The following is a 248,217-nucleotide window of genomic DNA, read 5'->3' on the forward strand; positions in this document are numbered from 1 at the left end:
CCCAAGGCAGAAACTTCTCCCCCACTTTCTATATTTAATTAATCACCAAGTCCTAAGAATTCTAAGTCTTAAATATCTCTCAAATCTGCTCTCTTCTCTCTAACTATCTTCACTGCTTCAGCCTTAGGTTAGGCCCTCATCATTCCGGCACTATTACAATGCCTTTCTAAGTGACTGCCCAGCCTCCAGGCTCTTTCCTCACTGCTTGGTCATCCTACTAAAACATAAATCAGATGGCATCAGTCTCCTGCTTAAAACCCTCCATGGAGCAGTTCTCCATGGACTATACATTAAAAGAAGACTCCTTAAGATAGCACAAGATGCCCTTCCTAATTTCTCTTTACTTTATTGATAGCCTTATTATTTTCCCACTGCTCTTTAACTATACCCTAACTTCTAATTCTGAATATGTATTTTCCCTCCCCAAACATTTTCCCTCTTCTTTCATGCCTCCATTCACTCAGCAAATGTTAAGTGAGTACCAACTCTGCCTCAAACTATGCTAGGTTCTGTTGACACAGGGGTGAATAAGACAGGCTAGGTTCCAGGTCTCATGGGACCTACCTTATAGAACAGAGGCAATGTTGACATTTGAGGTGGATGATCACATGTTATGGAATCTGTCCTGTGTACTGTAGGATATTTAGCAGCGTCCCTGGCCTCTATCCACTAGACACCAGTAGCACACGACACACCTTGTTGATAATAATTGTTATAACATTAATTATTTTTGAGTACAAATTATGATTAAATGTCACCTGCCTCTACACATGTGGTAACATCTCCCTAGAAAGGGTTTTCTTCTCTTTTCTGCCTGATGAATTTCCTCCAAGAGTCAATTTCAACATTCCCTTTCCCTGCTCAACCTTCCCAAGTAGAATCCGTTACTTCTTGCTCTTTGATCCTCCTTATGGACTCCCTTAAACCTTGTTAATACATTGTACACTGAATAAGTGCAAAATATCTTTGTTCTAATGAGATAATGCCTTATTTTCTCCAGTTAGGTAAAGTAATCCTTCCCCAGTAGTGAACTGCCCCTACTTCAAATTTTAGTAAACAAGGGATTTCAGTATATGCAGATTTAGTTTTATGTACTTTTTTTAGTTCCAGTATATAAGAATTATGAGTCACTCCTGTTGGGGATAATTAGAAAAAGAAGAAATTGGGTGTTGGGAATAAAAAAGTAAAGTAAAGCAGATGGCATGGCAGTAACAGAGGTTTTTGCCTTGAGGCTTTAGGAAATAAGGGAATCTGAGGAGACATAAACCAAGACCTTAAAATGGTACTCCTGCAGCTGCAAGGAAGGAGGAAAGTGATATTTGTGTGAGAGGGGCCTGATGGCATGTGCTTTAGAGAGTTATCTCTGGGACTGAGGATGCAGGAGTCAACAATTCAAATCACGATATCTGAAAGGCACTGAACATTTGGATGGAGAAAGAGATACAGGGGGAAAAATCCTTTCACATGCATATTATCTTTAGCAAAGCAAAGCAAATTTATGGGCATTTCATTGAAATGGCAGGGGAGAAAGACCCTGAGAAATTTCTACTGAGCAAGATATGGTAAATGGAAAGCAATTGTACCATAACCATTATTAGTAATTTAAGACATGAAAAATGTCACTGATACTCTCTTCATTTAGCATGCTGTCTTGATGCTCTAGAGATGATACAAAGATTTATAAGGGCCTGCCTTTAGTCCCTCTATAACCTTATTTTCTCCCTAAAATCTTAAGTACCTCAAACTGAAATATCTCCGTCCCCTCACAACTGGGGAGGATCTACTGCATTTGTGATGTCTCCTGAGATGGTAATCTATATCTTATCCCTCTATGCCTGCATCTGCACCTGGCACAATTGGAACTCCATCACTGATTGTTGAGGATGCAATCCAAAACAAGATGTGGCTAGAGGAACTAGTAAAACCCATCGTCTTGCAGATGGACATTCTGAGAGAAAAGTGAAGATTGGGAACAGGTGCAACAGCAATGGAATCAGCTGCAGGCAATAGCTGGAAGTCAGAAGCAGGGAAAGCACAGAGATAACTAGTATGTGCTGGGCCAAGCCAGGAGTGCCATCAGTGAGGTCCTGCAAGAAGGAATGCAGGTGTCGCAACAGGTGCTGGAATACAGATCCCTGAGGAAGCAGATACAGGCAGGTAGGTCTGCAACAGTAGCAGACATGAATGTGGAGACATGGTGCTGAAGTCTAGGGGCAGGACTCCAGTCGCCAGGGTGTCAGAAAAGGTTGGGTTGCCAAGATCGTATCTCAGGTCCAGTTTCCAACATTGTATCCTGCATAGACATTAGGTTTGTTGAGTGAATGAATGCATGAATGAGTGAATAGAGTGAATAAAGCCAATTAGAGAGGAAACAAGCACATTATCAAAAGAGGAACTCAGGTGCAAGAAGACAAGATAAAGACATATGTTGTAAGAATGGGCTTAACATGTAGACTGGGTTTCGGATATATGAAGCCCAGATAAAAGAAGAGTGCCACAGAGTCAAATCCAATGAATGGTAGTTAGAAAATGCTAGAACTGGAGCTTCTTCAATTCATCATGTACAAGGACAGGGCCTATTTCCAGGCAGGACTGGGTTTGCAGTTGTGCCTAAGTGGCTACAGTTGTAACATAAGGAGCCTGTCAGAAAACCCAGTAGGGACTCACAGGCAAAAACAATGACTTCCGTGATTGTTTTAGACCAGCATATTGCACATTCTGAAGTTCTGAACAGGAAGATCTATCCTCTTACTTACTCTGTTGGGTGCTTCAGAAGGAAAATCCATTTTTTAAGGCTGTGGAGTGCCATATTATTAATTCAAGTATCAAAACGTGATATGGGAACTACAGGAAAAAGGAGCATATATGTCTGTGATGTCAATATAGAAATAAAATGTTTCAAAACATCACCTGGACTTTTGGGAGCATTTTCTAGAATGAGTAATGGATTTGCAGTAAACCATGAATCTTTTCTGCCTCACCTGAACTATTTAATTACCCAGGGAATTACACCCCAGGTCCACAGAGCGATGAATTCCAAGCTACTGAAACAGGGAGAAGTTAATTGGTCCAGAGGGGAACTGATGCTACAAACCAGACTTCATAGGCACCAAGTTCTAACCATTAGGCCAATCACACTCAGCTTTCTTGAAGAGTTAAGGTATATCCTTCAACACACATTTTTCCACTTTAAATGTTATGTTACCCTAATAGCCTTAAAGTCTGAATCAGCAAAAAAAAAAAAAAAAAAAAAAAAAAAAGGATAAAAACAGTCTTCCTTCGATGTTAAAAAATACTGTGAGTAAAGAACAATTAATAGCCTTTCAGAATGTTCAGCTACCCATACTCTTGAACCAAGGAGAATCAAGAAAAGACATATTAAGTCCACAGATGTATTAGAGAGCAAAAATGCATGTGGAGGAGGCTCTTTGGAGTGAAGGAGAATAAAGGAATTAACATTTTCTTAACTGGACTTTCCCACTTTTCTATCCTGTTATGCTCACAGCTATTCTCCATGATACTAGATTTAGATCTATCTAATTCAAGTTTAACCTAACAGTCACCATACTCAATACTAAATCACCTGGAGGGTTATTAAAACACAGATTGCTGCTAACCCACAGCCAGAGTTTCTGATTTAGTAGGTCTGAGATGGGGCATGCAATTTTTCTCTCTAACAAGTTCTAAGGTGATGCTAGTATTATTGGTCCAGGGACTACACTTTGAGAACTACTGATCTGGAGAATAACTTTAACTTTGTTGAGCCTCAATTTATCCTCTGTAAAATCATAACTAGTCTTCAGATTGCTGTAAAGGTTAAATATTGCAAAATATTCCAGACAAATGCTAGATATTATTTTAATTTAAAGAAAAGAGCAGGAGACTGGGAATCAGGTGACCCCTGGTTACAGGTCTACCATAAGCTACCAGTCACATAACCTCTCTAGGCATGTCTTCTCATTTATAAAATGTATTATTTCATGCAACTAAAACTTATTGAACACCTGATGTGTAACTGACATCTGCCAGACATTAGAAATATGGTAGGAAAACAAATCCTGATTCCACACACTATAATTACGATTATGATTTGGATGATATCTAAATTATCTTCCAACTCTAAAACTGTGGCTTTATCATTAATAAAATTAGCTTTTTCCTATTCTTCAATCACTTCATCCTTCAAAAATTTGACTTAATAAAATAAAATCTTTATGAGATATCAAGGAATAATTAGGTGTTATTATCAGGTGAGTTGGCTAAAATATATTCACGTATTATTCAAGTAAATTTCATATGTTGATTGCCACTCTTACCTATTAACAAAAATAAATTTTTAAGGGTGTGGGTTAAATGGTAAACCATCAGTGAAGAAAACAACCAGAATTTACATTTAGTTCCATATTCTCCAGTTATGTCATGCAAATCAGTCTTCATTTGTTGAGTAAATATTTGTTGAGCATCTCTCATTCAGCAGGCACTGTACTAGGATCTAGAGTTGGAAGTATGAATAAAATAGGCATTGTCTCTGTCACTAAAGACCTCACATTTAAATGAAGCCAGTCAATGAACAACTAGCTCCTTTAATTAATTAATCAGTTATCATGGTGATAGATACTAGATATTAGAAGTACAAGGCATTTGAAAATGTACAATAGGCAACAGATCCATGCCCAAGAATGGGCTTGACCCATTCTAGCATATCTGGGAAGCCTCAGACAAGTTACTTCATCTCTCTAAGCCTCAGTTTTTTTACTTGTAAACTTGGGAATAATAAAACATACCCCACCAAGATTTAGATAATGATTTTTGGAGGTTTGAGATAATTTATGTAAAATTCCTAGCACAGTACTTAACAAACTATATAGTAGGTAGTTATGATGTCACATTAACTAACTGGAAGATTATCTATGCAAGTAGAGAATTCTAAAGGTCAAAATCAAATTTAAACTCTAAAGAGTTTGTCAGTAATACCATTAACTTAATTTGCTAGTTATTTTTAAAAGACGAAATATAAATTATATAAATTCTAAATATGGTATCGTGTATAATTACATCTTTATAATTCTTTTTCTATATGTAATATATCTCAATTCAACTTAATGGGTGAATCAATCAATTACCAACACCCAGAATCTTCAGTTGCAACTGAAGCAGAAGTCTCCTTCTTTCTTTCAGCCACTTTAAAGGAATTGAAAAATATAAGTCTGGAAACCAAGCCAACCAAAGTCCTAAGAACCCAGAGTGGACTTTTGGAATGCATTAGCATTCTGGTGCTCTTCAATTTAAGGATGGATTTGGAACTAGCTGAAGAAATGTAATCAGCATCTTCTCAAAGAAAAAGGTGGACTTAAAAGCGGAAATTTGTGTGCCCTAATATAACCCTCTGAATTACAGGGCTTGGAATAGTCAGTAACAAGATATCACAAAACACCTATATCCATACAATCTGTACACTCTAGAATACTCAGAGTTGTGCTTAAGTAAAGAAGTGATTGTCTATTTCATATTTCTAGACATGAAAAATGGGGCACTGAATCCCAGAGGAATCTCCCAGATTAACTGGGATTCAAAAACCATGAAATAAATTGACTCTGTCTACACATTTTAAAGGGATCTCCCGAAAAAAAATTGATCATTCACTACCAAGTTTTAAAAAAAATATCTGCAAGCACTTAAGTGCTCCTTGCTTCAGTAATAAAAAGCAAATTAGGAGAAATATAATATAGGAAACCTAAAGAAGGAGAAGAACATTTCAATGGAAGGCTTTAAAATGGGGTCTGTATCAAGATTAAACATCTGCTTTGGATGGTCTCATTCTAACACACACAATTCTCTTCCATATTAATCCTAACATCACCCTTAAGCTATATCCCAGCTCTCTCCCGACTCCTGTTACACTCCTGATGTAACTTAAATTCTACTCTAGATGTGTTTATTTCCTCACTCTTCCACTTTCTCTCAGTAGGATTTCATTCCATTGAAACCACCCTCACCAAGGTCACCAGTGATCTCCAATTTGCTAACTTATGTCATCTTTTTAGCCTTACTTGACCTCTCTTGCTCGCCTCCCCCAAACAACCTGTTTCCTTGCCTTCTGTGATGGGAACACTATGGTTTTCCTCCATCCCACGTGGCTGTTCCTTCTCAGTCACCTTTATGGATTCTCCTCTTCTACTGTCCACTGCTTACATGCCGGAGCTCTTCAGGCTTTTGTCCTAGGTTTTATTATTGTCAACTTCTTTCATTTACATGTACGACGTGGGGGATTTCATCCACTCCCATGACATCAGTAATCTGCTGACTCCCTTGTTGATAAATCTAGGCCCAGTACACGTTTTGGACTTTAGGCCTAAATATCTAATCATCTATGAGACCTACCCACTTGGATGGTCCACAATCACCTAAAACTGAACATGCCCAGATTTGACGTCTTTATCCTCCCCTCCCTCACCCCAAGTCTTCCCCTCCTCAACTGTTTCCCTGCTTGATGGACGATACCTCCAGGAAGCCAGGTGCTCAGCCAAGAAACCTGCTGATGCTCCCTGAGTCCTTCTCCCTCACTCCCCACAACCAAACATCTGTCTTTTTCTTCTACTCCCAGAATATTTAAAAAGTCTGCCAACTTCTCTCCAACTCTACCAGCACTACCCTAGGCCACCATCGTTTTCCTTCAGAAGTACTGCTGCAGCCTCCTAACTGGTTTCTTTCTCTCCACTGTGTTCTCCTTCTAATCATTTCCCTACACTGCAGCCACAGTCATCTTTTTTGAAAGCACTCTCTCATTACACAAGTTTTCTGCTTAAAATCATCCAAACACTCCCCACAACATAGTCAAGAAAACGCAAACACCAGAATACAGCTGAAAGGGTGCTTTTTGATCTGGTTCCTGCTAAATCCACCAATCTCATCTCCAGCTCCTTCCTCTGCTCTCCCCACTTCCCTCCACAAACCCACCATGCTGAAACACTTTCATTCCTCAGAACTTCCAAGTTTTCTAATGCCTCTGTGCCTGGATCTCTCCCTCATCTCTTCTAATCCTATTCATATTTAAGGCTTGAGCTTCTTGCATCCTCCAGGAAGCCCTCTTTGATTCCACCCACCTAAATCTAGATTAGGTGTCCATCTAATCGTCCCACAAACACATAAGCACCCTGTGCTCCCCCATCGCAGTACTCCCCACACTCTTAATCTCCAACAGACTATATGGCCCCCGAGGGCAATAACCATGCTATATACCCACCAATTAGCACAGTGCCTGGTACAACACTAAATAGTACTTGAGTGAATATTCATCTGGTCTTATTTCAATAATCAGCGAGAACTGAATGACCCAAAAGATGTGATGTAGGGCAGGAATCTCCATGTCTTCCAAACAAATATCACGGACAGAAGTCAGCCTTCAAACCTTCTCAGCTACCACCTTAATTATCAGCTAATACCTTCTTAGCAAAAAACCAATTCAACTAGAACTAGAATAAGATAGTGTAGTATTCGTGCTTTCCACAGACTGGATCCTCAAAAATGTTTGAAAGGAGATGTCAGTTTGATGCTTGATCAAAGAAAAGAAAGGAATAAAAGCATAAGACAGCATAGTCTTATCAGGCTGCCCTGCATTTTTTTAATCAGTGGGACCCTCGACCCTCCTCTGACCAAACTTTAGGGTGTGGCTCAGTTTGTAATCTGTGGGTTATAGGGAGCTAAAGTGATCATCTTTTTTTTCAGCAGAGAATGATTTAGGAATAGGAACCCAGGTGTTAACTGTGTAACAGCACAATGTAGAGGTCTTTGATGTCTACCTCCCTTCTTCCTTCTCTCCACTCCTCCACTCAGCCTCTACCCCACTTTACTCCCTTACTCTGTTTTCCTCCTGCTCAGTCTCCAATTGCCCCCCACCCAGTCACCTAGGCTTCCCCTAAATTCACATACATCATCACAGCCATTGCCAGGACACTCAGTTTAGGCTTTGAGTCAGCCCTCTTCCCAGCCCCACCCCTATGCACTCACAAAGCTTCTCGCTTTGTTTGGAGGCACAAAATATTTAACAGAGACCTAAATGTAAGCATCAAAGAACTCCTCCAATAACACAAACACTTAATTAACTATCCTCCCCAATAAGTGATGAGTAAGAGAAAGAGAAGGGCAAAATAATGTGTAAAAACTGCTGGAACAAAAATTTGTCTCCCGCTTAAAAAAGAAAAACTCCCCTTCAGTTTTTTCCATTTTCATTGTTTCCTCTAGATCCAGGGCCTCCCACCAAATGCTCAGGACTGCCTGCTTCAAACCCTGCCACATCAGCAGGGAGGGAGCCCGGCAGCGTTTGGTATTTGCATCAGTTTCCAGGAATGCTTTTCCAGTTACCAGTTTACTCTGCAGAGATACGTTTCCTTTAGTTTATAAATGTGTGCTTGAATTTCTCGAATTCTCAAAACCTTGCTGAGCATTTTGTTATGCTAAAAGGGAAATTATAATCACATTTCCAAAAAATGTACTACAATTTCAAAAAGTCTTCTCAAGTTATCTCCCAAGTCAGTGCTCTTAATTAGACTAAAAGAAGAGGTTTTTGGGTTTTTTTTAAATAGTTTTTGGTTGTTCTCTTTTATTTCCATTAACTTTGTTGTTTGTCTGTTTGTTTATAAGCTTAGAGGAAGCAACCAGTTTAAGAATATTCAATCCCTTTGGTTTATAGCAGCTGCTGATAGAGTTAGACAGAAATTCTTCCTTAAAGTACGGCAGGGGGTGGGGGGGAAAGGAGGAGCGGAGAGATGGGGGAAAGAAAGGAAAAAAGATTAGCAAGGAACTACAGCCCACTCATTTCTGTTTGGTGGAGACAGATTTGACCTAAAGATGCCCCTTTTGCGCTGACTTCTGGGAGAGAACGGCTGCCTCACTGGGGGTGCTGAGCAAGCAGAGGCACAGCCCGGACCAATGGCCTTTCCTCTGGACCTGGAATGCCATCTCAGAAGGGTTGGGGAAAGGGCCGTCCGCTGAAGCTGACTGCACTCAGTATTCTAGATTCTCAAGAGTTCTGGCCTCTCATTTCCAATGCCTCAGGGTCCTCTCCTCTCCCTGGTGGGGAGCAGAGGGTGGGAAGGGTCCTCAAGGGGAGAAGGAGCTCTCTCCCTAACGTGGGTGTTGGGGAGAGAGCTAACACCCACGTTGGTGGGAGCTCCGCTTGAGGTGTTACCAGAGAAGACAGCCTGTATCCCAAACTCAAATTAGAAGTCCCTCTAGATGGCCTAGGCGTTTTCTCCAAGGTGTGGAGATTAGCTGGGAGGTGCTTGGGCGTTTCCCGTTAAGTGTGGGGTCGGTGAATGGGCAGAGAGGACAAAAGGGATGGCGGGCGGCGCCTCACTGGGGGCTTATCTGAGTCTAGGCTCAGGCTGTAGCTGGTAAACCCAGACAAGGAGTCTGTGGAGAAGAGGAGGGGGAGACTGGAAACCCGAAGGGGAGGGGGTGGACTTTTCCACCGCAACCTCAGAAAGAGACTGCGAAGTAAGAAAGGAGTCCGTGTTGGTCAGTTGCAGTCACTTCGCAGGGCCAGACGATCCCCAAAGCCTCGGTTTAGAATCAGCCTCAACAGAGGGAAGCGAGGAGGTCGTATGATTTCTCCCGTGGCTCGGTCTAGTCTGGTGTGCGCAAAGCACGTCCTCCCTGGTGCTGGATGCCACGCTGACCCTAGCCCGCTTCCCTCCCCACCCTCCCAACGGTGGGCGTCCTCGGACTCCAAGTAAAACCTCCACCGACTGAACCCCCCTCTCACCCTTTCCCGGAGCCAGAAGAGAGAAAGCGCGTTACTGCTGAAAAAGTGGGCGCACAGACGCCCCAGAGAGGGAGAAAAGCTGGGCGGGGGTGGGGGCGGGGTGGAGGGGGCGGAGGGAGGGCGGCCTCGGGCTGCGCCACGCAGTCGGAGCCTGCTCGCTGGTCCCCTGCCCCCTCCGCGCCCGCCGGCCCTCCACCCTGCCGGTGGCCCGCGGGGCACCAGGTAGGCAGAGCTGGACAGCTCCTGCTTTGATCTCTGGGCTCCAGTCCCTTCTACAGCTGCCCGGCTGCCCGGAGATCTGCGAACTCTGCCCACGTCGGTGTCAGCAGAGCTCTCCGACGTGTACAGAAGTGTTTCCAAACTTGGAAAGGGCGGGGGAGGGCCGGGGGAGATGGGGAGGGCGGAGGTATGCAGACAGCGAGTCAGAGTTTCCCCTTGAAAGCCTCAAAAGTGTCCACGTCCTCAAAAAGGATGGAACCAATTTAAGAAGCCAGCCCCGTGGCCACGTCCCTCCCCCCTCCGCTCCCTCCTCTGCGCCCCCGCAGTCTCCTCCCAGCTGGGGCTGCCCGGGCCCCCAGCCCCAGCCCTCCCATTGGTGGAAGCGCTTTTGGAAGCACCCTCGGGCCAGAGAAACTTTGGCCGTATAAATAGGGCAGATCCGGGCTTTATTATTTTAGCACCAAGGCGGCAGGAGGTTTCGGCGAAGTTGGAGGTACTCGCCACGACTGTATGCCTGCGCCCGCCAGGTGATACCTCCGCCGGTGACCCAGGGGCTCTGCGACACAAGGAGTCTGCATGTCTAGGTGGTAGACATGCTCAGCTTTGTGGATACGCGGACTCTGTTGCTGCTTGCAGTAACTTCGTGCCTAGCAACATGCCAATGTAAGTGCCTTCAGCTTGTTTCGGGCAGTCGGGGAAAGAGGTTAGATGGGTGGGCACCTGGTCTGAAAAGGAAAACCTAACAAAGTTCTAGGTACAGCTTGGAGGGAAGGCTCTCTGGCATGTGGAAAAACGCTGGCATTTATGAGAAACATGGAAAATACTTTAGAAATGAAAACAAAAAAGGCTCGACTCTCGCCAGAAGTTAGGGAACTTTTCTCTCAACTCAGAGTGAACCTGTTAACTTGATCTGGATCCTGCAGTTAGTGAAGCTCAAAGGGAGCAGAAATCCTTTTCCTTAAAGATGAGATATTAACTGACATGATGAAGGAAGGCAAAGGCCTCCGCCTAAAAGGCCCCAAAACTGCACTGATGCCCACCTTGTGAAACTTGAGGCCTGGTTTAGAAAGCCCTTAATTTAGTAATAAAAAAACTCACCCCCTAAAGGCTTTTCTCTTCTGGGTGTTTTAAGACTGGTCCGGATGATGATGATGATGATGATGATGATGATGATGATGATGATGGCCATCAGGCGCCCTCTGGAGGGAGGACAATGAGAGCACAGGGGTCCAGGGCTTAAGGTTAATGGAATCCCCATTTAAAGACTCCACAGGTTTATACAGAGAATGATCTGCATTTCTCATTGAAGCCAATCCCCATAGCTAGTCAGTGTATCCTGGGAAGAAAAATGGATACATTCTGAAAAGTAAAATTAGCTTCTCATTTCATTACCTGGTCATGGAAATGGTAACATTATTTAGCTAAAATCTGCCCTGCCTTTTGTTGAGCCAGAGTTAGCTCTTTAATATGTTCCCAAAGACAGGCATTCTGAACATAGCAAGTTGGGAAATATCAACACTGATCTGAGATTCAGGAGACCCGGTTTTTCCCATGACTCTGCCAATAATTTATCATGTGACCTTGGGCAAGTCAAACCGAGCCTTTTCTAAAATGCAGGATAGAAATTGGATGGACTCCAAGGCTGCTTTCCAGCTGTAGGTTTTATGACCAGATTTCCATGTCAAGATAGAATGAAGAAAATCAGTCCGGTTTTGCCTTGAAAATGGCTGACTAATTACCAAAGATACTGACTTGATGGGGTAAGAGGGGGATCTGGCCACACCCAACACTCTAAAAGTTTGCTCCACCCACATGCCACGGTGTCTACCACTGCATTATTACTGATGCATTTGTGTGTGTATGTGTGTTTTCTCCCTTCATCCACTTTTAGTATACACACTGTGAATGCTAAGGAATAGTTGCATTGAACAAATTCACATTACCAAGTTCATTTTTTTTTATGAGATCTGAGAGTGGCAGGGGGAAAGAGTTGTCTCCTAGAGAAAAGAGGAAATTAGACCTAGGGAAGTTTGGAGGTACAAAGGGCAATTCACCTTCTGATCAACATCCAACTACAGTCTGAATAAAAGTTACCAAACACACATTCTTCAAAGTGGCTCAGTCTGAATAATTAAAAGGCAAATTTCCAAAATCATAAGAACTTCCGTTAATCAAGTCCAGGCATAATTATTCTTCCTACTGATGAACACAATGAAGTAAACATATCATTTTCCTAATTTAAAAGTAATTCTCACAAATTGCCCTTAAATGTCAGTGCTGGATGTGGTCCACCCTCCTGAACTGTGACTGTTGCAGCAGCTGTTCCCACTCCAAATGACACACTTCTTGGCCACCTAATTAAAGCAATTTTTAGGGGTGATTCATTTTGTTGCCAGCTTGGCCTTATATCCTGTGTTAACCTATAATTTTTATACCGTAGGAGAGGAATTCAGTCTTTAAGGACTTATAGCAATTATGGCAAAGGGGGAGGATATTCCTTTAGTGTATTTTTCCCATTATTTTTCTAGATCTTTAATCCACAGTTTTTCCATTTATACAGAGCAGTTCTTCCTCAGGGACAAAAGTGATACACATTGGTAAAATGACCTTACCTAACTTAAGTGAACCTATTTAAAGCAAAATTTCAGATGTCCAAATGAATCCATTTTCATGGTGACTTATTTGCAAATTAGACCTTTTGAAAAAGGACATTAAGAATGGTACAAACTCTGTAACGTTAATGTTTTAGAAAAAAACTTTAGGTAACGTACTTTCCTAAATTTCCCCCTTTTAAAATTTTTAAGTATCAAAAATTGTCTAAACTAATACAAATTATTTCCTCATCAATATACTGGTTTTGCTCATATTCAGTGATTCACCTGTGCAATATAGCATCTTAATTACTAAACATTAGAAGTATCCTTTAGACACATTAATATTTCACAGCATTTATAAAGAAGTAAATAATTAACAATTTAATTCAAAATATATTTACATATTAATATTGAAAACAAATCATCCTGCTGATCCCTGCCATAATTTTGACATGCATAATTTCTAAGTCATTAGAATATTCTTAATAAAAAATACAATTTGTCTTTTAATTAGGTAAGTCAATTTTATAGACTAATATACCCATTTGTTAATCACTGCTAGTGATCAATGAAATAATACTAATAATTATTTCTTTCTTTCCCCTTTCCTCTATAGCTTTACAAGAGGTGAGTAAAATTATTTTTAGAATTTGTTATTTTAGACTTTGATTGCCTTGGCCACAGTAATGTCTTCTCTGGGGAAAGAAAAGGAGGCTGTATTGATATTGACCAACCCGAATTTCCAAAATAATCATCAGGAGTTATGGTAGTCAAACCTTTCTGGCTGCCTTAGAAAGTACCCACCCCAATTTCCGAAATGGGCGGGGCTACTGAATAAGACCACCCTAAAACGAACACCCATAAGAAAAGAGAGTAAATTATCCAGTGGAAGTTTGGGTTTTAGCATCAGCTGCTACGAACTAGAAGACTTCACCAAGCTAGAGAATTTTATCACTCCCTTGGAATCATTTGCAAGATTATTATGAACAAATTCTTAGTTCATGAATTGAATTTGAGGCATAATTACAGATAAGTATATATCTGGCTTCTATACATATTTTATTTTATTTATTGGTAAAATTTTAAATTGTGCTTTGAAATATTAAGATAATAGTAATGCATAATATGTATAATCTGTAGGTATGTTTGTACACTATATGGAAATGGGAGCCATTTTAAAATTTATATAATCTTCCTCATAATAATCCTTTACTTATTCTTTTTAGGCAACTGCAAAAAAGGTAAGAATCCAATACTTCTCCATAGTACCTGAAATGATCAGAGATAACTTACAATTTAACTAAATTTATGGTACACTACAGAAGGAAAATACTTTGTCAAGATTTTGCCCACATGAATATGCATTAGCTAAACCATAAAATAAAATAGCTTTGATGTGTAAGATAACAAAGCTTTATTATCTTCCAGAGTCATCTCTAATTATACTTATATTATACAACTGGTGATTTACATACTAAAGGAAAAGAAAAGACTTGTTTTTGTTCTGGAGATGGAATGAATATTATGTTAATTATAGGTGATAAACAAAAGTTTATTTTAAAGGGCTTTGACTATATAAATATGCTGTTATCGATATTACAAAATGATAATTTTACCAACAGAAATCATCTTTCTAAAAATAGTGGTCATAATATTGGCCTAATGCTGGAGACTATAGCCTCCAATCTCCCAGTTTAAAAAAATTACATGTAATTATAATAAAAACAAAATACTTTTGTCTATTGTATTGTGCCATTTTTATAGCTACTATCTAATAACATTATGGTTAGATCAGCCTTACCGACTAATTATTATCGAGAATGTTTTGCTCATTCACTGGAAATTACCTAGACATTTATTATTGTGCTGTTTCTACCTTCCTCGTAGGGCCCAACTGGAGATAGAGGACCACGTGGAGAAAGGGTGTGTAATTTTTGAACTATTAAAGGGCTTTGGCCCATATTTTAATAACTACATATCAGAAACTACAGGAGACTGACAATTTATAAGGATATTATGTATCCAGATAATTGCCTACCTTTTAAGCAAAGAATGCCTTACAGAAAGTGAATAAGCATTATTATATATAATCAGTATTCTTTTTAGGTCAAGATTATCCTTTAAGAAAGTAGAACTATTACAGGCAGCCATATTCTTTGCATGGTCTATCTTTCTTTGTTTTTAGTTGACCTGTCCAACACATACATAATGGAAATATATCTACCTACCACCACATGGCCCTTCTCTTTTTAACATGTTTTGTTTGCTTTTCAAGTAAGATCTCTTATTTAGGCTGAGAGTAATAGTTAAACAGCAGCCAACAACATGTTTCTGTCTAAATTAATAAATGTACAAGTTAGGCTTGCATTTTATTCATCGTATTCTTAGATCTCCTTGCTATGCTTATGTGGCATGTATAACCACATGGTTTCATTATATGACACTTTCATCAATATATAAATACCTATACCTTGTATCCATCGAGAAGTGCAGACTTAAATGTATTCCACTCAAGCAATCTATTAGAGGTAGGGTTATGTCAGTAAATTACTTTAACAACATAAATAGTGTTAATGGTAGGAAATCTGCAGGATTTTCTACCCTGTGATAAAATAACTATTAATTATTATATCAATTAATCTGCTTTTCACACATAACATACCAAAACAATTAAGTTCATCAGTCAGAAACTGACAATCAATATACACAGTATATCACTGTGCACTGTTAACCATATGAATTTATAGCTATAAATTTTAGCTATAATTTTTATCTTCATTTGAATACTGGAGCTCCATTATGAATTAATATCCAATGGCTGACATAGTCCTCTTCCAAGAGGAACTATCCTGTCTTGTGTCTTCTTCAGACACCAGCTACTAAACCTCCTTCTAAAATAGACCCGTGTCAACAGTGGCAAATATGGCATTTTAAATTTCCACACCACTTGTACATTCTGACCAACTGATCTTACCACATGTAATCTGAGGTCTCCTTTAGGTCTCTGCGGAGTCTGTCTAACCCTGACTTAATTCTCTTTTTGCATAACAGGGTCCACCAGGCCCACCAGGCAGAGACGGTGATGATGGTATCCCAGGCCCTCCTGGTCCACCTGGTCCTCCTGGTCCCCCTGGTCTTGGTGGGGTAAGGTGTCTTAAGTATCGTTAACTTTTAGCTAACTTCAGTTCCTTACACCTGTATTGGAAGAAGATTCATTGTGGAATTTATTTTTAGTAGTTCTAAGGGAGAGTCTGCTATTTGGATATTAGTATAGTATTTTATTTCATTTCTTTGGTTTCTTCATTCAAGATTCTGCTTTGCCCGATCTCTTTGTGAGCCCTTGTCAATTACAGGACAGGTCTTTGTGTTCGCTGAAGGTAGCTGCAGCCCTCGTGACCATTATTTAATTTGGGAATTTAATATCTTTTATCAGTAGGGCACAAATAAGAGGTGTTGCATTATTAAAAAGTTTGATTAGATTGAATTATAAATGAAATCCCTGATCTTAAGCAATTTCACAAACATCCTACTCTTTTTATTCTCCTTGGCTTGAAGTCTACTGAACCAACATTCAAAGCAGTTTTTGGTTTAATTTGCTTGAAACTAATTTGAGAAAAGTACATTTCTCTTTTTCATTAATATCTTCTTTTAGCTTTATGCTTTAACAATGGTATGAGCACCAAATGGCCTCACTGCAGGAAGGAAAACATATTTGCTTAATTGGTTAGCACTATGAATCAGAAGCCTGATTCTAATACCCAACTGTACACCAGTAAAATAAGACCTTTCTCCCCCAAAGATCTTATTATGATTGCTTATCTACTGAGTGCATTAAAAAGCACCTTTCTTAATAGGTCTACCACTGTAAGAGAGATCAGTAACAGTAAAGCTATTACTGTGAACTATTTTTTAAAAGTTTAATCTTCCAAGGGGCATTTTAATTTAATTTTCCTCTAAACTTTAAAACTCTTTATATCCTTTTTGAAACTACAGCAAGAAAAAGGTCTCTTAGTCATTTTGTGTAGTCATGGAGGAGCCAGGGCAACAGGTAGAAATATAAAGTTGTTCTCTTGGTTTCTGCTTAATTTATCAGGGGCCCTCACTGACTTTTAAAGTTTAGAAAGCTGTCTTCCTCAGTGTACAGGTAGTGGGTGGAGATTTGAGTTAGAGGGATAACAGGGCAGGAAAAGGTTCAAAAATAAGGTAGGGAAGCTCCCTATTTCAAACTAGGTGTGGACTAAATTTTAAACTTGTACCTCTCCTGAATTTTTAGGAATTTAGCTCAGTATGGAAGTTTAAACTAATAATTATGTCAGAAATACTGCTTCCTTTTAAACAACAACAGAAAAATCTTTAGACGTAGAATGAGAAAATGAACTACATGGCCAACAGTTATTTATATGTATATATATATATATATATATATATATATATTTTTTTTTTTTTTTTTTTTTTTTCCCCATCTAGAACTTTGCTGCTCAGTATGATGGAAAAGGAGTCGGACTTGGCCCTGGACCAATGGTATGCTTATCTCTTTTTATCTAGCCAAAAAATTACTGAATAGAGAATTTACTTTATGTTAAATTTCATATTGCCATTTATTTAGCTACCTAGTTTAATACTCAATACCCAGATCAGATAAAAGGAGCAGCTCTCTTTGTATTCAAATCTATAAAAATCTAAGCCTAGGTTAGGGGGTTCGATATTTTCTACAAACATGCCTCCTTAGGATAGATCAGATATTTATATCCAAGAAATAATCTCTGGACGTAGTAATCATAATTTAGGTAAACCAACTTAATTCAGAAAAGTAATCACTCTGATTAATTTTTTTATGCCCTTTAACATTGCCTAGAATTTGAAGCAACCCACAGAGATGCAGAACTATTAAGTTCTATGAACTTGCTGGAAAGGATCAGCAAGTTCTAGTGTAGCCCGTTCATTTTCTAGGTAGAGAGTTTAAGCCTTTTCCCAAGGTCATATATGTGGTTAATGACAGAATACCAGGCAAGATGTCTGATAGTCAACATCATGGCTCATGTATCCAGTACTTGAATAAAACATTACTTTATTTAACAAGTATTTACCAAGTTGGTCTTCTATAAGACCCAAACTATATTATGCATTTGGGATATAGCAGTGAATATGACAGATTCCCACCCTCCCTCAAGGAATTAACAACATAGGAAATGTTTCTTTTTATCCGTCTTGATAAAAAATTCTTTTTTAAAGTCTAATTATAAATCAGTATAGGAGAGAATATGACTATGATGATGATGGTCTATCTTTAACAAGTAAACCTTCTAACAAGCATTAGTGAGATATGTTAGGGGAAAAAAAAAACTGATATGAGCATGCAAAATATATACTAGTATGTAAAAAATAGAGGGGAAAATTGCTGGAAATAAAAATGTTAAGTTGATTAAACACTGCAGTTTAGTACATACCCACACATAATTTAGTGATTTTTAATTAATTGTTTGCAAACAAAGGTATTTATCTGCCCAAGTTAAGATAGTCTTTAAAATATAAATTTTACCTGGACAAGGCATTCAGTGCTCTGTCTTCAAAAGACGTTCTGCTGGAGCTAATGGTCCGCAATAAGCTAATACACTGTAAGGGCAAGACAATATATTCTGTAAATTAAAACTCTCACTTGAGAAGTAATATGCCGTTAATTGATGATTTCCAATTTCCTGATTTTGCATGGTAATTTAAAACATTCATATCTGAAATGAAGAAGTAGAGATTTTCTTTTGGCTTTGTTTATATTGGATATTTGAAATTAGCCATTTCAGCTAATGCTGGACATTAGTCAGTTTTAAAGCAGTACCTATATCTCAAGAAGAAGCTAAAAAGAAAAAAAAGTAAAGCATTAATTAAAAAAAAAAAAGCCTACATAAGCCTGGAAAATTAATATGGATTTCAGATTCCCCTGACTTTGGAACATCTCTCTGGGGGGCATAAAGCAGAGTGTTTTACTTTTAAAATATACTTTAAGCTTGCACATTCACACACATTCACAGACATGTAATCAACAGATATGTTTCACAAATAGGAGAGATAGGCAGCAATAAAGCATTAAAATAAATTTCCATGTTGGAAAATCAATAACTATAAAACCCCACAGGGTTCTTCTCTGAATTAATGAATAATCATTGTCCATCTCACAGCCTCCACAAAATAAACTACCTTTTATGTAAATGAAATTGTTGCACATACATGGAAAAATGAATAAATATAATTAAAAATTCATGGTGTCAAGGAAAATTATTTTTAATGTACACCTAAAAATATTATTTTGATTGAAAAGTGACAGTTTCTTTTAACTCTGAAGCAATTTCTAAAACCAAATAAATAACTCATAATTAAGATGATGAGCTTTTTAATAAAATCCATATTATTTCACTCTAGGCATTAATACAGTGGGGCAGACTTGACTGCAGAGTCCCCATGCTTGATGTGTCATGAATAAACTACCTGAGACTTGTCTGTGCAATATATTCAGCATTAGAGGAGTGGCCCCTACAGAAGAGTTTGCACAGGCCTTGCAAAGGGGAGTCACAATGTGTATTTAGCTCCCAAACTAGTAACACTCTGTTTTACTCTGTGTGCTACAGAATGAAGAACAAAGGCGAAAACAATCTGCTGTCATTTGGGCCATATTTTCAATAATAGTAGCATATAATAGATTCTTCCAGTAGGATGTTTCAATAATATTTTATTTTTCCTTCACCCCTTACTATATCCACTTTTGTTTGACATTTTCATCAGTCACCAATAGCCCTTAAAGGAGATATAAGGTTATAAAAAACCTCCCTCTAATCATTAAGAAAGACTTTTGATCCTTTTCAATTTATGCCCCTTGTGGCAATAAAAATATCAATTTCTTAGCTGAGTATGATCTGAGGAGATGACATACGATAAGGAAATCCAAATGGAAATGCTTCGTCAGCTGCATGAACGGCAGTTGTATATTCTGTACTGTGCAAAGACTGAGTCACTTCATTGCATTGGAGCAATCTCAATATGCCCAATTGTGCACAACTTTAAGGAACCTGTGGCCACCTCATCTAACTGAGTTCTGATTTGGATTAGGAGGGGCAAAGGTGAAAGCAAAGGCAGAGACACAGTGGAGGAAACTTGGGTCCTTAAATGCTTCCTTGGGAGGAACAAAAACTGTGAAATGAGACCAGGACAATTCTGTTCATTTGTCCATCACAAAACGTCTATGGCACTACTAAGCTAGTCCTGTCTAACCCAACCCTAGGCCATGACGACTTGTCAGTGCTAACTATATCTGTCCTCTTTACAGGGTTTGATGGGACCTAGAGGCCCTCCTGGTGCATCTGGAGCCCCTGTAAGTACCGAAAGCTTGTAATCTCTCTTATGTAAAAAGACAGAGAATTAAATAAAGGCTTGGAATGTGACATACTGTTTTTTCTTAGGGCCCTCAAGGTTTCCAAGGACTTCCTGGTGAGCCTGGTGAGCCTGGTCAAACTGTGAGTACTTTTCCCCCTTTGTGATAAATATTTTTTTCAAGAAGTTTCTTAATATAGCATTAACAAAACAATGGGTCTCCCATTTTCCTAGGGTCCTGCAGGTTCTCGTGGTCCACCTGGCCCTCCTGGCAAGGCTGGTGAGGATGTAAGTATTTACTCTTAAGCATTTCCAAATGCCATTTAAATACTCCTGCCTCAACAGAATTTCTAGATTCAAATTAAGTATTCTGCCAAAAGCTGAATATGCCTGACATAATTTCCCCCATATGGATAATAACATTTTAATGAAATAATGATTAATTTTCTTGTACTTAAGGAAATATAATTGTTAATTAAATATATATTTGGATCCACATTTTTATATGATGCCTTTTTTCCCTGTTGTAAAAACCAAGATGCCCTGACTTTCATCTGACAGTTTACCAAGAGAGGGTTTACCCTATGATGCTTTCATGTTTTAGGGTCACCCTGGAAAACCTGGACGACCTGGTGAGAGAGGAATTGTTGGGCCACAGGTGAGATTTTTTTACAACAGTATATAGTCCAAACATCAGAGGTATCTCATATATAAGATAGTTGCTAAAACTAGAATCAGACTAAGTGGCAACATAGATGTCATACTTATAACACTCACTGAAGGCATCTGACAAATAAAGGAGCCTAGTTAAGAATGCATACAGGTTTTATTAATGCAAATAATGTAATATTAATGATGGTGAGCATCCTTTAAACAACTAAATTGTGTGTTCTACAAGTACCATAGTATTATTTACTCAAATTAGAGCAATTTATTTGCTGCTCTGTGCTTACACATATACTAGTCTTTGATTCCAAGCTTGGACTTTGATGAGAAGAAACACTTTGGAGGGAAGAAATCATCATCTTTTTATTTAGGACAAAAACGTCATTCGTCATCTTCTGTGTTTCTTTTTAAGGGTGCTCGTGGTTTCCCTGGAACTCCTGGACTCCCTGGCTTCAAGGGCATTAGGGTGAGCACATTCTTTACCCACAGAAGAGAAAATGTTGATTACTTTTAGTAAAAACCTCAACTATATTTAAACTCCTGGATGACACATATTTGCTTCCAAATTCCTGGAGTTTGCCGGAGTGGAGAGAGAGTTAAAGGGTAAGGTGGCCGGAAAGTAAAGTGGGGTGTAGTTTTTTTTTTTTTTTAGTCTGTTCATAACTTCCAAGAAAGGAGGATCCCTACAGGGAAAATGGTATAAAATGGGTATAACTTAAGAGGTATTTAAAACCCTCTGAAGATCATAAAATTATTAATGATGGAAAGTACATGAGAGAGCATCTAGTTCTTTATCCTTCCCTTTCAAGTGTAGGGAGGTTTAGTGACTTACCTAGGGCAACAGAGGGAGTTTGTTGGGAGCTGGGGCAATGGGACTCCATTCTACGGAAGCAGTCACAAGATTCATGCAGGAGATATTAACTGCAAAGATACAAGATGTTTGAGTTGACCAAACACTGCAATGGAATAGCATTTTAATAATAAGGATTTGCCTTTCAGGGTCACAACGGTCTGGACGGATTGAAGGGACAGCCTGGTACTCCAGGTGTGAAGGTAAATACTAAATCAGAAGCACTGTTTTTAAGACAATTGATTGTAATTTCCCATCGCCATCAGAAAGTATATTTTTACTGAAGGCTAATCATATTCTGAAGCATATCTTATTTCCTCTTCAATACTTTAAATCCCTCAGTGGTGAGGACTATGGGATTCTGTAACAAAAGGCCAATTATTAATAATATTTATTTAATTCAATATCTATTAAGCAATTGAGATTAAAAAAATGTCAATAGTTTCTTCCTCCATTTCCTTTCCTCCTATAATTTTAGTCGATCTCTGCAGCCAAAATAAAAGTAAATAAACATATAATCAGATATTAGAACACTATGTTATTTTAAATAGTAAATTCTCCTTTGCCATGCACTAATTAGATGGGTACATTCATGTCACAATATACTTTTCAACCTCTTTCCTGTGATTTATCTGTGCACACTCAAAAAAATTTTAATTAGGTAATTAAAGTCTCAGAAGTGTGTTATCTCTTGGCTGGGCTCTTCTCTGACAGCATTTTCAACTATAAAATGTTCTCTCTCCTATTAAGGAGATAATGTGATATTAAAGTGAATACCAACGTAATCACAAATTAATGAGTAAGGAATACTAGTGGGACCAGAAATGAACATGAATATGGAGAATCCGTTCTAACTTTCCAGCTGCCACACCAATGGATAAGGTCAAACTCATTCTCCCTGGAGCCTAATATAAGAGCTCAGACTACTGATCACAGCATCATAAAATGTTAGGGCTGCAAGGAGCTTTGGAGACCCTCTCATTTTGCAGATGAGGGAAACTGAGGCTTAGAGAGAGTGAGTAACTTGCCCAAAGTCACACATCTAGAAGTTAGAAGGGCACAGGCTAGAATTCCTGACTCCCACTCTAGTGCTTACTCACAAAGAATACACTTCAGATAGAATCCTAGAAATGAAGGGTCCTTAAATGGTCTCGAAAACCAGGTTTCTTCTATATCTAAATTAGATTATCTTGAAGGAAAGTTCCTTTTCATGTGCCATTGTATTAAATTACCACCAGCACCAGCATCACTACCACCACTACCCCCACCAACATGGTTTTTACTCAAGATAAGAATGTAGATTGGAAAAAAAAAAAAAAGAATGTAGATGGGACGTAAATAAGACAGTTTTATAAAATATTATGAAGCTTTAATTTTTCATGCATATTTTATAAAAATAAAAATGTTGAGTGTTCAAAATAACTTTAAAGAGGGTAAATATGGTTATGTTGAAAGCAATTTATCCTATCATCTCTTTTTATGTTATCATTGCTAATATATAAGCCTAGTCTAAATGATATCCAAAATCTAAGGGGAAAATTGGGGAAAGGGTAAGTAACACTCGACCACATCTCCCTGATTCTGTGATATTTGGTATTATCTAAATAAAAACCCATATTTTATAAATTTTTTAAATGTATGTGATTGGCATAATTGAGAAACAATCTATGTAAGAAATGTTACAAAATATATGAATGGTTGAAATTGAAGTAATAGTGTAAAAATTACCAAATCAGAAGAAAATAATTGATATATATAATGAACAAAAACTCCATCCTTCTTTTCCATGTAGGGTGAACCTGGTGCCCCTGGTGAAAATGGAATTCCAGGTCAAATGGTAAGTATTGATTACTTTATTGTAAATCAAAAATGTGTACACTCTTTGCAAGCTGGAACTTCTTTAATGTTTTTGCTAATTACCATTTCCCTTGGCATTGTATTCTTTGATATTTTTCTATTAGCCTTCTGCATAGTTAATTGAAATCCATTACCTTTTAGCTGGAATTAGAACAAGACCTATTTATTTCTAGTGGATTCTTGCGCACGTTGGAAATTGGAAAAAGGAAATGATGCCTGTAACTTTTTCTTAAATTAGCATTCTGGATTTCAGTGGAAATATTTCTGCTTCTAGGGAGCTCGTGGGCTTCCTGGTGAGAGAGGACGTGTCGGTGCCCCTGGCCCAGCTGTGAGTGCTTCCAAGTTTGTTCATTTTTATTCTTTTTTAAAATCTTCTAATAGGTGCCATTTAACTTTCCACTTGACTTTTTTCTTTATTTTCTTCATAGGGTGCCCGTGGAAGTGATGGAAGTGTGGGTCCTGTGGGTCCTGCTGTAAGTGGTAACACTGAGGAATTTGGAAGGGACTGAGAGTGTGGGATGGGAGCTACCTTCTTTATTAATTCCCTATGAAATAACACCACTTTAGACACCTTACCAAATGTTCTAAGAGGTCATTTAAAGGTTCTATTTATAAGAACTACTATCCCTGAGGTTTGTAATTGATATATAAAGTAAAATCTACCTCACCTGGGATACCTGGAATGTCTTCCCTTCGATAACATACCAATGACAACAGATTAGCTGTCAGTTTTCTCTTTGCCAACATTAAGTAAGATCAAGCCACTCTAAGCCACTTCAATCTTCTGTTGTTGTTTCGTTAACTTACTGAGAGGAAACTTCTTACCACCTTCCCCTTTGATTTCAGGGTCCTCTTGGCTCTGCTGGCCCTCCAGGCTTCCCAGGTGCTCCTGGCCCCAAGGTAAAAATGCTGGTGACCATTGTCATTACCTTGATAAACATTTTATTGTGATGTGAAAGATAGGGACTGTGTTTGCATATAGATAATTACAGAACAGGTAGCTTAATTAGTCCCTCCTTCAAAATTCAGATACAGAATGACCAGTTTTCTCAGATACAGAATGACCAGTTTTCTCACTCTAAACTTGAAATAGATGATCTCTCTGTACCCGAGCACTATGAGCATAGACAGAGATAGCAACATGGAAACTGATGCCCTGGGGTTCCTCTGGGATACTCCCAAACTAGTTGGGACTGACTGGCTGAGAACCAGAGTCTCTACCAAGAGAGACAGAGGTAGGTGAAGATAGCAATGGTAGCCAAGATGGCAGAACCAGGCCAGGAAGATAGGAACACAAACCCCAATCTGTGGGACCAGATCAGATAAGGGAAATTATTGCAGTTCTGAAGAAATTTCATAAAACTTGGTGACCTAAAAACAGAGATATGCTATTTCATTATTTGCTGACTAATGCCTCAATGTCATTCCTGTTTTTAGGGTGAACTTGGACCTGTCGGTAACCCTGGTCCTCCTGGTCCCGCGGGTTCCCGTGGTGAAGTGGGTCTTGCAGGTGTTTCTGGCCCTGTTGGACCTCCTGTAAGTAGCCACTGTCATTAACTTCATTGAGTAGAAGGAAGAAAACAAAAAGAATGAAGGTGGGGTCAAAGAAGAACAGAAATACTCCTATGAACCATATCTTTCTCCCTTCCTTTTCGTCACAGGGCAACCCTGGAGCCAATGGCCTTCCTGGTGCTAAGGGTGCTGCTGTGAGTATATGGCTAAAACGTGCTGCTGTGGTTTTAAAGGTATTTTAATGGATGCTGTCTCTCCTGCCAGTTGTCTCATGAGGGACCATGCTGCGTTTCTTTCCCAGGGCCTTCCCGGTGTTGCTGGGGCTCCTGGCCTCCCTGGACCCCGGGGTATTCCTGGCCCTGTTGGTGCTGCTGGTGCTACTGGTGCCAGAGGACTTATTGTAAGTGGTCATGGCTGATGCTTTCATCATTCTGAAATACCAGCTCTACCATCATTTCATCCCCATCTAGACTTCGTTTTGTCGTCTTATCATCCTTATTTCTTCCTTAGCGTTTTCAGTGTGTATTTCTTCTGTAAGTTCATGCACACGTATGTATACTCTCTCCCTCACACACACACACACACACAGACACACCCCTCCTGCTATCCTAGAACATTACCCAAAGGTCAGTGAGGCACACTTCTATTATATCAGTCTTGTCCTTTCAACCAAGACCATTCCCCTGTAGGTCGTTTAAATATGAACCAAGCATATTTCTTAGAGAACTAAAGCTCTCTTTACTTTGATTCGTAAATAGCCCCTGATGTTTGTCTTCCAGAGAGTTGTGACAAATGTTTGTCATTTGACCACTGTTTTGTATTGAACCCTAGGGTGAGCCTGGTCCAGCTGGTTCCAAAGGAGAGAGTGGCAACAAGGGCGAGCCCGTAAGTAGTTCTATAATCACAATATTATGGAGTTACTACTTTTTCAATCCAAAAAGTAATACTTTCACTTTTCTTAAGTTATTACTTTTTTTTCTAGCTAGATATGAACACAAATTTTACTTTTCCTGTGTCCCCTTCTTTTGTTTTTTCATTAAATAGGGTGCTGCTGGGCCCACGGGTCCTCCTGGTCCCAGTGGCGAAGAAGGAAAGAGAGGCACCACTGGTGAAATTGGATCCGCTGGCCCCCCAGGACCTCCTGGGCTGAGGGTAGGTTCCAAATGCTCTTGACACCCAGACACACCAGAGGCACCCATTCATTGGGAATTGGTCAGAATCACTGAGTGCATTTTCTAGATGAAGGAAACATCTGCTTTCCATCTGCTTTATTAAATCACTGACTCTCAATTTGATATGTTATTAAATTGGTCTGGAAACAATGTTGACCTACTTTTGCAGAATGTTTCCTTCACACAGTCCTTTGGGGTTTGGATGAAGTTTTTTGGCTTGGTTTGTAATTGTATCTCCCCCTTAAGTTCATCAAGATTTCTTGCATGCATGCCATGTTTCAATAAATTCTGCCCTACCTGATATAAGGATTGTCTCCAATTCTTTTCTATTTCATGTACTTTGTTACAGGGAAATCCTGGTTCTCGTGGTCTTCCTGGAGCTGATGGCAGAGCTGGTGTCATGGTAAGTTGTCTACTACTCACATCCTGGGAAGGAACTTGATGCTTCTGGCCGTGGGTATGTCACTGGAGTTAACAACCTCCCCTCCCTTTTCTTTTTAATAGGGCCCTCATGGTAGTCGTGGTGGAACTGGCCCTGCTGGTATGCGAGGTCCCAGTGGAGATTCTGGTCGCCCTGGAGAGCCTGGCCTCATGGGACCCCGAGTAAGTTTCAGATTGATTTTGAGCAAGTCACACCTAGCACTGTTTCCTTTTCTAAAGGGATGATTAATATTTGAAGACAACAATAAAAAAAATCAAAAGTTAATTTGTTAGTAGACTTGCTGATGGTTCCCTTTTTAATTTAACTTTATCAAAGCCCAGTAGATATTTTGATGAATTTAGTTAGTTCATACATTTCCTATTTATTACTTGATACAATGGCTGTGAGGTTTTTGGAAGAATAGATTTATTTTAATATATCCAAATTGGGTTGGTTCTCCTATCAGCATGAATCTTTTATCTCAATTTGTGAGTTTTATATAAGGTGTTCATGAAATATATTAGGACTATACATTATCAGTTTATTAGATTCATAAGTGAATCATTTTTCCAGCGATCACAAAGTGCTGTAATGTATTCAGCATCACACTAGCTATGGAGAAATGACCTTTAGATCTGTAGACACTCTAATCCATAGCAATAGAGTAATTTTTTGCCTCCGTTATCTCTTACGGATGAGTATCAACTGTCATTGTACCATAAACAAGTAATAAAGACACCAAATATAGCAATTTAAAAAATCCACTTTGAAAATTACTTACTAAAAGTATTTGTTTTTCTATTCTAAGGTAAAAAACATATACATTTTGCACATATAGTATGTTGCTCAACAGTTTCTTGAGATATCTTTAAATGGATCAGTTGCACTAAAATTCAGTAAAAGGAAAGGCATTAAAAATAGAAAGAAGAAAGTTTTCAGAGCTCTTTCATACCTCCCAGCTAGTGGCTAATACCCCTAATGTTTTGCCCTAGTCAACAAACAAAAAGTGGGGGGAAAGTGCTTTTGTGAGATTTCAATTAATTGGAGCCTTGAGTATATGTGTTAAAGTGCCAATAGGAAAGCATCCTCATTTATTTTATAGGGTTTTCCTGGTTCCCCTGGAAATGTTGGCCCAGCTGGTAAAGAAGGTCCGATGGTAAGTATTGCTTATATTTTCAAGGACACTTATTGCACCCTTATCAAGTGTTTCCTGTAGCTTATTTATATGTGAACACATTGAAAATAAATATTAGCCACATACATATCTGAGAATGAAAAGTAATAGATTGTAATTACAGAGTCCAAATGAACACAGGAGCAAAAGGAGAGAAGGAAAAAGAAAAACATGGCAGGGAATATTGAAGAGGGTGACAAGGGTATGAAAAGAGAGGAGAAAGAGGGAATTGTGTACATATGAGATTGACTTGGATGTGCATGTACCGACATCCTATTTAGAAAAGGAAAGTGGATTCATAATTTATTGACACTTTATACAGGAAGCTCTATACAATCAGAAAATGATTCTGTTTCATCCTGTGGCAACATCACAAGCTTGAGGTTGTGAGGCCCTTTTGATGCTGAGTAAACTTTAAATAAACTCTGGTTTCAGGGCCTCCCTGGTATTGATGGCAGGCCTGGAGCAATTGGCCCGGCTGGAGCAAGAGGAGAGCCTGGCAACATCGGATTCCCTGGACCCAAAGGCCCCACTGTAAGAATCACCACGACCTCTTCTCCCTTGGCACTTTTTTGCCACATTTCACCAAAACTCTTATTATTTCTCTCCTGCCTCAGTCCACTCTACCTCAAGGGGGTTCCTTTCAACACAAGAAAACTGCAAGCCACTTACCACAACAAAAGTTGACCTCCAGTGTATCATTGTGCTCCTGCTGAAAATCCACATCTTGAGTCATATGCTCCTGCAGACATAAGTGTACTTTATTGTATCTGGAGCTGCATGATGATGGATCATGCCTTAAATAACAGAATTCAAGGACTAGGAATCTAAAAAAAGAAAAAAGGCAAGAAATTCACATTTCAAAATTGTCATGGTTAATTTGACATTAAATGTATTTTTTTTTAATGTTCATTATAGGGTGATCCTGGCAAAAATGGTGAAAAAGGTCATGCGGGTCTTGCCGGTCCTCGGGTAGGTACTAACTTCTGTGCGGCTCTATCCACATAGTATTCACGTAGGATACACATCTTTTGAGGCCATCTGATATCATTCCATCACTTTCTTTCTAAGATGGCATCCCCAAGCTTCCTTTTACCATCACAAAATGTCTTTTCTCTTTAACCACACTTATAAGGCAGTGAGCTATGACGAATCAGAATGTATATTAAGTCAAAAATATTTATGGATGCATTTGGTTTTTATTTAATTCATTTTGTGATTAAAAGGCTATGAATATGCTAGTAGCATTCTCTGACTTTCATAAATTGCCCTTCATCCATGGACTTCCTATGAGCCGTATCACAAGTTAGTAGGTAGTATTTGGGCCTTGGCCACAATGTGTTTAATACATGCTGAAATAACAAGGTTTGTTGTGAGGAAGTAATACATGAGGGAGGCTTTGGGGTATCTTAAATTGTCTGACTCACAGGCAACTAACTCTGAGCCTTTCTGTTGAACATTTTAGGGTGCTCCAGGTCCTGAAGGAAACAATGGTGCTCAGGGACCTCCTGGGCTACAGGTGAGTATTTCTCTCACTCTTGCTCTATTTTGCACTAAAATGAATCTAGTCCCACAAAAATGGCCATCTTTTTTTTCCAGTCTAAAAGTTATGTAGCTAGATAGCAATGGTGGCATATATCTCTATGTATATAATCTTTCCTATCACTTTCAGGGTGTCTCAGGTGGAAAAGGTGAACAGGGTCCCGCTGGTCCTCCAGGTTTCCAGGTAAGTCAGCTGAAACATACAGACTCCTGCTTTTGGTCAGACTCTCCAGCTGTAAATCACTATAACACTCTCCCCGCCACACAGAACATGGTTTCAGAACTGAAGCAAAGAAGCGTACATTTTTTTCAAGGCAAACTTTTCTGTAATCCTTTAATAACACATAATAGTTAGTGATCATGTTGATATTAGATAGTTCCCCAAAAAACCAATTATTAGAAAATCCCCCAAATATAGCCATAAAGATTGAGGTTTGTCTTTTTTTCATCTAGGGTCTGCCTGGCCCTTCAGGTACAGCTGGTGAAGCTGGCAAAGCAGGAGAAAGGGTGAGTAAAACAAGTGATAGTAAATTCGCCTAAACTTGGGACTTTCCCTCTGTTTAATACCCTACTGCAGTGCAATTATGATATGCAAAAGGAAACTTCATATTTCATATGTTAATGATAGTGTTCTACATATGTTGGTACTGATGGAGAGAATGAGCCAAGTTACTCATTTTCATTCAAATTACTTTGTTTTAAGGATTGAATGAAACATCACATTATGGAAGTACAATATCATGAACATTCCATTTAATAGCCTTACTTTTTGTATTGTTCTTGGTAATGTTAAAATACAAATTATTTCCCTCTCCATAGTAAAAAAAAATAAATGCACTGATTTTCCATCAAACTAGACCCTGAAAAATTGCTTTTAATGTTTTTCTTGGCATTCAGACATGACACTGCTATTCACAATCAGGGCATGAGTTCTGAGTCATTTTATCTGTAATTGTGATGAATGTGCCTCAATTCAGTTACATTCTGTGGCCTGCTCTCCTTTGTCAACAGTGGGGCACATTAAGGAGACAGCTGGTCAGTAATAAAGGAGATACACTTGGGTATACAATTAACTAGGTAATATGCAGAATATGATCATTTCTATTAAGAAAGCAGTCTGTTATATAACTAAAAATAGGCAATGTCTGATATTGTTCATCATCATTATTTATTATATTATCAAAGGAGATAGTCTTTTGTCACTTTTTAAAAAGCAATAAACCAAATAATGAGAGACTAAAATTTTCTGATACCAGGTTCTAGGATAGATATATATTTAATATCAGTGGAATTCTCACTTTTTTTAAATCTTTCCGTACACCACTGAAAGCTCTCTTGTTCCTAATAGCCTGTGTACTTATACACTCACGTAGGTAGAGCCTATCTGGCTTTATTTCACTCTCAAAACTTTTCTAAATATCATAAACATAAGTGGATTTAGAGAACATACATAAGTTTCACACTTTATTTGTTCTCATGTTTTGCCTAGGGTACCCCTGGTGAATTTGGTCTCCCTGGTCCTGCTGGTCCAAGAGTAAGTGTTACTTAACTTTCATAAACTTCTCGCAATGTTTTTAAAACAAATAGTGCCTTCTCCTAAAAACTACTGATGACCTTTGTTAACAGCAAATTCCTGACACTCTTCTGTAGTCAAACATAATCTGCAGAGAACATTCAATTTCTAAATTGATAGTAGGCTTTTTATGTAGGCTCATATTTCTTATTCAAAAACCACAGGATTATAAGAAACATAAATGAACTAATATATGTATTATATTCAGTGATTTATACAAACAAGTATGATATATTTATGACAGTGGCTCGACCTGAGCTAAGGAAAAGTAATATCTTACTAAGATTTAAAATCAAATTTTGTAACGTGTGTTGGTGTTCAAAGTCTAAAAGCTGAAATCATGAGCCTACTTTTATTTTAAATATTAAATAAGTTGATGTCGTTTGTCTGTGGTCATTAGAATAACTGGAAAGATTAGTTGGCCCCTAAAGTATCTTGTTTTGTGGCTAGTTACCATATAACTAGGATGCCCAAACAAATTTACTGTCATAGAACCATAGTATCATAGAACCAGATTATAACAAGGGCCTTTGAAACAGTTGCAATGTGAACTTACATGTTAAATATTCTGGACCGTAGAATACTATGTTGTAGTGATATTTACATGCAAATTGGGAAATATTTAGATAGATAGAAAGATAGACACACATACACACATTTTCATACGTATATTCTCTGTTACCTATATTATAGCTGTTACATCACTATTGCATGCAATCGTATAAAGAGAGCATAGATACGAAATATCTAATCTTATTTACATCTGGCATTGCTATTCACTTAAAATGACGCTACTGTGCATAACTGGCATCTATTTTTACCTACGGACCTATCACAAAAAAAGGAAATGAATTCCAAAAGTTGAATATTATACTCCAAAAGCAACAAATTTTGGAGTCGTAGCCATAGAACATTAGAGCTGAATGAGACCTTAGAGATTATCTCATCCCATCCCTTCATTTTACTAGTAGAGAAATTAAGGGAAAAATCATTATAATTTGCTAGTAAATGGCAGAACTAGGATTCAAAAGCTAAACAAGTGTGAACTCTAATGTGCACAGTGGTATCTCTGAAAATGATGAACAGTGTAACACTTCTTCTAATCCCCTTTTCACAGGGGGAGCGTGGTCCCCCAGGTGAAAGTGGTGCTGCTGGGCCTGCTGGACCTATTGGAAATCGAGGTCCTTCTGGACCTGCAGGGCCTGATGGAAACAAGGTAAAACTTTGTTACATATTGCTGGTTTGGCCTAGTGTGCTCTAGAGTAAGTAAATCCTTTACAGTAGTAAATGAATTGTTTCTCAGATTTTTTTTTAAATTTATTTCCAGTTCTGTGATGATTTCCACCTCAGTAAATAATAATCTGATTCCAACAGACCTGAATTATTCCAAAAGAGGCAAAACCCCAGTGTTCTACACACAAAAATGAATTAGTATGGGTTTCACTCTTTTCTCATCACACTATTTATACTTTTGTCTTAATCTAGAAACATCGTATACATTTGGACACTATTTTTAGAGAATGAACTTTTACCTTCCCAACATCCTACTTCATAAAGTAAAATTTCAAAAAGTAATCTAAATTTTAATAATAAGAGAATTTTATGATGATAAAAATTAACTGGACAGTACATTCATCCCAAAAACATAAGCCTGAAAACTTGTGTTTCAAAATAGAATCTGTGGTTTAGATCTTAAAATAGATGGAATTACACATTTCTGAAAAACAGATTACTTCAACCACAATAAAGAGAAGGTAACTTATATTACTTCTGATTCTTACCTTTAAGGGGTAAAGATTTGCTATAAAAGGCTGTTTTGGTATATGGAAGGATATTGGAAAAAATAAAAATAAGGTAAGTGGGAGAGAGGAAGTAAAAAAGGAAATATTGGTTCTGTGAGAAAGTACTTTCAAAGGGTTTTATCTCAGGAGTGAGTCAACAGGTTTTAAGTATGTGGAATTGTAAAGTTTTATAGAAAAATGGAAGCTATAGTCCACACTCTTTAAGAAGATTAGAATGTAAACATCTCCCCAGTTGATGAGGTCTGTTTCCACATTTCCTGTCTGAGCTAAGAGACTTAACCTTGAAAAACGTTTGTGGGCATTTTTCACTCTCTGCCTTCCATTGTCGTACCCTCTTCTCTCCCATGCCTGACTTCCTTAAGAGGACCGGGAGCAGGTCATAGAAAAATCACAGGCACCCATCCTACTACCCTCTTCTCTTTAGTCACCGTGTCATTAACAGCGTCTTCCTCGGTTATATTCTCCCTCCTTTCAGTAGGCCTCCTTTGTGTTTCTAAGCAGGAGAGCATGCTATCCATGAAATGTTTAAATTGGAATGCTTCAAGAGTTTGGCTCTTCATTTTCTTCTTGTACCACAGAAATAACTGATTTCACGTGTGTTTGATTCAAGGGCGAACCTGGTGTGGTTGGTGCCCCAGGCACTGCTGGTCCATCTGGTCCTAGTGGACTCCCGGGAGAAAGGGGTGCTGCTGGCATACCTGGAGGCAAGGGAGAAAAGGTAGCCTCTCAGTGTTTGACCTCAATACATATTGTTGATGAACTCTCACAAAGAACGCTGTGCAAGGTCAACCTTTTTTTTTTTTTTTTTTTTTTTTTTTTACAGTTCTTGGCAGGTGGTCTGGTAGCATTTTGATATCTATCTATATACATGTCCCTCTGCCACCTAGCACCTACGCATTTCTAAACTCACTAATCTGGCAAAATTCCTTGCTACCATGGAATTTCACGCAAACAGATGGTGTTGAGTAATACATGAGGCTCATTTTAATGCCACTAACAATAATGCCTCAGCCTGCCCTAATTAATGGGAAGAAGCTATATTGAACAGCTGTCAACCGTGCTGCTGCATTAGTTATGCCATAAGAGTGATCAGGCACTGAAGCCCATTGTGATGTTGCCTTATAATTCTGTCCACATGAATTTGTACCTTGCTTGATTACGCTTCAGGAGGGTGTATGGAAATTAGAAAAGAATATTTAACACTAATCTGGAAAGGGCCTTGAATTATTTTTTCCTTATTTTTTTCCTCATTCAATATTTTATAGAATGGTAGGGAATCAAAACATTACTAAAGATCTTAAATGAATAAAAGTATTATAGCATCTTCTGTAAAAAAAAAAAAACAAACTGCGGATTAATTTTGATTCAAAAATTTGGCCAGAAGACAAAAAGTTGCTCTTGCTTTTTACTTTCAGGGTGAAACTGGTCTCAGAGGTGATGCTGGTAGCCACGGCAGAGATGGTGCTCGTGTGAGTAGAATTCTGTTGGTGCTCAGATTGTTTTGTTCTGTTTTGTTTTGTTTTACATTTCACTCAATTTGAGTTGAGAAGCTTTCCAAAACTGAACTGACAAAAGAGGGCTTCAAGTTTTGTAAAAGAGTATTCCATTCCTTCCTGGATCTATGACTAATAATATCATTTTACATGTTCCAAAAGAAAAATTCAAATGAGGACTTATCCCCTTGAAAATCATAGCCTGAATTTTCTACCTTCCTTAGTGTTAACTATACTAAGTACAAACTACAATCCAAAATCTCTAGGTTTAATAGAACATTAAATGATTGTTTAAGTTATCATAGGGCTTTAGAAAAAACAATAATTCTTACATTTTAGGAAGCCAGAACCTCTAATAAGGTCCTATTTATTCAAATGTATACCCTAAGAATTTATCACTCAAAGAGCAGCCCCAAAGATTAACTGTTAATGCCTTGGAGATGCCAATGATAATCCCATAAAGGTATAATAATCCTACCTAGAGTGTTGGTATCATGGCTCTTCCAGGCCATAAGCCACTTGGGCTCTTCTCACCTCTCCCTCAGGGCTGATAACCTCCCTGTGGCACATTCATCATATCCTTTCTCTGACTCATACAGTCCTCACAGTTCTTAGCAAGGCTAGTCATTTGCTACTGTCCAGGGAATTTTACAAGAGCAGAGACTTCAGATCTCCCCAGTTCCTAACCTGCCCGTGACTTAGTTCCATAACCTTCACCACTAGGGTACTCTCCTCCTGAGAGTGCCTTCTAATAGTCTTGATAATTAGAACTGAAATGCTTCAAAGGCTTTCTTGATGTCCACCCAGAGTGTCCAGTAGAAGTGTTCAGTCGCTGTATAAGCACAGCAAGGGTCACTTTTGATGGTATGGGGGTGTTATTAACAAGACTTGTTTTCTTTTTGGTACTAGGGTGCTCCTGGTGCTGTAGGTGCCCCTGGTCCTGCTGGAGCCAATGGGGACCGGGTAAGCATGCATTTTCACTGAGTTGCAGCTCTCTGAGCCAATGGCGGTATCTAAAATTCCCTGCCACCCTGGCCCCAAAGGGCCCTGGCAATTCATTTGTATGGCTTGGTATAAAGCCCATTTATTTAAAAACTTATCCATTAGTATGGGGCAGCAAGAAACAAACGCTGTGTGTTTAAAGTTCTCTTTCCCTTCCTATACACGTGCCAGGTATCTGATCTATACTTCAATCCCTATCATTTGTTTTAAAGTCTTTCGGGGTTGCCCATTAACAATATCCTAATGCACTGAGCCTTCTTGAAGCCTTCATTGTAAAAAAAAAAAAAAAAAATCAATAAAATACATAGTGTGCCTATTTCACATCGAACAGTCCACTTAAAATAGACCTTATTTATTGTATTGCACAAATTGCAGCAAATAGATCAGCCCTGTGTCCATCTAAAAATTAAAATGTCCTCCTCCTGGTATTGTGGGCACGGATTTATAGTGTTTTGGCAAGTGTATGACCAATACCACTTCACCCTCCAAAATTAATACAATATTATGCAGAGTAAGAATCCATTTCACTTTTCTCTGTGAGATGTGAATTAGTTATCTCTTTGGATGCAATTGCAAACTCTGACAAGAGCCCACTGTCTATGCCTGTTCCCTCTCCCTCCTAACCTCGTGGAGCATTTGTGTGAGGAACACTGACACACTCATGTTTGGCCCCCTTATAGGGTGAAGCTGGCCCTGCCGGTTCCGCTGGTCCTGCTGGTCCTCGTGGTATGCCTGTAAGTAAACACCTGGGTCGTTTTAGACACTCATAACTTCTAGACACTGATGAATCGAAGATTGCTAAGACATTTTTAAAATCCCTTTTCCCACCTAGGGTGAGCGTGGTGAGGTTGGTCCCGCTGGCCCCAATGGATTTGCTGGTCCTGCTGTGAGTATCATGTAATGATGGTTAATCTGAAAACATTCCAAGTTAGCAAGTAGAGTAAGTTGGAACACCTAAACTGTAACTGTTCCTTTCCAACAGGGTGCTGCTGGTCAACCTGGTGCTAAAGGAGAGAGAGGAACCAAAGGACCCAAGGGTGAAAATGGCCCTGCTGGCCCCACAGGCCCCGTTGGAGCTGCTGGCCCATCTGTAAGTTGAATTCACTGATGGTCAACACAGCCTCTGCAGTCACCCATGAAATCTTATAACTCAACATAAATCAATCAAGTGCCTGCTATACATCAGGGAACATATCAGATAGAAGACAATTTTAAAATAAGAGTTAACATTTGCATACCACTTTACACATTATAATAGTTTCATAAATATTGTTTTATCTCACTTCTTTGATTACCCATAAAGGTGGTAATACTGAAGTAAGGACATTTATTTTATATAACACAGATAATCGTTTTACATTTCTAGATTTGATTCTAATAGACATGGGAATGATCCATTTGAAGAAAAGAGTAACATTTATAAAGATTGTTTTCTGATTTGACCATCTTTTTTTGTTTCCATTTAGGGTCCAAATGGTCCCCCTGGTCCTGCTGGAAGTCGTGGTGATGGAGGCCCCCCTGTGAGTATTTACAGTGTATTCTGATAATTTTTCTTTCTTCAGAATCTATTAGGGACAACTTGAAAGTTTGGAAATTTTTGGTAATTTGGACTATAATGAGAGTCTTGAGAGTCAAGCTAACTATTTAAAGAAATTCTGATAATGAAGTTAAGATCAGATTCATGGAACGTTAACTTAATCCCAGCTGGAACTCAGTGCACTGTATGTTGCTACCACTTCACTTGAGGTAGTGATAACCAAAGTTAACCCCAAGTAGTTTAATTGTGAAATGGGTAAAATATTTCTTTGGTACCTTTTATCCTTTTGTTGATGCCCCCCTTCTTCTGCCTGATTAGGTCCCTTCCCTTGGTGTCCAGTGCTATCACACTGACTTCCTAGAGACCCAAAGCTCCCCAGGAATCAACTCCACTGACTTCTTCCTCCTCTCATTGGACAGCAATTAATACCCTTGGTCTTTTATTATACCTTCTTCTGTAAACAAAATTACTTACTCAGTGTCCATTCCCTTAGCACCCAGCCAGGTGGTTAAGAGTTATTAATATATACAGATCATATATAGTAATAGTATAGTGTCTTGTCTTCTTGCTTTTACAACCATCAGGCAATATGTTAGCATTTCAGAAAAGAACTATCAGAGCCTTAATGCAAAATATAGGCATTGCAACTGGGGGCATGCTGGTCAGGAAGATGTGTAGAGATGGAGGGTCTTCGGGGTCCTGGTTAAATAATACCCTACCTGAGGCTGTCACTGCCTACTCTTTGGTCCATCCTTGGTCACATGTACTGAGGATTTTCCAAGGGAGAGATTTCCATCTTACCCAAATTCCTGGAGTTGGTGCTGACTGTGGAATTTTAATGTGCTTGGTTCTTAGGGTGTTACTGGTTTCCCTGGTGCTGCTGGACGGACTGGTCCTCCTGGACCCTCTGTAAGTAAATCACTTCAAAATGTGTCTTCATTTATTTACTCTAGCCAAAATCCCTAGCCTCTAGTAGGAAACTGGTAAGAAACTCCCTATGAAAAACATGCTACTAATATTTTGCTATTACTTTCCTAATCTGAAATCAGTTTTTCTGAATCATTAAGGCAAAATCATCAGAAATTATATTAGAAATATCAGTTTAAGAGGCTTTTATTCATGTGAACATAAGTCCCCTTGTCCCCTTTTAGGGGCATGGTCTCTTTGTTAAAAATAAAAAACAGAACAGTTTTAGTCACATATCAGATATTTCTATATCTAATTACCCTTTATGGCCAACATTCTGCCTCCGTTGTTAAAGTATAATTGTTCCTGAATTTAAAGGTGGTTTGGCCTCTAATTTAATTCTGATTCAGACTCTCCTGTCAGGACTCAAGAGAATTTAATTAATTACAAAGGATTAAGTCTTCTGGTTAAGGTTTCAGGGAAAAAAAATAGCGAAGATGTTGATTTCTTGGAATCCTTTCACAGGTTCGTAACAGAAAAATCTTCATTCCCTGTAGGCATTTAATTAAACCTAGTTGAGAGCATATGTGATTCCTCAATTATGAGCAAAATGCCTGTATTGGCTTTCTTCAAAAAGAAACAAGCAGAGTCCTCCAAAACCCAAATTCCCATTCATTTACAGCTAGCTCTTATAACTCGACATAGTGCTGATTCCAGTACGCCAGGTGGCTGGTGGCACAGCGCTGCGTTTCCTCACAGACACTTGCCATAGCTTCTGCCTCGGTTGTTCACTTTATTACAGCCCCAGGAGAGGAAGAGGAAAGTTGCTTCTTTCTACAAGAAAGATTGTTAAAACTTCTAAACATTTCTCCAAAATGACCAGGATATTATTTTGTTGCTTCAAGTTGTTTGCATCTTAATATTTAGAACCTCAGTTTCTCTCTCCCATTCCGTGATGATTAACAGAAAGTAAATGACCTCATGTATTTGCTCACAGGGTATCACTGGCCCCCCTGGTCCCACTGGTCCTGCTGGTAAAGAAGGACTTCGTGGGCCTCGTGGTGACCAAGGTCCAGTTGGTCGAACTGGAGAAACAGGTGCTTCTGGCCCTCCTGGCTTTGCTGGTGAGAAGGGTCCCTCTGGAGAGCCTGGTACTGCTGTAAGTTATTTCAAACTCCTCTTTCTTAATACCTTGTGTTGAATTCATATAAATCCCTTATACAAATCTTCAGGTGGCATATATTTGTTGATGAGTATTGCGGGCTCTCAAGTAGAGCTCAGGTGAACCAGGAAATCTATCCAACAGATATTGAGGTGTCATGGCTTCAGCAGATGCTCAGAAGGCACTAGATGGAGATGACAATAAGTGAGGGAACTCACTGTTTTATCAATACAGCCCTTTAAGCTGTTGTGAGGGTACCTCACTGGTACTGGGATTAGAACAGCATCCCATTGCTGTGGTCACTCTACTGTAAATTAATCAATATAAGTAAGCTACCAATTTTTTAAACATGCAATGTGCAGTATTATTGCTACTCTGAAATGTGACTTTACTAGACCTGGTGCAGTTAGAGGCCAAGGTCAAAATTTGCTTCTCAGCATAAATTCTGTAAGAACTCTATTCCCTCACTCCAAGATGGCTTCATTAATCCCAACCACATACTTTTAAATGTTGTTCCATTGGTCTCAAGGAGGAACCAGGTACAAAGAAATAAACATGCCAAGATGTAAACTCATTGTCTTCACTAGAGAAAAGATAGCCAAAGATATGTTCTACTAATAGGATGTCATTAGCCTTTTTCTAAACTGAGGATAAACTCATTCTCAGAAGCCTCAAGCCAACCTGTGTTATCTCCTAGGGTCTTACAGTAATACTCAGTATTTTTACTGTTGTTCAGGGATCTCCTGGCACCCCAGGTCCTCAAGGTCTTCTTGGTGCTCCTGGTTTTCTGGGTCTCCCAGGCTCTAGAGGTGAACGTGGTCTACCAGGTGTTGCTGGATCTGTGGTGAGTGTTTGACACCATTCTTATTCTCATTAACATAAGAAAAGATTTAAAAGCTGCCACTTCAACTGTGACAGATTGATCACTGAATAACTCCACTTAAGATTTTTTTATTCATGGCATTTTCTTTATACAGATCACATGTCACTTATCTAAGAAGCTTTAATACCACCTTACTTAGACACATGCTATAAAGACACAGCTTAACATTATGCAGAACAATTTTTGTTCTTTTTACATGCTTAAAAACGATATAAGCTCTAATTGCATTTACTCCTCTGCAGTATGAAATGCTAGCATCATTTATCCTGTAGGAAGAATGAAACTCTAGAAGTTCTGAATCATTCCATTAAACCTAATACATGACAGCAACTAGGAACCATCTAATCTCCATAAACTCTCTCAACTTTATGAATTCATTTTATTTGGAAAATCAGATGAAACTAGACTCACCTTGTACAGAGCAACATTCCAAAAGTACATAAAGCTGACCATCTAAGTGTGTAGGAGGAGGGCAAAGATGACACTAATGACACTTCTTACCATTATGTGGCCCACTCACTTTCAATCTACCTTCTCGCTTAAAACTGGAATCCCCTGGCTAACATTGTTTTGGGAGAATGAGAGTGGCACTCAATCCAATGAGAGGAATGTTGTCTTCTCTGCCTCTTTAGGGTGAACCTGGCCCTCTCGGCATTTCAGGCCCAACTGGGGCCCGTGGTCCCCCTGGTGCTGTGGGTAATCCTGGCGTCAATGGTGCTCCTGGTGAAGCTGGTCGTGATGTAAGTCCAACATTTGGTTTGTAAAATATAACCTAGCAGTACTTCCTTGTGTGTAACTTTGTATCCTGAGCTGAGGTCTACATGTACTCACCACTCCCAGCATTGACAATCCTAAAAATAACTTGGGCTGGGGAATGAGTCTTTAAGTAGCATACTTCAAGTTGGTCAAAATATTAAAAAAACCAATTCTATAAAAATCTAGGTTGGCAAGTTCTTGTTCCTATTTTTAACAGCCTGAAAGGGGGTTCTCCATTGGGCACTGGGAGTAATGAAGGCAGACAGCTGAACTGTAGGGGCCAGTGGGCTACAGAGCCTCCCTAAGCACCTTAATTGGCATGGTGTCTTCACAGGGCAACCCTGGGAGTGATGGTCCCCCAGGCCGCGATGGTCAAGCTGGACACAAGGTCAGTACACCTCATCGTTGTTCTCTAACTTAAAAGGGACTAAACTACAGGCCAGATTGATGCTAAGCTTCATTTCTGCCTTTGGCAGGGAGATCGTGGCTACCCTGGTAACGCTGGTCCCACTGGTACTGCGGGTGCACCTGGTCCTCAAGGCCCTGTGGGTCCCACTGGCAAACATGGAAACCGCGGTGAAGCTGTAAGTTTAGAAACACCAGTCCCTTAATGCTGTCATCCTCAGCAGGCTTTACCTCTGACCTCCCCACACTTGGGAACTGTGGTGGCCTAGGGAGGAGGATCTTGGGCTTGGCTGATAAATTGTGTTTTTCTTTTCTAATTCACAGGGTCCTTCTGGTCCCACTGGTCTGGCTGGTGCTGTTGGTCCAAGAGGTCCCAGTGTACGTACATGGTGAAAATTTCTGTACAGCAGTTAGGGAGCATCAGTCCACACTGTCCATTAAGAAGATAAATAATACATAGACTGGATTTTATATATATTTTTAAATTTAGTCCATGTGGAGAGTTGCTACAAATACCTTTTAATCTCTTATACTTCAAATCTATTCTTATTTGTATTAAATTATCATAACACTTAGCCACTTTACAGACAGTTCATCTATAAAGCAGGTTAAGAGTTGGGAGTAGCACCCACATGGCTTTTAGACCTCTGCATGTCTTGAATTATCTTTGTAAACAGATTGAACAATATTTGTGGAGAAGTGAGTGTCATCTTTTAAAGGTAAATGTCCTATCTGTCCTTCTTTTTCTTTATAGGGCCCACAAGGTATTCGAGGTGATAAGGGAGAGCCTGGTGATAAGGGGCCCAGAGGTCTTCCTGGCTTAAAGGGACACAATGGATTGCAGGGTCTTCCTGGTTTTGCTGTAAGTACAATGTGGACATCCAGCATGTACACAGATCTTAAAGTCCTTCAACTCAGAATGAACTTCCTCACAATTTCACTGGTATTGTTCTAAAATGTCCTACATCATATTCACTTCCCGTTCTCTAACTCTGTAGCTCAGAGGTAATGCTATTTCATCCCAACATGAAAAGGTGAGGGTTAGGGGAGATAGAAATATACATATATTAAAATCTCCTGGCAACAATGTCCTTCATCCCCACTTAAAATAAATATAATTAGAGGAATGACTAATATTGCACTTCTGAAATGGCTTGTAGAAAAAAATAATTGAATATAATAGACATAATGAAAGAAAAGAGCCCCATTTTACATTTTCAATTTTCTCAATCCAGAGTCCATTGAAACTAAAGTTTTCCATGCAGTTTTTTGAAATCTATGTATCGACACATGTTCTGAAAGTGTGATTTTCCTATTCTCTCTTTAAAGGGTCATCATGGCGATCAAGGTTCTCCTGGCACTGTGGGTCCTGCTGGTCCTAGGGTAGGTCAACTAAGAGACGTTTATCTCTGAAAGGAGCCTATGGCAGGCAGTGAGCCCCAGACCTCTTCTCCCTTGTGGGGTTTTCACTGGCTCACACAGACTTGGTGTCCTTCTTCCCTAGGGCCCTGCTGGTCCTTCTGGCCCTTCTGGCAAGGATGGTCGCACTGGACATCCTGGTGCAGTCGGACCTGCTGGCATTCGTGGCTCTCAGGGTAGCCAAGGTCCTGCTGTAAGTATGATTTAGGGAAATAATAAAGGGCATCACTGACCTAAGGGAATATCTTCTTTAGACTAAACCAAGACAATTATAACAACACATTAAAGTAATCCCCCACTTCTGTATGTTTTCTAAAATATATAAAAATTGTCTGTATGTAATGAGCTCTATAAGCCCATCCCTGCAAGTATGCCTGGGAGCAAGTTGTTATTTACATGAACTTGATTCTTTTTTACTTATTAGAACATGCTTTTGTGTGAATCTCGACGGAAAACCTGCTCTCGTTCTCTCTCACTGTAACCAAATACAAAGCCTCCTCTTTCTTATTTACACTTTGCAGGGCCCTCCTGGTCCTCCTGGCCCTCCTGGCCCTCCTGGCCAAAGTGGTGGTGGTTATGACTTCGGTTTTGAAGGAGACTTCTACAGGGCTGACCAGCCTCGCTCACCACCATCTCTCAGACCCAAGGATTATGAAGTTGATGCTACTCTGAAATCTCTCAACAACCAGATTGAGACTCTTCTTACTCCAGAAGGCTCTAAGAAGAACCCAGCTCGCACATGCCGTGACTTGAGACTCAGCCACCCAGAATGGAGCAGTGGTAGGTTGAGATGTCCAACCAGAATGACCCTTCTCACAAGTTAGGCTTTTCAAAATCAGTCCCCACTGATATTTAGAGTAAAAAGGTATTTGGGTAAAAACTGCATTATGTGAAATCATACCCACTTAATAAAACATTTTCTTCTCCCAACCAGCACCCATTTTCAAGATTGTCTTGATATCTGTTTTTGCCCTTTTCATGGTAATATGTACCCTGATTTGATTTTCATGGAGAGGAGAGGAGGAACTGTCTAATTTAGAAAATAGCCACCCTCTTCCTGTTAAGGTGGAGTAGACAATATAACAGTACAATCAAAAATGTTACTTACGGGAATCAGAATCTTTGACTAGTAATTGTTAGAACCTATGTGCCGCTCAATGAGAGGTTTTATGATCTGGGTCTTGTTTTTTTTAAAAGGTTACTACTGGATTGACCCTAACCAAGGATGTACTATGGATGCTATCAAAGTATACTGTGATTTCTCTACTGGCGAAACCTGCATCCGGGCTCAGCCTGAAAACATCCCAGTCAAGAACTGGTACAGAAGTTCCAAGGCCAAGAAGCACGTCTGGGTAGGAGAAACTATCAATGGTGGTACCCAGGTAAGGAATCCTACAAACATTCCTTCTCCTACTAAATAATATCTTGTTAGGATTATTTGTTTTTTAATTATCTACATTTTAGCCCTTTACCAAAATGGGCTTTTTAAAAGAACCTGCTGTGTTCTTGGGTTTGGTTATATCCTAGATTGCACGTTAAAGATGGATTGATTAGACATATCCATACAATTCAAAAGTAATTATTCAAATGTGACTTAATTGATAATCACTGGAGAAACTGACTAATGTCATTTAGTGTGAAGGAGTACTGGCCAGCATGTAGTCCAGTACTCATGCCACATGTATTTTCAAGATATGAGCTTTTCTGAATTTCTAATTAAAAGTTTTCATCAACTTTATTGGTGGGAATTACAGAAAACTAAAGGGGTCTGAATCTCTATATCCTTGCTCTCTTATTTTAAAAAAGAAACACATATGTGTGTGTGTGTGTGTGTGTGTGTGTGTGTGTGTGTGTGTGTGTATTTGTATATATATATAGCTGGGCTTTATCTGAAACAGGTCCCTTTTTGAGATGACTTGCCTCAGCCTGGTAGTTCTTATGTTCCTTCTAGGTAGCTTGTATTTCAAAGACAAGTGAATTGAGTTTCCTTTAAAAGTACAAGTTCAGATCTGAGTCCATTTTTCCTCTCTATACCAGACTGTTTTTTTAAATTTGACTCTTAGTATCTGAGTCCTTCTTCATTTAACTGGAATGCCCATCTTATTCTCTGTAGTTTGAATATAATGTTGAAGGAGTAACCACCAAGGAAATGGCTACCCAACTTGCCTTCATGCGCCTGCTGGCCAACCATGCCTCTCAAAACATCACCTACCATTGCAAGAACAGCATTGCATACATGGATGAGGAGACTGGCAACCTGAAAAAGGCTGTCATTCTGCAAGGATCCAATGATGTTGAACTTGTTGCCGAGGGCAACAGCAGATTCACTTACACTGTTCTTGTAGATGGCTGCTCTGTAAGTAATAGTGAAATATGGGAATAACATTTATTTGGGAAGTGGGATAGTGGAGCATAGACCATTAAATGAACAGATGAATGAGAGACCTAACTTATTTGATTTTTCTTTCATAAATGTATTTGTTTAAATTCAGATGGTAAATTCAGAATATTCTTATCAGATCTTGCCTTCTGAAATTTTCTGAAATACTGAAATATATACTCTGTTCCACGTATTAGTTATTTGTCTTTTAACATGAGTTTCTTAAATGACGATGTATACCCATAACTTAAAATTACTTGAGGTTAAAAGGGCCCAAACTGTAATTTATAGTTATATGTATTTTATTTTACTTATTAGTATGGCCTACATTTAATTTTTCTTTATGCTTTCTCTATAATATACTATAAATTGAAGAAAATTTAAATTCACTAATAGTAGTACTGCATAGCCACCCTACCACACACATCCTGAAAAGATAATGTAGAAATAAACCACTTGGAATATGCATTGGAATTTTTTTTTATAAAATTAGACTGGTAGGAAACCTCTCCCTGTAAAGACAGCCCTGATGCTACCGTTTCAAAGATAAACTTGTTGATCTGAGACACACATCTTCAGAAGGACATGAGCCAAAAAGTGGTTATTATAATATCTAGTATATAATATTATATAACATATAATTATATATAAATATTATCTAATATATAATTATATATAAATATATGTTCTATATAATTATATATTATATAATACAATTGTATGCAATATATAATTATATAATATTATACAAGATGATTAGGTTTCATAATAGTGCTGCTTTATGTATATTTTTCTTCTCTTTTTAAACAGAAAAAGATAAATGAATGGAGAAAGACAATTATTGAATATAAAACAAATAAGCCATCTCGCCTGCCCATCCTTGATATTGCACCTTTGGACATCGGTGGCGCTGATCAAGAAATCAGATTGAACATTGGCCCAGTCTGTTTCAAATAAATGAACTCAACCTAAATTAAAGAAAAAGGAAATCTGAAAAATTTCTCTCTTGGCCATTTCTTTTTCTTCTTTCTTAACTGAAAGCTGAATCCTTCCATTTCTTCTGCACATCTACTTGCTTAAATTGTGGGCAAAAGAGAAGAAGAAGGATTGATCAGAGCATTGTGCAATACGATTTAATTAATTCCCTTTCCCCTTCCCCCTCTCCAAAAGATTTGGAATTTTTTTTTCAACACTCTTAAACTTGTTGTGGAAAATGTCAACCTTTGTAAGAAAACCAAAATAAAAATTGAAAAATAAAAACCATGAACATTTGCACCACTTGTGGCTTTTGAATATCTTCCACAGAGGGAAGTTTAAAACCCAAACTTCCAAAGGTGTAAACTACCTCAAAACACTTTCCTGTGAGTGTGATCCACACCATTAGGTGCTGACCTAGACAGAGTTGAGCTGAGGTATCTGTTTTTTGTTCAGAATACAAAGGTGCTAACTAATAGTATTTCAGATACTTGAAGAATGTTGATGGTGCTAGGAGAATTTGAGAAGAAATACTCCTGTGTTGAGTTGTATTGTGTATTTTTTTTTCATTTGATTTAACATCAGTACTTTACATCTTATTCCCGAATAAAAGTAAGTGGATCGTTTGCCCAACATTGTCCTCTTCTTTAAATTCAGCATTTGTTCTTTGCCAGTCTCATTTTCATCCTCTCCCGTGGTTCCAAAGAAGCCTTGTTTCTCGGACAAGCAGAAAAATTAAATTGTACCTATTTTGTATATGTGAGATGTTTAAATAAATTGTGCAAAAAATGAAATAAAGCATGTTTGGTTTTCCAAAGAAAATATTGAGTAGAATTCCTTGCTTCCATGCTCTTTGCAGTATAAATATGGATTATAGCATCTCTAACCAGCCATTAGACCGAGTATTTCTCATTAGATAGGAACTATGCAAAAAGGGCAGTTTGGTATGGTAGAAAGAGCAGAGAACAAGGACCCTGGAGATCTGAGCTCCAATTCTGGCTCAGCTCCTTCTGGCTAAATGACCTTGAGCGCTTTACCTTTCTGAGTTTCAGTTTATAACACGGGGAAGATTCCTTCTCTGAACTGTTAAACATTTGCCCTACTCAAAATACATAATACCTAAGCAACATGGCAATTGTTGACCTAAGTTTATTCTAAGTAGAGATCCATAGAACTTTTTGGTTCATTATCCATTAAGCACTTTGAAACAGTGGCTGAAAGTTGGTCTATGCACAATTAATACTATTAACTAAAACAGTTTCAAATATTCAGTAAAAATGCCATACACTTAAATCTGATGCAACTGAGTACAATGCCTGTTAAGAGGTAATGTGTGTGCTGTCAATCAGCACAGACAGTTGTGGATAATAGTACCATGAACACCTACCTGCCAAATCAAGTTCATTTTCCTCCCCTGCACCTTTCAATGACATCTTTAATACACTTAAACATAGTAATGTGTCAAGTAAAATGTTAAGATTCATTTAGAGCTTATTTCCTGTTGCAGAACATAATTGTGATTGTAATATTTGCCTCCTGTTATAAGTCATCTCGAGATTCAATTAGTTTTTAAAGCAAAAGACTGAACATGATAAAAATCTAAAATAAACTCTAAAAAGTTAGCAAGGTCTGCTAACCAAATGGTAACTTCAAATTATGGTCCTTCCACCACCTAAATCAGAACACTAGAATGCTTATTAAAATGCAGACTCCCAATCCTCATCCACCAAATTAAGATTTAGTAAGGAATCAGTATTCTTTTAAGCACCTCGAAAAATTCTGACATGCACCAATTGGGAAACCACTGGATAAGGTGATTTCAACAATCCTTTGTAGTTTTAACATTTTATGTCTGGCAAGAACGAATCAATATACCTAACCAAGCAACATAAAGAAAACTGAACCTCTGGGATCAGAGTACTAGTACTCCCCACAAATTACTAATTGAAACAGCCAAGACAAACTTACATAATAACCAGTTAGAAATCTCTGGATAAAGCATATGCTATGCCCTCAGGCTCGCAGTACAAGAACAAACCATAAAGTTGATAAAGTTGGTATAAGGAAGGGAGAAAGAGAAGAAGCAAGAAAACCAACATTTACTGAGTACCAACTACAAGCCAAAACTATGCTACATGTTAGTAATGACTTTTGTCAAACTGTATCCAAATAGGCAGATTTCCTAAGCAAGCAGTCACTTAATAATCATTTAATCATCCTTATGAGACTAGTATAGGAAAATAGTTAAATAATGGTATATCTGATAGATAACAATAAGGAAATAAATGATAGAATATCTAATAAATACTAATGAGGAAAAAATAATGATATATCTAACAGATAATAATAGGACAATAGTGAAATAAATTTTTGTATCTCAATAACATTTATGAGGATAATTAAACAAAAGAAAAAATGTAATAGAATGTTACAATCTTTAAAATATAATATTCAAGCACACTGTCATTAAAAATATTTTAAATGCATGTAAAAATACTAAGAGTAGGTACATTTATGTAGTAATGATAGAAATGATTTTTATGTCTAAATTATCCAAATCTGCTATAATGTAGTTATATTACTTTTATCATTTACAACAAATTTACTCTTAAAATATCATGAAAAGAAATAAGCAGTCCCAAGTGAAAACAATCCTGGTTGAGGAGTGACCAACTCCAGGGGAAGGGTGGTCACCCTCCTGCCCACCCACTTTCTGAAAGAGAAGGAAAATCCTAACCTAAGAGTCATCGTTCACCATGTCCCAGCCACTCTGGGGGACACTGGGGAGGGGTGCACAAAGCCACACCAGGCAGCAGCATCCTCAGGGATCTCGCAGTTCAATTGCAGAGAAAGAATAAAATAATGTGTGAACACAATTTTAAATGAAGTGTCCTCTGAGGATAGCAGAGGACACTATTAATTCATGAGATGGAATCCCAGGAAATTGACCTTAGCCTCATGCAGTAACGGTGATATTTGGATTGAGCTGGCCAGCTCTTGCCAGAGATCTCATATCACCTTCTAGCCTTCTGTCTGGCTAAATGTTTCTTTTCCAGAAGCCACATATTAGAACAGTCTGGTACTTACCAAGACAGGAGGTCCACTGTTAGTGTTTCCAGGGCCTGGGCAATGTACTGAAGGCTTGACCTTTGAACAGCAGGTCCCCTCTTCAGAGGCTAATCACCAGACTCAAGGGAACCTCCTCATGACATCTCCCGACCCTTGGTCATGTGAAGGTCAGCCGCCTCTAACTTGTGTTAGTGTGAGAGGGAAGAAGATTGCACATGAGAGACTTGAAGGAGCTAGGTAGCCAAGATGAGGGGAAGAGATATTAATGAAGTCTGGTAAAAAAATGAAGTCTGGTCATTTAAAATTCTAAAGTCAATACAGCTAACGCACTGGCAAAGAGCAAAGACACCTGAGCAATGCTGAACACATTTATTATCTTTAATGCCAAAAGACTTTTTTATGCTATTCCACTTAATATCACTGAAAAGGAAGTTCAGAAATTGGATTATATATAAGAAAAGTTGGAAATGTGATTTTGGGTCGGAACAACAATCCATCTAGATAAGTACTTTGCCTTTGACAGTGGCACCAGGGGAAATTTGGGAGAAACAGTGGTTGGCACTTCCCATGAAGCCAGCCTCAAAACTCCCATTTAATAACCCATTGTAAATCTTTTTTGTACATAGATGTATCTAAACCCTTCCAGAACCCTCTATCTGTTTTGAAATATGTTGGTATTACAGTTCCAACAGGAGAGAGCTAATGCTGAATTGTTAGCTCAGCTTCCTGGCCCTCTGATCAAGTAGCTAAGTATGTTTTCTATCCCTGTGCCTGGATCAGCCAGGGATTCAACAACTCAGTGGCCTGGGGGAGCACCAGTAACTGCAACAAGGGGGCCATAGACAGCCCATAATGATTGACTTATCCCTGCAGTTCAGTGAAATGAGCATATAATTTGTGGTCGGCAGCCAAGGTTATGCGCACCAGCTCCACCACCGACTAGCCATGGGCCCTTGGGAAAGTCTTAAGTTTTCTGAGAATTTGGTTAACATACCTGCTCTCAGAGATTTCCATCAGCATACCTACTGTGCCTATCTCACAGAACCACTGGGAGGACTAAGTGGGGCATATGTGAAAGTGCTTAATGAAGTGTAGGCAAATGTTACCTGTCATCATTAGGTCCAAAACTTCCAGTCACTTGTAATCTCCTCTTGATTTAAGTTCCTATCCCTGGCCCTCCAGTTTAGGGAGAGGAGAGACTAGAATTTAAATTTAATTAGCACCATTCTTGAATTGGTAGTCTATCAATTTTGAGTTGTGCCTCCCTATCAGTAAAAATGTGAGCTCTTACAACTAATTTTGTTAATCTATTTATGTATAAATGTTATATGTGTACAGTTGTACTAATATATTATGTGCAATATAAAACCTACATGGAAAAAAATGTTAAAAGACAGAAAATAAATACAAATAGAAAATTCCACACTCCATTGGATCATTTGGCACACACCTTGGCATGTATCACCTACCCACCCTCATTTCAGAGACTATTGCTCTAAACAAGGACTCATGGTGGGCTCCAGGGGAGAACAGAACATCAGTGAACTCCTGAAATAGAGTGTTAAATTTTGTGTGTGTGTGCATATTTATTGGAAAAGGGTCCACAACTTTCTTCAGCTAAGCCAAGGGGTACATGGCCAAAAAAGATGATATAAACCAATAACCAAAAGAAGTACTACTCACTTCATTAAACCTGAACTTTTCTGAACTAGACTTTCATATCTCATCTTGGGTCTCATACTCAACACGCTGCTTCTCCTATCCTAAGACCCAAGAGAATGAACCAACAATGGTCCAAATTAAAATAGAGGTTTGTCATTCATTCTTTCACTTCCCTGCTATAGACCTCTATCCTATGCTTTAACAAGTCTTCGCACATGCTTTATGACCCAGCCTTATACTCTGCAACATCAAAATGCACCTGTCCACGGAACCTCTTCAAATGAGGACAAAGTCAATAATGGAGATCAATTAATGAGTTATTCCTTTTAGGTAAAATATGTATATGTAAGTTATATAGTTTTTTTTGAAAAAAAGAAGTTTTAACCTAAAAGGGATTAAAAATCTGGGCACTATTAGAGGTTGTAAGGACAGTAATAGGAACATGTTTTTCAGGGACCCTCAAATCACCTCTTAGAACCAAAATGTCTCCTCTTCATCTGGCTGCTCCCAAGCAGAGCTATTATTCTGAGTCCAAGGTGTAAGAGTAATCTTGGCCAGAATTAGCAATCCTAACGGATTCTAGAAAGGTATCTTTAAAACTACAATTCACTACATATTTAAAGATGTACTTTATTACTAATCATAACACTAAATGTACTTTTCTGCTAAAGTAAATATTTTTCTGCTGCAGCATTGCTGTTGGTGTCCACTGAATAATTAACCATAAACAGCATGGAAAAAAAAACAGAAACAATTTTGTTTTTTTTCATGGAATCTATTAATGCCAGGCAGGATAAGAACACTTACTCACAAACCACTGTGCTGAGTGGATGGCCCTTCTCTCCCTACTGGATGTCACTTCAAGTTCACTGCTCCCCCTGCTGACTGGATAATAGAACACCCCGGTCTTTTAACACTGCCACATGCACAACATCAGAGAATGAAAACTCGGATTTAGGAGGAGAAAATAGAACAGTTTCCTGTGCTTATTTCCTGTCTGCCCCAGACACACAGCCTTCTCTCCAGATGGTGGAGAGATAGTGTCCATAGCGGTCTACCTTATGTCCTCAATGTTCCCTTTTTTTTACTTACCCTCTCTAATCTATCCTTAATATCTCTCCCATAGAGCTAATAAATGGAAGTCCCAAGGAGAAAAACATAAAGCTCAAAAGGAGAATGGCCTTTTGGGTGAGCAGTGCTGTCCAATGCTGCAAATGTTGCCCCCAAATACCATGAGTAATCCTTCAGGATTTAAGCAAGAGGTTTTAAGGATTATATGGAACAGAGAGACGAGGATGTGACAGAAAGAACAGGAGCTTAGTAAGACAAGCTATCTGGATTTAAATCCTGTCTCCACCATTTCATCATCCATAAAATGGTGATAACAATGGCACTACCCATCGGACTGTTAGGATCGGAAACAGGAATGCACAGCAGCTTGTGAGGTTGGTGTAGAGAAAGTACCCAGCACCACTGCTACCATTATCCCTACAAGGCTGGATCTTCGTGAAAGCCTTTTTCTTTTTTTTGAATTTTTGAATTTTATTTTATTTATTTTTTTATACAGCAGGTTCTTATTAGTTATCCATTTTATACATATTAGTGTATACATGTCAATCCCAATCTCCCAATTCATCACACCACCACCAGCCCCCACCACTTTCTCTCCTTGGTGTCCATACGTTTGTTCTCTACATCTGTGTCTCAATTTCTGCCCTGCAAACTGGTTCATCTGTACCATTTTCCTAGGTTCCACATATATGCGTTAATATATGATATTTGTTTTTCTCTTTCTGACTTACTTCACTCTTTATGACGGTCTCTAAATCCATCCACGTCTCTACAAATGACCCAGTTTCGCTCCTTTTTAAGGCTGAGTAATATTCCATTGTATATGTGTACCACATCTTCTTTATCCATTCATCTGTCGATGGGCATTTAGGTTGCTTCCATATTCTGGCTATTGTAAATAGTGCTGCAATGAACATTGGGGTGCATGTGTCTTTCTGAATTATGGTTTTCTCAGGGTATATGTCCAGTAGTGGGATTGCTGGGTCATATGGTAATTCTATTTTTAGTTTTTTAAGGAACCTCCATACTGTTCTCCATAGTGGCTGTATCAATTTACATTCCCACCAACAGCACAAGAGGGTTCCCTTTTCTCCACACCCTCTCCAGCATTTGTTGTTTGTAGATTTTCTGATGATGCCCATTCTAACTGATGTGAGGTGATACCTCATTGTAGTTTTGATTTGCATTTCTCTAATAATTAGTGATGTTGAGCAGCTTTTCATGTGCTTCTTGGCCATCTGTATGTCTTCTTTAGAGAAATGTCTATTTAGGTCTTCTGCCCATTTTTGGATTGGGTTGCTTGTTTCTTTAATATTGAGCTGCATGAGCTGCTTATATATTTTGGAGATTAATCCTTTGTCCATTGATTCATTTGCAAATATTTTCTCCCTTTCTGAGGGTTGTCTTTTCGTCTTGTTTGTAGTTTCCTTTGCTGTGCAAAGCTTTTACGTTTAAATAGGTCCCATTTGTTTATTTTTGTTTTTATTTCCATTACTCTAGGAGGTGGATCCAAAAAGATCTTGCTGTGATTTATGTCATAGAGTGTTCTGCCTATGTTTTCCTCTAAGAGTTTTGTAGTGTCCGGCCTTACATTTAGGTCTCTAATCCATTTTGAGTTTATTTTTGTGTATGGTGTTAGAGAGTGTTCTAATTTCACTCTTTTACATGTAGCTGTCCAGTTTTCCCAGCACCACTTATTGAAGAGACTGTCTTTTCTCCATTGTATATCCTTGCCTCCTTGGTCACAGATTAGTTGACCATAGGTGCGTGCGTTTATCTCTGGGCTTTCTATCCTGTTCCATTGATCTATATTTCTATTTTTGTGCCAGTAGCATATTGTCTTGATTACTGTAGCTTTGTAGTATAGTCTGAAGTCAGGGAGTCTGATTCCTCCAGCTCCGTTTTTTTCCCTCAAGACCACTTGGGTTATTCAGGGTCTTCTGCATCTCCATACAAATTTTAAGATTTTTTGTTCTAATTCTGTAAAAAATGCCATTGGTAATTTGATAGGGATTGCATTGAATCTGTAGATTGCTTTGGGTAGTATAATCATTTTCACAATATTGATTCTTCCAATGCAAGAACATGGTATATCTCTCCATCTGTTGGTATCATCTTTAATTTCTTTCATCAGTGTCTTATAGTTTTCTGAGTACAGGTCTTTTGTCTCCCTAGGTAGGTTTATTCCTAGGTATTTTATTCTTTTTGTTGCAATGGTAAATGGGAGTATTTCCTTAATTTCTCTTTCAGATTTTTCATCATTAGTGTATAGGAATGCAAGAGATTTCTGTGCATTAATTTTGTATCCTGCAACTTTACCGAATTCATTGATTAGTTCTAGTAGTTCTCTGGTGGCATCTTTAGGATTCTCTATGTATAGTATCATGTCATCTGCAAACAGTGACACTTTTACTTCTTCTTTTCCAATTTGTATTCCTTTTATTTCTTTTTCTTCTCTGATTGCCATGGCTAGGACTTCCAAAACTATGTTGAATAATAGTGGTGAGAGTGGACATCCTTGTCTCGTTCCTGATCTTAGAGGAAATGCTTTCAGTTTTACACCATTGAGAATGATGTTTGCTGTTGGTCTTTCGTATATGGCCTCTATTATGTTGAGGTAGGTTCCCTCTATGCCCACTTTCTAGAGCATATTTACCATAAATGGGTGTTGAATTTTGTCAAAAGCTTTTTCTGCATCTATTGAGATGATCATATGGTTTTTATTCTTCAATTTGTTAATATGGTGTATCACATTCATTGATTTGCATATATTGAAGAATCCTTGCATCCCTGGGATAACTCCCACTTGATCGTGGTGTATGATCCTTTTAATGTGTTGTTGGATTCTGTTTGCTAGCATTTTGTTGAGGATTTTTGCATCTATATTCATCAGTGATATTGGTCTGTAATTTTCTTTTTTTGTAGTTTCTTTGTCTGGTTTTGGTATCAGGGTGATGGTGGCCTCATAAAATGAGTTTGGGAGTGTTCCTTCCTCTGCAATTTTTTGGAAGATTTTGAGAAGGATGGGTGTTTTCTGCAGTGTCTGTTGTAACTTCTCCTTTTTTATTTCTAATTTTATTGATTTGAGTCCTCTCCCTCTTTTTCTTGATGAGTCTGGCTAATGGTTTATCAATTTTGTTTATCTTCTCAAAGAACAAGCTTTTAGTTTTATTGATCTTTGTTATTGTTGTCTTTGTTTCTGTTTCATTTATTTCTGCTCTGATCTTTATGATTCCTTTCCTTCTACTAACTTTGGGTTTTGTTTGTTCTTCTTTCTCTAGTTACTTTAGGTGTAAGGTTAGATTGTTTATTTGAGCTGTTTGTTGTTTCTTGAGGTAGGATTGTATTGTTATAAGCTTCCCTCTTAGAACTGCTTTTGCTGCATCCCATAGGTTTTGGATTGTCGTGTTTTCATTTTCATTTGTCTCTAGGTATTTTCTGATTTCCTCTTTGATTTCTTCAGTGAGCTCTTGGTTATTTAGTAACATATTGTTTCACCTCCATGTGTTTGTGTTTTTCATGTTTTTTTCCCTGTAATTGATTTCTAATCTCATAGCACTGTGGTCAGAAAAGATGTTTGATATGATTTCAATTTTCTTAAATTTACTGAGGCTTGATTTGTGACCCAAGATGTGATCTATCTTGGAGAATGTTCCATGCGCACTTGAGAAGAAAGTGTAATCTGCTGTTTCTGGATGGAATGACCTATAAATATCAATTAAATCTACCTGGTCTATTGTGTCATTTAAAGCTTCTGTTTCCTTATTAACTTTTTGTTTGGATGATCTGTCCATTGGTGTAAGTGAGGTGTTAAAGTCCCCCACTATTATTGTGTTACTGTCGATGTCCTCTTTTAGAGCTGTTAGCAGTTGCCTTATGTTTTGAGGTCCTCCTATGTTGGCTGCACATATATTTATAATTTTTGTATCTTCTTCCTGGATTGATCTCTTGATCATTATGTATTGTCCTTCCTTATCTCTTGTAACATTCTTTATTTTAAAGTCTATTTTATCTGATATGAGTATTGCTACTCCAGCTTTCTTTTGATTTCCATTTGCATGGAATATCTTTTTCCATTCCCTCACTTTCAGTCTGTATGTGCCCCTAGGTCTGAAGTGGGTCTCTTGTAGACAGCATATATATGGGTCTTATTTTTGTATCCATTCAGCAAGCCTGTGTCTTCTGGTTGAAGCATTTAATCCATTCACGTTTAAGGTAATTATCGATATGTATGTTCCTATTACCATTTTCTTAATTGTTCTGGGTTTGTTTTTGTAGATCCTTTTCTTCTCTTGTGTTTCCCACTTAGAGAAGTTCCTTTAGCATTTGCTGTAGAGCTAGTTTGGTGGTGCTGAATTCTCTTAGCTTTTGCTTGTCTGTAAAGCTTTGGATTTCTCCATCGAATCTGAATGAGATCCTTGCTGGGTAGAGTAATCTTGGTTGTAGGTTCTTCCCTTTCATCACTTTAAATATGTCATGCCACTCTCTTCTGGCTTGTAGAATTTCTGCTGAGAAATCAGTTGTTAACCTTATGGGAGTTTCCTTGTATGTTATTTGTCATTTTTCCCTTGCTGCTTTCAATAATTTTTCTTTGTCTTTAATTTTTGCCAATTTGATTACTATGTGTCTCGGCGTGTTTCTCCTTGGGTTTATCATGTATGGGACTCTGCGCTTCCTGGGCTTGGGTGGCTATTTCCTTTCCCATATTAGGGAAGTTTTCGACTATAATCTCTTCAAATATTTTCTCGGATCCTTTCTCTCTCTCTTCTCCTTCTGGGACCCCTATAATGCGAATGTTGCTGCGTTTAATGTTGTCCCAGAGGTCTCTTAGGCTGTCTTCATTTATTTTTTCTTCTTTCTTTATTCTGTTCCGCAGCAGTGAATTCCACCATTCTGTCTTCCAGGTCACTTATCCGTTCTGCCTCAATTATTCTGCTATTGATTCCTTCTAGTGTAGTTTTCATTTCAGTTATTGTATTGTTCATCTCTGTTTGTTTGTTCTTTAATTCTTCTAGGTCTTTGTTAAACATTTCTTGCATCTTCTCGATCTTTGCCTCCATTCTTTTTCCGAGGTCCTAGATCATCTTCACTATCATTATTCTGAGTTCTTTTTCTGGAAGGTTGCCTATCTCCACTTCATTTAGTCGTTTTTCTGGGGTTTTATCTTGTTCCCTCATCTGGTACATAGCCCTCTGCTTTTTCATCTTGTCTATCTTTCTGTGAACGTGGTTTTTGTTCCACAGGCTGCAGGATTGTAGTTCTTCTTGCTTCTGCTGTCTGCCCTCTGGTGGATGAGGCTATCTAAGAGGCTTGTGCAAGTTTCCTGATGGGAGGGACTGGTGGTGGGTAGAGCTGGCTGTTGCTCTGGTGGGCAGAGCTCAGTAAAACTTTAATCCCCTTCTTTGCTGATGGGTGGGGTTGGGTTCCCTCCCTGTTGGTTGTTTGGCCTGAGGCGACCCAACACTGGAACCTACCTGGGCTCTTTGGTGGGGCTAATGGTGAACTCCGGGAGGGCTCACGCCAAGGAGTACTTCCCAGAACTTCTGCTGCCAGTGTCCTTGTCCTCACAGTGAGACACAGCCAGCCCCCACCTCTGCAGGAGACTCTCCAACACTAGCAGGTAGGTCTGGTTCAGTCTCCTACGGGGTCACTGCTTCTTCCCCTGGGTCCTGAGGCACACACTACTTTGTGTGTGCCCTCCAAGAGTGGAGTCTCTGTTTTCCCCAGTCCTGTCAACGTCCTGCAGTCAAATCCTGCTAGCCTTCAACGTCTGATTCTCTAGGAATTCCTCCCCCTGTTGCCAGACCCCCAGGTTGGGAAGCCTGACGTGGGGCTCAGAACCTTCACTCCAGTGGGTGGACTTCTGTGGTATAAGTGTTCTCCAGTTTGTGAGTCACCCACCCAGCATTTATGGGATTTGATTTGATTGTGATTGCACCCCTCCTACCATCTCACTGTGGCTTCTCCTTTGTCTTTGGATGTGGGGTATCTTTTTTGGTGAGTTCCAGTGTCTTCCTGTTGATGATTGTTCAGCAGTTCGTTGTGATTCTGGTGCCCTCGCAAGAGGGAGTGAATGCACCTCCTTCTACACCATCTTGAACAAAATCCTTCCCTGAAAACCTTTAACTACATTGCTAAGAAAAGTAATCACCTTTCTATAGGTACTATCTTCTCTGACAGCAGTGGCCTAAAACGGCAACACATCTACAATTCAACTACTACACTTCTATTTTTTCTACCACAAATAGATTCCAGCAAACTTCCAAACCTTCACAATTTTTGGTGAATACTTCTCCACAATCCAATTTTTTAAAGTACTTTTATTAAAAGCTTGAAAATCTTTTCAATTTTTTACGACAACAACAAAAAAAAAACAATAATAATTTCACCCTGACAGCGAAAAAAAGTAAAATTTCTGACAAATAGAACAAATTTGCATTTAACTGGTCTCTGCCCTATGCCATTAGGTTCTTCCAATTTTTGAGAGAAAGTTTCTGAGCATAGAAATGGCCCTTTTGTTCACTCGGAAGCCAGCTTTTCTACACAAATCAGCTATAACTCATACATGTTGAATTATCCAAACTTCTGACACTTAATTTTCACAATTCGATTTTCTAAAACTTTGTCTCTGGCAGTGGAAATCCTAACTCAAGAGTTATCAGCACAAGAGATGATCATAATTATTAAATTCATGTCCTCAGGGAAATTTTTTGGCCTATATAAATTTACTCAAGGGTTTTAAACATCATTAAATCACCTATTATTGCCAGTGCTTTGAATGTCTATATGAGTAATATTATAAGTGGATCCACTTCAAAGAAACATAGAAGAAGCTTTGATTATAGTTATTTCCAACATGGTTTTTCTATCACTGATTATAGGCCTCCTTTCCTTTATAATACAGAAGTCTAAAATAATTTCAAAAACTTTATCGATGTAACTAAAGTTTCCATCAACCACTTTGCTCATCATGATATGTTCCTAATCAAAAAAAGGTAAAAAGACCTTCTTCAGATAACATCTAGAAAATTGTCCATTTAACCATTTTTCTGGATTATTCACAACAGATATTTACTTTTAGTTATTGCTGGGCGTGCTATTAAAATATAGTGAACTTATGGTCAATCTGAAGTGCCATATGTTTTCTTAGATTTTCTTCAACTAAAATATTACAATAAACACTCACCTTGCCATCATAAATTATAAAAAAGAGCCGTGCTTTTCTTCTCTCAAGCTTGGGAAGGCTATCTATCAAACAGAGTACAAAGTCCACTAAATCCTTTGAACCTTTGAAGAGAAAAAGACAAATCAATGCCAAAAATGATGTGCCTTCTCACCAATACACAAATTAAACTGTGTATTTTGTAAGATTTATAGGGTAACTGAGCTCTTTTTATTATCATTTCTGCTAGGTATCTGTCAAGTGAGTCTAATTCAGTAAAATAAATTGATACGTTGGGAAAAATCTCTAGTCTCCATTCTAGGTTGGGGGAAAAAACATGCAGACAGTTTAGTCACCCTTTACCACTTGTATTATGATTTAATTGGTCTGAAATATTGTTTTGAAACTCCCTTGGTGATTGTAATATGCATCCAGTCATGAGAAAAATTGTACTAGACTAAAGCCACAGTAAAATCACTGGTAAAGTTGGAAGTATGTGAATATGTGCCTTTTTCTAGGAAGGAAGTGTGCAATACTTCTCAAAGTTTTTCCAAACCACACATAATATCTACCTAATCAGAATTGCTGGGGGTGGAGCCAAGGCATCTGGTATTTTCAATGAGTAGTGAGGTGATTCTCATGTACTCTCAAAGTTTGGGCACCATTGGCTTATTGTTGTCATCATATTATTGACATATTCTTGGATGATTCTGTGCCCCTCTCCCCAAAATTATTAGGACCACAGCTCTAAAATCATGGGCTCTCTAAGCTGCTTTAAATGAGAACATGTAATGGCTCATTGAACACATGAGCAGTTAATTTGGGAACAGTTGCAGCATTATAAATGTGCTTACTTATTGCAAACCCAATTAATCCAGTCAGGAGGAATGTTAATTATAAAGGAGTTTGGAAATTAGCATGAGTACCTGACTAAATGCCTATATTTTGACCTATTATATTGTCTGTCTGGTAATTTATTTAAAAAATAATTCCATAGGAGGTCTCATGTATATATGTGCATATATCCCACATTCCAGGACTGATTTTGTAATCCTGGAAGTACCCTAATTATGAAAATCCACAGCTTTAGAGGTGTTTACTCTGGTATTTCAAATAGCATTATTGAAATCTACACCAGAGGATATGTTAATTAGCATAAAGGATGTTAAAAATAAATTTTCATTGTTGACAAAATGGTCTTGAAGATATTTTGACTAGCTAATAAATATTTAATATTAACAAAATTTGGGCTAAGCCTTACTCTGCTTATAACATAACACTTAATAGCAAGATTGTCAAGAAAAGACAAATAGTCCAATCTATTTTCAACCACCAGAGGCTACCTATATTTACCCCAAACTCTTGAATCACTAAACTGGCTTAGATCAGTTCACATAATGACTCCCCCCCAAAACTGAGAAATGGCAGAAGATGGCCAAGAAAATGACACATAAAGCAAAACTGTATTTAATTGATTAAAAAAATAGAATAATGCACAAAACAATAACTGTATTTCTCTAGGAGCAGTGGAATATCAATCAAAACAAATCCAGATATAGCAGAAAGCAATTGGAAGGCTTCCAAAGCTGCCAAGAAACTCTCTCCTAATTTGGGAACAGCCAAGATTTACTAGGTCTGTGTGCTTTTATGGCCCCTCCCCCTTGGACATAATTTAAAAGATAGAGGCAGAGCCTTAGCCAAGGTGGGCCATTCCACTCCTCTCCTCTGAGAATTTAAAACTTGGAGTGGAGAATGACAGAGACTGACAGCCACTGAAGTTGAGGCATGCTAATGACAATACTCTAGAGACAACTATGAACTTCTGCTGATGAGGTCCCAGAACTGTACTAGTTTGGGGTTGTTCTTTGAATTATGAAATAATCCAGTATCCTTCCACAAACTTTCTTTTTTGCTTAAGTTAGAGAAAATTGGTTTCTGTTATGTAAAACAAACGAACAAAAAAACCAGTTTTGATTAATACACCTAGTAAAAAGAATACGGTAAAAATGGGGGAATATGGGACAATCTTACTTATTCTAAGTAGATACTTAGAGTTAATAGAAATAAGAATCGAACATTTGAATGGTTTTAGAAAGTATCCAGAGAAAGAACATTGTTGGAATACAATTCTCTAAGGGTTTATGGTGTTTCTGCAAAATGTCTTGCAAGCAAAAGCACTGACTATCTTTGTTTTGGACTATCTTTTCAAGGATGTTTATATAGTGATAGTGAACAGCCTTGGAAGACAGAGGTAGTGTCTCCCTCCAGAGTGGAGGGCAAGTTACTATCCAGTATAATAAAGATGTTTCCCTACAGGCCAAATGTCAGGCAGGTTTGCTTAAAAGATTTGGGTTCCCTATGCTTGGTGTTCCTCAGTTGTGACACATTCATCGAGTTGCCCTGCATGCCCCCATGGGACTTGGGGGCAAGAGGACCAGAAGTAAACATAAAAATCATGTTGCTTGCCTTGCCATGAGTAATAAAGTCCTTTGTCTCTGACCCAGAAGTCACACGTCTTCTGCCAGCATCTATTAAACCGTGGCAGGCTCACATCGTAGGCTTAAAGGAGAGAAAATTTCAGACCCTTCACAATTCTTGACAAACATTTCAAAGAAGAATTCATATCATAATGAAGGTGCATCAGTTCTGTATTCCCGTATTTCAAGTTGCCTAGCAACTAGTTGGTCACCATTGATCTGACAATCTGCAGTAATGAAAGACCATGCTATGTAGAAAAGTGTGATTGAACTATATGCTTCTAGATGACAGCGATTGTCTGATTCATCTCTGTATCTCCTTTACCACCTAGCCCAATACCTAATATAGACTGCATGCTCAATGATTTTTTTTTTTTTGAAATTCACGTTCTTTTATTTATTTATTTATTTATTTATTTATTTATGGCTGTGTTGGGTCTTCGTTTCTGTGCGAGGGCTTTCTCTAGTTGCGGCAAGTGGGGACCACTCTTCATCGCGGTGCGCGGGCCTCTCACTATCGCGGCCTCTCTTGTTGCGGAGCACAGGCTCCAGACGCGCAGTCTCAGCAATTGTGGCTCACGGGCCCAGTCGCTCCGTGGCATGTGGGATCTTCCCAGACCAGGGCTCGAACCCGTGTACCCTGCATTGGCAGGCAGATTCTCAACCACTGCGCCACCAGGGAAGCCCCTCAATGATTTTATGTTGAACAAATTGTTAAATGAAAGAATTATTGACTATTAAAAAAACTCTGGGGCTTCCCTGGTGGCGCAGTGGTTGAGAATCTGCCTGCCAATGCAGGGTACACGGGTTCGAGCCCTGGTCTGGGAAGATCCCACATGCCACGGAGCGACTGGGCCCGTGAGCCACAATTGCTGAGCCTGCGCGTCTGGAGCCTGTGCTCCGCAACAAGAGAGGCCGCGATGGTGAGAGGCCCGCGCACCGCGATGAAGAGTGGTCCCCACTTGCCGCAACTAGAGAAAGCCCTCGCACAGAAACGAAGACCCAACACAGCCATAAATAAATAAATAAATAAATAAAAGAACGTGAATTTCAAAAAAAAAAAAGAAGTGGTTACTTAAGAACCATTCCATTAAAAAAAAAAAAAAAAAAAAACTCTGCTGGGATATGTATACAGTTGTAGTAAATAAGATAGTTTTAAATCTGTATCATAGGTACTTTTCCTCCGAATCATTCTGTTTCTTCAGGTTCACTTAAATGTAAATAATAGAGGTCCACTCAAGGAAGTTTAAGAGATAGGGTGATGCATAGAGGAATAAGAGCAGGAAAGGTAAACAGCTCTGCTGAAACTGGAGCTGGAATGTGGCTGTTTAAGGTAGCTTTAGAGATCTCAGGAGCAGGAATTTGTGACTCTTTTCTCTACAGCTCCACCATTAATCTGGCTCATTCATATTCTGCATGTTTGTCCTTTCAGATCTGCTATTAATTGGCAATCTTTTTTTTTTTAACTTGCTATTCTAATTCCCTAGGGAGACATTCCAGTGCAGTTCATATATCCCTTGGCAGCCTATTAACTCGTGACCTTTGAGTAGACATCCCATCAACTATGATCATTAAAGTCATGTGGTATAACAGGTGACCGCCTAGGCACCAGAAGCCATGGGTGGGGCAATTTTTAAAGGGGGTGAGCGCATGAAAGGCCATTCTACTTGAATGTATGTTGCCTATCTATCCTTCTCACCCTCCTCCTATCACTTCTTTCTCTTGAAAAATATGTATCTTATTTCATGTGGTTTGAATATTATTTTTAATACAAAGTGTTCTTACACATTAGTTTTTATTTAAAAATGCTTGCACCAAAAACCTTGTGGGAGAGGGGACAAAGAATGTGAGTTAAAAAATAAAAGACTAAAGGTCATTAAACATGCAAAAAGACTGTTCAATTCCTCTAGCAATTAAAGAAATACAAAGTAAAACCTCACCTGGTCTATGGCTGGGCTTCTTTTGAAAATAATAATGTTTCAGCCAAAAGATCAGCCTCATATATAGTTGACATGATATATACAGTGATACATATAGTGACATATGACTATGACATATATAGTCTCATATATAAATTGGTACAAAATTTCTGGAGAGCAGTTTATCAGTATGTATCAAAAGCCTTAAAAATGTTTACACTTTTGACAAGTCATTATTCTACATCTAGGAATGTATCCTAGGAAATGAATCCTTGATTTTTCTAAAGATTTTTGGACAAGGAGAGTCTACATGAAGAGTTTCTCATAAAGCTGTGAGACCCTGGTTTTCTTTCTACTGTCCAAGTCAGAGCAACGCACAGCTATCCTTCAATGCAGCTGTTCAGGGCAACCTAAGCTTTGAAGGACAGCTATGCCAGTCTGAAGGACAAGCACATGAATCACAGAAGTCTTTGAGAAATGCCATGTCATTCTTCATCTGCAGAATGAAGGCAACAGAAAGAACTGGAACACTGCAGCTCTCAAAAAAGCCACAGCAAATACACTCTTTGAACTGGCTCACATGACAAAGCGCTAATCCAACCCTCTGAACAGGAGGTGTCATGGCAAGAAGTCTCCAAAAAATACCAAAGATTGTATTTAAAATGTATGTTTTATTGCCCCCTCTTCCATTGGAGGCAACCTCCAATTGGCTATTGTAAAGTCACATTCCCCTAGCTTCTATATCTCACCAGCATGAAAGTGCTAAAAATGCCTGAAGGAAAGACACTACAACAGCAGTAGGTACATGTGCAAAAATAATGACTGACCATCACATCATATCTTGGGTGCAACAGTCATCATAGCCTTATTTCCAGCAAAACACTGGAAAGTAATCAAATATCTAAAAAGTAGTGGATTGGTTAAAGTAGATATGGCACATCCATATAATGGATTGCATTGCAGTTATTTTAAATGTTCTCAAAGAATACTTAATGATATGAGAAAAAATTAATAACCATATACTAAAACAAGTATATTACAGTGAAGTTGCATCTCATACAGGAGATAGGTTTTAAATCAGCACATGATAAAAAAATCTCATGTGGTTAAGACTACCCTTGAAAATCTCCAGTTTGGACACCAAATACTATAACTTCAACACAGTTTTTCTTTTTAGTATCAGAATAGATAATTGTTTCTGAGATTGAGCATCAAAGCAGTTGGCTTAAGTTTTGACCACATTGTAGGAAAATATATATTTTTACCATTAGAATCATAGTCAGTGTAGCAAGATGCACATACTATAAGAGACAGAGAAATTGAGAATGATTGAGGAAATAGCAAATTCCTATCCCCTATCTCATGCTTATTCCAGGGCATACACTCATGAACAAAATGAACAGGAAATTTTAAAAATCTATTTAAATTGTTCTCTCTCTCACACACGCAGACTAAAATTCACGTAAGTTAAAAGTAGTGGGACTTCCCTGGTGGCACAGTGGTTAAGACTCCGCGCTCTCAATGTAGGGGGAGCCGGCTTCGATCCCTGGTCAGGGAACTAGACCCCACATGCATGTTGCAACTAAGAGTTCACATGCCACAACTAAGGAGCCCGCAAGCTGCAACTAAGGAGCTGGCGAGCTGCAACAAAGGAGCCCGCCTGCTGCAACTAAGACCTGGTGCAACCAAATAAATAAATATTTTTTTAAAAAGTAGTGACTATCTACATAAATCATTATATAAGTCCAAGTTTGTTTAAAATTTTTCATTTTATAAAGACATGCATAAAAAATCCAGAAAGGATATATGTAAACATCTTAATAGCCATCACCCTTAATGAGACATGAGTATTGTCAGGTTTCTTTCCTTTCTCTTTCTGAATTTTTCAAAAAAATGTAAATGAACATTTAATATTTCCATTATCAGAAGAAAACTGATTATTTTTAAATGATACTCAAAAAACATAGATGATGTCTTTAAAACTAAGCCTTATTTTATTACAAATGCTTAACGATATGTAGTTTTTGGTGTGCAATTTCTGTATCCAAAGAACAAGGATTTGGTTAAACAAACTACTGCTAAACATGACAGAAACACAAGAACACATTTATAATTCAGGAATTTCAATCAACAGAATTCTGTTAGTTCACCTCAGTAAAGCAGTGCTATTAGGGACTATTGAACAGAACTATACAACAGCCTCCTTATGTTGAACTGGACATTCAAACGTACCTGTCAAAAGAAAAGAAAGGTTCTATCTAGACATGGATTATATAAATACACATAGTCTACAGTAAACTACCTTAGGAGGTGCCTTCTGAGCTTCCATAAATTCCTACCCTTTACGCGCTTCCCTAAAATATCATTAAAATACCTATTACAGCAATACTTTCTCTCCTTCATTCATAAAAGATGCATAGATGCACTCACGTAATAAAGGAAATTTCTCACTGAAACACATATATCACTCTAGTAAGGCTGTTTCGGTGACTGAAAAAAATAAATGTCTCATATGAGAAGGATTTAAAAGACAGGTCAATTAAAATAGTTCTTTGATTACATAAAATTACTGGTGGTTGATCCATCTGGTGTCAGATGTGAAATGAGATCAAACTGTAAGAGTAAGTTTTAAATTCTCAACATTAAATTGAATTAATAAATTGAGCAAAGACATGGTTCAAGTAGGATTGAAAGGTTCTGCTAAAACCAGACTGTTTAGATACATTAGCAACACAGCTACAAAGACCGAATATCTTATCAGAAAGCAGTATAGGCTGTGGAAAATTAATAGAGAGTGCTAGACCCCATCTTGGTGTAAAATTACATGGAAGGGATTAGGAAGTGAGGGGAAGGTAATTAAGTAGAAAGAACAGCCGGAAAGAATTGAAAAGCGAAAGATCAGATGGTCTGAGTTTGAGCCCCTCACCATCTGTTGGCAATCATCAAAATTTATTTGATCTTATTGTGTATTTACTTTGTAAAAGGGAAAAAAATAAAACTTCATTCTAATGAATGAATAGGTGAGATGCAAGGCGAATGCCTATTATAACAGAGCTCATTATTATGGCAAGCAAAATCATTACCATTGCAACATAACAAATACAATTAATGCAATTTAATTGTTCCACCTTTGTCCACATCCCTGACATCAGCATCATAAAAAGGTTCTTATGTTTTCCTGGCTTTCTGTGATTTAGTCAGAGGGCTTTGTCTGTAATTTTACTGTCATTGTTTATTGTATGTCTGTCCATACAATTTGCTCTTGTAAAATTTCTGAGTGACTGCATGTATCCATTAGGAAAGTAGCTCAACCAGCCACTTAGTTTCCCCATCTAATCGACATCAGCACCTGTCATTTCAATATCAGTTAAGAATGTTACTATCTACCCAGTTATATAAAGAAGAAAACTCAGTTCTTTCCTCTGCTTTACCTCTGGCCCCCATATTCACTCAACAACCAAATCCTTCTAAATGTTTTTCCTACATGCTTTACCTTTTAAATATTTTGGTGCTTCCTCCACTCTTCTTCACCTGTGCCGCAACCTTTCACTTCAGGCTTTCATGGTCTTTCACCTTAACTACTACCTGCCTTTTTTCCTGTCCCCCTGCAATCCATCTTCCATCACACAGAGAAAATACAAATCTGACCTTTCAATTCCCTGTTAAAAGATTTCTGTTTCCACAGTACTTACAGGATAAAGTCAAAAGGCATCTGTGTGGTCTCTGAAACCCTTAACCACGGTGTCCCCTGACAATTTTATTTCTCTAGCTCTTCTCTCCCATCTCACAGTTTATACCCTTCAGCAAAACCAGAGTGAGTAATTTATAAAGCAACTGCTAATAAATAATTAAGCAATTTTTATTATAATCAACTCATGACATGCCTCAGGGACGAGTATTTTCATTCATTCTTTAGGCCTGTGCCATGCATTACTATTTTAAAATTAGCTGCTAGGGTTTTAGAGTGAGAGCCTTGCAGGTAAGGCAGAACAGACTACACAGCCAGCTGTCACACAGGAGCATCTGTGCAAAAGGTCTCTGTACAGCTCAGCGAGACTAGCAGATACATCATCGTACCTCTGGACATATATTGGTATTGCCTTCCAGTCAGGTAGTGTGCAGCTACACAGGAGAGCTGTATATTTTCCTTTATTAAAAAGTGATTGAGACAGTGTTTTCCTTTGTCTGTATCATCTTTCATGTACCTAGGAACACACTTTTAGGATGCCGGATATTTGAAAGCTTTATCAGAAAAGGATGGCTGCATCAAATCAAGGGTTTAATTTAGTTCTGAAGTTGCTTGAGGAAAATAAATTGATGTGACGTTTTTAAAGTTACGTTTGCATTGCAGATGGACTATTTAACAGTTCACATAATCAATAAAATTACTGCTGAAGCCAAGCTTGTGTTAATAAGATATTCTAATATCTGGGTAAGTGGTTTCCCTCTGAAAAGTCATATCATGTTTGCTTGTTTGTTTAAGTTTGTTAATCATAAGAAGCTACCTTCTTTTGATGAAATAATAGTAGAATGTTTCCACAAAGTAGTCAGCTCCTTGCACATAATGTTAATTTCCTTTTAGGGACTAACATCTTGGTAAGTGGAAATATTCTACCCACCTCCCCACACACTCCCACCTTAGAAAAGAATGTGCAGATCCAAATTTGTGCAAACTGGTTTAAAAAGCTGATTCGTTACCATGCCAAATGCCAGTGAAGAGATATTTTTAAATGTCTTGGGTATTCTATACACCTATAAATGGATGGAATAAACATTGAGCTAGTAAAATGTGAACACTCTGAATTTTTTAAATATTAAATTTTCTTTTTAGAAAGAAAAGATAAGAGTTGTATATATTTTTTATTGTACAGCACAGTATTTTACTATATATTTTTAACAGCTCTACTGAGGTAAAATCAATACAAAATAAACTGCACATACTTAAAGGAAACAAATCAATGTACATATTTGATATGTATGTATGTATAATACTTTACTGTTTCTAGTTAAAAAGTTAGAAATGAATGAAGAAGGAAACTATCAGCTATATCCATTGTACTATAGATAATCACGATTAAAACTTTAGGACATGCCCTTCCAAGTTTTCAAAAATCTATTCATATACATGTATGAATAAAATAGATATAGGCTTCTACTTCGATCAATTTGGGAACAAACTACTTATACTGCACATAGTTTTTCATCTTTTTAACTAAAGTTTTCATGAATATTTTTCCACACCAATAAATATCTTCCTAAAGATTACATATATATGTGCATATATATATATGAAATGTACATTTTTGTTTATCAGTAGTAAAATTATTACAAAATGAATGATGAAGACAATAATCACCTTTAACTAGGAAATATAATCATAGCAATAACCATACAAATAATTGTATGGTTACACTCTCAAATAATTTTAATCTACGTGTATGAATTATGAATATACATATGTACATATAACATATTTTTATCTTTATTAAAATAGTAATAAAACTACATGTATTATTTTGTACCCTAATTTTAAAGGAATTTTAATATTTTATACATTTGCAATTTTTTTGTTTTAAAAAAATTTAAAAATACAGAAGTGAATGAAGAAGGAAATTATCACCAATAATTCTGGAGGTATAGATAATCACTATTAAAACTTTGGAATAACATCCTTCTGGAGAGATAGATATAGATAAAATTGTGTTATTACTTAAACCCTATTTGTAATCTAAATTCTATATGAGCATTTTTCCGTGTTATTAAATGTCCTTTTAAGGAATAATTTTAAATAGCAGAATAGTTTTATAATATGGAGTACTTTTGTCTGTATCATCTTTCATGTACCTAGCAACACACTTTTAACATGCCAGATATTTGAAAGCTTTATCAGAAAGGGAAACATTTATCAGAAAACACTGAGTACTACAACATTTTTAAAATCTTGGCCATTTTATAGCTAAATTTTTCAGTTTTAAAAACACGTATAGTTCTTTGATTAGTAATGAGGTTAATTTTCTTTTCAAATGCGCATAGGCCTTTTTCTTAAAGTCTTATTTATTTTGTCAGTTCTATACGCTATAAATATTTTTCCCAGTTTATCATTTGCTTTTCTGTATTTATACACAGAAGTTTCCAGTATTTTCCTTTATAATTTTTTCTTTTGCTTTTTTGCTTAGCCTAAATATTAATTTATATGTTTTTAATTTAAAAATTTATTTCATTGTATATTTTTAATTTTTCACATCTGGAATGTATTTGGTAAATGATGTAAGGTAACTAAGCATCCTTGCACATGAATTTGAAATGGCATCTTCATCTCATAATAAATTCTTATGTATGCATTTGAATTTAAAATGTGTGCTAGTGGAGTGATGAAAGCTGCAGTTCAATCTCCAGGCTTTTGTTCCTTTTGTATCTTTTTAGTTAAATGTGGCATTGATTTAGGGTAGTACTTTTTTTTTTTAACACTCTATAAAGTGCTGTTATAAGACTTACATTTCGATTTATATACACACATAGAGTTATTTTTCCTCTTCAGATTTATATTTTCTTTTAAAGCAATACAAGCTTTCTGTAGGAAAAAAAAATGTTACTAAATAAAAGTGTAAAGAAGCAACAAAAATTATTTTAATCCCTCTTAATCTTAGTACTCAACAGCAACCACTGATAACACTTAGGCATATTTAATTCTGAGATTTTTGTTTTCTCTTCTCCCCTTTGTAGGGGCTATGAGAGATGTAAATAGATATTTAAATAGTTTCAAAATGATGATTTTTTAAAATTTTTCCAGTAGAGCTTTAAAGTGTTCCATAATAATAAAATTCTTTATTCTTCTAGTAAAGTTTAAAATATATTTTTTTAAACCTAAAAATATAAATTCATACTCTAGAAAGAGAAAACAAATAAGTTTTCCTAAATTACTCATTAAAATGGAAATTCTCTACTTCACCAGCGGGTGGCAATCTCAACATATACACAGTTTAGTATTTTCAACAGAACTGTTTGATGCAAAGGGAAAAACTACCTAAAATGTCTGACAACCGTAACTCCAGCAGCTGTTTCTTGCCCTTTAGTTGTTGTGATTAAAAAAAGAAAATGAGAAACCTGCAGGAATAATCACAAGTGAGAACATTACACAACATGGAACAAAATTACCTTGGCTTAATGTCAGCTCAGTGAAAATAAAAGCTATGTGTTAAAATATTATTCCCCATGTGCTCCCAAAGAACACAGTGTTTTAAATATTTCCAGATAGGACTAAGAGTTTATATCAAACAAATGTCCTACAATTACATGAATTGCAGCTATTGCTAAAAAACAAAACAGAATGAAAAGTAATGGAGAATATCACTGTGATGGGAAAACAGCAAGTTTGAATTGTTAGCAAAACATCCAAAACACACAGCTGAGCCACCATTATAGTAAAAGGCAGTCAGGATAGTAGAAAGCTTGCAAGGGCAGGAAAATCCACATGGGGAAATACTTGCAAATAACAGTCTGAAATTGCACTTATCTCCAATTTTAGAAACAAAAATGAACATAAAATCAAAGTAATTGGTTTCTAAGTGCAAAATTCAGTAATCCCAAACATCGGATCATGAGAAAAAGCAGTTTTTGGTGCTTTCACTGATAGTTTTGATCCACATATTTATACACTCAGTCTCCAAACCAAATATAGTATAAATATGGCAAATCTTTTATTTTATAGAAAACACCATGGTCTTTTGCACTGGTAATTTAAAATAAATTGAATAGCAAAATCACTTGAGAGAGAGACAGAGAGTGAATCCTCAAAGTATAGGGCAGTCTAAAATTGAGGGTAGGGATAGCAGCACAGTTGTAGAGTTGATCTTCAAACCAAGTACGTGCTCTGAGGCAGAGCTCTGAATCCACTCTGTCCAACCCAGTTCCCTCTGAACCCCCCTCGGCTATCTACAGTTTGTTAGTTCCCATTTTCTACCTGTTTCTATTCCACTGCTCTAGAGCCTACTAACACTAGGGGACAAGGCATAGTGAGAGTTTGACTCAGGATTCAACAATGCTGAAGCCCTCTGGCAAACTGGTAGGCACTCCCTCAAGAAGCTCATGAAGACTTAGGAAACTCTAGGGAGAACTATTTGGGAAAAAATAAATGGCAAGGACAATAGAACTGACTTAGAAACAAAGCCATAGTCGCTTCAAGAGTAAGGGCTTCTAAAATGGGTGACTCTTGATGGTAACTACCCCCAATTCAACCTCAGGAACTCATATTAAAACTTGACTATAAATGAAAATCTAAAAACGGCAAACCTCTCCAACAGCACCTAACATCAAGAAAAGAGACATTCTCATCCACTGCACCATCCATTCCTTTCAACCATTCCTCATAAAATGTAAGGTTTCTAGACTCTTCCCTACTTGCTTCTTGTTATCAGTGTCATTCTCAGAGTGTAGATTGCCATAATTAAACCCAATATTCTAGCAATGAGGAATAAAGCAGGCTTCTCTAAGCTAGGTACTTTTTCTCCATTAATAGGGTACCACATTCCTTTAGCTTTTTTCGTATTGACCTAGAACTTTGAGTAAATATTTATCAGAGATCAGTTTAATGTGAACAGCACTAAAATAGGCAATCTGCTATCTTAAACACTGTGAGCCATATTCAGCAATCTAAGGGGGATTAAAGTCACTCAGTAGATGGTGATAGATGAATTAATGCATGATCAAGTGCCAAAATGGGCATTGCAGATTCCAAGAGCTTTAGTAGTTCAGAGTCAAGGAGTAGTTGTGGCAGACAGGACTTAACAGCTCACATTCATTGAGTATTTATTTGGTGCCAGGCTCTGTTCCATGTCCTCTTAGTAGTATGATTTCATTTAATCCTCACATCAACCCTATGAGTTAGATGCTATTATTATCTCCATTTTACAAGTAAGGAAACTAAGGCTTAGAGATGTTAAGTAATTTATCCAAAAGTACACGTTAGTAATTGGGAAGATCTGGTCCTTAAACCTAGATAACATGACTCCATTCTGCTATGCATTCTCCCTACACAGCTGTTGCACCTTTGGTTTCTCAGTCATGCCCAAAAAAATCAAAGGTGTCTCATTTAGCTTAGTTCATGGTGGCTGCTTTCTGATCTTCAGGGACTTACACTTCTAGGCTCCCTTTTTTATGTGAAACCAGGCAAACTGGCTGTAATGAAACAGCCTGAATCTTTGTCACATCTGAGTCCGCTGCATTCATGAGGATCCAGCCCACACTGACAGGTTAGGGCTCCGTGAAAATGAGCAGCATAAACATCAAAATAACCCATAACAGAAGATTTATGAAAAGTGTTGATATTACGATCCACTTCTGATTTGGGGATAGTAACACAGATAATTCAAACAATTTACATCTTTTTCACTCAAATAACAAGGAAGACAGAATGCAAATTGTGTGCAACGCGCCGCAATAGACATTATGGGTATTCACTGCAGGGTTTGGAAAATGTCTGTGGATCTTTAGAAGCAGGTATACTTCTTAACATTTTTTTTATTATGACTTACGTTTTTTAGTCCAAGCACACAAGTCTAGTGGGAGAGGTGAGTGTGGAAATTACTACATACCACCAAAGGGAAATACCCCAAAAGGAAAAAATCCTCCCCACAAAATTAGTTGAGAATATTTATATTAAATGAAAGCCAATAACTCTAGACCTATTATGATCATATTCACAGCCTCAGGAGAACAATGCTATGAATAATGATAAAGTAGAAAGCATTCTTTCTACAGTAATAAAATATTAGTCTTTTTAATACTGTTCTTGGGGGAGGGGGAACAAAACGAAATTTGTCAGCAAACATGAATAATCTCTATTAGACTAATGAAAAGTGAAAAAAAGCTACCAAGAAAAAGTGATTTTTATGTCCTTTGTTAAATAACTTAAACATTTATCTAGACAAGTATCATATTTAAGGAGCCAAAGTCAGCCTCAAAGGGAACCAGCTGGCCATGAAATATAATCTCTTTAGCTGGATGGAGGATAAACAGTTTAGTCCTTCGCGCAGAACACGCAATGAAGATAGAAAGCACATTGCCCTGGGATTTGTCCAGAGCAGGTGTCAGCAGCCTCTGTGAGATGGCTGCCAAGTCTTTATTTATTCACTCTCTCATGAACTGGAAGAGGGAAGGGTTCTAGTATCTTTAGGTCACTCACACACACATGCCCAGAAGTGGATGCACTTGCAGACAGCTAGGTTAAATCTATAACCAGAAATACTATGAAAAACAACTGGTTTATGTTTGCTGCTCCACCAAAAATGTGGGGACAGGGCATTCCCCCCCAAAAGAACCTCTCTTCCCACAATTCCAGTTACTGATCCTAGGGCTTCTTTACAGTCCTCAAGAATTTCCTTTCATAATGCAAATACCCTTAAGACAGACCACAACTTACATTTATTATTGCAAAAGCCTTAGTAAAGCTGAAAGACAGATAACATTCAAGCATAGTTATGATGTTATGACCCAAAGGGAGAACAATTCAGCTCTATGTGTTTATCTGGTTCCATCAGTGTGGGTGTAGGAGGCAGAGTGAAAGGGAAAGGCAAAGAGTGTTGTCGGTTATGAAAGGCAGTAGCTGCTTATTTTCTTGCTGTTCTATTTTTATCTGTGTTAAGCTCTCAGAGGAAGGTGTAATAAATCAGTTTTGAGGCTAGAATACCATACTGCAATCATATTTTACATATATTTATACTACTGGGTAGGTCAGTAAACAAGAATAATTGAGTTCTGACCAGAAGCAGAGCACAGTATCCAGGATTTATGGGAACAGCAAACAATATAGTTTGGTTTACCTCTAGTTTGCTAGCAAACAGAATTTTTTACTACTATTTACCTACACACCAGAGCCAAGTGGAGCAATGCAATTAAAGTTTTCCAGGTCATCATAATAAATAGAGTCTTAAGTGTACTTGGATCAATTAATGAAACATTTACTTTTTCTAGTTGACTCCTATATATTTATATTTCCTTTCTTTCTTTTTTCAGTTGGATCCTAAATAAATTTTCTTTAGTCTATACATAAGAAGAGAAATAATATGTAAGACTGATGACAGAATACTAGAGATCTTTAAAAATTTTTATAATTTGATCAATTCTGTAATCAAATAGAAACTCACAGCCACCTTTACTTGCTACAAGTGGGAGTTTTTAGCCTATTCTCCTATTTTCTCTGTCTTCGATATCCAACCATATCTGTAAGACATTTTGTTGTTGTTCTTAACTACCCAATATCCATCTCATGCTGCTTTAAGTTAAATTGCACAGTTTTCCTTGGCAACTATTTATCTACCCTCCAAGTCTCAGTCTGTGCATTTTGGGTGGCATGCCATTCTGATCCCTAGTCAATCAGAGCAAAAGATCCCCCAGGAGATTAGGTCAGGGACCATATGATCCAAATTGGTCCCATTACAGTGGCTCCCAGGATTTATGTGGAAATTGCCAGAGAAGACACTTTCTCCCATTTCCTCTGGACTTGAACATTGGAGGAGTTAGGCTTAGAGCCAGCCTGAGAATGAAGAAAACACAGGGGATAGCAGAATGAAGAGATACAGTATGGCAAAACCAGGTCATGATATTATTTAAGTCCTGTATCAAACCCCTAGATTTTCTGTTACATGAGTCAATATATTCTTTTTCTTAAGCTATTTGGAATTAACTTTCCTCTTCCATGTCATCAGAGGAGACCTATCTGACATAGAGACAAATTTGGTTGCTTCCTCTTACCCTATGACTATTATATCCTATTTGTTTCTATTCTCTAATTCAGTATATTAGATATTTAACAAAAATACCGTATTTTTTGACTAAAGCATACCTTTTTCATACTTTGTGTACCAAGAAACTTTGATGAATAAGTTGTGATGCTATTGTCCGTACATAGACAAACATCCAAGTAAAGGAGTTTGTCATTGACTTGTGATTCTGTTTCTTGCAATGATGTCACACACTACACTGTTACACATAGACTTAAATTCAGATTTCAAATACTCACTTAACTTGCTTTCAAAATAATTACATTATGAAACACCACTGAAATGAAACAGTATTGTGATAGAAGAAGGTAAAGATACCTGGCAGAAGTCAAGTAATGCAGTTAAAGGTGTTGGAAATTGCCAAATCTTTTCAACAGATCATCAAATTTTCAAAGCTAGGAGAGATTGGTGCAAACAATGCATCCTTAGAAAGAACCACAGTCAGGCCCCCAAATAGCTATCTGTCAAAAATCTTTGACTGGCTTTCAAGAGAAGCTATTTAACTTCCAGAAAAACTTAAGTCAATTAAAGATAAAAAGAAAATACGAGTTTAATCAAACAGGAAATACAGACAAAATCCCAGTGCTCTTCCATGTTATAGTATCAGTGTATCAATCCTAAGTATACTAAAGAAGTTACTATCCTAGGAAGTGTCTTTTCCATATGGTGCTACATATGAGTGCCCATTGATGAGAATGATTCAGAAAAGCCTTTAGACTCTGAATACGAAGAAGTGTTATACTCAGACTTTATGAAGCAAAAGACATAAAATGTCACTGTTTACATACATTCATTAACATAAAGGTACTAAACTTCATTTATAGATTCTGGTCTAAGATGCAGACTAACAAACAAACCCAGAGAATAAGAGAAAGAAAGAGAGAGAGAGGAGAAGAAGAAGAAGGAGAAGGAGAGAAGAAGGAGATGAAGGAGGAGAAGGAGAAGAAGTGGGGAGGGAGAAGGGAGGCAGAAAGGGAGGGAGGAAGAAAGGTAAAAAGGAAAGAAGAGGAAAGGAAGGAAGGAAGAGAGAAAAGAAAGAAATAGATTCTTATTAAGAAAGGGAACTCTTGGTGGGCATGAAACTGTGAGGTGTCACTGAAAGAAAGACTGGCAGCCATAGCAGTGAGCCAAAATCACAGGCATAAGTTTAAGAGGCGTCCATCGTGTGGGAAGCCATCGCAATTGGAAGTCATTATAGGCAGGAAATCTTTGGGGCCTTTATATCTGGAGCATGTCACAGCTGCTGAGCTAAGAAGTCAAGACAGCCATCCTGAAAGAAAATACTGCCCTTGCTATAGCCATGTCATGCAGTATCAGGAGACTTACACATCATCCCCACTGGAAGTCAATTTGGACACCACATAGGAGACTGCCACTGCTTGGCATATATGCAGAAGAATTCTGTCACAGAAGATAAATGTCCAAATAAGATTTATTAATCCCATGGCAACACCATGAAAGATTGTCAACAAGCTCAGTCTTTAAACTCACAAGAAAGAACTTTGACCTAAGGAGATGAGTTAACAGAAAGGATTTCAAAGAATACTTAATACTATAGGAGAAATAAAACAGAAAATTCAATAAAATACATAAAAACAAGTGGCTATGAAACAAGAATAAATAGTAATAAAATAATCAGTTAAAGGTTTTTAAAATGAAAAATACACTCATTAATATATACAACTTAATAAACAGACTAAATAACATATTGGATCTACTGCAGAGTAAATTGGTGAGCTGGAATATATTGCTGAGGAATTCTTCCAGAACGTAATACAGAGGTAATGAGATGTAAACTCTGGAGAAAATTTTAAGAGACAAGGAAAATAGATTCAGAAATTCTAATATCTGATAAAAAATTTCCCTAAGAGGAGAAGAAAGACAAAAAGGAAGAGCTATGGTTGGAGAAATAGAGGCAAAGAATTTCTAAGAACTAAGTGACAGGGTTCTTTTGTCAAAAGAGTTCATCAAATGCTACCAGAAAAACAATTCAATAAGAAAAAATCCAGGTCTAGAAACATCAGAGTAAAATTTCAGACCATGAAGGATAAGAAGAAAATTCTCTATTTCTCCTCTTCTTCCTCTACCTAATTGGTTTCCTTTCTTCCACTTCTCTTTCTTTGGTGATGGTAGCATGGCAGAAGGCACAGGAGGCAGTAGTGGGCCTGGAGCTGAAGAGGTGGTTGGGCCATGCAGCAAGCAACAGATTCAAGGAGGTGGCAGTGGAGACAAGGGCCAAGTAGGCATGATGGGGGAGGATGGAAAGGGGAGTGAGGAAGAGCTGGTGATGGAGCTAAAGGCCAAACATATGGCTCCTGTGGTCAGGAGATCAGTTATATACAGAAGGACTGAGAAAAGAAGTAACTATATTAAAGACAATGGGAGTTAGATTTTTCAGTGTTGGAGAAGTGAGTTACAAATATGAAAAGGAGGAAGGCTAGAAAGAGGCCTGAGCTGTTAAATTGGAATTGGAGATATCAATGTGAACTCATGTGTGTTTTATATATTTCTATGGATAGATATATAAATAGACATAGATATGTATATATTGTCACATGTGTGTACATGTAGACATAGATATGTATATATCGTAATATGTGTGTACATGTTTATATACACGTGTATATTTTGTACCTTCTATTGAGAGAGTCTAGAAGCAATGACACTCTAGTAACTAACAGTGAGCATAAGTGAGTGCCCAGATTTTAGTTTCAAGATTCCATCTTCCTCTAAAGGAACTCAAGGTCCTTGGGGAAAAAACTGATTCCAGGATGGGGGCAAGAAAAGTATAAGATGACTCTGGAATATCTTGGTGGGCCAGAATATAAGAAGGTACTTAAAGAATAACTGGGCAGGGTGTGGGCCAGTTGCACAATGGATAACGTGTCTGGTTACAGATCAGAAGAATAACTGGGCATGTCAAAAGTCCTAAGTGCCAGCTTTGAAGAAGCTCATACTGGCCAAATCTTAAACAATTTGAGCATTAAAATAACGATAGGAATTGATTGAAAACCAGTGAATAAAACAGAAATCTCTGAGTTGATACATATACACATACATAAAAGGAGCGATAAGAGGAAAACTCTTTCTTAGGAGAATTCTTGTTAACAGATGCTGAAAAACAGACAGAAATAGAAAATTACCATATGGCAACAATCGTAGTGGTAATTGATTCAGGTGGGGGTAGTCAATGGATACTAAGGCTCCTGGGTTTGATGAAGAACAGGATATTGGTATAATCTAGTATCTTCCTCCAAACTACCTAACAATTACAAAGGGGAAAATGAAGACTTTATAATGGAGAAATACTGTGGAAACCAACATGATCAGGGTCAACATCAAAAAGTTAAAAACAGGGCTTTCCTGGTGGTGCAGTGGTTAAGAATCTGCCTGCCAATGCAGGGGACACGGGTTCGAGCCCTGGTCTGGGAAGATCCCACATGCAACTAAGCCCGTGTGCCACAACTACTGAAGCCCACGCGCCTAGAGCCCATGCTCCACAACAAGAGAAGCCACAGCAATGAGAAGCCCGCGCACCACAACAAAGAGTAGCCCCCGCTCTCAGCAACTAGAGAAAACCCGTGTGCAACAGGGAAGACCCAATGCAGCCAAAAATTAAATAAATGAATAAATTTATTTTAAAAAAGTTAAAAACATGACTTTCATAGAAATACAGAAAGAACACACATCAAAGATTTATAAACTGTTTATTTGTACGTAATCAAAAAATGTTAGAAAAATTTTTACTTTAGGCAATATTAAGAAAAATTATTGGGCTTCCCTGGTGGTGCAGTGGTTGAGAATCCGCCTGCCAATGCAGGGGACACGGGTTCGAGCCCTGGTCTGGGAAGATCCCACATGCCGCGGAGCAACTAGGCCCGTGAGCCACAATTACTGAGCCTGCGCGTCTGGAGCCTGTGCTCTGCAACAAGAGAGGCCGCGACAGTGAGAGGCCCGCGCACCACGATGAAGAGTGGCCCCCGCTCGCCGCAACTAGAGAAAGCCTTCACACAGAAACGAAGACCGAACACAGCCAAAAATAAATTAATAAATTAATTAATTTAAAAAAAAAAAAAAAAGAAAAATTATTCAGAACTTGGAAATAAGGCAGCACATCTTTCAATGTTATTAAAGAGCAAAGATCTACCCAAGGATTATTTAAGACAGAGTTCCGCAATTTTTTTCTGTAAGGTACTGAAGAGTATATATTCCTGATCTTGCAAGCCACAGGGTGTCTGTCACAACTACTCAACCGTTTTGTTGTCACACTAAAGCAGCCACAGATACCGCCCCCCCCAATACATAAACTAATGGCTGAATTTGGCTCATAGTGAGCTGGATTTGCCTGGCAGGCTGTAGTTTATCAAGCCCTAATCTAGAGAAATATACTTTGTTTGACTCACTATTATTGATTAAAGGTTCCAGATCAGTGAATTTACATATTAACCCATTTTTTTCCCCCCAAGTGGAAAGGTAAATAATTTCTTTTGTTAGAAAACATAAGCTCAAAGGTATGGTTTGTTGCACTGTAGAACATTAACCAGTTTTATATATAACCCAGAAATTTTATTCTAACAACGTTTTATTAAAAAGGTATAAATACACATCTCCTTAAATGTTTTTTGAACTTGTTTTGATATCTTCTTGGGTCCCTCATTAATAAATAAGTTGAATAAAATCTTTGACGTGTAACCATTTTTATGTGAGTCATAATTTTACCTTTTTGAAAAGTAAAGTTTAGCAATACAAAGTGTCCTACAGGACAAAAAAAAAATGGGTAGAGTTATCGTTTCTAATGGAAGGATATCTACAAATTAACAAGTCTTCAAAGTGTCCAGACTCTAATCAAATAGTAAAGAGCAAAGTTAAGCACTGGTACACTCCTCTATATTATTAAATAATCTATGGATGGTCCTTGGTATCCCCTAGTATGACATGAAAGGATAAGCTTCATTCCCTTCTGCCTTATTTCTCAGTTTGGGGAAGAAAATGTAACAGGAAGAAAAAAATGGGAAACCCCTTATTTAATGTAACATAAGAAGAAATGGGGGGGAAAAAGAAACAAGAATCATAATAAATTGAAAATTCAATATACGAGAGCAGAAATAATTCTAAACATATCAGTAATTATAATAAATATGAATGGATTAAATTATCAAAAATAGATTTAAACTAATCAAGTTCTATAAACAGCAACAAAAAAATACCAGGCTAGTTATAATAAAAAGAAACCTGATAGTGCCTGATTAAAAAAAAAAAGAATTGAAGGCAAAAGTCATTAAGAAATGAGGGAATGACGTCATTCATACAAAAGCCATGAAATATATAACCTCAATCAACATAACATGTATCAGAATGAAGAAAACATATTCAGAACTTGAAAGAGAAACTAACAGATTTATAAGAATAGTAGGAATTTTTAAGATGCCTGTTTCAGATAGCAATAGATCAAGCAGATTCAAAATAAGTATGGACAATGTCTGAATAATGTAACTTAACATTTGCTAATAAATATAAATATATACATGTGTATCTACTTATACACTTATATACATACACGTACATATATATACATCAGTGTATGTGTATATATGTATACATCTATATGAATACATATACACACACATTCAGAGAATAAACATTCTTTTCTAATATAAATAAGAAATTTATGATAAATAACCACAAGCTACCCACAAAGGAAGTTTCAACAAACACACACACACAAAACCAAAAAACTAATATTATGCACACCATGTTCACTACCCACAATACAATAAAATTAGGGATATATAACTAAGATAGCAAAAAAGAAAAGTAAAAACACATGAAATAATAGTAAATAGAGCATTTATTTTTTGGCTTTCAAAACTATCATTAAATGGATAGTGCATTTTAAATTGATGGCACCTTAAAATTGAAGAAATACAAGCCAAAATCTTTTATTCAAAATTGCAAAATTCAGAAAGCTCTGATAAATCTGAAGTAATTTTTTAATTTGTTTGGCATCAAAACATAATCTGATCTGAAATTTTTTAGTAGGAGAAGCTGTTCTGAATTGACAGGAGACCATTTAAAGACTATATTCTACAGAGTGTGAATATTCATATGTTGGTGGCAAAAAAAAAAAATTTCTGAGTAATCAGTGCTGCCCCAGGCCCCTCTGGAAGAAGTTACATAATAAATTCATATGAGTTTATGTTACCACTCTAAAATCTAAAAAATTTTCAACTCCAAAACAGACATCAAATCTCAAGTGGTTTCTAAAGGGATTGTAGACTGGTACAGTATTTCTTCTGTATTCTGAACCTAAGAAAAAGCATAATGAAGGGAGCTTGTCAGCTCTAATATCTATTTTCCACCTCCTAAATGCATCCCAATCAAATATTTTTCTGTGGCAAGACTCCAATTTTATGACTATTATAATATACAAACAAACTATTTAATTTTTCTTTCTTTCCTTTCATGCAGAGAATAATGGAATGGAAATATTTTCCCTTGCCTAGAGGCAGGGTTTGAATATTAAGAAAGAGAACTAATATTTTGATTGTTAATGATTCAGCCTCTAAGGGTAATGAGCCATCAAAATGTATTGAGAAAAAAAAAAACAGGAGAACTAAATTTGAGGAAAGAAAAAGTGCCTGTGAAGGAAGTCTGAATAGAGAGGAATAGATTTCCCTCCACCTTCCCCCTATCCCTGGCAAAAAGGAAGTTGGAAAGAGGTGAGTAAATGAAAAGGGGTACCAGAAGGACCCTGGGAGCTTTGGAGCCCAAGAAGAGAGCTTGCTACCTGGGAAGAAACAAGTAGGTAGGCCTAATTAAGGACCACTGCCAAGAGCACTATTCAAGTGCTCAGATGGTGAATGGAAGCTGAGAAAGCAGGAGCTTTCACGAGTGAGAATGTCACACTACTCCAGTTGATCCTCTCTTTAGCAACAAGAAAGGACTTTAGAACCCAGTGGTTCACCTACTGATTTTGAGCAGTGATGATGCCTTCTGGGGTGTAGGATTTTACTGTTTGAATTACCCATGGAGGAAATCCTCCTGATTATAATATTTTAGGCCCTCTCGAACCCAAGATAGGAGAGATGAAATCCTGGACAACTAGTGTAGTAGTAATGATGGGGAAATCACTCCTTGCGTTTCCGTTGCCGGTGAAGGGGTAGAGAAATGAACAAGATTTTATTTTGTAAGTGGCGTAAGAGACTGTCCTACATCTGAATGATTTGTAAATATATAATAATTCATGTTCCTCTTTATTGGTAGTTATTATTACAAGTGTGGGCAGTTTTAGTTACTGAACCAATCTTTGAAGTAAAGAAGTAAACCAGACTTTGAAATAAAGAGTACAACCAAAAATCATATTAAAAATAATTGCAGTGTATGTAACAGATCTGATGCAAAAATAGATTTTGTATAGGCACTACTAAAGTAAACAAACTACAACAACAGCAAAACCCTCAGAAATCTCTGTAACCTTAAAGACCGATTTCCTATGTTGAGTGGGTTTATATCTCAAGCCTGGAGAAAGAAGTAAGCTCTTGTCTTTCACACTTTCATTGACCATCATTACGCCCATTCAAATCTGCCTAAATTCCATCCACACATGAATTCATCTCTCCCTTAAGAGGTTCCATAAATGACAAGCCCAAGGGAGCATTAGGGTAGATGATAATTTTCAAAAGAAGATAAAATGTCTCTCATATAAATATAAAATTAACCCATGTCAAAGATGTTATTTAACTCATTAATTAAATGAGGGACCCATTTCAATGGGTTCAAAAGGGGACCTCAAAGAAGACATACTTTTGAGTCTGTAATACTGAGATGAATTTGCAAAACTGGCTTTCCCACAGGAGGAAAAATGTTTTCCTTCCATTAGACAGAATTTTTTTTGCATGTCTACAGACAAGAATTATTTGCATTGTTATACATTTTCTACAACTTAACTTCACTCTGTACAGAGCTGTAAAATAGCTTAGTTAGAGACAAAGTTGCATATCCCTAAAGGTTCGGATAATCCCCAAAGGCTCTAACATTGCATTGAATATATAGACAGTAATCTCCTTTGCTTATCCTGAAGTCATAAATTTCCCCATTACAAATATTACTTGAATACAATTTTTTAAATGTCACAGCTATTTCCGCAATTCTCCAAGTCAAGCTGAAGATTCTGTTTTAAAGGAAATGTTCATCATTCATGTGGATTATAATAAAATGTCAAGATTTTTGATAATTGTCAAAGTATCAATGACAGTGAGTAGGCAGAAATGATTAGTTCCTATTCTGATACTTAGTAGATATACTTACAGTTTGCAAAAACTTAGGCAAGGATAAAGAGAGAGAAAAATATTTTGTCAATCATTACTTTAAAAATAATATTCAGCAGAAGAAACATCTTGATAGTCATCAAAAGCAATATCAATAAATATGTTTATATGTACTGTAATATTTCTGAGTAGAACTCAGATCAATAGAAGGATTCTGTTAATTCTCAAAAAAAGGTTATTGGGAGAAAATATAGCAAGTAGCTCAAATTTTATTAGAGACATTCTAAAGAGACTTGGGCCACTCAAATTGTCATTCTTGAAATATGTTTTACACTCTAAGACAAACAAAAATACAGTGAATTAAATGCTAAGGATAACTGACATATTAACTATGGATCAAAATATTGGTATAAAAAGGTTTTCTTTAACATATTACACATCACATATGTTGAGGTCTCTTATATATAACACAAAGAACCCCAGCCTGCTTTTATAAATTTTGAATTATCATATCTCTGTGTAAATGTTGTAGCACTGATATATAATTTTAGGGCACTCTCCTTAGGATTTATTTAATGCCAAGGCTTTCGATCACAAATAAAATCCTGAATTATAACACCAGGAAAGTATCTGATTTTTTAAAGAATATTACTTGCTGATATGACAGAACTATATTACAGTAAAAAGTAGGAATTTTCCGTGTATATTTTTCCAAAGAAAGCTGGGAAAACTCTGCTTCCAGCTATTATAGAAAAGTATATATCAGAATAATTCTCTTGCCAAAATTAATCATACAATGCATGAAACAACAGTTTGACACATTAGAAAATACTGATGGCAGGCAGAACTTGAGAAGCAGCAGTCCTGGAGAGAAGGCAAGCACACTGAGGTGAGCCTCTGCACTATGTTTTTCCTCAAGACACCTGAAGATTGGCAGCAGAGAAACAGAGGCTAAACACAAAGACAAACCTTGCTTGTAACACTCTCACTGGGCTGAAGAGACAGAATTCAGAGTTGAGGGTAGCCAATGCGGTTAAGACTTGAGGAAAATGAGAAAGCACATAAAAAGTGTACCTGAAATTCTGCATGCAACTTCCCTGTAAAGAGTTTTCCAGCTCTGAAACCGCACATACACAAAGCAAGACTCCCAGAAACCTAGCCAAAATTAGTAGTATGCCAGATAGCTAAGCAAAGATCTTGGCAGTATGGTAGTACTGAGGACATGTAGAACATAATTCAGGGCTCAAAAAGTAGAGGGGATGTAGGAAACACCCTCATGATTGCACTTGAGACCATAGAAAAGGTATACCCTAGAAATAAGGACTGTGTCCTGAGAATGAAGACAAATTAGGACAAAACCAATCCAATCAGAGTAGAGAATCCACCTTCAACTAGATCAAGATGATCTGCCATATCTCTCTCTTCCTGTCAAAATGAAATTAAATTATCTTGGGGAAAGACATCATCACCTAGGACCCCTGTAATTTTTCATTCAGGATATCAATATTCCATCAAATATTACTAGAGAAAACAAGAAATTGGAACATATAACAAAAAATAGGAAAAATTTGAGAATAGAAATAGAACTAAAGATGATGCAGATATTGAAGTTATCATTAGATAATGTATTCTTTAAAACAGAGAAAAGGATGGAAAATTTTCAAGAAAACAGTTATCTACTAAATAATATCAAGCAGAAATTGTATAAATGAAAGAGATAATAATTGAAATTAATAATCCAATACATGAGTTTAATAGCAGATAAGGCAAAGTAAAGATTAGTAAACTGAAAGAGAATAACTAGGAAACATCCACATGAAAAGTCAGAAAGAAAATTCAATGGGAACAATTCAATGGGAAAAGAACAATCTTTTTAAAAGTGGCACTGGGACAACCTCAAATGCACGTGCAAAAGAATAAAGTTGAACCATATACAAAATTAACTCAAAAGGGATTGTAGCCCTAAAAGTAAAGCTAAAGTCATAAAACTTTTAGAAGAAAACATAAATCTTCAAGACCTAGATTTAGCAATGGTTTCTTAGGCATGCCACCAAAAGCACAAGTGACAAAAAAGTTACAAAAAGAAAAAAAATACATAAATTGGATTTCATCAAATTAAAACATCTGCACTTCAAAAGACACCACCAAGAAAATGAAAAAAAAAAAACCTCAAAGAATGGAAGAAAATATCAACAAATCATGTATTTGATATATATAAAGAATATATAAAGAACTCTTACAACTCAGCAATAAAAAGACAAATACCTCAATTTTAAAACTGGCAAAGGATTTCAAAAGGTATTTCTCCAAAAGAAACATACAAATACCCAATAAGCACCCAATGTTCAAAATCATTAGTCAAATACAAAACTACAATGAGAAACCAGCTCCAAGCCATTAAAATTGCTAAAATAAAAAGACAATAACAAGTGTTGGTGAGTTTGTGGAGAAATTGGAACCCTCATACATTTCTGATGGGATTATAAAATCTTCCAGCCACTTTAGGGAAAATGTTTGACAGTTCTTCAAAAAGTCAAACATAGTATTAATACATGACCCAGCAATTCCACTCCTAGGTATGTACCCAAGAGAATTGAAAACATATGTCCATAGCAAAATGTGTATATGAATGTTCAGAGCAGCATTATTTATAATAGCCAAAAAGTAGAAACAACCCAAATGTCCATCAAGTGATGAATCAGTATTAAATGTGGGACCTATATGGGAAAAGAATCTAAAAAAGAGTAGATATATGTATATGTATAACTTGATTCACTTTGCTGTACACCTGAAACTAACATAACATTGTAAATAAACTATACTCCAATAAAAATTATTAAAAAAATATTAAATGTGGTATATCCATACAATAGACTAGCATTTGGCCATAAGAAAGAATGAAGTACTTATACATGCTCATATAGATAAACCTTGAAAATATTATGCAAAGTGAAAGAAGCCACACAAAGGTGATATTTTTGTGATTCTATTTATATGAAATGTCCAAAATAGGCAAACTTATAGAGACAGAAAGTAGATTATCAGCTGCCAAGGGCTAGGGAGAAAATGGAATATGGACTGATAATGGGTACAGGGCTTCTTCAGGAGTGATGAAAATATTCTAAAATTAGACAATATTTACAACTCTGTAAATATAAAATTAGACAGTATATTTACAACTCTATAAAGATAATTTAAAAAACACTGAATTGTCATACTTTAAAAGGATGCATTTTATGGTATGTAAATTACATATCAATAAAGCTGTTACAAATTAAGTTAAAATTCAAAAACAAAAACAAAACTGAGAGAATTCAATGTAAATATATGTGTAAAATATATGCTAAAAGACATACTAGCAAGAGTTCTTCAGTTAGAAGGAAAATGATCCAGCTGGAAATCTTGTGATATAGGAATTAAGGAAAAGCACCAAAAGTTCAAAATGTAAGTAAACTTAAATTAATATTAGTTGATTTTTTTAAAGTAACTTGTGTGATTTAAAATATATGGAAACTAAGACATAAAACAACAACAGCATAAAAAGTGAGAGTTAATGGAGTGAGAATGTTTATGAGAGCCTTACTTTGTCCAGAAAGGAGCAAAAACATTAATTCAAGGTAGATTTCTAATTTAATGTAGATAGTAATAATTCAAGAATAAATGATGTAACCTCTATATTAACCACAAAGGAATATTTTAGATGCATTACTATCAGGCATAGAAGTAGAAAGAGAATAATAAAATATACTTACTAATTCAAAGTAAGTTAGGAAAAAAGGAAAAGGAAGAAACAAACACAAGGAGAAATAAAATAAAATCAAGCCGAATATAGTAAATTTAAACACAAATACAATAGTAATTATATCAAATATCTGACTATATCCTTCAATTGAAGGACAAAATTATTCAAGTAGGTTTTTTTTTTTAATCTATATACTGCTTACAAGACCTTAAATGTTAGAAAAAAGTTGAAAGAGATGTATGGAAAAAGAGATTATATGCAAACACTAACCAAAAGAGAGGGTTTGTAACTATAGATAGATAATATAAAGAAAACTTTAAGGCAAAAATTAATAACTAGAAATAAAGAGAGATGTGAAAATATGATTTTAAAAAACAGTCAATTCAAAGTGTTTTATAATAATCTATATTTGTATGCACCTAGTAACAGAACATCAAAATATGTAAAGCAATACACATTGCTTTACATATGTACTGCTTTAAGAGCTAAACTGGACAGAGCTAAATGGATAAATAGTTAATACACCATTATGGTTGGAGATATTAACAAAATTTTGGTAACGATCAATGCAGACAAAGATATCGGTAAGGATATACAGAAGACTTGAACAGCACAGTTACCACAATTGACCTGATTGAACTACATAGAAAACTCCATCCAACACAATAGAATTCACATTCTTTTCAGGTGTGTATGAGTCGTTTATCAAAATAAAGCATATTATCTCAAATAAATTTGAAAGGATTGAGTCAAAGAGAATAAATTCTTTAATAAGTATGTAATTAAGCTAGAAATTACAAAGAAAGATAACTAGAAAACCCTCCAATTCTTCAGAAATTAAACAATATAACTCCAAGTAACTCATAAGTTAAAAAATAATGATTGACAATAGAAAATATTTTAATTGAATGATAATAAAAATATATCAAAACTTGTGGGGAAAGTTAAAGGCTTAAGTGTATATATTAGAAAAGAGGAAAAGTTAAAAACCAGTTATCTATGTTTCTACCTCAAAAGTAGGATGTCAAAGAAAGAAAATAATAAAGATGAGAACAGAATCAATAAAAATAGAAACAAACATACAGAGAAATTTTTAAAAAGTGATAAAATGGATTAACTTCTAGGAAGACAAAACAGAAAAAAATATAAGAAAAGAAAATACAAATTACCATTATGAGAAATTTAAGAAGTGAACGTTGCTAAAGATTTTACAGTCATTCAAAATATAATAGGAGGATATTATAAACAATGTATGTCACAGAATTTGAGAACTGAGATGAAATGGAAAAAACTGTTGAAAAACACACCTTCCCTTAACTTATATTCGAATATATATATGTAAAATTAGAATAGTTGCATATCTGTTAAAGAAACTGAATCTGTAATGAAAAACTTTCCCATAAAGAAAAATCCAAGTCCAGATGGATCCGCTGGTGAACTACTGCAAATACTAAAAAATAATAATAACAATAATTTTTCTGAAGAAAAGAAAAAGAGGGAACACTTCCATGTTCTTCTATGTGGCCAATGTAACCTGACACCAAAATCTGTCAAGGATATTACAAGGAAGGAAAATTATAAGCCAATATATCTTATGAACGTAGGTGCAAAAACCCTAAATAAAATAGTAATAAATTGAATCCAGCAAAATATGAAATCAGAAAGACACCCACACAGAAAAAAAATCACAAAGTATTAGCAAACTTGACCTAATTGACCTATAAAGAACAGTACTTCCAACACAACAGAATACATATTCTTTTCAAGGACATATGAAACATTTCACAAAATAGATATTATAATGGTCAACAAACCAAGTGGGATATATTCAAGGTATGCAAAGTTCATTTAATACATAAAATTCAATCAATGAGAGATCTACTTTCAGTCTGGTGAGTAAACTCCAACCAGATCAATCCACCCAGAGATAAAAATTGCCAATACAGGACAAAACACCATAACTAACTATAGGCATTGGAGAACAAACAAAAGTAAACCAATTCTGGAGGCAATTTAAACTTTGAAGAGGGATAGCAATGGGGTGAATTTCCCATTTTTATAATTTGTAGAGTAAGAGGATACATTCATGCCATATGTAGGTTACCTAAAACTCCAAGAGAAAACTGTAGGATTTTTAGGCTATAGAACCAGAGGAGAGTTCAAAATGATCATAGCTGTTGGTAAGTGCTAGGGGATCTCAGGAAGAAGAAGAGCACGAAGCTCTAAATTTTCTGTGTAAACTCTGCTCAAATCTCTAGTTGAATTTGACAAAATCCAACACACATTCATGATAAAAACTCTAAAAACTATCAATAGATAAGAATTTCCACCTCATAATAACTGGCATCTATAAAAAACCTACAGTTAACATCATACTTAATGGTGACAGTCTGAAAGCTTTCCTCCTAATATCAACAACATTACAAGAATGTCCTGTCCTCTCTTATTACTCCTACTCAACATTGAACTAGCTATGACCTCCAACATAGCAAGGCAAGAAAAAGAAACTATTAGCACACAGGTCAAAAAGTAAGAAGTAAGTCTTTATTTGCAGACAATAAAATCTTTTGTGTAGAAAACCCTAAGGAATATGTTTTTGAAATTACTGGAACTAATAAACAAGTTTACCAAGGTCACAAGATACAAACTCAATTGTATTTCTCTATACTAGCAAAACAATCCAAAAATAAAATTAAGAAAACAATTTCAATCACAATAACATTAAAAATAATAGGATACTTACAAATAAATTTAATAATAAATTGAGCTACAAATTCAAGTTTGAGCTACTATTCTCTTCTACCGGTACCGGTACAGAACCAACAAAATAAAGATCAAAATCCCAGTAGTTTTATTTTGTAAAAGTTAACAAGTGGGGACTTCCCTGGTGGTGCAGTGGTTAAGAATCCACCTGCCAATACAGGGGACACGGGTTTGATCCCTGGTCCGGGAAGATCCCACATGCTGCAGAGCAACTAAGCCTGTGCACCACAACTACTGAGCCCGCGTGCTGGAACTACTGAAGCCCGTGCACCTAGAGCCCATGCTCTGCAACAAGAGAAGCCACCACAATGAGAAGCACGCGCACTGCAACAAAGAGTAGACCCCACCTGCCGCAACTAGAGAAAGCCCACGTGCAGCAACAAAGACCCAACGCAGCCCCCCCAAAAAAAGTTAACAAGTGATTCTAAAATTTATATAGAGATGCAAATATCTAGAGTAGCTAAAACAATTTCAAACAAGAAGAAAAAAGCTAGAGAAGTTACACTACCTGATTTCAAATCATACTATAAAGCTACAATAATCTGGACAATGAGATTTTGGCATAAGGACAGACATACAGATCAATAGAACAGAACAGGCAGTCCATTTACGGCCAACTGATTGTTGACAAAGACACCAAGATAATTTGATGGGAAAGAAATAATGTTTTCAAAAAAACAGAAAAAATATCCACGTTAAAAATAAACGTAAAAGATGCAGACATAGAGAATGGACTTGAGGACATGGGGTGTGGGGAAGGGTAAGCTGGGACAAAGTGAAAGAGTGGCGTGGACATATATACACTACCAAATGTAAAATAGATAGCTAGTGGGAAGCAGCCACATAGCACAGGGAGATCAGCTCAGTGTTTTGTTACCGCCTAGAAGGGTGGGATAGGGAGGGTGGGAGGGAGACGCAAGAGGGAGGGGATATGGGGATATATGTATACATATAGCTGATTCACTTTGTTATACAGCAGAAACTAACACAACACTGTAAAGCAATTATACTCCAATAAAGATGTTAAAAAATAAAATAAAAATAAACTTAGACACATCTTACATCACATACAAAGATTAACTCAAAATGGATCATAATACTAAATATAAGATATAAAACTTTTAGAGAACATGTAGAAGAAGATCTTTGTGACCTTGGGTTAGGTAAAGATTTTTTAGATACGATACCAAAGAACAATCAATAAGAAAAAAATGATAAATTGAATTTTATCAGTATCTTTTAAACTTTATTCTTCAAAAGACACTGTTTAAGGAAATAAAAAGACAAAGCACAGACTGGGAGAAAATATTTACAAAACATATATCTGATAAAGGACTCATACCCCAAAAATATAAAGAACAATTAAAACTCTAGAATAAGAAGACATACAACTCAATTTTTTAAATGAGTAAAAGATTTGATGGCACATGAAAAGATGTTCAACATTATTAGTCATTAGGGAAAGGCAAATTAAACTACAATGAGCTACCACTACATCTGCTAGAATGGCTGAAATCAGAAAGACTTAACAATAGCAAGTATCACTGAAGATGTGGAGACACTAAAATACTTTTATGCTGCTGGAGAGAGTGTGAAAAGACAAAAACAGTTTGGCAGTTTCTTGGATGTGTAAACTTATCATATGTCCCAGAAATTCCACCCCATGTATCTATCCATAAGTAATAAAAAACATATGTCCACACAAAGACTTGTACATGAATGTTCATAGCAGCAATATTCAAAAGAGCCAAAAACTGTAAACAATACAAATGTCCATTAACTGGTGAATGGATGCACACAATATGGTATATCCATGTGATGAAATATTATTCAGCAATAAAAAAGAACAAACTAGTGAAACTTGCAACAACACAAATGACCTCATAAATATTATGCTAAGTGAAAAAGACAGACACAAATGTTTACATAATGTATGATTCTATTTATATGAAATTTCTAGAGAAGGCAAAGCTATAGAGATAGAAAGCAGATCAGTGGTTGCCTAGGGCTAAAGGTAAGAATGGAGACTGACTACAAATGGGCAGGAATAAACTTTTGGGAGTGATGGAAATGTTCTAAAGTGGAATTGTGATGATGTTGCACAAATGCTTAGGTTTACTAAAATTTATCAAACTGTACATTTATGCTATACAAAATTGTAAATTACATCTCAATATATACTTTTAATCTTTAGCTGGCTCCCAAATCATACGTGTGTCAGAAAAATTCAGATAAAGATGATAGAACTTAACTGTGATTTTAGTTACCACACAAGAGACAGAGTTTGAAGTTTGAGTCCAACTAAGTTTATTACCTACCAAAATGAACAAAAAAATCAGAATTTTTGGAAGACTATAACAGAATCCACAACATAACACTGACAATGTCCATGATATAATCTAAATTTTCTAAATATATATATATATATATATATATATATTTTTTTTTTTTTTTTTTTTACGAAGAAGTCCCATTTTATTCTTGAGAGCATACAAATCCCTTTCCTCATAAGGAAAAGTACTTTCCCCTTCTCTTGGGTGAGAGATATGACTCTTCCACAGTTCCCAGCTTTCTCTTCTACCAGTACTTGTACATGCCGGTTAAAGCGTTTTTAGAGATAGATGATGCATTTGTTCAGGTTGTGCAGGTCATCAATGAACATCCGATTTCCAACCATTCTCTTCTTTCGGATACAACGCTGCAATTCATTCCCCTTCCAGCCTCGAAGACATATGGGGCCCTTGATCAGTTCTTTGGGGTGCTTTTCAAAGTTTCCCAGGATCCCGATGTTGTCATATACCCCAAATATGGCCCTCTTCTCATTCCAACGATCAACCACTTTGTGGGGCGGGAGGGTGACCCTTACATGGAACAATCTAGGAACACCCAGAGAGAAGCTTCTGCAGGCCAGCGGCACCTGGCCCCATAGGCTCCTGCCTGCCACCCAAGTGAGGCTCCCTGCCATTGCTCTCGTCTCCCCCGCTACAACAGCTCACATCATAAGCACAGGAGGGAGGGCCAGACGTGGGCTTCAAGGAGATAACAAGAACCATCCCCACTGGGTTCACAAGGGTACTACATGCATGCAGCCATCTTGGGCTCTACCCCCTAAACATATATTTTTTTAAAAAAACAGGAAAATTTTACCCATTCTCAAGAGAAAAGACAATATAAATATCAACCCTGGATGATCCAGAAATTGAAATTACTAGATGTCAAAAATCTAGAAATAAGAAAATTAAAACCACCAAACCAAAATATAGTATTTATTAGGAGTTTATTGTGCATATAAGAACAGTTTGTGAACTGGGAGCTTTCAGATTTAAAACTAATATGAAGCTCAGGCGGATGACATTACAGGACAGTTTATAAAGTGAAAATGGTTGATTATTATAATGGGGGTTTCCAGATTGCAGGGGATTGGTTAAAAGGGATTACCTGATACCATTTTTAGGAAGACAACTTAAGTTTCTTTTATGATTATCAGAAGCATTTACAAGAAGCAGTCCAAGTTAAGTTTCACTTGTTTTGCAAAATAAGCTAAATTAAGTTACACTTACGTGGTTTAAGTGATTTTGTCTGCTCAGGAGTTTTCAAGTCTGGGCTCCATTTTGTATTTAATTTTAACACAGTCAAGGATTTTTAGAGCAGCTATTATAACTATACTCAGTGTGGTAAAGAAAAATATTCTGGTAATGAATGGAAAGTTAGGGAAGCTCAGTAAAGACAAAGAAATTATGCAAAAGAAACTAATGAATTCTAAAACTGAAAAATGAAATCTCTGAAATTAAAAAAAAAATCCTTGGATAGGCTTGAAAACAAAATAGAGGTGACAGAGAAAACAGTCAGTGAGCTTGAGAATACAATAGAAAATATCCAATCTGAAAAATAAACCAAAAAAATTAGAAGAAAATTAATAGAGCCTCAGAGAACTCAATGTCAAAAGATCTAACACGTGTAATTGGAGGCCCGGGATGAAAAGAATTATGGCAGAATAAGTATTTGAAGAAATAGCCAAAATTTTCCCAAATTTGGTGAAACACATAAACATAGAAGCTTGGTGAACCCAGAACATGATAAATATAAAGGAGCTATGTGTAGACACATCATCATCTAACTGCTGAAAATCAAAGAAAAAGATAAAATCTTGCAAGCAGTCAGAAAAAAATGACACAATTACACAGGAGAAAATGGTTCAAATGATCACAGTCTTTTCAACTGAAACTATGGAGGCCAGAAATTCATGAAACAATATCTTCAGGGTGTTGAAAGAAAAAACTGTGTCAATCCAGGATTTCATATGCAGCAAATACATCTTGCAAAAATGAAGGTGAAATAATGTTTTCAAATAAAAGAAAACTAAGGGGCTTCCCTGGTGGCGCAGTGGTTGAGAATCTGCCTGCCAATGCAGGGGACACAGGTTTGATCCCTGGTCTGGGAGGATCCCACATGCCGTGGAGCAACTAGGCCCGTGAGCCACAATTGCTAGGCCTGCGCGTCTGGAGCCTGTGCTCTGCAACAAGAGAGGCCGCGATAATGAGAGGCCCGCGCACTGCGATGAGGAGTGGCCCCTGCTTGCCGCAACTAGAGAAAGCCCTCGCACAGAAACGAAGACCCAACACAGCCATAAATAAATAAATAAAAATTAAACTCACAAAAAAAAAAAAAAAAAAGAAAACTAAGAAAATTTGTCACCTAACAGATCTGCTGAAATGCTAAATAAAATTCTTCAGGCTAAAGGAAAATGAAAACTCAGATCTTCAAGAAGGAATAAAAATACTTGGATGTAAATGTAAATACATGAGCTAATGTAAAATATTATTTCCCTACTTAATCGCTTTAAAATTATATATATTAAAATATAGCTAGGTGTTTAGGTCAAAAATTATAAAATTTTTGTGTGGGATTTATAATACATATAGATGTAACACATATGAAAATTATTGCATAAAGATTGTTTGGGGAATAATAGACCTTTATGGTTGTAAGTTTTCTATATTTTATGTGAACTAGCTCATTATTAACTCTAAATTGAAATAAAAAGTTAAGTATATCTATTAACCTTCAGAGCAACCACTTAACCTGGGATTATAATCTCTTAAAAAGCAAGACCTGTGTTTTATTCATCTTTTATCCTGAATGATAAACCACTGAGTAATGAATCATATGACTGAATAAATATAGTGAAACAGTTTGTTGAGAAGTTTTGAATCGACCCTTTTAACTGACACTTGTTCACAGCTGAGTTATGATTCTACTTTTAGCACAACTGGATATAGTAAAGGCATAATAAATGCTATTATTATTATTATTAGTGTTCCTAACGATGCCTTTGGAACACAATAATGTCATGGGTCACAAATTTTGAATCATCAAAGAATAATCAATTCATAGATAAGGGCACAGATTTTAGAGTGCCAAGACTTAGGTTAGAGTCTCACTAACCACCTAGGTGACCTCTTAATTTATGTCTAAAGTGAGATGGTGATCAAACTTGCTTTATAGGGCTGTTGAGAAGATTAAATAAAAATTCATGTAAATTGTTTAGCACAGTATTTGGGACAAAGAAAGTACTCAATAAATATAGGCTGCACTTACTGAAGGAAGTTTTTCGGTTGACAATACCTAATACAAACTCTTTAAAAATTTGTAATCCATGTATATCACGTATATATACATATATATATATATATATATGTCAACTCTGTACTAATCAGAACATCTGATTAACCAGAACATCCATTCTCCAATCTTGGCGGATCACTGTGTTATGTGTTATGTAACTCTATCTTGTTATGAAAACTACCACATTTTCAATCTAAAATACAACACAAATGAACTTATCTATGAAACAGAAACAGACCCAGACATAGAAGACAGACATGTGGTTGCCAAGGGGGGGGGGGTGGGGGAGAGATGGATTGAGAGTTTGGGGTTAGCAGATGCAAACTATTATATATAGAATGGATAAACAACAAGGTCCTACTGTATAGCACAGGGAACTATATTCAATATCCTGTGATAAACCATAATGCAAAAGAACATGAAAAAGAATGTATATGTATGTATAACTGAATCACCTTGCTGTACAGCAGATATTAACACAACATTGTAAATCAACTATACTTCAATAAAATAAAATTTTTTAAAAAAGAAAGCTTCCACATTTTCAAATCATTTGTTTTGTTTCCAACAAATAAAAAACAAGATTGGATCTACTATCCTATCACTTGAAATAGTAGCAACACAGATCCACTATCCCGCTGCAAAACCCTTGGGACGTGATGTCTTTTGGAATTCAGAATGTCTTGGATTTTAGAAAGTCATGACTATCTTATGTAACAACCTTAGGGGAGGCTGGCAGTTGCTTTTAATCAAACATATTAATAATTCCTCAGTCATTAATACATAATAGGCCCTCCATATCCACGGGTTCTGCATCTGGGGATTCAACCAACCACGGACTAAAAATATTCGTAAAAAAAGAAAATTCCAGAAAGTTCCAAAAAATAAACTTGAATTTGCCACAGGCTGGTAACTATTTACATAGCATTTACATTGCGTTAGGTACTATGAGTAATCTAGAGACGATTTTAAGTATATGGGAGGATATGTGTAGGTTATATGCCAGTACTACACCATTTTATATTAGAGACTTAAGCATCTAGGAATTTTGGTATCTGCAGGGGGGCCTGAAACCAATACCCTGCAGATACCAAGTGACAACTGTATTTACACAAAGTGGGGTAAAGTGAGCCTATAAATTGCCACAGATAATTTTCAGTCAGATCTTAACCACTTAATGAGTTCGCTACAATATGCGCCAATTTTTTTCAGGTTTTCAATTTTAGAATTGCAAATAAGGGATTGTGGACCTGTGATAGCAAACACTTAGACTGTATTTATCATGATCCAAGTATGTTCTAAATGCTTTATATATCAATATATTTGATCCACAACAAGCCTGCCTGGTAGATATTAGGATTAGCTTCATTATACAAATGAAGAAACTAAGGCACAAAGAAGTTAAGTAGTTTACCCGGAGTTACATAACTAATAAGATGTAGAATCAAGATTCTGTTCCAGAGCTTATTCCTTTACCACCTCGCTTTGCTGGCTTTCTGAAATCTAATTTAAGTTCTAATTACCTGTAAAGCAACACATTTAAAGGTCATTCTAAACAACAATTTCAAAATTCACCTGGATATCAGTCATTTTCTGGCCAGAGACCATTAGGACTGTAGAAGAACGCCCTTGCTCTGTATGCACTCTTGCATTGTAAATGGAAATAGAAAATCTTACTCAAAGTTCCAATATGTACAATACCCACCAGTGTGTACCAATAACCACATTTTCTTTTTCTCTGCCATGCTGGCAGTGAAAGAAATAGCAGGGAATGAGAAATTAGTGGGAGAGGCAAGCAGAAGGGAAAATAACATGTGAAAATCAATAGACTCCCAAGCGGGTAGCCTTTTGTCATTCCCATGTGTTCAGCCCGTCTCTTAAGAGAACAAGGTGGCAAGTTGTCTGGGCTTGACTAGAAGTTACAATGCCTTCGGTCTCCTAGATCTCCTCTTGAGAAATTATATAAAAGTCACATTCGAATGCTGGTTATTGATTTAGAACATTTCTCACCTCTGATTCACTCAATGTATTAAAAACAACTTGAAAAACTTTACCAGAATTTTCTACAACTTAAATTCAACTACAAACATATATTCTTTGAGGTCTCCTTAGTAACTGTAGAAAATCAAGTAATCAGCATTTTCCAAATTAGATTTCTTTATAGGTACCTAGTAACCATATTCTGTCCAAATATCTTCTGTTCAGGTGATTGGATTTGCAGTCTAGGACATCACTGTTGAAAATGTACTTTTTTAATGAAATGTTTTCATTGTTCGTCAAAGAAACAAGGCATTCGTTGTGTCCCTTGCCAACCCGGATATAGTCAAATCTAGGCTGTGTCTGCAAGTTGAAAACCATTTTAATTATATGTCTATATTCCTGTTGGAAAACAATCTGCCTTATTTTATACTCTTGTTTTCCTATTCTCATTTCATGCCCCGGGCCCGCAGGTAATCATAGTGTTGGCTCTCACATTTGAATAACAATTTTAGTGAGATTAGATTTGGTTCTCCTTGGTGAAAATGTTGATTCACTATAATATCGCATTTATGGTGTTTAGAGTACACACAGAAGGTGAAGAAGTCTAAGAACCAAAGGGTCCACAAGTTGCTTAATTCTAAAAAAAAATGAAAAAGCTACGATAACTGGACCCATCTTGAAAGATCCAAAAAACAAATGAGAATATAACAGTATATGAAATGAACCACCTCCAGACCCCAGCCTTGGATGTCATCAAGTATTAAAAAGAAAAAAAGAAGCTTTAGATCAAATGGGCAAAAGTGGAAAAGGACAAAACTATATAGATGAAACTTTCAAACAACTCAGTAGCCCCTATTATCTCTCTCCCCAAGGGCAGAAGGGTCATTACTGCCACTGAGGGACAGTGAAATATCCTCCTAATTGCCAAATTGAACCAATCTCCTCTCTTATGGGTGATCATAGCGAGGGTAAGTACACTAAACGAATCAGGGAAAGAGATTGCCGGCAGGGATGTCTGCAGACAAGGCGTGAAAGAGCTCTTCTCTAGGTTTTACCAGGGCAATCACATTAAGGGAAGAGAAACTTTCAATCAACTAGAATGAAAAGGTTTTTATCCCAGAAGTCCTCTTTTTTTACGTGGTTACAATTAAACATCATGGGTTAAGAAGAAGAAGGAAACTAGCATTTGAACACCACAGTGGTCTAGGCACTTTGTTCATGTGATCTCGTTTGACGTCATAATAAATTCTGTAACCTAGATGTCTTCTTCCCTCATTATACTGATGAGACTAAAGCAGAAAAGCTGGGTAACTTGTCCACCATTACTCTATTGGTAAGGGATAAGACGGGATTCAAACGTAAGGCTGTGTGACTTCAAAATATGTGCCCTTCCCGCTGCTATTGGAAAACTTTCCCTCCCAACAAGCAAGTTCCCTCCTTCTTGCTTCTCTTCGCAGAAATATAAGCTCATTCCCTCCTCCTTACCTGAGGCAAGAATTCTCCTTCCAACTGGACCATCGTTGCCTCCCCTCAAACAGAGTCTCCTCTTTAATCAACCGTTTTACCTTGAACATCTTTAGGAAATCCCATTTACAAAAACACAGTGGTCTGGGAACCAGCAAAGTCAGGACAAAAGGACAAAATCCTTTCAAAATGTGCTTTTTGAAATGGAAGGAATGGACATTGTTTTTGTTTGTAATACAAATGAGCAATTGGGTTCAGGTCTATTCTAGATCACCCCTCAAAATGATACTTGTGTACCCAAGTGCTAGTGATGGCCTAGACTACAGGCCTCTTCAGGGGATTCTGTCCCACAAGGATCTCTGAATCCGGGGATGGGAAATGTGGAAATGGACATTGAGCAATCCTCGAGTTCTTTCCTTTACTTTCTTTGTCTTCATACCAGACCTTACTGAACAGGTAAGGGAAAATTAAGGTGAGTGTGGGATAAAAGGTTTGAAACTGCATATTAAACATGACTTTCCTAACACTTTTGAGGCCAAAATAATGTATATGGCAGGACGGGGGGGTGGGGAGGTAGACTCCAAGGAGAGTTACATGGACGGTGTAATGGCTATTTTGTCCAGGTCATAAAAAGGCATGACAAGGTATTCTCACCACAGAACACTTCTTTAGAAACCAGAATTTTTTCTATCCTTCAGATCTGCTGTTTCTCCTCTAGTCTGCAATTGGACAAATCCCTTCCTAGCTTTCTTTAACAGTGGATAACAGTCAACTCATTTTCTCAGAAGTTCAGTATTACTCAACTTTGTTAAACTCTCAGGTATGCTGAGAATACTTGTGATTTCTATGTGCTGCCCATATACACATTTTTAAAACTGCACTTGCAATCTTAATTTATACTTTATAAATGATAACCAGTTACAGTAAAAGTTTAAAGTAAAATTCCCCTGAAGTCAGTACATGAAGGATTAGTTTTTCCCTGAGACTGGGAAATGAGGGAATATGAACCTTAAATGGTTAAGCTTAGGACACAATGACTGATAACAAGAGGTATAAAAGAGAGAAGAAAAGCACTCAGGTCAGTTAAGTTGACTGTGTCCTGAATGCATTAACAGCTAAGAAATGTTTATCTAACCAATTCCCTTAGTTCTGATTTCACATTCATCAAGTAAGTTTCAGGTTATAATTTTACATCTCATGTTCAATTATCTACAGAAAGAGAATGAACCGATCACAGACTATGGTTTTCTGACTATTGTGACAACTGTACTTCTCATTAAAAATTAATAAATTGGCACTAAATTTTGGGTATCAACCTTGTAAATGTGGTTTACATGAAACCATCACTGAGAAATGCATCCATTTCATGAGCTGACTAAAGCTTCAGGGCTTCAAGCCTAGACAAGTCAGGGCCAAATCACTTACTGTGATAAATTCACCAAAATAAAGCCCCCTCACAGGGTTCTGTGAGGTGTCTACAAAGCCAGCTGCTGGCTTGGCCCTGACAACACACCTCTCACAGACTGGGTCTGTCTTCACATTTCTATTCCTTCTGTGCACCAGTGTTAACCATAGCAGCCCACTAACTACTGGCATCCTAGCCAGCCTTATGGGCAGAAATTTACCACAAACAGCACATATTCTTCACATCTAATTGGGGGAAAATGCACTTTCGCTGTTTTCTCATCCACTTGTGTCAACTGTCAATTATCACTTTCAGCAAGAAAAACGAAATTAAACAAGGAAAAGTCAATAATCACTGCTCTCCTTTTGCCACCAAGAACAACAAGCTAATACATAAAAGATATTTTTTTTAAATATTCCAGACTTACAGACTTTTTCCAATTTACATGGTTGCTTGTTTACTTTCACCAGTTTTGATAAGGAAATTACAAGGGGTTTTTTTTCTCTTTCTTGAACATCTAAGAGCAGACAGATTTGCACATCCATCATCAAGGTAGGATACTGTGAATATATTTTATTCATGTTTACCCATGTTATCTAGAGAGTTATTTGCTTTTCTGACTATTTTTGGGGAAAAGTGAGAGCTCTGCTTTAAGGGACTATCACAAACAACCGTAATGTAATTTCATGACAGCCAACAGGAAGAAGCACTTCTCTATCGGTTTCCAGGTGTAAATTTGAATTAAATCAACTGATATTTATTGAGTCCCTAATGGCGTGCTCAGCACAGAGGAATCCCCAAGTTTATAGCCATGAAAATGTTATATTTGAAATAGGTTTTAGGAGACAGAGACAAGTGGGGTCTTCACTTGTTCTCATGTTGCTACCATAAAAAATTTCATTTTTCTCTGTGAAAAATGAAATAAGATCTAACCATATTACGATCAAAGGAGAGTTAAAATTTAACTTAAACAGCTTAGCCACAGAAGTCTTAGGTGTAGTCCTATTGGTCATTAATAGTCTTTGAGACTGGTTAATCAAGGGATGGCTGCTGCCATGCACAACGATGGAGTCTTGTGGAAAGAGTATGTATGCTTCTGTCACCGGAAACGACAAGCAATATTATGATATAAACCACCCTATTCCAATTAATCAACAAAGTCTTCGTAAAAAGGGAGAAGAAAATGTTACACAATAATAAATGATAACCACAACAAATGTGTATGATTTCTTACCTCTTGTATTAGCTCTTTTTAAATATACTTTTGTGCTTATTGTTTTAATAATGTAGGGGAGGACATGTCCTCTGAATGGATGAGGAGACTGAGGAACCGTAAATTCCTCAGTGCCCTGGGGAATTTAACTATGCATTTTTAGGATAGCTTTGGAAAATGAGTGAGAGTGATCTCTGACGTGAAGATACAGTTTTGCTAGGTTTAGAGAACAGACTATGCAAACAGTTACACTGTTCTGTTTCCCATGAGTGACCAACCATAAAGCCCCTCTGAGAACTAAAAGATGCAATGTAGTTGACTAGAAACAATACTGAAAGTCTCACAGACTGAATTTTGGTGGCTTTCATACGTTTTTCTTTGTTTTGTTTGTTTGTTTGTTGCTTTCTTTGGTGAAGAATTTTTAATCTCCCTTCATGGCCTTCATCTCAACTTCTATTTATCCAGCCTTTTTCACAAAGTCTCTCAATCATACCAGTGTAAACTGAACTAGTTTCTCTAGCCTCTGCAATTTAATACATAGGGGACATTTGTCATTAGCCATTCTACTTCTTAATAGCACTCTAACATCCTTTTAGGAAATGATTTCTCTTCTTTGTGTATTATCACAGTTGGAGAATAACTGGTGGGGCCTGTCAGGCTCCCATCTCTAAATAGCGTCTGTGGGTGGGCACATCAGCCCATTGAATGCTTTCATCCTACACTATGAACAAGTGAGGCAAGAACAAAACAAATGGTTGATAATCATATACAGGGTGTCAACATAACAGCAGCATCCTGACAAGACTGTACTTCCTGCTTCTTTGCTCTTCAGAGCTACCTGAAATCCTCCCCATTCCCAAGCCTGGTCTCCTACCTAGCCTCCAACTGATTGTGAGAGTCTCCAAAAACTTTTGAAACAACTTCAGTTTTTGCTTAGTCAGTGGACTTCTGTTGCTTGCAACCAATATCCCTTATTAACATACGTGTCAGTAGTTGATTATATATTTTCCATAATTTCTGTACTTCAATTTTGTCTCCCCAACAGGATTTTTAGTTACAGAGTTAATATTTACTAAATGCTGAAAAATCTTACAATAATAGAAAACATAAACTAAAGAAGATTTTTTAAATAAGTTACAGATAAAGAAACAGACACTACAGCTAAAGTAACTTGCCACAGGTCATATACTTAGCAGTGGAATCACCAACTAGAACAAGGATTACCTGCTCTGCTGTTTATTACTCTTTCCACCAGAACAAGCTTCCTTCTTGTTCATTAAGTGGTTTTTTTAGGAAAACATTAATACTAAACTATGAATCATATTCTCAGATAATAGTCAAAGAGAATATAATATGCCCTAAGAGCAGTTATAGAGCATTCTAACAAAACAATAGAACTGCATCCGTCATTTTAGGACATCATCCCACGGAGCTAACGGAACACAGGAAATAATTCCCAAGAATGTGCCAAAGAAAGTCATTTCCCATAAGAACCCAAGGAAATATACTGCTATAATGATGACTGCAATAACTGATATACTATTCACAAGTCTTCATTTGTCATGAGCTTTATAGAGTTATTTCCATACTGAACAGAAATTTTTCTCTCAGTTTCTTCCATGAAACAGCTGCAATACTTAATGTTCCAGGATTAACTAAAAGGTATCATGTTGGATTCAGAGTGACTATTTGCACAAGTGTAGGAGATAGAAGTTTAAGGATTATACTGAGAGATGGTGTAATTCATATTAAAGAAGTCAGGAACATTGCTGCTACAGGGCTGAGCACACGTCCCTTGCAGTCTATGCATTCTTTAACGTGGTTATGGAAGAACTGGCTCTAATGAGAGACAACACGCACTGCTCCGGCCAGAGATTTCCATCTCTGGAGTTTATAGCTAAGTCCAAGAGGAAAGGTTTACTCTTCTGGGAGTTAAATCATAAATATCAAAGAGCAGAACTTTTAGCTGCCATGCTTTCATAATTTTCCACACATTTTCTATTTGCTAGTAAATTAATAGTTTGTTCTTCTTTCTTTGGGCATGATTAATATGAATTATTTACAACAACATTTGGACCCATCATTTCAGTCTTAGAGCAAACAGATATACCATCTAGAATCTAGACGTCCGTTATAACTACTTAAGTATGTGCACCCCCGTGATGGGCAAGAATTTAATCCTCAGGAATGTAGAGTTGCGTGAGATGAAAAATCAAATAGCATAAATGAATTTTGTATAACTAGCTTGATATAGGAGTAGCATTGTGGTCATAAGAGAACAAATGTAAGATATCTTAATAGTTTCTTACCTCTGAGACCAGAAGTATTTAGAATTATATAATATGTGTGACCCATTAAATAAAATTATATTAACAAATTTAGAGTCTTCTACAAAGAGGGTAGGGCCAAGAAACTGTTTGAAAATTTTTTGAGGAAAGCAAAATTGCTATCAAAATATTTTACCATGGCCTACAAGGCCCTCTGTTACTTGGCTTTCTGCCCGTTTTACCAGAAGTATCTTCTATCACTGCCTGCCTAACTAACTAAACTCCAGCCATACCGACCATTTTTCTTGATCTTACCTGGGTCATTTTACACTTTTGCCCCAGAGTTTGGAATGAGTGGCTCTCTCTCATCATGGAAATTCTCAACCCAAAGAGGCTTCCTAGACCACCACAGCTAAAGTAGCCTCCTATCCACTCCCATCTTCATAATTACTTTCTACTTATTACTCTATTCTCTTCATAGTACTAATACCAAATAAAATTATCCCACTTATCTGTAATCAGTTTATTTATAGTTCAAAATCTATGGAGGAATGAGCATGAAACAGTTTTATTTTTTTCCAATCACTGGCTTCAACCTTGCACAGTTCAGTTTTCCTCTCCTGCCTCTTAACAATAACTCAGGCAGCTCTCAAAGATGTTCAGTCACTTTCAGTTATTAAAAATTAGTCTAGTTCATTTTTAAACCTCAGTCTCATTCTCTTTCTCAGCATGTTCCTTCTCAATTCCTCTCCATTCCTACCAATATTAGGGCTTCTGGAATTGGGGATGAAAAGGAAAAAAATAGGAAAAATAGCCAAGATCTTATATAACCAGGTGCCTGTCAGTGGTTCTCTCTTGGTCACTGAGCCTTCTGTGGGTAAGACCCCCACGGCCTTTCATGTTCCTCTTGCAGCAAGCCTCCAACTGCTGATTCTTCAGAACGCCCAGAGAGATCCTTCACTTAGACAGTCTCACCCTGCCTCATGTCTTCCAACCTTCCCACAGCAGCTGCCCTAGTGGTACACCACAAAGCTCTTAGTGTCAAAACCTACTCACCAGGTGAGGTAAGAGAAGGTCAGCTCGAGTCCATCTACAGTTTACAGTGTCTACTTGAACTGCAGAACTCTCATATCCTTGCCATGCAAAGTTTCAAGGATAGGCCACTTCCTCTCTCTGTTCTGTCATTTGTTTCCAGGTTTTTTTCCCTCTATGTTAAAATGGCATAGAGGCTGATCAGCAAGTACATGCATAAGCTGATGATCCAAGAGAAAATAAGATGCAGTCTCACTTTCTTGCAGATACCCCCAACCTCTATGAGTGGCTTTCTTGCAGCTTCTCTCACTTAGCTTTTGGAGTTAACAAACACTCACTTGACTTTTAGGAGACACCTCCTCAACTCCACCAAGTAGAAGAGGAGAAAATGCCAAGCACTCTCACTTTAGAGAGCTGCTTCTCTCTTTCTCTCTCCATCCCTCTCTACTCCCCTCTAAGAGAGACTGAATGGAAATGAAGAAAGGGGAGCTGGCCAAGCCTCGATGGGATGTTTGTCCCCAGTTCTTCGCTGTTGTCTTTAGAATCTGAAGCACTCAACACATTTTTTAACCTCAGATTTAGCTCCTAAGTCATCAATATACGAGTAACAAAAAAGGTCTCTTTTACTTAGCATCCTGTATTAAACTTTATTTTACTTATGTGTGTTTATTTTTTAGTATCTCCCATGAGAGCAAAACTCTAAACAGGGCAAGGATGCCGTAATTCACTACCATATCCCCAGCCTCCAGTATATGACTTGGTACGTATGAGGCACTGAATAATATTGATTGATTGATGGTATAAATGCAAAAATAATGAAGTTTAAGGAAAGTTGTGGTTGGGGGGTTTTACTACTTCCCAGTGCTCAAAACAAGAAAAGGAGATCCTAGATCTACAATAGTGACCAGACTAACTCTACTGTAACAAGCTAGTGATCAAATTGCAATGAGAATCAGGGTTCCCCCCAACTTTTCCTTTTTTTCTCTCTCTCTCTTTCTTCCCTTCTTCCTCCATTACTGTCCTTGCTCCCTCCCTCCCTCCCTTCCTTCCTTAAACACGGAACAAAAATATGTAGTACCTCATATTCATACATAGGGTAAACAGAAAAGATATATTAATTTAAGGTGAAATTTTGAAATGTTGGGAAACCAGAACAGCAAGTTGACTAGTTTAGAGCAGATCTTGGATATAAAACTGAGTTTCAAAGGACCTTAAGCTAAGCAAACAGTAATATAGCTATAAACAAAGAACCTAGTGTTCTTCATGTTTTAAATATGAAAAAGATTCCTGGTCATATAATTGCCTTTTCCCACAAACTTTTAGAAGAAAGGGTAATATTTCTTCAGTTCCTCCTCCCACTTTTTTTTCCTTAGTCAGAATATTCTCTTACCAAATTCACGCTGGGGAAAAAGAAAAGTACTGAGCAATGTCTCCCATGGTTCCCTTTAGGACTTTCCTAAATTCCCTCTTGAAGCTTTTCTGTAGGTCCACAAATGACTCCTGATCAAGTGCACCAAAAAAGGCAATATACTCTAATCCCAAAAGAGGAAACCAAAGGACTTAGCCAGGAGCTTCCACGCAGAGTAAGCACACCATTTTCACTTAGGTTGCATGATTATTTGATGTGACCTTAAAAGGGGGGGTCTAGTGATAATGCAGTGTATGGCAACCCTCCCCCTCACCACCAAAAGACCCCTTTACCATCACAAAGCTTGAGTTTCTAAAATGATCCCTTCTTAAAATATTTCCTCACTTTTCCCTTCACTGCCCCCAACACCCTGCAGGTTATTATCCTGGCCCACATGAAGCAACCACTAAACACTATGGCAAACGCCACACGGGTAATCAATGACCTTTGACCTCTCCTTCCCACTCACGACATCTGAACAACTAACAGTTGCACAGTTTTTAAGCCTAAAGCAGTTCGCAAATCTGCCCTGCCTCTTTCCCACTATTAAGCCAGTCAAGTGCACTGTAGGGAAAAAATTATGCTTCAATGTAAAAGAATATGTATTATTTAGATCACACCTTTCCAAATATCTGATTCTACTCTTTCATTATTCTTGAGTTACTTTACAGTTCTGTAAGTTGTAACTGATAACAATGCACACTAATTATTGTCTATAAATGTGTAAGTTCTGCTTGGTAGAGAGTCAATTAACTTTTCTTCCTTCCCACCCGCCACCCCTGAGCCCAGTATTACTTCGATTTGCACATTTATTTCAATATTCCTGATTTGCAAATTTTATTTTTTTTAATTTTCCCTTAAACTTGTAATACCTCACCAATTTCCTCATTAATGAGTTAAATTAAATCTTTAACATCTATTCATTTTTATATTCGTATGAAGTTGTAATGTTACCTTTTTAAAAAGAAGTATAGTGGGCTTCCCTGGTGGTGCAGTGGTTAAGAATCCGCCTGCCAATGCAGACGACACGGGTTCAAGCCCTGGTCCGGGAAGATCCCACATGCCATGGAGCAACTAAGCCCATGTACCACAACTACTGAAGCCCATGCGCCTAGAGCCTGTGCTCTGCAACAAGAGAAGCCACCGCAATGAGAATCCTGTGTACCGCAACAAAGAGTAGCCCGCGCTCGCCCCAAAGAGAGAAAGCTTGCACGCAGCAAGGAAGACCCAATGCAGCCAAAAATAAATAAAATAAATAAACATTTTTTAACATCTTTATTGGAGTATAATTGCTTTACAATGGTGTTAGTTTCTGCTTTATAACAAAGTGAATCAGCTATGCATATACATATATCCCCATATCCCCTCCCTCTTGCATCTCCCTCCCACCCTCCCTATCCCACCCCTCTAGGTGGTCACAAAGCACTGAGCCGATCTCCCTGTGCTATGCAGCTGCTTCCCACTAGCTATCTATTTTACATTTGGTAGTATATAAAAGTCCATGCCACTCTCTCACTTCGTCCCAGCTTACCCTTCCCCCTCCCCATGTCCTCAAGTCCGTTCTCTACATCTGCGTCCTTATTCCTGTCCTGCCCTTAGGTTCTTCAGAACCAATTCTTTCTTTTTTTTTTTTTTAGATTCCATATATATGTGTTAGCATACGGTATTTATTTTTCTCTTTTTGACTTACTTCACTCTGTATGACAGTCTCTATGTCCATCCATCTCACTACAAATAACTCAATTTCGTTTCTTTTTATGGCTGAGTAATATTCCATTGTATATATGTGCCACATCTTCTTTATCCATTCATCTGTCAATGGACACTTAGGTTGCTTCCATGACCTGGCTATTGTAAACAGTGCTTCAATGAACATAGTGGTACGTGACTCTTTTTGAATTATGGTTTTCTAAGAGTAAACGCCCAGGAGTGGGATTGCTGCATCATATGGTAGTTCAATTTTTAGTTTTTTAAGGAACCTCCATACTGTTCTCCATAGTGGCTGTATCAATTTACATTCCCACCAACAGTGCAAGAGGGTTCCCTTTTCTCCACACCCTCTCCAGCATTTACTGTTTGTAGATTTTTTGATCATGGCCATTCTGACTGGTGTGAGGTGATACATCATTGTGCTTTTGATTTGCATTTCTCTAATGATTAGTGATGTTGAGCATCCTTTCATGTGTTTGTTGGCAATCTGTATATCTTCATTGGAGAAATATCTATTTAGGTCTTCTGCCCATTTTTCAATTGGGTTGTTTGTTTTTTTGATATTGAGCTGCATGAGCTGCTTGTATATTTTGGAGATTAATCCTTTGTCAGTTGTTTTGTTACCAAATATTTTCTCCCATTATGAGGGCTGTCTTTTCATCTTGTTTATGGTTTCTTTGCTGTGCAAAAGCTTTGAAGTTTCATTAGGTCTCATTTGTTTATTTTTGTTTTTATTTCCATTTTTCTAGGAGGTGGGTCAAAAAGGATCTTGCTGTGATTTATGTCATAGAGTGTTCTGCCTATGTTTTCCTCTAAGAGTTTTATAGTGCCTGGCCTTACATTTAGGTATTTAATCTATTTTGAGTTTATTTTTGTGTATGGTGTTAGGGAGTGTTCTAATTTCATTCTTTTACATGTAGCTGTCCAATTTTCCCAAAACCAAAAGAAGAAGAGGAAAAAAAGAGGCTGTCTTTTCTCCATTGTATAGTCTTGCCTCCTTTATCAAAGATAAGGTGACCATATGTCCGTGGGTTTATCTCTGGGCTTTCTATCCTGTTCCACTGAGCTATATTTCTGTTTCTGGGCCAGTACCATACTGTCTTGATTACTGTAGTTTTATAGTATAGTCTGAGGTCAGGGAGCCTGACTCCTCCAGCTCTGTTTTTCTTTCTCAAGATTGTTTTGGCTATTCAGGGTCTTTTGTGTTTCCATAAAAATTGTGGAATTTTTTGTTTCAGTTATGTGAAAAATGCCATTGGTAATTTGATAGAGATGGCATTGAATCTGTAGGTTGCTTTGGGTAGTAGAGTCATTTTCACAATATTGATTCTTCAATTCCAAGAACATGGTATATCTCTCCATCTGTTTGTATCATCTTTAATTTCTTTCCTCAGTGTCTTATAGTTTTCTGCATACAGGTCTTTTGTCTCCTTAGATAGGTTTATTCCTAGGTATTTTATTCTTTTTGTTGCAATGGTAAATGGGATTGCTTCCTTAATTTCTCTTTCAGAATTTTCATCATTAGTGTATAGGAATGCAAGAGATTTCTGTACATTAATTTTGTATCCTGCTACTTTACCAAATTCATTGATTAGCTCTAGTAGTTTTCTGGTAGCATCTTTAGGATTCTCTATGTATAGTATCGTGTCATCTGCAAACAGTGACAGTTTTACTTCTTCTTTTCCAATTTTGATTCCTTATATTTCTTTTTCTTCTCTGATTGCTGTGGCTAAAACTTCCAAAACTATGTTGAATAATAGTGGTGAGTGTGGGTAAACTTGTCTTGTTCCTGATCTTACTGGAAATGGTTTCAGGTTTTCACCACTGAGAATGATGTTGGCTGTGGGTTTGTCATATATGGCTTTTATTATGTTCAGGTAAGTTCCCTCTATGCCTACTTTCTGGAGGGTTTTTATCATGAATGGGTGTTGAATTTTCTCAAAAGCTTTTTCTGCATCTATTGAGATTATCATATGTTTTTTATTCTTCAATTTGTTAATATGGTGTATCACATTGATTGCTTTGCATATAGTGAAGAATCCTTGCATTGCTGGTATAAACCCCACTTGATCATGGTGTATGATCCTTTTAATGTGCTGTTGGATTCTGTTTGCTAGATTTTGTTGAGGATTTTTGCATCTATGTTCATCAGTGATATTGGCCTGTAGTTTTCCGTTTTTGTGACATCTTTGGTTTTGGTATCAGGGTGATGGTGGCCTCATAGAATGAGTTTGGGAGTGTTCCTCCCTCTGCTATATTTTGGAAGACTTTGAGAAGGATAGGTGTTAGCTCTTCTCTAAATGTTTGACAGATTTCATCTGTGAAGCCATCTGGTCCTGGACTTTTGTTTGTTGGAAGATTTTTAATCACAGTCTCAATTTCAGTGCTTGTGATTGGTCTGTTTATATTTTCTATTTCTTCCAGGTTCAGTCTCAGAAGGTTGTGCTTTTCTAAGAATTTGTCCATTCTCCAGGTTGTCCACTTTATTGGCATATAGTTGCTTGTAGTAATCTCTCAAGATCCTTTGTATTTCTGCAGGGTCAGTTGTTACTTCTCCTTTTTCCATTTCTAATTCTGTTGATTTAAGTTCTTTCCCTTTTTTCCTTGATGAGTCTGGCTAATGGCTTATCAATTTTGTTTATCTTCTCAAAGAACCAGCTTTTAGTTTTATTGATCTCTGCTACTGTTTCCTTCATTTCTTTTTCATTTATTTCTGCTCTGATCTTTATGATTTCTTTCCTTCTGCTATCTTTGGGTTTTTTTGGTTCTTCTTTCTCTAATTGCTTTAGGTGTAAGGTTAGGTTGTTTAATTGAGATTTTTCTTGTTTCTTGAGGTAGGATTGTATTGCTCTAAACTTCCCTCTTAGAACTGCTTTTGCTGCTTCCCAAAGGTTTTGGATCGTCGTGTTTTCATTGTCATTTGTTTCTAGGTATTTTTTGATTTCCTCGTAGATTTCTTCAGTGATATCTTGGTCATTTAGTAGTGTATTGTGTAGCTTCCATGTGTTTGTATTTTTTACAGATCTTTTCCTGTAATTGATATCTAGTCTCATAGCGTTGTGGTCGGAAAAGATACTTGATACGATTTCAATTTTCTTAAATTTACCAAGGCTTGATTTGTGACCCAAGATATGATCTATCGTGGAGAGTGTTCCATGAGCACTTGAGAAGAAAGTGCATTCTGTTGTTTTTGGATGGAATGTCCTATAAATATCAATTAAGTCCATCTTGTTTAATGTATCATGTAAAGCTTGTGTTTCCTTGTTTATTTCATTTTGAATGATCTGTCCATTGGTGAAAGTGGGATGTTAAAGTCCCCTACTATTTTTTTAATAATTTATGTTATTTATTTTTGGCTGCGTGGGGTCTTCATTGCTGCACACGGGCTTTCTCTAGTTGTGGTGAGTGGGGGCTACTCTTCGTTGAAGTGTGCAGGCTTCTCATTGCTGTGGCGTCTCTTGTTGTGGAGCATGGGCTCTAGGTGCATGGCCTTCACTAGTTGTGGCACACAGGTTCAGTAGTTGTGGCTCTTGGGCTCTAGAGCACAGGATCAGTAGTTGTGGCGCACAGGCTTAGCTGCTCCGCGGCATGTGGGATCTTCCCAGACCAGGGCTTGAACCCGTGTCCCCTGCTTGGCAGGTGGATTCTTAATCACTGCGCCACCAGAGAAGCCCCCTCTACTATTACTGTGTTACTGTCAATTTCCCCTTTTATGACTGTTAGCATTTGCCTTATGTATTGAGGTGCTCCTATGTTGGGTACATAAATATTTACAATTGTTATATCTTCTTCTTGGATTGATCCCTTGATCATTATGTAGTGTCCTTCTTTGTCCCTTGTAATAATCTTTATTTTAAAGTCTATTTTGTCTGATATGAGAATTGCTACTCCAGCTTTCTTTTGATTTCCATTTGCATGGAATATCTTTTTCCATCCCCTCACTTTCAGTCTGTATGTGTCCCTAGGTCTGAAGTGGGTCTCTTGTAGACAGCATATATACAGGTCTTGTTTTTGTATCCATTCAGCCAGTCTATGTCTTTTGGTGGGAGCATTTAATCCATTTACATTTAAGGTAATTATCAATACATATGGTCTTATTACCATTTTCTTAATTGTTTTTGGTTTGTTATTGTAGGTCTTTTCCTTCTCTTGTGTTTCCTGCCTAGAGAAGTTCCTATAGCATTTGTTGTAAAGCTGGTTTGGTGGTCCTGAATTCTCTTAGCTTTTGCTTGTGTGTAAAGGTTTAATTTCTCCGTCGAATCTGAATGAGATCCTTGCTGGGTAGAGTAATCTTGTTGCAGGTTATTCCCTTTCATCACTTTAAATATGTTCTGCCACTCCCTTCTGGCTTGCAGAGTTTCTGCTGAAAGATCAGCTGTTAACCTTATGGGGATTCCCTTGTATGTTACTTGTTCCTTTTCTCTTTCTGCTTTTAATATTTTTTCTTTGTATTTAATTTTTGGTAGTTTAAGTAATATGTGTATTGGCGTGTTTCTCCTTGGATTTATACTGTACGGTACTCTTTGCGCTTCCTGGACTTGATTGACTATTTCCTTTCCCATATTAGGGAAGTTTTCAACCATAATCTCTTCAAACATTTTCTCAGTCCCTTTCTTTTTCTCTTCTTCTTCTGGGACCCCTGTAATTCAAATGTTGGTGTGTTTAATGTTGTCCCAGAGGTCTCTGAGACTGTCCTCAATTCTTTTCATTCTTTTTTCTTTATTCTGCTCTGTGGTAGTTATTTCCACTATTTTATCTTCCAGGTCACTTATCCATTCTTCTGCCTCAGTTATTCTGCTAGTGATTCCTTCTAGAGAATTTTAATTTTCATTTATTGTGCTGTTCATCATTGTTTGTTTGCTCTTTAGTTCTTCTAGGTCCTTGTTAAATGCTTCTTGTATTTTCTCCATCCTATTTCCAAGATTTTGGATCATCTTTACTATCATTACTTTGAATTCTTTTTCAGGTAGACTGCCTATTTCCTCTTCATTTGTTTGGTCTGGTGGGTTTTTACTTTGCTCCTTCATCTGCTGCGTATTTCTCTGTCTTCTCATTTTGCTTAACTTACTGTGTTTGAGGTCTTCTTTTCACAGGCTGCAGGTTCATAGTTCCTGTTGTTTTTGGTGTCTGCCCCCAGTGGGTAAGGTTGGTTCAGTGGGTTGTGGAGGGGACTAGTGCCTGTGTTCTGGTGGATGAGGCTGGATCTTGTCTTTCTGGTGGGCAATACCGTGTCTGGTGGTGTGTTTTGGGGTGTCTGTGAACTTATTATGATTTTAGGTAGCCTCTCCGCTCATGGGTGGGTTGTGTTCCTGTCTTGCTAGTTGTTTGGCATGGGGTGTCCAGCACTGGAGCTTGCTGGTTGTTGAGTGGAGCTGGGTCTTAGCATTGAGACGGAGATCTCTGGGAGATCTCTTGCTGATTGATATTAGGTGGGGCCGGGAGGTCTCTGGTGGTCCATTGTCCTTAACTTGGCTCTCCTACCTCAGAGGCTCAGGCCTGACACCCGGCCGGAGCACCAACACTCTCTCAGCTACACGGCTCAGAAGAAAAGGGAGAAAAAAAGAAAGCAAGAATAAAATAAAATAAAATAAAGTTATTAAAATAAAAAAAAATATTATAAAAATAAAAAAAATTATTGTTATTAAAAAAAGGAGAGCAACCAAACCAATAAACAAATCCACCAATGATAACAAGTGCTAAAAACTATACTAAGATAAACATAAAAATCAGAAACTAGTCAGTCGCATACAGCAAACCCCATGTCTACAGTTGCTCCCAGAGTCCACCTCCTCAATTTTGGGATGATTCATTGTCTATTCAGGTATTCCACAGATGCAGGTACATCAAGTTGACTGTGGGGATTTAATCCACTGCTCCTGAGGCTGCATGGAGCAATTTCCCTTTCTCTTCTTTGTTTGCACAGCTCCTGGGGTTCAGCTTTGGATTTGGCCCTGCCTCTGCATGTAGGTCGCCCTCTGGTGTCTGTTCTTTGCCCAGACAAGATGGGGTTAAAGGAGCAGCTGATTGGGGCCTCTAGCTCACTCAGACCAGGGGTAGGGAGGGGTACAGAATGTGGGGCAAGCCCACAGCAGCAGAGGCCAGCAGGACATTGCAACAGCCTGAGGCATTCCGTGTGTTCTCCCAGGGAACTTGTCCCTGGATCACTGGACCCTGGCAGTGACAGGCTGCACAGGCTCCTGGGAGGGGAAGTGTGGATAGTGACCTGTGCTTGCACACAGGATTCTTGGTGGCTGCAGCAGCAGCCTTAGTGTTTCATGCCCATCTCTGGTGTCCACGCTGACAGTCGCGGCTCGTGCCCATCTCTGAAGCTCATTTAGGCGGTGTTCTAAATCTCCTCCCCTTGCACACCCCGAAACAATGGTCTCTTGACTCTTAAGCAGTTCCAAACTTTTTCCCAGACTCCCTCCCGGTTAGCTGTGGCGCACTGGCCCCCTTCAGGCTGTGTTCACACAGCCAACCCCAGTCCTCTCCCTGGGATCTGACCTCTGAAACCCAAGCCTCAGCTCCCAGCCCCCAGCCACCCTGGCAGGTGAGCAGACAAGCCTCTTGGGCTGGTGAGTGCTGGTCGGCACTGATCCTCTGTGAGGGAATCTCTCTGCTTTGCCCTCTGCACCCGTTGCTGCACTCTCCTCCGTGGCTCTGAAGCTTCCCCCCTGCCCACCTCCTGTTTCCACCAGTGAAGGGGCTTCCTAGTGTGTGGAAACTTTTCCTCCTTCACAGCTCCCTCCCAGAGGTGCAGGTCCCATCCCTATTCTTTTGTCTCTGTTTTTTCTTTTTTCTTTTGCCCTACCCAGGTACGTGGGCAGTTTTTTGCCTTTTGGGAAGTCTGAGGTCTTCTGCCAGCGTTCAGGAGGTGTTCTGTAGGAGCTGTTCCACATGTAGATGTATTTTTGATGTATTTGTGTGGAGGAAGGTGATCTCCACGTCTTACTCCTCCCCCATCTTGAAGGTCCTCCCCACAATGGCACTTTTTAACATTCAAGGTCATCAGTTAATATGGCCCCTTTGGCCATCCTACTCCCCACTCTTTGATACCAAAACAGCCTAAATCATTGTTCTCTGAGTAAACCATAGAAGCTTTTGTTTCTTTTTTCTGGTTCTTCACCAAGTCTATTCATCTATTCATGTCTTGTCTAACTCCACAGCTGGACCCGTGGACCAGTGGATACACTGGACCACTAGGACAGTCTTGATTTCATAGTCAGGAAGGCATCTTGTGTATATTTATGCACAATCAACAATTTTTTCCTCATTGGTGACAGGACTATTTGGGAATCTGGTTTTATGATCTAATCATTAGGTGATCTCTGTCAGAATATAATGGTGATCAGTTAGGTGAGAGATGATAGAGAATCTGGTTTGTTAGCCTTTGTTTGTTTGACTATATGTAAACACAACTCAGTCAAGAAAACACTTTATGCTCACTGAAAGTAGAACATCCCCTGAGATCTGCTTTAGTGAGTGTTTATGGCTCTGCATTTAATGTTAATCTATGATTGAGGTTGTAGAACTAAAGCTGCAAGGTCTTAGCAAGTCTGTGTATCTGTAATTGAGAAAAATATTTACCTCATTGTGTTTGATGTTTTCCTATCTCTAGAATATATAAATTAATTAAATTATAAAGTCTCTCAAATCCGGGACTTCCCTGGTGGTCCAGTGGCAAAGAATCTGCCTTCCAATGCAGGGCACGTGGGTTTGATCCCTGTTCTGGGAACTAAGATCCCACATGCTACGGGGCAACTAAGCTCACGCACAACAACTAAGGAGCTCATAGGCCTCAACGAGAGAGCCCGCGTGCTGCAAACTACAGAGCCCTCGCACTCTGGAGCCCACGTGCCACAACTAGGGAGGGAAAACCCACACACCACAACTAGAGAGAAGCCCCTGCACCACAACGAAGAGCCCATGCACCACAACAAAAGATCCCGCATGCCTCAATGAAGATCTCACGTGCTGCAGCTAAGACCTGACGCAGCCAAAATAAATAAATAAATAAATAAAATAGTTTCTCAAATCCAAATAACTCCATTCTAATTGATTCATAAAGAAAAATAAGCACTTATATAACTCTAATATTCCCAAATTTCTCAGGAAATAAAGAAATTGAACATAAGCTCAGGATCAGAAGCAGGTCAGTATGAAAACATAAGTTCATGTAATAAAGTTTAATCTTTTACAAACTAGGCTGGCTTAATAACTTTTGGTCTGAAGACAGCAATGATTGTTCCCTGGTTTTATCAATGTGGTCCTATTAGTTTACTATTGCTGCATAACAATATTTGCACAAATTTCTCAGCTTAAAGCAATACACATTTATTAACTCAGAGTTTCTGTTGATCAATCAAAGCTACTTTTATTAGGCCTGCTGCAGTTAAGGGAGAACACTACCTTGAGAGATTCTAGTAATGTCTCAGATGGGGAGATTGGGGAAGGGCTTGGGGATCTGGGCTTAAGTGGTTGAAGGTAGGTTTGTCAAGATAAGAAAACTAATTGTGATGGGGGACAGTCTTTGACATAATAGTTGAGGATTGAGGGACAAAGCAAAGTCAGCTTCTTGACACGAGTCTTGATAAGTAAATTTTTTAATAAGCTACCTATTTGGTCAAGTGAACAATCTATTATCTTGACAGGAGATAGAGCTGTTTGGCCAGAAGGACAAACTATATGGATAAATTGCTTTTCAGGAATTTCCTGAAGCAAATAGTGAAATTGTTGATTGGCTACAGCTTTATATTCCTGGGCAAGAATTTCCTGGAACAAATATTAAGTCAAATTCATGCAGGGGATCTCAGTTCTCAGTCCCAATAATTAAGCTATGTGAATACAAATGGTCTAAATAAATTCTTAAATTATAATTCTGATAAATGATTTTCTAAGTTGTTATATGTCAACTTAACCAAGATCCTTATTTAACTTTAAAACCTTGGACTATTCTTTTTTTTTTTAATTAATGTTTTTTGGAGTATAGTTGCTTTACAATGTTGTGTTAGTTTCTGCTGTACAGCAAAGTGAATCAGCTATACGTATACATATACCCCCTCTTTTTTAGATTTCCTTCCCATAAGGGTCACCACAGAGCACTGAGTAGAGTTCCCTATGCTATACAGTAGTTTCTCATTAGTTATCTATTTTATACATAGAAGTGTATATATGTCAATCCCAATCTCCCAATTATTCCCACCCACCCCTTCCCCCTTGATATCCATACATTTGTTCTCTATGTCTGTGTCTCTATTTCTGCTTTGTAAATAAGTTCATCTGTATGATTTTTTAGATTCCACATATAAGCAATATTATATTTGTTTTTCTCTTTTATTAAATTAATTTTTATTGGAGTATAGTTGCTTTACAATGTTGTGTTAGCTTCTACTGCACAGCAAAATGAATCAGCCATACATATACATATATCCCCTCCCTTTTGATTTCCCTCCCATTTAGGTCACCACAGTGCATTAAGTAGAGTTCCCTGTGCTATACAGTATGTTCCCATCAGTTGTCTATTTTATATATAGTATCAATAGTGTATATGTGTCAATCCCAATCTGCCAATTCCTCCCATTCCACCCCTTTCCCGCTTGGTATCCATACATTTGTTCTCTACATCTGTGTCTCTATTTCTGCTTTGCAAATAAGGTCATGTATACCATTTTTCTAGATTCCATGTGTATGCGTTAATATATGATATTTTTCTCTTTCTGACTTACTTCCCCGTGTATGATAGTCTCTAGGCCCATCCACATCTCTACAAATGACCCAATTTCATTCCTTTTTATGGCTGAGTAATATTCCATTGTATATATATATACCACATCTTCTTTATCCATTCCTCTGTTGATGGACAATTAGGTTGCTTCCATGACCTGGCTATTGTAAATAGTGCTGCTATGAACATTGGGCTGCATGTGTCTTTTTGAATTATGGTTGTCTCAGGGTATATGTCCAGTAATGGGATTGCTGGGTCATATGGTAGTTCTATTTTTAGTTTTTTAAAGAACCTCCATACTGTTTTCCATAGTGGCTGTATCAATTTACATTCCCACCAACAGTGCAAGAGGGTTCCCTTTTCTCCACACCCTCTCCAGCATTTATTGTTTGTAGATTTTTTGATAATAGCCATTCTGACTGGTGTGAGGTGATACCTCACTGTAGTTTTGATTTGCATTTCTCTAATAATTAGTGATGTTGAGTATCTTTTCATGTGTTTGTTGGCCATCTGTATATCTTCTTTGGAGAAATGTCTATTTAGTTCTTCGACCCTTTTTTTTTTTTAATTAATTTATTTATTTGGTTGCACCGGGTCTTATTTATTTATTTATTTTTATATTTATTTTTGGCTGTGTTGGGTCTTCGTTTCTGTGTGAGGGCTTTCTCCAGTTGCGGCAAGCAGGGGCCACTCTTCATCGTGGTGCGCGGGCCTCTTCACTATCGCGGCCTCTCTTGTTGCGGAGCACAGGCTCCAGACGCGCAGGCTCAGTAACTGTGGCTCACGGGCCCAGTTGCTCCGCGGCATGTGGGATCTTCCCAGACCAGGGCTCGAACCCGTGTCCCCTGCATTAGCAGGCAGATTCTCAACCACTGCGCCACCAGGGAAGCCCCTCGACCCGTTTTTTGATTGGGTTGTTTGTTTTTTTGATATTGAGCTGCATGAGCTGTTTGTATATTTTGAAGATTAATCTCTCGTCCGTTGCTTCATTTGCAAATATTTTCTCCCATTCTGAGGGTTGTCTCTTCATCTTGTTTATGGTTTCCTTTGCTGTGCAAAAGCTTTTAAGTTTCATTAGGTCCCATTTGTTGATTTTGCTTTTATTTCCATTTCTCTAGGAGGTGGGTCAAAAAAACATCTTGCTGCGATTTATGTCAAAGAGTGTCCTGCCTATGTTTTCCTGTAAGAGTTTTACAGTGCCTGGTTTCACATTTAGGTCTTTAATCCATTTTGAGTTTATTTTTGTGTACGGTGTTAGGAAGTGTTCTAATTTCATTCTTTTATATGTAGCTGTCCAGTTTTCCCAGCACCACTTATTGAAGAGGCTGTCTTTTCTCCATTGTACATTTTTGCCTCCTTTATCAAAGATAAGGTGACCATATGTGAGTGGGTTTATCTCTGGGTTTTCTATCCTGTTCCATTGATCTATATTTCTGTTTTTATGCCAGTACCATACTGTCTTGATGACTGTAGCTTTGTAGTATAGTCTGAGGTCAGGGAGCCTGATTCCTCCAGCTCTATTTTTCTTTCTCAAGATTGCTTTGGGTAATCAGGGTCTTCTGTGTTTCCATACAAATTGTAAAATGTTTTGTTCAAATTCTGTGAAAAATGCCATTTGTAATTTGATAGGGATTGCACTGGATCTGTAGATTGCTTTGGGTAGTGTAGTTATTTTCTCAATGTTGATTCTTCCAATCCAAGAACATGGTATATCTCTCCATTTGTTTGTGTCGTCTTTGATTTCTTTCCCCAGGATCTGACAGTTTTCTGAGTACAGGTCTTTTGCCTCCTTAGGTAGGTTTATTCCTAGGTATTTTATTCTTTTTGTTGCAATGGTAAATGGGATTGTTTCCCTAATTTCTCTTTCTGATTTTTTGTTGTTAGTGTGTAGGAATGGAAGAGATTTCTGTGTATGAATTTTGTATCTGGCAACTTTACCAAATTCATTGATTAGCTCTAGTAGTAAAACCTTGGACTATTCTTAAATCAAGTTATTTAATGCAGAACCTTGGACACCTAGATGATTTCTAAGTGAAATATAAATCTGAAATGTGGTCACCCAACATATTTTATATATGTGTGTATGTATGTGTGTGTGTGTGTGTGTGTGTGTGTGTGTGTTTCTTATCGTGGATATAATTATTGGTCATGATAATGATTGTATTCATTTTGCTAACTTAAAAAGGTGAAAAATGGATGTATGTGACCATAGAGGGTTTTATGTGTGTATTTATGAGTTCTGTTAATTTTCTGTGTATGACAGATTCTTTTACACTCCTTTCTAGTTTTCTCTATGAAATAGAAGTTAATTAATTTGACTGAAAGTTATTAATCACACCAGTAATCAAAGACTGCTAAAGCAATAGTAGCAGAAAAGTACAACGGTGAATGCAAGATAATGGAATGTGTTTTTGTTTTCAAGGAAAGGAGAGTAGTCTTTTCTTAAAGATTCTGGTTTTTCCTGAATGTGAAAAAGGATTGTGTAAGACAAATCTTGAATAAATATAGAAAATTATAGATTGGCAGGAAAAATTGTATTTGCCTCAAACTATAAATAATAAGCCTGAAAAGAGGCAATGAGATGGATTCAAATTTTGACAAAGTTCACTCAGTTTTGATGGGTTTATTTATAAGATAATTTTAAAAGTAGGGCAGGGACCTCATGAATCCTTTACTGCTAAATGTGATATTAATGCAAATCTAGAATTTGGTTTTCTATATATTAAAATGACAGTTTATCTTGAACTCTTTTGTCTTCTCTTAACGAGGGGTAGTAAATAGTTATTCTTTTACATTCTGTGTGATCTGTCTGCATGTTGGAAATTCCATATCCTAACAAAACTGTTTTCTGTGTTTTGTGACAACTTTGTCAAGCACTTTATTATTAAGCAACAAAAACATAAAGTTCCTCATTTCTGAAAAAGCTAAAATTCCTTTCAATTGTTACCTTCTTCTTATTTAGAATACTGTATTGTCACTTTGATTAACAGGTAGTCAATTTACTGTTTCTCAGGCACACCTTATCCTGTCTTAATAAATGATCTAAAGTACTCTAACTCTTTTGATTTCGCTTTTCCACAATCACATCTTACATTCAGAAAAATAAAATTTTCAGGATTTTCTTTACACATAAAACTTCTTTGAAATTCCCCTAAGGCCCCTGGAAATTCATGAAGATTTGTTCTTTTGCCTTATAAAAGAGGTGATGCCCCAAATAACTGTTTTCTTGACATGTTTTATATTTCTAGATTAGCTCACCTCTAGTGTAAGCACTGATCAAAAGAGTGGTCAAATGAAAGGGTAAATTTTATAGATAAAATATTATTCACATATACGTTTTGGAGATTGTACACATTAAAAAATGAATTGGAAGGCCCTGGAGATTTGTCAGTGCTCTCATTGTCCATAATATCTTCTTACTCCCAGGAAAAACACTGATCAAATTCTTACAAAAAATTATGTACTGCATTCAATAGAGAATTTTACTGTCTTCAGCTTTGACATTGTTAGTTACCACAATATATTAACGGTAATCATTTAGTCTCATTGACAGATGATTCCTGTTACCTTCTAATGCTTGTCAAAAGGCTCACAGGTTGGGCTTCCCTGGTGGCGCAGTGGTTGAGAATCTGCCTGCTAATGCAGGGGACACGGGTTCGAGCCCTGGTCTGGGAAGATCCCACATGCCACGGAGCAACTGGGCCCGTGAGCCACAACTACTGAGCCTGCGCGTCTGGAGCCTGTGCCCCGCAACGGGAGGGGCCGCGATAGTGAAAGGCCCGCGCACCGCGATGAAGAGCGGCCTCCGCACCGCGATGAAGAGTGGCCCCCACTTGCCGCAACTAGAGAAAGCCCTCACACGAAAACTAAGAGACCCAACACAGCCATAAATAAATAAATAAATAAATAAATAAAGTATTAAAAAAAAAAAAAAAAAAAGGCTCACAGGTTAAAATTTTCATCTTCTACAAAGGAAAATCTCAGAATTTCATAGAAAGGACCATACCATGTACTCTTAATTGTTGATAGTTCAATGAAGAGGCTCACGAGTAACAACGTCGGAGCATAAAGATGACATTGCTTGCACAATTGTCAGATATATTTGGGAATGACTTGGGATTTTCAGGACTCTTCTTAGTTCAGAAGGAGATGACTTTGTGAAAGAAGGCTGATGACCCAAGATGCAGTAGAACAAGAAATAAATACATAAAACTGAATGGGGGCTTCCCTGGTGGTGCAGTGGTTAAGAATCCGCCTGCCAATGCAGGGGACACGGGTTTGAGCCCTGGTCCGGGAAGATCCCGCATGCAGCTAAGCCCGTGCTCCACAACTACTGAGCCTGTGCTCCAGAGCCAGCAAGCCACAACTGCTGAAGCCTGAGTGCCTAGAGCCCATGCTCTGCAACAAGAGAAGCCACCGCAATGAGAAGCCCGTTGCGCACCGCAACGAAGAGTAGCCCCCACTCGCCGCAACTAGAGAAAGCCTGTGCGCAGCCAAAAATAAATAAACAAATAAATAAATAACTGAATAAATTGATAAGGAAAATTTAATTATAGTTATTTGGTTTGGAATACTGATGGCATTTATTTGTGAACTGTTTATTTTCTGATGCTTGATGAAGAAGTCCTCTACTTGGTAATTTATCTCTAACTCTCAACATCAAATGTAACTCTCAACAACAAATGAAACATTTTAAAAAATGGCTCCTAACTCTTAGTGTCTCCTCCAGAATTTAGAACCAAATATCTTTAAGGAGTCTCCAAAGTTACTTGCATAGGGTTAAAAAGAAGCTGTCTTCCTTTCACCAGGTATCAAATTCTTATTTTAAAAATTATGTATTGCACCCCAACAGAGAAGATTTTGACATTGTCATAAAAGGTTACACCTGGGAGTCATATTTGAAAATAAATGACATTTAATCAGATAAGGAAATCCCATCATTAACAAGCAAGTGTTGTATTTTATATGTGAAATGCCTACAAATCCCACCTAAAAAAACTAGCCTGGTACCTGTTTTATGGTTAAAGCCTCACAGGTCAAAAGCAACATCACTTACTGGCTGGCCAGGAACCTCAGCATATTGGGGACTTGAAGTGAAAAGGAGTTCACCAGAATCTATAAGAAATGAGATGAAATACTGGTGGATAGATTTTCTTGGGCTTGGTTTCCTAATCTTGGGATAGAAAAAAATAATAGATCCTTTTAAATTATTGAATCTTATACTTCTTAATGACAATACTCAGCAGAATTTAATTCTTTGGGCTCTACAGTTGCTCAGTACTGAATGCTCAAGAAGGCATCCCCAGACGGTTAATAACTTTTGCTGAACTGTGTAAACAATCACTCCAAAGCATAATGAAACCAGCCTTTTGTGTGTGTGATCAAAAATAAATCTCTAGAGGGGCTTCCCTGGTGGCGCAGTGGTTAAGAATCCACCTGCCAATGCAGGAGACACGGGTTCGAGCCCTGGTCCAGGAAGATCCCACATGCTGTGGAGCAACTAAGCCCGTGCGCCACAACTACTGAGCCTGCGCTCTAGAGCCTTCGAGCCACAACTACTGAAGCCTGAGTGCCTAGAGCCCCTGCTCCGCAACAAGAGAAGCCACCGCAATGAGAAGCCCACGCACCGCAACGAAGACCCAACACAGCCAAAAATTTTTTAAATTTAAACAAACAAACAAATAAATAAATCTCTAAAGATTATTTACCATCAAAGAATGGACTGTTAAGCAAAATTATTTAAAACTTGTAAATAAGGCAAAAGGTGGATGACAGGACATTTCAATATCATACCAGAGTATTGTTTAACAGACTAAACCAAGGATTATTTAATTATCTAAAGGAATGTATCTATGTTTGACTTGGCTATTTTCTATTAATTAAACACCCAGTCTCCATGACACACATGTTAACCAGTAGAGAGGAAATTTAAGAAAACTTCTGGTGAATTTACCAGTGACCGTGAACTCGGAAGGAAAAAAGAATCTTTTATTAAGCATCACCTAAGTGTCAAAAACTATACATTACTCATTTAGTCATAAAAACAACCTTGAGTGATAGATCTTATTATCCTCATTTTACAAGTAAGAAAGCTGAAGTTCAACAGGTGAAACGATTTGCCACATTATTTAGCTAGTAAATGGTGGATCCAGGTGTCAAACCCCGAATGTTCTTTCAAAGCCTACGCTTTTTTTTACTACATATTCTACCCCCGTAGTAAAAACTTTTTACTAATGACCACAAAGTTATACCTGCCACTTCTGCAAACCGAAAATGATATCTAAATGTCACCCCCCAAAAATATGCTAGTTAGAAAGGCAGAATTTCATAATGGGAAATGTAAGTGTATGTTCTGCGTGCATAGAGTAAAAGATCTGTGAGTCATCTCCTGCAACCCACTAAGTGTTCAGTTGAAGATTGCTCTTTATCATCTAGCTAGATGGCAATTAGAAGCGTGTGAGACAAAGTATCCCTCAGGAAAAACTGGCTAAAGAATAAATCATTTAAAGTGCTTTACAGACATTACCTAATACATTTTCACACATCCCTGTGAGCTACACAGTGTTATACAAAAAGTGATCCTAATTTGTTTACGATCGTTCAAAGGTGACAGAGTATAAAGTGGAAGGCCAAGATGCTGCTAACAGCATTAGACTTACCTGAGGCCTTGGGCAGTTTTGGCCATTTCAGCTGAAACACCACTAAGTCAATTAACCTCTATTGTTTTCCTTAACCTGTTTAACGAAAATGTCAGTACCATTTGGGCCAGAGGGCTATGTGAAACCAGACAGGTCATTTAGAATTTTTTTCTCCCCTTCAAGTTGCCCCACTCTGATCTGATCAATGGTTAACATCCTTCACCTTAGAAACAATGGGAGATATTCATATTTGCCTTCCCTAAGGGATTTTTTAAAAGCTGTGAACTGTGAATTTCCAGCTAATTTGAAACAACTATTCTACAGAAAGGAAAATTTGTTTCACCCGTTGAGGAAGACCCAGGGCAAAATAATTGCTACACTATTATCCCTTCCCCCCTTTATTTGTTAACTGTTGACAGGAAATGTTGATTTCACCTGAAAAAAACCTGTGTAATTTGGGAATAAAGTGGAAGATGCATTTTTCTGTCCTGGAGAAAGGGTACTGAGGGTGGCAGGGTGGGGCAGAATTTCACATGTGAAAATTTAATATGTATTAGATTGTCTGGGCTTTAATTTTTAAACATATTTTGATGTAAACAAAAAGAAACTGAAGAACTGTTAGGATAATCTTTCCCAAGCTTACCCCCACTCCAGTCTTTCCCATGTCAGTAAGCAGTCCCTGAAGCCACCAGTTGCTCAAGCCAGAAACAGAAGTCACCCTTGATTCTTCTTCTCCCTTATCTTCCCACATGCAACTCCATCAGCATATTCTGTCCATTTTATTACTAAAACCTGTCTCTAATCTGTCCACTTTTCTTTCCATCTCTTCTGCTTTCACCTTTGTCCAAACAGTAAAGTGAATGAGGGTAGGGAGTAAAGAGCTTTCTCAAAAGTACAGATACTTGGGAAAAACTACAATTGGTAGCAGAAGGAAAGGAGATAGAAGAGAAGCTGAAAAGGTGGGAGAAGCAGAATAAAATTGGGATAAGCAGAGAATTTAGACAGAAAGGACGGGAGACCTAAGGTTGACTCCCAAATGTTTCCCGATCTGAAGACAAGGACAGGTGTGAACAGACTGTGAATTCAGGATGTGTTTCTTATACTGAAGACTATAATATCATGTATAAACTTTTACTTTATACAACTTCCAAATGATTACTGAGATTTCTGTATCATGTTTTAAAGTGAAATCTTCCAGATTAAAAAAAAAAAAAAAACTAAACTAAAAACTAAAAGCATATAATAAAATAACTGAGTAATACTTTATAATTTCTTACTCTTTTGTATCAGTTTTTTTGACATTTGAGTACATACAAATCAGATATTTGGTTTTTGTTTTGTTTTGTTTTGGGTATACTTGATCAAAAAATCCAAAGGCCAATATTCAAATTCATGGTGATAAAAACAAGTTTTTTCAGTCTTGTAGAGGAAATTGTTCACTTGTTCAAACAAGCCAAATTCACTTTGGAAAATATTTCTCTATCCCACAATCTTAAAAATTCTAGGAAGAAAAGTGTCTCAATTTTCTCCGTGTTTTTCATTAAATGATCTTTAATCTGAACTTAAGAAATATTAATATTTATTCAGTTCAAGGCATATTCATGTATTAAAAGATAATTTTTAGAAGAGGATATAGCATGACTTTCATACAGATATAAAATGAACATGTGTCAAAGCTTTTATTTAATTCATTAATTAATGAGGGAACCAGAAAGGTATTACAACTGGTTCAAAGGAGAATTCAAAGAATCACATATATATGGGCATTGGGACTGGTGAAATAAATTTGCTTAACAAATGTAAAACTTCAAAACTGCTCAGTATCCATAGAGCAATAATCAACTGAATCCCAATGAGATACAATTTGCATTTCTACGGACAAGAATCATTTGCATTACTATAAGTATTATATAACTTACAGCAATGTAAAATAACTCAAAGACAATAAAAGATTCAGAGACCCGATAGAATCGGATAATCTGGACAATGCCCAGTTTCCCACTGAAGACAACCATGATATCTTGGTCTATTTCTAAGTCTTTCACAAGTTTTCCCTACAAATAATATAAAAAGTATTAATTCCCTGTGCCCCAATGCATAAAATCTGGAGGGAGAGGAATGAAGAAGAGGAAGATAAACATAATAACTGAGTAGATTACAAGGCACAGTGGGCTATGTCCCAAAAGAACTGATAGTTTCCCAATACACACAATATGCACAAGGAAGGAAGATATCTGTTCTGATTGGGTGCTGCCTTGTGCTGAAGGCATACTTAGCATAGACAGAAACAAAGTACTGTGACAAATCAGAGGAGGGAAAGAGTTACATTCCCACAAGGAGCCATGGGGCTTAGTTCATGGAAGAGGCAAAATGTAGCAGGTCTTTAAAGGAGAAAGTTTTTCTGATGGTGGTAACCATTTCACAAAGTATAGGTATATGTGAAAAATCATCACGTTGTACACTATAAACAATTTATTTGTCAATTATACCTTATTAAGGCTGGAGGGGGAAAAAAAAGAAGAAAGATTTTAAATAAGCAGCATATGAGGTACAGGGGGGAAAGTATTCAAGGTAAGGGAATAGTAAGAAAAAAGCAACAGATATATAATGTTCCTGGCTTGTACTCTAGCATGGTTGGATAAAATGAGAACTAAAGAGAAGAAATGGAGATTCAGGCCAAATCACAGACAACCTTACACGTATTAAGAGGCTGGGAATTCATTTTGTTGCAATAGAGAACCACCAAAGTTTTCAAGCAGGGAAATGACAAGATCAAACATAAGCCTTAGACAAATAATTCTAGAGGCAATTGGTTAAAAAGGGATTGAAAAAGTGAGAAATTAAAGGTAAGGAGGCCAGTAGAAAGTGTTGCAATGATCAGGTTGGAGCCTAAACCAGAGCATTCTGGGCAGAAGGAAAGAGTTTTGAGGAAAGAGTTAACGAACAGAATACAGTTATTCACTAAGTGATTCTAGGCTTTTGACTGTGCACTCATACCAGTTAAAAATTAGAGCATATTTATTTAGTTATAAAATATGCACTGCTCTACCAATGAACTAATCCATGTAATCTGAAACAGTCATACATATTCACAAATTTTTTTTCTCTCAAAGAGAGAGAGGTTTAAATCATGTTCACATGCTTAATTTATAAATGGCTTGTTAATTTTGATGGCTTCATATCTGTCGTAACTCTCATCTCAAAGCACCATACACTTACAAGCAAGATCCGTGGTTTATGAGTGGATGTAAATTCTTATTTCAAATAATCTTGATAATTTCATAATTTTTCCTGATTTATTACAGATTTAAGTTGTTCATATATGTATATGTCAGGTGTGATATTTATATGTTATATACTCTGTATATAATCTGTGTCAGGTATATATTATGATATACACACATATTTCTTTTTTTTAACCATGTAATGCAGCTGATGAAGAGTTTATATTAGGAGAAGATTCCATGCTGTATATTCTTCTTGTTTGATAGTGCTTATATGGTTAGAATCATCTTCAATTCACATTCCCATGGGGATTTTTAAAGCCACTTTCCATTTTGTGAGTTGAAGTAAGAGTAGATAATACAATCTGTGAATCCATTTGATAGGCTCATAGGCACAGTATGCTGAGAGTCAACAAATAAGGGAGCTCTTGTCCATCTCTCTCCCCCATGTGTGAATTCCCACCCTCCCCTCAGAATTCCTCTTCAAGTGCACTTGACATGACTCTACAAATAGACCAACTCAGAGTACCAGGGGAAGTCCTTATATTAAATATTAATGAAGCCTTATTTTATTGTATCTAGGAATGCTGAAATAACTTGCTGGGCTCACGATGGATCTGCTCCTGCTTAGCCATGCCATGTCAGCAAACCAAAACTTAGAAAACTTTCATATCTCTATAAATGCTCTGCTTGAGCAGAAATGCAGTATATCCAGTCAGCCAACCCCCAAACAGCAAGCCAACTCTACGCTCTATCCTTATTTCCTTGTTTCTTCTCATCCCAAACAAGGTTGACTATGTGGCCCCAGCCAACCAGATATTTTCTATTTTTCTCTTCCTTGTTCTTTATTCTTTACCCTATAAAAGCTTCCACCCCATTTTACTGTTCTCTGAAAGGAGACTATCCACTTCATGAAGTGTTAACTAAAGTTTGTATCACCTAAAATGTCTTCTTTAATCATTTTTTAACAGGAATTAACTATAAATAGAAGCTTTGGTAATTTGTTCTCACTATCCACTGGCTTACCTTATGAACACAGCTCCCCACTGAAACCCATACTTTAGATATGGCAGAGGAGAAAGAAGATGAGTCAGAGTAGCAGAAATGACTTGAAGGATAGTGGTGGCAAGGAATGAAATGGTAAACATAACAAGATGAATGGTTTTGGAAGGAAAATAAAACTGGTTTCCAACACACTGAGTGTGAGGTACCATGAGACACTCAATGAAGCAGTTTCTGAGGTACGTGAAAGAGGTCTGGAGCACACAAGAGGAATCCAGGTTACATGCATGGATTCAGTGTGATAGCTGTAGTGTAGGTTTCCCAAGAAGAAAAGGAGGCAAACACTTTCATATAAGGGTTTGAAAAAGCAAGCGGACTCTTCTTGGAGATGCATGGGAAAGAAAAAAAGAGAGCCAGAGGGTGTAGCGGTATGGAAGTCAAAAGAGAAGATTTTAAGAAAGCAAATATTTCAACAATGCTGCACAGTCAAAAAGGATAAAGCTAAGATAAAGACATTGGATATGGTAATTTAGGATGTGGTTGACATTTGAAACAGTGGTTTAGGTAATGGAATAGGAGCAGAAGTCAGTTTTCAAGTATTTAAAGAACCAATAAGTAATGAAAAAAACAAAAAAAATCGGAACAGTAACCATAGACTGTTCCTCCAAGAAGTCTGATAGTTAAAGGAGAAGACAGATTGTGTGGTGAATTAAGGAAGGTGCTTTAAATAGGAAGCATTTGAGCTTCCTGTTGGGCAAACAGTGAAGAGGGAGAAATTGAAGGTAGAAATAAAGAAGGGAAACTTATGATACCAGGTTCTCAAATGAAATTTTATTGACACAATCAAGGACACAGATGAAAGAGACAGCTTTGGGAAAGAAGTGGAAGAATTTTTCAAGTCAGAAAGGAACTATAGTTAATTATACCGTATTGCTTATTCAAAAGCTGCTAAGAGAGTAGATTTTTAAAGTTCTCATCATAAGAAAAAAAATTCGGTAACTAGGTATGTATGCATGGTGACCAATGTTAACTAATTACTGTGATGATCGTTTTGCAATATATACAAATATCAAATCACATTGTACACCTGAAATTAATGTAATATTATATGTCAATTATACCCAAATTTTAAAATCCCATCAGTATAAACAGTAATGAAATGGACACAGTGGAGCAGGAACAGTTTATACCAAAAGATTCTCACCTCAAAACTGTGCTCCTCCTATTGTGCTGGCTGGTCCTTTTCAGTCCTTTTTCCAGTCTTCTTTATCCCCATGACCTCCTGTGGTAAAATAGGAAATAGATGTTTGGTTAAAAAAGAAAAAGAAGAAGGGAAGGAATAAAGTGTAGTCAGGTTTTTTTTGTTTGTTTGTTTTGTTTTAAGTAATGCATGGTTGAAAGAGTTCCTATCAAATGGTTTCTCTTTTTATCAGATTATTAGGGTTGACGTAACCTGCTGAGCATTAGTTAACATTCTGGATGGTTTAGGGATAGACAAATAAATGTGGAGCCACTAACTAGTTTTTAGCATCATCATATTTGAGTTTAAGAAAGTTCCGTCTGGTTAGAGAATGGCAGGGAGCTGTAAGATTGAATTTTTGAGCCAAACATGAGGAAGATGAGTTTAAGGGATAAAAAAATTCAGGCAAGAAATCATGCCTTCACCAAGGCAACAACAAGGGAATGGAGAGGAGGCAACATATTTGAGAGTTATTTAGAAGGGAGAATGGAAGTGGAGCAAGTGAAGGCTGAAAAGACAACACTATTCTTTCTAGAACTTGTCAGAGAAGGAAAGAGATGGAGAGGTAAACACACAGAAACACAGTCCATGGATGAGCTTCACTAACAAGATAAAATTATTGGTGGAAGGGAAACATCCAAGAAAAAGGGAAAGTTTAAAGAAGACACAGAGAGAGGATGATTGACATAGGGATAACTGATGGAGTCATCAACACCCCCAAGAAAGGGGGACAGAAAGAGATTCAGAGCAGAGGAGAGGGATTAGCTTTAAACTAGTGGGAAGGAAGGAGGTCCACAAGCTATTTACAACATTTCAGAAAGCCTTCTGGAAATTGCAATTAAATAAAATGTCAAGTTTCTTTACTTTTGGCAGGCATTAAATCAACCCTGCAGGCTAACATTGGTTATCGTATACTGATCAGAAATTCTAATTTGCTGTTGATGACATCATAGAAATTTCTAGGATGTGATTGGTAGACCATATACTGTTAGCAGAGTTATTTATCTGTTTTTTACAATATCAGATTTAATTCTTCCAGCATGTGGAACCTTGGATCAGAAGAATGACAGCCAAAATTAAGCGACCATTTCCAGGGAACAGTGCCTAGTGTTTGTACACTTATTTAGCTTTATTGCTTATTAGCATTACTTCCATGACAGTGATGTATGTGATTTCATTTAAGTGACAAAATCTTTCAAGATATGGAGTCCATGGATAAAAACATAATAAAAAGAGTCCCTGGATGAAAAGAATTGGGATGACAAGATCTGTACAGTCCCTTCATATCTAACATTCCATCATTTTAAGAGGGGCCTATAAACACAAGTTCAGGAATGGCTAAATGGGAAAGTTGCAAAGAACACCTGAAAACACCCTAACTAATCAATAACTCACTCTAAACAAGGCAAGTAGAAAGGGAAGCACTGTAAATAACCATTCCCACCTGGAAGGCAGCAAAGGCGAAACCAAAAGGAGAAAACAAAACATGGGGGAATAACAAGCTCTTAACCAAGGCAAAGGAGTGCTCCCTGTTTTGATAACCACGCAACATTAACCAACTTTGGGAACAGGAATGACTATCCTGAGACGCTTTTTCATGTTTGGCCCATCCTAGCCAACCCTTGTGTAAATAAAAATTAAGAGTGGGGCTCTTTTCTCACCAACACCTACACTAAGCTAAGCTTCTACTCTGTACTCTTTGTACCTTCTACTCTGTACTTTGGTAGAGTTTCACCCACTGGAACTGGGCAAACCGAGGACTTTTTTCAAGTTGCAAGAGAAATGGGCTTCAAAGCAACGAGTTAAGAGCTAAGACTGGTCTTACCCGTGGGTTGGGTGCTAAGGCTACCAGCAGTCTCTACACCTGGCAAGCATCGGGGGGCAGCCAGACTGACCAGATAGCCTGACGATAAGCTCCGGTGACACTGCGGTGGCCTTCGCATCCTGCTGGGCAGGTTCGGGGAGTAGAAAGCTCACGAAAAGGTGTGTTGCGGAAGGAGGGAGTGGAGTGAAGTGTACTTTTCTTCCGGAACAGTACTTCTAATTGCTCCCACCTGGGCTCAGGTAGCGGCCAGTAAGCTAATTGAAGCCCCAGGCTCGCGCTCGGGTCGGGGTGGAACCCTGCTCTCCTCTCCTCACATCCCCATGTCTCTGCCGCCACCGCCGCCGCCCGTGACCCGGTGACCCCGGAGGGCCGTCTGGGGCCCCTGACCCCGGAGCACCGGGCATCCGGACCCCCCTCGCAGGCGCAGCCGCTATTAAGACAGGAGGCTAAAGGGGAGGAGGAGGAAGGGGAGGAGACAGGCGTCCAGGGCGCCTGGGGAAACGGCACGGCGGAGCAGCGGCGGCGGGGCTTGGGGGAGGCCGCTGAGGCGGTCGCGGCCGAGGAGGGGCAGGCAGAGGCCGGGGGCACCGCGGGGTCAGGCTCCCCGGCGGGCGGCGCGGGTGGCGGCCGCGGGGGCTGGCGGCGGCTCCTCGCCTGGCTGCGGCGGCGGCAGCTCCAGTGCTGCCCCTGTGCGGCGCCCCTTCCCCGCTCCGCCGCGCGCTGTTGTCATGGAGGAACCAAGATGGCGGCTCTGGCCTACAACCTGGGCAAGCGGGAGATCAACCACTACTTCAGCGTGAGGAGCGCCAAGGTGCTGGCGCTGGTGGCCGTGCTGCTGCTCGCACTGTGCCACCTCGCCTCCCGCCGCTACCGAGGTGAGCGGGCCCTCCCCCTGCCCGGGCCGGCTGGGGGAGGAGGCGACGCGGAGGCTGGAGGCAGCCCCCCTCGCCCGACACACGCCCACGCTCACGCGGCCGCCCGCCGGCGCGCCCAGCCCGCGGGGGAGGAGGTGCCCCCAGGTGGCCCGGGCGGCGGGCTAGGCGCCCCCGACCGACCGAGCGGACCCCGGTACAGGCGGCCACGGGTCGAGAGCCCATGGTCCTGCGCCCCCCGAGCAGCCTGCGCTGGGGTCGGGGACGCTTACCCGGGCTTGGCCCAGGGGCTGCCGGGGTCCCGGCTCCTGCGCGGGCTGCGCCGGGGGAGACGCGCCAGGCCCGGGGCTCGCGTGCAGGAGGCGTGCAGGCGGCTCTCAGGGGCCAGCCCCGGGCGCGTGAAGGCCAAGGCCGCCCTGCAAGGGGGCACCTCCGCCCCAAGTAGGGTCGCCCATTCTGCGCCCTAGGGGTTCAGCTCTTTAGCTTTTGTTTTATCCGGCCTCTGCCTTGGAACAGCGGGGCCAAGCTGTTTGACAGCGGCATGGGCCGCCCCATTTTCCTTTACCGCCGGGGTGACAGCTGGCAAAAGATGCTCTTGGCCAAGTGGAGGAGGTGTCACCCAGGCTTTGTGATTCAGAAACGTTTAAAGCGTTCTGGTTGCACACTTTTTACAAAGTAAAGCCACTGGGGCAGATATTTGAAAAGAAGTTACAGGTTGACAGGAGTTGAGTTGGGCAATGAAAACAAGTTGGAAGCAGTTTGAGAGGAGGTCTTCGCTGTGGATTTTGAGATTGGTGTAAAGACGAAAAGAAATATGACCTCCTTGTTTCAGAAAGAATTATTCTTCAGTCATCAAGGGGCATTTACTTGTTTGATTTTTTTCTTCATTTTCTCTGTAAAAATGCTACTAGGTTAGAGGTTGACAGGCTGAGGGAAATTAATAACGAAAGGATCTTTTATTTGTGGCTCTTAGTGTTATCGAAGCCATTATCTGGACAGCTCTTGGTGATTGTGAGATTAATTGGTCAAGATGTAATGTGTAATAGGTGCGCATTTAACGCATTTCCCGTTTAACTTCACACCTACTTTGGCAAAATATCCAGTAAAGGGGGCGCTGGAATCTGAACTCTCTTCTCATTTTAGGGAATCTTTCAAAGTGAAGGACATTTTGATCAATTCTACTGTTTTGTTTCTGCAATGCTTGAGAATTAAAATTCTTATACTCTAGTACTGTACTGGATGAATAGCCCTTTATAGAAATACACTAAATCGATTGAAAAAGATAAATTATTTATACCCTTTTGGCCTTTCTCCTCCAGCCTCCTATAGATCACCGCCACATGACCTGGCAAGACTTTGTTTCATCTTCAGTTGCTGTAACAGAAGTCCAACACTTCCATATACAAAATAAAGCTAGCAATTTGATGCATTAATTTGTGGTAATTTTAAAGAAAATTTTCTGACTGCTATCATTTTATGCTATTTTGGTATAAGACGACAGTAATCTAACTCAATTTTATGTATGTGATAGTGGAGATAAATTTTATAACTGTGATGCTATGGTCCTAAATGTAAACATCTAGTGCCCCTCAGCTCCCTTTTTAAAACTGTGCTTTTATCTTTTGATAAGCTTGGACCCTAATTATCGTATTTATATATTTCATCCTTTCAAGTTCTCTCATCAGCAGGGAAAATAGAATGTCAGATGGAACCTTATGAGTCAGTGTGGCAATCTGGGATTGTTTATAAAGCCTCCTCCAGAAGCTAGTCATCAGCTTTCATAGGTGCTTTAGTGTCTTGAGTGTGAAGCAGTACACCTGGTGTGTGTACATGCCCATACTGAATGTCAAGAACTTGAGCCAGAGACTGTTTGGGAAAAATAACGATCTTACCAGGAACTTTTTAGCCAACCTCATGCTTTGGCAGTGTGAAACTGAGTCAGATGCAGTGCCTTTCACACAAGGATAACCATATGCTTGAATCACAGTATCATAAATCTTTAGAATAAGAAAGGACCTTATATTAGATATAGAGGTTTAGGCTATATATTAAAATCTTCAATGCATGCTTATGAGTTTGCCTCAGGCAAGGTAGAGTGAATGCAGTTGGAATATACATATTCAGTATCTCTTGCTTTACAAACTACAGAAAGTAAAACATTACACACTGCAGGAAGTAAGGCTTGGCAAAACTACATGCTATCATTGAGCACTTATTATATGCCAGGTGCTCTTCTACTACAGGTTTTACATCTTTTAACTCATTTTGTCTTTACAACCAGTCTATGAGGTAGATACAATTACCAGATTTCATCCTCCCCTCTGCTTTCCCCCACCATTTTTAATATCTCTGTAATCAAGATGAGTTTTTAAAACTTTGATTGCATGTCAAAGTTTAATTGATAACATTTTTTCCTACTGTTCTATAAAATAATGGTGTATTTTATAATCAGTGGTCTTAGATTAAGTGAATTACAGTATTATTTACATTTTAAAAATGAGGCGTGAGAGGTTAAGTTGCCTAAAGATACAGTTAGTCTAACTGAGCTAGGATTTAAAACCCAGTTAGTCTGCGTCATGCCATTATGTTATATTCTGCCTTTCTCAGAGCCTCTTAGACAGTGGTGATGTATAAAAGGTGGAGTGAGAAAGCATTTTCCAGTGGGACATGGGTTAAACCATTTAAAAATACCAATTCAGCCTTAGAGTGCCAGCCAAGAGTTTTCTTATTCTTTTTCCAGTAAATGGTGATTTTCTAAAAGTTGCGTGTGTAAAGCTTACTTTTTATTACCTATGTTTATCTTTTTTCCTTCTTCCTAAACTCCGGGCTCACAGTCCAAATATGCTTTGCCCTTTTGCATATCTCACAGATATCTGATTTTCTGTGCCTGCAATGACCTGTCTCTCTCCTTGAAAGAAAGTACAAATTTTTCTTTCAAGTCCTGGTTCGGATGTCACCAGCACAGAAGTAGGAATTAGGAATTCAGTGTTTCTACAGTAACTAGTACATACTTATCATTTTGTATTATAATAATTTGTATCTGACAGCCCCACACAAACTTTGAGCTTCCAAGGGTATTTCATTCATCTTTTAAATCATCAGAGCTTAACACACAGTAGGAACTCCATAAACAATTATTGAATAAATAGATTTTCAAAGTCCTTATTTCCTTCTCTTTTCCTCCTTGCATTTCATTCTTTTGGTTTTAATTTAATTTCGTGTTCTAATAGCATGTTCTGATCTCAACTTTAGAAGGTAGAGTTTTGTGGGGGGTTTTTGCATTCTTAATATATTTTCACAAAATATAATAGAATGACCTTTTAAAAAATATTCTTTTATTTTTTTCTAAATTTTAACATTACTGAATCACAAAATGTCCATTAATACTGTGATTACAGACTAAAAACATCATTTCTGTGACAAGAAGCCAGTATCTGTGCCTTAAGGGTAGTTCCAACCTGGATATATTTAAATTTTTTAATTGATAAAGTTAACTTGCTTCAAACGTCTTAATTTTGTTGAAATCTAATTCCTTTCTATCACTAGGCATATTAAATGCAAATGTTAAATATTATTGCATGTTTTGGAGAAAAATAAGTTCAAAACTTCAGAAGTTAAAGCAGGAAAGAAGCAGCTGTAGGTCTCTCAGCCTTTTCTTTCTTTGACTGCTAGAAAGATCCCGATCTACATGACACCACTTGTAATGAGGCACTCCTAGCTTATCTAAAGAAAAATGTAAATTGTGATTTTTCAGCACAGACGAAAGTATAACTTGCTGAATTTCAGGCAAATAAAATATTCTGCAGATCATATTGTAAACTCTATGGTCTGGTATTTTCATGGTGGATAGTAAGAAACGCACAGCCTTGGCAGGATGATTAAGTCTAAAGTTTCAATGTGCCAGAGGTATTCTATTCAAAGGAAAATAAAAGCTACGGTTTATTTAGCACATCCGATGTTTTCTTTAGTTGTTCTATTTTGTTTTTCAGGTTTTTTTAAACTTGTTTGTCTTTTTACTTATTTTGTTTGCTCTTAGTATTTTTCTATTATAGAAAAATCATGCATGAAAACCTGAGACTTTAGATTGACAAACCAGAATGCTTATGCTTAAGATAACAGAATGAAGAGGAGACAGCTATTCATCTAGATAATCTTTGTATTGGAGATAGCTGAAGTAGATAATTCTATCCCTTTAGTTGCTTGTTTTTTTTTTTTAATTGTTTTCCTAGCTTGATTTATCTGAGCACTTGGCAACTTTCATTTCACGCTGGTTGTATTAAAGTAGCTATCAAAATTATATGAAGCAACTGAAAATAATGACTGCGGTTTTTTTGTTTTCTTTTGTTTGGGGTTCTTCTGGGTAAATTTTGAAAGGAAAATAATGTGCCAGCAGATGTTTACATGTAGTTAGTATACATAAAAAAAAAGTGGCACATTAACTTATTTTAACATTTAGATTTACATTTAGTGATTTGATTTTAAAACTATTTCCTTCCCAAGAAAAGAGAACTAGTTTTAGAGTATAGAATTTTATGGAGTTTTCTTTTTTAGATCCGGTTAATTTTTTAAAATCAGATTACAATAGTATTTATTATTAATACTACTTTCATTATTTTGCTGACAAATATATAAAAGCCAGTCTCCTCTTGTCAGTTATCTAATTAGCAATTCTTGTACTTTCCTAACAATTCGTCATATTAACATTCTCTCTATTAAAATAGCTGGTGTAGTTTCTGTCTTTTGAATGGACCTTAACTGATGTGATACAGAGACTATTAATTTCAGATACAAGGATTATTTTTTTTAAATTTGCATCATAAAATATATTATGAAGAGTCACCATTAACTAGCATTCATTACCAGGTTAAGAATTTCTTCCCTGGAAAGACCAGTAGTCTCTACAATGCTGTGTTTATAGTGTCTTTTGGTTAGTGACAACTTCAAATCTGTTTTGCTATGAGGTTTTTCTAATGTGGGTTCTTGAGATTAGAGTTTTTTTGTTTTCTACTAGCTGAACTACTGAAAAATAATGTCTGAGTAGTAATATTGAAGAGAGGAGGAAGAGTTTGGCATTTTAAAACACATTTTCTGGTGGAGAAAATTGGTTATTTTAAGACGTTGGTATGGTACTTCAGTCTCCACAAAATCATATTGATAACCCATAGACATGGTTAACAAAGAGCATAGTCCCACACACTGAAGACTGATCAAGGTGTGTTCCTGTTTAGGCTTCTATTAAAAAACAAAAATCAAGTAACAACAACAACAACAACAAAAAAAAGGAAGGGATAAAGAAGAAAGAAAAGGAAGAAAAACTTCACAGAATTAATACCAGTTATTTACAACTTCTTATAACTTTTTTAGAAAATAGGTGGGTTACTAACTTTTCACTTGGTTTAATAGATGTATTTAAAGAGGTAGAAGTGCTATAAATATGGAATTTTCATCCTAATTTTAAACATTTACTAGATTTTTAATAGGATTTTACTATATGGCCATTATAAAAGAATGCAGCAGGAGTGCAGTTTTTAGGAAATAATTGTGTGTTCCTTTAGTCCTTTTTTTTTTACTCCTTGATTGTTTATATAGCGTAATTTTTTAGAACTAGAATTAGTTTTAAATAATTGGAAAGAATTAAGAACTGATTATTTATAGTTTCCTTAGATGTTATTAAAAAATCTTTCAAATACAGAAAAAACTGCTCAGGCTACATATGTAACTGCAAAAATGTAATAATTGGTATTCTACTTTCCTTATCCAGTTTTTCACCAACAGAATAATGCAGTATTTTCACTTTTCCTTCCTGTTCCGTTTTAGAATTTATGACACTGTGGTATCAACACTTTCATTATTTATGCATACATGTCTTGTATTTGTATCACCGTTATCTGTATGTTGACCAGATAAATGGATAACTGGATTGAGAAAAGAGATGTGTTCTTCTACTTTAAAAATCTTTGGGTCTTCCCTATCCCCACTATTTTGTTCTGTAGTATTCTTTTTACCAGATGCCCTATCCTGACCTTAACTATTTGTAAAACAAATAGAGATCGCTGTTGACTGTTAATAAAGAACTAGAGATCAAATTTAAAAACACATGTATTTTATCATAACCCCACAGTTAATGTACACATTTCGTTTTTCCCTCATCCATTTGACATATTTGAACTTTTTTAATGTCTCCAATCCCCTTTTTAACCACGTACATTGACCATGTACATTAAGCTAATGTACGGTAAAATGGCCAAAGGAAGCAGGGTAACCATCTGTCCCAGTTTACACAGGACTGAGGGGTTTTGCAGATGTGGAATTTTCTGTTTAAAACTGTGGCAGTCCCAACGACACTGGGAGGAGTTGGCTGGTCATCCTAACGGAGGCAGGAGACAATCGAGAGAAGTGGAGGGGCTAAATATTAACAACAGCATTTGTTACTGATACTGATCATGTGTATCTTCAGCCACCATTTGACTAACATAGTTTTAAGTCTTATCTTTGTGAGATTGCAAAAGGATGAAATTTTATTAAGCTTTTTCAGAAGTTCTTGCATAAGTCTTCCTTTGCACATTTACAAAATAGGGATACCCCACTTCCAGGGAAGCTGTGAAAATTAGGGAGTAGATTTATAAAATACTTCAGTATTTACTAGGTTTCCAGGTATGCTGATGCACTGAGTACTATAATAGTCGAATGGGAAGTCACTTCCAAAGTCTTCTCTTTTATCCCTTAAACTTTTCTTTCCCAACTAGAAGTAGGAGTGATAAACAGATATAAAGGCTAGTTTGAGGCAAGGTGATGTCCTTGGAAGGAAAACCTGAAGCAGAAGGAACTACCAAAGCAGTGAACGTAGCATTGGGGATGAAGTATTTTCTAGGTAAAGTATCTGTCATTAGTGGCTCTTATCCTCTTGAATATTAATATATTAATATTTGCTTCTCATGGGTGAGTGATATGTACCTAGAAGGTATAGTGAAGTATAGAAAACTCTGTACCCCCTCATCTCAAAGGCTTAAATGGGATCAAATAACCAACATACAAGAATTTAACTATTGTTTACAACATTATTGTGTTTAATTACTATAGGAAATGATTCATGTGAATACCTTCTCTCAAGTGGCAGATTTCTTGGAGAGAAAGTTTGGCAACCTCACAGCTGTATGATGCATAAGTACAAAACCAGGTAGTTTCTTCATTTTGTTGTTTGTTTTCTTTTCTAAGATGGGTCTTAATATCTGGTAGAAAAGTGTTGGTGAATCAGGGAAAGTGATAGATGGTACTTCTCTATGTGATGGTAGAGAATTGCTGACAAGGTAGGAGTTGGGAGTGAGTCCAAAGGAATATTCTCGCTCTAAAGCATTAGGGAAGGCTTTGGACCAATCTGCTTTATCTCAGGTGAGCGATAACCAGGCCCAGGGCAATAGCCCGTGAATGAAGGACTCTTGCTTTGGGACTTGGATAGCTACCTCATGGAGTTATTCTGAGACAACGGATATAAAGCACTTACTATGGTTAGAGTACATCTGAAACACTTATTAGGATGAGGGCTGTTATTATTGAGAGTTAGTCGATCATACACGGACTGGTAGGTTGAACAAACCTGGCCACCTATTTCTAAAGCAACATAACTGTGTATGTAATAATGCTGTACTACTTTCTTCACAAATGATGTGCTTTGAAAAGTGCCAGTATGCCGATATTCCTTATTCTAATTGATGTCTTTGTTGATTTCAGTGAAGCGAAGAACTGCCTTGTAGATAAACATATTGCATTTATTGGAGATTCCAGAATTCGTCAATTGTTTTATTCTTTTGTAAAAATAGTTAATCCCCAATTTAAAGAAGAAGGAAATAAGGTAAATTTTGTCTATTCATTTCATTAGCGTATTGTTTTAGAAGTTAGTTGAATAGTTAATAGGAGGAATGTGCCCTTTCACATTAACAAAAGGAACTATAAAATTTTACTTTGGTTTTGGGAAAGGTGGAGGGGGAAAACAGGGACAATTTGCCATAATGCGAACATAAGAAAAAGAAGTGGTGGGTAAAGTATTGGCAAGCTTTTTATTGACTTAAACTTTTCGTTTTCAGAAATATTAAAATTCTTTCCATGGAAAACATTTTTAAAAATTTTAGAAAGAACAAAGAAGAAATATGCCTTATCCTCCTTTTAATATTTTGACATATTTCTTTTCAGACTCTTTTTTGAAAACAAAATTGTAATAGTTTAGCATGTGCAATTTTATATCTTGCTTCTATCCCCACCACTTATCACAATTTACCATATTATACAATCAATGTACGCATCTTCATAATGGCAACATATTATTGAATGGATATAATGTGATTTTATATAATCTTCCCTTTTCTTGACTTTTTGTAGTTTTCTAATGTTTTTTATTTTACAATTTAAAAAAGGACATTTTTATTACATTTTTGTGTGAAAACTTTGCTTTTTAAATTATTTCCTTAGGATGGAATCTTTACAATGCAAATACTAGGTTGAAGAATATAAATACTTTTAAAATTATTGATTATATTGTTAAACTGTTTCAATCTATACTGTAAGTAGCAATGCACATTGGGACCTAATTTTCTGTAACCTTTCTGGCACTAGGCATTCATGCTATATAGTTAAAATGACAGTGTAACAAATTTCTGCTCTTTTTAATTTCTCATTTTAAAAATGTGTCTTTTTTTAAAAGCTAACAAGGATGAACATCTTTCTGTTAATTAATCAAGTTAATTAGTTAATTTGGGGGGAATTATCTCATAAAACAGTATCTTCTGTTTGTACATTTTTAAGTGATCTAAGGTTCTAGTCCCTGCCTTCAGTTGCATGTGGTTGGGAGTGGGTAATGGCAAGAAGAAAAAAGTAAAAGTACAAAAAGTTCAGAATTGTAGGGGTAATAGCTCATGAATTTATGATGAAAATCTCCCTGTACACATCAACTTGCCCAGCGGCAAGGAGTTGAAAAATCAGGGACTTAACAGCTTAAGTAGCTAGTTTCACAGTGATGATGGTAATGGATACTAAGTCTTTAGGAACTACTCCTTGTGAGAAGAGGCCATAGGCTAGTAGAGATTTTGTCTACCAGGAAAAGCTAGTATAGATTTTAAAGCTGAATAATAGAAAATAACAAAGTCAACCTCTCATTTTATTTGGTATCTATAAATTATATTTATACATTCAAAATTATACAGAAGAGTTCAAAGTATTTAATGACCTGAGATTCTTACAGTTTAAAGTAAAAAACTTAGTAAACATTTAAAAAACAGATGTCTGATTAAAAAAACATTTTTAGTATTTCTAGGCCTAGAATAGTGTGACTCTTGAAAATTGGAATAATGTATTTGGCAACAGTTGAAAAAAATCTGTAATGGTTTAGTCTATTGCCAAAAGTAGGTACAATATGGTACATTGTTTCTGAGCTCTAGGTTTCCAATTTTTATTTTCTAGAGGTTCCTAGTTATCCCACAATTATCAGACAAGATACATTTTATTTTATATGCATTTTAAAAAGAAACAAAGACAGTTTGTCACAGTCTTAAAGAGACAGTTATTGTGAAACTATTTAGATTAAACTGCTAGTGGAACATTTGCCAAATTGTATTTTACTTATTCTCTTGTCTCTGAACACCTTGAGGACAGAGATTGTGTATCATCATTATTTTTGAATACATTTCTTGTGCCTGGCATGTTGTGAAGTTGATTAATTTTTTTTTTTTTTTTTTTTTTAGCCTTGGTAATGGGATTCTTTAGGTGGAATTAGGAGTATTGAAGATAATATTTTTTTGAATTTATTTCTTTTCTGTATTGGGGCAAATTTTTTAAAAAGGAAGCTTTAGAGCAGGATTCTTTTTTTTCAAATTATATTTTGTGGAAGACTAGTTCTGTACGAAGCTCTGGTCAAATAAGTTTGGGCAGAGCCAGATATCATATCCCCCTCTTAGATGGTTTTAATTTAGGCTAGGATATTAAAAACTTGAGAAGTCTTGCTGTAAAGAAACCTGTTTGTGTTACTTCCAGCCAGAGGGCAAGGTAGATACTCTGGGGGCCTCTTCCACTTCAAACCAACTAGATCCTAGATTAAAAAAATACTTGTTGATGTATTTCTAAACTTTGAAATGGGAGACACACCCCCAAAAAGGAACAAACTGTGAGGCAAAACCAGAGATGGGAACAATAACAGTAGGCGTGCAATAGAGATTCAGGTTGCCCTAAAGATAGATGCCAGTGGCTGCAATACCCTATATGTAGAAAACTAAGCTTTGAGCCAGCATATTTCTCAATAGTAATATTGGGAGCCAGAGGACAGTAGACTAATAACTTTAAAGTTCTGATAGAAAGTAAGTTTCAACCTAGAATTGTATCCCTAGCGTACAGATTCCTCTGTTCTTGAAATATAGGACATTTTTCAGATAAACAAAAACTATGAGGGTTTACTGCCACATTAAACTTATATTAAAGGGTTTTCTAAAGAATAAACTTCAAGAAGCAGAGAAATAATTCAGAAAAAAAAATGATCTGAAACAATGGTTAAAGAAAATAGTAAACTTGTATATAAATCTAAACAGTGTCTGTAAAATAATAATGTCTTTTTACACTTTACAAAAAGACAGTACAATAGCATATAAATGAGAGAGAGATGACCACAATTAGTGTTCTAATGTCCTCTTTACTCTTTAAGGTATTATCGTTTTTTTTTAATTCATCAACAAACTACACAATACACTTTAATGTTTATTTATTTTTATTTATTTATTTATTTTTATTTTTGGCTGCATCAGGTCTTCGTTGTGGCGTGTGGGATCTTCATTGCGGCATGCGGGATCTTTTTTTGTTGTGCACGGGCTCTTCCTTGCAACACATGGGCTTCTCTCTAGTTGTGGCATGCGGGCTTCTCTCTAGTTGTGGCGCACGGGCTCCAGAGCGCATGGGCTCAGTAGTTGTGGCACGCAGGCTTAGTTGCCCTGTGGCATGTGGGATCTTAGTTCCCTGACCAGGGATCCAACCCGCATCCCCTGCATTGGAAGGCGGATTCTTTACCACTGGACCACCAGGGAAGTCCCCAGGTATTATCTTACTTTAGAACTTAAGTTAATGATGCCCTTTAGTCCAAGGGCAAGGACTAAAAGGATAGAATTAAAATGGGTAATTCCAAACCAGAAGAAGAAAAAAATTAAAACCAAACTCATCTAATACCAAATATAATGCACACGTGTACATACACATGCACACGTGCATATATATACTCCGATACACACACACATATACATATATCTATATATATATGAACATTTATATGTACATGTAAAAATCAGTGTTTACATTTCATATGTATATAAAAATATGTGTATGTGTTAGGGAGCTAGAAATCAAAAAGTAAGATAATAGAAACATTTATAATCAAAATAAATGCAAGTAGTCTAAACTTGTCAGCTAAACACAGATTTTCAGATTGATTTTAAAAAGAATTTTCTGCTGCTTAGAAAGATACCTAAAACAAAAGGACATAGGAAGGATTTAATTTAAAATGAGAAGAGATTTATCAGACAAATATTTATTAAAAAAGATAAGTTGTATTAATATAAGACAAAATAGATTAAGAGGCAAAAAGCATTATTGGGGATACTTTTTAGTGACAAAAGATTCAAATCACTAGGAAGATTTTGAATGGTAGGCATTTAATAAATTAGCCCTAAAATATATAAAGCAAAAGTTAACATGATTACAGTGAGAAGTTGACAGATTCTCTGCCACAGTGGGAGAATTACTCACTGCTCATGCAATTAATAATAGTGCAAGCAAATAAGTAAACATAGAGTAGACTGTTAACATGCTGATTTTACGAACTTATAGTTCAGTACTTAAAGCATACACTAAGATATCAGAGAATATATTTTTTCAAAGCATACATGAAATCTTTTTTTGATCACATATTGGGCCACTAACCAAGTCCTGACAATATCAGAGAATTGGTATCATTCTCTCTCTGTTAGGTAAGTTCCTTTGTATTCTAACTTATTCTGATAAAAATTCTAGAATCCTGCAGTAAATGTTCCAATGGTAAAATGCTAGACACATTTCCATTAAACTCAGGAAGAAAACAAGGAAGTCCATTATTGCTGCTTCTATTCAATATTGTATTAGAGATCCTTAGCCAAAGAAAGATAATTTAAAGATACAAGGATTGGAAAGAAATAAACTTGATATTTTATAATACAGTTATCTACACAGAAAATCCCAAAGAATCTATAGAAAATTTACTAGATGTAATAAAAATTTTAATAATATAGCTGATTATATAAGGTAAATATATGAAAATTAATTGTAATTCAATAAAGCTGTTAAAAATTAATTGCATATCTACTTGTCAGGAATATAGAGTTCAAAAATGTTATTTAAAATATACTGTGTGCAATAATAACAAAAAGCACATAGTACATAGGAATAAACATAGTAACTAAGGAAGTTGTATATGCAGAAAACACATGAAATTTTATTAAAAGGCAATTTAAATATAATTAAATGGAAGGTATGTACTGTATTCTGGAATGGGAAGACTCAATATTGTAAACATGTCAGTTATTCTCAAATTAATCTATAGGTTCAAACAATTCTAACAGGATTTGTTGTAGAACTTTACCAGTTCATTCCAAATTTTATATGGAGGGCAGTGGACCAAAAATAACTGCAAGAGATCTAAAGAACAAGGTAGAAAGGACTTCTCCAATATCAAGACCTATTTTAACTAGACATCTTTTAATTAAGAAAATGTGGTATTGGGAGAGCTAAACAAAGAAACCAATGGAGCAGAATATACAACTCTAAAATAGACACAATCATATACAAAAAAAACCTAACAGATATGCCGTTGAAGATCCGTAGGGATAGGAAAGTCTTTCAATTAATGATGCTGTCAATTGGTTATATAACGGAAAAAAGTGAAATTGGACCCTTACCTCACACCATCAAGTATAATTATTTCTAGATGAATTTAGACTTAAATGTGAAAGTCAAAACTTTGAAACCTTTAGAAAAAAATATAGAATATCTTTGGTACCTCAGGTAGGGATAAGTTTCGTACGTAAGAAACAAAAAATGCTAACCATAAAATAAAAGATGAATAAATTCACATTCTTTAGGATTAAGATTACGTGTTCATCAAAAGATACCTTAAAGAAAAAAGACAACTATAAACTGGGAGATGATATTTGTTGCATATATCCAAGAGATAAAAGGAACCAATTAATAAAAAAGACAACTCAGTAGAATAAAAAGAGGAAAGGCATGATCAGGCATTTCACAGAAGAGGAAACATAAATCCCAGTGTAAATCTAAAAGGTGTTTAACCTCATTAGTAATTAGGGAAATGCAAATTAAGACCATAGTGAGATAGCATTTTGTACCTACTTTAGTGCCAAAATTAAGTTTGACAATGGCAAAAAATATGAACTCTAACAATGTATTAGAGAGGCTGTGTCTCAAACCACTGGTGAGGGTACATTGTTACAAACACTTCAAAAAATAATTTGCATTATTATGTGAGGGTGAACATTTGTATAGTCTATGAACATTTAGAACTATTACAGAAAGTGACTCATGTAAAGAGATGTTCAAGAAGGTAACTATCGGTGCTGTTTATAATCTAGATTTGGTGCATTGTATCAATTAACCTAGATTCTAAAAAAATAATGAATATAATATTTGATGTGTATTGATAAAATAAATTGATATATAAAACGAAACTAGAGACATGACAACTAAATGCAATACCTGTTGTTTTTTCTTTTTTTTATTGAAGTATAGTTGATTAACAATGTTGTGTAAGTTTCAGGTGTATAGCAAAGTGAGTATATATATATATTCTTTTTCAGAATTCTTTTCCATTACAGGTTATTAAAAAATACTGAGTATAGTTCTCTGTGCTATACAGTAGGTTCTTGTTGGTTATCTATTTTATAATACTGTGTATATGTTAATCCCAAACTCCTAATTTATCCCTCCCCCCACTTTTCCTTTGGTAACATTAAGTCTGTTTTCTATGCCTGTGGGTCTATTTCTGTTTTGTATATAAGTTCATTTGTATCACTTTTTTAATTCCACATATAAGTGATATCATATGATATTTGTCTTTGGTTCACATCACTTAGAATACTAATCTCAAGGTCCATCCATGTTGCTGCAAATGGCATTATTTCATTCTTTTTTATGGCTGAGTAATATTCCATTGAATATATGTACCAACCTTCTTTATCTACTGCTTTGTCAGTGGACATTTAGGTTGCTTCCATGTCTTGGCTATTGTAAATAGTGCTACAGTGAACACTGGGTGCATGTATCTTTACAAATTATGGTTTTCTCTGGATATATGCCCAGGAGTGGGATTGCTGGATCATATGGTACCTCTATTTTTAGTTTGTTAAGGAACCTGCATAGTGGCTATACCAAATTACATTCCCACCAACAGTATAAGAGGGTTCCGTTTTCTCCACACGTTCTCCAGCATTTATTGTTTGTAAACTTTTTGATGATGGCCATTCTGACTGGTGTGAGGTGATACCTCATTGTAGTTTTGATTTGCACTTCTCTAACAATTAGCAATGTTGAGCATCTTTTCATGTGCTTTTTGGCCATCCGTATATCTTTGGAGAAATGTCTGTTTAGATCTTCTGCCCATTTTTTGATTGGTTTTTTTTTTTTTTATATTGAGGTGCATGAGCTGTTTGTATATTTTGGAGGTTAATTCCTTGTCCGTTGCATCATTTGCAAATATTTTCTCCCATTCTGTGTGTTGTCTTTTTATTTTGTTTATGGCTTCCTTTGCAGTGCAAAAGCTTTTAAGTTTAATTAGGTCCCATTTGTTTATTTTTGTTTTCATTACTCTAGGAGGTGAATCCAAAAGATATTGCTGCATTTTATGTCAAAGAGTGTTCTGCCTATGTTTTCCTCTAAGAGCTATTAGTATTTGGTCTTACATTTATAGTTCTTTAATCCATTTTAAGTTTACTTTTGTGTTTGGTGTTAGAGAATGTTCTAATTTCATTCTTTAACATGTGGCTGTCCAGTTTTCCCAGCAGCACTTACTGAAGAGACTGTCTTTTTTCCATCATATATCCTTGCCTCCTTTGTCGTAGATTAATTGACCATGGATGCTGCATTTATTTCTGGGCTTTCCAGCCTGTTCCATTGATCTGTGTTTCTGTTTTGTGGCAGTACCATGCTGTTTTGATAACTGTAGTTTTGTTGTATAGTCTGAAGTCAGGGAGCCTGATTCCTCCCGCTCCATTTTTCTTTCTCAAGATTGCTTTGGCTATTCGGGGTCTTTTGTATTTCCATTCAAATTTTAAGATTTTTTTGTTCTAGATCTGCAAAAAATGCCATTGGTAATTTCATAGGGGTTGCATTGAATCTGTAGATTACCTTGGGTATTATAGTCATTTTGAAGATGTTGGTTCTTCCTATCCAAGAACATGGTACAATATATCTTTCCATCTGTTTGTGTCATCTTCGATTTCTTTCATCAGTGTCTTACAGTTTTCGAAGTACAGATCTTTTGCCTCCTTAGGTAGGTTTATTCTTTCTGATGTGATGGTAAATGGGATTGTTTCCATAATTTCTCTTTCAGATCTTTTGTTGTTAGTGCATAGGAATGCAAGAGATTTCTGTGTATTAATTTTGTATCCTGCAACTTTACCAAATTCATGGATGAGCTCTAGTAGTTTTCTGGTAGCATCTTTAGGATTTTCTATGTGTAGTATCACATCATTTGCAAACAGTGTCAGTTTTACTGCTTTTTTTAAAAATTTGGATCCCTTTTATTTCTTTTTCTTCTCCGATTGCCATGGCTAGGACTTCCAGAACTATGTTGAATAAAAGTGGCAAGAGTGGACATCCTTGTCTTGTTTGCTGATCTTAGAGGAAATGCTTTCAGCTTTTCACCATTGAGTATGATGTTAGCTGTGCGTTTGTCATATAAGGCCTTTATTATGTTGAGGTAGGTTCTGTCTGTGCCTACTTTCGGGAGAGTTTTTATCATAAATGGGTGTTGGATTTTATCAAAAGCTTTTTCTGCATCTATTGAGATGATCATGTGGTTTTTATTCCTAAATTTGTTGATGTGGTATATCACACTGATTGATTTGTGGATATTGGACAGTCCTTGCATCCCTGGGATAAATATCACTTTATCATGGTGTATGATCCTTTTAATGTATTGTTGGATTCAGTTCGCTAGCATTTTGTTAAGTATTTTTGCATCTATGTTCATCAGTGATATTGGCCTGTAATTTTCTTTTTTTGTGGTATCTTTGTCTGGTTTTGGTGTCAGGGTGATCGTGGTCTCATAGAATGATTTTGGGAGTGTTCCTTCCTCTGCAATTTTTGGAAGAGGTGCAGAAGAATAGGTGTTAACTCCTCTCTAAATGTTTGATAGAATTCACCTGTGAAGCCATCTGGTCCTAGATTTTGTTGGGAGTTTTAGTCATAGTTTCAGTTTCAGTGCTTGTGATTGGTCTGTTCATATTTTCCATTTCTTCGTGGTTCAGCTTTGGGAAATTGTACCTTTCTAAGAATTTGTCCATTTCTTCTAGGTTGTCCATTTTATTGGCGTATAGTTGCTTTCAGTAGTCTTTTATGATCCTTTGTATTTCTGTGGTGTCCGTTGTTAAGTTATCCTTTTTCATTTCTAATTTTATTGATTTGAGCCCTCTCCCTTTTTTTCTTAATGAGCCTGGCTAAAGATTTATCAATTTTGTTTATCTTTTCAAAGAACCAGCTTTTAGTTTCATTGATCTTTTCTATTGTTTTCTTCGTCTCTAATTCCTTTATTTCTGATCTGATCTTTATGATTTCTTTCCTTCTGCTAACTTTGTGTTTTGTTTATTCTTCTTTCTCTAGTTGCTTTAGGTATAAGGTTAGGTTGTTCATTTGAGATCTTTCTTGTTTCCTGAGATAAGCTTGTATTGCTATAAACTTCCCTCTTAGAAGAGCTTTTGCTGCATCCCATAGGTTTTGGATTGTCATGATTTCATTTTCACTTGTCTCTAGGTATTTTTTGATTTCCGCTTTGTTTTCTTCATTGATCCATTGGTTGTTTCGTAGCATATTGTTTAGTCCCCACGTGTTTGTGTTTTTTATACTTTTTTTCTTGTTAGTTGATTTCTAATCTCATAGCATTGTGGTTGGAAAAGATGCTTGTTATGACTTCAGTTTTCTTACATTTACCCAGGCTTGCTTTGTGGCCCAGCATGTGATCTGTCCTGGAGAATGTTCCATGTTCACTTGAAAAGAATGTGCATTCTTCTGCTTTCAGATGGAATGCTCTATAAATATCAATTAAATCCAATGGTCTATGTGTCATTTAAGGCCTGTGTTTCCTTATTAATTTTCTGTCTGGATGATTTTTCCATTGATGTACATGGGGTGTTAAAGTCCCCCCATTACTGTGTTACTGTCAGTTTCTCCTTTTATGTCTGTTAACATTTGCCTTATATATTGAGGTGCTCCTATGTTGGGTGCATATATATTTACAATTGTTATCTTCTCTTCTTGGATTGATCCCTTGATCATTCTGTAGTGTTCTTCTTTGTCTCTTGTAACATTCTTTATTTTAAAGTCTATTTTGTCTGATATGAGTCTTGCTACTCCAGCTTTCTTTTAATTTCCATTTGTTTGGAATACCTTTTTCCATCCCCTCACTTTCATTCTGTATGTGTCTCTAGATCTGAAGTGGGTCTCTTTTAGACAGCCTATATACGGGTCTTGTTTTTGTATCCATTCAACCAGTCTGTGTCTTTTGGTTGGAGCAGTTACTCTGTTTACATTTAAGGTAATTATCGATATGTATGTTCTTATTGCCATTGTTTTGGATTTGTGTTTATAGGTCTATTTTCTTTTTTGGATGTATATCTATTATAGTTTTTTGGTTTGTGGTTATCATGAGGTTTTGATAGCAGTCTATATATATACATGATTGTTTTAAGTTGCTGATATCTTAATTTCAAATGCATTTCAAATATCCTGCATTTGTACTTTCCTTCTCTCACAGTTACTGGTTTTGGTATTATATTTGCATGTGGGTGTTTTGCTACCTTTATTCTATGTTTGCCTTAACTGGTGAGTTTTCCCATTTCATAATTTTATTGTTTCTAATTGTTGCCTTTCTTTCCATCTAAAGAAATTCCTTTAGCATTTGTTGTAAAGGTGGTTGTGTGGTACTGAATTCTTTTAGTTTTTGCTTGTCTGTAAAGTTTTTGATTTCTCTGTCAAATCTGAATGAGAGCTATGCTGGGTAGAGTATTCTTCATTGCAGGTGTTTCCCTTTCATCACTTTAAATATATCATGCCATTCCCTTCTGGCCTGTACAGTTTCTGCTGAAAAATCAGCCGATAGTCTTATGGGGATTCCCTTGTATGTTATTTGTTGCTTTTCCCTTGTTGCTTTTAATATTTTCTCTTTGTTTTTAATTTCTGTCAGTTTGATTACTGTGTTTCTGGGCATGTTCCTCCTTGGGTTAATCTTATATGGGACTCTCTGTGCTTCCTGGACTTGGGTGACTGTTTCCTTTCCCATGTTAGGGAAATTTTCAGCTATTATCTCTTCAAATATTTTCTCAGGACCTTTCTCTCTCTCTTCTCCTTCTGGGACCCCTATCATGTGACTGTTGGTGCATTAGACATTGTCCCAGAGGTCTCTTAAACTGTCCTTGTTTTTTTTCATTCTTTTTTCTTTATTCTTTTCCACAGCAGTGATTTCCAGCACTCTGTCTTCCAGCTCACTTACCTAATTATCCATTCTTCTGCCTCATTTATTCTGTTGTTGATTCTTTCTAGTGTATTTTTCATTTCAATTACTGTATTCCTCATCTCTGTTTGGTTGCTCTTTATATTTTCTGACTCGTTGCTATAAACTTCTTGTACCTTCTTGCTCTGTGCATCCATGCTTTTCCTGATTTCTTGGATGATCTTTACAATCATTACTCTTAACTCTTTCTCAGGTAGATTGCCTGTCTCCACATCACTTAGTTCTTCTGGGTTTTTTTCTTTTTCCTTCATCTGGAACATATTCCTCTGCCATCACATTCTGTCTGAATTTCTATTTGTATTTTTATGTATGTGGAAGTTTAGTTATGTTTCTCGACCTTGGAGAAGTGGCCCCCTATAGGGGATGTCCTGTGTGTCCCAGCAGTACACTTTCCCTCTCATTACCCAAGGTCCAGTGACCAGCTGGTCCCAGGGTAGGTTCTGACCTGCGTTTGCAGACTTGGTTCCACAGGCTGCCAGATCGTAGTTTTCTTGCTTCTGGTGTCTGCCTTACGGTGGGTTAATCTGGTCTAGAAGCTTGTGCAGAATTCTGGTGGGAGAGGCTGGTGCTTGCCCACTGGTAAATGGAGCTGGGTCTTGGCCCTCTGGTGGGCAGGGCTATGTCAAGGGGCATGTCTAGAGGTGGCTATGGGCTTAGGAAGTCTTTAGGCAGCCTGTCTGCTGATGAGTGGGGCTGTGTTCCCAGCCTGTTGATTGTTTGGCCTGAGGTGTTCCAGTCTTGGAGCCTACAGGCTGTTAGGTGGGACCTAGTCTTGATACTAATTACCCAAGAAAGATGTCTGTCTCCAGCAAGAGTTCAAGTAGAGGAACACTCCCCAATATTACACCACCAGCTTTTATGACCCCAGAGAGAGCCACAGCTGCCCAAGCCTCCCAGGAGACCCTCCAAGACCAGCAGGTAGGTCCAGTCCAGACTCTTATGAAGTCACTGTTTTTGCCCTGGGTCCTGGTGCTCACAAGACCTTATGTGTGCCCTCTATTTCCCCCATTCCTGTGGAGCTACTGCAGTCAAGCCCCACTGGCCTTCAAAGCTAAATGCTCTGGGGGTTCCTCCTCTCGATGCCAGACCCCCAGGCTGGGGGCCTGACATGGAGCTCAGAACTCTCACTCCTGTGGGAGAACTTCTGTGATATAATTATTCTCCATGTGGGTCACCCACCCAGGATATGGAATTTGATTATATCATGACTGTGCCTCTCCTACTGTCTTGTTGGGTTTCTTCTTTATGTTTTTGGATGTAGAATATCTTTTCTGGTAGGTTCCAGTCTTTTTTTAATCCATGGTTGTTCAGCAGTTAGTTGTGATTTTGATGTTCTCGTGACAGGAGGTGACTCAAGGTCCTTTTTCTCCACCATCTTGTCTCCAATCGGGTACACAATACCTGGTTTTAATTGAATTCTAGATTAAAATATAATTGAATTCTAGATTAAAATATAAGAACTATAGAGAAGACATTATTGGGAAATTAGGGAAAGTTGAACATGCACTGTATATTAAATTAGATAATATTTTATCAATGTCAGATTCTTAGGTGGGACTGTAGTATTGCAGTTATGTAAGAGAATGTACATATTCTTTGGAGATGTGTACTTAAGTATTTAAGGGTGAAATTGTTATTATGTCTGCAGTTTACTTTCATATGGTTCAGCAAAGGAGAAGAGCTATGTATAGAGTGGGCCAAAAACTGCCTTCGGTTTTTTAAGTACAAATAAAAGACACATTTTTCATTTTCACCAAGAATGTTATTGAACAATGTGTTCACCCTTTTGTTCCACTACCTTTTGCGATTTTTCAGGCAACTTCATAATTCCATCTTGCCAAAACTTTTTATCTTTTTGAGCAAAGAACTGTTCCAGGTGCCTTTTACAGGCTTCTCGGGAATTGAATTTTTTTCCATTAAGAGAATTTGTAAAGACCTAAATAAATGGAAATCCAAAGGTGCAATGTCTGGTGAATACAGCGGATGAATCAGAACTTCCTAGCCAAGCTGTAACAGTTTTTGCCAGGTCATCAAAGAAACGTGATCTTGTGTTAGTTAGCCTGATGGAAGATAATGCATTTTTCTGTTGACTAATTCGGGATGCTTTTCGTCAAGTGCCACTTTCAGTTGGTCTAATTGGGAGCAGTACTTGTTGGAATTAATCGTTTGGTTTTCCCGAAGGAGCTCATCATAGAGAACTCCCTTCCAATCCCACCATATACACAACATCACCTTCTTTGGATGAAGACCGGCCTTTGGTGTGGTTGGTGGTGGTTCATTTCGCTTGCCCCACGATCTCTTCCATTCCACATTGTTGTACAGTATCCACTTTTCATCGCCTGTCACAATTTGTTTTAAAAACAGAACATTTTCATTACATTTCAGTAGAGAATCGCATGCGGAGATATGGTAAAGGTCTTTTTCTCTTAACTTACATAGAACCTAAACATCAAAGTGATTCACATAACCAGGCTGGTGCAAATGATTTTCAAAGCTTGATTTGGATATTTTGAGTATGTCAGCTATCTCCTGTGTGGTATAACACTGATTGTTCTCAATTACTGTTTTGATTTGATTGCTATCAACTTCAACTCGTTTACCTGACCGTGGAGCATCGTCCAGCAAGAAATCTCCAGCATGAAACTTCACAAACCACTTTTGACATGTTTGATCAGTCACAACACCTTCTCCATACGCTGCACAAATCTTTTTTTGCATTTCAGTTGCTTTTTGAAATAATGAAGCATAACATGCCAAAAACGTCGCTTTTTTCTTCCATCTTCAATATTAAAATGGCTACACAAAAATTCACCAATTTTGATGTCTTTTTTTAAATGCACGCTGATATGATAACTGTCACATACATTCTAACAAAATTGTTTCAAATGAAGTTAAAGACAACTAAGTGCTACTAGAGCCACATAACGGAAAAAACAGAAGTAACCTTTTGGCCCACCCAATACATGTGGTGCGTAGAGACACGTGAAGCTAGTGTAGAAAATATTAACCATTGGTAAAGGGTATTAACTTTGCTATAATAAGTCTGAAATTTTTCAAAATTAAAAGTTGGAGTGAAAGCCAACAAAACAGAACAGTATATCATTTGAGGATGAATATACATATGACAAAACTGTATAATAAAAAAGAAAGCAAAATAAAATTCAAGATGGTTGTTCTTTTTGGGCAAAGCAAGGAATTTGAGAGGGAGAGGGCCACATAGGTCATTCCATGTGTTGGTAATATTCTGATTTGTGCCATGGATTCACAAGTGCTTATTTTTACTATGCCTTGTGACTTACATATATGTGATATATTATTTTGTATATAGCAAATGTTATATTAAAATAATGAAACAAAGATTGAATTGATTGAATTAACTGTGCTATGCAAAAAGGAAAAAGAAATTTCATGACACACGATTTCTCTGAGTAAGAATTTGTTAAAGGTTAGGATGGAGTAGGAGGAGAACACCTATATAATTTTCTCTGTCCCAGTATTTCCCAGACTTATTTGACCAAGAAAACTCTTTTCATATATCATACCTTGAAGTTCTGTTGAATTAATGGCCTCAAGAGTCCTTTTGGGGAAAAAGGGTACAAATGAACTTATTTACAAGACAGAAGTAGAGTCACGGATATAGAAAACAAACTTATGGTTACCAGGGGATAGGGTGGGGAGGGATAAATTGGGAGATTGGGATTGACATATACACACTACTATATATAAAATAGATAACTAATAAGAACCTGCTGTATAGCACAGGGAACTCTACTCAATACTCTGTAATGGTCTATATGGGAAAAGAATGGATATATGTATATGTATAACTGATTCACTTTGCTGTACACCTGAAACTAACACAACATTGTAAATCAACTATACTCCAATAAAAATTTTTTTTAAAAAAAGTCATTTTGGGAAAAGATGCTTAAGCAGGACTAATAAGAATTTTAAAATTTAACTTGTTGATAAAAGCAAACTTTATTTCATTATAAAAACAAATACTGTCTGGGTAAATTAATGAAAACATTTCAACCTTGGTTTTAGGAAGAGAATTAACTTCTTATTAACCACCCCTGTTCCATCCTGTATATTTAACTATGAAAGGATTTTTATTCTTTTTATGGAACACTTAGTTACAAGAAGTTGTAGTCTCTGGATTTTAATTTTTTTCTACAACTGGACTATTTATTTACTGCCTTCTAAGTGAAATCTACAATAACCTAGAGTCATATATGTCCATTCCTGTTTAGACAGGGCCTGTACTAGTATATTGGTGAGAAGAGACTAGATGTTGCTGCAGCAACAAACCATGCTACAATCTTAATACTCAGCACTGCTTGTCCTAAGTGGTTTGGCAAGGGGCTTTGCTCCATGCAGTCATTCAGGGATTTTTGCTATTGAAATTTTTACTATTTTCTAGTTGTGCCATTTGGGACATTCAACCTCGTCAGTCTCTGTATCAGGTTAAGGCAGAGACTAGAATTGCCCTGGGAACTTCAGCCTGGAAATGACCCATATTACATCTAGCCATATTATATTGGCAGCAATCAGTCTCTACCATAGATAATAATACTAGGACTAAATTTGAATCATGGGAAGCTTGGCAAAAAGATAATTTATATAGGCGTGTTCACATACCTGCTTATTCATAGTTGGAGTTTTATCTTTAAACTACATCTTTGATGTTGAAGATCACAGATAAACAGTTGAATATCTCTTATTTTTTGGTAGTCTATGCAGGTCTTTTCCCCTTCAGGTTGAATGTAGTTAATTGGGATATGGTGTACAAATGAGTCAACAAAAGCAGCTAAAGGAGGAATTATTTACATACAGTTAATCTACACATTAATATTTCTCTGTTGTCTCTCCCCCTTTTTTATGGCAGCATGAAAACATTCCTTTTGAAGACAAGACTGCATCAGTTAAAGTGGTAAGTTCATATAACAGTAAGCTAAATGTTATAATGTTGAAACTATTCATTGGTTAATTTATTTGCAGATCAGCTAATGCTTTGAACATGCTAAATGTATTTCAGTGTATTGAGAGCAGATAAGTAGAGTAAGATAATTTAATAAATGTGTGCACTATTTTGTGTAATAACATAGAAAATTTGGTCTCTCAAATTTTTATCCAGGAAAAAAATAATCTTGTACGTTAATTTGAAACCAGTATGCATTTAGGATCAAAGTTCATAAAAGAACATATATTAATTTCTTGAATTCCCAGTCACAGGTGACTTCTAATACTGAGAATCCAGATGGGGATCAAGACAACAATGTCCTAGATCTAATGGAGTTGATGAGTCATTATAGTTTTCTATGTGCAATTAAACATGGGATAAGGATGGCAAAAAGGAAAAAGTGGGGCAATAGAAATGTACAGAACAAGGAATTATTAAAAGTAGTTTTCCTCCTTGAGGAAATAATGTTTTAACTGAGGCCTCAAGCTAGTTAGGCTTAGGGGGAGAATTTATGAACATTGTAGGCAGAAGGAACTGGAACAAAGCCCTGGAGAAAAAGGAGCGCATAGAGCATTGCAGGAGCTGAATGAGAACCAACAGGACACTTAGCACGGGGGAAATGGCAGGAGAAAAGACAGAATGTCTAGGCAGAGGCCAGATCCTGCAGCTTCTTAGGAATTTTAAGGACTTTGGAATTTATTCTCAGGGCAACTGATTGAACGTCCTTGAATACTTAAGCAGGGATGTGGCAAGATCAGATTTAAAATTTTAAAACATTACTCTGACTAAAATGTGGGGAATATTTTAGAGAAAAGCAACAAGTGGACGTAAGGAGAACTATTGTGAGATTCTTGCCAAAATGAGATGAGAGATGAAGATATTGTAGATAAGGTAGTGTTTTACTTTTAAGTACTCTATAAGAGATATGTTAAAGTTTATTTTGAATGGTGGATACAATATTTTCTTTGACTTCTTTTCTTACATTTCTCTTTTAGGATTTTCTGTGGCATCCAGAGGTTAATGGTTCTATGAAACAGTGTATCAAAGTGTGGACTGAGGTCTGTATTTGAAAATATAGGCCTTGCTGGTTTTGAGCAATCAGATTTTGAAAGCTCATTCTCCCATATTCACCTGTCCCATTCTCCTGTACTTTATACCAACCTTTTTGATTTCGACCATGCTGGGTTGATTATCACTTTACTGAGAGAACAAAGTTTTGATCCAATACCTCTGTTATCACCATTCTAACCCTATGGTGATTATGCTTATACCACACTTTACTGATTTAAAACTTTGTTACTGTTGTAGCTCGGTTAATTCAAACTCAGATAATCTTTCTAGCACTATATACATTCTCTTGAGCATTTGTCCACTTTGTTCTTCAAACTCATGTCCTGATACTTCAGGAAACTTTTTTTTTTAATATCCTGTTTTTTTCCCTTTTATCATTATATTTGTGACCTAAAAGTCGAGCCTAATGTGTTTTGGCTCGTAATGTTTGGAGATAAATTAGATATAAGGCAAGTATGCTGTTAACCTCAGAAAACCCCTAACTTCTCACAAGTTCACTTTAGAACTTCCATAGTCTCTCCATATAGCTCCTTGTCAGTCCTTTAATTAAACCTGTATTCTTTTCCAGAGGTATTTGCATTTGGGATTGGTAAAACAATATTCAATTTTGTTGACCTTGTTTTGCTTAATTACTTGTGTTGCAGTGATATTTTTCTTTGCTTCTTTTCACAATAAGTGTTTAGTACGGCAACCAAATAGACTTTGGTAGGATCCAGTGAGAACCTAGTCAACATTTTTAACTTTGTTTCTTTAAGAAAATGTTTAAGTTTTCAAAAAACAAACATGCAGACCACTTCTAGAATTCAACTTTCTGGAAAATTGGGATCGCACATAATTTTGTTTTGTTTTTATTGATGTGTTTTTAAATGTCCAGAAGTATAATGTTATGAGTATATTTCAGATGATTTAAACATGTGTTTTACCTTGTGCTGGACCTGAAAGTATATCCATTAAAGTAGTAGAAATTCACAGTTAAACAAACATCAATGTAACATAATTTATAAGTCAGGCAAGATCACAAAAAACCTTTGTTATTTACTAACCTGGAGATATATTGCATATTCAGATCTTCTGTTCTTATAATTTGCTAACACTAGTTTTTGGAGCTTTAGATTCTGTTGTAAAACTCCTTATGATTATTGGGGGAGAGGAAAGATTCAACTTATTGGGATAGATGGCCATGTAATTACCTGAGATTGATTAGTTCATTGGTTTCAATCAAAGAGTATATATGTATGCATGTATTTATGTATTTATTTTTTAATATTTCCATAATAAGCTGCTAGATCCTGAGAATACAAAGTTCTGTATTTTTATTATGTATGTACTATTACTAGCTTTGTTCTAGGTACTAGGAATGTGACTGGGAATTAGCCCCAGTCTCAGGCCTTGAGGAATGTGCAATCTAGTAGATAGTGACTTTCTTATGAATAAAGGTATGATAATATGAAGGGTAACAGTAGAATTGAGCGCAAAGAACTATGAAAGCACCATGGAGAGAGGCACTTAGAATGAGGGTTGTTTAGAGTAGTGAGGATCTAAGAAAGCTTTACAGAGGAGATAATATTTCTAGAAGAACAGTGGATTAGAAAGATATACTTATGAACTGAAACAGCCTTACAGATACTTACAGGCATAAAAGCAAAGTTGAATTTAAACAACTCTACTGTTATCCAACAGATATTTATAAATCAGCTGCCATATTTTAGGCACCAGGCTAAACACTGTTGATACCCTGGTTAACATAACAGAGTTCCTCTCCTCAAAGAGCTTCTAGGTGAGTGACAGATATAAGTAATTAAGGAAACCAGCAACTTAGATTTAATTCTGTCGGTGAATGGTAGTCGTTAAGTCTGAGCTACTTAGATGGATTTGGGGAGTCTTGGTATGGAGTGAGTTGATATTTGAGGTGACTTGAATAGAAATAATTGAATAGGCAGCAAGTATAGATTAAATAAGAGAGTGTAGGAATGGAACTATAAAAAAGATTATGAGAGGAGGTAGTAAAAGGGGTAAGAGGAAAAGCAGAAGAAGAATAACTGTAATATCACACACAGGGAAGGAAAGAGTTAAAAAGTGGATAGTAGTGTCACTTTAGGAACTATATAGGGTAGAATGAAACTACAGGACTTGGCAATTCAGAGTTCATTAATGGGCTCTGAGGGCAGTTTTAATGGATGGTTAATTCAAAATCTAAACATGATAAGTTGAGGCATAAATGAGAGATATAGAAATCAGCATAGTGAAAGCGGAATGCTCTTCCAAGTAATCTGTTGGTCAAGAGTGTGAACGGGCAGAATTTGAGAGTGAGACAGGATTGAAGGAGCATTTTTTGAGGATAAAGATGATTTAACATTTTGTGGATTGAGGGAAGAAAGAAGAGTAGAGAAGGATGAAATGGATAATTCAGGAGTCTGAGGAGATAACTTATGGATATAGCTCCAGAAGTAAAAAGGGAGGAGATATAAACGCAGAGCAATGGACTAGCCATTAAGCAGAATAGGAACATATTTTGTTTACTCTCCTGTCAGAGGAAGGTAGACTGGGTGAGCATATGGACAAAGTTGTAAGAATGGAGGAAGGAAGGCAAGAGCACACAAGCCAGATGAATTCTGTTTTCTTTGTGAAGTTTGAGAATTAGGCTTTATGCCAAAAGTGAGGAGGAGGACAGGAGGGACCTGTGTAAGGGAAAAATGATTTGGGATAACCACTGTGAAGAGTGAGAAAGGGAGCCACCTACGGATGAGGAAAAAGTTTCACTGAAGTAGCAATGTAAGATGGAGCATGCTAGACTGGAAACTGGAATATCTCTGACGAGAAATAGATTAATTTTGTTATTACTTTTCTCTGCTTTCATAGTTTTCTCCACTGAGCATGTTTTACCTTCATAATGAGACAGTGACTGTCATTTCTATTTTTATATATGGGTTGGACTTTTTCTGATTTCTTGTTTTTAATTGTTTCTTGTGCACATGATTGTATTATCAGATCTTCTATGTTGTGGAAGATGCATTGAACCCAGTAGTCAGAAGACTTAAGTTCTGGCTTTGTCCCTGCCAGGCCTCAGCAATAGCTATAAACCTTTCTGAGTCTATAGCCTTTGTTGTTTTTTTTTTAATTTTATTTATTTATTTATTTATTTATTTAGGCTGTGTTGGGTCTTCGTTGCTGCGCGCAGGCTTTCTCTAGTTGGGGCAAGCGGGGGCTACCCTTAATTGCGGTGCTCAGGCTTCTCATTGTGGTGGCTTCTCTTGTTGCAGAGCACGGGCTCTAGGTGCCTGGGCTTCAGTAGTTGTGGCACATGGGCTCAGTAGTTGTGGCTCGAGGGCTCTAGAGCGCATGCTCGGTAGCTGTGGCGCACGGGCTTAGTTGCTCCGCAGCATGTGGGATCTTCCCAGACCAGGGCTCAAACCCATGGTCCCTTGCATTGGCAGGCGGATTCTTAACCACTGCGCCACCAGGGAAGTCCCTATAGCCTTTTTTTATAAGATATGTATAATATCTTCCTGCCTATCTAACAAGTGGCAAGAATCTATATTAAAATGAGCTAATTTAAGAGAAATACTTAGTAAATTACTAAGTACTATATAACTGGTAGTATTATTAATAGTATAATTTGCACTAGGTGAGGATCTCTACCAAATTACTCGGTTTTTTTCCACATTATGGTCTATAATAATTATCAGTTTACTTTGTTAAATACATACTAGATTGGCTTTCCCAAAAGATCATGTTTCTTTAGAGCACTGCATTTTATTTAACACTTAAACTGTATACCCTGTAGGCTTCCAAGAGTACTTTTTAATTGGCTGACATAATATACTAAAGCTTTACACAGTTTACTCAGAATTCAGAATAATATTAGGCTGTGTTAGATTTCAGTAGTGTTTTTTTGTCTTTGTTTTTGTTTTAAAGAACACCAAAGAATTAGCCATACAAGCCTCATGCCATCCTGTATAGTCATATAACCATGTAAGGTTTTAGGCATGGGGTGTCCATCTTATTGTAACAAGAATCTGATAAGGAACCCTAGAAAATTAAAATGCATTTAAATAGAAGAAGAACTTAAATTTAAGGGAAAAAATTAAGGGATATTACTTGCGTTAATTTCCTGAACTGAATATAACACTATTATAAAGATTTTTCTTTCTTCAGGATTCTGTTGCAAAGCCCCATGTGGTTGTAGCAGGAGCTGCCACAGTAAGTTATTAACTGATTCTTACATAATGATTTTTGTTTCATACTTAAGAACATGCTAAGAAAAAATTAACTGATGTTATATAGAATTCTTGATTATACTTATATTTTAATTCCTATTTCTATTAATTAGTTAGATGGATAATTTTTTAAAAAGATCTGAATGAACTTAGGAAATTTGATGGTAAATGTCAATATTATTTTATATCTAAAATTACGTTCTTCTTGAACGTTATACATTGAAAGTCTAATTTTATATCAGCTTTTTATAACTGCCTTCATACATTTCATGAAATAATTTGACCATACTTTATTCTAATATTGAATAAGAATGGGAATTATCTTAAAATAATAACCTTTGTTACAATAGAGGAAATTATATACTTTAATTTTTCTGTGACAAATACTGAATTAATGCTTAATTTTTACTTCCTCTTAGTGGTCTATTAAAATTCACAATGGCAGCAACGAAGCACTTTCCCAATATAAAATGAACATTACCTCCATAGCACCACTTTTAGAAAAATTGGCAAAGACTAGTGATGTTTATTGGGTCTTACAAGGTAAGGGATAAGTAATGAAAAAAATGTCATTTTGTATATATTTTGAGACATAGGTTTCTATTATCTTCTATTTCAAGAAGCAGAATTACTACTTTATGAGAATAAATTTTGAAATAAGGTTTGAAAAATTAGAATAAATTTGAGCTATTTGCTTTCCTGTTTTGAACTTAAGGAATAGACAGACTAATAAATATAATAAGTAAAAAAAATTAATATTAAATAAAGAGGTTCTCCAAGGAACCTTAGCAGGTAGAACAGCTGCAGAATATAACAAAGAGAATAAGTCCTAAAGGCAAATAAGATGTTTGCCTCTGATTTTTTAATTTCTTACCAAGTATATTTATTGTGATAGGGAAATAGAGAAAAAATTGTCTGGTTCATAATATTATGTTCATTGGAAGTAAATATTCTTTGGAATCGACAATATATTTAAATTCAAACCAGCTAGTTTATACTTGGTAATGAAATTCTTTAAGAGAAAGTTGACATTAGATCAACTCATTTCAGGAGTTTATTGAATGTCCATTATTTAATGCCTAGCACAATATGAAATGCCTTGGGTATTTTAGCAATTCAAGTTGTTTGTCAGAAACTCTTATGATTGTTTCCAAGTTTAATGTCAAGCTGAGAGAAACAACACGGTGGTGATAATCTCTTCCAAAATCCCTATTTCATTTACAGACTCATTGTTAACCTTTCTATTACTAAAGTGAGGAAAAAGTTAAATTTAAATGATTTATGGTAAGTGATAAAAGACCTCGATCCTTAATAATATTACCTCCTAATTGTGTGAACAAAGTTTGCAAAATGAATCAGCAACAGGAGGAAAAAAAGATTGGCTGCTATTCTTAATTAGGCCATCTTCCATAATCCAGTTTTAAACTCCGGTTACCTGCTATAACCCTGCATCCAAAAATTTTAAACTCTTAAGACATGCTAGAACATAAAAGTGTTTCCTGAAAGCTGTGTACCTAAGAGAGAAGAGGTATAAAAGTTCTTTAACTTTAAGAGGGTTATGGATTGATTCAAAAATTGAATACAGGATAGGAAATCTATTGTAAACCTTGGCCAACTTTATTTTAAAAAGAATTATTAAGTGCTTGGAATTCTCTGAACTTTAACAACAAAATATGAAATGCAGTTAACTAACTTGCATGATTATAATTTCTACCAGTAGGGATTTTTAAGTGTATTTTTAAAAATATGTTTCATGTGCAGATCCTGTTTATGAAGATCTATTAAGTGAAAATAGGAAAATGATCACTAATGAGAAGATAGATGCCTACAATGAAGCTGCAATCAGTATTTTGAATAGCAGCACCAGAAATTCTAAATCGAATGTTAAGATGTTCAGTGTTTCCAAATTAATTGCTCAAGAAACCATCATGGAATCTTTGGATGGCTTACATCTTCCTGAATCAAGCAGAGAAACTGTAAGAATTCTTGTATCTGTCAGTACAGACCGTAATATCTAATTGGTTATGGCTATATGTCACTATAACGTGGTAATAAATAATTTAATTGCAGTCTTAATTACTTGCAGTTATTCTATCTAAACATAGATCTAGAAATAATTGTGCTTTCCATCACCTAGCTGAATATATAAGTGAGAGTTTTAGTATACTCTAAGGGAGAAAGTTATGGAAGGGAGGAAATGCGACTTCATTTAGGAGTGCTAGTTACTCTTAATATCCCTTGTTTCATATAAAGCTTATAAGTTCTCAGCACACTCATGTTTGAAAACTACTGCTTTATACTCTCTTTGCCTTGAACCTTAAATTTACAAGATTAAACTTCTGTGAAGAGCACATTTTTTTAATATATAGAATGATTTTTATTATTTCCTTCTAGTTCTGATACCCTAAGCATGATTCAATGTACAAAGTAGATACTGAACAAATCCAGATTGATGGGTGGAAAAGGATTTTAGGTTAAGTACAAAAGAGAACTGCATAATTATAAATTTTCACACATAGTACAATAGATATTATTTAGAGTTATTGTTTTCTTATAAAGCAGTGGTTCTTAACCTTTTTGAGGATCACATAACCCTGTATCTGATAAAAAGTAATGGTTCTATTCCTCTCCTGAAGAAAAATACATGTCTGCATACACACACACACGGTTCTCCATATTTTTTCAGGGGCTTTGTGGACTCCCTGGAACTGGTTAAGAACCTTGGGATGGAGTTTGTAGGCTAGTATCTGCAAGAGTTCCAGGCTCAGAGTCTCCTGAAGTCTCAGAGCTAAGAGAATGAGATTTTCTAAATAATTGAGTACTTTGAATGTTTTAGGCTTAAATAATATAATCATCTTAAGAGTTCTAGGGGTACCTAAACTATAAAGTTTTCATAAACTAGATTTGACTGAACCTTCAACTAGAAATACTTAACAGCTTGCCTAGAATATTTTTATTATAATGAAACCATGTTGAAGATTCTACACTTTATTTAAAATTAGAAATCTTAAAACTGTTGAATCCTAAGTGATCCATAAACTGTAAACCAAATGAAGGGCATATTATAAATATTGTTAGCTAAGAATTAATTATTTTTGGTGGCAGTTATTTTATATTCTTTTTTCACATCTAAAGACTGGGACTCTATCTTAAGTATCTTGGTATCTTTTGTATTGAAAATCTGCTAATTAAATTTCTTTGGTCCTTGACATCTGTCAGTATTTTTGTAACCAAAGGTCACAGCCCATTAACAGCCATGAAATCAGCATTTTTTTCTTTTTTTAAAGAATAGAATGGAAAAAAGTCAGATGCATTCCAAGTAGTAAGGATAGGTATTGTTTCCCATATATGTGTTCTGAGTCACATTCTAAAATGAATTTTTCATTATGGTTAATAACCCAAGAAGTTGGAAAAACCCTGAACTAGTCATTTACAGATTGAAGGAATACCATTATTTACATGAGTGTTTGGGAAATCGTAGCATAAAGTACAAAAGCATTTTGGTTTCAGTGCTGAAACGGTAGTATTCACAGGAGAAAATCTAATGGGAAATACATTACTGACAAGATAATAATGAAATAACTTGATTTGTTCACAGAGTGCAATGATTCTTATGAACGTGTATTGCAATAAGATTTTGAAGCCTGTAGATGGTTCCTGTTGTCAACCCCGGCCTCCTCTTACTCTCCTACAGAAGCTAGCTGCTTGTTTTTTCACTTTATCTATTATTGGATATTTAATTTTTTATATAATTCATCGTAATGCTCATCGGAAGAATAAGCCTTGTACTGATTTGGAAAGTGGAGAAGAAAAGAAGAATATTATCAATCCCCCAGTGTCTCCATTAGGAATACTTTTACAGTCTTTCTGCAAACTTGGCCTGATCATGGCTTATTTCTATATATGTGACCGTGCAAATCTATTTATGAAGGAAAACAAATTTTATACACATTCAACTTTCTTTATTCCAATTATCTACATCTTGGTTTTGGGAGTATTTTACAATGAAAATACTAAGGAGGTAAGAGTCATTTTCTTTTTAGTTCATGTTATCCTTTTCATCTCATTACAAAGTGTAGATTAAAGAAATAATATCATTTATCATGCCATAATATACAAACATTTACATATATAGAAGAGGATGAAGGAATATTGCAGCTGTACTTCACTTAGCGGACTCTTAACTGTTGCTTTTTTGAAACAGTTTAGAGAAAGTTCAGAGTTTCATAAAGATTGTTGAAAAGCTGGAAAATAATGACCTGTGAAAAAGATATCATGATTTGGTGTCATTTTGCCTGCTTGAGGATGGAGAAAGTTGAGGTGCTCCCAATTTTGTAATGGTCTTCAAACATGAGATACTATTATCTTTTATAAGTTAAAAACATATAATTATACTAATAAACACTTGTTATATTTATATGTGTATATAGTCAGACATGTACACACAAATTAGAACTTACATAATAATGTGGGCACTGTTCATAATCTTCTGAATTCCTATTTTAGTATTGCTGTAATTGCTCAGAATATTAATGTAACTCCTTTATAAGTCATGATTTATTTGAATTAATAAATTCTATTGTAAGACATAACTTTCATATGAGGATGATTAATCAGTTCTTCATTTCCAGTGGGAATATTCTAGAGAAAATAAAGTATAATAAAGGAGCTTTTTTTTTTTCACAATAAAGTATAAAAGAACTGTAAGATCTTTTCTAACTGAAATTCTAAGATTTTCTTAAAGAAAATTATAAAATGACATTTTTTTAGATTTACAAACACATCTGTCATAGTTTAAAAGTAATCTTAATATAAAACCATAAGTATCAACTTAAATATTTAAAGTCTCTTTTATATTCATTTTCAAATTCATATTATACTTTAAATAGTTTTATTATCTCTTTTATCAAGAAATAAAATGACAATCTTTAACTGTTTTTCCCCCAAGGTTCTTTTGAAAGAAGCATTAGCTTTATATCCTATGAGAAAAATGTTAACATATTTAATGTATACTGTCCAAATAATAGCTTCATGAAGAATTTTAAAACAAATTTTGATTCTTTTACACAGACTAAAGTGTTAAATAGAGAACAAACAGATGAATGGAAAGGCTGGATGCAACTTGTGATTTTGATTTATCATATCTCTGGAGCAAGTACAGTAAGTATTTTGAATTTAAGTTCTGAAAATATAGGAAATAATGTCACTTTAATGTTTCCTTAAGGGCACCAATTCTTTTGTGTTTTATATTCTCTACCATTTGGAGACCCTTCTTATTTCCCACCCAATTTTTCTGTCTTCCCATTTTTCTCCTCCCATCTGACTCTTTGAGAATGTATAGTCTTAAAAGCAAAATAATTATTTTTTTAAAGATAAAGCAATAATTTGTATTTACTTTGCCTTAATTTTAATGTAGTAGGAACAGCTAATAATCTAAGGGTATTGTTTCATGTCCTGCTGAACAACTAAAGTTATCAAGAAACTTTCTAGATGATACTTAATTGCAAAGGAGTTAGAATAGGCAAGTTACTATTAAAAGAAATCAAATTAGATGATTATATTTTATATTCTATCCTTCACTGTATGTTAGGAAGTTTGACCAATCATTTTTATATTTTTAAAGTTTAAAAACTTAGAACTCTCTTGCCCCAGTATTCAGAGTACTCAGATACCGATGGTCTGCTGTTGTTGACCATGTATTATGTGCCATACTTCATAAGTATTACCACTTCCATGAGATGGAAGACCCTTCCTTTGCTCACCTAGTGCCCTCTGTACCTGGACAAAATCATTTTTCCCTTATTCGTAGGTGTCTTTTTATATCTTTTAGACTTAGGATTCTCATGATATGGGGACATCTTGGATTTGGTAGGGGTAGAAAAAATGTGTTCAGAATTGTAACATTACAGTTACATACGTTTAAAACAAGCTTTTAAGAGTAAACCTAGGTATCTAATAACCACTTTCACACAAGTTTTTATAGGGAAGGTACAAACTGATTTCTATAAAATATGTTTTAAAAATTTAACAAATTCTTTCATAATTTGGGAACTACTGAACTGGTTTTTATTGCTTTATTTGCTTATATAAAGCACATGTCTGTAAACAGTAACTTAACATAGAATCAGTGATTCCATTTAACACTGAGTCAATGTTAAGTTGAGATAATAGGGGAGTGTTGCCCAGAAAGGAGTATTTTGAAATTTCCATTGCAGCATTTAAGAAGATAAATAATACTAGGGTTTTTCAGATATCTCTAACAATTAGAAATACTAATGTTATTCTTCATTAAGTCTCTTTATTATTTTCAAAAATTACTGGTGATTTTATGGATGGCTTGTTTGAAGGGCAAAAGGCAGAGGAAGAAGTATAATTTTTACTGAAATTGTATGGCTATGATATGTATATTTGTGACAGCAGTAAAACTCCTGTGACACTGCAGCTGAAGGGGACCTAGTGAATTCAAGTAACTGTGGAAGAACCAAGACAATAAAAGAGATCCAAAGCAAGGAGAGATGAAGATAGTAAGAATTAGTTCATAAGCCCAGTTCAGAATTTGTAGGATAAATTTAGCAAATTTTCTAAAAAGTAACGATGAATATTGAATCATAGAAATATCTCTGACATATGAAGAAAGATTAGTTTAATTTGAGTGGGGTGGGGAGAGGGTTTTGTTTTAAGAAAATGCCACTTAAGACATAATTAATTGCTGACATATAAAGGGTAATAGTACTGTGTAAAAAAATATATATATATCAGATAGAAAGAATTAATGGCATTCAGTTCTTCAATTCATTGATTCCAGAAAGGATTTGGATCATCAAAGGATGAAAGCAATTTGGCATTCTATTACAATTATTTGCCGAGCTAGCATTCTAATACATCTTAGACTATATCCCAATACATTCTAGGTTACAATTTAAAAACATCTATATTCTGGAAGGACATACTTTTCATTAACAGATCAGTTGTTATGATTAATTAACATATCCCTGTTCATTTGTATAGAATTTTGTGGTTAAAAATTACTTGTATCTACACTGGCAAAGCATTATTAGCATGGGTTATAATGTATTTGGGGACTTGATTCTTGGATATTTGTGGGATTACCCTCATAAAAACTTTTTAATGGTCATGATTATTTTAATTACCTAACCTTAATGCTTTTTATTTTGAGTAAAATGTGTCAGACTTTAGTTGTGCCATGTTTTTATAGTAAAATAGAAACTATGTCAAAATTTACAGAGAATTATTAAAATAATCCAGATGGTCTGGCAGATTGCAACTGTTGGTGTAAACATTCTTTTAAACATAACTTATATCTGATATGGATAAAATATTGTGAATGAAATACAGAGAGTACAGCAAGTTAGGTATATACAGTAGATGATTTTGTGTTCCATTGTGGCTTTTTCTCCTTTGAGAGTTTGTAAATAACTTCCAAACTCAGGGACCTGAATAAAAGGTCTTAAGGGAAAATTTGTGGGGCTAGAAAAAGAAGAGAACCAGCAGTCAGCCTATTAATTCTAATGAAATAGGATTCTCAATACACTTTTAATACTAAAATTTTGTTGTAAGTAATACTTTACTCCTGAAAGACAAAAAGGAAAACAGTTCGAATTAAAGGAGACTAAAGAGGAATGAAAACTAAATGCAATGTGTGATTCTTGGTTCAAGGTTCCTAAATCAAAAAAAAATTTTTTTAATCATAATGGATATCACTGGGACAATCAAGGAAACTCATATATGGATTGTACGGTAGATACTATTATATTTATATTAAATTTCATGGGTATTATAATGATAATATAAGAAACTATGTAAGAAACTTTTCTTACAAGAAACTATTCTTTCTTAGGCGATACTTGCTAAAATATTTAGGGATGATGTCACATGGTCTGCAAATACTTTTGAATAGTTCAGCATGGTAAATAGTTGTTCGTTGTACTATTCTTGCAACTTTTCTGTTGGTTTAAAATATCTTAAAAAGTTGGGAGAAGTATTACATGAAATTTGTAATAATCCAACATTGGTAGAAACTTGGCAAATTGTTGTGATAGTGTTTAATTCAATTTAAATGGTTGTATTTACTGTTTAAATATAACCAAGTCTAAACATTGTAGGCCCAGACCCAGTCTTGAGGGGATTCGAAAGCATGTGTTATGGAGAATGGTTGAAGTAATTGGGAATGGTTAGCCTCGGTTTGACATCTGTTTTCAAATACTCATAGAACTATCAGATGTAAAAGTGATTAAGTGCGTGCATATGGCTCTAGAGTTAGACTGTCCATTTTGGTGGCCACTAGCCACACGTGGCCATTGAGCACTTGAAATGTAGTTAGTCGGAATTGAGATGTGCTGTAAATGTGAAATATATATCAGATTAAGTATGATTAATTATGATAAATGCATACAAAGTTCAAAGGCTTAGTATGAAAAAAATATGAAATATCACAGTATATGTTGGAATGATAATATTTTGGATATATTGAATTAAATAATATGTTTATTAAAATTAATTTCACTTATTTCTTTTAACTGTTTAAGTGTCTGGCAGCCACATTAAAAATTTACCATGTGGCTCACATTTTATTTTCATCGCACAGCACTGCCCTAGAGAGCTTAATTTGGTAGCTTTTACATAGAGTTTGATTTCAACTTTTCATGGAAAGGAACTTTATAGCAATTAATGACCATCTGAAAATGGGATGGATTGCCTTGGGAATTTGTGTGTTTTCTGCTATTAAAAAGTGCTCAAATACTTGAAGGGAATATTTTAGAGGAGTGCATTCAAGAATGAGGTAAAGATACAGGTTTAGGTTAGATAAGTTTTGAGGCTATTTCAATACTGTATTCCCACCTTCATCCCAGTGATTCTAATATGTTACACCTTCACTGAAAATTCCTGATCTAATGATACGACATTTAAAAAGAACTAATGATGAAAAGCAATAAATATGAACTCTAATATATAGATTGTTGGTGCTAAAGGAACTCAAAAGAAGGAGAAATGACTTTCATCTGAGAGTAAAAGATTGGAAAATTTGACCAGGGCTCTAAAGAAAAATAGGATTTGTATAAACAAAATGTGGTTAGGAGAACATTCCAGGGTAGAAAGAACAGGTAAACAAAGGAGAGGTGACAGGAAAGTACAAGAAAGACCAGTTTAGGAGACAGAGAATCTAACAGTTTGGCTAGAGTGGAGACTATGTTGAAGAATTTATGACATTATAATTCAGGGGGGTTTTCCTTCCAGAAAAAAATGTTATCCCTCAGAAAAGAAAAAGATGTGTTCAAGGATGCATTCAAGGATATATACAAAAGATGCATATGTTCGAGGCCTTATAAAATCTGTTTAAGGCGTCTGCTCAATTATCTTATTTTATCCTACAAAGTATCACTTGGGGAAGACATGTTAAACTAAAATGGCCCTAACCAGTGTTAATGCTGGATAATTACAGAGGTGATCAGATGAGTCTATAAAATAGAAGCCAAAAAAATGTCTACATAGATTTAGTAATTATTCCTAAAAGAATGGCCTTATAATTACAAAGGTTAGATGTCACTAAACAAGCCTTTTAAAGATCATTTTAAAAAACAGTACACTATCTGTGTTTTAGAGATCGTAACTATACACCTAAAGCACTAATAGGTGGTGGGGAGAACACCTGACAGTGTTCTAAGGTTAAGAGAGTTAGGACTTGTAAATGAAATAATATTTCCAGTGACTCCCATAAAATAGAGATTAGAAATATGTTATATTTCTTTCAGCTTAGATAGAAGTGAAGATGTGATGCTCTGAAAACTCATGGTAAAGATGAAACATTGATACAGGACTGTAAAATAAAATTGTTTTATAAAATAAGATTAGACGGGAAATAATATTTCTGAATTATGTTTGCATATGTTTTTTAAATGTAATTTTTGCTAAATAATCAAATATTTTAAGTAGTGATGTGACAATTTTATTTACAAGTCTAAATTGTGTATATTTAGGGGGGCCAAAAATGTAGGATTTTGGGGGTTTTTTTTGGTTTTTTTTTTTTGGCTGCATTGGGTCTTCGTTGCTGCGCGTGGGCTTTCTCTAGTTGTGGCGAGCGGGGGCTACTCTTCATTGTGGTGTGCGGGCTTTTCATTGCGGTGGCTTCTCTTGTTGCGGAGCACGGGTTCTAGGCATGCGGACTTCAGTAGTTGTGGCTCGTGGGCCCAGTAGTTGTGGCTTGCAGGCTCTAGAGCGCAGGCTCAGTAGTTGTGGCGCACAGGTTTAGTTGCTCCGGGGCATGTGGGATCTTCCCCGACCAGGGCTTGAACCCACGTCCCCTGCATTGGCAGGCAGATTCTTAACAACTGTGCCACCAGGGAAGCCCTTTGTTTTGTTTTTTATCTTATTGAGAAAATGTGAACTCCAGACTGACCTTGTATTCAGCATATATATGGTGATTAATAATTATGGATATCATATATTTAATTCAAATTGGATGAAATGTACAAAGCGCCTCACATTTATTAACTCATTCATTCCTCACAAGACCCTTTGAGGAAGGAGAAGATAGTCTCATTTTGCAGTTTAGAAACTCAAATTTAAGTTTAAAGTCACATAGCTAATAAGTGGCAGAACCAGAATTTGAATCTAGGTCTCTGATTCCAAAGTCTACTTTTTTTAACCCCTGGTACAAGCCTTAATTTTTGAGAATAAATCTTTTCATTGAGATAATGCTGAATGATAATGATGCTCCACTATCTTGGTTAAATTTACTGGTTATGATAATTTAGGTATAGTTAGTGTCAGCATGTATTTCACCTGTTTATTTTTGTCAACAGTTTTTGCCTGTGTACATGCACATTCGGGTTCTGGTTGCTGCGTATCTATTTCAAACAGGGTATGGGCATTTCTCATACTTTTGGATCAAAGGAGACTTTGGAATCCATAGAGTATGTCAGGTAGGAATGCACTGTTATTTGTTTTCTTTCATTTCAACATGCTTTTGTGCCTAACTGTTGAGAAACTATAAATATATCTATTTTAAGGCCATAGATAATTTGAATTTATGAAATAGCACTTTAAAGTTTTGTTATTTCCATGTTCTATGGTTAATAATCAAGATAAATAATTTATTACTGAGGGATGAAAAAATAGAATTTAGATGAATGTATAATAAAAGCAAAAGGGAGAACATTGCTGATTCACTTTAGTTTTGTAGAAATGTACAGTTACATGGGATTGTTATAACATGCTATGTTTTCTCTCTCTAAGAAGAGGATTAATATTTTTTGTTTCTACCTTGTGCTAGGAAGTTTGTAAACATTATTTTATTTACCCTTCATTACAACCCTGAGTTGTGATCTTTATGTTTACAGACAAGGACACTGAGGCTCAGAGAGGTTAAATAATTTGCCTAAGGTCACACTGTAAGTGATAAAGCTCTAATATTAATCTGCTCAAATTCTGTGTTCTTTGACATCACACTGTCTGAAATGACTGTTACAAAAGTCGCAAAGATACTTTTGATTTTCAAAGACAGTTTTTAATTTGAATAATATTATTTTGTATCTATTAAAATGTTCAATTTAATACCAAATGAGGTAAATCAGCATCAAACAGAGATGAAATGGACACCCTTTTGTTGAGGTAATCTAATCTCTGTTTATGACCTGTAGCTCTAGGAAGGAGGTTTATAATTCTTTTGCTGCATTTAACAAGATGGCAGTTGTAGCCAGAGGACAGCTCAGGTTGGTGCTTTGCTGGGATTCAGTTAATATAATGATACATAAATATTTTATATTCAACTCTTTACAATGATTTTAAAATAAATGTGATTTTAGGGATTAGTAAAACATACTTGTACAGTTATTATTTTAGTCTTAAATAAACATTTATACTCTGTCAGAATCTGTCTGCTTTTCTTGCATACCTGGAATGAAAACCATTTTCTCCTCCTTTTTAATAGGTCTTATTTCGTCTCAATTTCCTGGTAGTGGTGTTATGTATAGTAATGGATCGGCCTTATCAATTCTATTACTTTGTCCCCTTGGTCACTGTATGGTTCATGGTCATATATGTTACTTTAGCACTGTGGCCACAGATAATCCAAAAAAAAGCAAACGGTAAATATACTCTCTTACTAATGTTAATGAATATATTCTTTCAGTGTAAGTTCCTTTTCAGTTGCTAAAGGCTATTATTTTTATTGAGACATGTTGACAGTTTAAATTTATGTGTAGCATTGACATTTTGAAATTTCGTTCTTAAATTACGTTTTTAAAATTTTACAGTTAAGTAGTTCAAGTAGTATAACAGTGCAGAACAATAGTTTGCATTTATATTGTATGTGTTTTCTCTTTTTTTAAAGTTAAATTTTCAAAGCCATTTTACATATCTACTAGTGCAACCGTTTTCAAACTATCTTGTATGGAGTCAGAATGGGGAGAGCCAGAAGAGAGGAAAGCCAAACAGGGCTCCAGGGCTGTACATCCTGCTTCAATCTTGGCAGTTCTGCTTTATTTGATTTCTTATATATATTGAGATTTTGAGTAAACATTATGTCAAACAAGCTTAAAAATCACTAATATAGTTTATATTCTAGACAACCCTTTAAGCAGTTATTATAAACCTGTTTTTCGTTTAAGGAAACCTAAGTGCCCTAAGAAGGTGTCATCTTCAAATTTCACATAGCCAGGTCTGATAATGTTCGAAGTGAGGTCACAGTCGTTTATCTTAATGCTTTTTCCCCTCAAGATCATGTCATTAAAATAAAAGCCTCCCTTTTTTGGAAAAAGAAAATTTTTTATCTTTAATAATGTATTTAACTTAACTCTTTCAACCAAATATTGTATATCAAAAAATATTTTCTGTTGACTTCTATTATAATATCAAATAATTCTTTAGGAAAGGGTTCAATAATGTCCATTTGTGTCTTTGGACAGGCTCTGTAGTTTCATTCCTCAACACAAACCCAGCATATTAATAAAATGATAATCAGTATGTATAAACTGTGAACACATAATTTAAAATATGCATATGTTAAAATACATCTTATGGTTAAATTAGTCCACTAGGGAGTTCTTAAGCTCTCTCCTTAGAACTGTAATGTTTAAGCAGTATTACCTAAGTTATATTAAACGTGAGTGTTTGTTAGAGTTACATTGAACCTATTGTTCCAAATTTTGTTGTAACTTTCAATAATGAATAGTATAATTGAATCTAGGAGGTATTTTCAAATATATTTATAGTGGATAAATAGCAGGTATATGGGGTATCAGATTAATGTTGTAGCCTCATTCCTAGTAAGGACCCTCCACCTTTTTTCTTCATTTGTGTCCTACTTGTAATTTATACTACTTAGATATATTTTTTGTATCCTGTAGGCAGCCTTAAATTATTTTTAAGAGCTATGCAGGGTATTAATATGTTAAATAGAGAGTATTTAATGTGTTTTCTAATGTAAGTTTACATTTCTTAGTAAATTAAACATTTTCTCTCTTAGGAAATTGTTTCTGGCATTTTGGCTTACTGTTGAAACTAGCCTTCTTGCTGTTATGTATATGTTTTTTGGCATATTCTCAGGTTTGTATAGTCTTTTTGGTTTATATTTTGTTCTATTTTATTGTAAAGTTCAAATCTATTAAAGTATGAGAGAAGAGTCAGCCTCATTTTAAGCCTCATTTTTTAATGACTGTAATAAAAGTGTCACTCTGTAGCTGACTACTCAGTGTGGTTCTTTTGAGACCTATCTACTTTTGTTACCACTGTTTTTGTTGTAAGAGCAATTTAAAGCTCTTCCTCTGGCAATTGTTCAAAATCCATTTTAGTTGACTTTGATCAATCAAACTTTTATTGAATGCCTCTTATAAGACACTACTTCTAAGTGAAGATCAAAATTCTCTTGACAGAATTTGCAACTTGGTTTGTGCATTATTCATGGCACCGAAATGTAGCTTGATTTTTCCATAACGGCATAGAGTAAAATTTTGGCTGTTAATAAAACCAGCTTCAGAGCAAAGGGGTTTGTATATACGTAGTACGTTTAACTTAATAAAACTTTTGGTCATTTTCTTATCTCTACCCTTTTATCCCCCTATTATGATGGTTGAGATTTTCTCAGCTATTTTAGCAGGATGGCAAATTGCTACCTGCTGGCAGTCCATCAGACAGACATATTATTTGGTCAGCATGATATTTATAACAAAATATTTTAATTTGAATGCCTATAGTTGTGACATACTCTGTAGTTTACTCCCATCTCCAACACTCTCTGTCTTGTATCTGGCTGTGCCAGGTAACAATGCCATATAAGCATTGTGTGTGTGTGTGTTTGTGTGTGTGTGTGTGTGTGTAGTCCTGTAAAGCTGGGTTTTTTTGTTTGTTTTATAGGCTTTCCTACTTATTTTTATACTTAGAAATAGAGCATATTTATTTCTGCCTGACTTCCAAGGTTTTTTGCAGGAAATATATAAAATAATAAGGAAGCAATAGGCAAATGTATAAAGAAATAGCCAGGTAACTGCCACATTACTTGATAATTATTCATTAAAATTCCCAACACTCCCTGGTTCATCTGAGGGAGAGAAAGGAGCACGGACCAGCAGTTCAATAGAAAGAATTAAGAAGATTTCCCCAGCTTTGGAACAGTATTGACCACTGGACAAGAAAAAAAGTACATAGCCCAGTGTCTTTCACAAAATGGGTGCTCATTAAATACTTGCTTATTAATCATACAAAAAATAAATTTTTAATGAGAAATAAATTTTTAAATTATAAATACATCATATATGTGATATATGATCTACAGGGCCATGTATCTCTAATATATATAGATAAAATATAGAAATATGATGTAATAGGTATATACCTTACATTGCAAGTCTTGGTAATAATCATCTTTAATTTTCTGAGGCAAAGGCTTTGATAGAACCTATTTTTATAAGCTATTAGCATTTTAAATTCTGCAGTTAAATGGAGAATATTGCATTTTGTTAAAATAATAAAGTTCTTCTGACCTAAAGATTTGGTATTACCTAAAATATAATACTATTTTCATATTTGCTTTGATTTTTATTAGCCTTTTTAAAAATTGTGATGTTACACATTTTTTTATCCTGTGGCATTATGTCTAATAATGGAGTTTCCTTAATAGAGTTTGTCTTCATTCTTTAGTCTGGAAATTGAGGTTTTTGTTCTCTTTTTTGAAAGACTTCATTAATGTGCAGGAATGTACCCAAGACTTCTGCCCCTTCATTCCCAGATTTTCCAGGCTGTCAGATTAATAAGGGGGTACATTCACTAACTCGACCAGAGTAAAATTGTAAACTTTGTTTCAAAGGCTAGTAATGGAATTTGGGTATGGTTGATTGAGTAAGGTGACTAATTCAGAGGATTTTTTTTAACTCAAATGGTTCATTATAGATTATTAAGGACATTTAGATAAAGAAAAACTATAACTTTAACCATCATCCTTTAGGTTATTCATACTGTGTTGGCTGAAGTATTTTGTATTTTTGTGTTTTGATCAGTAAATATTAGCTCTTTTGTATACTAGATTAAAAACCTTAAATGGAATAATTTTCCAATTACCAGCTTGGTTTTTTGTTTGTTTGTTTGTTTGTTTTATTTTGCAGTCTCAGTAGCCTTTCATATGCAGTGAAAGTAAGTTAACAAAAATGTTTTAAATCATCTTTATTAGCCTTTAGTAGAATATATTTATTTTCAAATGAATTTCAAATGAAATGACATTTTCAAATGAAATATTTAAATAGAATCTTAAAATTGTGTATGACCCTTATATAATCTTAAGTTTAGAAAATGACAGTTTATAATAGAGTTGCAAGGCAAGTATTCACTTGTACCATCTTAATTTATTTTCTGGATTCCTCTTCTCAGGGTGCATTTGAGAAGATCTTTTCTCTTTGGCCATTGTCCAAGTGTTTCGAACTGAAAGGCAACGTATATGAATGGTGGTTCAGATGGAGGTTAGACCGTTACGTATGTATTTACCTTGTGATCTTTTGCTATTTCAAATTATACTTTTAAAAATTATTTGGAAAATTTTAATCTATTTTTATTTAGTTTTGGCATGAGGAAACATGTTGATTTGGTAAATCAAACCAATCCAGCCCTCCCCTGTTTTTACAGTGGAGAAAGGGTATGCATGTGTACATATATCAGTAGGAAAATACTATAAAAATGTCATCTATAAAGTGACCTTTATTTGAGTCATAATATTGATTTAGGGATGATCTCTCATATATATGCTTCAGCCATTCAACACAATACTTATTAAGCTCCAAAATATGCTCTAGATGTTGTTGTTATGAGGGATATATTTTAGAGAAAGAAGACATACCACCAGGCTTCTAAACCTTATAATCTAGTTTAAAACTCTGGATTACTAAAAAAAAAAAAAAAAAAACCTCTGGATTACTACTTATAATTAGTGCTAAACTCTGCAGTATGGATTTTGTAATAGAAGTGTGCAAAGAAAAGAGAGCAGTGTCATGGATTATTCCATGAATTTTATCTTGAAGGCTGGTTAGGATTTAATTGGCCAAGAAAACGTAAAACATCTAGCACAGTATTTGGAAAATAATAGACACTGAATAAATATTAATTACCCCTCTTCACTCTTTCCCTTTAACTTCCATTTTTTACTCTTCCCTTTTTTCATTCAACAAATATTTTCTTAGTGCCTTTTCTGTGCCATTCCTGGTTTCTAATACCTATGCACTTTCCAATTATTCTTAATAAATAAAATATTTACTTTTAAAATTCTTTTTCTCTTTATTTTTCTAATTGAACATTGCATTTCAAAACCATATGTGAATAAAAAGTTTTGTTAAAGCCTTGCCATAAAATAATTTTAAATTCTCAACTTTCTCATTAGAGCAGTCTACTATGATAGCTCATGTTAAGTGTTTATTTAAAAAAGAAAGCTGGGACTTCCCTGGTAGTGCAGTGGTTAAGAATCCGCCTGCCAGTGCAGGGGACATGGCTTCGATCCCTGGTCTGGGAAGATCCCACATGCCACGGAGGAACTAGGCCTGTGTGCCACAACTACTGAAGCCCGTGTGCCTGGAGCCCGTGCTCTGCAACGAGACGCCACCACAATGAGAAGCCCGCGCACCGCAATGAAGAGTAGCCCCCACTCACCGCAACTAGAGAAAGCCTGCGCATTGCAATGAAGACCCAATGTGGCCAAAAATAAATAAATTAATTAATAAAAAAAAAAAAAAGACAGCTATTGTGCTTTCTAATCCACCTTTTTTTTTTCATTCTTATGTGCATATACTGCTTTTTAAAAGTATGCTCTTGGTAATGTTACTGTTTTATTTGCTTGGAAGTACCAATATAAAATATATTTTATCTTGGTTGAATACATTTAAATTTTATCATGTGTCTTCAGAATAGTTTTTATCATTATTTTTATTTTTTAATTAATTTTTATTGAAGTATAGTTGGTTTACAATGTTGTGTTAGTTTCTGCTGTACAGCAAAGTGAATCAGTTATACATATACATACATCCACTCTTTTTTAGATTCTTTTCCCATATAGGTCATTACAGAGTATTGAGTAGAGTTCCCTGTGCTATACAGTAGGTTCTTATTAGTTATCAATTTTATTTTATTATTTTTTAAAATTTATTTATTTTATTTTTGGCTGCGTTGGGTCTTCATTGCTGCATGCAGGCTTTCTCTAGTTGCGGCGAGTGGGGGCTACTCTTTGTTGCGGTGTGCAGGCTTCTCATTGCGGTGGCTTCTCTTGCTACGGAGCACGGGCTCTAGGCACGTGGGCTTCAGTAGTTGTGGCGTGTGGGCTCAGTAGTTGTGGCTCGCGGGCTCTAGAGCACAAGCTCAGTAGTTGTGGCGCACGGGCTTAGTTGCCCCATGGCATGTGGGATCTTCCCGGACCAGGGCTCGAACCCGTGTCCCCTGCATTGGCAGGTGGATTCTTAACCACTGCACCACCAGGGAAGTACCAGTTATCTATTTTATATATAGTAGTGTATATATGTCAATCCCGATCTCCCAATTTATCCCTCCCTCCCTTCCCCCATGGTAACCATAAATTTGTTTTCTATATCTGTGACTCTATTTCTGTTGTGTAAATAAGTTCATTTGTACCATTTTTTTAGATTCCATGTATAAGTGATATCATATGATATTTGTCTTTCTCTGTCTGACTTAGTTCACTCAGTGTGACAATCTCTAGGTCCATCTATATTGCTGCAAATGGCATTATTTTGTTCTTTTTTTATGGCTGAGTAATATTCCACAGCATATATGTACCACATCTTTGTTATCCATTCACCCATTGATGGTTGCTTCCATGTCCTGGCTATTGTAAATAATGCTGCAATGAACGCTGGGGTGCATGTATCTTTTCGAGTTATGGTTTTCTCCAGATATATAAATTGTCTTTATTTCTTCACTTGCTGCTGAGACTGCTTGGAGTAAACCAGCTTATCTTGTGTCATTGCAAGAGATGTTTGCTTGTCTATTGCAAATTGTTTCCAACAGTCGTTGACTTCATTTCTTGAAGTTTAAGCTCTTCATAGAAACTTTGGACCTTTAAGCTTTTTACCTACATACTTTTATACATATTGTTCTCCTTTACCAATTACATTTGCTATTTGTTGAAAAGTAGCTGTTTAAAACAGGTTTTCTCTCCTTATTTTTTAGGTAGTCTTTCATGGAATGTTGTTTGCTTTCATTTATCTGGCTTTACAGAAGCGCCAAGTACTTTCTGAAGGAAAGGGTGAACCTCTTTTTTCGAACAAAGTTTCAAATTTTCTATTATTTATTTCAGTAGTTTCTTTCTTGGTAAGTTTCAAAATGTAATTTTCTAAATTTCCAAAATCCATGGTACAGGAAATTAACTTCTAAGAGATAGGAGTTTAATCATTTGTTTTTAATAAATAAAATCTTTACTTTTGAAATTCTTTTTCTCCTTATTTTTTAATTGAACATAAATTCTAAAGAGAATATAAATATATATATATGTTAAATATGAAGAATAACTGAGATCTCAGTGAAATAGGAATTTTAAAAGTTGTAATAAGTTTGGGAAAAAATATAAGGTGTTTGACAGGAAGAGCCATCACTGCCTTATGATCACTATTTCCAGAAAATCACAGACTTATGCTCCCCTCTCTCTACTTTCTGGTATTCGAGCACACCAAAAAGAGTGATGAGCAAACCTGTGGACAGTTTTTACTGAAGCTTTTTTAATAGCATAATGAAGTATAATGTTATAAATAAAGAAAACTATTTTTAAAGTTGAGTGCTGCCTCTTTAAGGCATATATATTTTTGTGAACTGATGCATATATTTTTTATTTTAGACCTATTCCATCTGGGCTAGCAGTTGTAAAAACAAAGCAGAGTGCAATGAACTCCACCCATCTGTTTCTGTGGTACAGGTAATTATCTTTATTTAGAGAAATTTTTCTTCTTAATTTTTGATAAGAACAGTCTTTAGAGGCAGCGAGATTTGAGATTAAACTCTATTAAATGTAGTATATTACTTAATCTTTCTAAGGCCTACCTTCCTCTACTGTAACAGATATTAAAATCTCTTTTAAAGGGTGGTTATTAAATGTATGGAAATGATCAGTGTCTGTCGCTTAATAAGCACTTAGAAAATGTTAATTCTTTTCTCCTGTTTGCTTTTTCATCATTTATTTATTCAAATTTCTTCATTTACTTTTTTACTTAGAAGATCATGAAAAACTATGACTATGTGTTAAGAACCATGCTACATGTAAAAAGTACATGTAGCTTCTGCCCTCACAGAACTTACAGTCTAATAGAGATATGAATCGGTAAACATTCATTCATTCATTCATTTAACAATTTTTAAAATTCATTTAACAAATATTTGATACTTACTATGTGCTAGATATTATGCTGGGGGATATAGTGGTGACCAAATCAGACATGGTCCCTACCCTCACAGAGCCTATATTCTTCTGTTAGAGATAGTAATCATATAATCACCATGTAATTATAAATAGAAGTACATGATGCTACAAGGGAAAATAATACGGGATATGACCTAGTTGGAGTTGGAGTGAAGGTAGTTAGGGTTCAGAGATGATTTCCCTCATAAAATTAAGCTGAGAATGGAGGAATGAAGGCAGGCAGCGAGAACTTAGGCCCTGTGGTAGAAAAGAGCATATTCACATTCAAGGAACTTAATGAAGGCCGTTGGGGCTAGAGCTCAGAGACCCAGGGTCAAGAGAAGTATGTCGCAGTGCCTGGGAGGTGGGCGGAGGCTAGGGGCAACCCAAATCAGATTTACCTTTTACAGAGATACCTCTGGTTGCAGGTAATCGTAGGGTATTGTGATTAGTGTAGTGATGGTCAAGTACAGGGTACTTGGGAAACACATGGGGTTTCTTCCTAACCCATCTTGATACCAGAGCAGGGTTCTTGGAGAAAGTACGTCTAAGCCGAGGCCTAAAAAATGAGTAGTTCAACAAAGAGGAACAGGGAGGATTTCTGGAGGATCTTCTTTTAGGTTTTAAGTTCTCTTCAATGAAGCAACTCTTTTATCCCTCTTAAACCTCTATATAGTCAGTAGAACCAAGCATATGACAGACTCTCCAAACACGATTGATAATGACATTTTAAACATTGTACTGTATTCATATAACATTTTCATGACTTCTGCAGACAACCAGATATAACACTTTGTATATCGTATCTGATGTCATTTTTGTAATGACATGAAAGGAAGGGGGTTGTTCCACTAACAGTGCACTAATACTGAACAATATAAGGGGAGCTAAGGAAGGGAGTAGCTGCACATAGAGTAACACTAACACAAGCACTCCTGAGCCTTCACCACCTTTTCTCCTAGTCACTCCACTTCACATGCTCATCTTTCCTTAGTTATTCTTTTCCCACGTTTACGTTGCTGCCAGTAGAAGGAGACTTTTGAAGAGAGCAAAAAGATGGGGGTGGGCAGCTCCCAGAAAAGCAAATACTTTATGGAAGAAGCAAAATTGTATCATGGAATTTTATTAAATTTTGCTACATAAATATATCATTTATTTCTACACAAAGGGCCTTAAGATGAGTTTATATTTTTTCTAATATACATAAAATAAAACTGTTCAGCCATGTATTATGTATAACCTGCACTTGTTTGCATTATACAGACCACATGCTGAGAAATCCAATTTGAGTAGACTCTGGATCAAAAATAACTTGAAAAAAACCATTTATCTGTTGAAGAAAACCATTGTGTCGATGTATCAAGTTCAATAACAAAGAATAAAGTTATTATTTGAAAGAAAGCAAAATTCTTTTAATAAGCAGATTATTAATATTTGCCTCTGTGTTTTTTCTTTAGATTTTAGCCTTCATCCTAATAAGGAATATCCCTGGATATGCCCGTTCAGTTTACAGTTCATTTTTTGCTTGGTTTGGAAAAATTTCATTAGAGGTTGGTACATTAATATTTTGGTCTGTCTTACACAACCAAGTGTTATATGCAGGTGTGTATGTGAATGAGTATATAGGTGTGTAAGTCTGACATTTTTTTTCAACCAAAGCTGTTATTTATGAAATTATAGGGAAGAAATTTAGAACTTCAACAGCAGTATTATAGAATGTAATGGCTAGACATTACATTATTTAAAGCCTTATTTAAATGGCTAGACATAGATGACTTTCAAATATTCTTTACATTGTCTTAAGCTTTCAAGTACAACAAGATGCTGAGATCAGAAGAGAAAAAAATGAAATAGATATGAAATTTGTAAATAGACATAAATGAAATCAAGTTGAGAGGATTTTGATTTGTTCATTCATAATTAAAATATTACTGGAATTTAGTTTATTGATGCTTATAAAAAAATTCACTCTTATGATTGGAAGTTTGGGGAAAATTTTTAAATTCATTATTTTGTGTGCAATACCTAATATGAAATTATCTACAGAATCAGTTTAAAGTAGGTTATGAAATACATTCTGAGTATTCTGAGTTTTATTATTTGAAATAGAACATTTTAAAACAGTAGAATTCATACTATAATCATAAAAGATACATTTTAGAGTTATAATATTTATTAAGTTGTCTTTAAAATGGGGAAAATTTCTCTGCGATTGTTATACACACACACAGACACACACATATTCTTTTTCAGATTCTCTTCCCTTATAGGTTATTACAAAATATTTAGTATAGCTTCTTGTGCTATTTAGTAGGTCCTTGTTGGTTATCTATTTTATATATAGTAATGTGTTAATCCCAACCTCCTAATTTATCACTCCACCCCCTTTCCCTTTTGGTAACCATAAGTTTGTTTTCTATATCTGTGAGTCTCTTTCTGTTTTAGAAATAAGTTCTTTTTTTTTTTAAGATTCCACATATAAGTGATACATGATACTTGTCTTTCTCTGTCTGGCTTACTTCACTTAGTATAATAATCTCTAGGTCCATCCATGTTGCTGCATATGGCATTATTTCATCCTTTTTTATGACTAATATTCCACTATACATACATACACACACACACACACACACACCCCCCGCATCTTCTTATCCATTCACCTGTCAACGGACATTTAGGTTGCTTCCATGTCTTAGCTATTGTAAACAGTGCTGCAATGAACTTTGGGGTGGATGTATCTTCTCTGGTTTTCTGCAGATATAGGCTGAGGAGTGGGATTGCAGGATCATATGAGCACTCAAAAAGAATGTGTAGTCTGCTTTTTTGGGATGTAATGTCCTGAAAATATCAATTAAGTCTAACTGTTCTGTCGTATCATTTAGGATCTCTGTTGCCTTATTGATTTTTTGTCTCGAAGATCTGTCCGTTGATATGCGTGGGGTGTTAAAGTCTCCTACTATTATTGTATTCCCTTCGATTTCTCCCTTTATGTCTGTTAGTATTTGTTTTATGTATTTGAGTGCTCCTATATTGGGTGCATATATGTTGACAAGTGTAATATCCTCTCCTTGTATTGATCCTTTTATCATTATATGGTGTCCTTCTTTATCTTTCTTTATGTCCTTTGTTTTAAAGCCTATTTTGTCTCATATGAGTATTGCGACCCCTGCTCTCTTCTCATTTCTGTTTGCGTGAAATATCTTTTTGCATCCCCTCACTTTCAATCTATGAGTGTCCTTTGCCCTAGAGTGGGTCTCTTGTAGACAGCATATTGTAGGCTCTTCTTTTTTTATCCAATCTGCCACTCTGTGTCTTGATTAGAGCATTTAGTCCATTAACATTTAAGGTAATTATTGATAGATACATATTTATTGCCATTTTAAGCTTTGTTTTCTTGTTGGTTTTATGTTTCTTCTTTGTCCCTTTCTTTTACTTTTTCTTTTTCCTTTTGTGGTTTGATGGTTTTCTTTTGTATTATACTTATGTTCTCTTCTTTTTGTTTTTTGTGAATCTGTTGTATGTTTTTGATTTGCCATTGTCCTGTTTCTCAAGTATGTTAACCCCTTCCTGTATCTACTTGCTTTAGACAGGTAGTCATATAGGCTCAAACACATTATAAAAAAAAAGTCTACATTTTCTTACTGTCCTCCACCATATGTTATGATTCTGACGTCCTCTTTTACATCTTCATGTTCATCCTTTTGCTGCTCATTGTGGTTATCATTGCTTTCTCAGAAATTTTTTAATTTCTTTTTTTAATCTGTGTCCAGGCTTATTTAAGAGATTTACTTTCCAATTGTGATTATTTCTTTCCTACAGATTCTTACTTCTTTTCTATTTAGAGAAGACCTTTCAATATTTCCTTTAGGATAGGTATAGTATTGCTGTATTCTTTTAGTCTTTGCTTGTCTGAGAAATTCTTTATCTCTCTTTTTATTCTAAATGATGATCTTGCTGGGCAGAGTATCCTAGGTTGCAGATTTTTCCCTTTCAGGACTTTGAATATACCTTGCCACTCCCTCTGGCCTGCAACATTTCTGCAGAGAAATCAGCTGACAGCCTTTTGGGTGTTCCCTTGTAATTAACTCTTTGTTTTTCTCTTACTGCCTTTAGAATCCTCTCTTTATCTTTAACTTTTGCCGTTTTAATTATATGTCTTGGTGTAGGTCTGTTTGGGTTTATCTTGTTTGGGACTCTTTGTGCTTCCTGTACCTGGATATCTGCTTCCTTCTTTACGTTTGGGAAATTTTCAGCCATAATTTCTGAAAATTTTCAGCCATAATTTCTGAAAATTTTCAGAATACATTCAATACAAATACGTTTTCAATCCCCTTTTCTCTTTCTTCTCCTTCTGGGATCCCTATTATGTGTGGATTGGCATGCTTTATATTATCCCATAGGTCTCTTACATTGCTTTCATTTTTTTTCATTTGGCTTTCTGTCTGTTGTTCTAATTGGGTGATTTCCATTATTCTCTCTTCCAGATCTTTATTCATTCTTCTGCATTACTCATTCTGCTCTTCATTGCCTTTAGTTCAGCTTTTGTCTCTGCAAATGAATTTTCTAATTTTTCTTGGCTCCTCCTTTTAGTTTCTAATTCCTTTTTACAGTAATCTGCATTTCTGTTGAGAGCCTTTCTTAATTCCTTCAGTATTTTCATTATCTCGTTTTTGAACTCAGTGTCTATTTAACTGAAGAGGTCTATTTTATTGCTTGTTCTTTCAGGGGAATTCTCTTGATCTTTTAATTGGGAGTGGTTCCTCTGCTTCTTCATTTTACTTATATTTCTCTTGCTCTATGAGTTTAGGAGAAACAATTATCTGCTCTGGTCTTGGAGGGCTATTTTTATGTGGGAACATCCCTGTGTAGCCTGCATGGGTTTAATATTTTTTGGTCCAAGGGCTCTTTTCAGTATGGATGCCTGCTGTCTCTTTCCTCAGTGTATGCTGGCCATTATCCCTTTGATAGGAGGTGTGACTGATGTTGTGGTGACCAGAGCCTGCACTGGATATTGAGTGGGCCTCCTCTTTGCTCTGTGGTTGCTACAGCCCTGTTTGGGACAAGGTCTACTCCCTAGTTGTTGGGAGTAGAAGCGCCCAGATCCTTTTCTGACCTGCATTTCTGAGCTACAGTGCAAGATAGTCAGTATTGGAGCACTCCCACTGGGAGAGGAGCCACTGAGTTTTCCTCTGCAGCCGCTGGAGCTGTTCACCAGTGAATGTGCTCTGTTGTGTCACCTTTCACCTACTGTGCGGGCTCACAGAGTAAACTGTTGTTGCTGCTGCCCTTGGCCCCTCCTCAATGCTGGGAATACCATCAATCAGCCCTGGTGTCCCACAGGTGTTGTTTTCACAAGGCCACCAGTGCAGATTGAGTGAAGTCAGGTCCCAGGGCCACAGTACTCGCACATCTGAATCCACTGTGGGAGCTATGGAGGCAGTTCACACCCTGGCCCGGCCAAACCCTCACACACACACACACACACACACACACACACACAAAGCCCACAGCTGCTAAGGCCAGATACCTCCCAGCCACAGGGCACCTGTTATCTGTTCAGATGTCCCGCAGGCACTGAATTTACAAAGCCGGTGGCAGAGGTGTAAATCCATGGCTCACACAGCCATGGGGAGAGATTTCAGCCCTGCTTCCTAAGTTGCATGGCCCCTGGGGCTCAGCTGTGGTTTCAGCCCCACCTCTGCATGTGGGCAACACAATGACATCTCCTCCCAGGGCCTGCCAAGGTGGCGGTTGGTGTGGGAGCCTGCCAAGGCAGCGGCGGCTGAGACACGCTCTCCTGGAGGCCAATGAGGTGAGGCAAAGGCCAGCACATGAGCTGCTATGGTGGCCCCATCCTTCACACACCACTTAACAATAGCCCTTTGTTTCTATGGCAGGCCCAAGCATCTTCCTCAAACACCCACTACTGCAGCCGTACCACACTCCAGCCCCTTCCGGCTGTCTCTGTACAGCCAACCCCAGTCCTCTCCCCAGGTCTACCTCATTGTAGTTTTGATTTGCATTTCTCTAATTGTGATGTTAAGCATCTTTTCATGTGCTTTTTGGCCATCTGTAAGTCTTCTTTGGAGAAACATCTATTTAGATCTTCTTCCCATTTTTTCATTGGGTCGTTTATGGGTGTGTTTTTTATTTTTATTGGAGTATATTTGATTTACAGTGTTGTGTTAGTTTCAGGGGTACAGCAAAGTGAATCAGTTATACATATACATATATCCACTCTTTTTTAGATTCTTTTTCCATATAGACCATTACAGAGTATTGAGTAGAGTTTCCTGTGCTATACAGTAGGTCCTTATCACCTATCTATTTTATATATAGTAGTGTGTGTATGTCAACACCAATCTTGCAATTTATCCCTACGCCTCCCTTGCCCCTGGTAACTATAAGTTTGTTTTCTACATCTGTAACTCTATTTCTGTTTTGTAGATTAAGTTCATTTGTACCCTTTTTTTTAGATTCCACATATAAGCGATATCATATGATATTTGTCTTTCTCTTTCTGACTTACTTCACTCTGTATGACAGTCTCTAGGTCCATCCATGTTGCAGCAAGTGGCATTATTTCATTCTTTTTCATGGCTGAGTAATATTCCATTGTATATATGTACCACATCTTCTTTATCCATTCCTCTGTTGATGGACATTTAGGTTGCTTCCATGTCCTGCCTGTTCTAAATACTGCTGCAGTGAACCTTGGGGTGCATGTATCTTTTTGAATTACAGTTTTCTGCAGATATATGCCCAGGAGTGAGATTGCTGGATCATATGGTAGCCCTCCTTTTAGATTTTTAAGGAACCTTCATACTGTTCTCCATAGTAGCTGTACCAGTTTACATTCCCACCAACAGTGTAGGAGGGTTCCCTTTTCTCTACACCCTTTCCAAGCATTTATTGTTTATAGATTTTTTGATGATGGTCATTCTGACCATTGTGAGGTGATACCTCATTGTAGTTTTGATTTCCATTTCTTTAATAATGAGTGATGTTGAGCATCTTTTCATGCGCTTTTTAGCCATCTGTATGTATTTTTTGGAGAAATGTGTATTTAGATCTTCTGCCCATTTTTTGATTGGATTGTTCATTTTTTTGATATTGAGCTCCATGAGCTGTTTGTATATTTTGGAGATTAATCCCTTGTTGGTTGCTTCATTTACAAATATTTTCTCCCATTCTGTCAGTTGTCTTTTTATTTTGTTTATGGTTTCCTTTGCTGTGCAAAAGCATTTAAGTTTCATTAGGTCCCATTTGTTTATTTTTGTTTTTATTTTCATTACTCTAGGAGGTGGGTCAAAAAAGATCTTTGCTGCAATTATGTCAAAGAGTGTTCTCCCCTAAGAGTTTTATAGTATCTGGTCTTACATTTAGGTCTTTAATCTGTTTTGAGTTTATTTTTGTGTATGGTGTTAGAGAGTGTTCTAATTTCATTCTTTTACATGTAGCCATTCCGTTTTCCCAGAACCACTTATTGAAGAGGCTCTCTTTTCTCCACTGTATATTCTTGCCTCCTTTGTCATAGATTAGGTGACCGTAGGTACGTGGGTTTATCTCTGGACTGTCGATCCTGTTCCATTGATCTATTTTTCTGTTTTTGTGCCACTATCATACTGGTTTTTTTATGGGACTTTTTTTTTTTTTGGCTGCAATGTGTCTTTGTTGCTGCATATGGGCTTTCTCTAGTTGTGGCGAGCAGGGGCCACTCTTTGTTGCGGTGCATCAGCTTCTTGTTGTGGTGTCTTCTCTTGTTGCAGAGCACAGGCTCTAGGTGCACGTGCTTCAATAGTTGTGGCACGCAGGCTCAGTAGTTGTGGCACACGGGCTTAGTTGCTCTGCAGCATGTGGGATCTTCCTGGACCAGGGCTCAAACCCATGTCCCCTGCATTGGCAGGCGGATTCTTAACCACTGCGCCACCAGGGAAGCCCTATCATACCGTTTTGATTACTGTAGCTTTGTAGTATAGTCTGAAGTCACAGACCCTGATTCCTCCAGTTCCATTTTTCTTTTTCAAGATTGCTTTGGCTATTTGGGTTCTTTTGTGTTTCCATACAAATTGTAAAATTTGTTCTAATTCTGTGAAAAATGCCATTGGTAATTTGATAGGGATTGCATTGAATCTGTAGATTGCTTTGGGTAGTATAGTCATTTTCACAATATCTATTCTTCCAATCCAAGAATATGGTATATCTCTCCATCTGTTTGTGTCATCTTTGATTTCTTTCATCAGTATCTTAGAGTTTTCGAAGTACAGATCTTTTACCTCCTTGGGTAGGTTTATTTCTAGATATTTTATTCTTTTTGATGCAGTGGTAAATGGGATTGTTTCCTTGATTTCTCTTTATGATCTTTCATTGTTAGTGTATAGGAATGCAAGAGATTTCTGTGTATTAATTTTGCATCCTGCAACTTTACCAGATTTATTGATGAGCTCTAGTAGTTTTCTGGTAGCATCTTTAGGTTTTTCTATGTATAGTATCATGTCATCTGCAAACAGTGACAGTTTTACTTCTTTTCCAATTTGGATTCCTTTTATTTCTTTTTCTTCTGATTGCCATAGCTAGGACTTCCAAAACTATGTTGCGTAATAGTGGTGAGAGTGGACATCCTTGTCTTATTCCTGATCTTAGAGGAAATTCTTTCAGTTTTTCACCATTGAGAATGATGTTGGCTGTGGGTTTGTCATATGTGGCCTTTATTATGTTGAGGTAGGTTCCCTCTATGCTGACTTTCTGTAGAGTTTTTATCATAAATCAGTGTTAAATTTTGTCAGAAGCTTTTTCTGCATCTATTGAGATGATCATATGGTTTTTATTCCTAAGTTTGTTGCTGTGGTGTATCACACTGACTTGCAGATATTGAAAAGTCTTTGCATCCCTGGGATAAATCCCACTTGATCATGGTGTATGATCCTTTTAACATGTTGTTGCATTCTGTTTCCTAGTATCTTGTTGAGGATTTTTGTGTCTACGTTCATCAGTGATATTGGCCTGTAATTTTCTCTTTTTGTGATATCTTTTTCTGGTTTTGGTATCAGGGTGATGGTGGCCTCACAGAGTGAGCTTGGGAGTGTACCTTCCTCTGTGATTTTTTGGAAGAGTTTTAGAAGGATAGATATTCAGTCTTCTCTAAATGTTTGCTAGAATTCTGTGAAGCCATCTGGTCCTGGACTTCTGTTTGTTGGAAGATTTTTAATCACAGTTACATTTTCAGTGCTTGTGATTGGTTTGTTCATATTTTCTATTTCTTCCTGGTTCAGTCTTGGAAGGTTGTACCTTTATAATAATTTTTCCATCTCTTCTAGGTTGTCCATTTTATTGATGTATAGTTGCTTTTAGTAGTCTCTTATGATCCTTTGTATTTCTGTGGTGTCTGTTGTCATTTCTCCTTTTTCATTTCCAATTTTATTGATTTGAGTACTCTCCCGTTTTTTCTTGATGAGTCTGGCTAAAAGTTTATCAATTTTGTTTATCTTCTCAAAGAACCAGCTTTTACTTTCATTGATTTTTGCTATTGTTTTCTTTGTCTCTATTTCATTTATTTCTGCTCTGATCTTTATGATTTCTTTCCTTCTACTAACTTTGGGTTTTGTTTGTTCTTCTTTCTCTGATTGCTTTAGGTGTAAGGTTAGGTTGTTGGAGATTTTTCTTGATTCTTGAGGTAAGACTGTATTGCTGTAAACGTCCCTCTTAGAACTGCTGCATCCCATAGGTTTTGGATCATCTTGTTTCCATTCTCATTTGTCTTTAGGTATTTTTTGATTTCCTCTTTGGTTTCTTCAGTGATCCATTGGTTATTTAGTAACATTCTTTAGCCTCCATGTGTTCGTGTTTTTTACAGTTTTTTTCCTATAACTGATTTCTAATTTCATAGCGGTGTGGTCAGAAAAGGTGCTTGATATGAGTTCAGTTTTCTTAAATTTATCAAGGCTTGATTTGTGACCCAGCATATGATCTATCCTGGAGAATGTTCCATGAGCACTTGAGAAGGAAGTGTATTCTGCTGCTTTCGGATGGAATGTTCTATAAATATCAATTACATTTATCTGGTCTAACATGTTATTTAAGGTTTGTATTTCCTTATTAATTTTCTGTTTGGATAGTCTGTCCATTGGTGTGAGTGGGGTGTTAAAGTCCCCCACTATTATTGTGTTACTGTCGTTTTCCCCGTTTATGGCTGATAGCATTTGCCTTACATATTGAGGGGTCCTATATTGGGTACATATATATTTAGAATTGTTCTATCTTCTTCTTGGCTTGATCCCTTGATCATTATGTAGTGTCCTTCCTTGTCTCTTGTAACTGTCTTTAAAGTCTACTTTGATATGAGTATTGCTACTCCAGCTTTCTTTTGATTTCCATTTGCATATCTTTTTCCATCCCCTTACTTTCAGTCTATATGTGTCCTTAGGTCTGAAGTGGGTCTCTTGTAGATAGCATATATATGGGTCTTGTTTTTGTAAGCATTCCACCACTCTACGTCTTTTGGTTGGAGCATTTAATCCATTTACATTTAAGGTAATTATTGATATTGATATGTACATTCCTATTTCCATTTTCTTAATTGTTTTGGGTTTGTTTTTATTGGTCTTTTTTCTTCCCTTTCTCATTTTTTCTCTTCTCTTATGTTTCCTGCCTTGAGAAGCTCCTTTAGCATTTGTTGTAAAGCTGGTCTGGTGATGCTGAATTCTCTTAGCTTTTGCTTGTCCGTAAAGCTTTCAATTTCTCTGTCAAATCTGAATGAGGGCCTTGCTAGGTAGAGTGTTCTTGGTTGTTGGTTTTTCCCTTTCATCATGTTAAATATATCATGCCACTCCCTTCTGGCCTGCAGGGTTTCTGCCAAAAAATCAGCTGATAACCTTATAGGGATGCCCTTGTATATTATTTATTGCTTTTCCTTTGTTGCTTTTAATATTTTTTCTTTGTATTTAATATTTGTTACTTTGATTAATATTTGTCTTGGAGTGTTCCCCCTTGGGTTTATCCTGTATGGGACTCTGCGCTTCCTGGACTTGGGTGACTGTTTCCTTTCCCATGTTAGGGAAGTCATTCTTTGTTTTTTGATATTGAGCTGTATGAGCTGGCTGTATATTTTGGAGATTAATCCCTTGTCAGTCACATTGTTTGCAAATATTTTCTCCAATTCTGCAGGTTGTCTTTTCGTTTGGTGTATGGTTTCCTTTGCTGTGCAAAAGCATTTATTTAATTCAGTAATTACTTCCATTACTCTAGGAGACAGATCCAAAAAGATCTTGCTGTGATATATGTCAAACAGTGTCCTGCCTATATTTTCCACTAAGAATTTTATAGTATCCGGTCTTACATTTAGGTCTTTAATCCATTTGGGTTTGTTTTTGTATATGATGTTAGAGAACGTTTTAATTTCATTCTTTTACATGTAGCTGTCCAGTTTTCCCAGCACCACTTATTGAAGAGACTGTCTTTTCTCCATTGTATATTCTTGCCTCCTTTGTTGTAGATTAATTTGCCATAGGTGTGTGGGTTTATTTCTGGGATTTTTATCCTGTTCCATTGATCTATATTTCTGTTTTTGTGCCAGTACCATATTGTTTTGATGACTGTAGCATTGTAGTATAGTCTGAAGTCAGGGATCCTGATTCCTCCAGCTCCATTTTCTTTCTCAAGATTGCTTTGGCTATTCGGGGTCCTTTGTGTTTCCATACAAATTTTAACATTTTTTTGTTCTAGATTTGCAAAAAATGCCATTGGTAACTTGATAGGTATTGCATCGAATCTAGATTACCTTGGGTAGTATAGGCATTTTAACAATATTCTTCTAATCCAAGAACACAGTATTTCTTTCTATCTGTGTGTGTCATCTTCGATTTCTTTCATCAGCATCTTATAGTTTTCAAAATACAGATGTTTTGCCTCCCTAGGTTGGTTTATTCCTAGGTATTTTATTCTTTTTGTTGCAGTAGTAAATGGGATAGTTTCCTTAATTTCTCTTTCTGATCTTTTGTTGTTAGAGCATAGGAATGCAAGAGATTTCTGTGTATTAATTTTGTATCCTGCAACTTTACTGAATTCATGGATGAGCTCTAGTAGTTTTCTGGTAGCATCTTTAGCATTTTCTATATATACTATCATGTCCTCTCCAAACAGGGACAGCTTTACTTCTTTACCAATTTGGATCCCTTTATTTCTTTTTCTTCTCATTGCCATGGCTAGAATGTCCAAAACTATGTTGAATAAAAGTGCTGATAGTGGACATCCTTTTATTGTTTCTGATCTTACAGGAAATGCTTTCAACTTTTCACCTTTGCGAATGATGTTAGCTGTGGGTTTGTCATATATGGCCTTTATTATGTTGAGGTAGATTCCCTCTATGCCCCCTTTCTGGAGAGTTTTTAATCATAAATGGATGGTGAATTTTATCAAAAGCTGTTTCTGCACTTATTGAGATGATCATATGGTTTTTATTTTTCAATTTGTTAATGTGGTGTATCACACTGATTGATTTACGGATATCAAAGACTCCTCGCCTCCCTGAGCTAAATCCCAACCTGATCATGATTCTGTGATCCTTTTAAATGTATTGTTGGATTTGATTTGGTAGTATTTTGTTGAGTATTTTTTTCTTTGTTCATCACTTGTGTTGGCCTGTAATTTTCTTTTTTGTGGTATCTGTCTGGTTTTGGTATCAGGGTGATGGTAGCCTCATAGAATGAGTTTGGAAGTGTTCCTTCCTCTGCAATTTTTTGGAATAGTTTCAGAAGGATAGGTGTTAACTCTTCTCTAAATGTTTGCTAGAATTCTGTGAAGCCACCTGGCCCTGGACTTTTGTTTGTTGAGAGTTTTTGAATCAGTTTCAATTTCAGTGCTTGTGATTGGTCTGTTCATATTTTCCATTTCTTCCTGGTTCAGTTTTAGGAAATTGTACCTTTCTAAGAATTTGTCCATTTCTTCTAGGTCGTCCATTTTATTGGCATATAGTTATTTGTAGTAGTCTCTTCTGATCTTTTGTATTTCTGTGATGTCCGTTGTAACTTCTCCTTTCTCATTTCTAATTTTATGGATTTGAGCCCTCTCCCTTTTTTCTTGATGAGTCTAGCTAAAGGTTTATCAATTTTGTTTATCTTTTTAAAGAACCAGCTTTTAGTTTCATTGATTTTTTTCTATTGTTTTCTTCATCTCTATTTCATTTATTTCTGCTCTGATCTTTATGATTTCTTTCTTTCTTCTAACTTTGGGTTTTGTTTTGTTCTTTCTCTAGTTGCTTCAAGTGTAAAGTTAGGTTGTTTGAGATTTTTCTTGTTTCCTGAGCTAAGATTGTATTCCTATAAACTTCCCTCTTAGAACTGCTTTTTCTGCCTCCCATAGGTTTTGGATTGTTGTGTTTCATTTTTCATTTGCCTCTAGGTATTTATTTCCTCTTTGATTTCTTCAGTGATCCATTGGTTGTTTAGTACCATATTGTTTAGCCTCCACATGTTTGTGTTTTTTACAGCTTTTTTCCTGTAATTGATTTCTAATATCATAGTGTTGTGGTCAGAAAAGATGCTTGATATGATTTCAATTTTCGTAAATTTACCCAGGCTTGCTTGTGGTCCAGCATGTGATCTATGCTGGAGAATGCTCCATGTGCACTTGAAAAGAATGTATATTCTACTGCTCTTTCAATTGGAACACTCTATAAATAGCATTTAAGTCCTTCTGGGCTAATGTGTCATTTAAGGCCTGTGTTTCCTTATTGATTTTCTGTCTGGATGATCTGTCCATTGATGTAAGTGGGGTGTTAAAGTCTCCCACTATTATTGTGTTACTGTCAATTTCTCCTTTTATGTCTGTTAACATTTGCCTTGTATATTGAGGTGCTCCTGTGTTGGGTGCATACGTATTTACAGTTGTTCTATCTTCTTCTTGGATTGATCCCTTGATCATTCTGTAGTGTCCTTCTTTGTCTCTTGTAACAGTCTTTATTTTAAAGTCTGTTTTGTCTGATATGAGTATTGCTACTTCATCTTTCTTTTGATTCCCATTTGTATGGAATACCTTTTTCCATCCCCTCACTTTCAGTTGTATGTGTCTCTAGGTCTGACATGGGTCTCTTGTAGACAGCATATATACTGGTCTTGTGTTTGTATCCATTCAGCCAATCTATGTCTTTGTTTGGAGCAATTACTCTGCTTACATTTAAGGTAATTATCAGTATGTATGTCCTTATTGCCATTATGTTTGTTGTTTTGGATTTGTTTTTGTAGGTCTTTTTTCTTCCTTTCCTCATTTGTTCTCTTGTGATTTGATGACTATTTTTATAGTGTTATGTTTGGATTTCTTTTTCTTATTTGTGTGTATATCTATTATGGCTTTTTGGTTTGTGGTTACCATGAGGTTTTGATATACCTGTCTATACATGTCTATACATGATTGTTTTAAGTTTCTGATATCTTAATATCAAATGCATTTCAAGGATCCTGCATTACTTTCCTGTAGTTTCCTCCTCTCACAGTTACTGGTTTAGATATCATGTTCGTGTGTAGATGATTTCCTATGTTTCCTGTATGTTTGCCTTTACTGCTGAGCTTTCCCATTTCATAATGTTCTTGTTTTAGTTGTGGCCTTTTCTGCCTAGAGAAGTTCCTTTAGCATTTGTTGTAAAGCTGGTTTGGTGGTGCTGAATTCTTTTAGTTATGCTTGTCTGTAGAGCTTTTGATTTCTCCATCTAATCTGAATGAGGGCCTTGCTTGGTAGAGTATTTTTCATTGTAGGTTTTTCCCTTTCATCACTTTATATTGTGCCACTCCCTTCTGGCCTACAGAGTTTCTGCTGAAAAATCAGCTGATACTCCTGCGGGGATTCCCTTTTATGTTATTTGTTGCTTTTTCCTTTTTTTTTTTTAATATTTTTTCATTATCTTTAATTTTTGTCAATTTGATTACTATTGTCTCAGCATGTTCCTCCTTGGGTTAATCCTGTATGGGTCTGTGAATTTCCTGGACTTGGGTGACTGTTTCCTTTCCCATGTTTGGGAAGTTTTCAGCTATTATCTCTTCAAGTATTATCTCAGGTCCTTTCTCTCCCTCTTCTTCTGGGACCCCTCTAATGCAAATGTTGGTGTGTTTGACATTGTCCCAGAGGTTTCTTAAACTGTACTCATTTTATTCTTTCTTCTTTATTTTGTTCCATGGCAATGATTTCCACCACTCTGTCTTCCAGTTCACTGATTCGTTCCTCTGCCTCATTTATTCTACTATTGATTCCTTCTAGTGTATTTTTCATTGCAGTTATTGTATTCTTTGATTCTGTTTGGTTGTTCTTTATACGTTCTAACTCTTTGCTAAAAACTTCTTGTAACTTCTCACTCTGTACATCATTCTTTTCCCAAGTTCTTGGATCGTCTTTACCATTATTACTCTGAACTCTTTCTTGGGTAGATTGGTTATTGCTACTTCACTTAGTTGTTGTTCTGGGATTTTTATCTTGTTCCTTCATCTGGAACATATTCCTTTGCCATCTCATTTTAATTTTCTATTTGTGTTTTTATATATGTTGTAGTTTAGTTATGTTTCTTGACCTTGGAGAAGTGGCCCTCTATAGGGGATGTCCTGTATGTCCCAGCAGTACACTCCCCTCTCGTCACCCAAGGGCCAGGGACCAGCTTGTCCCAGGGTAGTTCTGACCTGTTTTCGGACTCAGTTCCACAGGCTGCTGGATCATAGTTTTCTTGCTTCTGGTGTCTCCCCTCTGGTGTGTTAGTCCAGTCTAGATGCTTGTGCAGGCTTTCTGGGGGGGGGCGGGGCCAGTGCCTTCCCTTGGTGGGTGGAGCCGGGTCTTGGCCCTCTTGTGGGCAGGGCCATGTCAAGGGGCATGTCTAGAGGTGGCTGTGGGCTCAAGAAGTCTTTAGGCAGCCTGGCTGCTGGTGGCTGGGTCTGTGTTCCTGCCCTTTTGATTTTTGGCTTGAGGTGTCCCAGCCCTGGAGCTTATAGGCAGTTGGCTGCGACCAGGTCTCAGTCAAAGGACCCAAGATGTCTGCCTCTAGCCAAAGTTCACGTAGGTCCCCACTATGCCTGCCACCAGCTTTTATGACCCCAGCGAGAGCCTCCACGCCCCTCCCCCCCCCCACAGGAGACCTTCCAAGACCAGCAGGTAATTCTGGCCCAGGCTCCTGTGGAGTCTCTGCTTTTGCCCTGTGTCCTGGTGTGCGCCCTCCAAGAGTGAAGTCTCTGTTTCCCCCAATCCTGTGGAGCTCCTGCAGTCGAGCCCCACTGGCCTTCAAAGTCAATTGCTGTGGGTACTCCTCCTCCTGATGCTGAACCCCTAGGCATGGTGTGGAGCTCAGAGCTCTCACTCTTGTGGGAAAACTTCTGTGATATAATTATTCTCCAGTTTTTGGTTCTCCCACCCAGGTGGTATGGGACTTGATTATATCATGAGAGCGCCCCTCCTACTATCTCATGGTTTCTTCTTTATGTCTTTGGATACAGAATATCTTTTTTTGGAAGATTCCAGTCTTTTTTTTAATTGATAGTTGTTCAGCAGTTTGTTGTGATTTTGATGTTTTCCTGAGAGCAAGGTCCTTCTGCTCTGCCATCTTGTCTCTGAATGTCCTATTTTTTAAGTCTCCTTTAACAGAGAGATTGTATAGAATTTAGCATTCTTCATCATGTTGATATTTGTTGAAGTAGCTTAAGCATTTTCCTAATCTTTGATATTTTGAAGCAATGTGATGGTAGAACCACATTTGTAATCACAATCAAAAGTAGTAATTGTGTCCTCTAATATGTATACTCACATAGAAGTTGAAATACACTATTGAAACATTGAAATGCAATTCAAGACATTTGTCTGGTGCAGAACAAACACGAGGACATCTTAAAAAACATGCCATTTCCCACTCATATATACATATACATAAGTATATTGACAGATATACATATGCAGTACAGACGTGTATACACACACACACACACACACACAGTAATTCTTTATTTGGAGTCTGAATACAAAAGTCCATATATCATTGCATGATATAGAAGACAGCTGACAAAGAAATGTTTTTAAAGTTAGAAGGTTCCTGTGGTTCATTTCTTGGGGACTTTGAAGCAGTGCTTCAGCAATTAGGAGTTCTGGACACTAGACTGCCAATAGACTTTAAGGCCAACAGTGAAACATAATTAAATGGTTTTGGAAAAGCCTCCTGACATAATTATGCTATCATATGTTTAAATTAGGAAAATCTGTAATATATTTATGGACCCTCTGAACATATCTAACTTGACATATTTTTCCTTTCAGCTATTTATTTGCCAGTATCACATATGGCTGGCAGCAGACACAAGGGGTATCTTGGTACTCATACCTGGAAACCCTATGCTCAACATCATTGTCAGCACTTTCATATTTGTTTGTGTGGCACATGAAATTTCTCAGATCACTAATGATCTTGCACAGATTATTATTCCTAAAGATAACTCATCTCTGTTGAAAAGATTGGCATGTATAGCTGCATTTTTTTGTGGACTCCTCATCTTATCATCTGTTCAAGATAAATCAAGACATTAGGATACTAAAACCTTAAACTCTTCAGATTAACTTTGTGTCTACCTGGAGGAGAACAGCATCTATCTGAAGATACAAATGTATATGTAAATAAAAATTTGTGTGACAAGAAGATAGCTCAGTGACATCTGTTGAACATGTGTGGTTGTATATTTTGGAAATGTACATATACGATGTGAAATACTGAAGAAAATTGATGAAGCAGAGTGCATTGTATAGGACTGCATGTGAAAAGTCTTTTCTACTGGATCTGTATTTCCTTTTATAAGTGATTTTAAGTTAACATATGAAGGCAGGGAAATAATTACCTTTCCAGTAAAAAATACAGATAATTAGCTTAGTGACACCACTGAGTGTTTTGATATTTACTAAATTTGTGGTAATAAAATTGTATGCACCTATATTCATCATGGAACTTCCTATTTCGTTGAAAACTTTCTTACTCAAGAAAGACTGCAGTATTGTTTTCTTACATGTGCAATGATGTGGAATGACAAACAGTATGTCTTCTGTGTTCATGTTCTGATTGTTATGTTTCCTGACATGAGTTTTCTTCCTAACTATGGTTTTCAGGTATATAAGCCTAAAATCTTTGTACACTTTGTCTCAAAGTTGTTCTAGGCTCCATGACGGGGTTTTGTCATTGATACTGTTGTAGCTTTTTATAAAAAGGCCAAATTTTCTTTCTAGTCCAAACATTCACCTGTTTCCTTTCTTTAAGCTATACCAGTGTAATACCAGTTACCCTGTGGATCCATTGAATATGCTTTCCCCCATCTAATTAATTTTGTATATTATTTCCAATGTTTGGAAGCTCTTTATAACCATTTTGGTATTTCCTATTACTCCCTCCTATTTTTAAAAAAATATTTATCAATCTAAACTTGTGCAGTGTAGTAAAGATTCAAGTTATGTTTGAGACGTATAACCATAAGTAGAATTTTAAGTAAACCGGTGACCTTGGGCAGTGTATGTTTTTGGTTTTGTTACAAGCTAATTGTTAGAGGTATAAATTTATTTATCTGTTGTACAGATTTGATTATAAATTTTAATGTTTGAAAGATTGCACTTGTTTGCTGTTACTGTGTATGGGGTAAAATATTTTTTGTTCATGGTATATGAAAATATGGAGTAATTTAAACAGTAAATAAACATTCTGTGGATGCTTATTTTTGTATTGTAAAGTATCAATTAAACTATGTTTTTTTTTAAAGCTGGATCCCTTAATGATTGGTTCAAATGTCTAATTCATTTCCTCAGCTTAAATTTACTTTTTCAATCTCTTAGCATATATGGGTAAGTCACTGTGATAGTTAAAGAATAATTTCGTTATCAGTGCTTCAGAGGATAATCTGCCCATGAGTTAAAACATTGTTTTATTAGTAATGTTACTTAAAGATTTTCTAAATTTATTTCTTTAGCACTGGATTTATGTGCTAGTGATATATTTCCATTAATTGAGGAATATTTCTCAAACAGATGTGTGGTCTTTCTTTTTCCTCTCTTCTTCTGCCCTTACTTAATCTTTTGACATTTCCCAGATAGACAATTGTAATGATTCATTGCTCTGCCTCCTAGACTGCAGGCTTATAAGTAGAGAATAGTATAGTTATAAATCAAAAACTTCCAAGTACTGTGATCACATTATTCTTGCTGGTGTGGCTTGCCAATGAGTAGAGTGCATTTTAATTTAGCTTGTAAGTTTTATCATCTGAGAAAGATTCCTCCTGATGAAACAATTGAAAAAGAAAGATGACCATTATTTGTGTTATTGAAGTACTTATGTCTTCTAATAGTGATAGCCAAGTGAAAAGTTTTTTCCTGGAACTGGTAAGCCCTATTTCTTTATCACGTGTTCTCATTTAATTTATATGTATAAAATAAAACAGTGGCACATAAAAATTAAAATTAAAATATGCATTTGTCATTAAAATACGTTCTATTTATATTTGATTTTCTTAATGAGTCTTTCTGGATAAGAGGTTATTGTGGTATAAGTTACCACAATGATAGCATCTATGGTATGTTTTAATATTTTTTCTGCATTGACTCACATAGTGATTATTTGCATTATTCAATCATACCATTCTTCAGAAAAAAGATGTTTAACAGAATATTTAGATATGCTAAAATTTAGATAAAACCACAGGTTCTCTAAAACTCAAATTTTCTATAATATAAATCATGTTGAAAAATCTGTCATCTGGCCCCAAAAGGTACTTGCTTGACTCAGTCTACCCCAGTCCTTCCCCGTTTCCCTTGTCAAACCATCCCATTTTTATGGACAGCCAACATAGCATTAAAAATTCAGAGCCTTCACCTAAAACCATTTTCTGTACCTATGAACTGGATCCTATTATTTACTTTAGGTGCTGGTATAAGATAACATTTATATCCTACCATTCCATTGTAAGATAAGTTGACCAGTTAAAATTTTAAAGATGGGTGAATATTATTTCAAAAGTTAGTAAGCATAGGAAGCTTTTAAGCTTGGTAAAATTAACTTTAATGATAAGCATGTCTGTGTTTGATTATGTATATTTTTTACTAGCTTGTAAAAATATGTATATCAACTATTAAGCCTAAACAAATAAACCATAGGACCTAGGGCAGAACCTTCATAAAACAGACTCAATAAAAACAGTTTGTCAAAGAACATGCAATTTCTACGAGAATGCCTCTCCCCCTTTACATTGATAAGAGGGGGAGGGACAATCTAGTAAACTTGAGAGCCAAGTTGGAATTTTTATGTTGAACTGTATTAAATCGCTAATATGCTATCAATTTGACCTACAGAAATGGCAGTTTCATAGGGCTCAACCTAACAGCTTCCCTTGATTAAAACAGCAACAACAACTTGGGTAGTTTCCTGCAGAACTGATCTTGACAACTTCAAAAATCCTAAATATTAAGATACTCATGCTTGAAAAGCACGTTTAAATCCGTATTAGTCTTTTAATGAAATCCCTCCTAGCATCTTGTATTATATGAATTAGAATTATAAAACTTCCATAAAAGATCCATAAGGTAGTATAAATGAGACTATTTTCCAAAAGTAGAGTTGAATATATTATGAACTATAATACATCTAATAGATTAAGAAATAGACTTAAATTTCTGTGATTAAAAAACTTCCAACAAACAAAAGTCCAGGACCAGATGGCTTCACAGGCGAATTCTAGCAAACATTTAGAGAAGAGTTAACACCTATCCTTCTGAAACTTCCCGGAAATTACAGGGAAAGGAACACTCCCAAGCTCATTCTACGAGGCCACTATCACCCTGATACCAAAACCAGACAAACACACCACAAAAAAAAAAATTACAGGCCAGTATCACTGATGAACATAGAAACAAAAATCCTCAACAAAATACTAGCAAACCAAATCCAAGAACATAGTAAAGGGATCATAAACCAGGATCAAGTGGGATTTACCCCAGGCATGCAAGGATTCTTCGGTATATGCAAATCAATGTGATATACCACATTAACAAATTGAAGAATAAAAGCCATATGATCATCTCAATAGATGCAGAAAAAGCTTTTGAGAAAATTCAACACCCATTCATGATAAAAACTCTCCAGAAAGTGGGCATGAAGGGAACCTACCTCAACATAATAAAGGCCATATATGACAAACCCACAGCTAACATCATACTCAGTGGTGAAAAGCTGAAAGCATTCCCTCTAAGATCAGGAACAAAACAAGGATGTTCACTCTTGTCACTTTTATTCAACATAGTTCTGGAAGTTCTAGCCACAGCAATCAGAGAAGAAGAAACAAAAGGGATCCAAATTAAAAAAGAAGTAAAACTGTCACTGTTTGCAGTTGACATGATACTGTACACAATTATTTACAAAATACTTTTTAAAATACCATTCCAAAGCATAAAAAGGGGGTAGATCAACATTTTAAAAGGAAATTTATGCTTACCTAGAAGTGTTTGTCATGTGCAGGCAAAATCTTCATCCTTAAAAGTAACTATTATGATATTTTTAAATTCAGCTGATTGTATTAGCATTTACTTCACTAATACCTAGTGGTCCTATTATATAGAAGACATTTGAGAGAATTTTTTAATAATGAAAATCACTTAAAAGGATCATAAAACTTAAAATTTTTTTAATTCTATAGCTACCACAGATGGATTATTTAATTCTTTTAATCTCCACTTCCAAAATAATAAACTAGAATTTAGCAGATGGTAAAAGTTCTCCATGTTTATGTCTTTTTAATATGAATTCCAGCCAGACCAATCTTACTGTCCCCCAAATATACTATTCCTTTGTTCCCACTCTTCATCTACCTAGATCCAACTTCTTTAACATAGAATTTAAACTCCACCTTTTCTGTGACACCAATACTTTATCTTCTTTTAAACTATTCTAGCATTAGTTACCTGGTGCCATTATGTTGTCATTTCTTCCATTCCCTTCAGTAAGACTGTAACTCCAGAGTCAAGATGGATATAGTAACGTGCTATACACAAAGTAGGTATAGAGAGGCTTGACCATCAGCTAACAGATTCTGGCTTTATTTTCTCCCATCTTAGAAACAAAATTCCTCTATCTATCTCTAGCATTCCCAAAGCTACTGCTTCGTTTATCTTCTCCTCCAGACCGGAACTGCTCTTGTCAAGATCAGCAAGAGCTTCCATATTGCTAAATCCATTGATTAGTTCTGAGTTTTCACCCTACTTGACCTATGGGCAGTATTTGACACAGTTGATTTAATGCCTCCCTTTTCAACCATCTCCTTCACTATGCTTCCAAGACATCACCATTTCCTGTTTTCTCCCTACCTCAGTAGCCATTCCTTCACAGTCCTGGATACTGGATCCTCTTCACACCCTCAGTCTCTAAACTGCAATTTCCCAGAGGTCAGTTCTCAGAACTTTAGGTGATATTACTTAAGGAGTGAGTATGAATAGTCACGTGGCTCTAAACATAATCTACATTTTGATGTCTACCAAATTTTTGTCTTTAGTCTGAACTTCTTCCCGAAAATTCAAATCCAGATACCTACCTGCGTACTTTAACATCTCCATTTGAATATCTAAAAGACATCTCAAACTTAACAAGTCTAAAACAAAACTAAGCTTCCCCACTACTGGCCGCAAACAAAAACACCCACAGTCTTTTTCTCAGTAAATGGCAACTACACTCTTCAGGTGCTCAAATAAAAAATTTTTAACTCATACTTTTTGTCTTATATTTTAGTAAAACTTGTCAGCTTTATCTTCAAACTATATCCATAATTCAATAATTCAACCACTTTTCATCATCCCCTATGTGATCACCTTGTTCCAGAAGTCTACCAGCTCTTTCCTGGATTATGGTACTAGTCAGCTTCATTTTTCTCTGTATTTCCAACATACTTACACTTTTTACTTTCCTATTTTTTTATTCTTCCATCTCCCCCAATTAGAATGTAGTCTTTCTGAGGACAGGGATTTTTCTGTTTTACTCTCTATGGTATCCGCAGCTCCTAGAACAATACCTCTCAATTATTTGCTGAATGAACTAATTAATAAATGCTACAGAAACTGTGTCAACTACTAACCCCATACAAGGCAGGTGGGCAGCCCTGCAAATGATGAAAAGGAAAATTATTTTCCCAACTGCCTTCTTAGTGATTTGGACAGGAGGCTAAAGATATACTTTATTTGGCTTTTAGGATGTTGATTTGAATAATGTTATAAAAAATTTAACCCACTTATGCGGCCAGATAAAGAGTGAGTTTAAATAGTCACATGGCACATAACCTGTGACTCTGCAGCAGGGTAAGAGTTTTTCTGTTCTGGATGCAAACTACTTGCAGACCTGAGTGCTTGCCATACCAGCTAGAACATAAGCTTTTACTCGCTGTGAGTCCTACCATTCTTCATTTTTTTGCTTTATGCTGGGGGGAAATGTCAACTGCAATTTGTCATTGTACTTATACTACTATATTTGTTATAGTAGAGAGAATTATTTCTTTGGAATCCTATCTCTATCAAAAGTGGAAAATGAAAAGATAAACTAAGAAAGCCATGTATTTTTTAAAAAGATTGTGCTTTTTGTGGAAGTCAAAAATATTCTCCTGTGTTCAGACAAAATGTGACTATGTTATAAAATACTACTTAAAAATACTACTTAAACCGTTATGAAATAAACTATATTAAAAACTATTGCCAGTACCTAGAAATGTATATATGAGTGCCAGTATAAGTAAAATCAGATTAATTAAATGAAAATCTGAAATTTCAACAGGACTTTAATGAAAATTTTTTAAATAATAATGCTGTGAAATTCAGATATATATTAAGTGAAACAATTGCACCAGAACATTTAACAGATGGTAAGTTTTAAAAGCATATCCATTGAATATAGCAGAAATTACATGCCAAAAAAATAAGCTTTTGAAAATAGAAGGCTAACTAAGAAAACTTATCTCCCTTGGTATATCAAGATATGGCTGAGAACTTATAGAGGAAGTTTATGAAAAGTGTAATTTGTGACATTTTCTACTGCAGTTGAGAGCCCAGATATCAGCAAACCACCTAGTTAATTATATTTTGCTTACACTGAGAATTCTAATGTAACGGACTCAGAAACATACCTATGTCATGTTCATTATAAGAAAATGATTTACTGATTTGATTGAGGAGATCTTAAAGTTTGATATAGGCTAATATTAATAAAGTTAATTAGTATGATAACAGAAAGTGCTATTGTGATGATCCGTGGACTTACAAAATGAGACTGAAATTAATGATGTTTTGCAAGGGCATGGAACTTAAGTCCACTCATTTCATTCCCTGGGAATGGCTTTATGCTAAATTTTTAAAATAGAATACATTCTGGATACAGCCATTGATATAAACTGGAAGTGTTTTGTGGGTTATCTTATAGACAGGTCAGTGTTTTGTTTGATAGATTGGATGTACCATATGGGAGCCTGCTATATGACAGGAGGTTAGATGGCATTGTACTTAGAGATCTTTAGAACTATTGAAAGAGATTAAATTTTTTACATAATTCAAGAGAAAATGACCATTAGCCTAATTTCAAAGACTGAAATAAAGATGGTCAATTTTGACTGGCAGTTCAATCTGTCTTACCAGTTTGAACATTTTTCTGCAAAGACATTCAAAACTGATTGAATATATGACTCAATTTGTTCATTCTCAGGATAATTGTGATTTGGGGAAATGTATTTGGCAACGTTTATTCTGGTTCATTTTCTTATGCTAAAAATGGTTTCCAGAGAAGGAACGATTGGCAACTACATTCCCAAAATTATAGGGTTGATGACTAAATTCTAGAAAACTTTTTCTGGTTTTAAATCTTATAAAATGTAAAAGTGCTATATGTTTTACCTTTTCATGTTAATAGTGATATTAAAAATGAGATATGAGAAAAAAGTGGAATTTATATGGCTGCCATTCAATATGGTACCAGAATCTAAATATGACAAAATTTTGGAATACCTGAATTCTATGTAACACTAGGGATAGTTGTTCTAAAATATAAAAGCTATTATACAGGTATTTTATCCATTATGAAGAATTTTGGGGACTATGAAACAGGATAAAATGAAATACTTTGTCTTTAAAAGATTCAAAGATAAAATTTTACTGAGCATCATAATGGAAATATCTGACACTTTACATCTTAGTAAAGAACAGTACCCAAGATTCTTTTTCCAAATTCAAGGTAAACCAAGAAAGAAAAAATTTTCCACTTTCTAATTTAAAATATCTCCGATATTATAAATGTTTATGTTATATTAAAGGCTTACGCCCTCATACATTAAAAATAAAAAGGTTTGATTCTCTATCTGGCACTTGTGTTTTTTGGGGGTTTTATTGGTTTTTTTTTTTTTTATTCTTAAACTTCTTTATTCTATTTTCTATCTAGTCAAAGTTCTTGACTTTTGACCATAGCTTTTTCATAACTAGGTCAGTATGTTTTGTTTTGTTTTGCCTGATAAGTCATAGGGTCAAGGTCCTGCTAATAAAAGGATTAGACTCTCCTCTATGAGACCAAATTAGATAATAATGTTTGGAGTGGCAAGATTAGTTTTAATTAAGTAATTCAGGAGAAAAATAGTGACAGCCATCTCTGGTATAGAAAGAGTAAACTAGAACTAAGAACCCACATTTTCCTTACCTCACCTCCTTCCATCTCACCCCCAACTAGGAACACTATCACTAAGAGAGAAAAAAATTATGGAAAAACATTTAGTTGAAGGCCAAGGGGTCCAGCACTTTCAAAACACATTCGCAGAAGAAACCACTTTCTGGGATGGGGGAGAAGATGGCGGAAGAGTAAGACGTGGAGATCACCTTCCTTCCCACAGATACAGTAGAAATACATCTACATGTGGAACTGCTCCTACAGAACACCCACTGAACGCTGGCAGAAAACGTCAGACCTCCCAAAAGGCAAGAAACTCCCCCCGTACTTGGGTAGGGCAAAAGAAAAAAGAAATAACAGAGACAAAAGAATAGGGACGGCACCTGCACTAGTGGGAGGGAGCTGTGAAGGAGGAAAGATTTCCACGCACTAGGAAGGACCTTCGTGGGCAGAGACTGCGGGTGGCAGAGGGGGGAAGCTTCAGAGCCACGGAGGAGAGCGCAGCCACAGGGGTGCGGAGGGCAAAGCGGAGAGATTCCCGCACGGAGGCTCGGCGCCGAGCAGCACTCACCAGCCCGAGAGGCTCGTCTGCTCACCCGCCGGGGCGGGCGGGGCTGGGAGCTGAGGCTCGGGCTTCGGTCGGATCCCAGGGAGAGGGCTGGGGTTGGCGGCATGAACACAGCCTGAAGGGGTTAGTGCACCACAGCTAGCCGGGAGGGAGTCCGGGAAAAAGTCTGCAGCTGCCGAAGAGGCAAGAGACTTTTTCTTCCCTCTTTGTTTCCTGGTGCGCGAGGAGAGGGGATTCAGAGCGCCGCCTAAACGAACTCCAGAGACTGGCGCGAGCCTCGGCTATCAGTGCGGACCCCAGAGACGGGCGTGAGACGCTGGGGCTGCTGCTGCCGCCTCCAAAAATCCTGTGTGCGAGCACAGGTCACTCTCCACACCGCCCCTCGCGGGAGCCTGTGCAGCCCGCCACTGCCAGGGTCCCGTGATCCAGGGACAACTTCCCCGGGAGAACGCACTGCGAGCCTCAGGCTGCTGCAACGTCACGCCGGCCTCTGACGCCGCAGGCTCGCCCCGCCTCCTCTATACCCCTCCCTCCCCGCGGCCTGGGTGAGCCAGAGCCCCCGAAGCAGCTGCTCCTTTAACCCCGTCCTGTCTGGGCGGGGAACAGACACCCTCAAGCGACCTACATACAGAGGCGGGTCCAAATCCAAAGCTGAAACCCGGGAGCTGTGCGAACAGAGAAGAGAAGGGGAAATCTCTCCCAGTAGCATCAGAAGCAGTGGATTAAAACTCCACAAACAACTTGATGTGCCTGCATCTGTTGAATACCTGAATAGACAACGAATCATCTCAAATTCAGGAGGTGGACTTTGGGAGCAGGATATATTAATTTTTCCCCTTTTCCTTTTTTTGTGAGTGTATATGTATATGCTTCTGGGTGAGATTTTGTCTGTATAGCTTTGCTTTATAATAGCTTTATTTTACTTCACTATATTATAGCCTCTTTCTTTCTTTCTTTCTATTTTTTCTCCCTTTTACTCTGAGCCGTGTGGACGAAAGGCTCTTGGTGCTCCAGCCAGGCATCAGGGCCGTACCTCTGAGGTGGGAGAGCCAACTTCAGGACACTGGTCCACAAGAGACCTCCCAGCTCCACGTAATACCAAACGGCAAAAATCTCTCAGAGATCTCCATCTCAACATCAAGACCCAGCATCACTCAATGACCAGCAAGCTACAGTGCTGAACACCCTATGCCAAACAACTAGCAAGACAGGAACACAGCCCCATCCATTAGCAGAGAGGCTGCCTAAAATCATAATAAGGCCACAGACACCCCAAAATACACGACCAGACGTGCACGTGCCCACCAGAAAGACAAGATCCAGCCTCATCCACCAGAACTCAGGCACTAGTTCCCTCCACCAGGAAGCCTACACAACCCACTGAACCAACCTTAGCCACTGGGGACAGATACCAAAAACAACGGGAACTACGAACCTGCAGCCTGTGAAAAGGAGACCCCAAACACAGTAAGATGAGCAAAATGAGACAACAGAAAAACACACAGCAGATGAAGGAACAGGGTCAAAACACACCAGACTTAACAAATGAAGAGGAAATAGGTAGTCTACCTGAAAAAGAATTCAGAATAATGATAGTAAGGATGATCCAAAATCTGGGAAATAGAATAGACAAAATGCAAGAAACATTTAACAAGGACGTAGAAGAACTAAAGAGGAACCAAGCAACGATGAAAAACACAATAAATGAAATTAAAAATACTCTAGATGGGATCAATAGCAGAATAACTGAGGCAGAAGAAAGGATAAGTGACCTGGAAGATAAAATGGTGGAAATAACTACTGCAGAGCAGGATAAAGAAAAAAGAATGAAAAGAACTGAGGACAGTCTCAGAGACCTCTGGGACAACATTAAACGCACCAACATTCGAATTATAGGGGTCCCAGAAGAAGAAGAGAAAAAGAAAGGGACTGAGAAAATATTTGAAGAGATTATAGTTGAAAACTTCCCTAATATGGGAAAGGAAATAGTTAACCAAGTCCTGGAAGCACAGAGAGTCCCATACAGGATAAACCCAAGGAGAAACATGCCAAGACACATATTAATCAAACTGTCAAAAATTAAATATAAGGAAAACATATTAAAAGCAGCAAGGGAAAAAAAACAAATAACACACAAGGGAATCCCCATAAGGTTAACATCTGATCTTTCAGCAGAAACTCTGCAAGCCAGAAGGGAGTGGCAGGATATACTTAAAGTGATGAAGGAGAAAAACCTACAATCAAGATTACTCTACCCAGCAAGGATCTCATTCAGATTTGATGGAGAAATTAAAACCTTTACAGACAAGCAAAAGCTGAGAGAGTTCAGCACCACCAAACCAGCTTTACAACAAATGCTAAAGGAACTTCTCTAGGCAAGAAACACAAGAGAAGGAAAACACCTACAATAACAAACCCAAAACATTTAAGAAAATGGGAATAGGAACATACATATCAATAATTACCTTGAATGTAAATGGATTAAATGCTCCCACCAAAAGACACAGGCTGGCTGAATGGATACAAAAACAAGACCCATCTATATGCTGTCTACAAGAGACCCACTTCAGACCTAGAGACACATACAGACTGAAAGTGAGGGGATGGAAAAAGATATTCCATGCAAATGGAAATCAAAAGAAAGCTGGAGTAGCAATTCTCATATCAGACAAAATAGACTTTAAAATAAAGACTATTACAAGAGACAAAGAAGGACACTATATAATGATCAAGGGATCGATCCAAGAGGAAGGTATAACAATTGTAAATATTTATGCACCCAACATAGGAGCACCTCAATACATAAGGCAAATACTAACAGCCATAAAAGGGGAAATCGACAGCAACACAATCATAGTAGGGGACTTTAACACCCCACTTTCACCAATGGACAGATCATCCAAAATGAAAATAAATAAGGAAACACAAGCTTTAAATGATACATTAAACAAGATGGACTTAATTGATATTTATAGGACATTCCACCCAAAAACAACAGAATACACATTTTTCTCAAGTGCTCATGGAACACTCTCCACGATAGATCATATCTTGGGTCACAAATCAAGCCTTGGTAAATTTAAGAAAATTGAAATCGTATCAAGTATCTTTTCCGACCACAACGCTATGAGACTAGATATCAATTACAGGAAAAGATCTGTAAAAAATACAAACACATGGAGGCTACACAATACACTACTTAATAACGAAGTGATCACTGAAGAAATCAAAGGGGAAATCAAAAAATACCTAGAAACAAATGACAATGGAGATACGATGACCCAAAACCTATGGGACGCAACAAAAGCAGTGCTAAGAGGGAAGTTTATAGCAATACAAGCCTACCTCAAGAAACAGGAAACATCTCGAATAAACAACCTAACCTTGCACCTAAAGCAATTAGAGAAAGAAGAACAAAAAAACCCCCAAAGCCAGCAGAAGGAAAGAAATCATAAAGATTAGGTCAGAAATAAATGAAAAAGAAATGAAGGAAACAATAGCAAAAATCAATGAAACTAAAAGCTGGTTCTTTGAGAAGATAAACAAAATTGATAAACCATTAGCCAGACTCATCAAGAGAAAAAGGGAGAAGACTCAAATCAATAGAATTAGAAATGAAAAAGGAGAAGTAACCACTGACACTGCAGAAATACAAACGATCATGAGAGATTACTACAAGCAACTCTATGCCAATAAAATGGACAACCTGGAAGAAATGGACAGATTCTTAGAAATGCACAAACTGCTGAGACTGAACCAGGAAGAAATAGAAAATATGAACAGACCAATCACAAGCACTGAAATTGAAACTGTGATTAAAAACCTTCCAACAAACAAAAGCCCAGGACCAGATGGCTTCACAGGTGAATTCTATCAAACATTTAGAGAAGAGCTAACACCTATCCTTCTCAAACTCTTCCAAAATATTGCAGAGGGAGGAACACTCCCAAACTCATTCTACGAGGCCACCATCACCCTGATACCAAAACCAGACAAGGATGTCACAAAGAAAGAAAACTACAGGCCAATATCACTGATGAACATAGATGCAAAAATCCTCAACAAAATACTAGCAAACAGAATCCAACAGCACATTAAAAGGATCATACACCATGATCAAGTGGGGTTTATCCCAGGAATGCAAGGATTCTTCAACATACGCAAATCAATCAATGTGATACACCATATTAACAAATTGAAGGAGACAAACCATATGATCATCTCAATAGATGCAGAGAAAGCTTTCGACAAAATTCAACACCCATTTATGATAAAAGCCCTGCAGAAAGTAGGAATAGAGGGAACTTTCCTCAACATAATAAAGGCCATATATGACAAACCCACAGCCAACATTGTCCTCAATGGTGAAAAACTGAAACCATTTCCACTAAGATCAGGAACAAGACAAGGTTGCCCACTCTCACCACTGTTATTCAACATAGTTTTGGAAGTGTTAGCCACAGCAATCAGAGAAGACAAAGAAATAAAAGGAATCCAAATCGGAAAAGAAGAAGTAAAGCTGTCACTATTTGCAGATGACATGATACTATACATAGAGAATCCTAAAGATGCTACCAGAAAACTCCTAGAGCTAAACAATGAATTTGGTAAAGTAGCAGGATACAAAATTAATGCACAGAAATCTCTTGCATTTCTATACACTAATGACGAAAAATCTGAAACTGAAATTAAGAAAACACTCCCGTTTACCACTGCAACAAAAAGAATAAAATATCTAGGAATAAACCTACCTAAGGAGACAAAAGACCTGTATACAGAAAATTATAAGACACTGATGAAAGAAATTAAAGATGATACAAATAGATGGAGAGATATACCATGTTCTTGGATTGGAAGAATCAACATTGTGAAAATGACTCTACTACCCAAAGCAATCTACAGATTCAATGCAATCCCTATCAAACTACCACTGGCATTTTTCACAGAACTAGAACAAAAAATTTCACAATTTGTATGGAAACACAAAAGACCCCGAAGAGCCAAAGCAATCTTGAGAACGAAAAATGGAGCTGGGGGAATCAGGCTCCCTGACTTCAGACTATATTACAAAGCTTCAGTAATCAAGACAGTTTGGTACTGGCACAAAAACAGAAATATAGATCAATGGAACGGGATAGAAAGCCCAGAGATAAACCCACACACATATGGTCACCTTATCTTTGATAAAGGAGGCAAGCATATACAGTGGAGAAAAGACAGCCTCTTCAATAAGTGGTGCTGGGAAAATTGGACAGCTACATGTAAAAGTATGAAATTAGAACACCCCCTGACACCGTGCACAAAAATAAACTCAAAATGGATTAAAGACCTAAGTGTAAGGGCAGACACTATCAAACTCTTAGAGGAAAACATAGGCAGAACACTCTATGACATACATCACAGCAAGATTCTTTTTGACCCAGCTCCCAGAGAAATGGAAATAAGAACACAAATAAACAAATGGGACCTAATGAAACTTAAAAGCTTTTGCACAGCAAAGGAAACCATAAACAAGACCAAAAGACAACCATCAGAATGGGAGAAAATATTTGCAAATGAAGCAACTGACAAAGGATTAATCTCCAAGATTTACAAGCAGCTCATGCAGCTCAATAACAAAAAAAACGAACAACCCAATCCAAAAATGGGCAGAAGACCTAAATAGACATTTCTCCAAAGAAGATATACAGATGGGCTACAGACACATGAAAGAATGCTCAACATCATTAATCATTAGAGAAATGCAAATCAAAACTACAATGAGATATCATCTCACACCGGTCAGAATGGCCATCATCAAAAAAATCTAGAAACAATAAATGCTGGAGAGGGTGTGGAGGAAAGGGAACACTCTTGCACTGTTGGTGGGAATGTAAATTGATACAGCCACTATGGAGAACAGTATGGAGGTTCCTTAAAAAACTACAAATAGAACTACCATACGATCCAGCAATCCCACTACTGGGCATATACCCTGAGAAAACCATAGGTCAAAAAGAGTCATGTACCAAAATGTTCATTGCAGCTCTATTTACAATAGCCAGGACATGGAAGCAACCTAAATGTCCATTGACAGATGAATGGATAAAGAAGATGTGGCACATATATACAATGGAATATTACTCAGCCATAAAAAGAAACGAAATGGAGGTATTTGTAATGAGGTGGATGGAGTTAGAGACTGTCATACAGAGTGAAGTAAGTCAGAAAGAGAAAAACAAATACAGTATGCTAACACATATATACGGAATCTAAGGAAAAAAAAAAAAAAAAGGCCATGAAGAACCTAGTGGCAAGACGGGAATAAAGACACAGACCTACCAGAGAATGGACTTGAGGATATGGGGAGGGGGTGGGGTGAGATGTGACAGGGTAAGAGAGTGTCATGGACATATATACACTACCAAATGTAAAATAGATAGCTAGTGGGAAGCAGCCGCATAGCACAGGGAGATCAGCTCGGTGCTTTGTGACCACCTAGAGGGGTGGGATGGGGAGGGTGGGAGGGAGAGAGATGCAAGAGGGAAGAGAAATGGGAACATATTGTATATGTATAACTGATTCACTTTGTTATAAAGCAGAAGCTAACACACCATTGTAAGGCAATTATACTTCAATAAAGATGTTTAAAAAAAAAAAAAACACATTCACACACAAGGGACACAGAGCTGGAGCACTTAGAGACTACAAAATTTAAAATGGAAACTATAGAGAAGTAATACATGGGCATGGCTATCCAAAAAAGAATTTAAATAGAGTAATGAAAGGGGTAGGACTTGTACAATTGGATGTATAGACACATTAAGCTACAGTTATCAGTGTGGGATAGATGCAAGAATATATAGATTGACCGAATATGAAACAAAAACATTTTAATTCCAACAATTAGAGTAAGGTAATATTTGATTTCACGTTACTAAGGAAAGATAGACATAGTCTTTAAATGGTCCTCAGACAATTGCTTAATTATGGGAGTGGGGGCAGTAAATTCCCTTTCTTACTCCATATACTAAAAGATATTTAAGATGGTTAAAGGGTTTAAGGACATTCAAAATAAGAACTAGAAATAAGAACTTGTGTATTACCAAGTCCAAGCTCATACTATTCACTGCACAACAGGGCGACTCAGGGCAAGGAATAGCGAGTTTATTCAGAAAGACTGAGAAGACTGAGAAGATGATGAACTAGTGTCCCAAAGAACCACCTTCTCTGAGTTAGAATTCAGGCTTCTTTTATATCAGTACTAAAAGGGGTTGGGGGGGGTGGGCGGTAAAATCCTGGTTCTGGCCAGACTCTGGAAGGGATGTGTTAACTTCCTTCCTTCCTGCAGCTGTTCGCAGGTGGGCCTAGTCAGGATGTTTCCTGTAAGCTAAACAAAGGTATATTAGTTTAATGGTCATTACCTGGGAGGCAGGGTTCCCAGAGATAGGCCATTATGTGTAATTTAAGCTTATAGGCAACATCCCTCTAGTGATTAACTTGTAATAGAATACAAAGGTTCTTCCCTATTACAATTTCCCACTGTCAATGATCCATTCCCCAATCCTGGGGGAAAAGGGACGAAGACCTCTCTAATTGCTGTTGAACAGGGGTGATGAAGAGGTGATTACAAAATGGAATTGATGAACCTTGGACGGGAAATATTCCTTAGACTCTTTTAGTCAGTAGTACAATCCTCCTTCCTTTTTTATCTACAATTATTTGAAACCGATTAAACCCCTTAGCACTTTATTGTCTAATTTAATTGAACTTGGGGTTTTGGTTCCTGTTCCCAATATGTATAAATTCCTGTGCTATTTATTTGGACAAAATTAAATGGGCTGACCCTTCCCTAGCAACAGTGAAATTATAATCAATACTTCTCTTTTTTTAAAGAGCAACCTTAAGTCTTCTAAGAGCTCACAAACCCATTGCTCTCCAGGCCTCTCAGAAGTTGGGTCATTTTCGGATGATAGTGGTGCTGCTTTTATCTGAGTGTGATGAATCCATGGTTTTACTCCAGCTAACCTGACAGATGAATGTGTGGTAAGTAATACCACGTGTGGTCCTGTCCACCTTGCAGCCAGCTGATGTTCAGGCCATTGTTCTCTCCAGGTTTTAAGGAGGACTCAGTCTCCAGGTTGGAAAGGATGTAAGGCTACTTCAGTTGGATAGGCAGACCGGTTGGAGGCAAATTCATGAACAGGGGTTAGTATAGTGCCCAAAGTTTTAACATAATAGACAACTGCTAGGTCTTTAGAGCATTTATGGATTCTCCCACCCAGCAGACACCTGGAATGGTCTACCATACAATATTTCAAAGGGGCTTAATTTAAGCCTGCTTCTGGGAGCCACTCTGGTCCATATCAGGGCAACTGTCAAGGCCTTATCCCAAGTTAAATTAGTCTCTTGACATCTTAGCAATGCTCCTTTTTAATGGATGATTCAATTTCTCGGTTTTTCCTATTGATTGTGGCCTCCAGGATGAACATAGTTTCCAATTAATTTGCAATGCTTTAGATATCTGTTTGATTATACTGGAGACAAAAGCAGTCCTATTGTCACTTTGAAGGGTGTTAGGGAATCTAAATCTGGGAATAATTTCCGTAAGGAGGACTTTAACCACTTCGGAGGCTTTTTCTGTCTGGGTGGGATATGCCTCCACCCATCCTGCAAAAGTATCCAAACACTAGCAGGTATCTGAAATTTCCTGCAGCTCAAGGCATTTGAGTAAAGTCTATCTGCCAATCCTCGGTGAGGCAGGTTCCTTTGTGTTGAGTCCCCATCTGGGGAGGTCTGACAGCAGTCTTCGGGTTATTTTTAAGCACAAATCATGTAATTCTGAGTGACTTGCTGGATGATCTTTTGTAGGTTAGACCCCATTATATACTTTTTAGTCCATTGTAAGGTGGCATCTCTCTCATAATGGGTACTATTATGAATGTGCTGCAGCCCAGTGTCCAAGAGTGTCTCAGGGATCAAAACAATTCCTCGTGCACTACATTTCCAGCCAAGCAAGGTGTGATCAAGAGTGAAACCCCATTCTTTGGCCCTCTCTTTGTCCTTTTCTACAAAGGAGATCTTGGCCCAAAAGAGGGATTGGAAACTCTGACATATATAAGAATTTTTGTTTCGGGGTGAGGTCCCCTAGTTGGCATTCTAGAGGTTGTAAGAATGAATGCTTTCATACTCCTCCAGATACTCCCGTGACCAGGACGGATTGAGATGTTTTCTGTGCCACTTTTATGTCTACCACAGAGTATGTTGCACCCGTATCTATCAGAAAGTCAATCAGCTCATTCCCCAGGACTCCTATCGGGAAATTGGAATTAGGTGCCTCAAGTCCAAGGGAGCCCCTGGGCCTCTTCATTGATCAGAGTGTCCCTCTCTTTCTACCATACGAGAGGCTCCCGTCTTTTATTGTTCTTATGTTTTAGCCTATGGCAATCCAACGTCCTTCCTCCTTACAGTAAGCGCATTGTTCCTTCCCCAGTGGTGGCTTACCTCTCTTCAGGTTACTCACCTCCCAGGAATCCAATGCCACTACCAGAAGAGTGGCATTTCTGTTAATATTTGTTTTACGTATTTAGGTGCTCCTATGTTGGGTGCATATGTTAATGAATGTAATATCCTCTTCTTGTATTGATCCTTTTATCACTATATAGTGTCCTTCTTTATCTTTCTTTATGGCCTTTGTTTTAAAGTCTATTTTGTCTGATATGAGTGTCACTACCCCTGCTTTCTTGTCATTTGTTAGCCTGAAGTATCTTTTTCTACCCCCTCACTTTCAATCTATGTGTCCTTCGCCCTAAAGTGGGTCTCTTGTAAGCAGCATATTGTAGGCTCCTGTTTTATTTTTTTTAATCAAATCTGCCATTCTTGATTGGAGCATTTAGTCCATTGACATTTAAAGTAATTATTGATAGATTTAAAATGGCAATAAATATATATCTTGTTTTCCAGTTGATTTTGTATTTCTTCTTTGTTCCTTTCTTTGTTTTCCCTTTTGTGGTTTGATGATAGTTTTATTTTGTATTACGCTTGTGTTTTCTTTTCGGTTTTTGTGAATCTATTGTATGTTTTTGATTTGTGGTAACCCTGCTTTTCAAGTATGTTAACCCATTACTATATCTATTTGCTTTAGACTGGTAGTCCTATAGGCTCAAACACATTCTAAAAAACAAAAGTACATTTTCTTACTCTCCTCCCCCACATTTTATGATTTTGCTGTCCTCTTTTACATTTTCATGTTTTCCTTTTGCTCTTCATTGTAGTTATCATTGCTTCCAAAAAAACTTTTTTGATTTTCTTTTTAAATCTGTATACTGGCTTATTTAAGTGATTTACTTTCCAATTGTTATTTTCTCTTTCCTATAGGTTCTTGCTTCTTTTCTATTTAGAGAAGACCTTTCAATATTTCCTTTAGGATATGTTTAGTATTGCTGTATTCTTTTAGTTCTTGCTTGTCTGAGAAATTCTCACTTTCTATTCTAAGTGATAATATTTATTAATACTCTACTCAGCAAGATTAACAAACATAAAGGGAGAAGTTGACAGGAATACAATAATGTAGGAGACTTTAACACCCTACTCACATCAATGGACAGATCTTCCAGACAGAAAACCCATAAGGCAACAAAGATATTAAATTACACAATAGAATAGTTAGACTTAAAAATATCAATTAAGACATTTCAGATTTTTTTTTGGATATATACACATTCTTTTCAAATGCATATGAAACATTCTCTAGGATTGACCACATACTAGGACACAAAACAAGCCTCAACAAATTTAAGGATAGAAATTATTTCAAGCATCTTTTCTGAACACAATGGCATGAAACTAGAAATCAACCACAGAAGGAGAAATGAGGAAAAAAATAATTACATGGAAACCAAACAACATGCTACTAAAAAAACCAATGGCTCAATGATGAAATCAAAGAGGAAATTTAAAAATACCTTTAAACAAATTACAATGAAAACACAACAATACAAAATCTATGGGATGTAGCAAAAGCAGTCCTAAGAGGGAAGTTAATAGCAATGCAGGCATTCTTCAAAAAACAAGAAAAATCTCAAATAAACAACCTAACCTACCACCTAAAGGAATTAGGTTTTGCCACTCTTTTTCTAAAGTAAACAAAAGGAAGGAAATAAAGATCAGAGAGGAAATAAAATAGAGATTTAAAAATAGAAAAAAAAAATCCATAAAATCAAGAGCTAGTTCCTTGAAAGGGTAAACAAAAATCAACAAACCTCTGGCCAGACTCACCAAGAAGAAAAGAGGACCCAAATAAACAAAGTAAGAAATGAAAGAGGAGAAATAACCGATACCACAGAAATACAAAAAAAAAAAAAAAATAACAGAATACTATGAAAAATTTTGAACAATTATATGCCAAGAAGTTGGACAGTCTAGGAGAAATGGATAAGTTTCTAGAAACACACAGCTCATCAAAAGTGAATCAAAAAGAAATAGATAATTTGAACAGATCAATCACTAGAAGTGAAATACAATCTGTAATTTAAAAAAAAAAAAAAAAAAACTCCCTGTAAACAAAAGTCCAGGACCAGATGGCTTCACTGGGGAATTCTACTAAACATACAAAGAACTTATTCTGAGCCTTCTCGAACTCTTCCTAAAGATTGAAGAGGGAACACTCCCAAAGTCATTCTATGAAGCCACCATCACCCTGATACAAAAAACAGACAGACAATACCAAAAAAGAAAATTACAAGCCAATATCTTTGATGAATATAGATGCAAAAATTCTCAACAAAATATTAGCAGACCAAATCCAACAACACATAAAAATCATACACTACAATCAAGTTGGATTCATCCCAGTGCCACAAGGATGGTTCAACACAAATCAATGTGCTACCCCACATCAACAAAAGAAAAGACAAAAAACCACATGATTATCTCAATAGATGCAGAAAAAGCATTTGATAAAATTCAACATCGATTTATGGTTAAAAAAAAAAAAAGCTCTTCCCTCCTTATAGAGGGAACATATCTCAACATAATAAAGGCCATTTATAACAAACCCACAGCCAACATAATACTCAGTGGTGGAAAGCTGAAAGCCTTCTTGCTAAAATCTGGAACAAGACAAGGATGCCCACTCTCATCACTTCTATTCAACATAGTATTGGAAGTCCTAGTCACAGCAAACAGACAAGAAGTAAAAACATATCCAAACTGGAAGAGAAGAGGTAAAATTGTCATTATATGCAGATGACATGATATTATATATAGAAAACCTTAAAGACTCCACACAAAAACTACTAGAACTGATAAACAAATTCAGCAAGGTAGCAGGATACAAGATTAACATACAGAAATCGGTTGCATTTCTTTACACTAACAATGAAATATCAGAAAGGGAAAGTAAAACAAACAAACAAACAAAAAAAATTCCTTTTAAAATCACGTCAAAAAAATAAAATACTTAGGAATAAACCTGACCAAGGAGGGGAAAGATTTATATATTGAGAACTGTAAAACAGTAAGGAAACTGAAGATGATTCCAAGAAATGGAAAGATATCCCATGCTCTTGGATTGGAAGAAATAATATTGTTAAATTGGCCATATTACCCAAAGCAATCTACAGATTTAATGTGAGCTCTAGCAAATTACCCATGACGTTTTGCACAGAACTAGGTTACTAAAATTTACATGGAACCGTAAAAGACCCAGAACTACCAAAGCAATCCTGAGGAAAAAGAACAAAGCAGGAGGCATAACCCTCCCAGACTTCAGACAATAGCACAAAGCTACAGTAATCAAAACCGCATTGTACTGGACAAAAACAGACATATGGATCAATGGAACAGACTAGAGAGCCCAGAAATAAACCAACACACCTACAATCAACTAATCTTCAACAAAGGTGGCAAGAATAGACAATGGAGAAAAAAGGATCTCTTCAGCAAGTGTTGGAAAAGCTAGACAGCCACATGTAAATCAATGAAGTTAGAACACACCCTCACACCATATACAAAAATAAACTCAAAATGGCTTAAAGACTTAAATATAAGACATGACACCATAAAACTCCTAGAAGAGAACATAGGCAAAACATTATGACATAAATCATACCAATGTTTTCTTAGGTCAGTCAGTCTCCAAAGACAATAAAAATAAAAGTAAGAATAAACAAATGGGACCTAATCAAGCTTATAAGCTTTTGCACAGCAAAGGAAACTACAAACAAAACTAAAAGACAACCTGTGGACTGGGAGAAAATATTTGCAAATGATATATTTCCAAAATACACAAGCAGCTCATACAACTAAACAAGAAAACCCAATCAAAAAATGTCAACTAATCTATGACAAATGAGGCAAAGATATACAATGTAGAAAAGACAGTCTCTTCAATAAGTGGTGCTGGGAAAACTGGACAGCTACATGTAAAAGAATGAAATCAGAACACTCCCTAACACCATACACAAAAATAAACTCAAAATGGATTCGAGCCCTAAATGCAAGACCGGACACTATAAATTAGAGGAAAACATAGGAAGGACACTCTTTGACATAAATCACAGCAAGATCTTTTTTGATCCACCTCCTAGAGTAATGGAAATAAAAACAAAAATAAACAAATGAGACCTAATGAAACTTCAAAGCTTTGCACAGCAAAGGAAACCATAAACAAGACGAAAAGACAACCCTCAGAATGGGAGAAAATATTTGCACATGAATCAACGGACAAAGGATTAATCTCTAAAATATATAAACAGCTCATTCAGCTCAATATTAAAGAAACAAACACCCCAATCCAAAAATGGGCAGAAGACCTAAATAGACATTTCTCCAAAGAAGACATACAGATGGCCAAGAAGCACATGAAAAGATGCTCAACATCACTAATCATTAGAGAAATGCAAATCAAAACTACAATGAGGTATCACCTCACACCCATTAGAATGGGCATGATCAGAAAATCTACAGACAACAAATGCTGGAGAGGGTGTGGAGAAAAGGGAACCCTCTTGCACTGTTGGTGGGAATGTAAATTGATACAGCCACTACGGAGAACAGTATGGAGGTTCCTTAAAAAACTAAATATAGATTTACCATATGATCCAGCAATCCCACTACTGGGCGTATACCCAGAGAAAACGATAATTCAAAAAGACACATGCACCCCAATGTTCATTGCAGCACTATTTACAATAGCCAGGTCATGGAAGCAGCCTAAATGCCCAGCAACAGACGAATGGATAAAGAAGTTGTGGTACATATATACAATGGAATATTACTCAGCCATAAAAAGGAACGAAATTGAGTCATTTGTTGAGACGTGGATGGATCTAGAGACTGTCATACAGAGTGAAGTAAGTCAGAAAGAGAAAAACAAATATCGTATATTAATGCATGTATGTGGAACCTAGAAAAATGGTACAGATGAGCCGGTTTGCAGGGCAGAAGTTGAGACACAGATGTAGAGAACAGACATATGGACACCAAGGGGGGAAAACTGTGGTGGGGTGGGGATGGTGGTGTGCTGAATTGGGCGATTGGGATTGACATGTATACACTGATGTGTATAAAATTGATGACTAATAAGAACCTGCAGTATAAAAAAACAAACAAACAAAACAACTAATACTAAACTTTCATTGGGTTATTTGTATGGAAATATGTTAATATAAATGTTTCAGACATTACATGAAATTTCTAAAAACCTTATATGTTCTGGTATAATGTTATAAATCATAATTCTAGTTATTACTTTAAAATGTATATCTCAGAAATAACTAAATTTCTTTGTCAATTGCAAAAAAAAAATGGGCAGAAGACCTAAAAAGACATTTTGCCAAAGAAGATATACAGATGGCCAAGAGGCACATGAAAAGATGCTCAAATTCGCTAAGTCTTAGAGAAATGCAAATCAGAACTATAATGAGGCATCACCTCACACTGGTCAGAATGGCCATCATTGAAAAGTCTACAAATAATAAATGCTGGAGAGGGTGTGGAGAAAAAAAGAACCCTCCTACAACTGTTGGTGGGAATGCAAATTGGTATAGCCACTGTAGAGAACAGTATGGAGGTTCCTTAAAAAACTAAAAATAGAACTACCATATGATTCTGCAATCCCACTCCTGGGCATATATCCTGAGAAAACTATAATTCGAAAAGATACATGCACCCCAGTGTTCACTGCAGCACTATTTACAATAGCCAGGACATGGAAGCAACCTAAGTGTCCACTGACAGATGAATGAATAAAGTAGTTGTGATATATATACACAATGGACTGTTACTCAGCCATAAAAAAACAATGAAATAATGCCATTTGCGGCAACATGGAAGGACCTAGAGATTATCATACTACGTGATGTAAAACAGAGAAAGACAAATATCATATGATATCACTTATATGTAGAATCTGAAAAAAAAAAAGATGCAAATGAACTTATATACAACACAGAAATAGACCCACAGACATAGAAAACAAACTTATGGTTACCAAAGGGAAAGGGGAGGGGGAGGGATAAATTAGGAGGATGGAATTAACATATACACACTACTATATATAACAGATAACCAACAAGGACCTACTGTATAGCACAGGGAACTATACTTAATATTTTGTAATAACCTACAAGGGAAAAGAATCTGAAAAAGAATAGATATATAGAAGTATAACTGAATCACTGCTGTACACCTGAAAACATTTACAACACTGTAAACCAAGTATACTTCAATTTTAAAAAGTAACAGGAAAAAAGAAAAAGAAAAGTGGCATTTCACTTCGCGATTTCCTTTTTCTGTCATTGTTCCCTGTTGTTGAACACTTTAAAAGCAACATCTACCAATTGAGAAGTGTTCACTCCAAATGCACCATTTAATTTTTGCAAATTTCTCCTGATATCTGAGGCACTTAGCCCAAAAAAAGATCAAATTTACCATTCTCATATTTTCAGGGGCCTTGGGATCTGCATCAGTATAGCGTCCGTAGGCCTGATAAATCCTTTCCAGAAATTCAGAGAGGCAGACCAGTGGAACCGCTGCCATCTCACTCGGTCCACACAGCCCGTGGCGCCGGCCACCTGCCAAGTGTCTGCCGCCCGCTGCCATGGGAGTGCAGGTGGAGACCATCTCCCGCAGGGTCCGGTGCACCTTCCTGAAGTGCAGCCAGACCTGCATGGTGCATGACACAGGGATGCTTGAAGATGGAAAGAAATTCGATTCCTCCCGGGACAGAAACAAGCCCTTTAAGTTTGTGCTGGGCAAGCAGGAGGTGGTCTGAGGCTGGGAAGAAGGGGTTGCCCAGGTGAGTGTGGGTCACAGAGCCAAGCTATCTCCCCAGACTATGCCTACGGTGCCAGTGGAGCCTCTAAAACTGGAATGACAGGAATGGCTCCCCATCCTTGGATGTGCCATGGAAGGATCTGGTGCCTCCAGATGCACACAGTGAGTCTGCAGGGAGCTCTTCCTGATGTTCCACTACACTCTTTGTATAAACATCTTCCCTGACTAAATGTGTTCTGTCACCGGCTTTGCTCTTCCCTTTTCTCCTCGCATGTACGTTGACCTGAACTATATGCCATAAACCTCAAGTTACTCATTTTAGTTTGTTTTTGTTTTGGGGTGAAGATTGAGTTTCAGTCGTTTGGATCTAGGTTTCCACTTAAGTATTAGTCAAGTATTAACAGCACAAGTTATGGATTAACTTTAGAACAGGAATTGGTGCATGGGGTGGGGGTGGGGTGTGTGCAAGAATCTCTTTTTATTTTTTTGGATGAAAGTTTTATCTATTAAACCTTCTTGCTGCTGCTGCGCTGCAAAGCCATGCCAGATTTGAGGTGCTTTTAAGGGCCGAATTATTCTCCAAGTTGAGAGATGTCCTTGGGTTGAATTAGAAGCCCTACCCAAAACTAAAATGGGATGCCCAATGCCTCCACTGCCCCACCCCTGCCCTCCCCTTAAACCCTCTGCCCTTTGACAGCAGATCGTTTTCACTGAGATGGTGGACACTACAGGTATCTGTCCCCAGGCCATCAGGGACCTCTGAAACCTTCTTCATGGCCTGGTTTTTTTTTTTTTTTTCCCCATCCTGTGATTTTTCTAATGGATATTCAGGACTCTTGTAATCTCACAGCTATACAAGGTCCACTTCCTAAATTTTAAAAACTGTAATTGAAAGTTAAATTGAGGGTGCTGTTTGTAGACACTTAACACCCATGAAAGCCCAGCCATCATGACAAATCCCATCGTCTTAAGAAAGTGATGTTGGCCATCACAGCTTCAGCATCTCCTGGTTTTTAATGCTCAGCTCCCCCTGCTGATCTCAGAGTTTCCTGGCTTCTCCTTCCCCCCTCTCACCTTTGCTGCCCTGTGCGGTGATTTGGTGAGAGAAATTGATGCCTATTCCCCCACCCCTATCCCCACCCCCTGCACTACATATGTTTCAAGTTTTATTATTGCAATACAAGTGCTTTTATGCTGGCTTTTCTCAAAAAAAAAAAAAAAAAAAGAGGAGTCTTCATTTGGTTTTTGCTGAATTTCTTGAGTTTTGTTCAAACTCTTGCTTTGGTACCCCTTTTCAAAGCCCTGCCAAGATGCACTTACGGTAGAGCTCATATAAGAGCATTCCTCACTCACTGGGGTCCCAATTTGGCTCAGCTGTGGGTACTGCCAAGTGGGCTTCAGGTGTACCATTTGAGTCTATTAGGTGGAGATGGTACTCTTCTTCCCTGGCCTTATCAATGACCATTCTTCTTTCATCTCCTGTAAGCATATCCTCCCTCTAAGGAGGGTTGCGATCTTTCCAGTTAAACAAGTCTGAGGTGGAGAAAGGACTACGGATCCATGGAAACCCAGCTGGTTGCCATCTGCATTAAGGCCTCCTACAGGATATCGGCACAAGGGAAATTGCCCTGCTCCAGAAGTGGCTCCTGGTTCAAACTGAGTGCCTTGTGGAGGTCTTAGATGGGGACACCAGACTAGGTCCCTGTGCCCAAGGAACTAACACAGGATTTTCTAGTTGCCCCTGTAAGGAGGTGGAGCCAGTCCGACCACTTCCTGATCCCCAGCATCGGGAACTGGGGCTGGGTCAGAACAGGAGGCGGTGGAAGGGGTGGATATATTAGTATAACGGCTGGAGCAGCTGGGACAGTCAGCTCCGCCAGAGGTTGGGGCAACGTATCCTCAGCCTCATTCCCTTTCTTTTCGTCCTGTATGACAGATTTTCCCTTGGTTTCTTCTACCATAAAGGTGACAACTGTCTGACTTTTCCTCACCCTGATGTAACAGCACAAATGCTGCACACAGGGGATCATCATTCTTCCCCGCTCCCTCACAGAACAGCTATAGAGCCATTCAAAGCCCACCGTAAAACCATAAATAGCAATTGATCACCTCTAACCGTTAAAAGAATGCCCTTTTCCCTTGACATTAGCCAACCAGGCTGAATTTTGGAATGGTGATTTTGGTGATTTTAGGAACCCAGTGGAAACTTTTTCTCCCTGAGAATATCCCACTTTCAGACAAGAACAGACAGGTTTTTTGTTGTTGTTGTTCCTTTCCTCCATTGACATCAGTCTGTAAATAGAGAAACGGTACCAAGACAAAATGAAATGAAAAACCAGAAGAACAAACAGAAAACCCTAAACAAACCCTCAAGTTTGGTCTCGGGGTTTTACATATCACAAGAAACATCAACTTAATCCCAAGGCAATGTGACTCCTTGGAGAGCTGTTGGATTCAGACCAACAACACAGGAGACCACAAACGACGTACTTGACACAACAAGGGTGACAGTACATGGTGCACAGTGTCCCAAGGTAACCCAGCCTAAACCCCTTGTAGAGATCCTAACAGGTACTGTGGCCACACATCATTACAATAAAAAATCTTCCTCTCAGTCATGGGTTCAGAGCTGTAATCACATCACTTATCCAAAACGTGCTTCAGAGAACTTGCTTTAGGAATAGTTGAAACATTCCCCATTTTTTAAAGACAGAAATACAAGACAAACAAAACACAAACGGTGCACACAGATGCTAGCATTCAAAGAAACAAACAAACTTGTTCACAAATCGGGTAAAAGTCCAAGAACTATTTTCTCTCTCCAACAGGGTACTTCACTCAAATACAAAACAAATTGGCTCATTCCAGAGGAAAAAGCCCCAAATAGAGGAAAAAGAGTTTCCGGCTGTATAAACCAGAGTGACTTACCCTACTGTACTGAGCCCCTCAGCTTCCAGATGTCGATTCCTTGCTCCAACTGCCAAGCCCTGGGTCAGCCAGTTCCATTTCGGGGAATTTTGAAGGGAAGACCCTCAGGACAAGTGGTCCTGGCAGCTGCTAGGGCCTTACCTGAAAATTCCCCAACTGGGGATTGCTGCCCACCAGCAGCAAGGCTCCTGGCTAGCTTTGTCAAAATTTGTTAACTAAGTCCAAGCTTGTGCTGCTCACCGCACGACAGGTCAATAAGTCAAGAGATGAGCTCTTGGGGCAAGGAATAGCGAAATTTTTGGAACGCCAGCAGACAGAGAACATGGTGGGCTAGTGTCCCAAAGAACCATCTTCCCCAAGTCAGAATTCAGGCTTCTTTTATACTGAAAGGGGAGGGGTTAAAGTCCTGGTTCCAGCCAGAACCCAGAGGGCAGGTGTTAATTTATTCCTTCCTGCAGCTGTTCACAGGTGGGCCTGGTCAGGATGTTTCCTTTGAGCTAAACAAAGGTATTTTAGCTAAATGCGTATTACCTGGGAGGCAGGGTTCCCAGATATGGGCCATTATGCATAATTTAAGCTTATAGGCAACATCCCTTTAGTGATTCACTTGTAATAGAATACAAAGGTTCTTCCCTATTACAAGTAAATATTTCAAGATGAGAAAAGATCTACTAAGAACGAAGCAAAAGATAAAATAGAATTGTTACATCCCATTACATAAAAATTTAAAACCAATATGCCAAAAGATATTAATAGAAAAAATACAAGCCAGAAAATTTTAGAACATGAGTATTTGACAAAAATTTAACGTCCTGTGTATATATAGAGCTCTTAAAGTTTTGAAAAACCAAGATATTTTCCAAATTTCAGTTGGTTCCTGATTAATTCTAGACAGAAGGTCACTTCATTCAGATACCTTGATGTACATTACACAAATAATTTAACTTGGAAGAACATAAGGAAATCAGAGTACTCAAAGCTAGGCTTTCTATGGATGTTTTTTGGGAGTTAAGGGAGGGGAGGATTAATTTTAACGGCCACTATATTTAGTTTGCCTTTCTTACACATTTTCCAGACTAATATTAATTAAGACTAGGTTATATTGAGCAGAAATTTGGAACCTAAATGGCCCATCTGTCTGAGAATACATATTCCATTCTTCTTTTCTAAAGAGAATCTTGGCCAAGCTTTAGAGTACTCCCTCAGAAACTCCTGATTATTAGACTCTTAAATTATCCCAAAAGGTGTCGCTCCTACACTTACTCGATATCCTATTGTGCTACTACTTTCTCCCTAGATCTCTGGAATAGTAGAACTCCAGGTGTAGGATATCCAGTTTTGAACTTTCAGCTATCTAATATCTATCAGCTATGGGTTTGGCTTGGGCCAAATGTGTAAAGGAATATTAAAGATTTGGTTTTTACCACTTCCTCAGATCCTTTAAAATGTACCTCAGAATTAAGTCAGGCAAGCACCCAGCAAAGACCACCGGTGCAGTATCCTCCTTCTGTACCCCCAGGATTTGTCTTTGGTTTGAAGCCCTTGGTCAGCATTGCAGGACACTCTACAAAACCATTACATGAAATTTATCATCATGTCACTGTAAGAATGTTGATTACGTTACACAATGGCCTCTTTATATGGACTCTCAAGAGTTATTTCATTCTGGCCTCAGCAGTGGATGTTTGTGCTTCTCCTGAACAGTTAGTTCATTTGCTACTATCTTATGGACACTGTGAGTTGGCTTTTCAAATATGCTGATAAAAAACTAGAGCTAAATTTGTGCTCCATCCCAGAATACAGGGCACTTTGGTCTCCGTTATCTATATTAGCCTCATTCTTGGCCCCTTTTTCCCTCTCATCTACTTCAAATGATGTTATCTGACTATACTTTGCCCAGCCCTGTAAGCCATCCTATGTCCTTTCTTCGAACAAGGCAGTGTGGTGGTCATAACTGTCTTCAGACCATACCACCCAGGATAGCAATAGAGGCATACCCAGTGTAGCTCATAAAATGTTCCACAAAACGTTCACAGCTCTCCGTCTAACTCGTCATAAAAACAAGGCCGAGAGTTCTCCTCCTGTTCCCTCTACATTATCTCTTCCTCCTCAGCCAGTACTGTTTCTTTTTTTTTTTAATTACCAAAAATTCTAGTGGTATCTGTGCTGGTTCCTTTCCTAACTCCCAGTTCTGTTTCCCTTCTGGAGGTTACTGCTCTGAGGACCAGATGCCAGGCCACAGCCTCAAGATGTTGGTACACATTCGCCCTCAGGAAAGGGCAGTGACCTCTTCTGTGGGTACTTGCTTGACCTCTTCTGTGGATACTTGCTTCTCACTGTAACATCGTTATGCTACTGCTCTGACGGCATCTGGCCCTGGCCAGGTGTAAACCATAAATCAGATGCTGTCTCCCCACTAGAATGTAGCCTCAACTGCCCCCTTTTTCCTGTATCCCAGAGGATGCTGGAGGATTCAGGAAGATTCCTCTGTTTCTTGTGGCTTTAGTTTTCCTGGCCCTTCAGAAAAATTTAAGACCCTCTAACGACCTGATATGATGTTGATTGAAAGGAGAGTAAGGTCTGCCCCAAGCTCAACCCCCACCCTACACACAGGGGCCTTGAGAGAAATAGCAATCTTATCTTTAGAGGAACTCCAATCCATGAATTCCCCATCTGTAGTCTGTGTCAAAGTGAGGAGTGACCCTTGGCAGAGAAGAGAGGAGTAAGAAGAACCTGGCCCTTGGAGGAGGTGTTGAGTAGACCACTCAAGATAGGCGGTTACACTACTTCCCTCCTTATTCCCTTTTCCATATTTTTTAAAAGGAGTCAGTGTTAAAGAGGCCTCTTCCATACAAAGGTCAGAAAAGGCCTCTCTGAGAAGATCATATTTAAGCTCTGGTAAACTCATATATAGCTCAAGAATTCTTTGAGGGAAGGTGTTTTTGTTGGGTGTTTTTTTTTTTTTTTTTTTTTTTTTTTTGATGGTTGGGCCGATAAGAGAATCAAGTCATAATTATTTATTTTCAGTTTTCAATTTTTTTCTTAATAAAGTGCTTATTCTTTTCCTTTAACCATATAGAACTAAAAGCTTGCCTTTCTCTCGGTTATCTGTAAGCATTCATTGTATAATAGGATGACAACCCTTTGTCTAGTTTTGCAAATACTTTCCCTGGTTGCCATTTGTCTTCTATTTTGACTGATTATAATTTTTTACATAAAAATGTTCAAGCTCAAAATTTATGTCATTTTTATTAATCTCTTTCCCTCAAACCATGATGCATTTGTGATACCTGTGAAAGGAAAGGGGAAAGGATAGAAATTTGGGTAAGTGGGGCTGCGGAGTGCATGAAACCCTGAGAAGTCTCAGGCAGGCTGTTGAGGAGACCAGGAGCAAGGATCACCCATTCAGAGGAGTCCTGTGTCAGAGGGGAATCGCTCGGCTAATGGACACCCACCATGCTTGTTGTTGGCTGGGGGCAGCCCAGGGAGATGGAGACCTCAGCCTGAACAATGAGGCAGGTGCAAAGGTGCCGTATCTGCAGACTGTCCACTATGGCCTTCTTCACCTCAGGCTCTCTTGAAGGGAGATGTGAACAGGGCACCTCCACAGCCATCACAGTTCACCCCTGGTGTTGGGCATGAATCCATATCCACACATTTCCAGGAAATTTGTCCTACATGATTTCCACGGGCCACTTTTTCTAAAGATAAATTTTCAAAAGAGAGGTGAATAGGACAAAATACAGTCCTTGCGTCTGCAGTTAGCCTTCGGGCCACAACTGGTGCTCACACCTCGCTCCTCCGCTGCCAATTCTAAATCCCTTTTGCCCCCAGCCATGCAGCTCTCCGTGGCTTACCTGGAGTTGTGATCCAAACTCTCCTTCTGGAAGGGTCTGCGTTCTTGGTAATCATACTCTTATTAGGCTGGGTTGCACACACATTCTTTCCATCCGCCATTGTGTAAAAGCAGCCCCACCTCCTATTGCTGATTCGGATCCTTTGTCCCTTCCAAAATGGTGACTCCTCTTCTTACATGCTGGTTCATGTGTTTTGAGGGGAGATCTGAGCGGCACACCTCCGTGGCCACCACAAAGAATAATGAGGGAAGTAGTTGTACTCAACAGTAATAAAGAAACCCAGAAAATTACAACTAAATTCACGGGCTACATCAAAGGAGCAGAAGAAAAAGTTGGGAATAGAGTCTTATATACAGGACAATTCATAATATAGTGAACACAGAATTTTAAATCAGCAAGGAAAGGAGGGGAAAAAATACAACTTAATTTTAATCTAATCTCTGATACAGAAAGAATAGCTCAAACATATACCCAAAAGAAGAAAACAAAATGCATAGGGTTGGGATACTCATTTATAAAAAAGAAGTATTTCTCTTGGTCGAAAGAAATGCCATAAATAAATTAAAAGGCAAATTGAAAAAAAATATTTTAAAAATGAGTAGACCTGTTTTTAATATTCTTATATAAAAAACTTTTACAATTTTATTTTTTTAAAGCAAGGTTTTCTCCAACTGATGGCTGGTTTGTAGTTTATGATTTCATGTGGCACATCACTACATTCCGTTACTTTGGCTACATTACATAAATAGTTTAACTTGGAGGGTACATCAGGAAGCAACAGTGCTCAAAGCAGGTCATTCTATGGGAGCTTTATTGAGTTTTTCCTTTTTGTATTTTTTCCAACGTGCCACAGTGGGCTTTTGGTTACGCCTTCCTTAAACATTCTACAGAATAAAATTATTGAGTCTGTGCTATATGGAGCAGAAACTTGGGTCCTCAATGGCCCATCTGTTTGTGATTAAGAGCAAATTCCAAGTTTGTTCCTGAGGAGCACCTTGGCCGGTCTCTACCCCTCACACACCACTCATCCTGGTGCGGCACGACGATGGTTCTTCTGGTTTTCAAGATGCAGAGAGAATGTTTCCCTTAACCCACTGTCCCCTGCCAGTTACTATTTAAATTTGCACTCTGAATTAACCAGACAGAATAGCTGTACGCCAGATATTGCCAGAGGGGTTTTACACTTTCCTATTTATTCTGCTAACTGTAATTTTAGTCTTACTACTTTTATCCTGTTTTATATTGTTTTATTAATCTTTATTGTTGTGATTGATTTTTCTTTTCTAACATATTGCAGTCGTCCAATTTTTTTTCTTTTCTACAGATTTAAACCTTTGATATCCTGCTTTTACCAGACCCGTGGTTATCTTTCTTTCCTCAGAGTTCTAATTTTATCTGAGTGGGGACATGCAAAAGGAACAGGCATATTATTGGAACAAAAATTAAAATTGCCCATCACTTCCCGCTTGAAGCATGTGTACACTTCATTTTTGGCAAGGTGCTAGCTTTGAAAATACCAATGGAGTTATAAGGAGAGATCAGAAAGAAGACACCAGAGGATTGGTAAGCCTCTCTCTCAGCATTCTGCTCGTCTTTAAAATACCAGGGGAGATATGTGGAGATAACAGAAATAGGAATGTATACTGGTGCCAGCCGTGTCCTCTAGCATCTTCTCTCAAGGTCAACTTCGTTCATTATTTATTTTCATGTATTTATTTTTGAATAGGGAACATATTTAGATGGTTCAAAAATCAAAAAATATTAAAAGTTTTATTTTTCCTCCACAGTCTGTCATCTGCCTAATTCTCATGACTGCTACTCCCCCAGTACATGTAGCCACTTTCACTAGCTTTTCATGTATTCTTACAAAGTCCCTTTATACAGCACAAAGAAATATATATTCCCATTTCTTTAACGTAAAATATACTACCCTATCCAGGTTTCTGTACTTTTTTTTTCACTTAGCAATATTCCTTGGAGATCTTTCCCTATCAGTGTATAGTTTCCCCACTGCTTATTACCCCTGCATAGGGTTATATGGCAACAGCAATCTACCATTCCTTTATTGATTCCCATATTGATCCACCATTCTCTTATTAATTTGTTCCAACCAATTGCTATTACAAATAATACTACAGTGAATAGACTTATTTATAAGGTCATTTTCCACCAGTATGAATCTATATATAAGTTCCCAGATGTGGGATTACTGGGTCATAGGGTATAGGCATTTTTAATTTTCATATTTACAGCAAGATTGCTTTCCTTAGGGATCCTAGCAATTTATACTTCCAACCAACAATGCATCAGTGCTTGTCTCCTACAGCCCACACCCCCGATGGAGTGTGTTATCAGATTGCATCCTGTCATATATTTAAAAGCAGTTACTAATTCCATTTCTGTGAATACTTTGCCTATACTGTTTGCTCATTTATCTATTGTTGGTCCTTTTCTTACCGACTTCAAGGAATTCTTTACACGTTTGGGAGAGTAGTCCTTTTCTATAAGATACAGATACTTTTTCTCAGTCTGTCTCTTGCTTTCCTTATGGTGTTTTTGCTTTGTAGATGTTTTATATACATGTAAGATTTTGTCAGTCTTTTCCTTTATGACTTCTGGATTTTTTTTTTAACATCTTTATTGGAGTATAATTGCTTTATAATGTTGTGTTCGTTTCTGCTGTATAACAAAGTGAATCAGCTATACGTATACTTATATCCCCATATCCCCTCCCTCTTGTGTCTCCCTCCCACCCTCCCTATCCCACCCCTCTAGGTGGTCACAAAGTACCGAGCTGATCTCCCTGTGCTATGCAGCTGCTTCCCACTAGCTATCTATTTTACATTTGGTAATGTATATATGTCAATGCTACCCTCTTGCTTCATCCCAGCTTACCCTTCCCCCTCCCCATGTCCTCAAGTCCATTCTCTACATCTGCGTCTTTATTCCTGTCCTGCCCCTAGGTTCATCAGACTTTTTTTTTTTTTTAACATTACATATATATGTGTTACTATACGATATTTGTTTTTCTCTTTCTGACTTCCTTCACTCAGTATGACAGACTCTAGGTTTATCCACGTCACTACAAATAACTCAATTTCGTTTCTTTTTATGGCTCAGTAATATTCCATTGTATATATGTGCCACATCTTCTTTATTCATTCATCTGTCGATGGACACCTAGGTTGCTTCCATGTCCTGGATATTGTAAATAGAACTGCAATGAACATTGTGGTGCATGTCTCTTTTTGAATTATGGTTTTCTCAGGGTATATGCCCAGTAGTGGGATTGCTGGGTAGTATGGTAGTTCTATTTTTAGTTTTTTAAGGAACCTCCATACTGTTCTCCATAGTGGCTGTATCAATTTACATTCCCACCAACAGTTCCCTTTTCTCCATACCCTCTCCAGCATTTATCATTTGTAGATTTTTTGCTGATGGCCATTCTGACTGGTGTGAGGTGATACCACATTGTAGTTTTGATTTGCATTTCTCTAATGATTAGTGATGTTGAGCATCCTTTCATGTGTTTGTTGGCAATCTGTATATCTTCTTTGGAGAAATGTCTATTTAGATCTTCTGACTTTTTGGATTGGGTTGTTTGTGTTTTTGATATAGAGCTGTTTGAGCTGCTTGTATATTTTGGACATTAATCCTTTGGCAGTTGCTTCGTTTGCAAATATTTTCTCCCATTCTGAGGGCTGTCTTTTCATCTTGTTTATGGTTTCCTTTGCTGTGCAAAAGCTTTTAAGTTTCATTAGGTCCCAATTGTTTATTTTTGTTTTTATTTCCAATTCTCTAGGAGGTGGATCAAAAAGGATCTTGCAGTGATTTATGTCAAAGAGTGTTCTGCCTATGTTTTCCTGTAAGAGTTTTATAGTGTCTGGCCTTACATTTAGGTCTTTAATCCATTTTGAGTTTATTTTTGTGTATGGTGTTAGGAAGTGTTCTAATTTCATTCTTTTACATGTAGCTGTCCATTTTTCCCAGCACCACTTATTGAAGAGGCTGTCTTTTCTCCATTGTATAATTCTTGCCTCCTTTATCAAAGATAAGGTGACCATATGTGTGTGGGTTTATCTCTGGGCCTTCTATCCTGTTCCATTGATCTATACTTCTGTTTTTGTGCTAGTACCATACTGTCTTGATCACTGTAGTCTGTAGGATAGTCTGAAGTCAGGGAGCCTGATTCCTCCAGCTCTGTTTTTCTTTCTCAAGATTGCTTTGGCTATTCAGGGTCTTTTGTGTTTCCATACAAATTGTGAGATTTTTTGTTCTAGTTCTGTGAAAAATGCCATTGGTAGTTTGATAGGGATTGCATTGAATCTGTAGATTGCTTTGGGTAGTATAGTCATTTTCACAATGTTGATTCTTCCAATCCAAGAACATGGTATATCTCTCCATCTATTTGTATCATCTTTAATTTCTTTCCTCAGTGTCTTATGGTTTTCTGCATACAGGTCTTTTCTCTCCTTAGGTAGGTTTATTCCTAGGTATTTTATTCTTTTTGTTGCAATGGTAAATAGCAGTGTTTCCTTAATTTCTCTTTCAGATTTTTCATCATTAGTGTATAGGAATGCAAGAGATTTCTATGCATTAATTTTGTATCCTGCTACTTCACCAAATTCATTGATTAGCTCTAGTAGTTTTCTGGTAGCATCTTTAGGATTCTCTATGTATAGTATCATGTCATCTGCAAACAGTGACAGCTTTACTTCTTCTTTTCTGATTTGGATTCCTTTTATTTCTTTTTCTTCTCTAATTGCTGTGGCTAAAACTTCCAAAACTATGTTGAATAACAGTGGTGAGAGTGGGCATCCTTGTCTTGTTACTGATTTTAGAGGAAATTGTTTCAGTTTTTCACCATTGAGAACAATGTTGGCTGTGGGTTTGTCATAAATGGCCTTTATTATGTTGAGGTAAGTTCCCTCTATGCCTACTTTCTGGAGAGTTTTTATCATAAATTGGTGTTGAATTTTGTCGAAAGCTTTTTCTGCATCTATTGAGATGATCATATGGTTTTTCTCCTTCAGTTTGGTAATATGGTGTATCACATTGATTGATTTGATTTGCATATATTGAAGAATCCTTGTATTCCTGGGATAAACCCCACTTGATCATGCTGTATGATCCTTTTAATGTGCTGTTGGATTCTGTTTGCTAGTATTTTGTTGAGGATTTTTGCATCTACGTTCATCAGTGATATTGGCCTGCAGTTTTCTTTTTTTGTGACATCTTTGTCTGGTTTTGGTATCAGGGTGATGGTGGCCTCGTAGAATGAGTTTGGGAGTGTTCCTCCCTCTGCTATATTTTGGAAGAGTTTGAGAAGGATAGGTGTTAGATCTTCTCTAAATGTTTGATAGATTTTGCCTGTGAAACCATCTGGTCCTGGGCTTTTGTTTGTTGGAATTTGTCCCTTCAGGTAAGAAAACTGAAGTCACATGGCTAATAGGTGGCTGAGCTGGGATATGAACTCAGGGTACCAGGTTCCAGTGTCTATACTCTTTACCACTACATGAAATCATCCTCCCTCCTCACCCTAGAGGATGCTCATCCTGCCCCTTTTACAGCTGAGGACACAGAGACCCACAGCCTATTTCACAGAAGCTCACACAGCTAGTGACGGGGTGGGCCAAAAACAAAAAGAGTTAAACTCATGTGTCTACTTCCAAGTCTTGTGCTCTCCTACACAGTACACCACCTCCCTTTGCTATCCTAAAATAAATAAATAATTAATTAAAATTTTTTAAATTTAATTTATTCAGTCACATGAATGACCATGGCAAGAGATTAAGGGTGTGCCTCCCAGATCTTCCCAATCAAACCAGAGGGCCTCTAAGAAACATAAAGGTGCTGTCCCTCTGCCATCTCAGCAGGAGGCAAAGATAGAGAAGGAATTATCTTCAAAAAATCTAGGGATGTGGCTTTTGTCTACTGAAGTTGATCTCAGTGAGATCCATGGAAAGCCCATTAAGTGCTTGAGAAAATCATTCCAGTGGAAACTCTGCCAGCTGGGACTGAAAATGATGGCGAACGTACAAATTAAAGGAAGTTGTTTAATACCTCTCACCCACCCCCAAAATCTACTGGCAGGAAGCAGGATGATAATACATGCTACCTTTCATGAAAAAGAAAGAATGACTCAGAGGATGGAACCAAGAGTCACGTAAGATTATTCCCAAGCCTTGAAACCTAATCTAGGAAAAAAACAGTTGCCCAACTGGATTTCAGAGCTGTTGTGGATCAATGTTTCCTTTTTATCTACCATTTTCTCCCCCTTTTGAACCAGAATGTTTATAACTATTATCCTATACTTCTCTCACCATTGTAGCCAAGGTATGTTGGGGGGAAAAACTTGTTCTTTAGTATCACAGGTTCACAGGTTAAGAGAAATCAGACTTCATGAACTTCACTTAACAGATGACATCCAGGAGCCTATCTGCATCTGATTTAAGTAATGTTTGACAATGAGGTTTTGGACTTTGAGCCGATAATATCATGAAATTCAAACTTAGATGATGAGATTTTTTTACTTTGCGCAGATGCCATAATAGGATGATACTCCTGGGAACATTGCCCCTAGGAAAGGGGCAAATGTTTGGAAAGGACGTGAATCTTTGGGAATCAGAGGAAGGACTGTGATAGGCAGAATTCTGAGATAGCTTCCACTATTCAAACTTTTGGTATAATTATACCCTGTATAACGCCCTCTCATTGAGTATAGAAGGGACTAAGAAAAGGGTGTGATTAGGTTATTAATCAGTTGACTTCGAGTTCATTAAAAAGAGATTGTCCCCAAGTCTGGCCTAATTAAGTAAACCCTTAAAAGAGTGACTGAGCCATTCCTAAAGGGAGAGATTCAAAATGAGAGAGATTCTCCTGCTGACCTTGAAAAAGGAGATACCACGCTGTGAACTATGCAAGAGGCTACACGGCAAGGAACTGAGAGCAATGTCTAGGAAGTGAGAATTGTCTCCAGCCTATAGCCACCAAGAGAGCAGGGACTTCAATACTATAACCACAAGGAATTGAATTCTTCCAACAACCAGTGAGCTTGGAATAGCACTCTGAGTCTCAAATGAGATCATAGCTCAGGACAACACCCTGACTTCAGCCTGGTGAGACCCTACACAGAGGACTCACTTAATCCATACCCAGACACTTGACCCATGGAAACTGTGAGATAACACATTTGTGTTGTTCTAAGCTGTTAAGTTTGTGATAATTTCTATATAGCAATTGAAAACAAATCAATGACTGTTATACATCTCCAATGCTTCCCTCTTTTAAAAAGTATCGGGCTTCCCTGGTGGCGCAGTGGTTGAGAGCCCGCCTGCCGATGCAGGGGACACGGGTTCGAGCCCTGGTCTGGGAGGATCCCACGTGCCGCGGAGCGGCTGGGCCGGTGGGCCACGACTGCTGAGCCTGCGCGTCTGGAGCCTGTGCTCCGCAACAGGGGGGGCCGCGATAGTGAGAGGCCTGTGCACCGCGATGAAGAGTGGCCCCCACTTGCCACAACTGGAGAGAGCCCTCGCACAGAAACGAAAAACCCAACACAGTCAAAAATAAATAAATAAATAAAATAATTAAAAAAAAAAAAGTATCTATTTATTTAACAAGTACCTATCTCATCATTCTATGTGGAATTGTGGGAATGAGGCAAATTACTCATAGTTTAGTATAAGTCTCCATATCAAGAGGGACCATACACAAAGAGAAGCATCTGAACCTGATGGAGATCATAAAATCTTGTACTTTAAGTCTGTTGCTGTGTTTGGATGAGAATTTGGAGTCTTGAAAGGGGTTTAGTGTATTTTGCATGTGGAAGGAACATAAACAATCAGGGCCAGTGTGCAGACTATGGTAGATTGATTGAATTAATGGCCCCAGTTAATAGCTGCCCCATATTTAGTATGCCTGTAATCTTATATTCTTCTCCTACTCTGATTTAGGGCTCAGTCAGTTACTTGTTTTGATCAATGACATATTAGCAACGGTGTCACAAAGAGTTGCTTGAAAGAAGATGCACATTTTCTGATAACCCTTTTGTGTTTCTGCCATGCTATGAGAACATGCCCATGCCAGCCCAATTAAATGAAATAAACCTGGAGGAAACCACGTTTTCCCACCATACCAGTTGAGGCCACCCTAGATCAGTAGTCAACTCCACGACACATGAGGAAATTTAACTGAGACTGAAAGAAACTTCTAATAAAACCCAGCTTAAATGGTTGACCCAAAGTGAGCTAAAAAATGCTTATTATTTTGGGGGTAATTTGTTACACAGCAGAACTGTAGCAGTAGATAAATGACACATCAAGACATAAGCTGCTTAGCATAATCTAGTTGAAGGATACATCTTCCATCCAATTTAAAAATTTTTAGGCACTTGGCATTTCTCACAAAATAGAATATTTCTCACCAAGTAGGCTTGTGAGTCACTCTGATGCAGAATTTGTCAACAAAATAGATCCAAGCTATTTTAAGAAAGACCTCACATGTCTAATCCATGATTATCAACTATAAAGATGTAGCACCAATGACACTGTTATGTCTCACTAGAAATTCCATGTGCAGTCAATAAAGAATTCTTCTATCTCAATGACCCTGACTATTTGGCTTGGCCTGGGAGTTCACAATCTCAACATTCAGATCTCTGAACACAGGAGGAAGCAATTTTAACTATTCATTTCAATTTTTCAATAATTTTCAGAGATGAGGAATCACCACAGATAAGTTAGGCCATAACTGTATTTTGAAATGTGTTTGTTCTCCTTTAGGTTTGTCTAAGATAGCCCTGTGTTACACATTCACCTGAAACAAGAACCCTGGACTTCATTATCTGTATCCATGACAGAACCTTTGAACACTCTGCACTGATACAGACATTACCACGCATTAGTATACATGTCCAGTTAACGTTTTACTAATACTGTCTGTTGGAGCCAATAAAATTTGTTTCAGAGGCTTACCACAAACTTATATACACGAAAATTTGGCAAATGGCATAGAAAATTCCTCAGATTGCACGTCTACCTTGCTCTCTGCCCTAGTAAGAGTTGGCCTTTGTAACTAGGAAAAAAAAAGTTCAGAACTAAACTCTTGGTTTTATCCTTGATATATATTCTTTGCTCAGCCTTCTCAAACTCAGTAAATAGATCAAAAATATACCCAGGAACTAAGGCCATAACTCTGGAAATTATTTTCATTCCTCCTTTCCCCACATTTCCAAGCCATCAACAAATCCTATCAATTTTATGTACAAAATATTTCTCAAAGACAAATAGTTCTATCCGTTTTTTCTTCCTCATCCTATTTCTCAAAAGTTGCTCTTCTTTCCTCTGCATTAACTCCTTGCCCTTTTATCCATTCTTAATATTTTTGTTAGAGTGCTATTTTTAAGAATTTTTATTTTGAGATAATTTCAGACTTGCAAAACGTTTTAAATATAGTACAACTAGTACCATATACTTAAAGTTATCAAATGTTAATATTTTATCACACTTGATTTTTTATTTCTATCCATATATCTATCTCTCTATGTATACAATTTATTTCTAAAAGAGCTGAGAATTCCAGCTCAAGATCACACATTGCATTTGGTTGTAATGTCTCTAGTTTCTTTTAATCTGTAGTTCCTCAGGCTATAGCTCCATGAGCTTGATGTTTTTGAAAAATAAGGCCAGTTATTTTGTAGAATGTCTCTCCGTTTGGTATTATCAAATGTTTCTTCTTGTTTGATTTAGGATACGCATTTTTGGCAGAAATATCACAGAAATGGTGGTTCGTTTGATGCATTATAACAGGAGGCATGTAGCATCAACTTGTCCCATTACTGATGGTACCTTTGATTGCTTGGTTAAAGTAGTGTTTTCCAGGTTTCTTTACAGTAAAGTTACTGTTTTTCGCCAAGGTAATTGTTAAGATATGTTGATCAAAGCAGGATGTTGAAGAGATATTTACACACCCATGTTCACTGCTTCATTATTTACAATAGCCAAGCGGTAGAAGCAAACCAAATGTCTATCAACAGATGAATGGATAAAGGAATGTGATATAGATACACAGTGAAATATTACGCCACCTTAAAAAAAGGAAATCCTGTCATATGCTACCACATGGATGAACTTCAAGGACATTATGCTAATTGAAATAAGCCAGTTATAAAAGGACAGATCCTATATGATTCCACTCACATGAAGTAGCTGAAGTAGTCAAAAATCATAGAAAGTAGAAAGGTAGATGCCAAGGACTGAGACAAGGGGGAGGAGAAATTAGTGTTTAACAAGTATACAGTTTCAATTCTGCAAGATGACAAAGTTCTAGAGATCTGTTGCACAACAACGTGAATACAGTTAACATTACTGAACTGTACACTTAAATATGGTTAAGATGGTAAATTTGACGTTATGTGTGGTTTTTGTTACTGCAGTAAGAAGAAAAAAACAGGATGGCCACAACACTATGTAAAAAATGTTCATCTTTAGTGATAATCAAAGAAGTATTAAATAGAACCACCAGTACCAGCGATGAATATTATTACTTTTGTCATCTTTGACAACCTGTCTTTGCATAGGTTAGGGTGTAAATTGAAAACATTACCTTCTTTGAAAGTATTTTGGCAATATAAATACATTAAACATGGGGAAATAAAAGGATATGTTGAAGTCCTAACTCCCAGTACCTCAGAAGTTAATTTATTTGGAAATAAGGTTGTTGTAATAGTTAAGAAGTCACACTGAAATAGAGTCAGCCCTTAATCCAATTTGGTTGGTGTCCTTCTGAGAAGAATAGAAGAGATACAGAGACACAGACACACAGGGAGAGAAGGCCATGTGATGACAGAGATAGAAGGGCTGCCACTGCAAGCGAAGGAATGCCAAGATGCCCAGCAAACCCCCAGAAACTAGGAAAAGACAAGGAAGGATTCTCCTCTAAGGTTGTAGAGAAAGCAGGGCCCTGCTGACATGTTGATTTCAGACTGCTAGCTTCCAGAACTGTGAGACAGTAAATTCTGTTGTTTTAAGCCACCAGATTATGATATCTTATTATAGCAGCTTTAGGAAACTAAAACAGTAATTAATCATTACACTGTACAGAGATATTTTGAGTCTATGTAAATACCCTATATTACTGTAGAGATAGAAGATGTGTGTGTGTACATATATACATCTATATATTTTCTAGCTCTGTTCATTGGGAGGACTTAGAAGCAATGACACTCTAGAATATCTAGTACCCAGATCTTAGTTTCTACTTAATTATCTATTTATGATTCTTGTGTTAAACAGTTTTCTCCATGGTGGTTGCAAAATGATGATTTGCTAATTCCATCATATCTTCTACATTAGTTGATATTCTACTGTAAGGAAGCATTTATTCATTCATGCATGCATGCATTCATTCATTTATATTAGTATAGATTCAGGGACTCTTATCTACAGTTTATAATACATTACTATACTTATTTTGTTACCCAAATTGTCTTATATTTGGCCAGTGTGAGCCCCTTCTAGCTGGCTCCTGAATTCTTTTGGTAAACCTCCATTATTCTTTGGACATTTAAAAATTTTCTGGCACAAGAAGGTGTTTTGGGTCCACGCTCATGCTATTCCATCTGACAAAATTGCTAAGGGTGACTGACATGTGGTCATCTTTCCAATTTTATCTTAAGTGTTTTCTCTTAAGATAGACCTATTCTGATCATTTAATCTAAGCAGCTCCCTTCTCCAGTCCCTATTACAACACTCCTTTAACCTTCACAGCCTTTACTTATTGACATTAGATTAATTCCTTCAACAAATATTTATTTAGCGCCAACTAGTGCCAGACATTGTACTAGACTTTGTTTATTGTCTTTCATAACACATTATGTCTGTTTTATTTACCAAACGTAATTCAGTGCCTAGAACATAACAGGTTCTAAATAAATATTCACTGCATGAATGAATAAAATGACCTGATACTAAATCCAATAAGAAATTTTGAGATGGTTTGAGGAAAAAAAAGGAACCGGGATATATTATTCTGTTAGACCAATTTATCTCAATCTTACCTCATTGTTTTAGCACTTAATTTGCTTTTGGCACACACATGGATGCCCAAATTTAGGTAAATAAAAAGAAGCTTGTCATATAAAAGTCATTAAATATATTATTTATAAAATTACTAACATAAGTCCACAATACATTACTGAAAACTCTTGAGAACAGGTATATTTTAATACTCAATTGTTTTAAGATTCTGTAAGTGCAATTAATGTAAGGTATGTTCCTTATATTATATAACGTATTCAGTAAGGTAAGGGCAATACCCTGTAATAAATGTTAAACTTTCTATAGCAAAAAGTCATACCAAGTAGGATTAAGAAAGATAATATAAGTATCCTCATTTTTGTTCACGTCAAGTTCTATCATTAAATGGATTTTCTATGAAGCTGTGAAAAAATTCGAGATCTTTGGATTTGGAAATAGCAGACAAGGGACTGTAACCTTAAAATCATATATTTTTCTACAAGAATTCAATGCAGCATTTCTCCAAAATGTGTTTATTTAGCTCGATTATTATATCTAGGCACTTTCTTTTTTGTTTTTAATTCCACTGAATTAAAAATTCTATCTGACAACTTAGGTCATTGAGGATGACAGAACTACTTATCTGCATAATTATGTCCTTCATTTTCACATACAGCTATTAGTCCACAAGCACCAATCACATGTTTTGTCCAGTCCACATCTGTGGGACAATGCTTGTGTTCACCACTTTTTCTTCCGGAGTACACAGGAAGACTACATTTCCTAGCGTCCATGGCAATTATGTCTGGGTAATAAAACATTACCAACCACCAGAGCATAGATAAGAGTGAGAGATGCCATTTCCAAGCCCATCTCTTAAAAACAACCAACATGGGCTTCCCTGGTGATGCAGTGGTTGAGAAACCGCCTGCCAATGCAGGGAACATGGGTTCGAGCCCTTGTCTGGGAAGATCTCACATGCCGCGGAGCAACTAAGCCCATGTGCCACAGCTGCTGAGCCTGCACTCCAGAGCCCGCAAGCCACAACTACTGAAGCCCGCGTGCCTAGAGACTGTGCTCCGCAACAAGAGAAGCCACTGCAATGAGAAGCCCGTGCACCGCAACGAAGAGTAGCCCCTGCTCGCAGCAACTAGAGAACACAACTAGAGAAAGCCCACACGCAGCAACAAAGACCCAACGCAGCCAAGAATAAATTAATTAATTAAAAAAAACAAACAAACAACCAACATGACCTTTCAGCTTTAATTTCCTTTTCCATAGAAATCCTGGATATCATGTATTCCAAATCATATAGCATACAAGATGGAGGAAGGCTGACATAGTTGCACTGTACTGTGATATGAGTGAGCAGTAAACTTTCATTGTGTTAAGCCAGTGTGATTTCAGGGATATATTTTTCGCATCAACACAGCTCACAACATAATTTTTCCCTAAATGAAAATCAGTCCTCTCACAGCATGAGACTCCAATGATGGCAAAAAAAGTCATCAAGCCATTCTTCCTTATATATGAATCTCATGTATATCACAAGTCGACTTGTATGCTGTATGTCAATGATTTCATCTCACTGCAGACTGAAATGTCAGCTAATAAATACAAGTGATAGTAATTGCCTTTAAACATTGTATGTCAACAATACTATACAAAATCCAGCACTGCTCCTTGATCAACATATTTTGCTAATAGCTTATTCAGCTTTCTTTCGTTTTCTTTCTTTCTTTCTCATCTCAAGTGTCCATAGCATCTCTGAGCTTCTCTGCCCCTGGTTTTTCTCCCGAGCACCAAGATCTCACCCAGCCTACTCACAGCCAGAGCCCACAAGTATGTGAGTCAGTGAATGAAAGACTAAACCTTCTGCCACATGGAGGGAAAATTCTGAGGTTTATGCTACATAGTTCATTACAGAATCCGCAGTAGGACCAAGTTCTGCTTTCCAGAATCATAGCCAGATCCATGACATAACCTTCACTGTCTTTCCTTCTGACCTCCTCACTCTTTCTGCTTCTAGACTCTGGCTTCCTGGGGTTACCTCCCAAATGAACGAGCTATTCTGGCGGGACCCAAACTAATTCAATACTTCTGTGGTACTGCTACCTTTCATGAATTTATCTATAAAAGCAATCAATTTCATTCCCAATTGTTTTATTAAAAAGGAATTACATATTGTTTGAAAATGATGCAAAAACAGACAGCAAACTAGTTACTGAGGTACTAGGGAACAGATTTCTGATCCAATAAAATCTACTTTTTTAAGATAAGCACTTTTCTGTTTGGGCTTCTTTTATGTAAAATCCTCACTCAAAATCATGTATTCTCATACATAGAGACATATATTCTATATTTGCAGTCGGAGCCCTAATCATTCCTTATGTTCATGGCATTATTTTGAATTATAGTACATGTACCTATTGGTATAGTGTGCTTATTGTTGTCAGTTTTCTTCTTCAGTGAACCATTTTTGAACCATTGATCCACATTTGTGATTGGGAATGTAAAGCAATACTATAGAGATCCATTGGAGCCTCTGGAAAGTAGATGCTGAAATGGAATTGCAAGTGCAAAGGTTTATTGGGGCCAAAGCCGTGAAAGATAAGAGGGGAAGGAAGCAGAATTGAGCAAGGAAAATCTTCAACCCATGATGGCGATCTGACACCTCTGAAAGGAAAGGGGGTGGAGGGGAAGCTGGATTGAGCAAAAAGGTCATCCGACCACAGTGCACATCTGACAAAGTCACAGCCAACCCAATAGAAAGGTCCAGAGAAAAGATTTCCCATCAGAGGAGTCCCAGACCCTAGGACTCAGATCATGCTCAGTCATGGCTGAAGGGTGCCTGCCCAGGAAGTTTCTCTGTTCAGAGGCCAAAGGCAGATCCTGAAGGTGCTAAGACTGGAAGCTGTCAGTTAACTGCTCTCCTTGCAGCTGAATGGCAAATTCTTTCCTGAAGGAAGATCTAAGCAGCACGCTGCTATGGCTGTCACAGTTTAAAAAAATATAAACACCAATATGAAAACTACATGATAAATTACCTAAGATGAACTGCAGCCTATTAATGGAATGTAAAGTGAGATGATCTAACCACAGAAACCCTTGCAGCCCATGAACAACCTTGTAAAACTTCAGATTTATTAATAACATAGTAAGGTTTCAATAAAAACGTAAGTAATATTACATTTTAATTTTGTGAAATGTGAATAAAATACCATTCCTGCCTTTCTCTGTCCATTAGATTCTGGCAAACACTCAACTTTACGTACCCTACTCTTTTGCTAGCCATTGGAGGAATAACTGTAACACAAAATGAAGCTGATTCACGAGTGTTCAGGTGACATACCAAGGACCAGATTTCTCATCAACTTTCAAGGCATCAATGACTATGTATACCCAGATGACTTACCAATCATATCACCAGCCCAGACCTCTACTCTGAGCTTCAAATTCATGTATCCAACAGCCTATGTCTCTCGGTTTTCTCAAGGGCACTTCAAGTTCACCTTATGTACAACTGAACTCATACTGTTTTCCTCAATCCTGGTTCTTATCCAGTATCTCTTATAACAATGGGCAGCACTACCATTTGATACCCTCCCATCAGAATTAGCCCCTTTCTTTTCCTTAACACCATTTCCAAAGTATCCAATGTACCAACAACTGCTGTTTTTCACCTCCTAAATAGCTCTTTTGTATGTTTGTTTTTATTTCCATTTCTCTAGGAGGTGGGTCAAAAAGGATCTTGCTGTGATTTATGTCATGGAGTGTTCTGCCTATGTTTCGGAATAGCTCTTGAATCTCTCCATTTCTCTCCATCTCTTCTACCACCAAAGTTATTTCTCCAGTTATATCTACAATAGCCTCCTAGCTGGTCTATCCACTCACACTCTGCCCACCTCCTCTATCTCTGCTCTATATTACAGCTGGATTGATTGTACAAAAATGCAAAGTATGACCACATCACCATCCTTCGTTCTTAAAATGCTTTTGCCTTTAAAGTCATGCATGGTTTGGTCCTACCCGTTATCTTGGGTCTCACTTTCCCAACACCTCCTCCCTATACTCCATACTCTGGCTGCACTGAACTTTCTGGTAAACTCCTACACTCAACAGGAACTCTTCTCCCAAAAGGACTTAGCAATGCTCTTCTCTCTGCCTCAAATACTCTTTTTTACTCCACTTCATCTTATCAATTTCTACTCATCCTTTTGCTAGCAGAGCAAACTTCCTTAGGAAATCTTTTGTGACCCTGATGACCAGGTCACATCCCCCTGTGATAAGCTTTTATAGCACCAATGACTTTCCCTCATAGTATTTATCACAGTTGCAATTTGACATTTATTTGTATGACAACTCGATGAATGTCTGTCTTTCCTACTAGAATGTAAACTGCACGAAGGCAGAGCCTGTGTTTCGTTTGGTCCACCACAATGTCCTCAGAACATGACGACTCATACTAACATATTGGGTGTACAATAGATAAGCAGCTAGAAGAGTGTTCCATAAGAAATGCCAAAATGCAAATTTGTGAGGCTGCTTCATCTTAGAATGGTTTGCTTGAAAGTTTTGATCCATCCCCTCAATTGGGTATAGTCAGGACATGGGAAGCAAGAGCTCAAATCTTGGACCACTGATCCCAGAGGTCACACACCCCACCTACATGCTATATCTGTACTCGGAGGCTCCAGCCTTGATGTTGTTTTCTACTTAATTATTCTCTAAGTACTCTCTTAGCCTCAAATTTAGCCTTAACATTTTAACCTAATGCTCTCTTCTATCATTGGTGTAGACCTACAGATGTGAACTTCCCCAAAGAGAGGTCATCATTTATTGAGGGGCCATGGAAAAAAGAAAAGTCACAAACTTTTAGGGGATATTTGGAATCTAGAGCTGAGTTTTCATGAGTTCCTGAAAGTGCAGACAACCATTGCAACTGGTTTTTTAGGGCAACAGCTTACTGAAAAAAGGTGTTCTAATTTAAGTTCACCATTGGGACCCCAAACTCACCATGTACTCATTTGCCCTCTATGAGGGTGCTTAGTTGGGGAAGAAATTCTCAGCATGGGGCAGAATCCCCACATTTTTTTACCCATAAAGTAAGGGCTATTAAGGTAGCAACAACCACTGGGCAAGCTATTTGGACCTTCTTCCCTATCGAAATATTACGTCAGAGGCAAAATCACTTGTTTAGAGGGAACTGCAGAGATTAAGGCAATTATCAAAGATTTGTGAGATGCTGGCCAATGATTCTTATCCCCATTCAATTTCTCAATATGGTCAGTGTGAAAACTGATGCGAACTCCAACTGCGTTTTCCAATCCCCACAGTAGACTCTTTCCTAGAACAGATGAATAACGTTCCTGACTCCTGATCTGCAGTTCCTGATTTGTGGATCCTGTATTACTTTGTTCCTGCTCACTTGGACTACCAGGAATAGTTTGATTTCACCTGGCAGGAGCAACAGTTTGTTAACTCTCCGCCCTGTGCCACAGTCTAGTCGCCAGGAGTTGTGGCAACATTTCCTTTCTCCTAGCACATGGCCCTGACCCAATACTTTTACAACCTCAAGCTGATCAATCCAGGAGAACAGCAAGTGGCAATACCCTAGCTGTCTTGGAAAGGAATATGAGGTAAATCTTTAAAATATCGAAGATCCCACATCCTCTGTTAAGTCCCAGGAAGGTGTGGCTGGGAGGGGGAGCTTCAATGTCAAGGACATGGTAGACTATTTCCCCGAAGTGGAAGATAAGTTGTACACAACACTAACAGGGAACCTTCTTGGATTCTGGAATCAGATCTGGATAGCATTTGTGTATCCTCTGACCAATTAATAGGTAACACAGATATCTGCCCAGAGCAGATTAAGAGAAGGTTTTCTAGTCTGCAACAAAAGCGGCCTGCTACTTGGCCTGATGACCACATTGATCCAGTAGCGTCCAAGACGCATGAAGCATGTATACCAACATGGTATAAGGAAACTCTGCTAAGCCTTGAAAGTAGTGTTACCACAGGGAAGCCTGGGGTTT

At 37.0% G+C, this 248,217-nt stretch overlaps 3 protein-coding genes and 2 long non-coding RNA genes across 7 annotated transcripts; 2 read left to right on the forward strand and 3 right to left on the reverse strand.

Annotated features, from left to right (window-relative positions):
* The first annotated feature begins 10,391 nt into the window (after nucleotides 1–10,391).
* COL1A2 (collagen type I alpha 2 chain) lies at nucleotides 10,392–46,244 on the forward strand. The gene is made up of 52 exons (XM_059933856.1): nucleotides 10,392–10,645; nucleotides 13,193–13,203; nucleotides 13,803–13,817; nucleotides 14,464–14,499; nucleotides 15,628–15,720; nucleotides 17,044–17,097; nucleotides 19,892–19,936; nucleotides 20,025–20,078; nucleotides 20,170–20,223; nucleotides 20,540–20,593; nucleotides 21,014–21,067; nucleotides 21,601–21,654; nucleotides 23,244–23,288; nucleotides 23,583–23,636; nucleotides 23,737–23,781; nucleotides 24,155–24,208; nucleotides 24,746–24,844; nucleotides 24,970–25,014; nucleotides 25,122–25,220; nucleotides 25,652–25,705; nucleotides 25,865–25,972; nucleotides 26,342–26,395; nucleotides 26,497–26,595; nucleotides 27,516–27,569; nucleotides 28,023–28,121; nucleotides 28,506–28,559; nucleotides 29,053–29,106; nucleotides 29,260–29,313; nucleotides 29,583–29,636; nucleotides 30,619–30,663; nucleotides 31,820–31,918; nucleotides 33,115–33,222; nucleotides 33,920–33,973; nucleotides 34,907–34,960; nucleotides 35,680–35,733; nucleotides 35,832–35,885; nucleotides 35,982–36,089; nucleotides 36,466–36,519; nucleotides 37,392–37,445; nucleotides 38,440–38,601; nucleotides 39,341–39,448; nucleotides 40,120–40,227; nucleotides 40,578–40,631; nucleotides 40,720–40,827; nucleotides 40,973–41,026; nucleotides 41,403–41,510; nucleotides 41,978–42,031; nucleotides 42,153–42,260; nucleotides 42,589–42,847; nucleotides 43,265–43,449; nucleotides 44,181–44,423; nucleotides 45,258–46,244. The coding sequence occupies exons 1-52, from the start codon at nucleotides 10,576–10,578 to the stop codon at nucleotides 45,402–45,404; spliced, it is 4,101 nt and encodes a 1,366-aa protein (XP_059789839.1). The 5' UTR covers nucleotides 10,392–10,575; the 3' UTR covers nucleotides 45,405–46,244.
* On the reverse strand, nucleotides 18,117–28,410 carry LOC132371981 (uncharacterized). Its single transcript, XR_009505048.1, has 3 exons — nucleotides 28,260–28,410; nucleotides 21,434–21,522; nucleotides 18,117–18,189 (listed from the first exon to the last, which is right to left on the reverse strand). It is a non-coding gene; the product is annotated as an uncharacterized LOC132371981 (long non-coding RNA).
* Nucleotides 46,245–60,857: 14,613 nt separating the features above from the next.
* On the reverse strand, nucleotides 60,858–131,955 carry LOC132371984 (uncharacterized). 2 transcript variants are annotated; one of them, XR_009505050.1, is made up of 3 exons: nucleotides 131,852–131,955; nucleotides 129,228–129,305; nucleotides 60,858–60,945 (listed from the first exon to the last, which is right to left on the reverse strand). It is a non-coding gene; the product is annotated as an uncharacterized LOC132371984 (long non-coding RNA). The 2 variants fall into 2 exon arrangements; XR_009505051.1 differs by lacking the exon at nucleotides 60,858–60,945 and adding an exon at nucleotides 112,580–112,965.
* Nucleotides 91,943–92,296, reverse strand: LOC132371519 (large ribosomal subunit protein mL51-like). Its single transcript, XM_059932793.1, has one exon. It carries the CDS (start codon nucleotides 92,294–92,296, stop codon nucleotides 91,943–91,945), a length of 354 nt encoding a protein of 117 aa, XP_059788776.1.
* CASD1 (CAS1 domain containing 1) lies at nucleotides 131,696–199,649 on the forward strand. 2 transcript variants are annotated; one of them, XM_059933858.1, is made up of 18 exons: nucleotides 131,696–131,963; nucleotides 139,041–139,137; nucleotides 139,689–139,809; nucleotides 155,648–155,692; nucleotides 156,718–156,780; nucleotides 160,949–160,993; nucleotides 161,430–161,553; nucleotides 162,772–162,986; nucleotides 164,609–165,031; nucleotides 166,081–166,170; nucleotides 171,831–171,950; nucleotides 172,958–173,114; nucleotides 174,494–174,573; nucleotides 176,887–176,988; nucleotides 179,683–179,823; nucleotides 180,344–180,421; nucleotides 182,359–182,451; nucleotides 198,173–199,649. In XM_059933858.1, the coding sequence occupies exons 1-18, from the start codon at nucleotides 131,831–131,833 to the stop codon at nucleotides 198,437–198,439; spliced, it is 2,394 nt and encodes a 797-aa protein (XP_059789841.1). In that variant the 5' UTR covers nucleotides 131,696–131,830; the 3' UTR covers nucleotides 198,440–199,649. The 2 variants fall into 2 exon arrangements, with proteins under 2 accessions (XP_059789841.1, XP_059789842.1); XM_059933859.1 differs by lacking the exons at nucleotides 139,041–139,137; nucleotides 139,689–139,809 and having other exon boundaries at nucleotides 131,894–131,963.
* The last annotated feature ends 48,568 nt before the right edge of the window (nucleotides 199,650–248,217 follow it).

The sequence above is a fragment of the Balaenoptera ricei genome, chromosome 9 (assembly GCF_028023285.1).
Source record: "Balaenoptera ricei isolate mBalRic1 chromosome 9, mBalRic1.hap2, whole genome shotgun sequence".
NCBI lineage: Eukaryota > Metazoa > Chordata > Mammalia > Artiodactyla > Balaenopteridae > Balaenoptera > Balaenoptera ricei.

What these genes read in the sequence shown, in the direction of transcription:
- LOC132371519 (XM_059932793.1), bottom strand. Translation starts at nt 92,296, where the DNA reads ATGGCAGGGAGCCTCACTTGGGTGGCAGGCAGGAGCCTATGGGGCCAG.
- COL1A2 (XM_059933856.1), top strand. Translation starts at nt 10,576, where the DNA reads ATGCTCAGCTTTGTGGATACGCGGACTCTGTTGCTGCTTGCAGTAACT. An exon ending in ATGGCAGAGCTGGTGTCATG is followed by an intron (nt 26,396 to 26,496) that starts GTAAGTTGTCTA and finishes TCTTTTTAATAG; the next exon opens with GGCCCTCATGGTAGTCGTGG. An exon ending in AGGGACCTCCTGGGCTACAG is followed by an intron (nt 29,107 to 29,259) that starts GTGAGTATTTCT and finishes TATCACTTTCAG; the next exon opens with GGTGTCTCAGGTGGAAAAGG.
- CASD1 (XM_059933858.1), top strand. Translation starts at nt 131,831, where the DNA reads ATGGCGGCTCTGGCCTACAACCTGGGCAAGCGGGAGATCAACCACTAC. An exon ending in ATGCATAAGTACAAAACCAG is followed by an intron (nt 139,138 to 139,688) that starts GTAGTTTCTTCA and finishes TGTTGATTTCAG; the next exon opens with TGAAGCGAAGAACTGCCTTG. An exon ending in TTTCAGTAGTTTCTTTCTTG is followed by an intron (nt 179,824 to 180,343) that starts GTAAGTTTCAAA and finishes TTTTTATTTTAG; the next exon opens with ACCTATTCCATCTGGGCTAG.